Source organism: Vicugna pacos, chromosome 32 (assembly GCF_048564905.1).
Source record: "Vicugna pacos chromosome 32, VicPac4, whole genome shotgun sequence".
Lineage (NCBI taxonomy): Eukaryota > Metazoa > Chordata > Mammalia > Artiodactyla > Camelidae > Vicugna > Vicugna pacos.
The window spans coordinates 5680547-5958406 of NC_133018.1; the positions used below are offsets into that span (position 1 = coordinate 5680547).

Here is a 277860-nt window from a genome sequence, read left to right on the forward strand (position 1 = left end):
TATAGGTTTTTGATAAAAGGAATATTACAATAATACTGATACCTGGCAGTTTTAAGCTGTTTGTCTTTTGGTTGCAGAATTGGTTGAACAGTTTCCATCAGAACTGTTAGACTTTTAGCTAGAACTAGGTTAGATTCTATGTAGCTTGTCCATTCTAAGAAACACTTCAGATCCAAGCAATAGCAAGACAGTGAAGGTGTTTAATCATCCTGCAACCTCAGCAACTTTTCAGAGTCACTTTACATAGGGTGTCACCACCATAATCTCTCAAAGAGCTTATAGCATGCAAATGACTGTTCTGTGTATACTATAATCATAAATGAGTTTCATTAATAATAATAATAATCAAATCTTTCCCCTAGGCTCCATCCTTAAGGCTGAGTTCATTCTGAGTGAAGCCCATGTTACAGTTGGCCATAGCCTAGGTTCGGATAAATCTCACTTTGGCTCAACAGTAACCTCAGTGTCTGGAGGAGGGGACAGAGGGCTCACGTGGTCTCTCCTGGTTCCTGGGGATCAGGCTTTCTCTAGAACCAGTGATGAATGGGTTGCCCCTCACCCCAAAAGGGAGCTCTCCTTTCCTCCTCCAAACCACCCCAGAGCCCAGGCAGAGGGATTCCAGGCACCAGGCCAGATCTGGAGTGGACTGTCACCGCTCATTGCATCTATGTCCTGGTTGTTGAAAACCCTAGGTGGGTCACTGACTGCATTTTGCAACTGATGAAACAGAAGAAGAGAGGAGATAAATGACTTGTCCAGAAATAGAGGGAGAACCAAGATTAAGGTTAAAAATCCAGACTTCGACTGACAAATTGCTAGTAAATTCTCCACGTTGTATGACCCTGCACCACTCTCCTCAGTCTACCTAGAAACCGACAAACTGGTGGTTTTTCAGAAACTAGCACAATCCCTAGCACTATAGTTAATCTTCTGTTCTTATCTTTTTCTCCAGCTAATGTCACTTCGGGAGATTTGAACAGTGTGAAAACGGGCCATACAGAGGAATAACAGACCAGAAGGTCATCTAATCCTCACCCCAGGCTTTCAGCAACACTGGACTGAAACCAATCTGGACTTCTAGCAAAAGCAGTTCCCCCGCCTCCTCTTGAACTTGAAGGCCACATAACGCACCCTAAGCCCATTTTCTTTTATTCTGTGTTGACTGGAGAGACTATTTTCTTATTAAAAAAACATATTAAAATTGCATTTTAAAGTTAATGGGCAATTTTAATAAGTGGCAAACATAGGTCTCAAATAAGACGTGGTAATAAAGAACTTGAAACTGTTGGGAAAGTATGAGCCATATTTAATAAACCCCATCAGTGAGCAAAACTTGATTTCATTATTAATATTTTCACTGTCCTGTTTCTCCCAGGGTCTACAGTCATCTAAGCAAACTTGCCTCTCACTTTATAGGAACTTGTCTCAGGATTTAGATCAGTGGTTTCTTTCTCATACTATTCCAGCTGGGGAGATATTTCATTACACTGGGAAGTTTCTGAACCTGTAATGTAATTAATCCCTTTAATAGGCTCCTCTTCAGGGAAGACCCATTAGTAGACATCACTGTGAATTAACATCTTAGTCTGGGAAGAAAGCTCTTTGGAGGCAACAGTGAAATAGATAAATCTTTGTTGAGAGATGTGACCAGGGGACTTAACCACATTTCTTGTGGTTTCAGAATGACATGCATATTCTAGGACCCATAGATAGGCAGAGATAGTTGTCTTCTCAGTAATACCCTGACCACACCAGTTCTTTAACATAGAGAGATAGTTCTAAATGTTGTAATTTCTAAGAAGAAAGCAGCATGGCAGGTGTGCACATTGAAGGCAAGGGGTGACACTCTGCTTGCTGACTGACTAGTGTCTGTGCAGAAAGGCCGCCAGCCATTTAAAGCACACTTGAATGCTGCTGGACAAATCTATTCTATATTAACCTACGAAGGATTTCACCCCCCTCCCTTGATCTTGTTAAATAGTAATGACATCTTTCTGTTGGAGTTTGAATATTTTCTTGATTATTTTCACATTACTTTGAGTTCAAAATTCTGGCTCTGTTATTTACTAGCTGTGTGACCTTGGGCAAGTCATTTCACCTCTCTGAATCTTAGATGTCTCATCTGAAATCAAGATAACAGCAGGACCTGCCTCCCTTGGTTGTGGAGGGGATTAAATGAATGAGCATGGGTCGGGGCTTAGTAGAACGCCTGGCCCAGAGCAAGTGCCACTGATGCTGACTTACTGTGATTATCTCTGCTGAGTGGAGGTCCCACCACGCCACGCAGGCCTGAAACAGAAGCTGAAAAACTCTGACTAAGCAGAAGAGTGGGTGTGTGGGCCCAGGGAGGGGCACAGTTACAAAGGGACATGAAAGAACTTCTGGGGGTGTCAGAAATGCTCTCTATCTTGATTGTGGTGGCAGTTACCCTGGTGTAAGCTTTAAAAATAACCCTAGTCAAACAGTTTTTTCCCTGATTACCTCCTTTAATATGCTGGCCCAGGCCCTAATCACTGTACATGTGGGTTAATGCAGAAGTCGCCTGGTTGACTTTCTGTCTGAACTTTCTTCTCTGATTGCTCCTTAGCGTGCCCACACTCACCCCCACTTCCGTGACCGCATCCATAAACATACCTGGAACAGTGTATGTTGCCATTTGTTTAAAAAGGAGGGAGAGAAACAAACAGTGCATATGCTAGCGTGTTTACTTATTTGTGCCTGAAATAGCTCTGGACAGATACATGAGAAGGGGTGGGGAGCTGGGGACAGAGTGGGAGGGCTGCTTTTCGCTGGAAAGCCTTTTGTTCCTTTTGTATTTTAAATCATGTGAATGAATTACTTAATCAAAAATAAGTAAATAAAATGTAGGAAATAACAAGCACCCTGACAAGTTCATCTATTCACTCAACAAGGATTTACCGGACGTCCACCACTTGCCAGGCGTGTAGCAGGGTTCAGGTATCCACAGCCGTGACTGCGTTTCATCAGTGGTCCTTCGTGAGCTGTGCATCACAGGCCCTGTCTGCTGGTTCAGCTTTAAAGCTTGTTTACAGGAGATAGAAAGTGCACTGGGTTAAGTACAGAGGCCAAGGCTGGCATATGATTTAGGAAAAACCAAGGTTAGGGTCAATTATAGTACAAGGGACTTCCTTCCACATACTGAAAAGACGTAAAAAGGCTGTCCGGTGGCAAGGGTACCAGGTGACACCTCGTCACTAACGTATATTGAGCCCTAACTTTCTTGGTGCCAGGCATCCTACTAAGTGTTTTACCTGTATTAATTGACTTAGTTCTCACAATAAGTCAGTGAGAAAGACAGTATTATGACTCCCATTTTACAGGTGGGAAAACTGAAGTACAGAGTCACACAGCTCTCGGTAGGGTGACCAGGGTTTGAAACCAGGCAACATCTAACTCCAGAACCCTCAGCTTTAACCACGTCACCCTACTGCCTTTTGGGAAAAGGATTTATAAAACGTTCCTTTGCTCCAAAATCTCTCTGTTGGAATTCTACTTTTAATAAAAGTGTCTTAGAATCTAACAGCCAGAAGAGGCCTCAATATTCATTCGATTCGATTCTTATCCAAAGAGCAACATCTTGGACAACTGGGCTTGAACACCTCTAGTGATGGGGAACTCATTACAGCCAGAAGCAGTCGCTCTAACTGTTAACAAAAACATGAAAATGCTGATTACTGTCCGTGTGCGAGGCACTCTGCTGGAGCGAGGGGGAGAAATTCTTCAGTATTTCTAGGCCAGACCTGCCTCCGTGCAACTTCTTCCTAGTGGGTCTGTGTTCTGTCTTTGGAACAACACAGATTGTGTCTGTGGTTCCTGCATTTCCTGACAGCCACACATGTGTTTGAAGACAGCTGCAAAGTTCTCCTTAGACTTTCCTCTTCCCTGTTTACTCAATCTCTTCTCATATTACATTACCTACGTGAGATTTCATTTTTCTTCTTAATAAGCTTCTGTTTTAAAATGCAAATGTGGGAGGGCAGCACATTAAGCTTAATCTGATGCCTCCCTTCCATCAAACTGTCTTGAGGGAAAGGAAGTTTTGATTCTGGAAAAGGAGTGCTGAGAACAGAGGCAGTTGGGCGCATGGTTCAAGTGCGAGCCCGGGCTTGGAGAGGGTGTTGAGGCAGGATCTCTGGGTAGGCACAAGGCAGCACAGGGACGCTGAGTTTTTGAGACTAAGGAAGGGGATGTGCCAAGAGTTAAAAATAGGTTAAAATAGCAAAAATGATGAACTCCTGTTGAGTACCAACTTCATGCAGGCTGGGCAGTTTGCCTGAATCGCCTCACTTAACCCTTGCAACTGTGTCACAAGGTGGGTACCACTGTTGTCCACATGTTACAGATTGAGTAATTGGAGGGCTAGAGCGGTGAAAGAACTTGTCCAGGAAACAGCAGTCAGGTCTTGAAGCCAGCAGCCCAGGCTTTTTCTTAACTACCTTACTAAAAGGAAGATGAAAACTTTGCAGGCTTGTCCTAGACCCAATTAGTAATTATCCAAATAAAATCCAGATGCCCCAGGCTTCTCTGGCCTTCAGGAGTCCTCAGATACCCAAACAACGACCCCCATTCTTATACCAGATTTTTGTCTCTAAGTATTTGAATCTTTACGGAATGTTCCATGCCCCACCAGCCTGCCTGAGATGCTTCTGACTCTCTCCATCAGCCTGCCTCTCCACTCCTACCACAGGGACACCCCTGTACTGCTGAACCTCACGGCACAGTAAAGACCAGACTAAACTGTGTAGTAAGACTTGCTCCCAGGGTGCCCCACTGAGCAGATCTCATGGGCAGCTTCCAGCCGGGTTGCAGGGACTGGTTTACCCACCGCCTCCCAGCCAATCAGCCAGGAGTGCTTGTGAGCCCACCGCCTTTGAGAGTCAGTCTCAACAGCTTTGACACTCCCAAAGGGAAACCCTCTTTGGAGAGACGTAGTCACCCAAAGGGAAGTTGTATGAGCAGATTAGCACCTCAAGTCTCTCTGTTTCTGGATAGGACCTTGGCTTTACCATTGCAGAACCAAGGAGCCTGTTAACTAAGGCCCCCAATGGTGATCTTATCCTCTATAGAAACCGAAAACTGCATAGCAAGTCTCAGTCAGGGCCTCATTATACAAACACACAGTCACATTTAAAATATTATCTTTTTTTTAATCGCTTCTCAGCCTTTTGGCTAAGATCAAGTATAAAATATTACCTTTTTAAAAAAATATATAAATGAGTTATTTCCAAAGAGGATACACTTGGGACAAACAAAGGTATTTCCTTGCTTGTATAGAATCACACAGTGTGGAGGACCTTGCCTTAAGTCTGACAAGCACAGTGTGTTAAGTCTCATGTTATCATCTGGGTCTTCCTTCTGACTGATGGTAATTATAACTGAGAATTATTTTTACTATAAGAATCTGGAAATCTCCAAAGATTCAGTACTGTTGGCTTTGAAACCATTAATTTTAAGACACGTTGAAAACTGGCTCTTAACGGCTAGTGTTATTTTAAAAATACAACTTTGAACTTGTGTGAATGCAACTTTGACACTGATGAACGTTTCCAGTCTCTTCCTGGTAGAGGTGCGCTGGAGAATGAAAGAGCCCAGAAACCAGAGGGACCTGCGAGAAGGGAAGTGAGGGTGTGGTTTTGGTGCCTGGCTTCAAAGGCTGGTGGCAGTCACAAGCCTAACCTGTCTCTTTCCAGCTAGACCAATTTTCTGTAGACAGAAAAACCTCAACCAGCCAAAGTCAGATTTCCCCTGCATGACTTTTAATTTAACGGCGTCCCACTTTCCAAGCTATCTGCATCTAATCTTCGTAAGCACACTGATAAACCAGGCACCGTCAGGCCGAGGGACATGGCTGATGCGGTTCAGCCTACGCTCCCCAGCTCAATGGCTAAGTTTTCATTCTTTTCACAGAAGTTCCAGCTCCTTGACGAATTTGTGTTTACTCATTCCATTGTCGTTAAGGACAGAAATGAATAGACTAGAGAAAAGGTGGTTTTTTTTCCCCTCCCAATAAATCATCCAGTAAATAGAATTGAATGCACTCCAGTCTTAATAGCTGGTTGCATTCATGAGCTCTGCTGCGTGAAATCAGCTAGTTTACATCTTCATGGTTCTTGGCCCCTCTTGATAACAGATCTCCCTCTCTTTGTGTCCAGCCAAGGGCGCAGACCCAGCACCTTCTTTCTGCTGCCTCACACACACACTGCATCAGACACGCACGTTCCACCTACTGGCATCAATAAAGGACTGTTCCACTGAAGGAGGGGAGTGTCAATAGAGACAATAAAATCACTATAAAAATTTTCTTGACAGATTCAGATTCTAGACTTTGACTGAAAGGATCTGCCACCCTAGGCTAAGTTTATGAAATGATAAATATAGATTGGGAGTTAAATTCTTCTTTTAAACCAAATGGTTCTTTCCGAAATCCAGATTGACAACTAATGTGCCTGAGAGTCAAAGACTCCTGGAGTATTTGTAAAGCTTCTTTGTGCTCAAACACCTAGCGGGGAGGTAGGCTCGCTACTTCACAGAGTAGGCCATTGCACCAAACTGGTGAAAGCTGCAGGACGTTATCTGGGCTCAGTATAAGGAGGAACTTCAAAATTCCATGGCTTGTCCAAAAATTGACACAAGGTAGGCCATTTCAAATTTTTTGACAACCTGTAGAGTTGGAAAGTCCCTCTTTCTACTGAGCCCAGATAACCTCCTGCAGCTTTCACCAGTCTGGTCTTAGACCTGCGCTCTGGAGAGACACAAAGTAAACCTAATTCCTCTACTAGACAGCTAATCTCTTTATATGATTCTTTTAAAAGAATCGTGGTGATTCAGGCTACAGTTGTATCGAGGATGTAGTAAACCCAGTATCTCTCCCCTCCTTCTCCTTTTAGTGGCAGAGTAAGCTTATGTGAGTGCTCAGCCTGCTGGGAGAAGGGAAAATGCTCCTCCCTGGCAGGCTCTGGTGCCTGGTGCCCAACTGGAGGCTGCCTGTGGGCGATCAGAAATGGATGAGCATCTGGCAAAGGATGGTGCTGCACAGGTGGGATCCCTCAGCTTTTAGTCTGGTAAGATAACCCACAGCCTCCTGCTGCCTAAAGTGCGTGTCTGGCCCCAGAGAGTCTCCTGTTAGTCTGGATCACAGGTCCTGGGCTCTCAGTCTTTTGTGTGTATTTGAACCCGGGGAGTTTTCCCCAGCGCCCACCCCTGAGATTTTGATTAGTAGAAATGAGGTAGGCCCAGTAATCTGTATTTTAACAAGTACTCCGTGTACTGGTGTCTGTACTACACTGAGCTAAATGAAGACAAAAAAGCGACCAAAGGAAACCTTGTCTTGGTTTTATTAAACCAGAAAGCACACACACTTATAACAGTTAACTTATTGGTCCTATCCATTTAAATTAAATTATTAAATTTCATGTTATATAAATAATACAAATAATGCTTTAAGTCATTTATTATTCATCTGACACTAATCATAAAGCCTATCAAAATTCTCCCAGAATAAGGGGGGACTAGTGGCATCACCTGCAGGTCACAGACTGGTAGCTGAAGTTTTGGTGGGAAGCATTCAACATGGGCCTTAAGAAGGCAGCCTGGCTCCTGCCTTGAAGCCTGTCCACGTCTCAGGCCGACTACCAGAATAGGGCGTAGGGCCAGATTTGAGGAAGTCTACAGACAGAGTACATTCTGGTCCAACACTTAGCTGATCAACCTTGTGATTGAAGTTAACACAAAAATCACAGCTAGATAAGCACCACCACATACGTTCTGTGCAATTCTGTCGGAATTCTAACAAAGCCACAGAGGGATTCCAGCACACAGGTTACAACAAGTTAAAACATTTCACAGTAGTCTAAATACCTGAGGAGTTTAATTATGCAAAGAAAACCCTCTTTCCTTTGAGAACAACAGCTTATTTCTTTTCAAAACAGCTGCTGTGGTTCTTTTACAGATATAAAGAGTGTCTCATTTCTAACTCAGCCTTGAGGTAATTCTGTCCCAAAGCAGCCCTGGTGACCCTGTTTCCTTGTGGCAAAGTGAACCCATGTTCACCCAGTAATTTAGCACTTAGTAAATTGAAAAAGTTGAGCAACAAATTTAGTAAAAGATTTTGCTAATAGGAACTTACTTTCCTGCTAAGACATTTCATGCATATGTGTTGTAAAGTAAAATTATTTTAGAATAAAAGTAGCGAAGGCACCTAACTTTCATTTTCTGTTAGGGATGAAGACTTTCACTGGTTCGCTGACCTTCCTCTTCTTCCTGGAGCTCTGAGGACTTTGCTGACTGTGCATAAAATTCATTCTTTGCATCTGTGAGAATCACCAAAGAGAGGCACAATTCAGCAGAGATTTTTGACGTCTGCATGGGGCGTATACAAGACAGGTAGACCAAGCGTTAATCCCTCCAGCACGTAACGGATCCCAACCTGCTCTCCTGTGGGCTGGTCTGGCCCTGCACAGAGGCCCTGCTGCCAGTATCAGAGTCTGGCATTCCAAGTTTCAGGAGCTGAGGGCCCCTGGAAGCAGCCAGTTTCAGGGACAGTTTCTTGGCTCTCTTCCGTGGATTCAGCACATCTAACTCTTGAGGGAAGAGTTGTCAAGGTGCGGGGCCAACAAGGAGCAATGAAGGGTCAGGAGAGATATAGGGCACTGACTGAAGTCCCAATTTCAGTTAGCAGAAACATATAGCTTTATCTTTTTAGTCATAGGTTCAGATTAATCAATTAGGAAGGACCATGACCTTTCTTTCTGCTTGAAGAGAATTATGTTATTGATTAAAGAGAAATTGATTAGTGAATCATCATAGATATGTATTTCTCCACTGGATAGAGATTTCTCCAATGGATAGATATATATCCATTTCCCATAATATATACTTACCAGCTCAGCTTTGGTAAAGATTTTAGAATTTATTTTTGCTTAACTGAGTGAACAACTGGATGTCAGACAATCCCTAATGCCTGAATTCCAAGAAACACACAGAAGACATTTTTATATATTCCAGCCACTAGATGGGAGGAAAGGTTTTTCCATGTTCTCTGTTTTTTCTTTGGTAGGAAAATGGAATAAGATACATATTTTCAAGAAAGACTTGTCAGAATATCTTCTTTTGTTATAGATACAGTTTGTTAATTACTGATATGTCTTAATGACAAAATAGTGGAAATGTCAATAAAGCATTTAAGTACCATTTAGAACCAAAGATTGGGTCTACAAATGGCTAATTTAATCACTAAATTTTCATTTTAGAGAGCAGTTGAATCTCAGATCAATTGATTGATCTCAGATCATCAGATTGATCTCAGAAACCACAAATTCCCTTTGACTTAAACCAAGACATTGACTTCATAGAACAGTAAAACTGAGAAAAAAGTAGAGCTGTTCATCAAATAACTGGTTTGCTTAGATATGCAAAAGTTTGAAATGGTCTGCTCTAAAGGAAAAGAAACAGCAGCATAAAAACCCAAAGCACAAAATCCAACTTCTTTATCTAGAAGATGAATTTGTTACAGTGTGGCTGTAAGGAAAAATACTTGGTAAAATTCAGCTTTTCTAAAAATGTTGCTTGGACATGCTTTCCATTCAAATGAGATTATCTTCACACCTATCAAGTCTGGGTACACTGGGAAGGAAAGAAGATGGATGTATAAGTTGGCCTGATGGTTTAATAGTTTTGTTCTCTTTTTCTTCTTTGCTCAAAAGTAAACCCGAATTTTATTACAAGTTTCAGAGCTGCAATTTTATTGCAGTGAGTTAATCAAAACATCTTTGATAATGTATACAATCTCAAGGCTACCAGTGAGGTCCCTGGGAAGTCTCAATGGTGTATAGAAAACTAGTGGATTTAAAAGCAAGTATGTGATCAGTGAGGGAATACTTCCTAACATAGATAAATAATCCATGTCAACTATATAAGCCAACAAATTTGTCGATACAAGACAACATTTGAGAAACATTTTTCAGGTGTATTCCAACTGGCTGAATTTGCAACTTGGATGCCAAAGCGAGCCAGGGAAGCATCCCTCGGAGATGTTCAAGTTCAAATCCATGGCCCCTCCATTATCCTCACCCTAACTTCTAACTAATCATGAATGCCTGTTGATCATACCTCCTTAATATCTTTCAAATCCATCCATCGTTCTCTAATGCCACTGCCTTTGGCTTAGCCCAGGTCAACAGCATCTCTCCCAACTGCTGGGCCTCAGACTCCTGCTATCACTGCCTCTCTGATCCATTCTCCACTCTGGACCCCATGTAGCCTCTTATTAAATCTGACCACATTGCTCTACTGATTCGCCATCTATCCACTGATGACTTTCCCATTGTCCTCGGGATAGAGTCCAGACTCTCTACTGCCCGGCCCATCTCTGCAGCTTCATCTTGCACCAGACCCACTCGGCACTTGCAGTTCTCAGATGGGCCCTGCTTGCTCACCTCTGGACTTTGCCTTTAGTGCCCCTCCCCTGCTCCGAACCTGCAGGGCCAGGGTCAGCCCTGGAGTTTCTTCTGCCTGCTGGCCTCCCTGACACCCTGGCTATGCTCTGTTCTTACCCCTTTGTAGCATTTACTGCATTAGTACCGTCTGGTCTACTTAGTAGTCTTCTCATCCAGAGTGTACACTCCTTGAGGTTAGGGACAATATCTTCGTCATTTTTGTATTCCCACATCCTGGCATCTGGTAAGTGCTCTAAAATTATTGTCTGAATCAATGAATACATTTTGAAATTGATTTTTAAGCCAGACACTGTGCTGGGCACTAAGACCACGTCTCTAGTAATATAAACATGAATAAGACAATTGTTTTCAAGGATTGAGTCTTATAAGGGAGAGACATTAAGCACATGATTGCAATATAATGCAATACAGTGTAATAGACATTTATTCAATTCAGCTGCAATACACATTCGTTCAGCAGTATTTACTGAGTGCCAGCTCTGTGCCTGGTATTGTTCCAGGGACACATTAGTGAACAAACAAGATAAAAATCCCTGCCCTGTAGATTTTACAATCTGGCTGTGTTGCTTTTTGGCTTAATAATTTCCAGTGGCATCTCACTACTTTTAGGACAAAGTCCAAAGTTCCTACCTTGGCTTTTCATATACCATCAGTGGTTCTTTACCTCTAGGGAAGAAGAGGGGTCACAGATTTGCTGTAAGATCCTGATGAAAGCTCTGCACTCATTCCTTAGAAACATGCTCCCATCCCCATTCACACACCCATCCGCTGCAGCAAGCCAGTGAGGGGCTCCTACCCCGTGAATCTCTCCCAGTTAGAGTCGCTGCCCCCCAGGGCCTGGCTGGGTCCAGCAGCACTGGCCTCATCCCCATATACTGCCTCTCACTCCCTGCCCTCTCAGGTTTCTCATACTTTGCTTCTTCTTGATTCTGGATGTTTGCACATGATATTCCTTCTGCTAAAAAAGTTCTTTCCTATCCACCAGCCCTCTTTCTGCCTAGTAAATCCCTACATGTTCTTCACATCTCAGATGAAAAATTATTTCCTCAAAGAAATATTCCCAAACCCTATTCTGATTAAATTGGGTACCCCAATCATATGCTCTCAGTAGAGTTCCAGGAGATCAAGGGCATGACTCTCATCACAACTTGCACATAGTAGTTTAATATTTTTTTCAATGAATGAATCTTCAAAGAGCACTCTGCCAGTTGTGTAGAAAGGTACTGGAGGCATCAAGTGGATGCAGGATGAAAAGTCATGGTATTATAGTCATCAGGTGATAACCTGGGTACCAGTGCAGATGGAGAGAAGTCGGCAGTGAGAGAAGTATTTAGAAGGTAGGGTCAGAAGGATGATCAGTCAGATACAGTGGTAAAGGAGAGGCAGCAGGTCAAATAACGACTCCCCGTTTCTGGTTTAGCTAACTTCATGGATGGAGGTGCTGTTCTCAGGTAGAGAACAAGAGTTTCAAACCTGCAGTGTTTGGAGCACCTGAGAAACCCCCAGTAGGCATACTGAATAAGCAGCTATATCTGGATGTCTGGGGCTCAGGATGGAAGTCTGGGTTGGAGATGTAAATTCGAGAGTCATCAGCATATGGAGGCTAATTAATGCCATGGGTGTGGAAGAGTTTGCTTGCTGAGATCAGAGCGTGAGAAGGAAAAGGGGCCAGGACATAGCCTTAAGGGACTCCAACATTTAGAGATTAGTTAGAAGATGAGCCAACAAAGAAGATTGAGAAAGAGAGATAAAAGAAGTCTAGTATATTGTCCTCTAAAGAAAGCCAAGGGAAGAGAGTTTTAAGAAGCAGGAGTAGAGGAGATAAAAGAGGCGATGGTGGTGGTCAGTAATGTCAGGTGTTGCTGAGAGCTCAAAGAAGATAAAGACTGAACTATGTCTACTTGATTTAGCCACATGAAGGTTACTAGGTACATTGGATTAGTTGGGGCAGAAGTCACCTTGAAGTCAGTTGAAGAATGCATAAAAAACAAAAGAAATTGAGACGGCAAGTATACAGAGTTTTATAAAAGTCAAGAGGGAGTGACCAACTCAGCCTGGGGAATTTAGAGAAGGCTTCTTAGCAAAAGAGGGACATTGAGTTGGGTCTTGAAGAATGAGTAGTTCACCAGTCTGGAGATGATGGAGGAGTGAGTAGGAGAGGTCATTCTAGATGGAAGGTTCATTAAGCATATTTAAAGACACTAAGTTATGGAAAAACAAGGAAGGTATATGGGACAGTGAGAAATGCCCCTTTATTAGATTGGCTTTTAGGGTTAGGTGTTAGATATCCGAAATACTCCTGTTAAAAATGTAAATTCCTCTGGAATTATTACTGAATATAATGTGTAAATTAACTTATCAAATGGTCTCCAAGTGGTAGCCTGCTGAAAGCAGGGCCTCACAGGTTTTGGAAAGAAGACAGATAAGTATCAATGTAGAAAGAGCAGTTCAGGGCGCAGTACTTTGCATTAGGAAGTAGATCAACTTGGCGAGCCACGGGGTGGGCAGCCCCAGACAACAAGGAAGTATTGTGAGCACTTTTTGTGCCTGGGGTGAAAGTGCAGTGAATTTTGCTTACTTCAAAATGATTTGTCAGGTCAGATCTGGCAAAACATTTTCTCTTTAGAAAACCAGTCACTGCCAGCATATATTTACAATTAAGTGTTATGTATGGAATCTTTGGACTTGGAAGTTCCCAGATCAAGGAATTTCATGGTTCAGAGAGGGTCTGTGCCCCTTTAAGTAAGTTAGAGCAGAGATGATAGTTTTGAGTCCTCTCTCTTATCATTTATTCTTTTTGCACAGTGAAAGGTAGATTAGCGGCAATTATAAAATAAATGCTGTTTAGTATAAATGTAGCTCCTGTTAACGCTGTGATGAACGAGCAATAAGAAACCAAATGCTTAAAGAAACCACTTACCTCCAACTCTAGCAGAGCGGTGAGCTCTCTGACATGTTGGGAAGTATCTCATGTCTTACTGAGATTTGTGAAGAGTTTGCCCATTAATTTACTTTCTCGATTTTCTATAGTTTATGACCAGGGTTCTGGACATGGTTATTCCCATTTAGGAGGTAAATAGGTATTCTCCTTAGAGTCATAACCACATATTTCCATTAATCTCTAAAAGTTATTATATCAGTTCTCCCTTCCTCTACATCTTCTAAGGCATCATGTGACTTTACAATTCTGTAATTTATTTAACAAATGTTACTGAGCATCTTCTCTGCGTCAGACATTGGGCTAAGCACTAAAGATACAAAGCTGATCAAGACACACTCCACGTCCTCAAAGAGACCATGATAGGGGAAAACAAACTGGTTACAGATGAAATGATAGATTCATGTGCACGGTGCTCTTCCTGGGGAGGCCTGGCAAGGGTTCAAAGGGGATGTGAAACTTGAACTAAGCAGCACAAGATGAGCAGATGTCCACCAGGCAAATTGCACTGAGGACTGATGTTGCAGTGTGAACATCCTGCACAAAAGAAACGCAGGGACAGGGACATGAAGCAGAATACTCTGGAGAACTGGGAATCTTTCGGTGGGACTAACAGGCAGGGTGTAGGTAGGGTGGTGTGCTGGGTCAGACAGCGTCATTCTCTGAAGTTTGGACTTTGTACTGTAATGGAATGCCGCCCAAGGGTTCTAAGAGCAGAATTGTTTTAGAAAGGTCCTTAAGGCAGCAGAGTGAAGGATGAACTGGGGCAGAGAGACACAAGAAGCAGTGAGGCTACTTCAGAAGAGAACTGATCCAGGCAGGAACAGAAGCATCAGTGAAGTCAGACAGGAGAGGACTCATGGGCAGATGGCTGAGGAGAGAGAACAAACGCCTGAACCTGAGCCCTGACGTGTCTCTGTCATTAATTGTAATGTGCACAGTGATGGCAAAGGAAAGAAAGGAGTAGAGAAAGACAAAATACCCAGGCTTCTGGTAATGTCATTGACTAAGATGGGACATAAAGAGGGTGGGTGGTACAAACATGGTGGGAAGGATGGATGGAGAAATAACTGACTCTGTTTTCCTGATTCTGAATTGGAGATGAGATGTCCAACTGAAGACATCCACCAGGGCACTGACTGTGACTTGGAGCTCAGCGGTGGAGGAAACTGCATCAAGTGCACATATAGAAAGTGTATTCACTCTGGACAAAAGATGGGATATTACCTGAGGTCTGGAAAGAAGGAGATAAAAGTGGATACAGAGATAGGTACATCTTTAAATATGGGGGCAGGAAGGTGAATGATTCACACTTGGTGGACTTAATCATTTCTTACAAAGTAGAGTTTATGTCATCTACTTAAAGGTAGGGGATTGGTCTTGGGTGGCACCTAAGACACTTACGTGGTGAAAGTATGGACAATGGGGAAGGAGCCAATCAGACTTCTAAAACTGTTATCTATTGCTTAGGATCCAGATAACTTTGAGATATATTACCTTCAAATTAAAATATTTAAGTTTGACATATTTAAAAATTTCTCTTATTTTTACAAACATTTGAATGTTTACAACAGATTATTCTAAGAATATAACAAATGTTATCTCATTTATTCTTTGCAATAACTGTGTGAGGACAGGGAGGCTTTTATTCCTCTCTTACAGGTGTAGAAACTGAAGCTCAGAGAAGTGAAATGTCTAGTTCACACACTCAGTAAATGGAAGCCTTGAACACAGGTCTCCTGATTTCAAATTTAGTGCTCCTTATAATTATCTTCTTCAACCCAAAAGGGAAAACACAGGGAGGAAAGTGTAGGAAAGGCCATCAGGGCTCTGTGCAGGGTTCTTAGGCTTCTGTCTGGGGTTGACCATTTTAGGGCATAGCCTCCTGGGACCTCAAACTAAAGCCAAAGCTGAGTTCATTGATTTTCCTTTGTAACCAATTTTTCCTCATGACTTTTCAATTTCTGTTAATCACTATTTCCCAGGCATCAAAGGTAGAAAACATAGTCACCCTAGATTCCTCTCTCATCTCCTAATGCCTACACAGAGTTCTTGTAATGAGTAAATGAAAATAGCACAGAGAGAGTGCCTGGTACATCTCACACGTGCAAGTCATTCAGTGACTGAGGGCTGTTACCATTCCTACTGCCACAGGTATCCCTTCGCCAGCCAAACTGGGTCCTTGTGGTGGGATGAGGAGTGGGCCACCAAAATATGTCCACGTCCTAGTCCCTGGAACCTGTGAAAGTTACCTTATATGGCAAAAAATGAGGTGAGGGGGCAGTCTTTGCAAATGTGATTAAGGATCTTGGGATGGAGAGATTATCCTGGATTTTCCAGGGGGACCCTACATATGAGCACATATATCCTTCTAAGAGGGAAGCAGAGGGAAATTTGAATACTGACAGATGAGGAGAAGACAGTGCGATCACCGAGGCAGAGACTGGAGTGATGTGGCCACAGGCCAAGGAATGCCAGCAGCCATAGAAGCCGGAAGAAGCAAAGAACAGACTCTCCCGCAGAGCTTCCAAGGGAGCGTGGCTTGATTTCAGCCCAATGACAATGACTGTGGCCTTCTGGCCTCCAGGGAGAGAATACATTCCTGACATTCTAAGCCACTGAATTTGTGGTGCTTTGTTACAGCAGCCCTAGGAAACGAAAACAGTTACTCCCCAAACACACCCCTTTCTTTTCCCACTTCTCTATTTCCTCCACACTTCAGAATACAGAAATCTTCTCTAACTTACTCTCTTGAATTCTGAATAAGTCCTTCAATGTCAGTCTCTAAAACTATTTCATCCACAGAGCCTTTCCTACTCCTTTAATCTGGTATGAGCATTCTTTCCTGAGCAAATACACACAGCATGTTTTGTCATTGTGTTTTCCTGGCAGCATTAATATTTGTAAACAACTTGCTCTTTACCTGGGACAGGGTTTTTAGTGCTTTAGGAATTCATTTGTATTGATATTATGATCTTTAGACTCTTTGCAATGCTTTACACAGTGTCTTTCACACAGTAGGTATCAATAATTCCTTCTACTACCTACGAAAGTATTCATTCACACAGTGAGTCACACATCCTAAAGCTGCACTGGTATCGTAGCCATTAGTCACACATGACCATTTAAGTTTAAATTAACCAAAATTAAATAAAATTTAGAATTCAGTTCCTCAGTCGCTTTAGTCACATTTCAAGTGTTCAATAGTCACATGTGAGTGTTCAATTCGTGTTGAACAACCAATTTCAGACATCACAGATACAGAACATTTTATCATCACAGAAGTTCTGTTAGAACTGCTTTACAACAGCAATCTTGGTGTAATCCAAGCAAGCAAGTTTCCTAGGGACCATGGTGATAATAGGAATACAGAAGTTAGAAATCCATTTTCCTCAAAATGCAAAGACTCATTATTGTAAAACTGTCACAGTTTTCCCAAGACTGATTTATTAAATCAATGCAATCCCAATCAATATCCCAATCATATGTTTTTTGGAATAAAATGGTTTTTGATACCTACTGTGTGAAAGACACTGTGTAAATTATTAAGGTGATTCTAATAGTCATCTAGAAGCAAAGACGTACAGGAAAATCTTTAAAATACTTTGGAAAAGAAGAACTATGAGGGGAAAAGAGTGGCCCTTCCAGGTAGCAAAATGTAAACATAGAGTAATTAAAACACAATAGTAGTAATATAGGAGGAGACATATGGAGCAATACAATAAAATGCAACAGCAAGTCTAAAACAAACCTATCTATCTATGGGTTTTTAATTTATGATGAAAGTGGCATTCAACTTAGCAGCAAAAGGGCAGACAGTTCAAGTGGTACCAACACAATGGAAAAACTTTCTCACATGAGGGGGAAAAAATCCCAGCTACTTTAGGGAGCCAAAAGTAAAAAAGCAAAACTACTTTATTAGAAAAAGATACAGAAAAACTTGTTAGAAAAAAACATGGAAAATTTTGTTTATAACTTTAGCATTGCAAAGACCTTCCTCAGCAAAATATAAAATGATAAAACTGTGGAAAGACATCTCATGTTCCTAAATTGGAAGACAATATTGTTAAGATGTCATTACTACCCAAAGCAATCCACAGATTCAATACAATCCCTGTCAAAACCCCAATGACATTTTTTTTTGAGAAATAGGAATTTCTATTTTCAGAAATAGAAAAAATCATTCTAAAATTCATATGAAATCTCAAGGGACCCTGAACTGCCAAAACAACCTTGAAAAAGAAGAACAAATTTGGAGGCTTCACACTTCCTGATTCAAAACTTATTACAAAGCTACAGTAATCAAAACATGATACTGGCATAAAGCCAGACATATATACCAAGGAACAGAATAGACAGCCGAGAAATAAACCCTCACTTATATGGTGAAATGATTTTCAACAAGGATGTCAAGAGCATTCTATGGGGAAAGGAAAGTCTTTTCAACAAATAGTGCAAAAGAATGAAGTTGGACTCATACCACATACAAAATTAACTCAAAATAGATCAAAGACCTAAATGTAAGAAGTAGAAACTATAAAACTCATAGAAGAAAATGTAGAAGGGAGCCTCATGACATTGGATTGGACAAGAATATCATGGATATAACACCAAAACCAGGCAACAAAAGAAAAAATAAATAAATTGGACTTCATCAAAATTAGACTTCTGTGCATCAAAGGACACTACCAAGAGACAGACAACCCATGGAATAAGAGAAAATATTTGCAAATAATACATGAGATTGATATCCAGAATATATAAGAGCTCGTACAATTCAACAGCAACAGAACAAACAATATGATTAAAAATTGGGCAAAAGATTTGAATAGGCATTTCTTCAAAGAAGATATACAAGTGGCCAATAAGCAAATGAGAAGATTCTTGACATCACCAATCATTAAAGAAATGCAAATCAAAACCACAGTGGAATATCACTTCCCATCCATTAGGATGATTATTGGTAAAACAAACAAACAAAAAACTCAGAAAATTAACAAGTACTGGGGATGATGTAGAGAAATTGGAACACTTGTGTATTGCTGGTGAGAATGTAAAATGGTGCAGCTGCTGTGGAAAACAGTATGGCAGTTCCTCATAGATTTAAAAATAGAACTACCATATGATCCAACAATTTCACTTCTAAGTATATACCCAAAAGACTGAAAGCATAAACTTGAACAGATATTTGTACACTCAATAGCAGCGTAATTCACAATAGCCAAAAAGTGGAAGCCACCTAAAGGTTCACAGATGGATGAATGAGTAAACAAAATGTGGTTCATACATACAATGGAATTATTTAGTCTCAAAAAGGAAGGAAATTCTGATACATGCTACAATATGGATGAACCTTGAAGATATTATGCTAAGTAAAATAAGCCAGTCACAAAAGGACAAGTGTATGATTCCAGGTACTTCATACTTATATGAAGTACCTAGAGCAATCAAATTCATAAAGACAGAAAGTAGAATGGTTGTTGCCAGGGGTTGTGGAGAGAGATGGGGAGTTAGCGTTGAATGAGTATGAGTTTGGGAAAATGAAAAAGGTTCTGGAAATGGTTAACAATAATGTGAATGTACTTAATGCTGCTGAACTGTACACTTTAAAAAATAGTTAAAATGAAAATTTTTATGCTATATATATTTTGCCACAATAAAAATAAAAGTAAAAGTGCACGTGATTAAAAAAAGATGAAACTCTAAGAAAAACATATTTCTTGTGGTGGTTCAGTCTTTGAACAGGACAATCTGGAGGATTTATAAAAACTTCAAATACATGTATCCTCTGACCCTTCGTTATCTATTCTAGAGAAAAGTTCCCATATGCATACAGACTCATGTTTAAGGACATTCCCCGAAACAATGTTCCTAAAGAAAAGTGAAAACAACTTGAATGTTCTATTAATAGCAGAAAATTGAAACCAGAACACTTTCCTGTTAAGGAATACTATGCAGTATTTTAAAAGAATGGGGTTAATCTAAGTATACTGACAAGGAAAAATCTCTTAAGATATATGTTAAGTGAAAAAAGCAAGTTTAAGGAAAAGATATTATTATTATTTATGCTTTCAAAATATCCACAAATAAATGCATATATGTGTGTGTGTTTATGGTATATATGCACACATATCTGTACATGTACATAGTGCTGTCCAAAAGAAGTAGAGTGCAAGACACAATTACAAGCCACATATAAAATTTTAAATTTTATAGTAGTACATTTTAAAAAGTAAAAGGAAACAGGTGACATTAAATTTTACTAATTATTTACTCCAGTATATAGAAAATATTATTTCACTATGTAATCAACATAAAAAATGAGATTTTTACATTTTTTATATGAAGTCTTTATAATCCAGTTTATATTTTACACTTATAACACATCTCAAATTAGCCAGGTTTCAAGTGATTAATAGCCAGATGTAGCTAGTGGATATTGGACAGCACATCTTGTATAAATGTGTGTTCTAAACACAATGTTAAAGGTATGGAATATCTTTGTTGGTAGTTTTTAAATTATCTATGAGACTGTATTCATGTATAACTTGTCTAATTAAAGTGATGTTAAAAATATGAAGTTATGTATTAATTTGCTTATTCTGCTAAAATTATATCTTCTATTAATTGATATGTTTATAATCAACATGCTTTACTACTTCATCTCTTTGTTTTCCTTTATTTCAATGTGATGAAAGCTTTATTATGAAACTACTTTTATTTGTAAACTGGAAAGATAATAAAAGAACATAAAAAACCTTAAAGTTTGTTTGGCTTATCTTTTGCGATGATAAGGTATCCTAAACTATCATTAGATACTTTTCAATACTTTCCTACCTTCAAATGCCTGAGTAATCAACTATTAATTCCGTGGTAGCTAAAGGTAGACATGTAAAACACATAGAAACACACTCAAGCACATACTTGAAGTAATTATAAAAATGAAAATGTTATTTTTGGTTTGTGGCCTGGAGGAGGAAACCTACAGGCAATGACATGATGGTGTTATTAGATGTGCTAAACTTGACATAGGTTTGCTGATTCTTCAAAAAAGAGATGAACTGATAATAGATACAGAATTGGAAATGTAATAGCCAGCTTCTCACAGATTTGCTATGTAGGTCATTTGCTTGAATTTGAGTCTGTATAAAGTGCTGTATAAAGTGCTTCAGCACATGTTGAAAGGAACATAGTATAACTGTAAGTACAGAAATGACTATAGAGATAGGTCCCATAAAATATACAGGAAAAGATGATTCTGGTAATAAAGATGTCTGAGATGGAAGATCTCTATCAGTGTGATATCCAAACCCTTTGTCATGACGGCCTACGCTTGCTGGCAGGAAGGAGAGGGCAAAGAAGACGACCCTTAGGAGCTCTGGCAACCTCTGAATAGTTCTTCCATACAGGGGGAGGTGAGGAGGCAAAGACACATCCACTAAGAAGTCAGATTTTTCACTTTAAACTGGCCCTAAGTTCACTTGAAGAGAAAAAAGAAAAAGAAAACTCCTAAAAAGAAGTAGCTGAGTGTTCAGAGTGAGGATAAGTTTTACATGAGGGATGGACACTTAAACTTAATTTTTATCTTACTTTTCCAGCAAGAAGTGAAACATTTTCAAAGTTTCTAAGACAAAATGAAAATAATCAGACCTCTCTTTCTGATCTACTTGTATTATTTTTTTTTAATATATTTGAATCCTTTCCTATAGTTAACAGAACTTTCCATGGCATCAATTCAGTTCACATCTAGTTATTTAATTGCTGCTTCCTTTTTCTTGATTTTATTTATCTATTTCAATAACAAATATAGTCACATAGTATGAAATTTAATCAAAATGGAAAATACAGGTATACAGTGTAAAATAAAGATACAGAAATAAATATCTCTTTGCAATCCCAGAGGTACTCAATTCCCCACCTAGAAGGCAACCACTGTTACCAGTTTCCTGTACATCCTTCCAGAAACTGTTCTGTTTTCCTTTTGAAACCAACTCTACCGCTTAAAAAAATGCTATAAAATTCACAATATTATCCTCTTCAGATTGTTTTACTAAAAGCTGGATCAGGCCTGGCCACAGCAAGAATAAATGAGGGAGTGGAGGGTTGTGACCAAGGAACACAGACCTGCCATCAGGGTCCCTCCTGGTCTCATATCTTATGGAGGCGGGCTTTCTTCCCATTCCTCCAATTATCCTCCCCATCTAGACGCCACAAGTTTTCCTCCTGACTAAAGGAAAGGAAAGAGAACCAAAGAGTAGAGGGTAGGAAAGAGGTCAGGAGAGCAGAGATCCAGGTGCCACACTAAGTGCTGTGGTGGTGATGGGGGCAGCAGGACTACAGGGGAGGGGTTGTTTCAAGGTAGCGAGGAACACAGATGCGCTAACCAACATCTAACACATGGTGTAAACAGACACAAGCAGGACACTGTAGGAAGGTAGAGGGAGAAGGACAATGGGGGGGGGGGGACTTCACAAATGAGCCCAGCACTGGTCCAGCACATCTGACGGGTCTCTTCTCAAAACAGTATGCATTTTCCCTGACTCATGAAAACCTAGAGCTGGGAGAATGCCAGGCCAGTGTGTTGAGGCTCAGTCAGTAGGGAAGTCTTTTAAAACCAATGTGGAGAGGAGAAACTAAGAACTTGTATACACACAAAATCATAGGGATTAATAATAAAAAGTCCCACTGCAGCTTACAACTTGTCTTCGTTGTGAATCTGAGAAAAAAAAACAGGAACATTTTCAAAGCTTTACTAATTAGTTAACATCGGGGCTGCCAGGCATTGCTCACCTCCAGGGGGCACCATTCACATTGCTGTTTATGTTTTAGACCGCCCTAGGATTGGGCACAATCAACACAACCATGCATGGCAACTCTTCTAGGGCAAACATCACTTTTTCGGACTACCACTTTCTCAGTTTCCCCATCACTAAGTTATTTTCTTGGGATACAGAATATTCCTTTGGAAAATATTTCCAAAGAAAAAAACAAACATTTAGAATATGAATGCATTTTCCTACAAACCCAAGTTTGTTGAGTATAAACTGCAGTGTAGCTATGCTACAGAACATGGCTAGATTCTATACCTGAAGTATGACATACTGTACATATTTTCCAACCTATTAAAGATTTTCCATGATGGGGAAGGGCTGTTCAGTTTCAAATTAAACACTATTTATTTAGAAATGTAAGGCTATTTCAAATCAGCCTGGGCCAGAGAGTAGAGTGGGATAGTATTGTTGTTGCAGGGCATCTGGCACATTTTCACTCTGAGGCTTTCAGAATTTAAAGATTAAAAATGGAAAGTTTCTCCTTGTTTTAGAAGAAGAATTTTTTTTTCTAATTTCCCCCAGGACCCCTCTTTTCACTGTCATTTTCTAATTCAGCAGTGTAAAGACATCCACCAGTTTGGAAAACAACAGGACAGTGGGTTATATAAAAGAATTGAAAAACGAGATGTGAAACTGATTTCTGTGAGTGTTTAAAGTTATGCCACCATAGTTCATAAATCCTGGTTCTAATATTCCTGATTAGGAAGTGTCTAACCAAGTAAAATCAAGAAATACTCATCATCATTAGATACAGTCGTGTTTTGTTCTCTTCTCTGTGCTTTGCGTTAACTGTTGAATGTACAGAAACCAATCTTTTAAGTTATTGGGTTTTTTTTTTTTTTTTGGTGGATATTGAGCTAATTCCTAGTGGTTTTTAGAATTTGCCCACGTTTTCCCTTTTTGTGGAAATATTTATGCTGGGGATTTCCACTAAGGGAATGAGATTTAATTGAGCTCTTTGGGGGCTGGGGGTGGGATGTGTGCCGCGGGAGAATGTGGCAGCGGAGGCCTTATTTCTGTTAGTGCCTTTTTTTCCTTGCCCTACCCTGAGAGTGTTTCCATGCACCCAGGACTTAATCTAACAGGTTCTCATAGAATACTATGTAAAATAAGAGCATGTATATGAAAATGTTTGGCACATTATCTGGTACATGTTAATCTCTTAGTACAAACTGGTTGTATCTAGTTGAGCATTGCCTGATTTTGGTGAATATGTGGTTGCTACTAACGAAATGTGCCCTGAACTGGCATAGGGATTAAAAAAATCTAATTTATCTTAGGATGTGAGACGTTTAAGGGATCTCTGAGTGCTAAGTGAGAGTACATATTCAATAACAAGTCTTCTACTTCAAATTTCAGCTAGAAACTCCTAGTGTTCCTGTAAATGCAGCAGTGGCACTGAAAACTGAAACACATACAAACTGACATCCTCTCAAATCCCACCCAAGAAGCAATGAATAAGCTTGAAAAAATTATTCATCTGGTTATTTTCACAGTATAGGGCAAAGACTGAGAACTAGGGGGCTGGGTTCCATCACTGACTTGCAAGTTTCCATCACAGTAAAAAAAAAAAAAAAAAGAGGGGGGGGGATAATATTTGCCATGTACCAAACAGCAATGCTTTGAGGATTAATGACATAATGTCTGTAAAGAGGTTGGAGCTCCTTGGAAAAAAGACACTACATAAATATAAAGTAGTATTAATATTTAGGCTTAGTCCACAATGTGAGACCTGCTTTCTTTGGCTCATGAGGTCATCAGCAGTTCTGTAAAGTGTGCTCACACACCCACAGAGGAGCCTTGTTAGCTTCCTCATAAGTGGATTGTAAAGCTAATCTGGACCCACCTGGTGGGAGCAGTCACGGAAGCCATGTTCCCTTTTCATGGTCCCTGAGAGGGTACAGATGGAGAGTTCTTGACTCACTAAAGGAATGAGACATGGCCCAGAGAGCACTTCCACAGCATTTAGGGCTTCCCAGGAATGCAGTGGGAGTTTGGGAATGTTTTGGCTTAGAATTAAACACAAGTCCAGTCATATCATGTCTTGATTTAGAAGACAGGCTAAATTTGCCTTTCTCAGACAAAGAAAATTTGGAGTAAGAGTAGGAATGAGAAAGCTACTTCTTGAAATGGTTAGTTTATATCTTTAAAGGATCTGGAGGCAAACTTGGGTATTTTTGTCCTGGGAAAGCTGTGGTCTCTGGGGCTGCAGTCTCTCTGATGGCACCATCCTGACTTCTCACTAGCGCTTCCTCTCTGTGAAAGGGTTATCAAGAGCAATCTTGCAGAGGTCTAACGGAATGACAATAGTGCTATTGTGATGAAATATTTGCATTTCTCAGTTTTAAAAGATAAAATTCATCTTGAGCCCCAGGCATCAGAAACCACTATCTTCAAAAATGTAAGGTTCATGAATTTACCATAATCATTAGCACTTGGTAGTGATTCTGAAGCTGTGTCCATAATACCAAAATATCTGAACAAAAAGAGGAAAAAAATGTGAAGAAATATTTCTTTTTTATTGGGTGTTTTGTTTATACATTGACCTAGGTTAGGTATTCTTTCAGGAATGATCTGGCTTCTTGTCCACTAATTTCTATGGAATTTCAGACCAATTGATATTGATAATATATGCTTTTTTAGGAGAAAGGAAACAGAAATATTGTAGCCTTCTCAATTTGCAGTCAGATCTATACTAACTAGAAAGCTTTTTCTAAATAAAATATTGGCCTTAGTTCTTCTTCCTCTTCCTGTCCCTTGATGAGCAGTTAGTTCAGTCCTAATGCCAGTGTTAAGTGTGGCAGAGCCAGATAGACTGTGCATGGAGGGGTGTCAGAGTCTGAGCAGGGTGAGGAGGGCGTCCTTGTGGAGGACAGGCCTGGCATGAAGAGTTACAGGTCAAACAGAAAGAGGGGGCCTCAGAAGTATGGGTGACCCATAGTAGGATGTCAGAGTCCGAGCAGGGTGAGATTGGTATCTGTATGTGTTGGGGTCAGGTAGCAAGGATGGGAGCTTGGTTACATTTGAGGAGACTGATAAAATAAGTTAATATGTCAAGTATAATGGTAGCCAGGTTTCTCACTGGTGGAGAAAGAAATTACAAATATGGAAAGTGAGAAAACTAGAATGATTTCTGTAGTACTGGTTTTGAATTGGAGGTAGAGGTGTGAATTCGTGGATTTCTATATAAAGACATTTATATATATGTATAGTCATCCCTTGGAATCCATGGGGAATTGCTCACAAGACCCCATGGATACCAAAATCTTCAGACATCAAAATCCTTAGATGCTCAAGTCCCTTATATAAAATGGTAGAGTATTTGCATACAATCTACACACATCCTCCCATATACTTTAAATCATCTCTAGATATGTAAATAGTTGCTGATGTGTGGCAAATTCAAGGTTTGCTTTTTGGAACTTGCTGGGGTTTTTTTTTTGTTTCTTGGTTTTTTTTGATCTGCAGTTGGCTGAATCCACAGATGTGGAAACCACAGCTATGGAGGGGTGACTGTATATGTATGTGTGTATTCAGACGTGTATTCTCTATGCATATGTTCTCCAGCTCTGTCCACTGAGAGAGCCCACATCTTGGCTCCCACAAGAAACTACCAAAAACCCAGTGATCCACAGAGAAATGGTTAATTCCAGGACTGAAACAGAGAAAGTACCAGATGAGCCTGGAACAATTCGTTGTGCCAGAACGTAAGGAGTGGGACTTGTCAGAGAACATGACAGAAGCTTGAAGGGGCTCCCACTGGCAAAATCGGAGACAATGAGAGCATCAAAATAAATAATGAGAGTAATGGGTAAAACCGGCACCCACGAGTCTCTACTGCCCTAAATAAAGAATGAATAAACGGGAAGTTTGATGAGGAACAGGATAACTTACATAGTTTCAAAGGGCTTCCCTCTACTACTTATTCATTACAAAGGGGAAGAGAGTAATTGTACAGTAGAGAAGCCTGGCAGAAACCACCATAATCAAGTGACCAACTTCATCAGTGATGGACAAATGGAAATCATGCACCACTTGACAGGAAGCCATCAGAACTCGATTCAACTCTGTGCTATTGAAGAAGATGTGTACCCTGAATCTGATCATGGGGAAACATCAGCCAAACTCAAACTGAAGGACAGCCTACAAAATAACTGGACTATTCTGTAAAAACATGTCAAGGTCATGAAAGTCAAGGAAAGACTTGAAGAACTATTCCAAGCTAAAGGAGGCTGAAGAAATTTAACAACTAAATGCAACATGTGATCTAATGAGGTTCCTTTTGATATATTGGACATTATTGGGACAATTGGAAAAATTTGAATGGAGTCTAAAGGATAGGTGATAATAAAGTAGCAAAGTTAATGTACTGGTTTTCATGGTTGTATTGTGATCATGCAGAAGAATGTCCATGCTCCCAGGAATTGCACACTACAGCATTCAGGGCTGGTTAAACAACTGGTTTGGAAAAAACATTATTTGTGTCATACTTGCAGCTTTTCTGTGGACTAGAGATTGTTTCAAAATAAAAATAAATTTATATAAAATATTAACTTTAGAAACAAGATTGTATATTTTCTTGGTTTTTCCTGTTAATACATATTTTACTGACATACATCATAAAAACTAAAGACGTTTATTCTTTGCAAACCTAGTAATGATTATTTTGAAATGTCCATGTGTAAGTGAGATGTCAATAACCTTAGTTTGTTCTAGAAACAGAGAGAAGGCCAGAGAAGCTGGTGATAAAGGAAATCGGCAGGAGATAGGGTCGGAGCCTTGGGCTAGAGCAGACCAGGTATGGTCTTGAAGGCCATGGAAAGTGAAGTGACATAAGCAGATTTATCTTTAAAAGATGACTCTGGATGCTTTATGTTGAATAACCTGTGTGAGGGCAAAACTGAAAGCAAGGAGACTGCAGTGAAATAGCGAGACGTGGTCAGATTTGAATCCATTTTGAAAGGAGAGCTCACTGGACCTGCTGTGGACTGGATGTGAGTTATGAGGGAGAAGAACCAAGGATGGTTCCTAGAGTTTAGTTAGAGCAAGTGGGTAAATGATAGTGTTATGTACCAAGATAGGAAAGGCTGAAGAAGTGACAAATGATAGGAGAATAATAAGAATGTGTATTGGACAGTGGTGTAATGGGGACAAACACCTGATTAAAGTGGGTTAAAGAGAATGGAAGGCAAGGAAGTAGACAGAGCAAGCAGAGACAGTTCTCTTGCAAGATGGATATGATTTGGGTCAATGGAAAGAAGAAAGGCATTCCAGGCAAGAGTAAGTATATTCATTAAGATAGGGAGGCAGAAAGGAATTTGTCTTGTTCTTGTGACCATAAGAAAACTGACCTAACTCAAGGAAGGGGGAACAAGTTGGGTGGGAAATAAAACAGATAACGTGGAGCCAGATCATGAGCAGCCTGAAAGCCAGGAGGAAGTGTTTAGACTTGATGCAGTAGAAACTAGCAATCATGAGATATTTTGATTAGGGAAGTGATAATGGTGAAAGCTGTATTTAAAGGACATTAGACTGGCATTGGTGTGCAGGATGGAGCAGGAGGCTGTGGGAGAGCCTGGAGGCTGTGGCAGGAATTCAAATGCAAGAGGATGAAGGCCTGGCCTTGAGTTTTGGCGGTAAGAACAGACTGGAAAAGGAAAGCTTGGGGCAATATTGATACCTGGTTAAATAAGAATGATTTCAAGATTCTGAACTTAAGATATTGAGAGGATAAAAGTGATGCCGAGAGGCAGGGAAACTGGATAAGGAAACTTGTTCAGGTGTGGAAAGGGGAGGGCAGTGGTGAATAAAAAGATGAGTTACTGGGTTTGACATGATAGTAGGACATCAAAGTGGAAATGATGTAGAACTGAAGCCCTGGGGCATGGTTAGGGCTCAGGATAAGACATTTGAGAGTCAACAGCATGCATGTGATGATTAAAGCCCTGAGAATGGGTAAATCCTCCAAAGTAAAGAAGGTAGACATTGGAGAGTATATGGTCAGAGACCTTGAAGAGGTTGGGGTTTGCCCACAATTAGGGGTGGGAGAAGGAACAAAGGTAACCAAGAGAAACAGATGACAGGTCAGACATGGGAAGAGAATAAGAAGTGTAATGTCACAGAAATAAGAGGGAACATTTAAAAGAGAGTATATAGTCAACATCATAAAACAGGTCAAGAAGAATGAACAATGGATTAGACTTGAGATCTCTTCATTAAAAAGTCATTGTTAGGAAACACGAAGGAAAAATTTGGTAAGGAAAGAGCACAGTAACCAGAGGGACAGTCAGGATCACGTGAAGGCTTTTCTACCTAATGTTTAGAAAACTTCATTCAAAGTTTCCTCCTCTCCTTCTACTCTGAGAATTTCACAGTCTTGCTTTCAAAAAATGTCAGGAGTATGACACAAAGCATCCAAAACCAAGCAGAAGAATTTGATCTCTGTGTGTTCTTAGAAGTTAATAGGAAAGCATCTTTGTGGACTTTCAAACTATCTTTTACCAATTCCCCCCCCCAAATTGAGACTATGGCTGTTCTGGCAAGCTCTGAAAGGATAGATTATGAATGAAAAATTTTAAACATGCAAATAATTTCAGATATTTCATTATTATCTCCAGTGGCCTCTACCCATCTGAGGTATTTATTTCCAAGTGGAAAAATTTGAGCTAATATCTCTTCTTGAGACCATTTAGACTTCAATTCTTCAAATACGATTTTATAGTATCTTTATAGTAGTATGAAGTGTTTTTCATGTAAAAATTGCTAAGTACTACTTTAACAAAGTCTCAGAAATCCTGGCTAAAGTAAGTAATAATATCTTTAGCCTTCAGACCAAAATGCTTAAAGAAAAAAAATACATTGCTGGTCCTATAAACTAATTCTTGACATATTTTTTTTTTAGGAAAATATTTACTGACTTCTGGGTAAAGATAGTACATTGACATGCACATTTATTTAGTTTCCTCCCCAAACCCCACTAGACTGACAGTAAAGAAGTTTATTTATATAGTAGAAACCCCAAAGGACAGAAAAAATAAAAAAACAACAGCAATGAGATTTCAGAAGCTGGAAAGCAGAGGGATGAGAGATAGCTAATGGAGCTGGTAACTTGAACCAGCAGTGGGGCAAACCAAGAACCAGCCAAATGTACATCAGTCTAAAGAATTTCCAGCATCAGGTGCTTTTGGAATAAGGGATAAAGAGGGTGGGTAGAGGAGCTAAAATAAGACAAACTAAAAGGCATTTATGAAGCAGTTGGAATCCTCGGACCCCTTCCTCAACTTTGCAAAACCAAATAGTTGCCCCTTGCCCGCCCAGGCATAAAGTTGGAAGCCTATTCTCTGGAGAAATGATAGGGGAGTTTGGATAGTGGGATCCAAAGCATAGTTGAGGCAGGGTTATGGCACTGGAAATGGGGGAATTAAGTGAAAGCATGCGTACTGAATGCAAATACCCTCAGCCCTCTGTCTCTATTTGGCTTTCAAAACACTGGTGGCCAACATAGATTCTGAAGAAACTGACCAAGAGGAATGATTTAAAAATGCAAATACTGAGCATTCCTCCCCAAAGGCCTGACTATACCATTCTACAGTGAAGCCACAACCACAATCACCCACAAGCTCAGAGCTTTCCAGTCCCCACTGTTAAATATGAGCAGATGACCAAGGACTACCAGCTATCTTTGGCCTTCTGAGGAGAGAGAGGCAGGGGAGGTGGATGGGGGTCGAAGAGGAAACAGCGAAGAAACAAGCATGGACATACAGAGAGAAGAGACCTATCTGGAGAGAGCAATATCTTCTGAGATGAGAGACAGTTCTGTAAGCGTGACTAGGAGCAGGATGCCAAAAAGGGGCACTTAGAGAACAACCACAAAAGGGTCTTGGAAACAAAAATACAACCACACAATTAAAAACTCAGTGGAAGAGTAGGGTTATGTTGAAGAGTTATCCATGAGAGCAGAACCAAAGCACAAGGATATGGAAAATTGTAGAGAAAAGACTTTTAAAAATAAAGTAACTGTACAGGAGGTGTACTATCTAAATATCAGGAGATTCAAAAAGAGAATAGAGAGTTTTGAGGGGACATAATTTTCATCAAGGAAATAATTTAAGAAAATTTCCCAGAACTGAAGGAGCAACCAAATCACCAGATTCAAATTGGCCACTGAGTGACAAGCACAAATAATTAATGAAAATAGACCTACATCAAGGCACAACATTATGAAATTTCAGAAACCCGAGGAAAAATCATCCAGACAGGAAAAAACAGATAAATATAGAAAAACTCGGAACCAGAATGGCTTGGAAATTCTTAACAGTAACAACAGAATCTAGAACACAGGAACAGTGCCTCAAAAATCTCGTGAAAAATAATTGTCCACCTAGATTTTTATTTCCACCCAAACTCTCAATCAAATATAAGGGTAATATAATGATGTTTTTAGGGCTTGTGAGATCTCAAAAACTTACCTCCCATCACCCCTGTCTAAGGAAGTTACCTGAGGATATGCTCCTTGGAAATGAGGGAGAAAACCAAGAAGAGGAAACAAGAGGTCTAACATGGGAGAGGCAAAGAATCAAACTGATGCAGTGAGATTCCAGGATGGGAGCCTCTTTGCACTAACCATCCAACTCCCACTCTTAGGCAAACACTAATTTGTTTCCTATCATTTTAGATTTGTTTTACTTCTAGGATTTCATGTAAATGAAATCACACAGTCTGTACTCTTGTCTGACTTTTTTCTCTGACTCTTAAAATTTCATTCACAGTTTTGCATTATTGGTTATTTATTCTTTTTATTATTATTGCTAATAATTCATGTACAAAGATACCTCAACTTGTAATCCCTTGACCTGTTGATGGGCATTGGGTTGTTTTCAATAATCAACTCTGCTTCCAAGAATCTAAGATATTCTTGCCACTACATTGTATCAAACAAGGCGTATATGCTTCATCTGATGTGATGCTATGAAAATTGTCAGACTATACCTCAAAAATGCAAAAATTCAGTTCAGAATTTGGTGGGAGAAAGTACATTCTAAATAAAAAGGCTCTTGTTTTAATCCACTGGCTAGAATACAAAGCAATTCTAAGGAATTCCAGGAAATATCTTTCTACTCCACACTTAAATGTTACCATTTACTTTGGCACCAATGTATTTTACATTCTAATTTCTCAAAAACAAATCATTTGTACTTTAATCAAACGTGTTAGCACAAAAGGGTGAGAACTGGCTTTCACACAGGAAAAAAAAAGGCATTCATGTAGACTATATATTGTTATAGTATATGCATTCTTTTGTGGAACTCATCAAAAAGAAAAAGCAATCCTTTCTAGCATGAAGATACAAAGACTCAGAAAGATCTCAGAAAATTGGAAAATTATAGCACATGGACTCCCCACTTAAAAACTGACAAAAATACAAATTCCCAAAGAGCTGTATGGCTTAAGAAACCAGGACTACTGGTCTCTAAAATAGACATGTACAACATTAGCCCTCTGTATTTTCATAGCTGTTATGTGTTAGAAGCTTTTAAGGAGCCTGGATTAACTACCTCTATTAGAAAGAAGTACTTTCCCCTCAGCATTTAAACTTAGCATAAAATTTAAATAAGATTCTACATCCAGTTCCAGTTTCAGAACATGTCGCCATACAGGTGAGTTCTTTAAAGAAGCCTGACCAAGACTCTCTCTCTAGTGTATACGTCTACTGCTGTCTGTCCAGCTGATTATGACGGAGAAGACAGGTCCAGCTTCACAGAGTACTGTGAGCTGCTGCTGTGTTTGTGTCTCCTCCCTACCTAGGCCTTCAGTCCAAACCGCCCCGACAAGGAATGAAGGCCTGTCCTGAAGATGCTGCAGAGGCAGATAAGGTGATAAGGACACATTTAGGATAGGTTTTTCCAAACAGCTCTACATAACCTGTTCTGTTCTAGGATTCCTTGGTCTCTTTACTTGGGTTCTGTGTTCTATTTTCCAAGTGGAGTTAGGTTTTAAGAGTCCTCATAATGTAAGAATTTTTAAATTTCAAGTTTGTCTGCTTTGACCATTTCTGAATTCATTACTCAATTACCGTCTCACTTTTATGATGTTCCTCAGATCTTAAGGATCACACCAGGAAGTGAATAGTACAAATATTGAATAATTTCAACTAGTGATAGAAATCTTTTTATATTTATCTTTCTGTAGCCAAGATAAGAAATAACCTGGAAAAGAAAATTGTATTAAAATATTTTTTTTCATTCTTATCTTAGTCTCACAAGATTATGTTACATTACTTCTTTACAGTGGATCACTGGTGAAAAGGCAGTATAAGCTGTTTGATCAAGATTTTGTAAACTTTCTATTTTTAATAGAAATTTTATGATTTAAATAAGTTTTTAAAAATCTAGCGATTTCCCTATATAGGATACAGGGAAAGGTGTAGAAGGTTCAGTACTGGAATTTCAGATCATAGAGACAGGAGTTCGGATGCGACCATACTGTACTTTCCATCTTGCCTGGAATGGCCTCTGCCTTAATCTCGGCCAGTCAAAACGATATATCCATAAAACAACTCAATGAAAGCCTTCCTACACAGTGCCAGTTTATCCTGATTTCTATGTCCTAAGAGTACAGGTTTTGGAGTCCAGATGCCTTAATTTAAATTTGGCCCTGTTACTTAGTCATTGCATATGTAGCCTTGGGCTAGTTTCTCTAAGTCCCAGTCTCCTCATTTGTAAAATCAGGAATAATGGAATCTGCCTCATAAAACAGCTGGGAAAATTTAAAGTGATAATACACGTAAAGCCGTGCGAATAATGCTCAATATTGTTAGTTAACATTATTTCTCATTCATACACTCTCCAGTGTTGTTTCCTATTTTACCCTGCAGGTATTGTCTCTTCAGCCAGAGCTCGCAAAGGTAGAAACTATATTCTATGTGTCTTAATTTTCCTCACAGGGCTTAGCAGGACATCATGTTCTTAATAGAAATTCAAACTATAACCCAGAGAATCTTAGCATGAGAGGAATCTCAGAGGTCCGTCTAGTTCAGATCTTCCCCCTAAATTGTGATTTTTCTCTTGCAACACCCTGGAGACAATCATCTATACTCCATCTTGAACACAGTGTGTATCTGTGCTGGAACACAGCTGGTGACAAAGAGTTCACCCTTCTCAAGACAGCCAGATTTATCAAGTAGTTGTCATTGTTAGAAAATCCATCCTGAGGCAATAGGGAACCTGGAAGCTTCTGGAAAGTGATAATACTCATTTGAGAGCTATACAAATTTTTAGGCTCTGTAAGTTTCACTTCTGATACTATATCCTTAGAAAATAAGGGAAAATTCTGCCATGCATATAAAGGTATTTATTACAATACTATTTATAATAGCAAAATAAGAAATTAACTGAAATGTTTAAAAGTAGGGAAATGGTAGAATAAGTGACTAAATGAAAAAACAAAGGTCATTAATATTTAAAAATATGTTACGTATGGAAATGAAACAAACTCATATTTCTACCATGATTCAAATCACATACAAATATGTGTATCTATGGAAGATGACTAGAGGGCATGCAACATATAAAATGAAGACAGTACTGATAGGATGGTAGGACAGTTGGAAGATTTGCATTGCATTTAAATTACTTTAACATCATCATGATATTGCTTTTAAATTTTTAAAGTGAAAGTTCTTCCTTCTACTGAGGCAAAATCAACCACTGCCCACTGCCCACTGCCCCCGCCAATGTAATTTTCACTTTCTGGCTCTTATTCTGCCCTTTGAAATTACACAAAATAAATCAACTTGCAGTATTCGAAAATGAACATCATAGTTTTAGTACCCTCACTCTCTGGCACTCTGGAAGACAAATTAGAGAGGCAACGCTGACCTCAGGGAGACTCAGGAGACTCGGCTGTCATTCACCGAGAAAGCAATGATGACAGCCTGAGTCAGCACAACAGCAACAGGGCCAGACTTGAGAAATGTTTCAAATACGGAATAGATAGAAATGGTAACCAAAAGGGTGTGAGAAGTGAGAAGGAAATAGGAGGTGAACACATTCCTGGTCAGGCTCTTTGGTAAAGTTTTAATGCAACACAAAGATAAGGAACCTAGGGGGAGGAAGAGCAGGTTTGGTTGGATGTTGAATTTGAGATACTCGTAGAATATGTCTATGTGTTGATGCAAGATCAGTTTTGAATAAGGGAGACAAACCAAACCAGAGAAATAGAAGAAGGCAAAGATAAGAGCAAAGCATGAATTAAAAAAAAAAAAAGCAACAGAAGTGATTGGCATAACTAAAAGATGATTTTGAATAGAGTAATAAGAGATACAGATTTGGGACAAATATAATAAAAAAAAATGGGGCACAAATGAATACCAGTATAAAAACAGGGAAATAACTACAGAAACAGAAGCAATTTAAAAAATTATAGAAGGCCTCCCCGAATAACTTCATGCCAAAAATATTTATAAATAACTGATCTTTCTCTCCTCTATTTTCAAGTATTTATATATTTTGGTGTGAAGTTATTCATGGAGGTCTCTTATAATTTTGAAAATTACATTTTTCTGCAGTTATTTCTCCTTTTTTTAGAGAAAAATATAGAGCATATCCCTGTAAACTTTAGGGTGGACAAAATTTTTCAAATAAAAACTGCAGAAAATAGATGAAAAGATTAATAAATTGAACTAAGCAAAATTAATATTCTGTTCATCACAACACACCATTAAGAGAGTAAAAAGGCAACTCATAAAATTGAAGAGATATTCCCAATACATGTATCTGCAAAGCACTTACACGCAGAATATATATTCAGAACTACTACAAATCCATAAGAATGAGAGACAACCCCAATAGAACCCAATAGGAAAAATTACAAGTGACTTGAAAAGACACTTCATAAAAGGAGATATCCAACATGGCCAATAAACACATGAAAAGGTGCCCATCTTCATTAGTCATCAGGGAAATGCAAATTAAAAACCATAATGACATATCACTACACACCCACCAGAAGGGCTAAAATTCAAAAGATGGAAAATGCCAATGGTTGGTGAGGATGTGGAGCAACTAAAACTTACAGATGGAAGTATAAACTGGCACAATCACCTTGGAAATGGTTTTATAGTATCTATTAAAGCTAAATGTACACATATCCTGTGACCCAGCAATTCTGCTCCTAGCAATCCTATTCCCACCAGAAATGCATACATATTTCACTAAAAAACATGTTCAGAACATTCAGAGCAGTGAAAAAATGTTTCACACTCCGTGATTCCACATCTACAAAATAAAAACAAGAGAAACTAATCTATTCTAATAGAAGTCAGGAGAGAGATACTTGTTGAGTAGAACAGTGACTGCAAAGTAAGACTGAGCTTTCTCGGGGTGCTGGTAGTAGTTTGTTTCTTGATCTGGGTGCTGACTTCACATGTGTATTCAGTAGGACTGGGACAGGGTGAGGCAAACAAGATACCTAGGAAGCAAAATTTAAGGAGGCACTCTCTCTTACCTTGTTTGCCTCACCCTCATCCTAGCCCAGGTGTTCAGTTTGTGAATATTTATTGAGCTAAATCATTATGATGTGTATATTTTTCTGTATGTATATTATACTTGGATTTAAAAATATAAAAGGAGTGGAAATAAAATAAAAAATAAACTCCAAATAAAAATTAACTCTAGGTGGAATAAAAACCTAAATATAAACAGGAAAACTTTAACATGTGTATAATAAAACAGGAGAATATTATAAATGACCTCAGATAAGGAAGGATTTCTTAAGAATAACCAGAAGCACACATCAGAGGAAAAGATTTGACTACATTAAAATTAAGAGCTTCTCTTAGGAAAAATATCTTAAAAAGTGAAGAAGCAAGACACAGACCTGAAAAAAAATTACAAAATAAATAAGTGAAAAAGAATTATTATTCAGAACATATTTTTTTAAATCAGCGAGGAAAAGATAACCTAGTAGAAAAAGGCATGGAAGACTTGAACAGTTACTTTATACGTAAGAAAACCAGAAAGGCCAATACACATGAAAAGATGCTCAAACTCATTAATAATCAGGGAAATGCAAATCAAAATCAAATCATGAAGCATTACCATTTCATATCCAGTAGTTGGGAAAAAACATCAACTTGGGTAATAGTAAGTGCTGACAAGATTGTAGGGCATTCCCTCCACGATTGGTGGAGCATAAATTGGTACAATTACTTTGGAAAACAGTTTTGCATTACCTACTGAAATTGAAAGTGTACAAGCCCTAGGACTCTTTGGTATATGCCCTAGAAACACTCTTGCATATGTATATGAGGAGATGTGTATATATATAAATGCTTCTAACAATTAAAAATGTCTATCAAGAGTAGAATATTCTACAGCAGTGAAAATGAATGCACAATCACATACAGTAGGATAAATTTCATTTTTGATGGTCAAGCAAAAGAAGAAAATCACAGGATACCTAGAGCATGATTACATTTATATAAAACTTTTAAACAAGTGGATATACTGATAGATGATAACACTATAAAGAAGAGTAAAGGCCAACTCAACACCAAAAAAAAAAAAAAAAACCCACAAACAACCTGATTAAAAAATGGGCAGAGGACCTGAATAGACATACTTCCAAAGAAGACATGCAGATCTGCCAACAGACATGTGAAGAGGTGCTCAACATCACTAATCATCAGGGAAATGCAAATCAAAAGCACAATGAGATATCACTTCACACCTGTCAGAACAGCTACTATCAAAAAGAAAACAAATAACAAGCATTGGCAAGGGCTGCGGAGAAAAAAAACCCTCATGAACTGCTGGTGGGAATGTAAATTGCTATAGCCACTATGGAAAACAGTGTGGAGTTTCCTCAAAAAAATAAAAATAGAACTCCCATGTGATCTGTTACTTAATCTATCAACTGAATTATTCATTCTCAAGTTGTCCTGCTTTTCCTCTCAGTTAATAAAAGAGAAAGAAATTCTTAATTTTAAAAGATAAAAATCCAGTTGAAACATGCTCATTTTTTCTTAAGCTTTGTTTTAAAAACCAATCTATGTTAGCTATAGCTTCCTTGAGTGGAATCAGAAGAAATTTGCATCAAAATCTAGAGCCATTATCATGTCTGACATTGTTAAAATACGTACTAATACTGAAAAAAATCCTGTTGTTTGGTATATTATTTATATTAACTGAATCAAGACTTCTTTTCAATATATTAAACGTAATACAAAGTTAAAGAATCACAAGGAAACTTCAAAAGCTACCTACTACAGCCATCTATCTTTAAATAGGACTCAAACTTTCTCAAGCAAATAAATTAGCATCCTAATCTTAAAATACCTTCTGAAAAGATTTTATAACATTCCTTCCCATGAAGCGGTCTGAAAATTCTTTATGTTTAACTCAGAACCCTTTTAAGACAATGTTGGCATATGGTGAACTTTATTATCCAGACAAAGGGTTATAGATTTACCTAGGCCACAGAAGGACGCTAGCAGGTACTCAACACCAAGTCTCTCTTGGAGGAAGCAGGAAGGTTAAACAGTTTAGAGCCCTACCTTTTTGGCTCCATTGGCTCCAAATCATCAGCTCCCTGGTTTTCCCCAGTGACCTACCCCCAAAGCTGGTCTCTCTCCACATAACCAAGGATTGACTATCATTTTGTTTTAATGCTGACTTAGATTTATCCTTAACATTATTCTACCCGAGTAATCAAGAATTTACTTATACTTCCAAGTGAGCATGAATAGATACCTAGAATATTTTAAAATATGTTTAATATGCCCTTTTAAATTAAAGAAAGAAACTCCCAAATTCCCTAAATTCATGGGTACCTTTTATGAGAGAAATATATTAGAAAGTTTTGTTTTCTCCTAGCCATGGACAATATCATTTAACAAAGTATATTTCCTTCTTGAAGACAGTGCCTTTTTTTAGAATAAAGACTCCTTGAGGTCAGGCGCTAGTCTTGTTTTCGTTTTTATATCCAGCACACTGTATTGGACCCTCACTATGATATGACCTGTGTAGGAACCGAAAAACGTCAACAGTGTTTAACTGAAGTGAGGAGTTACTAAGCTCCGCCTTACATGATTGTCGCACTCCTCTTCCTCCTCCTCGCAGTCTAGTCCTTGATGGGCAATCTCTGTAGTGCTGCTCTCCTGGAAGAGATTGTTCTCCAAATCAGACACTCTGGTGGCCTCGGTTGTGACTTTCACTTTCATGCTATGAAAGCCAGTGGAGACCAATCCCACTTGCAGATTTACAGGCTCCCCCTCGAACAGCAGGAAGTGTGAGTTCACCCCTTCTTTAAAACCAGGGGGTTGGTAATCATGTGGGGTCACTGCAAAATGAAAAGGGCAGAAAGCCAACAACACTGAGTTTCAGGAGAACAAGTCAGGTTAATCTTTCATATGTAATAACACACATCTCTTTCAGATGCTTGCCAAAATCCTCCTATTTATCCAAAATATTACTTCAGCACTTCAGAAGGAATTGCACGAGAGGTGTCCACCTACCTGCATTATAGTAGTGGAGTTTCATGGTAAGTATAACATCATTAGGAAGGGGCCCAAGGTTCTGCATCAGTATGTACAATTTACGGATCAGTAGAACACTGGCTTTCTTAATGTCATCACTGGTTGTCCCACTTTCGAAGCTTGTACTACTGCTATAGCCACATAGAAAAACAGCAGCCTTTTCAATCACATATAATATCTATTTCAAAAAGAACAAAACTTTTTACTCTATGATTAAATAAATATAAACTAAACTCAGGACACCCTTGAGACTACTTAAGAATGTAAATTAGAGGAATTATTGTATTTTTGCAATGTCTATACAAAGAATTTCTTAAGTAGCGAGTTCTCTTAAGACATTTTTTAATTTGTTTTTTTTTTATTGAAGGCATTTTAAATGTGACGTGTTATTTTACAAACTTAATTTACAAATAACCGCATACTATAATAGTGGGAACAGTGGGCTTGACATTTAATATTGGCTGTGCCCCTAACTAGCTGAATGACCCCAGTCAAGTCACTTAGACGCTGTAGGTCAGTTCGTTCATTTGTGAGATCAGCTCATGCACATTTCTACAGCTCTCCAAGTATAAACTCAATCATCAGCTCTGGGCCTTTGTACCATCTGGTTATCTCTCAGAGGCATCCCCTCTTCACTCTTACATGGATGGTGACAATGACTATCTATTCTTCCTGCTTTTCTTCTTGTCCACACTCTCCACATCACTGCCAAAATAATATTCCTAAGGGTTGTCTCTGGCCACAAGAGGCTTATGTTTACCTCAATCCTATGTACTTCTCATGTTTATTAAATGATTAGATTCTACCTGTCAAAATCCATGGTGGCTCCTTCTTTTGTGTATTTGAATTTGAACTGGTATATCTCAGTCACTTTCTAGAAATATCAAACGGAATAGAGAAAGACATTATTTAAAGCAAAGACCAGAATCTCATCTGATAATAGGTAAGGAACACTTTTATTTTATACCTACTATACTTCCTAGATACCTGTCTGTTTCACAGCATTACATTATTCAGGAGTAGTATTTCCAGATATAAGGACAACAAATTTTCTCCTCCATGCTAAAAATGAGTTAGATGGCATATCCTATTGTTACCATTTTAAGGCTGGAGAAATTAAAGCACACAGTCAAGTGTCTGACCTGGCTTTGGTAAATAGCAGTGGAACCAGTTAAGAAACCATTTACTCATGAAGCAGATATTTATGGGAAGGTCCACTTTGTGTCAGACACTGGAGTCACAGTTGTGAACATGACCAAAAAGGTGCCTGATGTTCTGGAGTTTACAGACTTTGGGGAGAAATGGTCAATAAAATGTAAGTAAATAAAATAATTTCAGATAGTAATAAGTGCTATGAAGAACACAAAGCAGCTGCTGTGACAGTACAGAAGGAAGGAGGTGCTGATCTGGTTTGGAAAGGCCGAGGAGGGCCTTCCTGAAGAGGTGACATGTGAGCTGAGCCTCAGTGAAAAGAGGGGGCCAGTCGTGTGCACACCTGGGGAAGGGCCGGGCACTGGGGAAGAAGGAACAACATGCAAAGGCTCTAAAGTAGGAAAGGAAGTGTCTCCCAGGGTCAGAGAGGAGGCCGCGTGGCTGAGGATGAGTGAGCATGGGGGAGAGTGTAGGAGATGAGGATGTAGAGGAAGTTGTGGGGCCTTATTAACTATGGTAAGGGGTTTGGATTTTATTCTAAGTAAACCAGAAGTCCACTGAAGAGTTTTAAGCATGGGAGTGCTTTGCATCTTTTAAGATCACGTTGGCTATTTTTAAAGTGCAAAGAAGTGGGAACCATTACCTGTAGTAATTTAGGGATGACCAGAATGGCAACAGGAAAACTTGAAAAATTTGAAAAGCACCCAGGATCTATGGTATCAGATTTTTTTTTTGATTCTGCACTAAAAACTAGATACCAATGCTATAAATAGGGACAAAGATAGATATAAATAAGCTAGAAATAAAGAGGGACAAATTTCCTCATGAGAGGGGCACTCTATTTAAAATAAAATGACTGCCTCGTAGTTGAAGCTAACATTGGACCCAGATGCATATACAGCTGACCCTTGAACAACACAGGCTTGAACGGGGCAGGCCCACTTGTACACTGATTTTTTTCAATAGCGAACACTACTACAGTTGTATATGATGCATGGTTGTTGAATCCAAGTATGCAGAACCAAGGATACAGAGGAACCGAGTACCTGGAGGCCCTACTCTAAATTATACACAGATTTCCTACTGCACGGGGGTTGCCACCCCTAACCCTTGCGCTGTTCAAGGGTCAACTAGAGTCTGTCCACAGAGCTGGAGAAGGTGCTGACACAGGCAAAGGGTATGAGTTTCAGTCAGAACTCAAAAAAATACCCTTCATTCATCTGTTTCAGTGTTTGTCCCTTGGCAATGTGGAAATGGGAATGTTGGATTGATCAGAAAAAATCACAACGTTCTTATTACTTTATTCTATGATTTGATATCCCATTAATCACAGGTGAGCATGTCCTGGGGAAACTAGCTCACGCTGCTTAAATTAACTCTAAGAAGATTGATTTGTAATGGAGTTAATTTTAAGAGGAAAGTATTTTTTCTAGCAAAACAGTCTCCTTGAGAAATCAAACCAAGCTCGGAAGGCTGCTTTGTGAGTGGGATAGGAGATGTACATGAGGCTAGAGGTGCCTACAGCGGCAGGCTCACTCCAGACGGATTAGATACACAGCATCCTCTCTTCCCTGATTTGCGGTGTAGATGCCCTGTCAAGTAAACAATGCCTATTCTTCCTGCCTGCCCGTGTTTCTCAACCAATACTAGCTTTGTAATGCTCTGAGCTATCTTTTATATTTAAAATTATATCAAGAGTAGATCCTTTAGTGGTTGATAATTTTATTAACACTTCATTATTTGGCCCCTGATGCAACTAATAAAAGAGTTACATTTATCATTGTTTTGCAGAAGATGCTAATCCTTATAACTTCAATCTGTCTCTGACTGATCAAGGAAGGTATATTTACAGCAGCCACTAATCTCTTCTTAACACCCATAAAACACTGTCCTGCTTTTCAGATTAATGTTTTGCCTAATAAAGATGAGCCTGTAAATTGCTCACCAATCGCTTCTATTAATCATATTGAATGCATCCACCTGGACCAACACAAAAGCAACAGGAACAGCTTTCCCTTCTCCCTCTGCATTCCAGTCTACAGGCTAGACTTTTCAGTCTGTCTCCAAAGTGTATCCCAAATCCACCTGGTTCTCTTCACCCTATCCAAGCCACCACCATCTCTTTCCATCTGATCTGCTTGCCTCCAAATTCCTCCTCCTATAATTCATTCTCTGTTCTACGGCCAAAAATTTTTGAAAATACAAATCAGATCATGTGACTCTTTTGCTAGTGGTTTCCCACTGCCCTTAAAATAAAATCCAAAATTTACCTTGGCCCACAAGGGCTTACTCATCTGTCCCCTGCCTACCTCTCTGAACTTATCTCCTGCCTTTTCCCCTCCCACTCATTCAGCTCCAAGCTCTCTGTCCCTGGACACACAAGATGCCTTCCTGCCTTCCAGCCTTTATACAACCGTACTCTGGAATATGCTGCCTTCAGATGACGATAGTGATGATAATATTTGGGCGCGGCTGTCTAACTGCTCTACATCTATTCATTCTGAGCAGGGATTACATCATTATAGATGAAGCTAGTAAGCAGAACTGGTATGCGGCTCCATTGTCTGCAGTGCAAACTACTGTGTGGTTCTGCCAGTTGCAAGCTATTGCTTCTCACAGAGCTGCATGAGGTGACTCTTCTAACCAACCAGTCTCAGCTCAAACGGCGGCCCCTCCAGGAACTGCCCTCCAGGCTTTCTTCCCTATTCCCTACCTCAGTACTCTCCAGCTTATCACCTTTTTTTATTTTCTTCATAGCACTATGATCCATCTGAAACTGTTTTGCTTAATTTTCGTTTATTTATTGTTCATCCTCCCTCATAAGAACGTTTCCAGACAGAAGGGACCTTGTTTATCCCATTGACTCCTGTGTCTCAGGCACATGAAGGAAACCCAGTTAATATTTGCTGAATGAATAAATATTCAGCCAGGATAAGAGTTCATATTCAATTAGGATTTCATCCTACAGGATTTTTTTTAAAACAGAGTCTCTAAAAAGTATATTGTGGCTAGAAGCAGGGACCATCTATAGTTCAGTTTCTGAAGCAGGCTATTAAAAGTCGTGTTGACCACCTCTAATGGGCACAAAGAAAAACAGAGGGTGAAACAGTAAGAATTGTGTCATCACAAAATTCAAATACAGTAATTCTTTAAGAGTCTGTCATGCATTAAGCTGTGTAAACATTTTCTTAATATATTTACATTTTGGCTTACCTACCTTATTAACACCCTCCACCCATTCTGTAGTGTGTGGCTATAGAAAAGCCACATTGTCACTCTTCACTACTTCAGTTACTTTCGTCACTTCATCTCTCTCTTGAGATGGAGCAATCAGAAGAAAACCTCAAGTGCAGAAGCATCACAACTTTGTGCGATGCCCAAAACTCTGTTGGTCTCTGGACTGGGGAAGCACACTTATTTAAGACAGAGGTTCTCAACTGGCAGACCCTTCACAAAAGTGCTGCAAATTTTAATCCACATGTGAAATTTATTTTTGCTTTGAGTACATGTTAATGTTGTTAATGTGAGTATTGTTTTGCTTAGGGGAGGACATACTTCTACCATTATGAGCCAAGAATCACGGCATCATATCAGCTACATGCCAAAGACAGTTTATGTGAGAATGTTGTTTTGCAAGTATATGAAAGAACAAAATCAAAGAGGTAAATTGTTCTACCAGTGATTAGCCGCTGAACAGCAACCACAAAGCAGTGTAACCCTACGGATGCTTTCAGGCACTACGAACATATCCATGTCATAGATATACTGTAATTATTGCTGACATGTTTGGTGTCCTGTTGAGTCTTTTAACACCCTTAAACATGCCATCAAATTTTCTAGCAATCATGTGTGTCATGAACACATAGAGATTAGGAATCACTCACTGCTAAAGGAAATAATCTGCAAGAGTTCAAAAATTTTTTTTCTGGGTCATAAATGATAGCTCAGAATTCATCATATAATAAGCTTTTGTTTCCTAACTTTGTTATCATATATATTGCCTGCATCAAGGCTCATTTAACAGTTTTCTTCCATTCTGTAATATTTTTTGGTAGATAAGCCCAGTTTCCTCAGCATTTCACTATCTCAAAACCACTAGTTTCAGACTAGGAGTTTTGCATGAATAAAAAAAATGTAATAATTTATTGCACTAAAGAAATGACCAATTTATTAATAATTTATCAGGAGATCTTAGTTTGGAAAACTTCCCTCACACCTACCAGAAAAAAAAAAGAAAGAAAGAAACTAAACAAGAGACAAAGATTTTTTAAAAAAAGGTAGCTTGGACATTGAGGAATTGTTACCCACCTGTACAAACCAGTTTTCTTCTGCCTTGCTCAAACAGATATTTATAATATTGCCAAGAAAGAATATTAAAAGCTAAAAAGTGCTTAACTTAGTCTCAAAGGTCAACAGTTAGGCTAAATCCATAGGCTTAAGGAAGGAAAATTGAAAGCAAGGGAAAAGAAAGGGAAGAGGAAAGAAAGCTGGGAGGAAAATAAAGAGGGCAGAATGAGAAGAAAGCAGGAAGGGCTTCTCCCTCCACTTCTGTGCCACGCCACAGCTGCCACACCACAGCTGTCACACACGGCAGCACAAGAAATTATTACATGTCTGGCACTATGACATTCACTCTGGGAGGCAGAAAACAAGACAAGACTCTTGTCCTCAAGAATTCACAATCTGATTAGGGAGATAAAGTAATCTATATGAAATTGTGAGGTCCTGCTGGAAAAAGAATTTAGAGAAGGAAGATATTAGTGTGCACAAAACAGCCAAGGAGGCTTTCATAAATGTTTTGAACATAAGTTGGCCTCGAGGATGAGGATGAGTAGGAGTCAATAAGCAGAGGGAAGAAATTTAGAGAGAAAAGTAAAGAGGTAAAGTTTGAAAATCTATGAAAAGATCAAAAGGGGGAGAATTTAGTTAGCCATTAAAAAAAAAAAGGTTTAGCATTATGCCAAAAAGGCCACAAACAAAGAATTTGGCATCAGTTAAAATAAAAGTAAAATGTGGTTTTCATACAAGCAGAGATTCTTACTGTTAGAGTGTTAGGGAATAGGCTAGTTCTACCCAACGCTTTTTTCCCCAGCATGCCTAGGTAGCTTCAAAAATCTCATAATAAAGAATTGGTGTTTTTATAATAAAACACACTGAAAGAGCTCACTGTGAGTTACTTTGCTCATATGGTAGTCTAGAGGTATAACCTATAGCCTCAACTCAGATAAACATATTTAAATATAACATACATACACTGCTCATCTCTGTGTGTTCTTACCTCAGGTTCCTTGGGATTTGTATAAAGCTATTTAAGGAAAAATAAACAACATTTAGTTTCTGAAACTTACTAGGTTAGTCTTCACAGAATACATCTGCTATGTGAAGAGTTCAGCTGGTGCTATACTAAGTGAGTGCTGAGATACATATTTCAATCTAGAGATAGAATAAGCTCTTGTTTTGTGAACGTAGACAGTCTTTCTAGTATTCTGTGAACACTGACTATAAGGAAATTGATACCTTTGACTACTGTGACTGAACTACAAACAAATTTTAAAAAATCTGTTATGGTTTAAAAATTTTTAAATAAGTCGTATATCTAAGACTCTCAGTGGTATCTTATTTTCCTTCTATTCTTGACTACATCTACCATGTTATACCAGAAGTATACAAAACTTCAAAAAAGTCTACAAAACTTCCAAAGTGAAAACTTTATATAAAGTAACTCAAATAGTGAAATCCTGATAGCCAGTAGATGAAGCAGAGGGTACATGCTACAGACCTCCCCCTGTATAGTAACATGTCAAAGAAATATATAGGTTATGATCTTTTATTAAAACTTCTGATAGAGTCTATTTTTTTTTGAATTCCAAAATGTCATAGGATAGACAATGAAATTCAGGTAGAATGGGGGAAAATCCTGTTTTAATATTTCACTTTCTAAAAGACAATGTAACAGAGACAGAGACTGGTCTTTAAATGTGTACTTACTGTAAGTACTGCCATGTGTAGCTTTAAGAGAAAAGAAAACTATTGTTATTATATACTTGCACCTATATTATTATTATTTTCAATAAAGACTAATTAAAATATAACTTCAAAGAAGTTACAAAGATTTAGGTAGAAAAAATATTCAGAAGATCAGAGAAACACATATTAATCATTCATTCAAGTGATTGTTTATTGCACACTCAGGGTTCTGCTGGGAAGAAGGGGATGCAAAAAAAAGATAACTATCCTACTGTCTATAAGTTATGTTCCAATTTAGGAGGCAAGATATACACAAAATAATTCATTATTACTAAAAATTAAATATGCCATAAGCATCTCTAAAACATTTTGCCTTTTGAAAGTAATCTACTAAAGCAAAAAATCTGAAATCTGATGTGTCTATAAAATCTTTGTCCTCCCTACATATACATTACTATAAATAGATTTTCTGTTTGACAGAATAATAGAATATATACAGAGATAGAGATATAATCAAGCCTATCACAAATTTTTAAAAACTAGGATACAAATTAGAAAATTTTAGGACCATAATTTCATATCAAAGTATTCACCTATTTCACCCAACGGACTAAAACATTAGTGACACTGTGTGGCCATTTTGGTTACTGCATACAATTGATTTTAAGGCTACACAGTGAAACTCTAATTTATAGGAATTATTTAATTAATAATTTACTCATTCATTCTTTCAAAAATAGAAATGGCCCCTAACCTCAAAGAACATGGCCACCAGCACAGGAGAACAGAAAAGTACACGGAGAAGCACATCCTTACACTTGTGTTAATTGCTACGAAGCAGCAGCACAGGGTGCCTGAGGACATTAAAGAGAGAGACAATCTAGGCTGGCAGAACGACGGGAGGTGTGTGTCAGGAAAGGCCTCCTTAGAGAGGTAAACATTTAGGCTGAGACCTGAAGGATACATTGGAATCAGCCAGATAAAGGGTGTAAAGTAAGGAAGAGAATTTTCCAGGCAAAAGGAGCGATATGTACAACAGTAAAAGGCACTTGGCATGCTCTGGAATCCTTGTGTGGCTTGAACATAGTGAGCAACGGAGACAGTGATGCCTTGGAAAGTACAATCCCCAGAGCAGCGGTCCCAGCATCACTTGGAATTTGTCTGAAATGCAAATTCTCACACCAGAAATTCTGGGGTGGAGCCTGGCAATGTGTGTTTTAACAAGTCCTCCAGGTGATTCTGATGCAAGCTAGTGTTTGAAAACTACTGCTTTAGATTATTAACTCATCTAATTCTCAAACAATCCTAAGAGGTAGATTCTGTTAATATTCCCGTTTTATTGTAAAGAAACTTACCAAGAAATAGGTTACATGCCCAAGATCACAAGATATTAAGTGGCAGAACTAGGAGTCGCTTCAGACTGCCATTTTCTAAAGCTTGGGCTCCTAACTGTATTGTGCTGCCCCTCAGTGATGGACGCTCAAGAACTGTTGCTAAAGGAGTGTCAAGGGAGATGGATGAGTGCTGCTCTGTGTGCTGGTGGTGACCTTCTCCTCCTCTCAACCCATCTAGATACTGAGGGCCTTCAATCCCAGAAGTCGTCTTCTCCCACAGATTTCCTCCATGCCCCTCACTGGGTATAACCCTACCTTGTCCATACTTCCACTGCACATGATCAGTATCTTGCCTCTGGCATGCAGTGCTTTCTAATGAATGTTATGGTTATTTATATTTGTGATAAAGGTGATGTTTTATGTAAAAATATCAAATAGATATGAAAAAATCAAAATGTAACAGCCCAACATGGCACAGGTACTGACCAATCAGAAAAGATGCCAACTTAGCCCTGGAACTGGGTTCCTGGATGCTCCCCCTGGGCCAGGTGCCAGCCTTTAGTTGCTAGATTGTGGTATAGTCTGAAGAGATCCCAACAGAGACACTGGTTGTGGGAGGGGGAGGACTGGTGGGAGTCATTGGGGGTCTCAGAGAAACAACTATTCACCACCTGATATAGAATACTTCAATATTTTAACAACAGGTACAGTTAGGCCAGTATGCAATAGCTGATCATCAGCCACGCATATGAATGTCATTTATCTTCTGCCATGGTCTATAGCTCTTCGTGAGCACAACCCCGTATCTGTTTTACTTTTGTATTCCTCAGTCTCCCAGGTCAATGTTTAATAAATCATAAGTAATAACTGTTCAGTGAAAAAGGAAATGTACCAGTGCAACTAAATTATCCAATGTAAGGCTTGCTCCACCATAACGGTTCTTAAAGGAATAGGAATTGAGGAGGAGTAAAAAGAAGACACAGATGGGGAATGGGGGAGAAAGCAGTGATGGAAAACTCATTTATATACATACTGAGTCGTCATCTAGGACTGGAGCCTCTAATTTTTACACCCTTCGTAGCTTGCTTGGGCAGCAAGAAAGATCTAATGCACTTAAAATTCAAGCTGCATTTTAAAAAAAATTCAAGCTACAATACTAGCTGTTTTGAGGAACCAGATTATATTCATGTGCCAAATATAGCTAGCAAAAAAAAAAACTGACATAGAATAAAACCAATTATTCGTCCATTTTTTCCTTTCTGCAGTATCTGCAAATTGAATCGCCAGTATTTTGAACATGTTCAATGTGCTAAATGCCAGATTCTTGTCTGCCCTGTCCCACATCCTGTGGATCTCTTCCAGTGACTTCAGAGGAAATTCTGTGGTCAAAAAGATACAAGTACGTAAAAAAGAAAAATGAGGGTTTCATTGCTAATTGATGTAAATGAGATATCAACGGGACTACAAAGACATAAAATAAAAAGAAATTTGTTCATGAATGCAAGGGTAAGACAGTATACTGTTAAAACACAACAAAATAAACACTAAGCTTTTCTTTTAAAGGGCTAAAAGATGAGCCTTTGATTCTGGTATAAATTTAAAAACATTCTTACGTATCTCTTTTCCAAAGCATCAAAACAACCTTGAATCCTGTCAAGAAATAAATGTTCGATGTCAATTTGGACCAGATGCAAAGCCAAAAAGAATCTCAAGTACAGAATTGATTTACATTGTTTGCTTTGAAATACATTAAATTGATAGTCATTTCACCTTTCCCATTTAATCGTTTTTTTAAAACTCCTAGTATTTTTTAATAAGTTGATAGTACTTCATAAATAATAGATAAACAATTTTGAGGTAGGGAACCACATCTTATTTTTCATTTTGCCTCTTGTAATGTTTAGGACACTGACATGCATATGATGAGTAATCAAATTTTGATTGATATTTTTCTTTCTTGTATAAAGAAAGTCTATTTTCTTCAAAAGCAAAACTAAATCAGTATCTTAAAATAATACTGAATAATTGTTAAACATTTGTAGGAAATTGTGTAAAAAGAAATATGAAAAGAAAGGAAGAAGGCAATGGTTTTAAGGAAAGGTTCTTACCAAATAAAGTCTTACGGGTAATTTCAGCCATGATAAAAATAATGTTGTTCAACTTGGGTGGAATTTCAGTTACTTACCACTTGATAATATGCAGTGACCCGGGACATTTTTTATCTTCTCTGAGGATTTTTAAAGTGAGGTCTACAAAAATAGAAACACAGTCTGCTGTACTAAAATTGTCCGTGCTAAATAAGGGTATTTCCTTTAATGATTTTATCCATTTAACTCACTTAGTTTTATAGCTTATAAAAATGTTTTGAATCTCTGAATATCTAATTTAAAAATAAATCCTATGTTGATAATTGGCTTAGTTCCCATTTTTATTGTGTATCAGCAGTCTTCCTTTCTATAATGTAGCACAACTGAGTTGCTTACAAAATCAACTTGTGTCATTTCTCTGCTTCTGCTAAATCCTAAGTAATCGTAGGGTAGTATTGTGGCCATCTCCATTAACCAATTTAAAACATACACCTCAATCTCAAATCACTTCTCTAGTGTTTCTCTCCCTCTCAGTGGAAAAAAAAAAAACAGATGAAAAAATTGCCACGGATTATTCTCAAATATTAATTTCTATCTGAAATTCAACTACCTTACTATAGGAAGGAAGAATAGGAAAATCGTATTACACATTTTGATGTAGATCAGTCTAAAGTCAATTACTGATTCATGTATGACTTTATATAAGTCACTTCACCTTTTCATATTGATTTCCTATCCTAAAATTGATGTTACCTCTATTGCTATTGAGGGATATTAAAATTATTCCATGTTGGTATAACGTTTAGAGATTGCCAAAAAAAAAGAGTAACATAGGTGTACTGAACATTTTTATGATGTATGCTACTTTAAGTACATTGAGAGGGAGATATGTCACTTCCACTAAAACTGTCACAAAAAATAAAGCTATAAAGAATGGTATCGCCCTCCATGCCTAAGCTAGTGATTGGCACATAATAAGTGCTTAATTATCCAAAACATGTCTTTTTTACCAATTCTATATTCCAAACAAGAGGAGAAACTGCAACTATATGCTATATATAAACATTTTCACTGTTACAGATTTATATCCTAGACACCAAAAGAGAACATAATACAAATGAGGTTGTTACAGTTGCAAATACCATGCTTTTATGTTTATAGCACACATGCATTTCACTGATGTTCATGTAGAGAATTTAAGAAAATTAGATTGGAATGAGGCCAAAGTATATCATTAAATACAGACTGAGAAATTTAAAGTAAAGTTAGATTTTGAAAAATAACATCTTACAAGGAAACTTGTAGCTCTCTATACTTATTTTCCAAATGATACTTCCCACTATAGTGACAAGTCAGCAAGATTTTCTGAATTGTTATCACAATCCAACTTTTTAAACAAAAAGATTTTTGAAAAATTGAAGAGTCCTAGGTACATTCTTTGTAATAGAAGAGAAGGAAAGGAGACAGAAACAGTTTGTAACATAAAGAAATGAAATCATGAGTTTAAGGACACAAGAAATAAAAGGAAGAAAAGTAGGAAAGAGAAAAATTCGGAAAGATCAGAGCTGATTAGAATAATAATTGTCTTAATATCCATGCTAATCATCAAATAGGCTTGGCATGAGTATATCTTTTTCCCTGGCATATTTGTGTATGTTAACAGGAAGAATTACACTTCTCAATTAAAATTCCTCAATGCCAAAGCCTACCTCAAAGAACAAATTCAACTGAGGCACAGAATAGTGCAAAGTACAGCACCCAAATAGATTTCAATCTGGCTGCTGCTTTTATAGGTATGGTTTAGAATTACTGGGCTTGTCCAGATAGATTTCTTTTCTCCTCAGTCTGTCATTTGGTATCTAGCCAGGAAGTAATGGTTCCTATAAGTAAAACCACTAAACATAGTGAAATTAAAATGGAAAATGAATTAGCAAATTGATCTTGAAGAACAGGCCCATCCATGACTTGGGAATTAGCACACTCTGTGAGAAATTAAACATTTATTCCTGCCAAATAGAGAAAAAGGGCAACACCAGCCAAAGTAACCATTTAGTTAAACTTTACCATCCAAATGGCGTTCTCCGTAAGAGCTTTCTGGAAATAGGCCCCTTAGATATGTAATGCATGAGATAGAAGTAGCGAAGAGTTTCTTCACCATTATCAATGACTCGTGCTCATTAGTGATTTGGGATGGGAAAATTGTTTCCTGGTGGGGGGAAAAAGAAAAAGATCAGTACTCTTTAATATATTCAGCCTATCATGCCATTACCACAAATAAAATGGAAAGCTCTTTCAAGACTTCAAATCTGATACCTTTATAGATAATCAAAAGGAAAAGGGCTTTGAATATTGCATTAAATTGGATGTTCAGGCAAAGCAGAGCAAAGGCAGAGACATTTATCCAAGTAATTCAAGACTAATATAATTTATTTTATGATGATCCATGGATTTGAGGCAAAGCTGGGGTTTTTACTGTGATTGTATAAGCTTTCCTTTCACACACACACTCTTCAGAACCCACTGCAATCTGTCTTTTCTCCCCTCTACTGTATTCTCTCCAAAGTCACAAAGTATATCCTAGCATTGACCTCGTCTCAGTCCTCACACTATGAAACTTCTCTGCAAAGTTTGACACTTTTGCCTACACTCTCTTTTCTCAGCTGCCTTAATACTATTCTCTTTTGGGGTTTTTTTGTTTGTTTTTTTTTTCACCTATTCCTCCCTCCATATCTACCTCAATGGTTTTTATTTTTTCCAATTTTCCTGCTCTTTAAACTTTGGCCCCACCCCAGAATTTTGTCTTCAGTCTTTTCCCTTTTCATAGCTCTCTTCTTGGGTAATTTCATCTAGTCTCATTGCTTCAGGTACAGTCTATACAAAGAAGCCTTCAAGTCCTTATTTCTGTTCTGACTTCTATATGTCTATTTTCTGAACATCTGCACCTAGACCACTTTGTAGACCCCTCAAACTCAGTTTATCACCCTGACTAAAACCTGATCCCATGTCTCATTCTTAGGCAAATGAATCAGCATCCACTCCAATCATCCAAGCTAGTGGTGGAGTCATCTTTGGCTTCTCTCTCTTTCCTCCATATCCCAAATCCAATTACTAAATCCTATTAATTCTCTCCAGAAGAGTCCTCCAATCTGTTTTCTCCTCTCCCTTGTCACTGCCACTGCCTTGGCTCAGGACATACTTACTTCTCCCCTTTATGGCTGCAGTAGCCTCTCATCTCCTTCCAACAGTTCCTTTCATTCACTCTGTCCTTCATGTGGCCATCATTGTTAACGCTGAAGAATACAGATCTTACCATGACACTCCACATGTTCGTACAGGATAGAGTTCAAGTGAGGCATTTGAGAAATGTCAAATCTTATGCTTGCCTAGCTTTCCTGCCTTACCACCCTCTGCCCTCTGTCCCTACTTCATTACCCTCTCCTATGCACCCTGCTCTCTAGCCAGGTGGAACTACTATTCATCCACTATGCTACTGCCATGTATTTCCACACCTCTGTGCCTCGCTTAAGCTAGAGTTCTGCAGAATACTAAGGTTCTGTAAGATATCAGAGTGGTCTACAAAAAAGTATCAATGCTGGGGGAAGGGTATAGCTCAGTGGTAGAATGCATGCTTAGCATGTACAAGGTCCTGGGTTCAATCCCCAGTGCCTCCATTAATAAATAAATAAATAAGCCTAATTACCTCCTCCACCTGCCAGAAAAAAGTATCAGTGCTAACAATAGGTTCCTTCTAAAATTTGTATGTATGTGTGTGATGTATTAAATGATTTATACAGTTCTCCTTAAAAGATTGGCTAATCTGCCTTAAGAAATAGTGTGCCATATTAGAAATGCCATAAGTGTGACAGATGCATGGATTTTACTTCAGTATATAAGAAGTGCCTACCAACTAACAGTTATGTTGCATATAGAGTATTTGCTGATAGATTGTTTGGTATCTTGAGTTATCACTTCAACGTGTTTGTCATATCATTCAATGTTTATTGTGTACATGTGTTAACACAAAAATAAAAATTTGATCATTTTTGTCACAACTAGTCTGACACTGCTTTTTCCTGTCTCCTTTTAATCCAAGCACCAAATATGTCTCATGAACTCCAGCTGGTGTTGTGACAATACATTACAATTTTAAAGTACTTTCTGAATATTGATGATTTGAACTAGATTAAACTTAAGCACTTCTGTTCATTAATAGACTATTAAGAACAAAGAGGCAACTCAAGAGTGGAAGAAGATATTCTCAGCATCTGACAAAGGACTCATATCCAGAATGTATAAAGAACTCCTAAAATTCACTAAGAAAAAGACAACTGGAAAGAAAAATGGGCAAAAGACTTGAACAAACACTTCACAAAAAAGGATATCTAAATGGCCAATAAACAATGAAAAAGTGCTTGAACTTCATCAGAGAAATGCACATATATTATATATATTAGAGCATAAATGGGTACATCCTCTATGGGAGATTTCTTAGTGATATCTACTAAAGCTAAATATAAACATATCCTATGACCCATATACCACTTGTTGGTATACACCCAACATACGTTCACCAAAAGAATGGTCATAACAGCATTATTTGTAATAGACCCAAACTGAAAACTACCCAAATGTCCATCAACAAGGAAATGGATAAACAAATGGCGGTTTATTACCACAGTGATATACTATAGAGCATTGAGAGTAAATGATCTACAAGTAAATTTAACATTATAAGTGACTCTCACACATAAAGCTGAGCACAAGAAACATGATACAAATGAGTACTACTGTATGATTTCATTTATAAAACGTACAAAAGCAGGTGAGACTAATCTACACTAGTAGAAGTCAGGATGATAAATCTCTGATTACCTTATTCAAATTCAGGGGTCTTTTTTTTTTGTATTATACTGCACATTTCAACTGCTGAAGTTTTAATAATTCTGTTACTTAGAGGCAGGTACTACTCACAAATATGCCTACAGATGAAAAAGAATTCCCCTAAAGCTTTTCCATATCTAGATCTGATGTCTTTTGGGCATTCTAGACATGATTTTGCAATATAAGCTTACTTCTTTGGTACACTATATAGTGAAAATGAATGATCAGTTCCTCCTTTTTTCCAAACTGTATTATGTTTAGTTAAAAAGATATATAAAATTATTACTCTTGCATGTATGATAGGAATTTGGGGGACAAATTAATATGGATCTTAAAAGCCAGGCTAAGGAAATTATGCTTTATTCTGAAACTAGTGGAAAGGCAGCAGGTTTGACCAGGACAGTGAATAATTGTTTTAGGAATATTAAGCTGCAGCAGAAGTAGGAAAGATTAAAGTTGAAAGAGAATTAGGTATGTAATGTGCATGTGTATGTATGTGTATGTGTGTAAAATTTGACAGAAAATTGCTTTTTGTACCCATGGGACCTAGAAATTAAGGTTCTTTGAGGGTAATTGGGTAACAGCTGCCATGGGACATATATAATAACTTATTGAAAATATGCCAAAATTTAGAGGTAATACTTGAGTAATAACCATTTGTAAAGTTAAATAACCTGAAAATATAAAGACATCTACTTTAAATCTAAAGAATCTAAAAGGTCATTTGTAATAATGAAGATCAATGGTTGGAAAAGGCCTTTAGAATTCTGTTACTTCTCTATACTCCAAGAATTTTTCTCTCAGCTCAGCTGATCTAAATCTTTAAGGGTAATCATTCACATTTTTATAAATGTCTAATACATGAAAATACTGTGGCTTGATAATAGAAAACACTATTATAAATTATTTTAATAAGACAGTGTGCTAATGATATGTGAGGTTTGGCAGCTTAGCTGTTAAGCTACATGACGTGACCTAATGCAAGTTACTTTACTTCTCTGAGCTTCAGTATCCTCCTTATTTTGAGGTTTAATTGAAATAATAATATAAAACCCTTGGCACAGGGCCTAGCACATCATAAGTGCTGAATAAATGTTAGCTTCTATATTTACTATTATTGTTGTTTTAAGTATTAAATAGCAAAATCATAGTCACTTAAAATATACTGGGAGAAGTAGCTCATGTAGTTCAAACTACAAAGATCTGTTTATATCAAAAGGTCAATTTGTTAGTTTACAGTAAGAAAAATAACTGCCAAGCTGATTGCACTTCATATACTCAACTTAGCATTTACCCCCCCAGGAAGGAAGCATATTAAGGAAACTAAAAGAGATCAGGAGTCTGCTTGGTAAATATATTGAATTTGAGCCAGAAAGATGACTGCCCTAATTCTCCTTCAACTTCAATCTTTCCTACTTCTGCTACAGCTTAATATTCCTAAAACAATTATTTTACTCACCGTCCTGATCAAATCTGCTGACTTGCCATTGACTGCAGAATAAAGCAAAAATTCCTTACCCTTGCTTTTAAGATCCACATTAATTTGTCCCCAAAGTTCCTATTCAATTTTATTTCCTACTTCTGTCCAAGATGATGACAATCCACTCCAATAAGGATGTTCGTTATTCTCTGAAACATGCCAAGCTCACTTCTTATTCTGAGCCAAGGGATATGCTAGTTTTTCCTCATAGAATTCTTTCTCCTCTATCCTAATCCTTTTCATTATTTAAGGTCCACTTTAAGTCCTTCTCCTTCATGAGGAATATACAAACCATTCCAGTCTATATAAAATCTCTAAATTCCTAAAATTTGTATTGCTTTATTCTTTCCACATATACTTAATGCATATACTACTTTGTATATTGACTTAACTCCTGTGAATCTTATTTCCCTAATGAGATTATAAACTTCTGGAAGATGAAGATTCTTTTTTTTTTAATTCTCTCAGAGAATAACACAGTATTGCCTGTAAGTTATATAATATTGAGCTCTCAATGAATAAATGAATGATTCATCAGAGAATGTCATGGGACAAGATAAACTTGCCCAGGTAGCAAGGTTGCCTGATCCTGGCAAGCTCCCCCCGGGCCCCAGCATCCAAGTTTCTCTCAGTGCTCTCTCCTTCAGTTCTTGTAATTACATCACAGTGTGCATCAGAAGTTTCCTAATTGTGTCAGGAAGTGAATGTCTAACAAAGAACCATTCTCTTTAAACATCTTTTTTTGTTTCTGATTTCTTTTACTCTAGAAAGTCTAAATATATAAACACAAAACAAGCACCCAGTAAGTTACTTTGTAGGAATCCATTCTAATTTCCTGAACAACCTCAATCCATTAGCCAGTTAAAATGTAGACATACTCTGCCAGAATATTATGGGCCAATTAACTGATAAAACTGCTGTTTAAAAAAACACCAAAGATTAAAGTCATGATTCTGAACTAACTCAGTAAATAGTCATCGATTTTCTTTTAATTCTGAATAAATACCTTAGATGCCTTGTGAATTCTGATAGAGCGAGAGAGCTGAGCAGTGGCCATTATAGAAATGTATCAGGATTCTTTTAACAAATATAACCTGTAAAAGAAAAAAAATTAATTAGAGACCTTGCCTAACACATCCTTACTGTGAATTTTCCAAAGAACAACTATATAGTGAGCATTTGACTGTATTCTTTGGAGAATTAGTTTAATAAACATTTTTATATTTATTACAGTTTTCACAAATACTGTAAGATCTCTGGATTACTTTTTCCCACCACCCAATGAAAATTTAACTTACTTATTCCCAAATACATTTGGAGGAGAAAAATAAATTGTAAAGCGCCTAAAGACTCAACAAAGTATTTTAGTCATCTTTGTTATTCCCTCAGAGTGTAACAGTTCTCTCTATATAGGAGGGGCTCAAAAATATTTCTTGAATTAACTTCATGTGTAATTGATTTTCAAAGTCAACTCAAAAGTTAACGTTTACACTTCACACCCATTAGGATGGCTATTCAAAAAAAAAAAAGAAAGGAAAATAACATGCATTGGTGAAGGTGGGGGAAAATTGGAATCCTTGTACACTGTTGGTAGAAATGTAAAATGGTGCAATTGCTGTGGAAAACAGTATGGCAGTTCCTTAAAAAGTTAAATAGATTTACCATATTATCTAGCAATGCCACTTCTAGGCATATACCCAAAAGAATTGAAAGGAGGTATTCAAACAGATACTTATACACCAATGTTCATACAGTATTAATTACAATAACCAAAAGATAGAAACAACCCAAATGTCCAACAACAGTTGAGTGGATTTTTAAAATGTGGTATACACAATGGAATATTATTCAGCCTTAAAAGAGAATGAAATTCAGATACATATTGCAACATGGATAAACTTGACATTATGCTCAGTGAAATAAACCAGACATGAAAGGACAAATATAGCAGGATTCCACTTGTATGAGGTAGAGATCCCTAAAGTAGTCAAATTCAGAGAGATAGAGAGTAGAATAGAGGTTACCAGGGACTGGAGGGTGGAAGAAATGGGAAGTTCAATGGGTACAGAATTTCTGCCTAGGATGATGAAAAATTCTACAGATGGATAATGGTGATGGTTGTGTAACATTGTGAATGCACTTAGTGCCAGTGAATTATACACTTAAGAATGATTGAGATGGTGAATTTTGTTATATACACTTGACCACAACAAAAAGCATTAACGTTTAAAATATATCTGGTTTTCACTTCTATCACTTCACTAACACAAAAAAAGAAGCAAATTTCCCTTTTTCTTTTCAAAGGACTTACTTTGGGGTTCTTTTCAAGGTTTTATAGAGTTCTGACCAAAATATTTGTAAAATAACCCACTTAAAGAAATTCCATTCTGGATCACCCAAGATAGCCTGTGACCCGTTTTTGTGTATAGATTAATGCAAGATTCTGGAAGATTTTGCAAATAAGAGGGCAGAATTATTTGAGGACACTGCCACAAGGTGGTGATAGAGATTATAAACAGTACTTAATTTCTCTCAATTTACTTTTCGGAGTGGCACTAGGGGACACTCTTTTACAAGATTTCATGTGAGACTGAACCCCACCTAATAGTCTTTTGGTCCTTAAGATCCCAAGGTATTTTTTGTTGACTTCAAACTATAACCTTCATTTCTGAGTGTAACCTTCAAAACTAACTCAACATATCAATTGTCACCCTTACAACTTCAGGAAATAAAATGGGAAAAATAAGTAACTACAAGAGTTTATGCTCTAGTTCTGGCCTATTAAACTATGGTAAACCACCCCCTTTTGCGGTAGTTATTAGTCTTAGAGACAATAAGTAAGAGAATAATGATTTTTAAATAGTTTTCTATATTGGTGGGGTTTTAAATTTTTCTCTGTGATCATAAGATATTCTGAAGACATTTCTAGAATATAAAGCTTTGAAAATAACATCAGCCAATTAGAACACAATGCATTTACTACATTCACGAATATTTTTGGAATTTATGGATAACCTAGTTTAAATTGATATCATTACTGAAAACTCAGACACCCAGGGTACTTGCTTTTGAGAAGGGATTCAAAACTAGTCACTATTAGCATTTGGGAAATACCTGCGGAATTAACATTTGGAAAATAAGTAAAGTTGAATTTTACATACACATATGTATGTATACAAAGAAAAATAGCCAGCAGTGTAGTCTAAGAGAAAGGCTTTGGAGGTAAGTAACCTAGGTTCAAATTCTGCTCAACTACCTAGTAGCTCTGTGATTTGTTCAAATTACTTAATATCTCTGGGCTTCAGTTTCCTTTTTGTAAAATGTAGACAACAAATCCAACTTTCCAAGGCTCTTACAGTGTTTATTGGGGCATATATTTATCTGGAGAGGAAACATAGCATAGGGGTCAAGCACGTGAACACTTCTGGAGACAAACTGCCTAGAATCAAATCTCAATCTGCAATTCAGTTGCTATATCATCTTGTGCAGGTTGTGTGCTTTGGTTTCCCCACCTGTAAAGTAGGGACAGTAACAGTACCTACATCACAGGGTTGTTGTGAGGCCTAAATGAGGCATTATTTGTATGGTACTTGTAACACTGTCTGATACACATTTCATTGTATGTAACAAAACATGTTTATTTTAAAAAGCTTATATTAGTATTTGAACTCCTAGTTTTCTTCCAGCCTCCCAGTTGTTCCTTCTCATTGCCACTTTCAGACTTTTTCCCTGCCCATTTCTTAGCTTTTGGTGCCCTTCAAGGTTCTATCATAGGAGCTTTCCTTTCCTTTTTTTTTTTTAACTTCTAAACACACTCCCTGGATGAAGAAATGCATTCCCATTGTTTCAATTACTATTTCTATTCTAATGACTCTCATATGTATATCTCCAACTCAGGTCCCTCTGGGAGGTGCTGATCTATACCTCTGACTATGAGACAGTTCCACTTTGATGTTCCCAACATATCCAAATGTGAATTATTTCCCCTGCAAACCTATTTCTGTACGTTAGCTAACTGAATGATACCATCAAATAATACCTAGATGCTCAGGCCTAAAAATTGTGACTCAACCATGTTCCTTCCCTCATTCCCACATCCAGTCTCAATATTTCTCAAATGTCCACTCCTCATTTCATTCACATTGTTGTCATCTCTGCTTTAGATCAGATCAGCCTCATTTTTTGCCTGCACTTTTACAATCACCACTCTGCCCGTCACTGGTCTTACTCTTTTCCAGTCTATTCTTTGTACTGCAGCCAGGTTTTTCTTTCTAAATTACAAAATTGATTATGTAACTTCCTAGACTGAAATACTTCAATGGCTCCCCACTGCCCTCAGGATAAAATCTAAACTCCTTACCCTGATCTGGCTCATGAACTGGCTCATGCCTCCTTAGCCACGTCTCCAACCATTTTCCCTTACACTTTAATGCACCAGGTATTCTTGTCCACTTTAATTACCCTATATTCTCTCTAGCTTTCCGGCTTTTGTAATATTCCTTCTGCCTGAAACATCCTCCTCCCTTCCCAATTATTACTCATCCCCTAGACATGCCTTAGTGTAATTTTCTCAAGGAATTACTCCCTGGTTCACCACCACCACCAAGTCCGGATTATGTGCCCATTGTAATATATACCACTCCACCTTGCTGTGAGATAATGTGAGGGCAAAGTTGTATCTGCCTAGCTCATTTTTCATTTTTTAAGTTTTTTTAAGGTACAGTTCAATGGGTTTTAGTATATTCATGAAGTTTTGTAACAATTGCTACTATCTAATTTCAGAAGATTTTCATTACCCCAAAAGAAATTAGCAATCATGCCCCATTTTCCCATCCCTTGACCCCTTGCAACCACTAATCTACTTTTCATCTCTATGGATTTGCCTATTCTGGACGTTTCATATAAGTGGAATCATATATAAACTTTTGTGTCTAGTTTAGCTCATTCTTGAATCCTCGGCTGGAACACAGTAGGTGCTCAATAAATGTCTGCGGAGTCAATAGAGAAGTGCTACAGAAACAAGAAAGAATTAAGGGTCTAGAAAAGAATTATAGAATTTTAGAAGTAGAAGGAACTTCAAATGTCATCTAGTCTGAACATCTAATTCTCTACATGAGATAATCAAGGTCCAGAGAAATCAATTGACTTACCCAAGGTCAATCAACCCCTTAGAGGCAGAACCGAGAATAAAAATCAAGAATTTTGAGTCACAATGTGTGGGTTTTTCCACAATGACGCTCCACAATGAAATTCCCCTTTGCTTTCATTCCATCTAAAATGATGTACTACCAGCATCTTGCTCGCTGTTAGGCTTGCTTGCTTTATTTCTAAACATGGTAGTGTCTTTCTTTGGTGCTATACAATGAGCTGGCTTCGGGAAGGCAAAAATGATCTAAATAATTGTTTTAAATAGCCAGACTCCTTTCAACCTCTAACTATTCTGTTGCTATTGTTGTTTTCCCTTTGAACAGTTGTTTGTAGAAGTCTCCTATTCAAGTACAAACTCTGCTTAATTTTGAAAGCTCACAAGCTGACAGCCCCAGGAGGTATGACTCCACAGATCATGCACTCTCAGAAAATTACTGATTTTTTTATCACCTTGTTCTGGGTCATTATCTAAATACTTATGAGAGATTTCATAACTATGGGTTTTAAGAACAGAACTCTAACTTTCAAATGCCTTTCACTTATATATTTGCTTGCATATTGGATCTACAAGCATCTGAAACTTTACAGAGCATCAGTACCATTCACTTTTATGCTTAATATGTTTACTCTGTGACAAGGATTATGATCTCCGTAAGAAAGAGGCAAATCTGTGTTCTCTCAGTTAAAGACTCACTCTGTGCTCACCTTTTGACCTACATCTCAACTGCCCTATTTAAAGTGGTGGCACAATGACTATTTTACCATTTTATGTGTGAATCTAAGATTCAGATGAAGATTGACCAGCTGTTGTTTAGTTTCTGAAGGCCTAAGCCATCGAGTTTTTTGGGGGGGGGGGGCATTCTGAGTGACATAAGAAATGAAAGTTTCATTACATTTGTCCAAAGACAATAATAGTTGATTTCCTAATGCTGTCTACCCAACTTTCTCAATCTTCCAAAACTATTTTTTAAGCAAGAAAATCCCTTTTCTACCAAATGAATAATATCCAATAGCTGGATTTTAAGATGCAGCTAGATGACCTTCCTTATACATATGTCGTGTGTATGACATGAAGGATGGCCTTACTCAAAGGAAGCACATGTTAACATAAATGGGCCCACATCATAGAGTTGGAAGGGAGAGGAGACATCCTCTACAACTAATTCAATCCCTTCATTTAAAGAAAAGGAAAGTCAGTTCAGGGGAGGAAGGATAGTCTTTTTAACAAATAGTGCTGAAACAATAGGACATCCTTACATAGAAAAAATCCCAAAACCCTCAGCCTAAACCTGACACCACATACAAATATTAATTCAAAATGGATCATAGATTTAAATGTAAAATATAAAGCTATAAAGAAGAGGTAAGTCCAGCAAAGGGATGTGGTTTGCCAAAGGTCATCTTGTTATTCAGAGGTTTCCCAGAGTTTGCTTCCATACATTATTATTCACCACTTTAACAAATCCCATTTGGTCCTGTTAATTCCCCTACTCCGTGCTCACTCAGGGTAAATGGTTTCCACTATATTAGCTGGGTATTTATTCATGCTCTTTTGGGTTTTTTAATATCTTCTTCATGCTACTTCAGTTATTCATTCATTCAGCATTTACTAGGCAACAATGTGCCAATCGTCGTCGTGTAGGCTTACAAAGATGTAAAATACTGTTCCCATCTCAAGAGATTTATGGCCCAATGGGGGAGAAACTATTGTCCTAATTAGATTAAAACTGCTTTACGGGCAAGAACCATACTTCTTCATTTTCACTGGCCAAGAACATGATGTACTGCACACCGCGTCCAGTACTCTGCACAATTGAACACATTTTAGTAATTGGCTAATCTTGAGTTCCAAGACATTGTCTCCCCTGCCCAGTTTGGGGAACTAAAGTGCACAGAGATTAAATGGCAAACCCTGAGTAAGGTGAAAGAGGAGGTGAGGCCATCCCATGGGGATTCATCCCGCCCCCTCCAGCCTTGATCTGCGCCAGCCGCTGATTCTGACAGAGCACCTCAAAGGCTGGAGAAAACCTGACCTAGAAGATAACCCCCCAAAGCTCCCATCCAACTCATGGCAGAACACAGACTTCGGCCTGACCGAGCGCTTGGCGGCCAGTTACCGCTGCCGCGTCCTCGTCAGGTCTGATTCCTTCTTTTCCACCAAAATCTCAATTTAAAAGCTACCTAGATAGTAAGAATCTGGGTGTTCCCGGAACAGTTCTCTCCACGTTTTTCCTCCCGGTAAATGGGAAATTTTTCATCGTCAAGCCTTGAGGGGATGTTACCTAGAGGCGCCCCCTGTCCTTCCCCTCGGATCCAGGCTTCCCGCTACTCCTCAGAATACTTCAGGCCTCAGCGAAATACTTTCAAATCAAACTTGAAGCCTCAAGTAAAAAGAAACGAAAAGGAAAAAAATAATAATAATAACATAAAACAAGAGGACAGCACTCAGCGCCCTTTTTCTCTGGATTGCTTGCGTGTGGACAGCCCTCACCTCAGCAGGTCGACGGCTCCCTGTGAGGGGGACTCAACGGCTTTTTCTGGCCCAAACGCCTCTCGGGCTTATAAATAATCAACGAGTCCTTCCTGGGCGGGGCGAGACGTTTTCTCATGAATAATTCATTACCTCTCACGCTTGCTTGGGCGGCCCGCCCCTCTCGGCCTTACGAATATGCAAAAAGCGGGAGCCGGCGGCTAACAGGCCCCTGGCGAGCCCCGCCCCCTCGGCGCCGTCCATCTGACCTCCGGCAGCCGGCGCGGCGTCTTTGCGGCCGCGTTTCCCGCCCTTCCGAGAGCTCACCCGGAGCTCCCGGACATGAGGGACCCGCGCTGAGCTCGTGGCACCGCACGCGGGCCCTGAAGGCGCCTTTGGCTCGGGGCCGCCCCGCCTGAGCAACCCGTATGTCGAACACAGTCAGCTGCCGGGCTTTGTGAGCGGACGCCTGCCCGCTGAGGTAAAACACACCCACAATTATTCTTTCATTATCACCCTATTTCCTTCATAGAACTTATCACAATCTGGATTTATTTCTTAACCTCTTTTTCTTTCTTCATCATCTGGAATGCAGGTTAGCATCATTAGAGGCCTGATCTGTGTGGGTCACCTCAAGATCCCCAGTGCCCAGCACACAGTAATCATTCAATAAACTTGGTGGCCTGAAATAATAAATGACCGTCTCTTCCTCCTAAGAGCTTCTGTGGAGTTTCTCCACCCTTTTCCATCCTCATTCCCTGCTGGGCTCCTTTGTGAATTTTGTTTAGATCTTGAATGGGTAAATGAGCTGTGGGTGAAGCCTTCACTTTTCCTACTGACTGGTCCACTCTTTGAGGGCAGAAGCTGTCTTTTATTATATTCGTTGAAGGTATTAATATAGTTGGATGAACTAATTTATGCCTTAAGAGACAATTAAAAATTGATCGCGCTACAAGGGGGTTTTAGAAATTATCAAAGCACTTTACAGATGAGAGTTTAGGTAATTTGTTCAGGGTCCCAGGCTTGTTAAGAGACCAAGTCACAAGTACAGTCCATGGTCTGACACCTCTCATTTCAAGGCTCTTTCTTCTCTCCAGCCAGTCTAGTTTCTGATTACTTTTCTGTGAACCTGACTTACAGCTCAGACACAAAAATCCCAAACCCAAGACTTGCTTCTTGTCAACTAAAAGCTTTTGAGCTTGTTCTTCATCTTTCAGTTAAATCTAGCCCTGGGGATGATGGCCAAAAAACTCAAAAGTGCTATATAGTATTCAAACAATTTTCCATCTTCTTCTGTACCTTTCAGTGCTAAGAGATTGGAAATTGTTCCTGTCAAAGTAAAAGTATCTTGTTTGTTTTGGAAGGAAAAAATATACATTGTGGGAGAAATCAATCATTGTTTAGAGATTTCCAAATAACCACTTATTAAAAGTTTTGCCAAATCCTGAATCCCGTAGTAAAATAACATGTGAAACAGATGAAAATGGGCAGGGAGAGATCTTATTTGAGATGACTTTCATTACCTAAATTTGACCTCTCTCTCTTTAGACACATGTTTCCTTTAACTCTGTGTTCCTGAGACATTTGTCCCTCCTCAGTAGTCAGTCTCTAGTTAGACCCGTGCTTTTTGAGAATTAAAGACCATTCTTCCTTCTCAGTTAATGGAAATTCAGGATTCCTTCTTTCCTCTTCTTGATCATTTTATATAGACAGTACCTGGTTAATAGAGTCTTGTGGAGTCATGCTCTCGGCTTTTAGAATTTTGGAGTTTTTCCTGAGATGTCTGACAACACGCTGCATCACAGGAAGCAGATATACCTTTTGTCTGACTGACTGAAACTGTCCTCAAGTTGAGTTTACCCCTGGAAATCTTCTTCTAAAGATGGTTTACTTGAAGGTTATCAAAGTAGACACTGAATATAAAATTCCCAGGAAGACATCTCTAAATCTTTCTCCCTGTTCAGTGCATGCAATCATGATATCAAATACAGAGGAAAGAGACTGGGGTGAAGGGAGCAACTACTCTTAACATCATCGTAACTTATAGTCATCATAAACCTGACACTACCACATTTATTCATTCACCAAACATTTATTTTGCACCTGCCGTTTATAAAGCACTCTGCTTGGCATTGTGGGGACCAGATATAATAACTTGGTCTCTGAGCTGTGAAAGTTTACAGTTTAGTAAGTGGGGGAAGACCTGTAAACACATTACTCACATAGAAAATAGTTTGCAAATATTAATGGAGATATAAATTATATAATAGAGTGTAGAGGATGAAGCTGTACATTCTGAAATCAAGACAGCTTCACAAAGGTGGCATTTTAGAAGGAGAACATATGTATATAATTTCCTTTGCTCATTTTTGGGCAGTCGTTAGGCCACTTCAAATCAATAAAAGCAGACATTTTGCCCACCACTTTAGAACTAGGAAAGAAAAGATGTAAGAGATCCTGACTCCTGTTAGCAACAAGCTTCTGAAAGCTAAATATTGCCTTTGCAATCCCAGGTGCTTCACTCATGATTGAGAGTGCCAGCTGCATTATTTCAAGCCCTCTCATTTCTGCATTAGGGTGTTATTTTATCCTCATCTCCATTAGGGCATACAGTAGCCATGGGACTTTTTTTTTTTTTTTTGGTCACTGGTGTTTATATATGTGTTTATGAATGTGACTCTGGAATCCTAGAACTTTAAGTATCGCTGAGAAGAAAAGAGGCAAATGACTGAAGTTTAGAATCAAGCCTCTGTGTGTAAATTAGCTGTATTGCCTTACTTAATTAGAGTAATTTTTAGAGAGAAAGACAAAGAATTGCCAACTTGGCTTTAAGCTTTTGAACTGGATTCATTCTTTGGCAGCCAAAGAGAAGCCAGTCAATATGCAAGAAGCCTCAACTACAAGGACTAAACATGTGCTCCCACTGCTTCTGCCCATACGCTGTCAGTCAACAAAATATAATTCCATGTGTAGGTGACAGTTTATTATGGTGTTCATGCCCACTCAAGGGTTGCATATCAATTTCTGCATCCTTTGAATTGATCTTTTTCTAACTGGCAGAAGAATTCCATGTGGATTGTGCTTCTAGCGAAAGCCTAGGGTTTAATGAATTGGAACAGGAAATGACAAGGGCTGTAAATGATAGGCTGCTGCCTGTTTGAGTGCCCCAACTAAGAAATGATGTCAGGGAAAGTACTGAACTCTCAAACAGTATCGAAATGTTCTCTTTGGCTACTTGGCTCTGTTTTCTGCTGACTATGAAGTTTTGTTGATGTGTAAAATGACATTATTCCTCTTAATATTTATCATTTAATAGAAAGGTTTTGAATAAAGTAGATTTTAAACTGGCTTTCTATGATTGCTACTTGGTACATCTGCAGACATCTGAGAAGAAGTGATATTCAAAATTTGCCACACCACGGACAACCCATATTTTGAGGCCGTTTACTTTCTACATATTTTGATGCTTGGAAAATGACAGTTACCAAAAATGGTTTAGAACTCCCATGAGAACACAGTCCAGGCTCAGCCCCAGGAGAGACTTTTTTTCCCCTTCTTTTAGTTTATACTAACCCAGTGATAAATTAAATGTATAACTACTGACAACTTTTGACTGAGACGATCCCTAGTTTAAGACTCAGAATACTTACGATCTTAACATGAACTGAATATAGTAATACAAGACATCTGAGGCGGGGTTTTCTAACATTTCTCCCCATTAAACAAACAAAAAGCAGTTCCTTCCTGCTAAGAGAAACGTTAAACAACTGGAAAATAAGACATTATAGGAAAATTACCTACATAGCTTTAAAAATGAAAGGGAAAAAGAATTGCAAGAAGACGTCATTTAGAGTTTTGCTATAACTTACACATAGGAAAGCTACCCCAGAAAGCCAGATTTCTGTGAAAGTCATATTCTCAAATGGGCCAGGGGCTGTGTTAACCTTGGTCACATCAATGCGTAGCACAGAAAGGTTTTTCACTGTAATGAGAGGCATTGGGAGAATCCAAAATGTGAGCTCATCAGTAACCTGTGGACAACCCCCCACAACCTTTATTTGTTGCAAAGTGACTAGACATAAGGCATGCTCAATAAGCACATGCTGAATGAGTTCATATATGATGTTGGAAGAATCCCAAATATCCAAGCGATTAACTGGAATGTGTTCAAGTTTTGCATAATGGGTTGATCTTTGAAAAGATGCATTGCAAATTTCCTATTTCTGTCGATCATATTGTTTTTCCATTTATCCTAATTTGAAGCCATTATCTTTCTGTGTGTTAACTTTTTATTCAAGTATAGTACACATACAGAAAACCATCTTCTTTTTTTTAAATTGAGGCATAGTTGATTTATAATATTAGTTCCAGGTGTACAACATACTGATTCAAATTTTTATAGATTATGCTCCATTAAGTTATTATAATATTGGCTATATTCCCCTTGCTATACAACATATCCTTGCAACTTATTCATCTTATACACAGTAGTTTGTACCTCTTAATCTCCTACCTTCCCTCTTTCCACTGTAACCACTAGTTCTCTAAATCTGAGTCTCTTTCTGTTTTGCATATACATTCATTTGTATTATTTTTTAGATTCCACATGTAAGTGTTATCAAACAGTATTTGTCTTTTTCTGTCTGACTTATTTCACTAAACATAATTCCCTCCAGGTCCATCTGTATTATTACAATGGGCAAATGAGTAATATTCCACTGTGTGTGTGTGTGTGTGTGTGTGTGTGTGTGTGTACATATGCACGCACACACTGTATCTTCTTTATCCATTCATCTATTGATGAACGTGTAGATTGCTTCCATGTCTTGGCTATTGTAAAAAAAAAATGCTGCTGTGAACATTGGGGTGCATGTATCTTTTTGAATTAGTGTTTTCATTTTCTTTGTTGTTGTTTTATTTTTTGAGGATTACATGAGAGTGTTTATAATGTAGTAGTATAAATAAGTAATGTAGTAAGTAGCTTACAGTAGTGACTGGCATATAATAAAGGTTCAGTTAATAGTTTTTATTATTATAAGACACACTCAAGAGACCAAGTGGAAGGAAGGGCTCATTCCATTCTGAACCCCCTTTGGTGGTACACTTTCCTTTCTTTTTTTTTTTAAACTATTTTTTATTGAGCAATAGTCATTTTACAATGTTGTGTCAAATTCCAGTTTAGAGCACAATTTTTCAGTTATACATGAACATAGGTATATTCATTGTCACCTGTCACATTTTTTTTTCTCCATATCCTTGCCAGCTTTTGTTATTTTGGTCTTTTTGATGGTAGCCTTTCTGACAGGTGTGAGGTGATATCTCATTGTGGCTTTATCTGCATTACTCTGAAGATTAGGGATGTTGAGCATCTTTTCATGTGCCCGTTGGTCATCTGTATGTCTTCTTTAGAAAAGTGTCTATTCGAGTCTTCTGCCCATTTTTTTAAAAAAATTATTATTGTATTATTTTATTATTTTATTTGGGGGGAGGTAATTAGGTTTATTTATTTTTAGAGGAGGTACTGGGGATTGAACCCAGGACCTCATGCCTTCTAAGCATGCACTCTACCACTTGAGCTATACCCTCCCCACTTCTTTCTGCCCATTTTACATTTTTTAAAATTTAGTTGTACCAGCTGTTTATATATTTTGCATATTAACCCCTCATTGGTCATGTCGTTTGCAAATATTTTCTCCCATTCAGTAGGTTGTCTTTTCGTTTTGCCAGTGGTTTCCTTTGCTGTGCAAAAGCTTTTAAGTTTAATTAGATCCTATTTGCTCAGTTTTGCTTTTGTTTCTTTTGCCTTAAGAAACAGATCCCAAAAAAACTTGCTACAATTTATGCCGAAGAGTGTTCTGCCTATGTTTGCTTCTAGGAGTTTCATGGTTTCTGGTCTTACAGTTAGGTCTTCATTCCACTTTGAGTTTATTTTTCTATATGGTGTGAGAAAATGTTCTAATTTCATTCATTTGTGTGTAGCTGTCCAGTTTTCCCAGCACCATTTATTGAAGAGACTGCCTATTTTCCCATTGTATATTCTTGCCTCCTTGGTTATAGATTAATTGACCATAAGTGTGTTGGTTTATTTCTAGGCTCTATTCTGTTCCATTGATCTATGTGTTTGTTTTTGTGCCAGTACCATAGTGTTTTGATCATTGTAGCTTTGTTGTGTAGTCTGAAGTTATGGAAGATGATACCTCCAGTTCTGTTGTTCTTCCTCAAGATGACTTTGGCTACTTGAGATCTTTGTATTTCTATACAAACTTTAGAATTATTTGTTATAGTTCTGTGAAAAATGCCATTGGTATTTTGATAGAAATTACACTGAATCTGTAGATTGCCTGGAAACTATGGCCATTTTAACAATATTAATTCTTCCAGTCCATAAACACTGTATATCTTTCCATCTGTGTGTGTCGTCTTCCATTTCTTTCATCGGTGTCTTACAATTTTCCAAGTACAGGTCTTTTATCTAATTAGTTAGATTTACCCCTAGGTATTTTATTCTTTTCAATGCAATGGTAAGTGGGATTGTTTTCTTTTTTCTTCACCTAAAATGATTTCTGCTAGCCTTTATTTGAGAAAATTTACACAAAAATCCCCAATCCAATACTTACAAGTGAATCTGTATAAATCCCACATGCTTCTTTCCATTAAACAGAAAAATGGCTTATGACAGGGGTTTATGACAACAGATCAACGGATAACAAAGCTTACTTAAACTGTATTATTCTCATCAATAATTTACAGACTGTTGAGTAACCAGGTCAAAAATGGAGGAACGCACATAACATCCTTTTTTTAAAAGCTGATTTGCTCTTGCACTAGTCTTTTACCAAAAGCAAAATTTTTACTTTTTAGATAAAATCCAGGTATAATGTCAATGAACTTTAACTCTAAAGCATAAATGTCCAAGTTGGTAGTTTTGGCATGAGTAAAAGGAAAGGACATGAAAGAACTTCAGTTTCATGAAGTCATATTTGGGAATAAAACATCAGCAAAATAAAATATTCTCCTCTCCTATCTTCTTCCCAGACATTTTGTCAGAACAGAAGACTAACCAACTGAATAGCTTTCATTGCTTCTAAAAGGGAGAAAGGTACCAGTCAGAAATATGAAAGAGTATCTTGTTAGGCTAATGGTACAGAACAGAATTTCACCTTTAAGCATCTAGGGATGGATCTTAACTCACAAATTTGGTTATTTTCTTTCCTGCTTGGATGTATCCTCTGTCATTCAGTATATGTAATACCACAGATAGACTTTCTCAACATCTGCTGCCTTTATGATGAGGATTCAGCTGTCAGGGTCTCAGAAGCAGTACCTGTCAATTCTTAACAGCAGATGGCAATGTTGCACAAATTAATGAAAACCACTTTTATGCCACACCAGAGAAATTCATACAGGGAGTCAAAGGAAGGGTGGAAAAAAGGCTTTGGGGTTCACAGTAGCTGGAACATTTAAGAGAAGAGCCTGAGATTTTAACAACATAACTTACTCCCTCTTCCCTCTTTGTACTTTATCCAGGTCATCACAGCAGCATTCTCTTAATTCCAATATGCTGCTTCTTAACTACAAGCTACAGGGCCCCTAAAGCCTGTAATTCCTGCCATTGCTATTAGACAAGCCCTGTAATAGTCGGTAGGGGTTAAAAAAGAGATTACAGAAAGGACAAACTCCTACCCACTTTACTGGAAGAAATGGGGAAATTTTCAAGTGATAGTATTTTTCACAATTGTTTATGAACGTGGTCATGTGCGTCCACACTTTCTCTTATTTACATTAGTGTTGGCCTTTAGGCATCTCATATTCCCATAGTGATTCTTGGCTTTGCTTTCACAACATATATCGTCGAGTATTTACTCTATTCATGATCCTCCCAGGTGTGTTATTTTTAAATAACTCGTATGTCTTCATTTTCTAGGTGGAACACATAAGAACAGAAATTAAATGGAACACATAAGAACAGAAATTAAGTCAGTGACTTGCCATGTAAGAAGACGTGGTAAATTTTACTTATTTTTTTCCTTTGTAGAAGTCAGGTTAAAAATTTAAGCAACCACATAACTGGCAAAGGACTTGTATCTAGGATGTAAAAGGAACTCTCAAAACTCAATAGTGTAAACCAACTATACTTCAATTTAAAAAAACCTCAATAGTAAAAAGAACACACAATCTAATTATAAAATGGGCAAAGGACATGAACAGCTATCTCACTGAGGAAGACAGATGACAAATAAACACATGAAAAAGATGTTCAACATCATCAGCTATTAGGAAAATGCAAATTAAAACCACAGTGAAGTATCATTACCTATGCCTATCAGAATGACTAAAACATAAAAAATAATAGCAAATACTGGTGAGGATGTGGAGAAACTGGATTGATCACACATTGCTGGTGGGAATATAAAATGGGTAGTTACTTTACTCTGGAAAAAGAGCAGGACAGTTTCCTACAAAAATAAACTGTTTTCCATACAACCCAGCAACTCGTCTCTTGGGCATTTATACCAGAGAAATAAAAATTTATGTTCACATAAAAAAACCTGTACATGAATGTTCACAGCAGCTTTATTAGTAATGGCCGAAAACTGAAAACAACCCCAATGTCTTTCAATGGGTGAATGGTTAAACAAACTTGTGGTATATCCACACTATGAAATATTACTGAACAATAAAGTGGAACAAACTGGTGGAATATGCAACAACTTGGATGGATTTCAAGGGCATTATGCTGAGTGAAAAAAGTCAATCTCAAAAGGTTACATACTATATTATTCCATTTATATAACACTCTTAAAATGACAAAATTAGAGAGATGGAGAACAGATTAGTGGTTGTCAGAGTCTGGGGCTTGGGGGTGAGGAAGGAGGTGACTGTAGCTATAAAAGGGTAGCACAAGGGATCCATGTGGTGGAACGGCTCTGCATCTTGTGTTGGTAGTCACATGAATCTATACGTGATAAAACTGCTGGAACTAAACACACATAAATGCACAAAAAGAAAAAAGTTCAAGCAACTGAGCACAAATATTTTAGTTCTCTAAAATGAAATTTGCTTTAAGAGTTATCTATACTTCAGAGCTCATTTGTATGAGGTGTCACATCCATCGCCCTTTTAAGAGACACAAACTTATGAAAGGGTATCACCGGAAGCTACCTAAACATTTCAGCTAAGAATCAAGAGAAAGTTAAGGGTGTTCTCACACAGAAATTCAACTAGGACAATCTGAATGAAACAAGTTCAACACGGTCATACAAATCTTGGTAAAGGAACTAGAGTGGAAGCCCAATCTGATGAGCAAGTGGGAGAAGGAAAGAAAACATCATTCAAACAGATCATACGAGGAAACCCAGTCCAAATGCTGGCTTTGGCATTTGGGTAACCCCTATTTTTTGTCATAGGTGACTCTAATAATAGTCTTATTGTCAAAACCAGTCCAAATCCTACCAAGTTAAAAAGAAGTCCCTCTTCGGCTTGTTGGGTGTAGGTGGTAACCGATGTCTTCCCACACCAAGAGAGATCAGTTCTGGCAGGAAAGCTCCAACGTGCCATGATGGTGCTGTTGGTAGGCTGCTTCAGGTAGGCACGTCCCAGCGACGTTCTGCTGGCTAAGATACAAGGTGAGGAGACTGGGCTTTATTACTCCATCAACTTCTTGGCCTTGAAGAAGCGACGCAGGTAGAAGACCTGCCAGGTAGCTGGTCCAATGAGGCAGAACATTGAAAAGATGCTGAAGTACAGGACCCGAGTATTTGTTGACTCATTGGTATCATGCATCTCTCCCTCTCGCTTCTTCATATAGGCAAAATTATTAACAATAGCTTCTGAAAGGTCTTCTAGGCACCGTAGCTCCACCTCCAAAGGTTTGAGCTTCTCAACTTTTGCAATCTCTTCGTAATTTTTCGCCTCTACTCCATGCTTCATGTGTAGGAGCATGAGTTGGTCAGGTATTCGCCCTGTTCCCTTGCTCTCAAAACACACTTCGAACATGTCATCTTCAGTGGTAAAGGCAGATTTTCCCTTGGTTGCATCCTCCTTGGAGTACAGAGTATGGCCAGCAGCATCTGTGATCTTGAGATGGGTGTGCAGGCCACCAGCACCCCCAGGCTGGTCGGTGATCTCGTAGGCGCCGGTCACCAGCAGGTCCTTGTGGATCTCCTTGTGGAGGCACTTGTGGGAGTTAACGGGCAGATGGAAGGAGATGGTGAGGTTGGAGCTGGGGCCAAGCAGGAATAAAAGCAGCAATGATGGGTAAGGGCCACGCTGGGCTTGTGGGCCAGACAAACCAGACATGGTGCCGGAGACTGTTCACCACCCCGGGCCTCTACTGCACCGGAAATGGGAGGAGGGGATTGTTTTCTTAATTTCTCTTTCTGGTAGTTTGTTGTTAGTGTATAGAAATGCAACAGATTTCTGTATATTGATTTTGTCTCCTGCAACTTTACTGAATTCATCGATAAGCTCTAGTAGTTTTATTCGGTGGTGTCTTTAAGATTTTATTTGTATAGTATCATGTCATCTGCAAACAGTGACAGTTTTACTTCTTCCTTTCCAATATGGAATCCTTTTATTTATTCTTCTCATCTAATTGTGTGGCTAGGACTTCCAATACTAACGTTGAATGAAAGTGGCAAGAGTGGGCATCCTTGTCTTGTTCCTGATCTTAGAGGAAATCCTTTCAGCTTTTCACCATTAAGTATGATGTGAACTGTGGGCTTATCATATGTGGCCTTCAGATTATATCATATATGTTGAGGTATGTTCCCTCTATACTCAATTTGTGGAGAGTGTTTATATAAATGGATGTTGAATGCAGATGTTGAACCATCCTTACATCTCTGGGATAAATCCCACTTGGCCATGGTGTATGATACTTTTAATGTATTGTTGAATTTTGTTTGTTGATATTTTTAATAGACTTTATTGTTTTAGAGTAGTTTCAGGTTCACAACAGAATTGAGCAGAAAATAGAGTCACACATAGCCCTCCCCACCCACACATGTATACTCCCCTAGCCTCAGCACCCCTCATCAGTGTGGCATATTTAGTACAATCAATGAACCAACATGGACACATTATTATCAACCAAAGTCCATAGTTTACATTAGGATTTACTCTTGATGTTGTACATTCTATGGGTTTTAACAAATGCATAATGACATGGAGCCACAACTATAGTATCATACAGAATAATTTCATTGCCCTAAAAATCCCTTGTGCTCCATCTGTTCATTCCTCCCTCCTTCCCTCTCTCTCCCCAAACCCCTGGAAACCACAATCTTTTTATTGTTTCTGTAGCTGTGCCTTTTCCAGAATGTCATTTGGTTGGAATCGTACAGTTTGTAGCCTCTTCAGACTGGCTTCTTTCATTTAGTAATATGTCTTTTAAGTTTCTTCTATGTCTTTCATGACTTGATAGATCATTTTTCACTGCATATATATTTTTTAATTTACATATATGTACTGTTCATTGTTTCTAAGAACATTTAGAGCTTTAGCTTTTTAAACTTACATAGTTATCAAAGGAATAAAGCCAACCACAAAATAAGAATTAACTCAAAAAGATACATACACCCTGCTATTATCAGCAACATTATTTATAATTGCCAAGACTGGAAGCATCCTGAGCGCATATCAACAGTTGAACAGATAATGGAGATGCAGTATATATACTGCATCCCATAAAAAAGAAGGGTATTTTGCCATTTGCAGCCCTTCATTCACTTTTTTTTTCACTTCAAAAGCCAGAATTTTATAACTGGCAGAGAGACATTTCCATTACATCAAAAACAACAAAATACCTAGAAATAAACTTAACCAAGGAGGTTACATATATTCTGAAAACCGAAATGACACAAAGAAATGGAAAGATTTCTTGTGCACTTGGATTGGAAGAATCAACACTATCAAAACGGCCACACTACCCAAAGCAACCCACAGATCCAACACAACCCCCATCAAAATACTTGCAACATTCCTCACAGAACTGGAACAAACAATTCCAAAATTTATAAGGAACCACAAAAGCACCGAACAGCCAAAGCAATCTTTTGTAGGTCTCTCTCTTTTTTTTTTTTCTTTCTTCTTTTTGTTATCTTTTCTTATGGTTTGATGACCAGAGAAGTTCCTTTAACATTTGTTGTAAAGCTGGTTTGGTGGCGCTGAAATCTTTTAGCTTTTATCTGTGAAGCTTTTGATTTGTCCATCAAGTCTGAATGAGAGCCTTGCTGGATATGCTTGCTAATATTTTTTGAGGATTTTTGCATCTATGTTCATTAGTCATATTGCCTGTAATTTTCTTTTTTTGTGGTATCTTTGTCTGGTTTTGGTATTAGGGTGATGTTGGCCTTGTGGAATGAGTTTGAAAGCAGTCCTTCCTCTGTAATTCTTTGGAAAAGTTGTGAAGCCATCTAGTTCTGGACTTTTGTTTGTTGGGAGTTTATTATTGTTATCACTGATTCAGTTTCATTACTGGTAATTGTTCTGTTCATGTTTGCTATTTCTTCCTGGTTCAGTCTTGGGAGATTATACAGTTCTAGGAATTTGTTGATTTATTCTAGGTTGTCCATTTTATTGGATTAGAGTTGTTTGTAGTAACCTTATGATCCGTTGTACTTCTGTGGTGTCGGTTGTTAACTTCTTTTCTCTACTGATTTTACTAATTTGGACCCTCTATTTTTCTTGATGAGTTTAGTTAAAGGTTTATCTATTTTGTTTATTGTTTCAAAGAACCAGCTCTTAGTTTAGTTGATTTTTTTCTATTGTTTTTCTAGTCTCTATTTATTTCCTCTCTGATCTTTATGATTTCCTTTGTCTTACTAACTTTGGGTTTTGTTTGTTCTTCTTTTTCTAATTTCTTTAGGTGAAAGTTTAGGTGGTTTGAGATTTTTCTTGTTTCCTGAGGTAAGCTTATATCACCATAAAATTCCCTCTTAGAACTGCTTTTGCTGTATCCCATAGATACTGTGTGTTTTAAAGAAATTTTTATTGAAGTATAGTTGATTTACAATGTTGTGTTAATTTCTGGTGTACAGCATAGATTCAGTTGTACATATATATACATTTCATATTATTTTTCATTAATACAAGGTATTAACTATAGTTCCCTGTGCTATACAGTAAGACCTTGTTGTTTATCTATTTTGTATGTAGTAGTGACTGATGGCATGAAGTCCTAGAGGAGTCAGGAGACAACTGGATCAAGAACACCTGCCTTGAAAACAAGAAAGGGGGCCTTTATCCTCTGAGACAGGATTGAAGGTGCTAAAGATGTAGGTATAGTGTAGATGTTAAAGAATAGGTGTGAGACAGCATGAAAGTTTTTCCCTCTTTTTCAGAGTTCATCTGCTCAGAGTGAGGGAGTTAAGTGTGATCCAGGAGTCTTAGACAAGTAAAGTCTTAGAAAAGACACATGAGAAATGAAAAAGATTTCTAACTTGGGAAATGTAAAATGACTGTAAGAACCTACTCTTAGGAAACATTCTGGATGACATTGTCACTGTGTCCTTGAAGTTCTTAGTGACATTGGTCTTTACTGAAGAAACCAATTTGTATCTTCTTGGAAGATGCCTACTTAAGGTTAACCCTTGTGGACTAGGTGTATTTATGATATATATTTTACAACTTTTATTTTCCTATCATGTACCAGACATGGGGGCTAACGGCAGTCATAATAATCATGTTGTAAACCTGCTTTACCATATATGTTCTCAATCAGCACAACCACCCTCAGAGACAGGCAAGGCACAAATTGCTTTTGCCACTTCACAAATGAGGAAAGACCTAAAAGTTTATGGACCTGCCCACACTGCATACCTAGTGAATACAAAACCAGGAGTTAATCACATTTTATAATCTAGGTTTCATGCTCTAACTTCTGCTCTTTATAACATGAACATTAACAACTGTATTAAAACAGGCTTTGTTGGGGGTAGGGAGGGTATAGCTCAATAGTAGAGTGCATGCTTAGCATGCAGGAAGTCCTGGGTTCAATCCCCAGTATCTCCATTAAATAAATAAATAAACTAACTATCTAACCAACCAACCAACCTAATTACCTCCTCTTCCCCAATTAAAAAAAATTTTTAAAGGCTTAATGAGTCATAAATGCTCAAGCTGCAACACATGACATGGAGCACCTAAACTTGATCATCCTTGGAATCATTTGCCAAATTTTTAACCTTTCTTGTTTTCGTCTCAAGATATTTTCTGATTTTACTTTTGATTTTTCTTTGATCCATTAGTTGTTGAAATGTGTTATTTAATTTCCACATTTTTGTGAATTTTCCAGTTTTCTCTTTGCTGTTGATTTCTAGTTTTGTTCCTTTGTGGTCAGGAAAGATACTTTGTATGACTTCAGTTTTCTCAAATTTTTTGAGATTTGTTTTGTGGCCTTGTTTTGTGATCTGTCTGGGAGTATGTTCCATATGCTCTTTTTTTCGTATATGTATTTTTATTGAAGTATAGTCAGTTTACAATGCTGTGTCAGTTTCTGGTGTACAGCACAATGCCCCAGTCATACATGAACATACATTTATTCATTTTCATATTCTTTTTTACTGTAGGTTACTACAAGATATTGAATATAGTTTCCTGTGCTATACAGTATGAACTTGCTGTTTATCTATTTTATATAAGTTATTATCTGCAGATCTTGAACTCCCAATTTATCCCTTTCCATCCCCTTCCCCCTAGTAACCATAAGTTTGTTTTCTATGTCTGTGAGTCTGTTTCTGTTCTGTAATTAAGTTCACTTGTCTTTTTTTAGATTCCACATATAAGTGATGTCATATGGTATTTTTATCTTTCTGGCTTACTTCACTTAGAATGATTATCTCCAGGTCCATCCATGTTGCTGCAAATGGCATTATTTTGTTATTTTTTATGGCTGAGTAGTATTCCATTGTATAAATATACCACAGCTTCTTTATCCAGTCATCTGTTGATGGACATTTAGGTTGTTTACATGTCTTGGCTATTGTAAATAGTGCTGCTTTGACCATTGGGGTGCATGTATGTTTTTGAATTAAGGTTCCCTCTGGATATATGACCAGGAGTGGGATTGTTGGGTCATATGGTAAGTCTGTTTTTAGTCTTTTGAGGAATCTTCATACTGTTTTCCATGATGGCTACACCAAACTACATTCCCACCAATAGTGTAGGTGGGTTCCCTTTTCTCCACACCCTTTCCAGCATTTATAGTTTGTAGACTTTTTAATGATGGCCATTCTGACTGGTGTGAGGTGATACCTCATTGTAGTTTTGATTTGCATTTCTCTGATAATTAGCAATATTGAGCATTTTTTCACGTACCTATTGGCCATTTGTATGTCTTCACTGGACAATTGTTTGCTTAGATCTTCTGTCGATTTTTAGATTGGGTTGTTTGGTTTTTTATTATTAAGTTGTATGAGCTATTTATATATTCTGGAAATTAAGCCCTTGTCAGTCTCATCTTTTGCAAATATTTTCTCCCATACAACAATCCTTCAAAGGATCATATACCATGATCAAGTGGGATTTATCCCTGGGGTACAAAGATACTTCAACATACACAGATCAATAAGTGTGAAACATCAGATTAATAGGGTAAGAAATAGAAATTACTATGATCACCTCAATAGATGCAGAAAAGGCATTTGACAAAATAAAACATCTTTCATGATAAAAAAATTCTCGATAATTTGGGTATAGAAGGAGCATAACTCAATATTATAAAGGCCATATATGACAAGCCCACCTTTAACATTATACTTAATGATGAAATGTTAAAAGTTTTTTCTCTAAGATCAGGAACATGACAAGGAGGCATACTTTTACCACTTCTTTTCAACATAGTACTCTAAGGATACTTTTCCTGATGCCCAAACAAGACCAAACCCCTGCTGGGGGTATTCAGAGCTCCCATCACTTTCTTTCACAGCCCTTCTCATGGTTTGCCAGGGAAGTTCGCATAACTCAAGGGTTCACTAGACTGAAAGCCCAGGTTAGGAACTGGGCCCGCTTTCCTTCTCATATCCCTGGACCTCGCAGGATAGGCACTCAATAATAGAAGCATCACAGAGCGGAGAGAGGAAACAGATGAGAAAAATAAAGGGGTAAAGAATGGCCAAGTGTGGCTGGGATGCCAGCTCTGGGGAGACAGAGCTGGACAGGCCAGCTGATGTCAGATACGGAATCTGGTTTGTATTTTGTGAACCAGGGATGTCAGCCAAGCATCCAGAGCAGGATAGCAGTTACATGTCAGCTCATTGGAGAGTAACTGGGACGACCTAGTATATTCCAAAAAGCCTTTGAGAACAGGGAATCTGGGCTGATTTACATTTTCTGTGTGCTGTGCTTGCCTAAGCTTTGCTGTTACTACTGTAAGTGAACGACACTGCAGAACTTCCCACTCAGCAGCCCTAGTGCTTCATCCAGTAGCTCATTAGGACGGGAAGTCCTTTCATTATGACCAGCGGAGCATTTCTGCACCATTCTTTAGCAAAGAATTCAAACATTTTTTGAGTTCAACCTTTTTTCAAACAGATGTTAACTAAAGTGAGCAAGGATTTGCAGCTGTTTGGAGCCTGAGTGGCAGATGAGCCCAACTTCTTGGGGACAAGTGTGAGTTACACCCCGAAGGCTGCCTTAGCAGGATGCCCAGACAGCACGCAGACCACCTCCACACCTGCGGGGATCTCAGGTGAGGGGTCCCTAATTGCTTGGTGATTAGGCTTGTGAGAGAAATACTTTCTCACAATAAGGCCTTGCTGGCAGCGTTAGCTTTGGGAGCTAGGCTGGGATCACTCAACTGCCTGTCCCGCCACCTCCTGAGGGAACCTAGGTTGTATTTAAACAGACCTCCTTCCCTACCTGTAACTGTGAGTGCCAGAGCAATCCAGATGTGCCTTCACTCTAAACTATAAAGAAACAATTAACCATAGTTAATGGCCCATAGTTTGTTATTTCTGTACTCTATTCCCAAGGTTCCCTCCTAAGTTATTAGCCAGAAAGAAACCTGCACATAAAACTATTTCATAGAAACAAAGGAAGTGAGCTCTTTTTTGCTTTATTTCCCTTTGATTTAAAGTAATGGGTCTTCCTAGTTGGAAATGAAGTTCATTCCCACAGAAGGGAAAGGCTACCTACCATTCACTGTCTCGCGTCATTACGATGCAGACAAGTAGACAGGATCGGCTACAGAATTTGCAGGACCCCTATTTACAAAATGAAAATATGAGGCCCCTTGTTAAAAACAGTAGGAATTTCAAAACTCCAAGAAGAGTGTTAAACCAAGGGCAGGGTCCTTCTGAGCACAGGGCCCTGTGTGACGGCAGAGGCTGTGCACACAGAATGGTCTGAGTACTAGGACAGGGGACTCCACCCTGAGGAGCTCAGGCATGTGGACAGCTGCTCCCCGGCAGAGCCTCTGCAGAGAAGAGAGCAGGCAGTGCGTCCAAGGACAGCATTCCCTTGGTGGTCCTCCCAGTTCTGATCTGCTTGGTGTTTGGGTATCAGAGGGTCTAAGGATCAGCAAAGAATTGGGGTCCCTTAGGACACTGGGATTGAGGAGGCATGAAGAGGGGGAGTTTCTAGGCATGGAATTATCACTGTTTTATTTTCATTTAATCAGCCAATTTTTAAAAAACTGAAGTAGAATTTATCAAATTTAGATGACTTTTCCCCCCTCTGAACCTACTCCTTCCTTTTTCCATCTTAGTAGGTGATCCAGCTAGACAGATCACTGTCCACCTAGTTGATCAAGGCAGAAACCTGGGATTGTCTTTGACTGATTCCTTCTCCTTCTTTGCCTCAGTAGTGCTGAGTCCTGTCAATTCTGCCTTCAGTGTCCCCCTTGGGCCCACACATCCACTCCTCTCTGCCTCTGCTGAGGCCACTATCGCTTCTGGCCATGATTATAATAACCACAGCCTCCTCAGAATCATGCAGACTAGAGTTTAAGTCCTCATTCTGCTGCACATTAGCTGAGTGACCTTGGATAGGGCTCTTCACTTTTCTGAGCCTCAGTTTCTTTATCTGTAAAACGGGAATAATACCACCTATCTTCAACGGTTGTTAGGACTAAATGAAATGACGCAGGTGGCTTATCACACAGTTCGTGCTCAGTGAATTAGCATCTTCTCTTTCCTTCTTCATCCTTCAGGCCTTAGTTTAAACATTACTTCCTTAGGAACCCCTCCCAAGTTGCCACAGGTTCCCACGGGCCACCAGACTGCTCTGCAGCATTCATCACACTTCCGTGGCTCCTGTCAGGCAGGGCTGTGGAAGTACAGAGCAGGGGAGGGTACCACGGAGGAAAGGGTGCCAGAGGGCTCCTTTCGAAGTTTTCTGCTACTCTGGACTAGAGGCGTGCAGTGCCCCTCTGAGGGCAAGGGTTCCGACACATTTCCCTCCTCCCTCCAGTTCGGCAGGTACAGGTACAAGGAGAAGTGCCGTTACCTTGGAGCGGGGCAGGTGGCCTGGGAAGCAAGCGGGATTCCTGCCTCCATTTTCTGGACTATATGAGAACGCAGGTAAGATGTGGGGAGTCAGAGCAGGCATTCAGGTGCCAGCTTTGGCAGGATGTTACCCCTCATGCTGCAGGGCAGCTGGACTTGGTGAAACATGATCTATTTCCTCCTGGATCCGTGACAGCCTCGTGGGTGGACTGGACAGATTTCCCCACAGATGAGAAATTAAAGCAGCAGCATAGAGTGGTCAAGGTCACACCCTAAATAAGTGATGAAGGGGCTAGAACACAGGCCCCACAGAGCAGGGTCGGGGCAGCACAGAGCTAGGCATACACAGGCGGGTACCCAGCTCGAGCGTCTTCTGGCTGAGTTGTCTCAACCTCTGATCAAGTCAGTGGCTGCTGCCTTATTTTCAAGTGAGGATAAAATAGTACTGACCGTAGAAGACTGATAGAATTAAATGTGTCACTTCATGGAAAGTACCCAAACAGTGCCTGGCCTAGGGTAAGTATTTTTACCTTCTTGTTCAATTCTCTGTTGAGAACCCTCAAATAGCTACAGAATGGAGACCAGTGTTTGGCCCAAATAGACTTCTTTGGCTTTTAACAAATACTTCCTGCCTTCCCTCATTTGCTAACCCGTGCCCTCGGGCTCAGTTCCCCAGACCTGCCCTCCTGCCTTGGCTCGTGGTGACCCAGTATCACCACGGGTTAAGTCACTGCTGTCCCTCAAGGGCAGGCTCTCTGGTCAGACACGTCGATGGGCTTGCTTCCTCCTCTGAGCATCTCTAGTCCATATCCAACTTGCTGTAACCACTAGGTTTTAGAGGAAGGCTGAAAAGTATTCTCTAAACGACTGACACGTAAAATTACTTTTCACTTAGACACTGTCTCACTGCTTAACAAACCCTCCATCCACCATAGTGCCTCTTCCGCTTTTACTCCATCTCTTATGATTGTGAGATGCTGTAAACTTCTGACATTGAAAAAACAAAACAGGTGCCAAAGTACCATTTAAGTTTTGCAAAACATGTAGAATTTCATAAAGTCATGTTAGTATTGTTGGGAAACTGCTTAAATGAGTGCAGTCCCTGGCAAATGAGGACTGAGAATGAGGCCCACTAATAAGTGAGGCGCACAGGGGGGTAGTCTGACTATCAAAGGACTGAAGGGTTAAGAGAAGCCCTCTGGGGAACTGAAGAAACCCTTTTGCAGGAACAACCCTGTGGTTGATTGCACTGTGGAAATCAAGCATGAAATGATGTTATTGTACAGTCATATGCCTTAGGAGGGAAATACATGTAAAATATTCTTTTTCTAAGAATTAGCCCATTGTTGCAACTACATTTTGCTAATAGATACTTGTTCCAATTAAGCCCTTTTCACTATTTACTATATGAAATTCTGGTCTCCATTTACAGTGGGTTGACACTTAAAAGGTCTTTTCAGGTCCCAGTTTTTTGGATAATGAGAGTCTTTTTACTTATTTGCCCAATCTTCTCTAGCAGATGGCACATTCTTGAGGGCAAACAGTGCCAGAGACAGAAATGCCATCTCATCACAAGGGACACGGGGGCAGGAATGTGTCTTAGTCACCACAAAAGCCTGTGCAGAACCATAGGCCTCATTAGTTAAGTGAATGAGTCACCTGGCACATCCAGAGCTGTTAAAGGTAAAAGACCCCATGGCTGAGGCCTCAGTTAGCGGCCCTAGAAATGAGGGGTCACCAGGTGACCTCAGACACCCAGGCTCTTGTCCTCAGCTCGGTCTGGGCTTTTCAGGCATTGGCAGTGATATTCAGAATTCTGGAATGCACTGGGGGGCAGAGCTACATGGAAGACAGGAGAGTGACAAGGGTGGCCCGGGACTCCTGGGTAAGGAGAGATAGAGGCCCCTGCTGCCGCCTCTTCTTTTCCCTCGTGCAGGACATAAAAGCCGTGTGCCAGTGTCGTGGTTCATTCCTGCCTGGGGTGGCTCAGAACTTCCTGTGACTGGGCTGTATGAACACACAGTTCCAGGGAAGGTGGGTGGAGGTTCTGGGAGGAATTAACTACAGTCTGGGAAGAAGAGGTTAACATCCTATTTGGGGGTGGGGGAGAGGAAGGCAAATTGGCATCAGTGTTCACACTTGCTCTAGGCTGACTGCTTGGGAAGGAATCACTGATATCCTTGCACTTTAGATCCTGCACGTGGAGGACAGAAAGCAAGGGTGGTACTGCAGGCCTTTCGTTCGGCCCTCCTTTTGACTGACAAGACTGGGCGAGCAGAGTCCTTAGGCCCATGAGAACCAGCCCCTGAGTTAACGCCTTGGAGCTGCACAGGGTGGGCGGAGGGGTGTGCACGTGGGGCAGCCTTGCCACTGGCTCAGGTGGGAACACCTGATGCGTTAGCAGTTCCCCAAGCCCCATGGGGACGGAAGCCTTAGCTGCATTTTTGGCAGCGATTCATGTGGAACTGTTGTTAATAATGTCTCCATGTTAAGTAGCTTGATTTATAAATCTCCAAGGAAGCACGTGTAGGAGAGTAGAGACCTGAACCTCAGGAACATCAAGACAGAAGCAGGGCCAGGACGGTCCAGCGCAGCCCCGGAGGCCAGTTGCCGAGGCAGAAGAGCCAGCAGGTTTATCAAGGGCGCCGCATCGTGGGTGCTCTGAGAAGAAATGTCTTGGAGCAGAGAAGATATTGGGGGCAGAAGTCTGAGGCAGCAGCTGGCTGGTTTATCAAGTCAAATGAAAGGACAAAGAACTATACTACGCACATCAGCTCCCAAGGGCTGACAGGGACTTCAAAATTGGGAGCTGGCCCAGTAGAGTACATGCCAGCTGGTACCAGCGTCTTCTGGGTGACTCGAAAGAACCTCCAGTTCCAGGGACTGATTTTCGTACTGGCATTTACAATTGACTCACATCTGTTTTAAGTTGGATGACAAAGCCTTAACTATGTGCTGCCACCTTAGGCTCTTTTGGCATTGGAGATGGCAAGGAGGACCAGCTGAATGCAAGGTCACAGCTTTTCCAACCTTGGGCTCCTAGTGGGCTCCCTTGCTAGACAGAGGACACAACCTGAGCCCAGGCATGTGCCTCAGATATCTGCGCAGCACAGAGCTGAGACCCCCCCTCACTCCTCCTCCTCTGCTCCTCAGCCTGGAGAGCTGATCTGCACACCTTATGGCTTGGTCTTCAATTAGGAACCTAAAACTCACCAGCTGTTCAGCAAAGTGAGGCCACATCAATCTCCACAGGGCTTGGGAGTTCTTGGATGCTGCCTCAACCCCAACACACAGTTTCTTTCTCTTGGCCCCCTTCCCATTGCTTTTATAGGATTTTAAGGCAGCAGTACACTTGCAGACCTGAATCCATTAAAAAAAATTTTTTTAAGTTCATATGTGAACTTTAAAGTCCTTGAGTAGTGATATACTGGCAATTTATCATAAAACTCAGACCAGAATATTACCTCTACAAGGTGGAAGACCCCAGGGCAGGACCAGTCGTCGTGCAGTTTTAATACATGGTGGGACGGAGAGCACTGTCTGGCTGTAATCGTTCAGAATGTCCACCAGCAGCCAGAGACGGACATGTCGTCTCATATCATGGACACTTACCACCAACCCCCCCTTTGTGGCAAGTGCTCTGCTCTAGATGAGGAAATGCCCACTCAGTTCCTCACCTGTGCACGGGCAACTCAGCTGGTGTTGCAGGGCTCGGATTCCAACCCAGGGCTGTGGACTCAGAAACCCAGGTTCTTTCCAGCAAACTGGTGGTTTTGAAACTAGCGTTTGTTGCAGCGCTTCAGAGGTTCCCTAAAAACATTCGCTTCAAATGTCCTGTTAAAAGTCATTCTTAGTATGTACACTCAGATATAAAACATGCAATACTTAGGCTGCCTGAGACCTCACAGAAACGCCTCCATTACTGTGTTTGTGTGGGCTTCTCAGGGGTCATTGATCCAGAGGGTGCAACAACTCAATGCTACTGGTTCTCACCATAGTAGTTTTACAGATCATAACCTCAGGGTGTTTCCTACCCAGTGTATGGAAGTTAAGGGTGGAAAGCACGTATTGGATATTCTTTTCCAAATCCTGTTTTTCAAGCATCTACTTCAGTTTTGTCAGACAGGCTATGACTATTACCACTTACCTATATACAGTCAGGATTTTCCCTCTATACCATACAAAACAGATTCAGAAATAAGTTAAATACTGACACAGTTCACAGCTAACCCATTTGCGTTAGTCAAAAATGCTCCTTCCACCCTTGTCACCCCACTGATTTAAGACATTATGACTTGAACTTAGCTCATGCTATTAACATTTGTTTTTATGTACTTGAAAGGTTAAAATGAAAGACAAAAACCCTGCATTATAATATCAAAACCTTCTGATTTTAGTTAGGAGGGAGAGTAGGGCCCACAGTTTAAGCCTTTTGGTAACAACTTCTAAGCTCTTCTGCAAGATTCCTGGCTTGGCTAACTGAAAGAGAACCAGATTAAAATAGCTATTTATCTAAGGCTGCTTTCTGGAAGCCTAAGAGTACTGACCTGAGGGGATCAGAAGAGAAAGTTTCTTACTCAGATTTTGCTGTTTATTCATTGGTAACCCTGGATGAATCTTTGCTGATACCTGAATCTCAGTTTCCGCAACAAAAAACCAAGAGGTTGGATTGATCACTAACTTCAGACTTTTAAGTATCAAAACCTTTCTTCTAAATCAGATCTGACTTGGACGCCTAATACTGAATGGGACTGGAGACTCGCTCCCCACAGAACAGCATGGAAACCAGGAAAGTGCATGATCTAAGGTCCCTCTTAGTTCTAAATGTCAGGATTTCAAGTCAAGTCCCAGGCCTCTGAAACAGAAACGCTGACTCCTGCTGCCCCCTCCTGGCCAGGCCCCTCCCTGGTTCTTGGACAGGCTACAGGGCTGAGCTGATTTATTCTTGGCACCTAAAACACTGGTCACAATACTGGCAACCCGAGTCCAGGGGCTGAACAACTGTTTGTGGGTGAAAATGACACGTTTATTTAGTTTACACCGAGGCTTCAGCACAATCAATGCTGTTACAATAGGCAAGCACTACTGTCAGCAGCAACACATAGTATATTAACCAGGATCCAAGCCTCACGGGTTAAGTTTGCATTAAAAAAAAAAAAAATCAAACCAATCAGGAAGCAGTTAAAGTTCAATTTTAAATGCCACTGTAAAACAAATTTCACTGAAAATACAATTGAAATGCAACTGCTATGAACGCTGTAAGAAAACCTGACTAAGAACTTGGATATTATAGAAAAGACAGTGGTAAATAAAATACAGTAGCAGCATTTAAAAACTTTGTAATTCCCATTTCAGAGGGTACCCTTCCCCTTTCCCCTCATGTCTCTGAACAACTGCCTAGCCTAAAAGAGCCCCGTTCAACCAGGGAGGCAGCTGTTACTGCACAAATGTGCAGCAGGTAAACTTCACTCAACGGAGAGGACCAAAGCGTCAGTGTGGTTATGTGCTGGGGGCAGGGACACTGGTATTTCAGTCAGAGGCTTAAGAGCACAGCCTCCTATACCTGCTAGAAGCCTCTCACATTCTGGTCCTGCCCTCCAGACATCTCATCAGTAACCTCGACTTAGAACAAATGTTCTTAGAAAATGACTAGAAATTAAACAGCTGGGACTCCTGCCATATTTTCCACAACTCCAAATGGAGAGTCAGTCATTTCGCTCCACAGCCCAGGGCCCACTTTTAACTGTTAGCCTTACCCTCTGCTAATGCAATCGGGTGGGTACAGCTGGAGCCCTGGACAACAGGTCACTTGAACACACATCAGCTAAATGAATTCCTGCAACAGCACCTTCAAAGCAGCCCTCATTCTTAAGAAATCAGTAGAGGTCAGAGCTAGAGTTAACGACTTCAGTGGGCATGGGATCTCCAGCCTCAAGTGCAGCGGTCAAGTCTATCAGCTGTCTCAAGGACAAAGGCCCAAAATCATATTCTAGGGTTTACTCTCACTTCCCATTCGTATATTTTTGTAATAGCTGGAAATTAACAAGTCTTCCAGCAGCATTTTGTTCATTCCCCTTTAAATCTACCACAGTACCTTTTTCTTAGACTATTCCTTTGCTAACATAGAAATGAACACTGAGCATGTTAGCAAAATTACTAAAGAAAAAAATTTTCTATACACCTTCACTAGGAAGTCCCAGTGGATTAAGGCAGCCCTGTCATTTTTGGACTGGGATTAAATAGACCAAAGTAGATAGAAAATATTAAGACAACCAGGATAGGGAAAAAAAACAGGAGGGGGACATTCTGGCAGCTCAAGGTCACAGTTAGGACCACTGCTCAGACCACATTCCTCCATGTGACAGCCTGAAGAAAGCTGGCCTCATCCTCGGAGAACTTCTCTTCTCCACAGACAGCCATCTTCCACCCACACTGTGCAGGTCTCACTGGCAGCCTAGCTCTTCATCTTCCTAACTCCAGGAGTTCCCCATCTATGGTCGTCACAGCCTTGCTACGTTCTACTGGTGTTTTTTAACTCACTGAGGACTGAACCATTAGACCTCAGAAACAGTAGGAGCTTTGTGTAGACACACATTGGTTATGACATACACTCACTCAGGTTTTTACAATTTGGTCTGAACACAAGCTCAGGTCCCTGATGGACTGAAGGCAGCTAAAGTGGCACTTTTTCCTCCCAGAGGACAGGCTAATTCTCAAACATCTGCAGGATGGCCCGCACAGCTCTCAGACTGGAACCAGCTGAGCTGTTTTTAAGTGCCTGTGGACTTTAGGCAGTGAGTACATCCAGCAAGTGACCCTGGAGGTGTCTCTGAGCAGGTTACTCATCAGCCCAGCCCAACTCAGTAGAGATTTGGGCACCACTCAGTACCTACCTTCCCTAGGGAGGAACTGTATAGCATGTGCCCCCACAGGCCTGGGGGATGGGAAGGGTGCCCAAGACGACACGGGAAAGAAAATCCACCTCCGTGAAAAGCAAGAACTAGTCAAGTGACAGAAGCTATGGCCTTCTCAGCTGATTGCAGGTCTAAGGAGCAGAGGTTCTTCCCTCTGTGTAGGAGGGAGGAGACCTCTGGTTAGGCACATAATTCACTCACATTCCAATTCAGTTCCTGCCCTAGGGTCTCTCTGCCCACCCAAGATTCTCTCATCCAAGGACAGGCAGAGCAGACACACCTTCTCGTCACCCTCCCCCCAACACCTTTCGGCCTCCACTGCATGCAGGCCTCTGTGCTCAACTGCTGCTACAGCTGCAGATGATGCTCCCTGGCTGGGTTGGGCTTAAGGGGCCATAGCACTGGATGCCCTGAAATCAGCAACAGCAGGGGAAAAAAAACCTGGGAGGACAGAGTTTTAGTTACTGCTGACATTCAGTTCTTCAGATAAGGAAGAACGGCTGATTGTTAAGATGTCTGACTGCTTTGCCTTTTTAGCTCTGGAGGTATCAGGGCAAAAACCACCACGGAAATGTATTTCAGTATGTGGGCTTCATGATACGGCTCCTTGCCAAGAGTTGAAAATAAGTCTGTAGTTTTCCTTTGCCAAAGTTCATTTTCCCAGCAGCACCTCAAATTGCTTCTGTGTAAGAGAAAAATGGGATGAGGAGGGAATAAACCACAGGGAAAAGAATTAGAACGTGTTAGCAAATGCTACCATGCGGAACACTAAACTTTATTTACTTTATTTATATATTTAACAGTTCTAAAGTATTTACTTCTTGCTTTGACAAAAAAATGAAAAATATAGGAGCACTGACTCCTCTTTAAGAGAAAAGGGTTATATTTACAGCTACGGAGAGTTACGTTTCCTCCTTTACATACAAAGAAAATATTAAAAAAGTGCTTCATTGATCAAAAAAGGGCTAAGAGCTGCAAGCATTTATTCACACTGTACATCAGACCCAAGAAACCCGTATCATAACCTCTTGGCACCTGTCACTAGGAACTGCACAATCTTTAATTAGACTGACTTCTCCCTATCTGCAAGGCCAGACCACACAGAGTGTGGAGAAGAACTTACACCCTGTTTCATTAAACTCAAATTCTGAGCAACCTGCTGCCACTGGGAAGTGAGAGACGTACTCAGATGCTCTTGGCTTTGCCTGGACAGCTCCAGGGAAGGCTTCTGGGTCACGTCTTAACTGTACCCAGGCACACACAGGAGCCACCTTCCTGAGACTCAACTTGCCTGTGGCCAGGGAACTGCTTCCAAAGAGTCAGAACAGTTCCCTGACCTCACCCCCACTGCCCACCACAATGCGCCCTGTTACCAGCTAGCAGCTTTTAGCAGAGCCAAGCATAGCCCTTCCCCTAGGAGGGAGGGCAGGCACAAAACACGGATGCCAAGATCACAAAGCACAAACCTAAACTCCTTTCCACTCTTCTCCATACGCGCCTCCACCACAGGTATTCTTGATTTAAGGCTCTTTTTGGACCACATCAGAGCTTACTGAGGAAAGGTGCCTCGCATCTCCTACGGGCTGTTACTTCTCTAAGGAACTCTGCAGAGTCACCAAGTGGCCCCTCACTGCTGGGAAGCAGCACAGGAGCAGGGCAGTGGGACTGCTGGGCCCTTCCCACCGCTCCAAGAAGGGGCGTCGGGGGAAGGCTGATTGTATGGAACATGCTCCCATTTCCAGAGGCTTGTACTCTGAAAGGCTGATTCTGCCCCTTAAAAGGGAGATCCATGATTGGTTTGGTTTGGGAGTGGGGAGTTTTTCGAACCCTGAGTCTGGATTTCCCTGTGCTGGCTGAGGAAGGAAGAGAGACTGTCTGGGGGAGCAGGCCAGGGAAGGAGCTTCCAGGTGTGCCTGGGCTCAGGGCATACTTTGGCCTTGGCCACAGCAGCAGGACACTGCACTCTGGCCAGTCTGCACCCTTATGCCTGAGGGTGGGAAGTGCTACACAGCCTGGCTGAGGGAGGCTGACAGTGAAGGGAGCACTAGACAATCTGGGTTAAGATAAAAAGGGAATCCCAGTGGGGAGAATATGCTGGTCACCCATTCCCAGCCCTCTCACTTGCCTCAGAGGAACATACCCTTTCCTTCCCCAAAGTGGGGGCCTTCGGGGTTCCGTTTACTACATGCCCCTCCCTCCAAATGCCAATCCCATTTATCTGGCTGTGGGGTGGGACTGGCCCAGCCTCTCTCAGGAGGGAGAGGGGACCTGGAGCACTGCACCGGGGGCAGATATTTTTAGTGTCCTCAGCAGCAAGGTTTTTCCAACCAGCTCTGATGCGGCAGTAACAGACACAAACATCAGCAGTGACTTTATTCCCTGCTCACTATCTCAGGCCTCCACTCCTGACTCAACCAGCTTCCTCCCATTCTGAGGAACCAAGCCAAACCTCAGCATCACCTGACAGCAGGCAGCTCAATAGTTACAGGAGCCTGGCAACCTCTGGTCTTTCATCCAAAAAAAAAAAAAAAAAAAAAAACTGAGATGAGGGGATTTTTTTCTTTTTTGGAGACAGAAGGATAGAAAAGGGAGAAAAAAAATGGGAGGGGGTATCAATCTACAATCCAGTGGTACATCCCAAATTTCCATCATTCTGCACAGGTGGTTCCATGTCCCCATTCCAAAGTGCACGGGCCTCTCGGTCTGCCCAGGCTGTGTGGGCCTGTCAGAGGAACTGCAGCTTGGCCTCTGCCCGCCCCAGGTCACTGAGCTTCAGTTTGAAGTGGCAGCAATGGGTTTATCCAGTTCAAGGTCAATGCTGGAGCTTGTGGGATGTAGGCTGCTATAGCAAGACTTGCACACTCGACTAGGTTCAAAGAGCTGTTGGCTGGGAACTGGAACCTTCTGATTACAACAACTGGAGCAGAATACGTTCCCACAATTCCTTGAGATGAGAAGAAACAATACTGTGTTAGTTTCAGTAGCAAACATGGGGTAGGGAAACCAATTTCAGAAGACAGCGCTTTACTGTATATAATTTAGATGTGCTGGAGACTCCTCCAAGATCAAACACTCCTCTAAGATCAAACACTCTGTCTAACCCAGAAAGAAGCCAGGCAGGGAGGGGATCCCTACCTAGCACAGTCACACGCCACCTTCCTTAGGGCCAGAGACACACTTGGCTGCTTCACCACTATGGCTCAAGGTTACCAGGTGTACAGAAGATGTTGCTCAAGAGAGAGCCGTGAGAACACACGGGCCCAGGGCAGAAGGCAGCAGCTAGCTCAATGGGTAAGTCTTGGCCCAGGAAAAGAGAGGGGCCACACCCACCTGGGCAACAGCCTCTATGTAGCTTGTGATCACAGAGAGGCCAGAGACCAACGGAACTGCCTCTGAGCCGCTCAGAGAGAAACTCCCAGTCCAGCTGGGGAGTGGGGAGCCTTGCCCAAAGGCTCAGAGGCAGAAACACGAAGAACAGACTGCTGCCATCTAGGACTGCCTTGCTGCCCGCATGCGAAGCCAGGAGACAAGCAACCAGTGACACATGCTCAGGGTGAACAGACAAAAGCACAGATGAACACGCATGCACACACATCCCCTTATTAGATAGGTGTCAGTCAGTCATGGCTCACTCCCTGCCCCATGCATCTCCAGCGAACATCAGCCCTGCCTGCACCCAGGCCTCAGGCCTCTCTCCCCTCCTCCATTGGAAAGCCTCTCTGAGGTTGTCTGTACAGGACAGGCCTGGACAACCAAATATATGCCCTGCACAATTAGCAGGGAAGGGAACTGGCAGAGGATGAGTTTCTGCTCACCCTGCAACCCCACGGGGGTAAAGTACACATCAGTGCCGATAAGGCAAGAACAGGGGACTGAGGAGCCTGACACAGCCTGCCAAAGACTTGGGGAAAGCAGCTAAAGCCAAATCTTCCTTAGCCAGCATCACTCACTACCTTTTCATCTATACTCCTCCTCAGAAAGCAAACCCACTGCTGGATTAAGGACCACTTGAACATGGAGGAGAGCATACTAAATACCCTTTGGGGACAAAAGAATACCACAAAAGGAAAAGCTAGACAAGGGGCAATGGAAAGACAGACAACTAAAACAAACACACAAGATTTCATCTTCTAGAATGCAGTGAGTACTTCACAACTGTTTCTGAAAAGCATTAGTCAGCAAAACCCCGTGGTTACAGAGAATAATTACCTAAATCTATTTCTGAATGTGTACATTTAACCTACCTGCTAGAATTCAGCTCAAAAGCCTGACATGAATTTGATCAGTTAAGCTTTTCTATCTGCCTTCTTTCAGGGGATCCTGATAGACCCTAAATAGAGTTTTCCCTTATGTCTTCCATGCTAACATAGTTTCCTGGAAAGACCACTTCTGTTTAGTACTGGGAGAAAGAAAGAAAAGAAAGAAAGAAAAGAAAGAAAAGAAAGAAAAGAAAGAAAAGAAAGAAAAGAAAGAAAAGAAAGAAAAGAAAGAAAAGAAAGAAAAGAAAGAAAAGAAAGAAAGAAAGAAAGAAAGAAAGAAAGAAAGAAAGAAAGAAAAAGAAAGAAAAGGAGCAGTGATGCTGTTTGACTTGGAAGTCACCACCATCATTCTGGCATCTCAACGAATAACTGACCCAAAAGAAATAGCTTTAAAATCCCTCAACTGGCTACTCCACGAGACCAGTCCTTGCTGAAGCACCACACCACTTCTTGTCATAAGCAAGATGGCTTAGCTGACCTGTGCTATCAGCAGGGGCACCCATGGCTGCAGCCTAACTCAGCTCTAATGGTCTCCTCAACTGGCTGCTCTGGTCCCCAACCCTGAACCCACCTGCCTGACTGTGCTCCCAGCCCCAAGCTTCATCCCAATGAGTGCAGAGAAGGGGAAATGGCAGCGTTAGTGTGGGGAAGTTATTGTAGATGTGCAGACATCACAGACAGGTTGTTGCAAATGCTCACCACGTTTGATCAACACGGTCAGTGTCCCTGCAAGGAGGGGAGAGAGAGCTCAGAGGAGAAGCCAACCAAAGACATTTGGGCTTGGGGTGAGGGTGGGGAGGTGGGGAGTCCTAGAAGCATTACTAAACAGAGAGGTGGTTCCACTTTCAATCCAGTTCCACTTGTGTGGGTGAGCTACGTCACAAGTCAGATAAAATCCTATCCCGAGAACACTGAACATCCTCCAGCCATCACCCCAGCTGGGGCAAAGCATCCCTAGCAACTCACTACCCCAACCAAGAAAGAAGAAAGAAGTCAGGAGCCTTAAGGATCGAAGACTATCTCCTCAGCTATGCCCCCTAGTATCCCCCAACAAGTGTGGGGTCAGGGAGTAGGGTAAGGAGTAGGAAAATGAAGTTCCCTACCCACAGCAGGAAAACTATTTTTGCTTATAACAACCATGCTGAATGGAAAGAAATTTTATTCTAGGAATAAGAAATGGTGGTTTGGGTGGTGGCTGTTGCTCTACCAATCCAGGAAGCAAAGTAATAGTACAAAGGGACATCACTTGCACATTTCAAAATTACTCATGATCACTAAAATGGAAGAAAGATACCAAATGCAGTTCTGCAAACACCAATTTCAGAGGAACAAAAGATGAACTGGGGTCCTGTAGAGTCCCAGGCTCTGCCTCAGAATACTGCCAGCCAGACGCCTGCGTCTCTCCAACCTGCAGGCTCTGTGGACCAAATCTCAGCCTCCACACCCCTGCCCACCCCGCCATAACCCACAAAGGCACCTGCAGTGGTGCTTCCTGCTGGCAAGCCAGAAGGCGCTGTCGCACGCATAGCAGTGGGCAGCCAGGTGGTCAGGGAGCCAACGGGTCATCTGTAAAACAGATGGGGCCAGGTTAGTGACAGGAGATGGGCCATCCAGCTGGAGCCAGCAGAGCCATGCTGGGGGCAGCAAGAGTCACAAGGACCACACTGGCTCCAGTGGCACCAGCCCAGCAGGTCTGATGTCAGCAGTACAAGAAAGGCGTCCAAATCGTTTCCCTGAGAGGGCTCCAAACTCCCCTGAGATCAAGTGGCAGGCAACAGCACCCTGGGTCACTATGAGAGCTGGCGAGGCTCTAGTTCATAGAGGCAGTGAGGAGAAGGCCAGCTTGCTGAGTCTCCCTGGCTCAAAAATTCTAGGCTTGATGGGGTTTCACAGGCGCTGAGATGCAGAGAGGCTCGAGGCTAAGTGTGCTATGAGGTCATTCCTTGGCCAGGGGCAGGGGAAAGGATGGGGTGGAGAAGAACCGCAGAACAGTTGCATGGGTGGCACTCAGAACAGGGGCTGAGCCTGTACCTCCGTGTCCTGTTTATCCACCTGCTCCCAGCTGGCTTCAGAGAAAATCTCTGTGCTGCAGCGAGACAAACAGTTCTGATCCAGATTGCTTTCCGAGTCAGGAATTGAAGTCTGTTGGCAAACAAACACAGCTGAACAGAATGAACCCGGTCTCCTCCCAGAAGAAGAAAGGGCTTGGTAAAGAAGGGACCACTAGGGACTTGGGGTGGGCCTGGGTGTTAGGGCTGCTGAATCTCTAGGTGCCTCAGCCATCAAGAACTTGGTTGAGCAGGTGCAGAGACAGGGTTGAGAGCTCAGCTGGAAGAGGGATACACAGTCTAAGGCTGTGTACAGTGATTCTGGAGTGGGAACTCAGTGTCAGTTGCTCCAGGGGGGGCCTGTCAATCCAACCCTGCCACTTACATCTGTGTGCTGAAACTGAGTGCTTTGGGCCTGTCCTCCTTTTTCTGAAGGACTCTTTGGGAAAATGAGAAACCATCATTAGTATAAGGGAAAACCAAGAAGTCAGTTTGAATTGAAAGTCATTGGATGAGCCCGCCTTTAATGTACGCTGACTGCTTCAGAGCCAGACTCACACTTGTACTTGAACACATCCAGTCAGACCCACCAGTAAGGAGAGAACCTGCCTGAGGACCTCCCCTCAGGTATCCCCACTTCCAGTCACCAGGCCCCATTAGTGCTAACTCCCAACAGTGCTAGAAATCAATCCTTCTCCCCATTTTTACTGCCATTACCTGCTCCAGGCTGGGTACAGATATCTGCGTTTAAAAAGAACTAAACTGTCACAGCTACAGCTCCTGTCAGGGTGGAGGGGCGGCTAATTGTTTACCAGCTACTGGGGCAGGACAGGCACTGTAATTTGTCAAGAATATTTGACGCTGCCCTACAAATGTCACTCCGCCATTTAAGCTCCTAAGACACATGATCCTCTCTCCCAAGAGATTTGACCACCCACACAGTGAGTGTGAACACTTCCTTCTTCTAGCTACCTAAACAGGATACTCGTGGGAAGTAAGCAAGGCAGGAAAGAAAAAGAGGCACACTGCCAATCACCTGGCTGAGGCTGACCTCCAGCCTCTCTCAACAGGGCTACTACTTTGGACCTAATTCTTTCAGTAATCTGTACAAAGGGTGGCCCGGCTCAGTGTGCCCTGTCTCCTTGGGTAGCTATGGAGGCGCCATGGTGTACTCACCACCTCATCCCCGAAGTCCCCATTGAAGCGTAGGGAGCTGGTCAGGTACTGGCTCTCCAGGCGACTCCTCAGCTCCTGGACTTGCTTCTTCAAGGTCTCCACTTCCTGCTGGTGGCCTGACTCAATCTGACGCAGGCGCTGCTGGATAGTGTCCGTGTACACAGGCATGCCATCGTCATCTAGGTGGCTACGGGAAGGCTGCTCAGGGCTGCCGGTTGCAGATGGCCTCCCTGAGTGACTGTGCAGCCACTTGTGGTGCAAGTTCCTCGAGTGTAAGTGGGCAGAGCTGCAGCTTGTGGCAGACAGCTGGCGGCTCAGAGAGTCCTTGCTCCTACCAGCCTCCCCATTGGCGCAGTGCCCATTGGGGGTGTGGTGCTTCTGGAGGGTACTAAACCCTGGGGGCTGCTCTGAGGCCTTATTTTCAGTCTCTGGGGCACCATTGCACACAAGCCCCTCTTTACATTCGGCTAAAGGCAAGGCACAAGGAGAATGCGTCGGGCTGTGGGTGCTGCCAAGGGAAGTCCTATGCACCAGAGATCCCACTTGGGGCCTCTCAGCCAAGCTCCTCGCCAAAGGCCTGGGCTCCATGGCTTGAGGGAGCACATCCTTGCCACTGAACCTGCCACTGGTTACCAGGCAAGGTCTATGATGGTCTTGGGGCCCACTTTCTGACTTTGCTTTATCTTCCATTAACATGTCCATGGAACTGTCCGTGTTTGGTCCTCTGGCCTCAAATGGGACTTGGGAGGGCAGCAGAGAACTTGACTGTGAGGTACCATAGCCAACTTTCGCATCTACTGGGATTGGAAGGACAGCTTCCTCCCTGTCCTCTGCGATAGCTCCTATTCGAGACTGTTCCACAGGGATGTCCTGGGCATCCTCTCCCTTGGGGAGCTCCTGGAGACAACTGGGGACTACGTTGTGCCCACCCTGCTGCTCAGGAATACCCTGTGAGAACAGAAGAAGGCTGGTGCCCAGATCACTCCTCAGAGCAGCACCCCCCAGTTCTGGTTCCTGATGAAGTATGACAGCTGGGCCCTCAGGGGTCTTCCCCCTGCTCTCCTTTTCTAGATGAGCCTCCTCCTCTTTGACCTCCTGCACCGCCCTCTGGGTAGGCTCCTCTACCCCACTCTCCTCTTTGGTGGCCTCTTGCAAAATGTTCTCCATCTGCCCCTCAGCCACTCCAGCTGCAACAGACAGCTCAGCGCCACCCAGCACTTTGGTCGGCTTCCCCAGGGTGTCAGGATCAAGAGGCTCCTCTCCAGGACCGGCCAGGGTGCTCAGTTCCAGCGAGCGCCGATGCTCCTGCCACTTCTCATTCAGGCTTGGGTCACTGCTGCGCCGGCTGGCTAGAGGCACCGTGTTGTCGCAGGCTGTGGTCAGATTGTCAAATGATCTAGTCTTTGGTAGCCTAAAGAAAGGAGTTTGGGGGAAATGAGAATCTAGGAAAGTAGCAGTCAACAGGTTTCACCAGGCAGTCATTTCATAATTGATTCCTCTGGCACCACCCCTACCCCATGCCCAAAACGTACGAATTAGCTAACAGCAAATGCTGTTTTAAAAAAACATCCTTCGTGATACTGCCATCTTTCTCAACTGGTGGCAAAGAAGAGTAGAACTGCTGATTTTCTGATATTACAGTATTTTACATTAACTTATTATCAGTCTGAATTCAATAAAGCTAATTCATAAGTTGCAAAGTCAAAGCTTCTATCATCTATCATCTGACACATCTGCCTTTCAAACCCAAGATGACAGATCATGGCAGGGAGGCAGGAGCAGAGCAGTGGCTAAAACTAAAGTCAGAGGGTCACAAGGAACCCAGAGGATTTGCTCCATCACTGAGAAACTGCTCAGTGCATGCAGCAGGCTATGCAGCAATGGGCCCAATACTCTTCAGGGAACAAGGCTCTTACAGCCTCAAAGCCCAGAACCCTTTTACTTTCCCTATGAAAACTTCAGAGGCCCAAGAAAGACATGTGGAACCAGACAAGGTCATGATCTCTGACCGTCCCTGGGAAAACACCCACACAGGACCTGAGGTCTTGGTATCAACCCTGGGCTCACCGACTCAGGGGCGGATCATCAGGGCTGGTGCCAGGGGCTGGGTATGGTGCACAGCTGTCGTCCGCTGGGGTGGACGGGGATGGGCAGGGCAGGTACACTGCACTCCACAGCATCAGGTTACGCACGTGGCACACGGGGTACAGTACCTGAGGAGAGAGCCGGGACATAGGTTTAAACGAGTTCCAGCAAGTCTGTTAGAAACATCTAGAAATGAGGGTGAAGAATGAGCACCAAGCTGGAACACCCAACATGTCTTGCATGCTCTCTAAGGGCATTAGCGTGAGTGGATGCAGCTCTGTCCCCCAGCAGGACCTGTACACAGCTAGTCTGCTGTTGTTGTTTTGGGGCAACACTTTTCACCTGAGAGCCTCAGTAGGCAGGAAAATCTAAAAAAAATTTTTAATCCTTTTCTCATTAGTTATTTCTTAGGTCACCTTCATTGAGGAACTAGCTTTTCTCAGCCTAATTTACTGCTTTTACTGCACAAGATAATGAGTCATTCTGCTAGATGGTGACTGTTCCCTGGTACAAAAGCTTGGCTTCAGAATTCACTATCAAACCTATTTTATAGGATCATCTAAATTAATCATGTGGAAAAGGGGGAATTTTCTTCTATATTGTTCCTTCCCCAGCAGCACAGGAGAAAGAGGCAGCTAGTTTCAGTCTTTCCTTGGACTACTGAACTGTAGTAAGACATTTATTATTAGTCCAGCAAAGCAATTTAACCTCTGATTAGCCTCCCTGTGACTTTAGAATTTAAGATGCATTCTGACAAAAGGAACATTACCGTGTACCAACACAGATGTAAGTGCCTCCTTCTCTGCTCAACAGAAGGTGTTCCTTTGATTAAAGGGAATGCCAGTTCTCCATGTGAGCAGAAAATCACAGACACACAGGCAAGTGTCACATAGTTTTCTGCTGAGATAGAAGCTACAGTGAGTATCACTGCCTGTGGACACCGGAAGGGTGCTGGGAGCCTGGTGGCAGCTCCTTCTGAGCTATCAGGAGCATCCACGGAACTTACGTGCCTCTTCCACTTGTTAGACAGAACATGCTAGGAATAAGTTAAGGTCTGGCAAGAGATGCCAGAAATATTCATGTCTAGAGTGGCAAAGTAGAGATGTGCATTAAGTCAAACTGCTCTGAACAAGGAGTAGTCAGAAGCAGGGCAGAGCATCACCAGAAAACAGGCCTTTCTCAGGAAAGAGTGGTTGGAAAAAAATGGAACCAACCTGTCCAGAGACAACTGAGACGCCTTCGAGAAACCAGTCACTACTCAAAAAGGCTCTCATATGTCCCTATCCCCAAATTCATTCTGCTGATCAGAGAGAAAAGGCTGAAGGATACATACGGCTTCTGACTGAGATGAGTACAGTAGGTTCTTGAAAGCTTTGTTGCCTGCCCGCAGCAGCGACCACACAGAACACGTCCGTTCCTGAGTATGCTTTTCCCCTCTCTCCTTGGCATTGTTGCACAGGAATGTTCCAAAGAGGCAGGAATAGGTATGTTGCACCAGTTTCACCTATAGGAGTCCAAAGAGGAAAAATCTAGCTAGGGGTATGCATTTTCTGGGGGAAGGTCAGCCCAGCTGGGCGACCTTCCCTAACATCCCTGATGTGCACTTCAGTCCACACTCAGGAAGGACGGGGGAACCAGTAAGCCATGCAATCACTGTCTCCTCACAACCACAACCACCGTCACTCCCAAGTCAAAAGAGCAAAGATGGGGACCTTGGCACCCCCAATCCTCTTGGCCTTCCTGGTAAACAGTCTCTGAGGTCCTAAGTTAGCAGTCGCCCTCAAGAGCAACAGCATATAAACTGGGCACAGGAGAAGGCCAGTGTGGAATCTGGGTCTGAACGGAGAACACGCATCTAGACCTGTCATTGAGCACATCGCTGCTGGGCATCTCACATACCCCAAACGGCTCCACAGGTGCTGGGTGGGCAACAGTAAGATGACAGCCCTCCTGCCCTGGAGGAGCTTGCTCTAGGTGTGGGGAGAGGTGGCCAGTGCCACGGACAACAATAAGGCAGGGGAACAGAGCCAGAGCACATGCAAGGTGGTGTGACGAGGCCTCATGGGCGAAGCCTGACGGAAGTGAGAGAACAGGTCACACAGGCACCTGGTGGAGGGGCTGCTCCACACAGAGGCAACCACCAGCACAATGGTCTTGCTGTGAGGTGAGCATGTGCTTGCGATTTGTGAGGAACTAAAGGAGGCCGCTGTGGCTGAAGGACACTGCATGAGGTGGACGATGGCAGAAAATGAGCCCAAACAGGTAAACTCTAGGAGAGCCCTGCAGGCCATTTTAAGGACTGTGACTTATTCTCTGTATGAAATGGAAAGTCACTGGAGATTTCTCGGCAGAGGAATGACATGGTCTGTAGTATGTTTTAGAAGGATCCCTCAGGCTGCTGGATTGACTCCCTGGAATTGAAGCAGGGGAAGACAGTGGTTTGGACTGACCAGTGTGGGAATAGCAGAGGTAGCAACATGTAATCAGGTTTTGGATATATTCTGAAAGCAGAGCTACAGAATCTACTAACAGAGTGAATGTGAAATATGAAAGGAAGGAGAGCTGAGGATGACATAAAAGTTTTTGCCCTAAATAAATCGAATGACTGAGCTGCCATTTGGTGAGATGGAAGACGTCTGGAAGATCAGGTTTGAGGGGGAGGGATGTGGAAATCAAGAACTAGGTTTTGAACAAGTTAAGACAAATACCATTAAGACATTCAAGGGGAGACACTTGAGTAGTTACTAATGGATATGAGAGTCTGGGGTTGAGTGGAGAGGTCTGAGCTGAAGCTGTATACAGATAACAGTCAACGGACTAGATGAAACCCTAGAGAAGGAGGGTAGATAGAGGAGCAGCCTGCAGGCTGAGCTCTGGGGAGGAACATTCAGAACTGGGGAGGTAAGGAGGGAGCAGCCAAGGAGACAGAAAAAGACTAACTGGTGAGGTAGAGGGGAACTAAGAGTACGTGCTGGAAGTCAACTGAAGAAAGTGTTTCAAGAAAAGAATGATTAAATCGTGCCAAATATTAATGATGGATCAAAGAAGTGAAAACAGTCAAAAGGTACAAACTTCTAGTTATAAAATACATAAGTCAGGGGGATTCAATGCATAGCATGGTGACTACAGGTTAGTAATACTGTACTGTATCTTATAAAGTTGCCAAGAGAGTACGTCTTAAAAGTTCTCATCACAAGAAAAAAACTTTGTAACTATGTATGGTAACAGATGTTAACTAGGTTTTGTGGTTATCTTTTAGCAATTGAGACAAACCTTGTGTATAAATCACATTGTGATTTATATTTATATCAATGTGTTGTATGCCTGAAATAAAATGTTATATATCAATTATACTGCAATTTTAAAAATAGATGATTGAGAACTGATTGGTGGATTAGCAACATGAAAGTCACTGGTGACCTTAACTAGAGCAGCTCTGGTAAAGTGGTGGGTTAAAAGAGAATGGGAGGGAAGAATTTGAGACAGTAAATGGAGAAGACTTGAAGAGCTCTGCTGTGAAGAAATGAGATGCAAGAAATGAGTTAATACCTGGAGGGGGATGCAGGACCCAGAAAGGGCTTTGATGAAACAGGAGGCACTACACCACGCTTGTATGCCGATGGCAGTTATCTGGTAAAGAAGGAAACTCACTAATACAGAAAGCAGGGAAGAGAAATGCTGGAGCCATGAAGCTGAGCAGAGGAGAAGGGGGTAGAAGCTGGTGCACAAGTGGAGGCCCTCGATGGGCTGGAAGAGGGAAGGATAGTGCATCCTCCTTTAAAGGAGAGGGAGCGGAGAGCATGAAACAAACACAGAGTTTGGTAGATGGACTGGAGGAAGCAGATGACAGTGTATTGTTTCTATTTCTAACCACTATTTTGTGCTTCTATCATCCATTTTAAAAGTTTAAGTTTAAAATAGCTCTTAGACTTTATGCAAACTTAGTATACCTGGATTCACTAAATACCTGTTTATTGCTCTTGTTTTTTTGATTTAAAAAAATGGAAACTTGCCCCCTCAATTAAATTCCAGAAAGAATGTAGTTTGATGTGAAAACTGGCCCACTAACATTTGCACTGATACCCCTATGAATTTAGAAGGTCCCCAAAACAAAGAATCACAAGACCAAACTCACAAGGAATGCTTCATTGAACTCAAAAGAGCAAGGAAATTGCCTCTGAAGCTGATGAACACAGTCAAGCCACTGCAGAAACACTGGGCAACGCTCGTTCAGATCATCCGAGTTCTCCCCATGACCACATCGGTCAGCAAACTTGTGGCCAAAATCCAGCCACTCCATCTCCACGAGGACCTGGAAACCCTGCAGGGAAGCACCCAGGAGAGATGGTTTGTGTTGGTCTATCCAAACTATAACTGTCCTAAACCTGATGTCACCACAGTGATCCCTTTTAACAGCCTTCCACTAAGCCCATCAGAAGCCCCTAACCCAGCCGCATGGCCAAAGGCTCCACCCATGATGGGAGACGTGCTTAGGGGAATTTCCCAATGCCCTCAACTCCATTCCATAATCAAAAATCTAAGCATCTATTTACCTGAGCCTCTGTTGAGACTATTTATATCTTTAGCCTTTCATTGACTATAAAAAGTCACAATTTTTCCTCGTTTCTTTTTTATTTTTTAATTTCTGTCTTTAGTGTTAGACTTTAAGTCATGTTTGTAAAATCTTTCCCCAATCCAGATTTACATCTGTTTTAGGGTACCTTATGGTTTTTCTTCTATCTTTAACCCAATAGGTGGTTATTTCAGAATAAGTGGTGATACTGAGACCAATTACCATAATAAGCATATATATAATCAAGATCTTTCTGTAGAAGCCCCACTTTCCTGGGGGAGCCAAAACTTTTCCAAGTAGATAGACTGCAAAGGAAAACATGTTTGTATTCTCAGTACCTTCTTATCCACTCTTACCAATGTTAAGAGGCATTAAGAACTGTGGTAGGTACCACCACAATTGGACCTAACCACCTCAACCCAAACTGATCCTAAAACCCTCCAAGGCTTCCTCCACTCCTCCTAAAGTACCAAATCCAACTCTTTGGATTCACCTACCTCTATAGTTCGGTAATAAGGGTCCAGCAAGAGCTTAGCCAATGCCACAATCTGGGGGGTGCGGTCCCAGCCATCTGAACAGTGCACTAGCACCGGTCGCTGATCACGATCCACAGCATGCACGACCAAAAGTGCCGACTTCAAAAGCACAGAGAGGTGATGGAGCCATTTTGTGCTTTCGAGAGCTGAGAGCCAACTACAAAAATAAAACAGAAGGGGATAAGGAAATGCTGGTTTTTATAATATACTGGGTCGTTCCCTAAGACTTTGCCCTCCAAATAAAACACTGCCAAAACAGAAAATCTGTCTTTATAAAGCAAGTACAAGGATGAGACCCAAGCCCTACTATGCAAGAGGAGAGCCTTAGAGATAGGACATTAATGGGGCTTTTTGTTCCAAAAATTTTATAGCTAATTTCCCAGAAAAAATTAATATTTAATATTTTTCAGTCCACAATAGGTGTATCTACCCAGTTTAAGAAAAGTAGTTCTTTCTGGAATCTTCTGAAAAAAATGCAGCCATTTCTGAGATGGAAAAAGAAGGTATTTATATTTAATGATCAGCAACTCTGACCAACAATTTCCCCAAAAAAAAAAAAGGTAAAGAAAACTCTAAATACATCTTTAACAAGATAAAAGCTGGATGCCAGAACCAAAAACAGTGCAAGCTACATCACCTACGACCCACACCCCAACAACTACCTCTCCTCAAGTCTTGAATGTCTATGGATTAAAACTAGATGGGCCCAAACTAATGATTTAGACTCACACAAATTAGTACACCAATGGCTACACAGTATTACTGGGCTTAATGAAGACTGGATTCAGCAGGGATCTAGAAGAACCTTTTTCAAAAGGCCTTTGGGAAGTATCAGAGCCCAAGAACTGCCCCTGGGAGTCATCCACAATTTGATCACAGCTAGTCGTTTTAACTGTGCTGACATTTTGTTTCTTGTGCCCTGTCACGAATTCTACTCCCCATTCCCACGAAAAGCTCCAATTTCTCCAAAATGCAATCAGATTTGTAGTTAAGACCGTCTAGCCCTTGAAACACCGAGTTAGAGAAGGGAATAAATACTTCTGTCAGGGAACTCCTGAGAAGGCTTTTGCTAAGACTAGGCTATAAAGGCCTATTAAACCTCAGGGAATGAGCATGAATTTTTGGAATAGTCCAAAGAGGGGGTCTTTCCAGGCAAACAGATAACAGAATGTAGTACATAAGCATGGGCTTCACATGGATTACCTTGTTCTACCAACCAGACTCATTCCTCAGAGGGTACAGTGCCTAACCTAAACTGAAGGTTCCTACTGTTTAAATCATGGATAAAATTCTATAGCAAGACTTTCTATTTCCTACTAGATACCTCAGAAAATTTTTTTGCTGGTGGATCAATTGTTTACTCACTCCTCACGCAGTCTTTGAAAACACTAAAAGATAAGGCTTAGTAGAACAAGTACTAAATTATCTCCTGGCCCCCGGAGAAACAGTAAATGAGAACCTGTGTAAATAAGGTCCTCTTCAGCCTGACTGAACCATGCTTACATACCAGTCGTTGTCCATGCTGAACACAGAAGATGCACTCCAAAATCTGCCAGTGGAGATCTGCTGAGACTCCACACTGTTTTGTCCTATTCTCAAAAGCTAGGGTAGAAGTTTACCAACCCCAGCCCTCCACAGTCACAAACAAGTGTCCGGAGGCTTGCTTATAGCTTGATCCCGGCCCTGCCATAGTTTCTCTGTATCCACAAGGGAAGCTTCAGTAATGCATTATGATTTGCTGCCAAATACAGACAAAGTATTTCCGTCTTCCTTTACAACCTCCCTCTCCTCCCCAACACTCTTTTGGACCAGGCAAAAGCTAATTACATCTTTTTAAACTTAGAGTTTAAAGAACAGCTTTTTAAGAAAGCATTTTAATTTATGGAAGGTATTACAGATCAGGTAGTGTTGACTCTATTCCTTTTATTTTACAGACAGGAAAAAGAGATATCGACAGGAATTAAGCCAGCTGGCCAAAGTCACACAATTAGTGGCAGATCTCCTGAATCCTCAGCCAGGATCTTCCTATGGCCTACCTTTAGGAAAGAGAATGCTATAATCTGGGTTCTGAAAATGTGCAGCAGATGCAAGCTGATAATACCCAAAGCAGGGCAGCAAGCTCATTTCTTCCATCAGGCTTTTCCCCAAGGACAACTGCTTTACCCTCTGGGCTAATTGCAACTATGATGAATTTAATCGTTTGCTACCAGGAGATAGTACAAGAGGTTCAGGCAGCCATTTGATTTAATAAATCACATAAAGAATGCTGAGAATTGATGCAATCATGAAATCTACTGAACCAGAACCCAGGGAAGCAGCTATGGGCTCCAGCACAAACACCAGAGAAGAGAAAATTCTATCTTTTCTGGCACCATTTCTGGCTTCCTGAAATACTATAACAGGGGCTTTTAAATATTTATCTGTCCATATTTGTTTTATAGAGCATTCCTCCTAATTTACCATGTATTCAAACAGTTCCCTTGAGGGAAGAGGTGTTATTCCATCTTCCTCCCAGCAAATGCCAGCCATTCATCTTTAATAAGCAATAAAAATCACGGCAATGTTTTTACTAAGAGGGTAGTTTAGAAATCAGAAGTAAATGTAAAAGGAACTGACCTAATGGCAAGTTTAAAGAAAATTTAACCCTTTTCAGAACATGATGAATAAAATTTCACTCTTCTTGGTAAAACATTCCATTTCACAGCAGGTTAAGTGTCACTACAGGATGTCAGAAACCAAAGAATTAAATTACTCTGGGTCAAAAATATGTAGAGGAGAAGAAAGAAATCCCAGGAAAAATAAGAAGGCAATGCTTTGGTTCTGAGGGCTGAGGTTATCCTTTGCTGCACATCTTTAAACCTTTCAAAGAGCTAGATTCTCCTCCCAGCTCCTCCTCTGTCCTGCAAGCTCCTAACACAGCAAGGAGAATACCCCGAGTCTGAAAGTAAAATTGAAGTTTACCAATAAATAGCAGGAAAGACCCCTTCAAACTCATTTAAAAAAAAAACAGCAATGCAAAATTAAAGTCAAGGCCAAGGTCTTACTTTCCCGGATCCGGCATCTGTGTGCATAGCAATCGCAGAGACTGAAAACTCCTCCGAATTGAATGAATATTTGCCATCCCCATAAACACAACTTCACAGTTTGGGTAATACTCTGGAGAGAACAGCAATAAAGAGAATACAAATATGTTGAATTTAAAGCTCACATGGCCAAATCTAAAAGAAGCAAACTGGCTACTGCAGTTGCTAATGAAACTCCGATGTTTTGATGCCTATTAGCCCAGTCCTTCATTAATGAGAGGAAAACAGTGCTTGACTTTCAGCTGTCAAAAAGGAAGGTTAGATTTGTGAAGATACTGGCATAAATTAGAAGCTTTTATACAAGATCCATATACTTCCATCTCACCCCAGGTTTACTTCTTGGGCCTCTCCTAACTTGCATCTCTGGAATCTCTTTGAGAAGAACCTTGGAGAACAATGCCGCTTCATGCATTCAGATTTCTTGGTACAACTGCTTTTAATTCCCAGCTTAGAGCACATCTGGATAAGGAGCTCAGTGCCTCTACCTGCTCCATCAGCGCACAACTGGCACCAAAGAGGTCCCTCCTTGGAGAAAGCCAGCGTTCAAACAGTAGGGGTGTTACAGGTCAGGACAGAGGCACTGTGCTAGAGTTTTGTGTTTAGTGCTTCAATTTCCACCCCAGGTTTTCTAAGTAGAAGCCATGTAAGGAGTTTTCTGTGAGGCCAGGGATGAGCACAGCCATTGTCAAAGGCAACAAAAAGCTTTTAGAAGGCTTAGAAAAGCGAGACGCTAAAGAAGCAGCTTCCAAACATGAACAGATTTTATTATGGGAGAGGACTTAATTTCCTCATTACTTAAAGGTTGGCACAGGGAAAGAAGATTATTTCATTTCACTGGTTTCACTGCACCTCCTCTTCCATTTTTCTCTTGAGAAAAGCATAGTGTCCAGATTCCAAAGAGCTCTGGCTCTCTCAGGACAGGCTGAGGAGCATGGCTTCCCATTCATTTCAAATTGAGAACTTAGACACCATTGGGCATGGGCTGGACTCACAAGGACAGAGGGTCAGGGGACAAAGCACTGTGCCCCTCACCTGGGCATTCGCAGCCTCCTCCTTTGGCTCGGTTCGCTACAGCTGCTGCATAGGAGCGTGCATCCAGGATCAAAAGCTTCTGTGGCTGGATGGCTAAACTCTCTGCTCCTGAAGCATTGGACAGAGAAGAGTCTAGGGACATGAGAAGGAGAAAGGAAAATTTTAATGAACCTGTCTCTCTCAGAACTGTTGCAAAATAAGAACCATAGGCACTTATTAAAGTCCCCCCAAAACTCAATTAAGTGAAATCCATGTAACCAGAACTACTTTAATACATAAGACTTCTCCCTTTAGTTTGTCTTCTGTTTTGTCTACCACCTCCTATACCTCATTTCTATATTGCAGAACGTACAATGACTACATCATCCTGGTGTCTTCCCCCGTGTTCTGCAGACACTGCTGCAGGCTCCCTATCACATACATGCGTCATCATTGTCATGATGGCAAGAAAGACGAACACTCTAGTCCTCTTCAACCAAGTCTGAAACATAGGGTTTTCTGGTTCTTTGCCAAGACCCATGACTCCTCAAACAATCCCATCAATTGAAGTTTCACGCTCTTCTATGAAACAAATCTGGTATCTTCTAAGGAAAAGGCCATTTCAAGAGAAGATTCTCAGATGCTATAAAACCTGTTGCCAGGGGTCCAGGGAGCACCTTACCAAACTCCACATCAGAAAGGTCTCCCGCGTTGGCAAAGTCTCGAGGACTGTTCCTAGCTGACAGCTTGTTGCCACTTGATCGGGAGTCAGAGGCACAAGCTTTGGCTATTGACTGCACCAGGTGCTCATCATCAGCATTTCGCCAGCCCCACCAGCTGACCTCTGGCTGTCCACAGCGGGCAATGACAGCTCCATTGCTCTGGTGCCTGTGCAGGGAACAAGGCAACAACTGTACCGATCTCAGTGACCCCATTCAGATGCTCTGTGCTCATACAAAACGTGAGATAGTAGATTTTAAAGGCATTAATAAACAGCTTGACTAAAGGTTAGCTTCATGTCCTCTCAGGACAGAAATCTCACATAGCAACAAAAATAAATAACCAAACCCATCCGGACCTTTCTTGATTATCATACAATTTTAGAGACCTTTGGAGAATAACCAACAAAATGATAAATGTGTATTCTTAGAGAAAACAAATTAGTATCCGTCAAGAAAATATTTGAATCTTTAGATTTATTTTTGGAGAATCGGGTAAAAAATAAGTTACAAATACCACACTAACTCTTCAACTTAATAATGAAGCATTAATCTCTCCTCTTTAATACCACACCTAAATATCCTAACATAATAGGTGCTAAAACAGAAACATTTGTTTCCTCACTGACTTATGAGGGCCCACTGTAACAACTGTGCCCTTATGGCTGGCTTGAGGATTCTTTTCAAAACAAAATCTCACCTTTGAGACTAAAATACCACAGTAGACTGCTTTACAAAATCTGGGACTTCACGAGTCACAACTGCTCTTACTATAGGCACAGACAGCTCAATGAACCAGCTACCCTTCCTTTAGCTCTCAGAAGGATATGAACAGCATAAACCTCAGTGAGCTACTCTGATAGATCCCTTTCTAAGAAATAAGACCAGAAATCATACTGATAGTCTACCTTAAGATGCTATTAATACCCAGGCTTTTAATTAGGAATTTTAGTTAGGCAATTATTACAATTAAAAATTATAAAGGTAATACTATTTGGCAATAAAAAGGGATAAAGTTCTAATACATGTTATAACATATATGAACCTTGAATATGTTATGCTAACCTTGAGGATGTTATGCTACTAAGTGAAAGAAGTCAGTCACAAAAGACCACATATTATATGATTCCACTTATATAAAGTGTCGAGAATAGGCAAAGCTATAGAGAAAGAGTGTAGATTTACTGGTAACCCAGAGCTAGGGAGCTTGGGGAGAGAATGGGGAGTGACTACTAATGGTTCTGGCGTTTCCTTTGGGGTGGGTGAAAATGTACTAATATTGATTGTAGTGATGGTTGCACAAGTCTGAATATACTTTTAAAAAATCACTAAGCTATACACATTAAAAGGGTGAATTGTATGTGACATCTCAATAAAGCTGTTTTTTAAAGTTATAAAAAGTAATCAGTTCACTAAAAAATAAATTAGAATGAAAAGCTAGTAAGCAAAAAAATTTAATGTCCACCAATTCTGTATCGTATAGAGAACTGTCAATGTCTTAACTCCCATTGAAATTGTTTCTAAACACATATATATACATATATAACACACATGTAGGGTACAGATGGATTTAAATAAAACATATTATTGACAGCACTATATACAACAGCCAAGACATGGAAACAATCTAAAAGTCTATCAACAGATGACTGAAAGAAGAAGTTGTGGTTATATTTATACAATGGAATACTACTCAACTATAAAAAATAAAATAATATCATCTGCAACAACATGGATTGACCTGGAGATCGTCATTCTAAGGGAAGTAAGCCAGAAAGAGAAAGATACCATATGATATCACTTATATGTGGAATCTTAAAAAAAAATTAGACAAATGAACTTATTTACAAAACAGAAACAGACTCACAAAAATAGAAAAACTTATGGTTATCGGGGGGAAGTACGGATAAATTGGGAGTTCGAGATTTGCAGATACTAACTACTACTATATATAAAATAGATAAACAAGTTTATACTGTATAGTACAGGTAACTATATTCAATATCTAGACTTCAATTAAAAAAATACTATTGAATCTATTTGTCCTCTTCAAGGAATAATGTGAGAAAGATTTTGTTTTTTAATTTTTCCCCTATTTTAAAAAAAAATTACAGTTGATTTACAGTGCTGTATTAATTTATGATGTATAGCATAGTGACTGAGTTATACATATATATATAAACATTATTTTTCATTACAGGTTACTACAAGCCTTTGAATACAGTTCCCTGTGATATATATTAGGACCCTGTTGTTTATCTATTCTGTACATAGTAGTTTGTAGCTGTTAATCCCAAACTCCCAATTTATCCCTACCCAACTCCACCCCCGTAACCGTAAGTTTGTTTTCTCTGTGAGTCTGTTTTGTAAATCAGTTCGTTTGTGTCATTTTTTAAAGATTCCACATATTAGTGATTAAAGACTTTGGTTTTTAATCCTTAAACTCAAAAGCAATAAATCTGGCAATAAGCAAATTCCACCGGAGCCACAAGTTTGCTTCTAGTTTTTAAATCCTCCCTCATTGGAAGAGACAAGTATTGGAGTAATGTAAAGTATCTCTGTATTGCCAACACACTCCTACCATTGGGTCACCTGCTGAATGGAGCCAAACTGTAAATAAAACCTATATAATAAGTGCTGAGTAACCAATGAGCTGACCGATAGCAAATCTTTACAGAATAGGCTAGCAGGGCCTTTTCAGCCCATTCTTTTCTGAAATCTTTCCCAGAAGTGCTTGAGCAGAACAGCAGATAGTAGCTGTCAGCCTGGGTCTTTGGTTTTAAGGGCCATGGTATTGTAATAGATTGCAACTGAACTGCTGCAGTGAGCAGTTAAGTTTTCTGCAGTCTTCAAAAATGCTTCAGACTGCATGAAAGAGAATGAGAACACCACAGCTAAAAATCACTGAAGAACATTCCCATCATTTTACAAACAGAACCAGGAAAAATAAAAATTAAGATGTCTAATGGATATCTACTAAACATAGTGTTTCAGTTTTATATAGAAAGATATAAATGTTTAAACTATCCCTAAGTTAGTATTAGGCAAGCTCCCTAAATGACTAGAAGTTTCTAATAATCACTCAATGCACAAAGAGGGAAACTAAATTGTACCAGAGATGGGCACCCTTCGCACCATCTTGCTGTGTTAAAGCAATCTCTGTATTCAATAATAAATGCAATTAAGCACTCCCTCATCACCATAGGAGAAAGCACTAATCAGGTGTTGTGCTGTCAAGTAACTGCTGCTAGCAACCTAGCAATCATTACTGCAATCTATAGACAACCAAATTCAGTAAACATACATTCATTTACTGAAACATAGGTTCAGAAGCATCCTGCCACCTGGGTTGAGAGCAAAGCAGAGGGTAGTAGAGTATCCCAAAGCATTCTTCAACACACCACTTACAAAGCTCCCAAATAATGTAACAATCTAGTTTAGAGCTCAGAGACCCAAGATACATGTTCTGAAAACAGAGATAAATTCCTAGAAGCCTGTGAACCACATAAAAACTCTGACTTGTAATCTTTTGAGAGCAGATTTTCTGAGAAACTGCAAATAACATTTTTCACATATATATGCTATGATCTCTAGAAAGGGTTGGAAAAAACCCTATGGCTCATGCCCTCTAGAATAAATTTTTGAAAGGAAAAAAAGCTTCCCATGTTTATTCTAAGAAGTTTTTCTTCAACTTGCACTTTCAGGCCTCTCTACCAAGAGGGAATTCACCGAATGTCCCTTACTCTGAGAATGAAAGTCCTTTTCCCTTATCCTCAGAGTCAGCAAACCCCACAAATACCAGGGCTGCTGATCTAACACAGCTGTTGGCCACAGAGCAGCAGCTGGCTGCTTTCCCTCTGTGAGCTGGGCCAATCGCTAATGAGACTCATAAGTCCTTTCAAGCTTTCACAGCTCTCTAATTCCTGTGTCATCCTTACCACTTGAATGATAGGTAAATTTGGTGACCTACTTTTCTAGGGGTGTCTGAAAACAAGAGTCATGAAAATTGAGATTGAAAACTTAATGGCTTCCACTGGGCCAGAAGAAACCTAACATATTTTTCCATGTCTCTCTATTCAGAGTGGCCTTCAGAATCTGCCTTCAGTGAACTAAATGAACAGCTGGTTACCTTAGTGGGAATTCCACAAGGAGATAAATCCCTTCTTGCTACCCTCAGTATTTCAATGGAGTGCCTCTTGGCATGAAAGAGTTCCTAACTAAGCCTCACTGGTTTGGCCCAAATTCAAGAAGAGTCCATAAAGTCTGCAACCTGGGAAAATGAAATGGAGAATGTGAATATTATAAGAATATCTGAAACAGTTCCAAAATAAGAGGAAATGACTTCTTAAAAATTTAACATGATTCTGTGAGAACTGAGCTAACTAGTCACTGAATCACAAAAGCAGCCCTCAGGAATACAGCCTACTCCAATTATTGCTTAGAAAAGCCCAGTCCTTACAGATTCATTCTGATGTCACAGCATACCTGCAACGTAAGAATATCATTCCCATTTTACTAATTGGAAACAGGCTGAGGTCAGGTGGGGAACTTACTCAAGGTGCCACAGCAAGGAGTGTCAGAAGACTTGAATTTCAAAACCTGTGCTCATCACCATGCCACCGTCCCCTTCTAAAACTCGCCTCCCTTTGATCTCTCAGATCAGCTAAGCCCTAGCCTTCTCTAAATGCCTCCTCTCAAAGCAGAGTGCTTCCATGTGTCACAGTTTTGACCACAAAGACAATCACAATGACTCAAAATCTACACTCCCAATTCTTACTTTCTAGGACTCATCTCTCTCAAAAGGCCAACATCTGAAGCTAAACGAAAGTGAGCACATTATCTTCCCACAGAATGTCAGAAGGATCTTAAAATAGCAAGACCAGCCACTTTTCTATTAAAATTTTTTCAGTGTCAACTGAACCATCAGCTAGTGTTCCAGATGCAGTAAGTACTGGTGTATGACTGAAGAGCAGCTTTAGCAATAAGGAAGTACAGAATAGCCTGGAAAGTTCCCTAAACTCATCCCCTCCCCCCACCAGGTTAGCAGCAACAGAAGCAGCAAACCACATGCAGGGGGTAGTCGCCCCAGAGCAAGCTGGGCCCGGCCAGGCTTACTTACCTGTAGACGACAGCAGGGATGCGCTTCCAGGACCTGAAGCTTGCTACACTCTCTAGTTCTTTGTCAGTGATCCAGGCAGGCACTATTAGCTCCTGTGGATAGCTACCACACAGCCTAATGGGGAAGGTGAGAAAGAAGGAGGGGGGAAGAAGACAGAGGGAGGAGAAAAGAGGGAGAGACACTAGTGAGCCAGCATAAGGATGTGGATCAAGCTACCCCAGAGCCAGTTAAAAGGCAATGAGGAACGTGACTTCAGTCTTGGCCTACTCAGTAGAACAGGCTGCCTAAATTGTTTACTTATGTATATGCTAAGTGATACTATCTTGGATTATTCCACTTGATGCTGTCTTTTGGGAATCTAGCAATCTTAACTTCAACGAAAAAGGGGGGTTAAGAGGCAGTCGCTCCATTGTTAACTGTTGTATCCAATATATGGGTCATCTCTAACTGCACAAGTGCCCAGTCCAACTGCAGAGATGAAAAGTCTGTGTTCCCTCTACCAGACCTTCGTCTTTTCAGGGAAACGTGTGAAGGACAAGAGCCCACAATTTCAAGTTTCCAGAGACCTCAGACTAACATAACAGGATGTCCTAATTATAGGTAACAGGTGCAGCCATGGGTAGGTAGAACCAGCGCTACAGGTCAGCCCCACCTGCACACATTCTCACAGCTTCATTAAGCCAAGTTAGTAATATTGTTAATCATAATTTCTATAAAACATACTTCAGAACAAACTACACTGAGGGGAAAAAAAGCTGTTTTCATTGGGGAAAATACTAGTAAGTGCATACTAGTTAAGCTGGTGCCCAAGAAGCAGTATATCTGATAGGTTTTTTACTTACAAGACAGTGTCTCTCTGGGTAACCCAATATTCCTTCTCAACAATCAAAGCAATTAAGGCCTTTAATCCAAATCCTAAAATACACAAATAACTCCTCCTGCTCCTCCCCCTTCTCCTCCATGACCATCACCCCTATCCTGCCCTAGTGTATTTTACACATTAGGGGAAGAGGCAGAAAAAAACAAAGTGACTTAGGAATTGGGGGTTTTAATCATTCTGCACTGAGTATCTCTCTTGTTCTCAATTTCCAAAAAATTAAGTACCAGGGATTTAAAAGCCACTGAACCAGGAGAATAGTCATGACCAAGAGTAGATCTATAAAATTCCTAATATCTGTCCACAAACTCCTAAAAATAACCTGGTACACAGTGATCATAAGTTAACACTATGAGTCTTGTTCCTTTTACCTTGTTTTAAACCTAAGAGTAAATTTAGTTCCTGTTCTTCCTTTGTAGTAGAAAGAACTTTTCAATGTCCTAAAGACTGGTTTTTGAAGTGGAAATAGTACATTCAAAGAAGTTAACTTTTAAAATCCCTATTAAATAGGGATTTTGAAAACAATAGCTTTTGAACTCCAATCTTTTTTTTAACTCTAAACTTCCCCCCCAACAAGTTTACTTAATTCAGTTTTTCAAAATTTCACCCAATATTCTGATCACTATATTTATTCACTGTCCTATAAACACTACACTACCTAGTAGCCAGCTCTTCAGTAATAGCTGCTCATTTGTAGATAAGCAGTTTCCAGTATAGGAAATGTGGGTTACACATGAACAAAGCCTGTGGCAGCCTCAGACTCCCTGAGGCGTCCCCTCCACTCTTCACCTTCCATTCTTTGCTTTGACTTGTCACTGAGAACAGGCAAAGAAGGTATGACAGGTCTGTGACTCCTGATTCTTCACACCACTTCAGGTTCTTAACTCCTTGGCCAAGGTCCATATTAAGAGCTGTGTGTAGTAATCAGCTGTAGTTCTACCAATGAAAAATGAAAAGCTCTGATGCCTACCCACAAATAGCCCAGGAAAACAGTTATAATTTGAGGCAGCTCAAAAGGACAACAGAGTGATTAATGCCTCCAATTGCCGCAGGGAAACGTAAGAGAAGGATGTATTAACTTAAAAATTCTGGACAATTTTGTTTTATAGAAACCTGGATCACCAAAATCACAGTACTTCGCTGCCCTCACCAAAGTTCTTAAACCTTTTAAGAGAACAGGTAGCGGGAAATATTTTTAATAATGGTTACATATTTAATGGTTCAATGATCACAGCTGTGAAGTTCATTTTCAATCAACAAATCAAAGAATAGTAATACGTATGCTTACTTCATAGAATCTAGAGTAAAATTAGAGTAAAAACCAGTTCATAAGTGTTTTATTACTGATCCCATCTCTAATGTGATGTCGAACGATGATGAGAATAGAAACTGCCTGCTTGCAGCTAAGCACAGTATCATCTGACAAGCCCATGCCAGGAAGAATGGAGGCCTGGAGGGGATAGAAAGGAAGGTTCCTGGATCCCATTAAGTAAGGATCTCTTTCCACTCCAGTAATAGCAATGGGAATAGAAGGCTCAGAAAGTTCTGAAGATCATGCATTTAGATTTAATAAATAAAACCCCATTTGAAAGAAAAAGTAAGTTCAAGTGTTCTGCTGCATGAGAATTGGGGTTTCTGCAAAGGCAGTGGCCATGAAACATAGTCCACAGGGACCTAATACAACTCACTTGTACTTCTCATTGATGTTGGAAATCCTCCAGGCATTGTTCATATCAAAACCCATCCGCTCCACTTCATTTTTAAACCTTGACGTTACGTGCTCCCCTAGAGACCAAAGACAGGTAGCAGAAAGGAAGAAATAAATATGATTTTGCAAAACAGGTGGAATAAAAGCAGAGCTACCCTGCTCAGTTATTTTTTTAAAAGGGCAGGTATTGTATAAATAATATTTAGTTTTAAAATTCCCTTCCAGGATAAGACTATAAAAAGAAATGAGAAAATTAATTTTGATCAAGAATTACATTACCTCATCTAATCACTACTATCAACTCTGAGGGTAGGATCCCTGAGCTCATTTTACAGAGGACAAAACTGAGACTGAGGAGGTTATTACGGTGGGTCTGATTCCGAAACCCATATTCTTGTCACTATACAGGTGACTTTCCTATTTCCACACTCAGAATGGTGGTATATGTAAGAAATAAAACAGTAATGGTGAATAGTAATACAGATCTACAACTCATCAGAAACCCTTTGCGTCAGATTTTGGAACTTGAATTTCCTGGTGCATCTATTATAATACTAGGTTAATGCTCTCAACAGCATTAACCAAACATTAACATTTCTATAGTGAAATGCATGGATAATTCACACTAAATGGGATAAGTAAGGCAACAAACAGCTTCATGTCAGCTCAGATCAGGTCAAGCCACCCAAAAAAAATAAGAAAATTCTTTTGATTTTACAGATTACAGAACTGCAATTAAAACTTGTGGTTGCCAGGGGGGAGGAGGGTGGGAACGGACAGACTGGGAGGTTCGAGATTTGTAGATACTGACAGGTATATATAAAATAGATAAACAAGTTTATACTGTGTAGCACAGGGAAATATATTCAAGGTCTTGTAGTAGCTTATGGTAAAAATATGAAAATGAATATATGTATATTCGTGTATGACTAAAAAATTGTGCTGTACACCAGAAATTGACACAACATTGTAAACTGACTATAATTCAATTTAAAAAAAATCATGGGACTGTAACTGCCAATACCCAGGAATCTCAAGAAACACCACACTATTAAGTGCTGAGCATTTGTAAGAACATCCATCCAAACAAGCATAACCTGCCTACATCTGCCCTAATGATTTTGATTTCTTCTTAAGATAGTGAGCAACAAAGACAGAAATGAACCTAACGTTAAAGGCATTAAATCTGAAATAACTTCCTTCCCTGAAAACAGAGTCCTAGGGCAGTAATTAAACACACACACATACACACACAGCAAAAAAAAACAAAAAAACAAACCATTAAGCAGTACCTCTAACATACAGTGTTATAGGTTGTAAAACAAATGGTGGGGGGGGCTGGGAGAAATTACAATAACAAATAAAAGCACAAAACAGACTGCTGTTGATCAAAGCATAAAGCTTTGCTCTCCTTGGAAGAGGAGCTTCAGAAAAGGAAACAGCAATTACTTGAATTAAGGACAGTTCTATAAAACTACTTCCCATTTAAACTGCTTTCTAGAGTTTAAAACTAGGTATTACACATTTCCTGAAGGAGAGCTATAAAAAGAGGTTCAGAGATATAGGAAGAACTTATCAGCTGAATCTATCCCATTTTGGAAAAGTTTTAAAAGCAATACAGGCTTCCAAATAGGAAAAAGTATCTGAATTGGAGTGCCATCTGCTTACAGATTGCAAGGAACAGTGACCATCAGGAATACTAGACAGAGGATCTTTCAATTATAATCCCAATATTAAAGCTGTGAAACTATGACAACTTCCAAGTTCACTGACTAATGAGATTTTTCCCACCCTGGGATACAGCTCCAAGTCTTTGCAGAAGGTTTTTTAATTAATGGTCATTTACAGTAGTACCTCTATCTTAAACACACAAATACCCTAAATAGGATCCTATAATTTTAAAAAAATCACTGGCCAAAGAACCACCACCACTTTCTCCGCTGCCATCACCGCAACCACCCTCCTCTACTGGTAGTTTACTACAAGAACCACTGCCCAAAAAAGGGCTTAGAACCACTATCCCCACCTTGTAATTCTGAGCTACACACACAGAAATATACACTGAGTAGTGAGCATAGAAAATCTGTTATTTCAAGTTCCTTGAGAACAAGGAGTGAGTTTTAATTATCTCTGTATCCCCTAAAGCAGTGACTTCATAAACTTTGAAGCTGACCATTACAACCCACAATAAGCATGCTTTTTATCACAAGTCAATACAACATGTTTATCTTTTTTTAAGTTTCACAAAACACTCACCCTTACTATGTGTAATACATTGGTATTTTCTATCCTAAATGTTTCATGTCATATTGCATTTCTTAAAACTTTGATTTCATGACCCACTAGTAGATCACAACCTACAGTTTGAAAACCACTGCTTGAAAAAAAATTAGATCTTACACACATGAACAATTCAACTGGCTTTTGCCAAGTTGTTCTAGAAGTTAACTTGGGTTTATTCTCCCAGAAAAGTGAATGCCAAGCACATATATCGCTGGATTTCCCTTAAAAACTGTCCTCTCAGAATTCTCATGTCTCCATTCACTCAACATTAGCTATAATATCTCAATTTAAATATTAGGGCGGTTAAGTTTTTTGTTTGGCTTTATATTTCCATTTCAACCCTTCCTATGTGCCTGTCCCATCCTTAAGTGAAGATCTGTTCCTTGTTAATATTTTGTATTTCTTGAACAACAAGCAGTCCAGCAATTCTTATTTTAATGGGAATAACTTCTTCAAAGCAGTAAGTCCCTCTATTATAACCAGTGTCAACCAGCAGTCTAACCCCCACTCCACCCCCCAAAAAAATCTAGCTCCCTGGGTGATTTTGAGTACTCAAGCCTACAACTATACACAGCTTAAAGGCTTGGGATAGAAGAGCCATGCCCTTGCCCAGGATGCGAGGGAGAATAGTACCAGGGTCAGATTTTCAAATACGGAGAGAAGAATCATTCTTTTCTATGAACAAAGGTCCCAGTACAGTCATCTAGATGTACACCTACTGGACTGCATTCAAACTCAGAAAAGACTGCTGGCAAGAGCTTTTACTTCATACTAAATAGGCAACTGCGTAACAGGAGAAGACCCATAGTCATATGCTGCTTATGGTTAAACAAGATGTGCTTAATGGGCATTTCACAGAAGAGAGGTCAGAGAGGTTGGTCTGATGCTACTAAACTAGCAACTGAATTGTTTAGTCTTCCGTCAGGACTCCAGATTAATGCTCAAGTACACAATGATCACAAAGAAGGCAGCTAAAATGAGGACACTAAGCATATGGGAAAGAAGCTTTAAGCTTCAGTCCATCTTTTTTTAGAGTTTGAAATGGGGCTAAGAGCAGAGTCAAGAGTTTTGCAAAGGTTTTTATGAGCTTCACAGGTGAACTCCAATAGCAACGTGGAGACTTCTTCCAAAGCAGATTAAGACCCAGAGCCGTGGCCACCGTATGGCTGGCTTAACTATGACAAGTTCAATAGTCAAAAACTAAAATTTATACAAATACAAAGTAATGATGTACTTTTCCCACTTCCCTCCTCTCTGACACACTGTATTCTTAACAGGCTAGGCAGAGAAGAATCTATAAAAGGTTTTATTAACTTCTGATAGACTAAACTAACTTCCACCCTTCAGAGCCTATGCTTGTGATCTCATGTGTTGGGGCAGATTATAAAATGGTATGACTTTGAAATACCTCTAGTACTGTCTCAACCTAAAGCTGACTTGTAAGAATGTAGTTGTCTGGCCTGATCGTTACTGATGAGTAATGCTGCAGCCACCATCAACACTCAACAATACTGGTGGAGGCAGAACCACCAGGCTGACTGGCTTTAAAAATGCCACCACAGTATTTTTTAAGAGCAAGTTTCCCCCTGTACTCCACAGTGAAAATATATAAAAGGAAAAAGCGATACCTATATATAAATATACATACTCAAATCAGGTCACTGAAGTACAGTAAGACTGACTGCATGTTAACTGCAACAGGTTAACCTCAGTGTGAAAGTACATGTTGAAAAGAAACAAAATACAACCTTTACTAATAGATAAGTTCCAATCAGTTACAATGGCATCCTCTTGTTTATTTATAATTTCCAAAATGTTTTCACAAGCATGGCATATTTACTGAATTGAACTCCCCAGCATTAACAGATTTGATCTTCAGGATACCCAGATCAGCATGGGCAGGAAGAACAAAAATGTCCCACTTTGAAGAACAAAGGAAACTAAAGTACAGAGGATAAATGGCTTGCCCAACATTATTTTTGAATTAAATGGTAAGGGTTTGATTTCAGGATTTCTAGTTCCTAAATCAGTACTTTACCCCCAAATGCCTCCATCAATGACAAACCCATAAAAAGAGAGAGGAAACTGTGAACATCTGTATGTCCTAGTGGCCAAAGAATATCAGATCTTCAGGAGAAAGGTCTGAAGACCAAAGTCATCTCAGCTAAGGACAAAGCCATTTATCACGGATAGATAAGAGTGAAGTTCTAACCTGGCACATCTTAGGAATATCCTAAGAGGGCTCAAATCTCGAAGACACAACTAAAATTATCAAGGGAATAAGGAATCATCTAAAAAGATGAGGAATTTTCAGGCTGTGGTTCTGAAAGAAACAGGTTAGGAAAAACTAAGACTTGTTAACTAAACATAGGCAACCCAAGACTAGGGAATGCCTCTTGGAGTTAAGAGCCTTAAACAAATCAAAGTTCTTACATAACAATGCAGCAAGATACACTCATTAACTTCATCATCCTAGGAGACGGTAAAGACAAAAAAAAATCTAATGAATAAGATGTAATAATGGTTAAAATTCAGCAAATATACATGTAAGATTTGTGCGTTTCATTGTAGGTAAATGTTTTTTAAAATACTTGAAACATAAAACAAAAAACACAGTGTCATCTCACATAACGAAGGAAAAAGAGATGCAATGGATTAGGGAGTGAAGTGAGACAGTTTAGGCATAATCTCATAATCTTCCAAGGCTGGTGTGGATGACTCTTGGTTCCTCTGGCTGAGCAGGCTTGTGGAAAGCTTGGATTTTTGAGGCTTTCCTTGAGGTTCCACAAGGGCAGGTGCCTCTGTTTTTCATCTCTGTATCCATAGGACCCCACACAGTCAGTTCCCAATAGCTGAGAACTGGGTTCAGGTCCTAGCTCTGTCACTGCCTAGCACTGGGACTTGGCAACAGGCTTTACCTCTGAGTCTCCATTTCTTTGGCTCCCAAAATAGACACCAGCCTATCCTGTTTGTATGACAAGGTCATGAGGGTCAAACAAAAGTACATTCTAAAACATCTTTAAAAATAAGATGTCTGTGCTTGTTATATTTTAATTAAATATATGAACCAAAATCTTCAACCAGTGAATGAGCCAGGAAACAAAAGTATTACAAGCATAGCTAGATTAGCCTTCAATGTTTAAAATGACCCAAGGAAGAATTGTTAAGATTGAAGGTTGAAATAGAGGTTTAAAAGCCCCAACAGTAGACTTTATTAGGAGGAAGCTCACAACTTATCCCTGCTTAAGAATTCAAGAAGTTTTTTCTAAGCTGGACACATGAAAGATTTAGTGCTGGACCAAAATTCTATTTATGGCTGCATAAAATGTATAGAAAACTATATACAGAATAGCAACATGAACGTGGTCAGAGTCAGTTCTGAAAGAGAAAGACAATGAGTGAGACAAAGACTTCATGAGGAGTCAGGAAGCATGGGTTCCAGTACAAGCTCAGCTTCTGTATTTGTCCTGAATAAAGCCACTGGCCTCTCTGGGCCTGTTTCACATCATCTGAGATAAAAGAGGTGACAATAGATAATCTACAACTTGTAAATTCAAAGATAGCAAAAAGCCATTTTGTAATCCATTATTCTGTGGCCTCGCCTCACACCTCTCTGTACCTTTGTTCATGCTACTTGCTCTAAGTGTTCTGTACTTTTCCCCATTCTATAATCAATGAACTCTTATCCAACCTTCAAGGCCTACTCAAAAGTCATTGACAACGTGAAGTCTCTGCAAACAGACAAACACTCATGGTTCACTTCCAGTAGGTTTCCATAACATCCATCAAACAATTCTACAGTTGTTTTAGGCCCAATCAATTGCGATGCCACTGAAAGGCAGGAAACATCTACTGAGCTCAGAAGAATGATGGACATATGCTAGGTGCTTCATAAAAAGTACTCTGATGAAACACATGAATGCTTACTCATTTCATGTTAAGGTATCTCAAGTAGTAATTTGATAAAGTCACCATCTGCACATTTTAGAAAGGCCTACCTGGTCTGCACAGGTCTCCATGTTGCTCTTTTTCACTGGCGTAGACTTCCATGCACCAAGCATGGTATGCAAATGAGAAGAGATCTTCTATTTTAGCAGGTGGTCGGATTGCATTGTTCAGTCTCTTAAGCCACTCTTGACATTGCTCAAAGGTTGAGAACTGACACCTTTGTAAAGCCAAACAAGTACAAATGTAATCAGAAGGCAGTTGACAATGAAAACTAAGGGAAGCCACCATTTCAAGAGTGCTTACTCACAGTGAAGTGACAACTACAGTCAAGAAAGCATTAGAGAAGTCCATTCCCATGTTTATCATTTATAAAAAAAACAGGTCCAACAAATTTTAGCCAGTGGTGCAAAATGTCAAAAAGAAGAGAGCTAAACATGTAGAAAGCTGGGGTTTTTTTTTTGACAAATAAAATCTCTTGAGATTGGTTAATAACAATGATTAAAGTAACATGGCAGTCATTCTCTTCCAGGAATGGAATTTTATTATACTTCTTCCACCAAAGCTTTACGGTTGTCCTCAAGAAATATGGTTAGAGAAGTTCTTTTTGTTTTGTTATGACATATTATGCCAAGTTCACAATTAGTTCACAGTACTACTTTTGGCCAATTGGGGAATAATACCAAAATTTACCTATTTAGCAATTAGAATAAACTAGTAACTTTAGATTGAAAGTAAGATACGCTACACTGAAACTTTCAGCAATGACCATGTAGGGAACAAAACAATTCTATTATCAATTACAATTTTCAGTATATATAACTAGGAGATAACTAGGAGATTAAAATAGTGTAAAAAAATAGTTTATCTTTTCAAACGCAGGGTTTTAAATTGAGTAGTTAATAAGCAAGCTTTATAAACTGTAACTTATAAGCAGCAGCTATAAAAAGCAAGCCAAATCTCAATAGCTAGAAAGGAACTTAAATATTTACCTTAAAACCAAGGATGTCACTTAAACCTTTCCCCTCATCCCAATCAGTGTGGCTCATCAATATGCTAACACACAATGTTCACTGACACTCCAGAATAGGGCAAAGAAATAAAGTAAAAACTTGGAGAACTAAAAACTGGTAGAGCTACTCAATTTTAAACGCATTTTAGGCATTACTTTGCAAAACCAGTATAGCAAAGATTAGGTCAGACAAAACCAACACTAGAGAAATTTGATGAGAAGCAGGACATTTGTAGTGTCTTAAAGTGACTCCCAGACTGTTTATAAGTTGCAAGGGAAAAAAATGTACAAATTACACAGAAAGTGAGTCTTAAACTCACTTTATTCTCTTGACAAGAGTGGTCAAAGTTATCATCAATAAGAGACAGATGGACACTGTTTGCCTTCAGCTGTAATACAGTATCCTGAAAAGGACACAACCTCATACATACAGTATTTCAGCTTAGAATGCACAATCTCAATTTAACCATGAAGAAACACTGGAGAGACAAAATAAACATTCTATTATGAGATTTTTTTCTTCAAAATGTGAATGTCATGAAAGACAAAGGAAGGTGGTGGGAAATATTCCAGATTAAAGGAGGCTACAGAATCATGACAACTAAACGTAATACCTGCCTTGACTAGATCTTGTTCTAAATGAGACAGGAGTAGGGGAAATGTCATAAAAGGCATTATTAGGTCAACAGACAAAACTGGAACATGGATAGTAGATTGAACAAAGATACTGTAAGTGTAAAACTGAAGTTGATAATGATACTGTGGGTATGTATGAAAATATCCCTATGCTTAGGAAAGCATACTAAATAAAGTATTTCAGGGTGAAGAGCCATGATTATGTAACTTATTTTCAAATCATTCAGGAAAAGAATCTCTCTCACTCTCAAACACTCAAACACACACACACACACCCTGAAAGTGATAAAGCAAATGGGGTAAAATGTTAACAGCATATTTACTATTTTTATTTTTTGTACTTCTTTGTAAATTTATGTCCAAATAAAAATTTTTAAAATATTGTTCAAATAGCAAAGTCGCCTAAAGATTCAATATTTCAGGAACTAACTATTCAGAAAATATTCCTAACTAAGCTAACCCTCAAAAGCTGTTCTTCTGTTATCAAACCATGGATCCATCCTTTAAAAAATATTTTCCACACTGAACAGCAGCATAAACACACCACATACCTGATAACTTTGCAGTCTTTGCAAGTCAAATGAAGCTGAAATATATCTCGGCATTCAACACTTTCTATAAGCTGTAATGGAACCTACAATTAAAAAAGATGAAGTCCCCTTAGTCAAAAAGGCATTGACCCTGAAGTTCTTCAATGTGTCCAACCAGGGTGATTAGAAAGCTCTATAGCAGAACAAAGCACACAACTGCATAGTCATCTGAATCAACAGTACTCAATGATTTACAGGGTGATTTAGGTTTCCCTTTATCAATCTCTAAAATCAATGGCATCAAGTCACATCATAGCATGAAGTCAACAAATGAAGAGGCGCTACCACATCTGGAAGAATAGGGAAACAAGTCATCACTTAGGCAGCAAACTCACAAGTTTATCTTTCAAAATACTATTTATGACACTGCTGGCTGTGATTTGAGACGACACAGGAGCTGAAGGGAACCAGAATGGTTATTCTGTCTTGTTTACAGAAAAGAACTGCAGATCAAGGTGGCAGAGGGACTACACTTTTCACTTGCCCCAAATGATAAAGTGGGCGTGTGGCTTCGTGTCAGCAAAGGAGCATCCTGAAAAAGGACTGGAGATTTAAACTGCCTGCAGGTTCCACAGAAAAGACAAGGCAGGAGCCTGACAAAGTTGCTGGTCTGCTCAGTAGAAAAGATCCACAGGAGGGAGCAGGCCATACAGTAGCCTCATCAGCTAGATCTAATTTGCTTCCAAAGCCAAGTCCTGCCAAGTGGCGAGATACGAGTAAGCCAGAAGGGTTCTCTTCCTGCCATCCAGTCAGCAGACTCTAGTGAACACAGGATTAAGTACAACAGTGGAGAGGGATCAGAGAAGGCAGGCAGACAGGAGAGAAAGCATCTGAACAGGGTGACAAATCCTCAAGTTGTCATGAGAATCCTTCTCCTGTCCCTCAACTCATCCTGACTCAACCTCTGGCTTCAAAAAGCAATTTCCAAAACTTCCAAAGAGAGTCTAGTAAAATAACAGTGGACACTCTCACTGGTTGGAAAAGGGATAGATCACTCTTAGACTGAATCATGCCTAGCCAAAATGTGGCTCCAGGAGTTGCAAGTAGCATTCCAACAATTTGTGTTTTGCATAAGAAGGAAGTAGTCTCCTTCAGCCCAGACAGAAACAAGAGTGCTGCTTGCCCAGGGTGGCCCTCGTGTTAGTTGAGCCAGTTTCAGAAACAGGCTTCTTGGCAACCCCTGCCCCACCATGCAGTTGCCAGAGTCAGTGAGAACACTCAGAACAAGGATGTGGGGATCAAAAAGCCTAATGCTGGACATTTTAGACAAAAACAGAAACTGGGGTAGGGATTAAAAAAGAGAAAAAAGCAAAATATTACTCAGGTAATGGCTGGGAGTTTCTACCTCAGGACTAGTACTTTCCTAATTAATCTACAAAATTCCCTTACATTTATAATTGGACCAGGAATAAGAGAAAGACTAAGAATTCTTGCCTGTGTTCTGAGAAAAAAGGAGCTTTGGCCCTCTGTTTTTGTTTAAGTCCTTAACCCCAAGGTGCTGTGAGAAACTGGAGCTGATGCAGCTAAAAATTCTCTCAAGACCTGTACATCTAAGAAGGAAAAAACAGAACAAAACAATGTATCAGTAGAGATAATTGTGAAGAAGTAACAGGAGATTAAGAGATCAGAAGAGGACACTGATTTGTTCTCAGGCCGCTCCTTTGGGTATCCTGTAGCACTTGGGGGTTTTTTGGTTTTGGGTTTTTTGGGTTTTTTTTTTTAAGTACAACCCTTCTCTCTCCCCACCAAAAAAAAAAAAGCTGGCAGGCTCAGGCTAGCAATAGCAATTAAGAGGCCATAGTTCTAATTTCAGTTTCCTAAAATTCTGCCTGCATCCTGACTTTCCTGGACAATCTTCCAACCTTCCTATACGCCACCAGCCTCCGCTTTCTGAACCTCAGATGGTCACAACTTAGGACGTCCCAGGCACAGGGAACAGGAAGAGCCTGGGATGGAGTGAGTGAGCTCCACAAATCCACGTGCTCTCTCAGCAGTCACCTGTATCTCAGGTCCCCTTCGATCACCTTTCCTTATAATAGCTAGAAAACCTGAAAACCAGCTAACACTATTAGCAGCTGCTGGAGGGAGTGGACAGTCTGTGCTATTTTGCTACAAAGAGTCGGTAAGTTTTACATCCCTACTATTGGACTAGAGCCCAGAAGCCTATGTCCAGACTTTCAAAATACAAATATGAAACACTTCAGGGCATGCAAAACATTTGCTACCTAAATGCTTTCAAATACAAATTTTCATTACTTTAACACTGCAAATGTAAGGAAGAAGGATAAAAATATTGGTTGCTGGTATCCAGATACAAGCAAGTCATCAGAATTAACCATATGTACTCAAGTCACAGGTAAGGGAAAACAGCAGATTTTAATAATCATGCAGATTGTCACACGCAGGGAAGTTTAATATCTAGCAAGAACAGGGACACAGAAGAGAAATACTCGATTTTATATCAAATGAACATCTCCCTTTTTTGTTCCTCTTTCTACCCCAATGATACTCTTCAGTGTTCCCTCCACAGACTGCCTCCTCTTCTAAAAAGGCAGAGCTGGCCTTCTTTTCCTCTTCATACATCCAACCAAACCAAAACTGTTGTCACATATGATATGAGGACCATTTCTATCACCAGACATACCCAATATTCAACCTCATAAGCAAAGAACTACATATTTAAGAGTCAGACCATTTTAAAGCCAAGGATGGTTAAGCCACTACACTAAAGACAGTGGCAAAGAAAGGACCAGAATCCATGTCTGTCCTCTAGCCCAGACTTCTACCATTGTATATGGTACTCCTTTCTTTCTCCCTTTATGACTGCCATTCCCTTCTGCATGAGCTCTACCTTAGTTTCTCTTTCACAATTAACTAGCCTCTTCACCAGAGATCTTCAAGAAGAAAAATAGAATTTAAACCAGATTCCTTAGAGGCAATTCTATCCATGGAAGAGTAGTAAGAAATCTAAAGTCACATTCACATCCTCTCTAATCCACCAATTCAATGTTTTGTAGAAATTCATTTTAATTTTGCTCGTTTCTCCTCTAACTTCTACCTGCCAGGCAATTCTATCTCCCTTTACAGTGCTTTTCCTCTTAATGAAATCCACCAAACTCATGCTCAAAACAAGGCAAATACACTCAGTGCTGTTAATCAATTCCTCAAGAGGTCAAAAGTTACATCATGTACACCAAAACTCTTAAGCACATCAATCCAAAAAAGCAGAAGAGCAGCAGTTTAAAATTTTCAAAGACATGCACAAGTATTAAAGAGAGACAGCACTCTCTCATTCCAGAGGGAATTTTATGTCATCACATCCTACTATATTTGCTGTAATTCAGTCTGGGTATTGGTGGGGAGGGGACATGCGCACATGAGCACACGCATGCACGTGTGTATTATATTTAAGCACTAGAATTTAAAAGTAGGATAATATCTACCTTTTAAAAAGAAATGCCCTTTTTATAGCCTGAATGGGAAGTACTAATCTTGTATTACATTGAACCAAAAATGGCAGTATGTGTAAAAATATAGCAAAATAATGAGTCTTAACCTAAAATCTGTAATAAATTGTGGAATACCTGGGCTCTAAATCTTATGATTTAAAAACCAGCCTAAAGAAGACTGTCATACATTAAAGACCCAAACCCTTTATTGCTCACTTTTGGTATTTACAAGATACTCTTCCAGCACTGGTTTCAGAGGCCTCTCTAGTTTATGAATGCTAAGGCCAAAGTACATTAAGTTTTAATAATAACCTTATTCTGAGGCTTGGGGAATAAAGATTTTTGATGTATGACAGTTAGACAATGGGGAAAAAAAAGTGGGAAAATGCTAAGGAAGGTGTTTCCAAATGTACTTCCAGCTTGTTCCTAAGAAGCATTAACAGACCAGTCTGGAAACGGAAGTTTCAGTGTCCTTCTAAATACTAATGTTGATTTTATAAATTATTTCTGATTGAAATTCAGTTTACATTTTTTGAAGATCACAACTCCCTCTGCTTATGTTTGAACTGTGGGGCTTTATCCCCTGCTTCCAATCTGTCCTCATTACAGGGTACCACTAAACTTTGTCTAATAGAAGGGAAGGGACTCATGCCGAGAGGACACACTTCGCAGATTTACAAGGTGAGCATCTGACACTCAAAATCAGTTTGTTCCAAGCACAGGTGCAACAACAGCCTAGTATTCTCATGCTACTTACTGGGATTTCAGAAGCAGCAGACTGAGAGGCAGTCTATTGAATTACACAACAAAAATTATTTTAAATATTCATGAACTCCATTTGAACACTTACTTGATTATAAATTAGATGAACAAAGAAATCTATCTGTACATATGTAAAAATATAGTTTGGGAAAAGCAGAATGGGAGCAATTCATACCTTAAATACTACAAATGAACTGTACTACAGAGATTCTTTATTCTAGAAATTGGAAACTTGATAGACAGTAAACGTGTGTGGATTAAAGTAATGATGTATTTCAATGTGTTGTGAAATTAAGAGAACGTATGATATCAGGTAGCTATTTAAAACTTGATGGTAAGTCATTCTCTTAAGTGCTAAATATGCTGATTTAAAAGCATGCAAAATGATGCAAACTGGGACATACCACAATACGAACTGGCACATCTGGGCTTTGATAGTTGATATGTGTTTAATTTAGATATAATAATCTTTAAAGGGAGGTGTCTGTTGATCTCACATATTTTACTGAAATACTTATCTGCTGAGGGAGGAAAGAAAGGAGAGACAGGGAGCAACACCACCAACTCTCTAGTCTCCATCCAGGACTTAGTAGTATAAGAGGAGTCATCGTTTCCTGGCGGAACCACAGGTTTTAGGAACCTTAGCACTAACAGTGATATGATTTATTTGTATGGGGAAGTCCTAGTCTCTCTCAATCTGAAACGTTTAAGGTCATTACAAAACAAAAAATACTTTTCCACAATCATTTTTCTGTGCAAAGTCATTATCTTTGGCTTTTTAAGCAACATGTAGGCTCTATGCCTTAGAGGGTTATAATGCTAACTGTAAAACACTTTTAGGTGAAGAAATGGGTCAAAAGTAAGAATATGGGTAAGTTTTCTTAAGCACTGTATCTCAATCACAATGGGGGACCAACAGTTCCAGTAAACAACCTACTCACAAAGCTACTGTTAGAGACAAAGATGACACAGGCCTATTCAGACAGAAATATTGCTTTTAAATGAGCTTTTAACACAAAAAATGGGTTTTTTTAATGGTCTTATATCCATTTCAAACCCATAGTGACTTCAATTCACTTAATATTTACTAAATACCATGGCACCAGGAGACATGCTGGATTCTGAAGATACAAAGATGAACAACCAAAACATTACAACAAATCTGGTAAATGTTGTAAAGGTGTACTCGAGATACAGAAGCAGCTAGATGAGAATGTAATCAACTGTCAGGGATGGAACAGGGACTGAGATAGACTTCAGAGAAGAGTTTATCACCTGAACTAGATTCTGACAGATGAAGAGAAGCACCCTGAGTAGAAGAGAGAACTCAGAAGTGTGAGGTATGGTTGACAGTCCAAGGAGGTGGCTTTACTAATACAAAGGGGAGAAGAGGGGGAAAAGGGAGACAGAAAAACTGTCAGGGACTAAGGATCACACCACTTAGCTTGACACCATGCTAAGAAATTTCATCTTAGTAGTGAAGAAACACTGAAGTGCTTTAGGCTGGCAAATGACATGATCAAATCCATGCTTTCTCTCCAACAGACTCTACTTCCAAATAGATCTAAGAATAGTCTTTTAAATACTTGGCCATAAACCAAAATGCTGAAAAATAGGGGCTGTATGGAAAAATGCAATGATATGAAACTATTACTACCTCCACATATAATTTAATTACAACTTCTAGACATTTAAACACAAAATTAAATTGGGCAGTTATTACTGTCATCATTTCCACAGCAGCTGGTAGAGAATTTCTGGTTGCTGGGATGTTATAGGCAATTTCATTCTGTCTTCTCCTGTCATGGCCACCCAATGCCAAATGAACCCTGCTGAACACAGGGTTCTATGATATGAAAGCACAACAGGCCCGTGTCCTGGATGAATTCAGTGTGTATTTTACCTGACGGACATAAAACTAACTTGATAGCTATGACCAAAGCCCAAATCCAGAAGCCAGAAGGAATTCAGGCCATGATAACTCCTGGATGGAAATGCTTAACCACAAAGAACAATAAATATTAAAATAATAAATGCCAAGCACAAAGAAAATCTCAGCCACCTGAGTCTTTTGACCAGGGAAAAACGTGACGAAGGAACTAGGTAACCTTTGGATGGTTGAGTAAAATAAACTTAAGTGACAGATTTTAAAGAACCCTAAAATGAACCCAAAAACACAGAGCCTGAATGAAAGTATAGTCCTGAGCTTTTATAAGATGTCATAATACACTTCTTTGTGCTAGAACCAAAGTGTAAAAAGCCACAATACTGTCCACTAAGGAAGAAAGAAGGCATTCACTTGGCCAAATAAGTACATGAACCTTTGCATCTCTGTGGCTGAAGGCATATTAATTGAAAACTATTAGTGATGACTACACCGGAAGAACCAGTTCACTGAGAACACCCTCATAACCGAAAAGGGTAAATGCACTCTTGAGAACTGAGAGCCTTCCTTCTCTTCAGCAATATATAGTCCATTATGCAAATAAACATTGTACTTAACATCTATATTTATACCACTAAGGAGCCATTAGAGTAACTTCAACCTTTAATGAAAGTCTGCATTGAGCTCAAAGTACATCTCATCAGTTAACATTAAGGTCCAGGAAATTCTCTCAACTGAAGCAGTTGGTAACCACTAAAGACTGAGGAATAAAAGCCTATACAGCCTTTGCCCCCTTACAAAGCTTAATGATACAGCATTACCTACTGCAAATCATGCACTGTTACTAAACACTCAGCTGCTCAGCTGACAACTACATGTATCACTTTAAATCAAGTGTAACAGCTGCCTCCTAACCTACTGTCCCAAGTGCTCAACTGAGAGAAAAGCAGAGCAGCCCATTTTTTCACACCCAATCCTGTACAACACTCCTCTCTTTGAGAACATTAACAAGTTTTTTGAATTCCTTTCTCCATCTACTTTACTGGGAGAATAGTTGATCATCACTTACATTAACAAGAGACTCCTTGAACTTGATGTGAAGTCTGTAATTAGAAAGGGCAATGATGGCATCTTCAGCACGGCCCACATACTCTGTGCTTTCTCCATGAAGTTCAAGGAAAGGAACCTTCAAAATGGAAGAAGAAACCCTTCAGAGTTCTGAAGCAATAAAGCAAAGTCTTCGAACATGGGTCAAGTGAATGGATGATAAACCCTGTCACTCAAACTTAAAACACAGTACATAAATGGATAAGAGGCCTAAGGAGGATGGGTCTATACCTGCAAGATGTAAAAAAAAAAAAAAAAAAACCTTGTTATTCATATTCTAGACTACTGAAGGAATGATAGATGATCATCTCAAGCAGTGAATTCTCAGGAAAAGTCTTCCTAAAAGGAAAGATGTTTTCCAGCTTACATTTCTACCATGTGTATGGATTAGGAAAAAATATATTTATTATATAGTACATTACTTCAATCCATTAGCTCTGCTACATTGTTACTATGATGCTTAATACTTATTTTACAATCCAAAGTGGCCTAAAATTACCTGAAGATTTTCATCCTCCCGGATCAGCTGTTTCCTGGGAAAGATCTGGTTGGCCTGGATGCACTCAAGGCTGTGTCGAGTCTCTTCATCCTGGAAAGACCCAAACCTTTAAATAATTTCAAAGCTCCTATTCATCCCATATTTGATTCTTCTGCCATGCCTAGTAGCATAATGACAATGAGAATCCAGTGACCAAGGTGAACAGGCAGAAAGCTCAAGAAAAAAATATTCACCCTCATAAGTGTTCCATCCAATACAGTAGGTGCCTGTAGTCAGAGAACATGCCAATGCGTGGGGAAAAAAAGAAGTCAAGAGGTTAAGAACATTTTTATTAAGCACTGGTAAGTTGTTAGCATATTACATGTAAGAGAAACCAAGATACAGTGTTTTTTTTTTCTCTTAAGTTTTAACCTTAAATTCTTATTTTTGAAAGAAACACTGAATTATTTAAGAATGAAATGATGTGACTGGTGTCTGGAATTTGCTTCAAAATAATTGGAGGGGGAAGGGTAATGAGGAAGTGAATGGGGCATAAAAGAAACAGAATTGTCCATGAGGAAAAATTCATGAAATTGTTAAGTGAGAGTTTACTATATACCATTGTGTCTATTTTGGTTATATGTGAAATTTCCGTAAGAGAAAACTCTTTTTCTTTTTAATGTAAACTTAAGAACTGAATTCTCTAACTGAAAACATGTGAACCACTATTCCTGACTTACTCTGCCTAATATCACAGATGAGATTTATTTTTATTTAGGCAATTTCCAAAGCAGCAGCAACAAATTGTAATCTAAATGGCACCTGGATAGAACTAATTATAATCTGTATAAGTCTCTTACATTATGAAATTTTATGGTATGGGAAGACGGGGGGGAAGCAATCTATTGGAAAGTCTTGACTGTAAATTATGATGGAATCTGTTTACATAGCAAATTTTGTAAGAGCAAATCACATGTTCAACTGACAGCACCAATAATTACAACCACTAGTTAGCAGACATTTCTGTACACACTACTTATCACAATTTCAACAATTCTTTAAATCTCCTGAAAGAAAACTCCTACCTATAAACAATACTTAAGGTTTTATCCAATAACAATCTTAAATCATAAAACCCTAATACTCTAATAATGTGGTTCCCAAAGTGAAGTCTGCAGATTCTGAGACCCTTTCAGGGCCTCTATGAGGTCACAACCACAGTCACAATAATACTAATACATTATTTGCCTTTTTTTCACTGTTTTGATATTTGTACAAATAGCACAAATGGAACTGGTGGGTAAAACCACTGGCACCTTAGTACAATCAAGACAGTAGCACTTTGAATGTCCTTGATAAAGCAGGGGGGAAAATGATAAATTTTATTAAATTTTGACCTGTAATTTTTTTTTTTTTTGAGGAAGAACTACATTAAACCTTTCTTCCGCATCCTGAAGTACTATGGTTGTCTCAAAGTAAAGTACTTGTGCAGCTGTTTCAGTTACAGGCTGAACTAGCCAGTTTTTTCATTGAGTACCATTTTTAATTGAACAACTGACAAACTACAGTAATTCAGACTTAAGCATTTGGCAGATCTTTTCTCCAAATGACATTACTTGCCAATGATAAAGCTTTTATGGAAAATCAGAATTTTGGAAAATCTGTCATATCTGCCACAATCAACTTCACAGCTTCCCAGTACTTAAGATTTTTTTGATGCGATCAGTGCTGATACTACCAAGTGTGATTTTTTTTTTTTTAACTGAAAGCAAGTTTATTTAGAGAGATACACACTTCACAGACAGTACGGTCTTAAGGGGGAGCTGTTTAGGACACAGACATTCCACAGGCAGCATGCGGGCCATCTCAAAAGCCAAGAAGGAGGGAGACAGATGTGTGGGATGTTTAAAAGTAGATACACACCTCATAGAATACAGGCCGTCTCAGAAGGCAAGAGTGACTTAAGTGTGATTTTTAGAAGAAATTATATCATGAAATATGTCTACATTTGGAAGATCTGCATTACTCAATAAACCATTATTCTCAGAATGACCGTGTGATGTTACAAAATCAGGCATGGATAGAAGATCCATTTAAAGCACAGGATAGACCAATGGTTTTAATATAATAGAATACAAGCAGCTCACTGATAGGGCTTCAGATTCCACACTGCAACTAACCTTCAAAGAATTATTATTTGTCAAGTTTTGGTGTACTATGATAGAATATACACAACTACCCATAAAAACTATTAAAATACTCTTTCCTTTTCTAAATACTTATCTGGGTGAGGCTGCGTTTCATTTATTTCAAATAATATATTTTAACAAATTGGATGGAGAAGTAGATATGAGAATCTAGCTACCATCTATTAAGTCAAATATTTAAAAGATTAGTTAAAATGTAAAAAAAAAAGCCATTCTTTCACACTAATTACCACTGGAGGAGGAAAAAATTACTTTTCATTAAAAATGCTAACATTTAATTAGTTATATTATTTTTAAGTGAATTTATGAACATTTTAAAGATTTCTCAGCTGTAACTTTTAATATAGTAAATACAGACATACTCCACTTAGACAAAAGCTCTTCTGGGTCCTCAATAAGGTAACACTGTAAAAGGAGGTCCTCAGACCAAAGAGTTTGAGAACTGCTGCTCTATTATACTCCAATACTAAACACAATCATCCCTCAGTACCTGAGGGGTACTGGTTCCCTCCCAAAGATACCAAAATCCACAGGTTCTCAAGTCCCTTATATAAAAAGGTATATGGTCTTTACATATAACCTACGCACATCCTCCTGTATACTTTAAACGATATCTGCTTACTTATAAAACTTTATACAAAGTAAATGTCATGTAAATAGTTGCCAGTGCACAGCATATTCAGGTTTTGCTTTTAGGAACTTCCTGGAACTTTCCCTGTTAATCTGGGTTGGCTGAATCCATTAACGTGGTACCACTAACTGTACCAATTAAAGCTGTTTCATTTTAAGTCAGACTTTCTCTAAAACCATTCTCCTAGTGACGAAAAGAAGAGCCGTATAGAAGCTTGAGTAGCACTCGCTCACCTAGCTACCACCTACAGAACTAGTATCATTGCTACTCTAGCTGAACGGGCCCATTCCAATCTGTCTAAGGGGCCATTTTATCTTGAAGCACAAGCTTTTAAAAGGTATTTTTGAAAGTTTGGTATTTAAAATGTAGAAAGAAATTAGTGGCTTCAATTTTAAAAATAAAACTTTATAAAAATGGTTCATGAAACGTTACAAAAAAGTATTAAACTTCAGTCATTATTAAATAGGGACTCTTATTAAACAAACTATATGTTAATAGTGTCACTTCCTTAGGACTGCTAGATATTCACCATGATTGTCAAGAAATCACAGCTGATAATCAAATAATTTCAAAAGCATAAGCATAAAAATCTATTCAGTTATTCATAGCAAAAAAACCTAAATAAAAGTTTAATGAAGCTAGTATATTTCAGTCAGGTTGATATGAAGTGGCTTGGAGCCTCCAAAAATATTATTACCTAGGGCATACAAATGGCTCCACTCCTACAAACACTAAAATAATTCATTAGCTGAAGAGCTCAGTTCCATTCTATTCCTTTCCACTCATTTCTTCTGAAATCAATGATTGGGTGAAAGAATAAGGGACATATTTGAAAGGAACTGATTTTTCTATAATAGCCTTTTTCTTTTTAACCAATTCTATTTCTATCCTTAAGAGGTAGTTCTTGACTTAAAAGAACACAGAGTATTTGCACTTAGAATTAAAGAGAAAGGACAGGAGAAACCTTGAATTTAGCAAGATTTTTCTCATAAACCAATAGGGGATAGGCAAGAAATGCTATGAAACATGGAAGGAAATTTTTAAATATTAACTTTTTAAACTCACATAAATATGTAAGGCTTAAACTTTTTAATTTTTTTAATTGAAATATAGTCTGTTTACAATGTGTCAATTTCTGGTGTAGAGCATAATGTTTCAGTCATACATATACATACATGTATTCATTTTTATACTCTTTGATTATAGGTTACCACAAGATATTGAATACAGTTCCTTGTGCTATACAGAAGAAACTTGTTATCTATTTTATATATACTAATTAATATTCACAAATCTCAAACTCCCAATTTATCCTTTCTTACCCCCTTTCTCCCTTGACAACAGTAAGATTGTCTACTATGTCTGTGAGTCTGTTCCTGTTTTGTAGAGAAGTTCATTAGTGTCTTCTTTATTTAGATTCCACTTAAGAGTGATATCATGGTATTTTTCTTTCTCTTTCTGGCTTACTTCACTTAGAATGATGATCTCTGTGTCCATCCAGGTTGCTACAAATGGCATAATTTTATTCTTTTATGGCTGAGTAGTATTCCACTGTATAAATATACCACAACTTCTTCATCCTGTCATCTGTCAATGGGCACTTAAGTTGTTCCCATGTCTTAACTATTGTATACTGTGCTGCTATGAACATTGGAGCAAATTTATCTTTTTGAATTAGTGCTCCCTCCAGATACATGCCCAGGAATGGGACTGCTGGATCATACGATGTCTATTTTTAATTTTTTTTGAGGAATCTCCATACTGTTTTCCATAATGGTAAGGCCTAAACTTTTATTCTTTTCAAGATCATTTTATAGAGATACCCATTATTTTAAGTGATTCCCTGACTAAATTTCTACTGATCTGTAATTGGCATAGCACTGAAATAATACAGCAGGCTTAAAAAAATACCAAAACACTAGAGAAACAGGCAAATATATTCAATATCTTATAGTAACCTATAATGAAAAAGATGAAAAGAATACATATGTACATGTAAGACTGAAACAATATGCTGTACACCAGAAACTGACACAACATTGTAAACTGACTACACTTCAATCAACCAAGACTGTCTCAGTTCACATTACCTGTAAGGCTTCTGAATTTATTTTTCCCCCTTGTACACAAAAAGGCATTAGGATTAGGATAAACTATTTACCGACTTTCCAAAAAGAGTGGTGTTAAGTATTGCTTGGCTAAATGTAAGCTGAATTAACTGCCTCATTTATTAGTTTCATAGGTAAAAGGGAGGCCAACCTTGAGTTGGTTGATAGAGTAAGAGTTAGAAAGAGACAGAAGGCAAGGATGAAATAATCTGGTAAATGCTGGCCTGATAAGAGGCTTGCAAACAAATTTCTCCTAGGCTAGCTATAAGCAGTAATTTATTAGCAGCAGAAAGAATGTATTCTACATGGTCAATTTCCTGGTATTGCTGAGGAACACCGAGGACTGGGGAATCTGGCACCGGCTCTGTAAGGTCGTTACGGTCACCGATAAAATCTTGAAAAAGGGATCAGTCACCACAGTTCCAGGATAATTTCTGCTACTGGCTGAACTATGCAGGTGAGAGAGTTAAGTCTACACTGCAGAGGGGAAGTTAACATTAAAGATAAACATTTAAAGAACATGTGGAGCAAAGGCTGATCAGTGAAAACAGCTATTAACTAAATTCATATATAGCGTTTCGGAATAAAAAAAACTACCTACTCCTAAGAGTGAAATGTGTGTAGGAACATTTGGCAAATGTAAAAGTCAAAGTGATTATCAGTTCCATCATCAATTCCAGCTACCATTCTTAAGACTGGTATTAAAGGCCATCAAAAATACAATTTCCTTTGATATAATGCTTGTGATTTGTTTCAAAATAATCTAAAGAGGTGGGGATGAAGGAGTCAGAAGAAACAAGTGTGGCCATGAACTGATGATTATTGCAGCTGGTTGATGCACATACGAGGGTTCATTATACTACTGCCTATTTGTATAGGCTTGAGATTTTCTACAATGAAACATGAAAACATTTTCCTAATGCTTAACCTCCCCCCAAAAAAGACGCACTTTGATCTAATTTAAGAACCTTTAAAAGTATGAGAGACAGTGTTATTCAATCTAGTGCAGAGGTATACACTAAAAAAAAAGAAAAAAGAAAATTCAGTGCTCCTGAATTCTCTGCACCAAAAATAAGGATTAAGGCCATAATAACCAAAATGGTAAAACAATAGAAAATATTAATTAGTATTACTTAAATCAATGGTTCAACACCTTGGAAAATGTTATGCAGCTGGTATAAAAAAAAATTAGGAACCCAATGAATCAAAGGGAAATGTTTAATTTATTTAGTGAAATAAGCAAAACAGAAACTTAATTATGTTTTAATTCCAACTACGTAAAATATACATATGGACATAAACAAGTTAGAAAGGAATACAACCATGGGTTTTGGTGGTAGAATTGTAAATTTAAGTATTTGTAAAAACTTATTATAATGCTGCTTTACAAGTGATTAAACAAAAAAACACATGGCCATACTGCTCCCCAACTACTGCATAAAGAATTATTTCCAGAGTGCACCAGGAAGACTGTCTGCAGGGCACCAGAGACCCCAGCAGCACCAGAAGGAGGACCACTCCGTTGTAGCTGTTACACAATGAAGGACAACCCCTCAAGTACAGAACATAGCTGCTTTCAAAAGCTATCATTTGCTATTCATTAGCACTGGCAAACATACCATATAAATACTAGGCAAACACCTTTCCAATTCATTAAAAACTCAATACCAGAAACAAAAAGAGGGCAAAAAAACTTTTTTTAACTAAAAAAACCAACTCAATACCAATAAAATATAGTCTAGAGGCAAATATTAAAAGTTCATTAGTGTTTGGGGATAGGATACATCAGAAAGTTGTTATGCCCCAAACTAAGAAAAAACTGGCACAGCTTTAAGATGAGAGCAATTAGCTACCTTTCTCCTCATTTTAATATGACACTTCTGCACAACTAGTTTTTTTGTTTTGTTTTAGTTTGTTTTTAATTTTGAAAAGCATTTTCCACCCATCCCTAATGAAGCTTGAAATTAACATGGCCTTTTCAATTCCTTCTTTGTGCACCAGCACAAAATGAAGTTTGGATCTAGGAAACATCACCAAGTTAGAAGCAGGATAATATTACAGAGAATCATGTCTTTTTTAAGCCTTAAAGCAGGGTTGATAGAAATGTGGTTGGCTCATTGCTCCATCTTCTCTGCCTGAACTGGGCCCTAAACGGCCCACCAGTCATTGAAATGTCCACAACATGCTCTTTTCAGTCAAAAACATAGGCAGGGGGTGTGCAGAGCTAATTCATCTTCTTTGGGATAAAAATATTGCCTTAAGAAGGTAGAGAATTGCTTCTATTCAGAAAGGTAAACTTTATGAAGAGTACATGTACGACCATATCATAATTCTCCTACACACAACACACACACAGAGAAAAGCTTTTCACTCTATTTGGCTTCCTAGAAAAGGAATAAGAAACCTAAAGTCTAAGAAACTTGGATTTTAGTCGTGACTTCATTTACCACCTGACTGAAAAGTAAGAGACAATATCTAACTCATAGGATTAAAATTAATAGTTTCTCTGTTTGGGGGTTTTTGGCTTTTTGTGCCACGTGCGCCACCAGGGAGGGCATTTATTACTGAGCACATTGGAGAAATGACTGGATGCGGTCAACCCCGCCCCCAGCAGCAGGGACCCCTGCCTTTGACAGAATACTCTATAATTATTACTACTAAGCAAATAATAGAAGGAAACAGGACAGTTCTGAGGAAGAAAAAGTGAAATGATTTCTTACAAAAACAAAAATGGGTAACTACGAATTTTTTAGTATTCACTTGTCAGGACTGAGTTCAAGTCCAATTTTCCTGTTACTTCTTTGTACTTACCATGACAGGAGGACAAGATTAGGAGGAGAGATCCCCGTCCCTTCTTCAATATCTGGCAAGGCTTTTCTTTCCTTTATGCCTGGGTCTTGAAAAAGTAAAAGAGAGAAAAAGGACAAAATTGGGAATTTCTCCCCAAATGGCCATACCTTAATTAAAGGAACTACATACACATGGACCTAAAGACTTGACCAATGTCAGTCAAGAAAAAGTTGGCTATCACCCAACCAATTCCCAATAATCAAATCTAAACTCCATAATTCCCCTGTGAAAATCTTCCTAGCCATAACCTATTTGGGCAAAAAAGTTGCAAAGGCTTATGTTCCTGATGTTGATAGTAATATGAAAAATATTATAAAGCTTAGATGAAAATAATAAAGCAATAAAATTAAAACCAACCAGCAAATACAAAAATAATATTCTTGCAATATTACAGGATGTTGTTGTGGTGATCTGTAACTTCAAAATGAATCTCCCCATCTGTGGGAACTAAACTAGTTTATTTAGTAAACAAACTATGAAAAAATTTGCCTTTTTGTCCCAATATTCTATACTCACTGGAAACACACATAAACCGTGCTAATACCTCCACCTGGCTTTTAAAAACAACTATAAGGATGAGGGAGGAATACCTAAGTGGAAAATCAAAGACAGGCTAGTAAGAACATTAGCAAGTATTTTAGAAAAAAAATAATTTGTTTCATGCAAAGCCATGATTTCTGGTTTGCTAAACTTCCATGAATATAGGAGATTTTGAGGAGTCTAGGATGATTCAATATTCAAAGTAAACTCATTATGAGCAGTGAAAGTGAGGGAATAGAGGACATGAAAGAAGTAGTAGGGCCCAGAACACGTACAGCCTTGAGCAGTTGTGAACAGAGGAGTGCTATGAGGTGACTTACTTTAAAGGATGGCTCTGGCTATAGGGTGGGAACAGACTAGACTGCTGGGGGGCTAAGGGACACAGGAGGAGGCAGGAAGATCTATTAGAAGATAGTAGTGATGGAAACGATGAGTATCGTTAGACTCTGGATATATTTTGAAATTACCACCCACAGGATTTAAGCTAATGAATTAGGTAAGAGAAGTCAAACTTTTTAGCCTCAGTAACTAGAAGCCAAGATTTCCCATTTACTGATGAGAAAAGACCATAAGAAAAATGGATTCCCCGCTGTGTGCAGAGGTACAGGAGGGGGAACAGGGAATCAAAGGTTCTGTTTTAGACATGTTATGTTTGAGATGCCTATCAGATATTCAGTTGAAGATATCAAGTAGATATCTTCAATGTCCATCAAATGATGAATAAAGAAATATGGTACATCCACACAGTGGAATACTATCCAGCAATTAAAAGGACTGAAATACTGACAAGTGATACAACATGAATGACATCACATTAAGTGAAAGAAGCCAGGCACAAAGACCACATATTGCATGATTTCATTTATATCAAGTGTCCAGAACTGTAAATCTATAGAGATAAAAAGATTAAGTGGCAGTTCAGGAGTTAGGCTGAGGAAGGAACAGAGAATGATTACTCATGGATATAGAGTATCTTTGTGGAGTAATGTAAATGTTCTGAAGTTAGACAATGGTGGTGCTTAGCACAACATACTAAAAACTCCTGAACTCTGTATGGTTTTAAAGGGCGAGTTTTATGTGATATGAATTACAGCTCAATTAAAAAAAACTGTAGGTGAGGAGCATGAATGTAATCAAACCCTTCATGAAATACTAAAAATAATCTTACTGCAAAAAAGTTATGGGACCACACTGCTATCTGGCTGTAACTGTATTACTGCCTCTGAGACCTTGAGGGGTGGGTTGGTACCTATTCTGTAGCAGAAATGTAAACAAAAACAAATATGCTTTTTTTTTCTATTGAAGTCTGGTTGATTTACAGTGTTGTGTTAGTTTCTAGTGTACAACCGTGTAGTGATTCAGTTATACATCTTTTTTTTTCATATTTTTTGCATTATGGGTTATTATAAGACATTGAATATAGTTCCTAGTCAGACGTCATTGTTTATCTATTTTATATATAGTAATGTGTATCTGCTAATCCCAAACTCCCAATTTATCCCCACCACCACCACCTTTCCTCTTTGGTAACCGTAAGTTTCTTTTCTGTGTCTATGAGTCTGTTTGTTTTGTAAATAAGTTCATTTGTGTCATTTTTTTTTATATTCCACATATAGGTGATATCATATGAAAAGAAAAAAGATACAGGACCGATCCAGGACCAATGAGCATTCTAAGCATCTATACTATGGTCTATAAATACTAATTTCCACTTCAAAAAGAGCCCAGGCTCCTTAGAAATAATAGCCAATTACAGGTCAAGAACAGAAAATGTGTAAGTTGCTTCTGGAACATATTAAATTGGAAAGCAAGGGAACTATCAAAGATTATTAAGGGTATGTCAAAAGGACTCAAGAGCCAACCTGAACAGAATCACTGACTAAAAACTTCCTACTTAACACAGCATCTCGTCTTTCAGGCATCTGTTAAGAAGAAATCATTCCATTTCTTACTCAATAGCTGTAATTTAGCTCAATAGCTCAGCCAAGTAAGCTACTGAATGACTTAGACTACAAGGACACATTATATGTACTATATGAATCCTTCCCTACATAGAAAGGAACGAAACAGTATCCTGAATTAACAAGATGATAACTAATCTCTCCTAGGACCACAGAATCTAATTCTTCTCCCTTATTACCAAATACACACACAGAACACAAAAACAAAAGTCCTAATTAAAACGAAATCATACTGAGAAAACACTGGATTCAGGGAACGTTTATGTGAACTGAAAATTCAAATATGAAGATAATTCTTGCTTTCAAGGTGTTCACAATCCTGTGGGATAACAAACATAATAAGACAGTAGGATAAGATTTAGAAATATACTTCCATGGGGATGCAAAAGACAGAAATGGATTCTTATCTGGGCACTCAAGGCAGGCTTTGTGGAACACTCGGTTTTTAATGGCTGAACCAGCTGGACTATGAGCTACTAAAACAAAAGGGGAACCAAAGCAACAACTTTTCTTTTCAATAAACTTAGATAATTTCATAAATTAAACAGAGGACAGAAACAAGATGCTGTAATAAAGACTTAGGTAGTAACAGATCCACACAAGTCTATAAAAAAGGGACAGGACAGGGATTAATACCCACACTGCAAACAGGACTGAAACTTTTAAAAACTTATTTTCTAGTTAAACATCACATTAGTACCACTAAGTCTAGTAACGAGGCCTTGATTTTCACAGATTTAACAATTTAAGAAAACTCAAAGTTTCAATTAAAAGCTACTTCATCATGTTAAAAACTATTTTAAACAAATGATTAAGGCTCCAACTCATTTAATCTCAATTTAAATACAAGATTTTAGGCACAGTATATTGTACTATGGCACAATCATATATGGAAAAAATAATCTGACTTGAGTCCTAGTGGGGAAAAAAAACTCCACCAAATTTAGAGATTTAACATTAAAGTGAACATAAAAGAGTTCATCTAAATAATTATGTATACAGATAAGCAGACCTCCAAAATTTACCTGTAAATTATCTTTTTGCTGCCTCAAAACAGCAGAGTGTACTATGGGGTTGGGGGTGGAAGGACAAACTTACCAAATGAAGTTTATCCCAAGAACTTTTTCTACTAGAAGGGTTTCACAAGAAAATCTGCAGAGAAAAAAAAAAAAGTAGTTTTACAATGACAAATACCCTAAGTATCAGGTCATTTAGATCTCCCCACAAGATTTTTCTCTACAAGTTGGAATGCCATGACAATACATTGTTTTAAACTGTTGCACTATGAACTATTTAGTCAACAACAGATTCTTTAGTGTTTAGTTGTGCAAAATGGGCTTGGTCAGGCCTCAGTATGTCTTTAGAAACTGCAGAACTGTACAGACAGAATTTTCCAAGAAACTATCAATACTCACATTTAAGGGTTTTTCTCTACCCCCATTTAAGGATTTTTCTCTAGCATTATTTCTGATGGCTTCTCAGGTAAACTTATGCCACTAAAGGAACAAGTATTTTCAAAAAACTAAGATCACAGGAGATCTAGGCTTGGACAAAGGATTCTTGTCACTAGACAACAATCTGACCTTCAGAAATTAAAAAAAAAAAAACCTTATCAACCCAATTCCTCTGCAATAATTTCTCTCAGTATTCGCAGACAACTCATCCTTTTGAGCTATTTACATGCCATGAAGTCATATATATAAACAAGACTGTATAAAATATCAAAATCCTAAAATAAGGAGTCCATTCATATAGTACGTTATTCCCATAACCTCCAGAAACACTTTTTACCATAAGAGGGGAGGCTAAATATGCAATAATAAAGTGTTTTAACCATTTTACACAAAGTATTTTTGTCTCTCAGTGACTTTTAATTTAAATTGTGTAACTCAGGCCATACTAACCATATGCTATATTGGAAAGGAAATAAGCTATTCATAATGTGCAATTTCAGATATAAATCATATTAGTATCAAGATTTGACCTTGACTGGTAAGTAAACTAAGGTATAACACGGTACAGCAGAAAAGTTCAGGGGTTTGTAAATCTGTAGGACCTTTTCTCGATAGAGTAATTTTTGCTGAGTATCTGAACACTGAAATACATGTTACAATTTTTTTGTTTTATTTTTCTTTTATTTTAGTAAGGTTATCAGTTTTAAAAATTGCATCTGTAAGTATATTATATCATCTATGAATTTTACGTAGGATAATAAGAAAACATTTGTTAAAAAGAACAGATGCTGGGTCTCTTTGTTCTTATCTATTTAAAAAAAAAACCAGATAAAATAGCATATATGAAGGCACATTGCACTTAAGTATTAAATGCAAAAAACTGATGAGACATATAGTTCATCGTAAGCCAAGATGTGTTAGAGTACTACAAGGTTAACTGTCCAATGACACGCAAGAGCTCAAAGTTCAGGGGAGAGATAACCCAGGGAGTTGTCACAGGCAGTGGAGAACAAGTGGGTCTTAGAGATTAGGTAGAATTTAAATAAAGAGGGAATGGAAGCCAAGATAGGATGGCTATTAATACCACAGTGGGAAGAAAGCACGATATTTTTGAGAAATAGAGAACAGGTCAGAGTATCAGTAGTGTTCAGGAAGACAAAACTAGAAAGAAAGGACACAGCTGTGGACCTTAAATGCCAGGCTAAGGAGTCTGTATTTCATTCAACAGCACGAAACCAAAAGTTTTATTAGCAGGGGGAAAACACGAAAGTGGTACTAAATAGTAGAAAGCAAGGAGGATGGTCTGGAAGGGGAGAGTCACCTAGGATGTTTCTCGACCAGTAGTTCAGGTATGAATTGCTAAGGGCTCAGTATCTCAAGGATAGTAAAAATGCAGAGGAAGACACCAAAGTGAGTTGAAAGCATTAATTGCCTGAGCTTGGTAATTGATGAGGAACAGGGGGGAAAAAAAAGAGGCAGAGCAAGGTGTCAAAGATAACTGTAAAATTTTAAGGCCTGTATTAAGTAGGAAAAAGATGGTTAAGAAGTTAGATGTTAAGAAACAAAGGGTAAGGGGGGAGGGAGGGTATAGCTCAAGTGATAGAGTGTATATGCTTAGCATATACAAGGTCCTGGGTTCAATCCCCAGTACCTCCTCTAAAAATAAACAAGTAAACCTAACTACCTCCCTCACTAAAAAAATAATTTTTTTTAATTTAAAAAGAAACGAAGGGTAGAAAAATCAGCTATGATACACTGACTTTAAAGGTGGCTTCTGAAGTGGATGTATATCCAGCCAGTAACTAGAGGTAAAACAGGATTAAATTCAAAAAGACAAGTCAAGTCTAAGGGTAAGAATGAATTGACTGCATTAGATTTACTTCAAGGAAATCACTGTTATCTACTACAAGAAGCATCTGACATGTTTGAGAAATTATTTAATTTATTCTGCCAAAGATGAGAACTCCATTAACACAGAAGTGCTTGTGTAAAAGTTTCCATAGGAGTAGTTCCAGGACAAGAAACAAACAATAGGAAGACTCACCAAAAAGACTGAGGCGGGTCTACTTCAATGGCGGCAATGACTCCTCTTACCAATAACCACAACCAAATACCTACTTGGTTGGAAACAAGTATGTCATTGTGAAATATTGCCAACAAAATATTTTAAAAACTGCCCATGCCTCTTAGGACTATTTGCTAGATAAAGGCCATGCGGAGGTGAATCTGAAGGAAGCTCTCTAGTGCCACAAGCTACCTTCTCAAGAAACCAGAAGGTATCTTGTGTTACCAGTCATATATACCTCAAGAGTAGGAACAGTTCGGGTGACCCTGAACAGTCATATAACTCAAGAGGTAGAATGTAAAGTGGTTATGTTAAATCAAAGCAATTACTTAAAGTGTCTAACAAGAGATTCTTAAACACATTAAACCACTAATAAGCAGCTAGCCAGGGCAGTGAGGTGGGGCAAGGGTTAACTATGGTCACCCCTAAGTTCCATGGTGGGGGGTTGTTGAAAGAAAAAATCTTTCTGAAGTTACCTGAAATAAGAGAAAATTCTTACAATCATGTATTATACTATGGACAGAATTTTATCTATTTTAAGAGAAAACCCTAAAAAGAAAAAAAACATACTTGATTATTAAATATTATAATACTGGATATTACTGTGCAGTTGCATTTTGGAGAGGGGAACCTAACAAAGCAGTCTCCTTCTGTAAGAGAATGAGGTAGTGAGGTAATGATTTAGAGGAAGACCATGGAGGCCCCAAGAAGGCTAATAAGGAATGGACCCTGGCATGGAATAGCTTGTTTTCAACTGTATGCCACTACTGTATCAGTTGCAACATGGGCAAAGAGGCAAGGGGGCACACCAGTCTGACCCATTTATATAATAAAAGAATCCAAACTACCAAAACCAATTAGACCAAACCAAATTCACAAGGGAAAACTTAGAGACTCAAGTCCAGTCCTCCTAAAATGTGTGTGTGTTTACTGGGGAGGGGACAAGGGTGGAAGAGGGTGCTAAAGTGTACCCTGGTCAAAAAAGTGCTGCTTTAACTTCAAAAGAAAAATGAAGTATTTCTTACAAAGTCCTGTCTCACTTTCAAATGCCCGATAATTACAGGGCATTTGAAACTTTTTAAGAAGGCAACATTGAACAAAAGAATACTTTCACAGTATGTCAAAGAAATGACTTTTCTTGCACATGCATTGCGTATAAAGAAACACTGACAGCAAAACTTGAGTGTGGAGACAATATAAAGTAATTCAGAGATATTAAAATTTAAGTGAATTTACAACTGCCACTACTTCGGGCAAGTTTTTCAGCTTCTTAAGTATTTCCTCATTTATGTCTAGTAACTTTTTGGATATCTGATGGATGATATGATCTTCCCAAACTAGGATTCTATGGCATGTTTGGACGATTAATTCCATGGTGATGAGATGATATAATCACTAGTGTTACTCAAAATCCAAGCATTTATCAGTTCAGTAAAACTAGTGTGGTTTGGACTTACTCCCTGAACAGGACCCCAAATCTCAGGTTTTCTAAAACGTTTGTTGCTGAAGTCAACTATAAAAGAAAACAGAAACTGAAAGACAGTTCAAAAAGCATGACTGCATTCACCTGTTGTGATAAGTTCCCTGTGGTGAGGATCATTTTTTGACAAACACTTGGGGGTGACAGGCACTGCTCTGGGCACTAGGAATGCAGCAGTTCCTACCCTTAAAGAGCTGCAATTCTAGTGTCAACTGCAATATTCTTATAGGGCTGAATGCCCTCAGTTGGACTTTTTCCCCTACTTATTCGGACCATGTTTTGAAAAAAAAAAAAAGAAACAGTAAATACAAAATTAACTCAATGTACCTACCTGGCTTAGTGAGATCACCAACAAGACTTAAAAAAAATTTTTTTAATTTTAAAGATGTCACATGTCTTTTCTATCTCTTTTGGAAACACTAAAGTAAGGTCTATGCATTTTCAGGCATCTATAGACACAAAATCATGATCGGTGTGCTGCATTCCTCTGCCAGCTGCAGGGCACAGATAAGCAGCTAAAATATTATCATTTCCTAAGCAAAAAACAACCAACTTCTTGAAAAACAAATCCAGTATAGTTGTCAGAAATGGTCAGATCACACTTCTGTATCAAAGAACCTTATACTGCTAATAAGTCTCTTGAACCAGCAACACTTATAATATTCACTATGACAAGTAAAAGTTCTGTTTCAACAGATAATGAACATAGATCAGTCTTGTGTAATTCTGTGACTACATTAGTGGTACAGAGTGTGGTTCACTATTTCGCTAAGAGATTTACTTTTTTTTTAATGTGGGTAAATTCTTAATATATTTCTCATAGGAGGCTCTGCAACAGACAGAATTTTAAACAGTAAGTTCATGATCAATACTTAAGATCATGTCTTAATTTAAGTGGCTGAAATACTGACAGCTGCTTTTCCAAATGTTACCCAAAAATGTGAAAAGTCAAAAGCAAAGAAACTGTGCTCTAACAATTTTAGATATTAAGATCTGACCACACTTCAGATGTACTTTATTGCTTTTCACATCTCAAGTGGACAAAAGGAAGCCCTGATCATGTTCTCAGAAAAGATCAAATGATCAAACCAACTTTAAAAAAAAAAGTACAAACAAATTTGCTAATCACTTACTTTACAAGTGTTTCCCTTTTAAACTTAATCCTTATACAAAGGGTAGAAAGGTGGCGGAAGCATAAATAAAATCATACATGATGTCTTGGTGAAGACATTTTTCTGGTGGTGATCAGAAAAGATTAAAACCAAAGATAATAAATCTGCTAAAAGGGGTAAAAATTAATTTCAAGAAGTTTTTTTTTTAAGGTTCTGACTTGCTCTTTATCATCACTTCTATACAGAAAACATTCACTTCATACTACTAACTCAGATGTATTAAATCATCAATAGGATTATACGGAATTTGAGTAATCTGTAATATTATTTTCCGACTACATATTCTCCATGAAAAGTTATAGAGCAAGCATCATTTTACTACTGAAATTAAGAATTTTAAATCTTGTTTTATAAGGCAGCATCAGGTTCACCACGGTAAATGAAGAAATGTTCCCTATCTCCTAAGAAAAAAACTTTGTAATTTAACAGAAAATAAAATATTTAAGTCTTGGTTATTAGGAAAAAATAGAAAATCCAGGCATTGAAATCACTAGAATTAACTAAAAACCAAGCAAGATCATTTTATGTAAGTGCCAGAGGTAGTTCAATATTTGTAACTGCTTTGGAGTGGGGTAGGGTATAGCTCAGTGGTAGACTGCAGGCCTAGCACGCAGGAGGTCCTGGGTTCAATCCCCAGTACCTCCACCAAAAGTAATAAACAGATAAACCTAATTACCTCCGCACCCCGCCAAAAAATTTTTGCTGTAAAAAGGTAAGACCAGCTCCAATACTGGAAAATCTTTCCTGACTTTTGTTTCTCTATTAATACTCTGACTAGTTCCAAGGTCTACCCTTTGGAAATTAAGAGAAAGCAAATTCCTACACAATTAACATCCTGCCACTTACTCTCAGTCAACCTCTGGTGAAGAGCAAAGAAGTGGTTTGTTTCCCCCTGCACCCCTTCTTTCTCCCTTTCTTTGTTCCAAATCAGAGTTCTCACAGGCAATGTATAGGTCAAGTGTTCTATTTTTTAAAAAAGAAAAGATGTGCCCTCCAGAAATTCATACCTCCTCATGGAAACTTAGATTTTCCTAATTATAATCTTGTAATGACTCCTGCCCCTCTTATCAAATTATCTCTTAACATGGGATTGCAGGCTCCGTCCCTGCCTCCTACTGTTCAAAGAACAAAATTTCAATTGCATTTGCTTGGACCGAACACCTAAATGACCAATCCCTATGAAGATGAGCAGTTTTACAACAGGTTCTCAGAAAATTATTTAATAAGGCTTAAATTATGAGCTCCTATTTCTTATGTACACAATAGAAAAACTACTGAGTGAGATAGGTAGCAAAGACCAAAAATGTGATTTTTTTAAATAAAGGCAACTAAAAAATTATGCAAAATCCAACATACTAATGTCATTTTATAGTCTGCAAATTTACAATTCTTATTCCAATATGCTATGCTTCTGGACCTGGCCCTAAACGTATTTCCCTCCACTCAGTCTTATGAAGTTTAACAGGCATCAAAATGGACAAAGACCAGAAAGCTGAATAAAAATGCAAATCCATTCTTTAAGCATACAATTTAACAATGAAGAGAAGAAACAGATTTTAATTTTCAACTGCTGTCATCTCAATTAGAAACAGTCCAACTCTAGCTAGCCAATAGGTACATTCAGAGAAGAGAGAAAAATTTAAATAGTAGAGGCTGTTTGTGCAACAAAAAGAATCCACTCTTCCAAAGGCCTAGTTAAAATTTATATTCTGGCAATTAGGTAGGGGGCTACTCAGTTTTGAAAACAATGAAAACCCAAATTACCTCCAATAACCACACACACAATATGGGCTTTTTTAAAATGGTAAGCTCAGATACCTGTTCTTTAGAAGCAGTTCTGCTCAATTATTAAATAGCCAAAAGACTAGAAATTGTCTTGACCAGAACACCACCTTAATCCTTTTAAGACCACACAATTCAACAGATCCCCAGAAAAATACCCACCTTTTTAAACTGGTAATATTACTATCCCATGTAAACAGAGAGAAATATGTAACTGCCATCCAAATATATACAGAAAGAAAAAACTTTTTCAGCTAAAGTTAAAAAGCAGAATTCATCAATATGTTTTAAGGAGGGCAAAAGTCTTAAGCTAGTAAGAAATAAAACTATTAAGAAATAAAACTATTAAGTAAAAAGGGTTTCTCCTTTGTGTTAAAATAACTGCACCTAAAATAACCACTGAGAAAAAACTCAGTCAAGTCATGGGTTCACATTAAAGACAAAAAACAGGCCCTGCATTTTTTAAATTCTTAAGCTACCATTTTGCTTAACTCGTTAATCCAGCAAAGGAAAGGGATGGTGTTTTTTTTAACGCACACTGGCTAAATTACCTATATTCATACTAAACACATCAAAATGTAGGTAAAATATTATATAAAACAAGATGAAAATTTCTCAGACATACAGTCTTATTATCAACCTATTCTACACACATTGAGGATTCTGGTATATGGTTTATACATTAAAAAACTTAAGTACTATTCATTTCAGCATGAAAAACAATCTACACAGAGGTAACTGGAGTTCTCAAGTTTCCAATATGCATGTGAACATAACTATTACAAATCACACCTTCAAGTCATTCATGTTTCTTGCATTTTCCAACATGAAAATAGTTTTGTCAAAGAAACTAATGTCTAAAGAGGTGGAAGGAGTAACGCATTTATTCAAGTAAGCATCAGGCCTATGAATGGACAAAACATTCTGTACTACTGTTTCTAGTCAGGACACACATATGCTAAAATGCAAAGAAAAAAAAGGGCCTTGGGAAGAGCTTACACTTTTCTATTGATTTATATATTCAACACTAAACCTAAACCTATATTCTACAGCATAGTTATTTTTTCAAGTGTTTCCTTGGTATGGTATACATACCATTGGTGATATCTGAGATGACCAAATACCTTTTTAAAAAACTATATAATGTATGCTAATGAACACTGGAAAAAAAACATTCTGCATTTAATTGACTCTGAGATGCCAACAAACTCAAGGTACAACATTAAACTGATATACCATTAAGAAAGTAGAAAACTTGATTTTAATGCAATCCCATTTGGTATACAGACACTGCAAAAAATCAAGTAAGTACTTAAATATTAACGAGAGGTTTAGGTGATACTGCACTATATGCTAATACAAACTCATCATAATAGAAAATGTAATGTAACTAGAGAGTAGGAAGGATCTATATAATTGTCTTTCCTCAGGCTACTTTATTCTCTCAATTTCCTTCATCAGATCTATTTTTCTAAGCCATTAAAAGTCTGAAAGCATTCATAAGCAGGCCTGAGCAGGGCCACACGCAACAATATCCAGTCCTTCCCCACACAAAAGATAAGCCCCTCTCAAGGTTTCTGCTACTGCACGTGAGACTCCCACAAACTTCCCCAATCCCGGCTGCTATTGCTGGCCCAGTACCATAGCACCACATCACCTCTGGACTGTCAATGTAGCACCTCCAACTCTACACATTCTAAACAGAATCCATCACTGGCTTCCCTTCCCTCCCCTCACCGTGTCTTCTTAGTATTCCACTGAGAATCTTGGTCAGCTTAGGTCTTCAAGGCTAGAGGTCATCTGACTATTTCCAATAACAAAATCTGACACCATTTCCCCACTGCTTTGTTTGAAATGCTCAATTTCCATCTTTCCACTCCATGACACCAATGCCACCACCACTGATCTAGAAAACTGGTTCTCAAACATCAGCTGAATTAAATTTACTTAGACCTTACTACCCAAGAAACAAAAAAAACCAGTTACAACTGAACTTACAACAAAACTGATTCTGGTCAATTCCCCTTTTATCACCACCTGGCATATCCCATCCTGTCAACAGACGTTTCAATAAAAAGTTCCTCCTCAAAAAAAGCCCTATGACATACATATCCAGAATTAACAACTTGTGGCTTCTTTAAAATTTTTCACACATGAACTTCTGCCACTGCTACTACCTTTGCCCCATTCACTCATACCACTTTATCCATCTGGATGAACCCAACATATCCTTCAATCCTTTACTTGAAAACGGTACCTTCACTGTGAAAGCTTTCCCTGCAGAGTTCACTATGTGCTTTTGATACAGCTCCATTTTATAACACTCACTACATATTATTTACATTTCTATCTGTCCTGCTATACATATTATGATTACCTAGCTAGGTCATTTACCTACTCAATATCTGAAACCAAGGGCCTTACATTATCTGTTAACAAGAAGCATTACAATATAGCTTATTAGGTAAGAGCACAGGTTCTGGACACAGACTGTTTTTATAGTTGTGAATTTTGGCTCCAAACTTACTTGTATCACTTTAGGAAGTTCACTCAGTTTCCTCATCTGTAAAATGGAGATAACATTAGTAGTTTTCTAATCAACGTTCAATGAATACTAATTATGACGAGGATGAGACATGCTCCATAACTACTTTCTGGATTAAAAAAAGAAACATAATTTAGGTAAATACAAAAAATTAACCACAGCCTTCTATTACCTACCCATTTAATAAATGTTTCAACCACATCAATGTCCATTTAAAACCTCTATATTCTAGCTCTTACCATAAATCCAAGTCTGCCTCTCTCCCTTCCAACTCTCTAGCACTCTCCCTCTCCCTCACTCTCTCAAACACACACAGGAAAGTTCCCTCAAGGGCTACTCAAAGTGTTTTGATCAATCAATGAAATCTTTCCCCTTCGAGGTGTTTTTTTTTTCCTTTTGAGGTATAGTTGATTTACAACATTATTTAAGTTTCAGGCGTACAAATTCAGGTGTACAACATAGTGATTCACAATTTTTAAAGGTTATTCTCCATTTATTATTACTATAAAACATTGGCTATATTCATTGTGCTGAACAATACATCTTTGTGGCTTATTTATTTTATACATAATAGTTTATACCTTTCATCCCCTACCCCTATCTTGCCCTTCTCCCCACTGTCACTAGAGTGCTCTCTATATCTGAGTCTTTGTTATATTCACTAGTTTATTTTTTAGATTCCACACATAAGTGATATCATGCAGTATTTTGTATTATTTCACGAAGCATAATATTTTCCATGTCTATCCATGTTGTTGCAAATGGCAACATTTCGTTCTGTTTTATGGCTGAGTAGTATTTTTACGGCTGAGTAGTATGTTCTTTATCCATTCATCTCTTGATGGACACTTGGGTTGCTGCTGTAAATAATGCTGCCATGAACACTGGGGTGCATATATATTTTCAAATTAATATTTTCATTTTCTCCAGATACATATTCAGGCTTATGAGTTAGAAATCCTAAAAGTTTTTCCCATAAGCAATTAAAAATAAGTATTGAGGGAGGGTACAGCTCAACTGGTAGAGTGCATGCTTAGCATACCCCAGGTGCTGGGTTCAATCCCCAATACCTCCATTAAGTAAATAATAAGTACACCTAATTATCAACCCCCTCAAAAAAAAAAATAGTATAGGTGATAATTCTCATTACAATCACAGGAAAATTGCAGTGCTTTCTACTTTCCTGTCCCAGCATTACACCAAAAATAGATAATATATGACCCTACAGTAAACCGTACTTTCATCTAATAATCAAAAATTTCTTGACGCCAATAGGAACTTTGGTAACAACTGCAGTATCAGTCCTGAACTGCTTTTAACATAATGCAGCTTTTGTGTAAAATGAGGGTCATTTTTGTAAAGATAAAAATAGATAAAAGTGACAGCAAAAGGGAGATGATCTTAATCCTCTTTGATCTCTTTAAGATCATCATATAAAAGTAGGAATCCTTATGATCAAGCTACTCCTAAAGCATCTTTTTTATGTTCTGTTCTTTGTGTAATAATTTTACTTCTATCTTGAAAATTGGATTCCTTCTCTGTCCTTTTCTCAATCTTTCTTGAATTGACAAAGGAAGAACTGACAAGTTCATAAATAAGTGAGATTATACAGTAGTTCTTCCAATTTGAAGCTAAGATAATTTCAGTCATATACATTTAATGGTTTCTGATAACTGGCAAAGAACTTGAACAGTACTGCATCCACATGAATACCTGACTTAACAGCATCAGAAAGTATGGAAATAGGAGAGTGGGTACAGCTGAATGATACAGCGTGTGCTTAACATGCACAAGGTCCTAGGTTCGATCTCTAATACCTACACTAAAAAAAAAAAAAGCATGGAAATAATATGTGGCATACTACCTTGAAAGAACAAATGCCAATTTTTTAAAATAATTTTTTAAGTGACAGCAAGAACAAGGAGAGAAGTCTCTAACAAGTATAACCTCATACTAATGAGTCAACTGTAGCCAGCTATTAAGCTTGTTTTATTAGCAGTTAACTTTTATTAAGCATTTCTCTGTCAGGCACTGTTTTAAAAGTATTATATATACTAAATTAATGCCAGAATAATTTTATAAAGTAGCAAACATTATTCTTGCCATTTACAGTTGAAAAAACAGATACACAGATAAGTAACTTTCTTGAAGTTATACTAGCTAAGTTGAAAAGCCAGAATTCAAATCTAGGCATCCTAGCTCTACAGTTTACATGTAAAACATCTATAGTATAGCACCTCTCTATATGTAAAATTTGACGCTGACTATACTGGTCATAAAGAGTATCCATAAACAACAAGTTTATATTGTATAGCACAGGGAACTATATTCAGTACTTTATAGTAACTTATGGTTAGAAAGAATATGAAAATGAATGTATGTATGTTCCTATATGACTGAAGTATTGTGCTGTACACCAGAAGTTGACACAACATTGTAAACTGACTATACTTCAATAAAAATGTATTTTAAAAAACAGATAAAGGATGGCAAGTGGAAACTTTTGGAGGTGATGGATAAGTTTATGGACTTGACTGTGGTGATTTCAGTGTATACTTATCACTAAACTCATTAATAAAGATTTTTTAATATGCACAAATGTATACATTAAATATGCATAGCTTTTTGTATGTCAATCATGCCTTAATAAAATGGTTTAAAAAAGGAAAAAAAAAAGAATTCAAGTAAGGAGCCCCTGTATATTAAGAACGTATTTCTTGTATACTTATTATATGTCCTACTACATTTTTCAAAGAATACAGGCTTTGATACTGTTTCATTCTCCCACAAAACTAGAGATTTTCATCAGTGTCTTATTAACCACTGTCTCAAGTACACTACTTGACACATGTTCCTAAAAATCTGTATCCTTTACAACCTCTTCTCACTTGTCAAGGTAACTCTGAACTCTAATTCTATCCGCCAAGAGGCTGACAAGTCATATGTGAACTTAATGAGCATACTTCGCATTTCATCATCTATATCACTGTTAACATTATATAGTTGAGAGCTCTATTCTAACCCTGTTAGAAAAAAAAATTGTTCCCTCTCTCTTATCTGACAGCAAACCACCAGTAACAATAAATATGACCCTCTAAATTGGTTTTGCACCATTTAGTAATAAGACATTTTCATCCCTTATGGATGAAGGTGCCACCAGAGATAATTAAAAGCTTTTCTCAAGTTAAAATATATCAGTTGCTTGCCTCTGTTCCACAGACCTGCCCCCATAAGAATATTACTTTAAAGAAGAAAATTACAGGCCAATATCACTGATTAACATAGATGGAAAAATCCTCAACAAAATACTAGCAAACCAAATCCAACAATACATTAAAAGTATCATACACCATAGTCAAGTGGGATTTATCCCAGAGATGGAAAGATTTTTTTAATATCCACAAATCAATGTAATACACATTAACAAACTGAATAAAAACTGTATGATCATCTCAATAGATGCAGAGAAAGCTTTTGATAAAATTCAGCAACCATTTATGACAAAAACACTCCTAAAAGTGGGCATAGGGAACATACTTCAACATACTAAAGGCCACATATGACAAACCCACAGCTAACATACTCAGTGAAAAGCTGAAAGTATTCCCTCTAAGATCAGAATCTAAACAAGAATGCCCACTCTCACCACTTTTATTCAACATAGTTTTGGACATCCCAGCCACAGCAATCAAAGAAAAAGAAACAAAAGGAATCCAAATTGGAAAGGAAGAAGTAAAAGTGTCACTGATGCACATTACATGATATATACATAGAAAATCCCGAAGATGACAAGAGAAAACTACTAGAACTCATTAATGAATTCGGTAAACTGTCAGGATACAAACTTAATACAAAGAAATCTGCTGCATTTCTATACACTAACAAAGTATCAGAAAGAGAAATTAAGAAAAAAATCCCATTTACCATTCCATCAAAAAGAATAAAATATCTAGGAATAAACCTACCCAAAGAGGCAAAAGACCTGTACTCCAAACAAAAACTGTCAAGATGCTGATGAAAGAAACTGAATATGACACAAACGGAAAGATATACTGTGTTCTTGGACTGAAAGAATCAAGATTGTTAAAATGAGTAAACTGACTACACTTCAATTTAAAAAAAGAAATCTGATTACCCCCTCCCCCCGCAAAAAACTGTTAAAACGCCCATACTACGCAAGGCAATCTACAGATTCAATGCAATCCCTATCAAATTACCAATGGCATTTTTCAGAGAACTGGAACCAAAAAATGTAATTTGTATGGGAACACAAAAGACCTCAAATAGTCAAAACAATCTTGAGAAAGAACAGAGCTGCAGGAATTATGCTCTCTGACTTTAGAATATATTACAAAGCTACCATAATTAAAACAGTATGGTACTGGCACAAAAACAGACCCATCTCTCAGTGAACAGGCTAGAAAGTCCAAAAAGAAACCCACACATTTATGGCCAATTAATCTACGAGAAAGGAGGCAAGAATATACAATGGAGAAAAGGCAGTCTCTTCAGTAAGTGGTTCTGGAAAACTGGACAGCTACATGTCAAAGAATGAAAACAGAACATTCTCTAACACCATATACAAAAATAAACTCAAAATGGATTAAAGACCTAAATTTAAAACTGCATACTATCAAACTTCTAGAGGAAAATAGAGGCAAAACACTGACATAAATCACAGCAGTGCTTTTTTGGATCTGTCTCAGAGCAATGGAAACGAACAAAAAAAGTGGGGTTTCCTAATTAAACTTAAAAGGAAAGGAAACCATGAACAAAAGAAGACAACCTACTGAATGGGAGAAAATATTTGCAAATGTGACCAAAAAGGGATTAATTTCCAAAATACACAACAGCTTATACAATTCAGTATTAAAAAAAAAAAAGAAAGAAAGAAACCCAATCAAAAAATGGGCAGAATGACTGTCATTCAAAAATCCACAATGACAAATGCTGGAGAGGCTGTGGAGAAAGGGGAACCCTCCTACACTGCTGGTGGGAATGCAGTTTGGTGCAGCCACTATGGAAAACAGTGTGGAGAATGCTCAAAACACTAGGAATAGACCTACTGTATGACCCAGGAATCCCACTCCTGGGCTTGTATCCAGAAGGAACCCTACTTCAGGATGACACCTGCACCCCAATGTTCATAGCAGAACTATTTACAATAGCCAAAACATGGAAACAGCCTAAATGTCCATCAACAGGTGACTGGATAAAGAAGATGTGGTATATTTATACAATGGAATACTACTCAGCCATAAAAACCGACAACATAATGCCATTTGCAGCAACATGGATGCTCCTGGAGAATGTCATTCTAAGTGAAGTAAGCCAGAAAGAGAAAGAAAAATACCATATGAGATCACTCATATGTGGAATCTAAAAAACAAAAACAAAAACAAACAAACAAACAAAAACAAAGCATAAATACAGGACAGAAATAGACTCACAGACAGAGAATATAGACTTGTGGTTGCCAGGGGGGTGGAGGGTGGGAAGGGATAGACTGGGATTTCAAAATTGTAGAATAGATAAACAAGATTATACTGTATAGCACAGGGAAATATACACAAAATGTTATGGTAACTCAGAGAAAAAAATGTGACAATGAGTGTGTATATGTCCATGAATGACTGAAAAATTGTGCTGAACACTGGAATTTGACACAACATTGTAAAATGATTATAAATCAATAAAAAATGTTAAAAAAAATGGGCAGAAGACCCAAATTGATGTTTCTCCAAAGACGACAGATAGGTGGCCAACAGGCACATGGAAAGATGCTCAACATTATTAATTATTAGAGAAACACAAATCAAGACTACAATGAGGTCTCACCTCACACCAGTCAGAATGGCTATCATCAAAAAGTCTACAAATAAATGCTGGAGAGGGTGTGGAGAAAAGGGAACCCACCTACACTGTGGGTAGGAATGTATATTGGCATAGCCACTATGAAGAACAGTATGGAAGTTCCTTTAAAAACTGAAAACAGAGTTGCCATATGATCCAGCAATCCCTCTCCTGGGCATATACCTGGGAAAGATGAAAACTAATTCAAAAAGATACATGAACCCCAATGTTCATAGCAGCACCATTTACAATAGCCAAGACATAGAAGCAACCTAAATGTCCATCAACAGATGAATGGATAAAGGTGGGGTGTATATATATATATAATGGAATACTACTCAACCATAAAAAAGAATGGAATGCCATTTGAAGCAACATGGATGGACCTAGAGATTATCATACTAAGTGAGGTAAGTCAGAAAGAGAAAGACAAGTATCCTATGATATCACTTATATGTGGAATTGAAAAAAATGAACTTATTTACAAAACAGAAATAGACTTACCGACACAGAAAAACTTATGGTTACCAAAGCAGGGGAGGGGAGGGGAGCAGATAAACTAGGAATTTGGGAGTAACAGATACACACTACTATATACAACACAGATAACAAAGACTTGCTGTATAGCACAAGAAACTATGGTCAACATCTTGTAATAACCTATAATGGAGAAGAATCTGAGAAAGATCTATGTATAAGTGAATTACTTTGCTGTACACTTGAAACACTGTAAATGAACTATACATCAATAAATTTTTAAAGATTGTAAAAATAAAAAAGATTATTACTTTGTAGGACAAACTGTCTTTCAAAGCTATGCAGTTTATTTCATTTTTAAAGTCTTCTCAGTTTTAGATTACCCCAAGGGCTTTTTTTTTTAGCTTTATTAAAATATAACTTAGATATAACAAACCACATATTTAAAGTGTATTTTTTCAGAGTTTTTTTTAACCATGGTAAAATATATACAATATTTACAATAACCATGGTAAAATATACACAATATTTACAATTTTAACTATTTTAAGTGTACTATTCTTCAGCCTTAAGAATATCACATTGTTGTGCAACCATCACCACTATCCATTTCCAGAACTTTTTCATCATCCCAAGCTTCTTTTAAGGCCAAATAATACACTTCATTGTATGTACAGTAGGCCCTACATATCAAGTCCCCCATCAGCAGATTCAATCAACTGCAGGTTGAAAATATTCATGTGGAAAAAAATTCCAGGACATTTCAAAAAGCAAAACTTAAATTCGCCACCTGCCAGCAACTATCTACATAGCATTTAGGTTGTATTTACATAGCATTTACTTATAATACCTAATACAATGTAATCTAAAGATCATTTAAAGTATACCAGAGAACGTGTGTAGGTTATATGCAAATCTATGCTGTTTCATATAAGGAACCTGAGCATCTTCTGATTTTGGTATCCGCCAGGGGGTCCTGGATCCAATCCTCTGTGGATACGGAGGGATGACTATCATATATATCATACTTTGTTTATACATTCATCCACTGATGGACATTTAGGTTATTGCTACCTCTTAGCTACTGTGAATAGTGCTATGAACATTGGTGTACAAACATTTTTTTTTAAAAAGAAACAAACATCCCTGGTTTCACTTCTTTTGGGTAGATACCTAAGGAGTGGAATTGTTGGATCATATGGGGTTCTATAAACATAGAATTTCTTTTAAGAACCACCACCACATTGTGTTCTGTACACAGCTGTACCATTTTATATTTCTATCAGCAATGCACTATGATTCTAATTTCTCCATATCCTCATCAACACTGTTCCACTTTTTTTATGATAGACATCCTATGGGTGTGAAGTGGTATCTCATAGCTCTGATTTGCATTTATTTCCCTAGTGACTAGTGATGCTGACTTCTTTTCATGTGCTTGCTTACTGGCCAACTGTATAACTTGTTTGAAGAACTGTCTATTCAAGTTCTTTGTCCATTTTTCGCTGGGTTGTTTTCTGGTATTGAGCTGTGGTTCTTTATACATTCTAGATATTAATCATTTATCAGACATATGATTCAAATATATTCTCCCATTCTTTGGGCTGCCTTTTCACTCTCTTGATATTGTACTCTATTCTTTCATTGCCTGTGCTTTTGATGTCATATCTGAGAATCAGTGCCAAATGCAACATCATGAAACTTACCCCCTAGGTTTTCTTCCAAGAGCATTACAGTTTTAACTCTTAGGATTAAATTTCTGATCCTCAATTACCCAGATAATTTTAAAAGTACAAATTATCATGCTTTCAAATAGACTTTTTCCAAGTTTAAGTGTTATGTGAGACTTAACAGAATCTATATGCTATAGAAATAGTCACCTATACAACACGTTAATTCATGCTGCTTATAATTTTTAAATAACAGGAAATAGACTAATTTTTAAATAGGAAATATCCATACAATGGGAATATTATGCCTTTCAAAGCACAGGAGCTGGGTGAGTAACCCAGTTTAACCAAGTCATAGCCTGTTCCCTCAACCACATGATGCAAGGGAGAACCAATGAGAATCCTTCTCTACTAGAATCAGTTCCCTCACTGTGCACTGAGTCACCCACAGTAAATTCACAGGAGCATTACAGGACTAAGTTTTTTAGGGAAACACTGCAATAATTGACATCAAGGAACCACACAAACAACTGAGGTCATTCGTAATTTCAACATTAACTCACAAAACATTCCTTTCAATGACATCATTTCTTTAGGAAGCGGTTTTAGCAGTTGCCATGATTTAAAAAAAAAAAAATACAAGCACCATGTAAAAATCAATGTGGAACAGGAAACAGAGGTGGAATGCCTGATCTGATTCTAAGACTTAAGAAGCTGTGTAGTACCCAATAGGCACACATACGGAAATTAAAACCTTTCAAATCACATGTATCAATTTTTCAAATAACTAAATTACAAAGGAAATAAATACTTAAGTTGTTTGGCCCTAACCACTTAATAAATGGAACCATTAGCTATTTCTTTTGGCCTACAGGTACCATGGAAATTATAACTGAGACACTAAGACCTTGGACTGTGCAGCCATGAGAAACCTGAGAGAATCACACCTATGCTCAGAGAGATGCAAAGCTAGAACACTTGACAATGAGTCCCCACTTAAAATCTTCAAAGTCATTAAGCTGCCTGCTATGGTTCAATTATGTGAAGCTGCTCCAGTGCCTGTCAATAAAGCCACATCACCTTCTCTTGTTGGTTTGTTTAACCTCTAATTTAGTTTCTATCACCAGTAACCAAGTGTCCTGAATAAAAAAGTTGGGTGATTCAATCAGCCTGGTTTCCTTAATAAAATCATTATTGAATGATGTATATCATGGTGTTGTTTTGTTTTGGTCTTCCACATAATCAGGGCATTACTGTAACTCAAATATAAATCATTCTGTTTACCATTTCCTTTATCAATCCAACACAGGATATTGCAATACTTAAACAAAATTTAAAGTTGTAGATTTCTTATTGACAAAAATACTCATTTTCATAATGTAGTAATACAAACAATACCATATTTTTTCTTTCACACTAACACTAGAAATTAGACAATTTCTAAGTTATCAAACTATTACACTCAAAAACTACAGCTTCAAAGAAAAATAAGTGTAACATTCAATTTTATGAATTTTAAAAGGCAAATATTTTCTTAAAAAATACTTAAACATTTCCAGAAATAAATTAATGTGGATCTCACATTCACTTTATGAAGAAGTGTGCCTTAAATATAAATCAAAGATAGCAGCGATTTTAGCAATGAGGACTATTCATTGTACTGATGACTGAAATAAAAATCTATTTAACAAAGATAAAAGTAAACATTTCTAAAAGTGAGAAAAGCTTAAATAAGAAATATACCAACTGAAAATGGCAATTACAGCTAATTTTTATGTTCTGTGATAAAGAGATTACATAGATCTACTATAAAGTTTTATCACAAAGGAAATAACTAATCAGCTGGCCAACATTCAACAGTTCTACCACTAACAGAGTATTCTGTTTTTGTCACACTAGCTAAAGATCCTAACAATGAGCTTGCTCCTCAATGTCACTTTACTACCATCTAAACAATCTACCATCTTGTTTCCCCAGGGAATCCATATTCATTTTCATCCTATGTATTCGTATCATTTGTCCTCATAAAAACCTAGATTTGTTGTATTAATCTTAGATTATACACACATACACAACACTGAGCCCTAATCTGTAACATGAAGTACAAATTTTTTCCGAGATAACTTCCCTTTTGGCCCCATGTATATTTTCCCTAGTCAAATGTTTATTTTCATGTAGCACTGTTTAATAATTATCTATTCAATATTACTGAAGTATGTTTCAATAACATTTAAAGTGCCTCTTTTACCAACTCAACTCTGACATGATGAGACTGCATAAAATTTCCAGAGTAAAGTATAAGGTCTGAAGTTTCTAAAAGCCTGAATGAATATCTAAGATTGTCATTAACATGCAACTGAATTAAACCTCCCCAAGAGATTTTAGACCATGAAGTCTACTGAGTTGTCTCAATTCCTAGAGGCCTACAGACGAAAGGCAGAGAGAAATAGATTAAATGTTTATTTAGGAAATAAACAGAAAGGTACAGATAGAACTCAATAATCTGGTTATATTTAAAGTAAAGCCATTGAGGTTTCCAACACCCCACTGGTGTTGGAAGAATAAGGAGGAATGGAAGCAGAGGATGAAAGAAGGGAAAAGGTCTCGTGGGGATAACATGTAAAAAAAAATCAAGTGATCTTTACACCATGGTACCTATGCATGATGCCTATAAAGTGTATTGTGTCTCCTTCCCAATGAGAAATACGTTAGCTCCTTGTTTACCTAGTACATGTCTGATTTTAATATTTCCCATACATTCAAATCAGTTACTACAGGAACATTTTCTAAAATGTTTAACCTTAATGTTTTGGCAATGTTATTTTTTAAATTATTCCTTTTTTCACCCAATGGGCAAATCCAAGAGCCACTCCAGATTTCTTCAAAATTCTAGTTTCATCTTCCATTTTCATCCAACCCTGAACAGAGCTAGTATTTTTTAAAATACGTTATAAAATATTTCAGATTATCACTGAAATGAAAAGGCAGTTTCAAGTGGGTTCAAAGTTTGTCCAGGATCCTTCATCCTCAGTTTTCTTTTCAGCACTGTTGCATGTTTCTCCTACTTCCACTCTTTATTCTAATGCTTCTCAACCTAGCAAAAGAAGGATCAAGCCTTTCAGTTCACTATAAAACAGGAGTATATTAGATAAACTAAAGCAGCTTACATCCCAAAAAAGCATTTGACAAATTTCACAAATTTCACATAGCATTTTAAAGTTATACCTTGACTTCTAACACATCACTTAACATTGCATCCCTGACCACAGCCTATTCTATAATCCAAGAAAACTCCTCAAAGTCTACCTATTTAATACCAATTTTTAGCTGGGAGGAATGCAAACACAAAATCTTATCATAGAATCCTAAGCAGAAAACCCAAATAAAAGTCACAACACTTCCAGCAACACCAAGTAATTCAAATCACCAGTTCTGCTGAAGACAACTTTAAAAGCTGGATAAAATATTTAAAATTCTCTTAAAACCAAAGACCTAAAAGGACATTGAGCTATTATCAAAATCAATTTCCTGAGATATGAATGACTGAAATTCAGAGAGTTGAGTCCAATACTTGGGTTGGCATCTGCCATTGGGTATTTGCCAAAACTGAAGAGAAACTGAGCTAAATCTTCTCCCAGTAGCCCCCAAACTTAAAAATCCAACTACACACTGTTAGAAACACATCTGAAAATCTAAGGAAACAAAAAATTTCTATTTTGAAGATAGATGCCAAGCAAATATTAACAAAGAAAACTGGTTTGGCTATACTTCCACGGAACAAAAGAGTTTAAGTCAAGAAGCATTACCAGAAATAGAACCTTTCTTTATGACAAAATGTTCAAATTAAGAAAACAATGATTCTGTCATATGAACCTAGTAATATTTACATATAGAAATATACAAAATAAAGGACTACAAGATTTAGCAAGATTGCAGGTTAGGAAAATTAACATAAAATGGGAAATAAAATTAGAAAAAAGAGACAATATATATAACAGCATCCAAAAAAAAGCATCTAGGACTAAATTCAACAAAGATGTGCAAAACCTCTATGGAAAAATGAGGAGGTGCTAAAAAAAAAAAAAGACATTAAAGATCACCAAAATAAGTTACAAAGTCTGTAAATTATCAATTCTCTCAGTTTGAATTGATGATCCAATAAAATCCCAATCGAAGTATTAGCAGGGTGTGTTTTTTTATTTTTGGATGAGATGGTGAAATGATAAAAACAAAAGCTCAAGAATAGCTAAAATGCTCTTGAAATGGAGAGAGTAATAATTAAGGTGTGAACATTTAGTAAAACATTACCAAGATTAGACCATATTAAAGACGATGTGGTACAAAGACCAACAGTACAGAACAAGGAGCCAAGAAACATCCACATATAAATGAACACTTGATTTATGAAAAAAAGAGGTAATATAGAACAGCAGGAAAAGGAATGGCCTTTCAATAAAGTGTCCTGGGACAACTGATATCCACATGGGAACAAAAACAGGCCCCTACTTCATACATAAGCTACACCAAGTGAGTTACTGGTGTAATTGTGAAAGGCAAAAGTATAAATCTTTTTTAAAATGTTTAAGAAAATATTTTAATGACCTCTAGGTATGAAAAGATTTTTTAAATAAGATGTAAAAATAACCATAAAGGAAAAACACTAGACAACTCTGATTACATTAACGAATTTCTAGTTTCTTTTGTATAGTACTGGGAACTATGTTCAATATCTTGTAATAACCTTTAACAGAAAAAATATGAAAACAAATATGTGCGTGTATATGCAAGACTGGGACACTGTTGTACACCAGAAACTGTCACATTGTAATTGACCATACTTCAATTAAAAAAAGAATTTCTATTAATCAAAACATCATAAAGACACTGAAAACAAAGGTAAATAAATGGAAAAAATATTTGCTGTAACTTAACCTACAGGGTATCCAGAATATATAAAAACTACAAGTTAGTATTCAAAAAAAAAAGGACAAATAATCCAACAGGAAAATGGATAAAAGACTTAAATAGGCAATTGAAGAAATCCAAATGGCCAATAAACATAGGCAAAGATGGTCAAACCCAATTATCAGAGAAGTTCAAATTAGAACCACAAGATACTACTCAACACCACCTTTCAGGTTTCAAAAACTGAAAACACTGACAGTATCAAGTGTTGAGGATGTGGAGCAACAGAACTCTCATTCACTACTAATGGAAATGTGAATTGATAAACCACTTTGGAAAGCAAAATAGTATTAAAGTTGAAGATATATGTATCCAGTCGCCTGGCAATTGTGCTCCTAGGTATACACCCTAGAATGCAGATACTGAACCAAAATGTTTAAGAATATTCACAGCAGCATTGCTCCTAGGAGTCCAAAAATAGTAACATCCCAAATATCCAGAAACAATAAAATGGATAATTTGTGATACATCTGTACACTGTAACAGCAATAAAAATGAACTAGATCAACAAACACCACATGGAATGTGCAAGAGAAACAAGATAGAAAATAGGTACAGTATGATTCTATTCAAAAACAAGGAAAACTAAACTGTTTATTAATGTATACATAGGTAGCAATACAAATAAAAGCCAGACAGTAATTACCATAAAGGCCAGGAGAGTGGTTAGTTATCTCTAAGGAAGGAAAGGGATATGTATTAGAAGGAACAGAGAACTGGGCAGTTTTTTGTGGTGCCAATGCTCTATTTCTTGACCTAGGTGGTAGTGACATTCACTTTATAATCATTCATTATACTGTACATTTGCATCTCATGCACTTCGTGTGTTGTATTTCACTACAAAAAGTGTTCAAAAAGACAAATCAAAAACAAAAAATTTAACGGGCTGAAGATTTTAATAGAAACATCATAAAAGATATAGAAACACATTAAAAATGTGCATCAGTCATCAGCAAAATGCAAAGACCAACAATTCTACTCCTTGGTACTAACCCAAGAGAAGTGATAACAAGTGAGCACGAAAAGGCTTGGACATAAATGTTCACAGCAGCTTTATTCATAATAGCTCCAAACTGGAAAGAACTCATAATGTTCAGTAACAGGTGATCAGATAAACTACAGTGTATTTCTACAATGGAATACTACTTGGCCATAAATGAACTATTGATAATCCCAACAACATGGACAAATCTCAAAAGCATTATGTTGGCTCAAAGCAAGTTACAAAGAATACTGTGTGATTCCATTTAAAAGAAGTTCAAAAACAGACAAAACTCACAGCAATAGAAACAAGAAAAGTAGTTTGGGCAGAGTGAGAAGGTGAAATAACTACGTTACATGATGGCTTTAGCCAGTTACCGTGCACGTTTTGTCAAGAAAATTGTCTAACCACTCACTAGCCTGCTGGCAACAAGCAACAATTAAAAAAAAAAAAAAAGAAATGTTGGATCTTAGAGAATGTTCCAATTTCCTACTTGGAAGAAAAAGGGGGTTCTAGCTTCAGCTCCCACCAAATTTCTCACTTGTTATAAATACAGTATATATTATTAAATAGTATAGCTGCCATCTCAAAGTCCAAATCAACTAATTCTTCTGTATAGAATAGTCAAGTAATACTTCCATACACCCAGTCATCCAGAATAACATCTATCTTGAAATTTTTAAGTAGTTTTGTAATAGGAAAGAAACTTTGTATTCTATTACCAAGTAATTACTAAAAGGATGCTGCCTATAAGTTTAAATTATACATAATGCCCCATCTCCCAGAATGCTGCCTCCCAGGTAATGAGTGTTAAGCTAAAATAGCTTTGTTTTGGTCACAGGAACCATTCTCACCAGGCCCACCTATGAATGGCTGCAGGAGGGAAGAAATTCTGGCTGGAACCAGGCCTTTACCCCTTCCCCTCTATATGATAGTATGAAAGAAGCCTAAATTCTCACTCCAAAAATATGATTCTTTGAGACCACCATCTTTTAGGTCTGCTAGCTTTCCAAATAAAGGCACTATTCCTCACCCCAATGACTCATCTCTTGATTTACTGGCCTGTCATACAAGCAACAGGAGACTGGACTTCTAACAGTTTCATTAGAAAATGTTATCTTTAAAATTTAAGGCTCCATTTAGCTCATTAGGAAAATCAGCACATGGCTTTTGCTAAACGTAATTTTAGCGAACCTCAATTAGCATGCCTCAGAAGGTTTATGAGGTTATCTCAAGAGTGACTTTAAAGCACAACTCAGGATCACCAATTTCAAGTCTAATCTCTGTAAGACTTCCTGTCTGAGTAAAATAAAACAATCAGCTCCAGTAAAGTCCCTTTCCCATCTTTCGATGCATAGTGGTTTTTGTTTATTTTATTTAAACCTATAACAGTCTGAACTATGACACTCCCTAACCAGATATTAAGTTAGAAAGTAAAACTAATGTAAACCAGTTTAAGAATGTTTTAAATTCCATATAGACAAATAAAGACAGTAAAAGATACAATTTATGCATCAAAATTAGAAAATGTAGTTTTTCTAAGTCATCTGTTGAAGAACTGAACACATTAACCAGGACAGAGCAGCTTCATGGATATGCAACTTGTAAAGTCACACAGGGTTCCACTCTTGGTTTTATGCTCTGCTGCAGCCATTCTGAAATTCTTAATTTTTGAAAATGAGACCCTGACAACTACAAAGCCGGTCCTGAGCTAGGATTCTCTGGGAAAAAAGGAAAAAAATTTACAAACACCACTTCCCTAATGACCAAGAAAAATTTACTTCTGGACTCACAAATCAATACACATCTTTTCTCCTTAGTACGACCAGAAGTGCATTTATGGTTCTAAATTAGAGACTCGGGTTTCAGAAAGGTTGGTACCTACTGAACCAAAAAAAAGTCTTTGGGAAGTTTATTCCATCATTCAATGATTTTAGATCCCTTTACACACATTTATGAAGTGTATTTCGATGTGTACTTACATGAAACCCAAAAATTATATGTAGAGCTATTACTATTCACCAAATTTTATAGTCTAAAAACTAGTAATTTATAAAATAAGTCTTCAAAGTTTTATGAAAGAAAAAGTGAACAATCACAAAAAGAGACAACAAGCGGCTCCTGAGCCTCAAGACTGCTGTGATCAAAGGTAAACAGTGTGTGGTCAAGAAAAAAAGTCTCCGTAAGAGGGTATCTTGGCACTCAGCAGGCACTCAAACAACTAACTTTTATAACCATTTAAAGTGTCAGCACTCTCCTCAGAAAGATTCAGCCCTGCTGATAAGGATATTAAAACTACCAAGTCTAAATGAGTTAGAAGACAAAATACAGTAAAGCTAAAACATCAGTAAAAATGACTGGAAAGAAAGATAACATAGAAAATAAGATGATATACAATAAGGAAGCTTAATCCTTACCAGGATACTTATCAAGAAGTATCTTAGTTTTATGTCAGCTGTAGAAGTGGGTGCTTGACAGGTTTTGGAAACGGGGTAAAAGAAGGCCTTTAAAATCCAAAATCAGATCAACTTATCCAGGATGTCTTTTAGTCAGGTTAGTAATATCAAAACCGTAAGCATTTAAAAACTCAAATGGAAAACATGAAAGGGGCCGTCTATCTTTTGTATTACAATTTTATATTCTATTCAAATTAACTCAGAAGACTGAAGAAAAGCACGTTTTGGGGAATATGGGAAAACAGATTTACCAAGGCAAATAAATGACTATTAAATTGAAAACATGATGTCACTAATGTTCTACCACAGATTATTATTCAATAGTAACATTAAAGCCATCAGCATTTTCTGAGATGTTATTAAAGCAAGAAACTCATTCACTCTAAAACTGAATATTAAATATCCTCAAGCCAGGCACTGCTTTCTACCCACTTTACTTCAGCACTAAGACAACCTAACCCCCTTGGGAAAAAGTCAGGAAATCAGGTTTTTCATTAAATTCCCAGGCTCACCATCCTCAGGGCTAGCATCTAATAGAGGAAAAAGCTTCAGGGTAGGAAGGAAGTCTACTTGCCCTGCATTACTGAGCTGTAAGCTTGTGTTGTTACACGGGCACCAGCACAACAGAGCAAATATAAGGGCAAGGGAGCAAAAAGCTGACCAGGTAAGACAATTTGATCCATGTGATCAGTATAATAATGAGACTACAGCTACCTAAAAGTAGCCAAGAATATTCAAATCTGGTTTTCAAAGAAAATTTATTATGTGGTTAGGTCAGCACTATAACAATCACAGAAGTTAAGGAATCTTTTATTCTTCTTAAATCTCATCTTGTTTCAAATTACAATCGCAGACTGAAAAATAGGAAGAGATGCAAACTCATCCAAGTGGTTTTAGAATGCATAGGTGGTTTTGTTACCAGCTTCTAAACTTTTCCCTGGAAAGGGGTCATGGAAGAAAGGATTATTCAACCAGACAGTAAACTTAATCAGAAGGGCAAATTCTTTTACAGAAGTCCATATTTAAGAGTAAGTCTCCTGCTTTCCCCGCTTTGTCCTACTCCCCATAGCCTGTGGCAGAGTGAAGGAATATCATCTCCGCTTTTACTCTGCAGTATCACTTCATTATCTCCTGTCTCAAATAAAGCCACCAAGGGGAATGTTAGTGTTTAAGAATCAAAAACATACACTAGCATTTTAAATAGTGTTAGTTTTTACGCATTCTTGCACAGCTTTTTTTGGGGGGGGGTGGTTAGGTTTATTCATTTACTTATTTATTTTTAAGGAAGGTACTGGGGATTGAACCCAGGACCTCGTGCATCCCAAGCACAAACTACCACTGGAGCTATACGCCCCACCCTTGCACAGCTTTAGAGTCAGTCTGACCTTGCCTCAAAACCTAACTCAGCCATTTACTAGTTCTGTAATCTCTTCATTAACATGTTTCTGATGGAAACAATATCTCAAGAGTTTTACTGTAAGGATTAAATGATCTAATACACAGAAGCAATTAGCAGTGTACTTGGCACATAGTAATCACACACATCAGCTATCATGACTAATGCCCTGTTATATATCAATCACTAGCTATACCACACTCTCTGGGTATCTCTAAACTCTCAAAAACAGTATGATCACCTCTCCTGATGAAACAAGAGGGTATCTGGAGAATAAACCAATATACATAAACACTCTTAAAGGGTCTTCATTATAGAAGTATCCATTACTCAGTTCATAAGAGAACTACAATTAAAGTGCTGCAAACAGAGCTCTGTTTTAATATAATAGGACGATACAGGCTTAGTAAAACTGGTCCAAGGGGATATTCAAATATTAAACAAAACCAACTTCCCAATAAACAGCATTATCTTCATATTTAAAAGCCAGTATTTATTATACTATGTGCCAATCACTGAGCTATGTACTTTTCATACATTATCCCATTTAATCTTCACAGGATTGATGAAGTAGGTATAACCTCATCCCCATTTCACAGTAAGGAATACAAGTCTCCCAAGGATTCACTAATTTGCCCAAGGTCAAAGAGCTCGTACATTTCTAGATTCTAAAATACCAGGGTAAACATCTTACCATGATGTGACATGATAACCTAAATCGTGCTTTCCCTTAAAAACAAAAAAGGATTTTTCAAATTCTACCAATATGACAATGAATAATAAAGTACTAAAATGTAGGTACTAAGGGAAAAAAATCATTATATTGTAAATTTTACTTTAAAAACAAGAGATAATTTCAGAAGTTATATGTATAAAAGAAAAATTATCCAGAGTAACCAAATAGGGCATGAGGAAAAAATATCACCTTCTTTAAACATTCCAGCATGGACAGTTGTTCATTTGGTTAGATGTGTGCTAAGACCTATAGTGTCCTGAGTTTAATTTTCACAAGCATATTTACTCATTTCCATAAATATTATATATAAATGTCTTTATCCATAAATCAACTGCCCTAAAAATACATAAAAATAGGGAGAACAAGGAGAATAAACATGGCTTGAACAAGCACAAATACATCACCTCTGTGGGAGGTGGTGGTAAAGGACAACAAAAAATGCTGCTGGGTTTATAGTATCTTGAGACGTTAAATAGTCTGAATGTACAAAGGATACTGACAGACTAGATTGCTTAGTACCTCTCAGTTCAAAAATTATGTGAAGACACTGGAATACAGTATACCTGGTGACAATACCACAGTGATATACAAGCAGAAGTCAGCAAGACAGTTTAATTCTCAAATGTCAAAACGTACTGACCAATAGCAAAACAAGTTACAACTGTATTTAGTTAAGATGCTTAAGAACATACTAAAACTTCTAATATAGGAAACTGAGGTAATGTGAGTATTTTGCCAACTGAGAGGTGTAAAATTAACCTCAAAATTAAACTATAAAAACCCATAAAGGATTGTTCTGTGGCTATAAGAGAATGTCCCTTACCTTATTCTAAGGGAATAAACTCTAAAGTATTTAGAGGCACAGGAGCACAGTGCCTCCAACTTACTCTCAAATGGTTCAGGAAAAAAAAAATGGAAAATGATAAAGCACATGAAACAAAATGTAAGCAACTGGTGAAGGGCATTGGTAAGTTCAGATTATTTCTGTAAATTTTATTAAATTTGAAATTACATCAAAGCAAAAAAATTAAGTCTGACACAAACATGATAGAAGATTAGTACTGTAAAACTGACCTGTATGTCAATGAAAATTTATTATTATTTTGTATTCTCTTAATGATAAAAAAAATCCAAATGAAAAAGGAGGTTGTCAAGTATATTCTGACCATGAGGAAGGCTGCACAAGACTACCCTAGAATGATGTTATTAATCATCTCGATCATACAATGCCTTGCTCACTTTCATGCCTTCCAAGCAATCTCTGATTATAACTTTACTAATAGGTTAGGTATGCCACTCCAGTGCTCTACTAAATTTACCACCAAAAAAAGAAATGTTTTAAAAAGAATTTTAATTGTGAAACTAAAAACAAAAACAAAGGAACCATAGTAATATTAGTCAAAACTGTGACCTCTTTAGGGTGTGTATTGACTGGGGAAGGGTGGGAAGGAGTCTTAGTGGAGAAGAGCTGTAAATGTTCCTTCTTCATGGATCTATACATAGGTTAAAAACTGCCAAACTTTAAGGTTAATACACTTTATTGTGTGTATATCATATCTCATTTTTTTAAATTAAAACAAGAAGTGCATTCAGAGAACAGAGAAGTTCTCAGTTCAAATCCAAAACCTATAATGCAACAGACTGACATATATTGTACTGGCACTCAGATTTATAACCAGTCTCTCTAATCTTGGTTAACATGAGCTCTAAGATGGGTATTTTTGAAAAAAAAAATAACCACTGCAGAACTTTAAGCGGAAGGTGTACAATAAGATCAAGGCACATTCAAGGAACAAAGAAGAGCTGGCTGACAGGAGCTCCAACCAAATAACACGAAATCTTGATGAATCTGTAACATTAACTGTCTTACAAAAAGGCTAGAAATCAGGTTAGACACTCCCCTCTACTGTCTTAGTCTGTTTAAAAAAATAAACTTGGAGGATTTTTTTCCCTTTTTGAGAGGACTATGGGAATAAAAAAAATTTTAATACAGCTTTGGCAAACTTTAAAACATTATTACTTTGGATGTTGTCTTTTACTTTGGATGTTGTCTTTTATTCAAAACAATGTCTGCATGTACAGGACAATATAAACCAAAATCAATGTATGTAATGGTAAAGAGTACCATGAAACTAACATTTAAGAGGCAAGTATGGAAATAGATAGGGGTAGATCAGCTACTGCTATCTTCCTTCCACTGAGCTATATCTCATTTCAGAGATTCAAGTACTGTTAACCTTCTGTGTCATTGTTTCCACTGCAGAATTTAAAACAAATTTTTTTCAAGCTCAACAGTGAAGTAAACATGCCAAGTCACCACTCAGAAACCATTCAACTCTAATTCAAAATTTTTTAGCCAACATCTCTTAATTTTTTTAAGTTCACTTTCTTAATAACAAACTAAATATAATCATGGCTCGGAAGTCCACATAAAAGGTCTGGGAATGACCACTTGAATTCTGTAAAACTAATCTGTAGTAATAGATCAGATTACAATAATCTAAAAGGAATTGAGCATATCCTTTTAAAAACCTCCTACAATCCATGAGAGAGAGAAAACCCCAATTGAAAAAAATTAGACAAATGATAATGGGAAATCCAAAAAATGCAAAATTTTGACCTATATATGAAAATATGCTCAACCTCATAATCAGAAAAATACAAATGAAAGTAATTAAGTTAACTATTTTCCACCTGTAAGACTGACAAAAAGATATCATTTAATTTCAAATACTGGAATAAGCATGGAAAATGATTCCTTGCATACACTTTTGGTAGAGGTAAAACTGTTACAGCTACTTTGAGGAGCATTTTGGCAGTATACTAAAACTACAGCTCTGCATACCATATAAGTCAGCAACTGTTTCTCTTGACATACTTCAGAGAAGTAGTCTCATTTGCACTGAGAAGATACCTAAGAAAAATCTTCACTTCAACAGGTAATAAGAACAAAATACTAGAGACAACCTAAATATTCACCAATAGAGGAATAGCTACATGAATAAAAAATTACATTCATATTAGAAAATGTAACATAATATTAAAGCAAATGTGTCTAAGACATTGCTGAGGATAATGTAAAATATAGAGCAAAATGTATAGTATATCAAGAAAACGGGGAAAAAAGAATGTCATATATATTATTATTTAGGGGTATATACACAAAGACATGAGTAAGAAACAAAATTATAGTATTTACTTGTAGAGAGAATGAGAAAAAAACAGGATTGAAAGATGGTTAAGAAATTTTAGCCCTTATCTTTAATGTTTTAATATTTTACAAAGAATTTATTCACCTACTTGAGTATTCAAATTTTATTTTGCAAGGCACTGATGCAAACAAGAAACTGAAGTTATATGTTTTTCCTCCCTATAAAGGTTATCATCTGAGAATTATTACTGTCATTTCACACAAGTGTTGCTGTGCCTATTGCATACATATCACACACTGCTTTAGAAAACTCACAATACTCAGTTTCCAAACTACTACTGCTAAAGAACATTATCCTCTAATACACCTCAAAATCTAGATGAGAAAATAAAAAAATCAAGATAAAAAACTTCAAAACTAAAAAACATTGTTGAAAGACATTAAAGATAAGATGACTTAGACAAATGGAAAGACATCCCACGTTCATAGATCAATAGATTTAATTTGTTAAGATGGCAATACTACTCACAAACTCATCTATAGATTCAGTGAAATCCCTCTAAAAATATCAATCGGTTTTGCATATAGTAATAAGCTGATCCTAACATTCGTAAGAAAATGCAAGGGGCCCAGAATAACCAAAATAATCTTGAAAAAGAAGAACAAAGTTGAAGGACGCACTTTTCAATTTCAAAACTTACTTCAATTTCAACACTTACTACAAAGCTACAGTAATCAAGAAAATGTGGTACTAATGTAAGGATCTATATGTAAACATATAGGTCAATGTTAAACAAATGAGTCCACAAATAAACCCTGACAAATATGGTCAACTGATGTTTTGACAAGGATGCCACGACATGTCAATGACATGCCATGATATGGGGGAAGAAAATGTTCAACAAATGGTGGTAGGACAACTGAATAACCACCTACCAAAGAATGAAGCTAGAACCATACCTTACACCATATGCAAAAATTAACTCAAAATCAATCACAGACTAAATGTCAGAAGTGAAACCATCAAACTTCTACAAGAAAACCAAGGAGTAAACCTTCATGACTGGATTATGGAATGGTTTCTTCAATAAAAAAACAAAACCCTAAGAAACAAAAGAAAAAACTGATAAATAGCATTTCACCAAAATTAAGCATTTCTGTGCTTCAAAGGACACCATCAAGAAAGGGAAAAGACAATCCACAGAATGGGAGAAGATTTTTGCAAATTATATATCTGATTAGGGACTTGTATCCCAAATATTTAAAGGCACTACTCAACAATAACTTTCAGAATAGTAAATTTTTAAATGGGCAAGTGATCTGAAAACACATTTCTCCAAAGAAGATATACAAATGGCCAATAAGCACATGAAAAGATGCTCAGTATCATTAGTCACTAGGAAAATGCAAATCAAAACCACACTTTATACCACTTCAACCCCTCCTAAAAAATCAAAAAGACAAACAGCAAGTGTTATTAATGATGTGGAGAAATCAGAACCCTAATATACTGCTGGTGCAAATGTGAAATGGTACAGTCATTGTTCAAAACAGTCTAGCAGGTCTTTTAAAAGCTGAACATAGTTACTACATGACTCAGCAATTTCACCCTAGGAATAAACCCTGAAGAACTGAAAACATGTGTCCACACAAAAACCTATACATAAATGTTCATAATAGCATATTCATAATAGTGAAAACATGCAAACAACACAATGTCCACTGATGAATGAATGGATAAACAAAATGTAGTAGTATCCATACAACAGAATATTATTCAGGCATAAAAAGGAATACAGTACTGATACATGCTACAACATGAACCTTAAAAAGATTACAATGAGTGAAAGAAGTAGGACACAATGGCCATGTATGATTCCATTCATACAAAATATCCAGAATAAGGAAATTCATAGAAACAAAGCAGTTGCTTTGTTTGAAAAGTTGCTTTGACTGAAAAGAGTTGGCAAAGGGGAGGAAATGCTAAAGAGTATGGGGTGTCTTTTGGGGGTGTTGAAATGTTCTGAAATTAGTGGTGATAACTAAACAGCTCCATGAATATACTAAAATTTACTGAACTGTACACTTTAAAAGGGCAAATTTTATGGTATGTGAATTTTATTTAAACAAAGCTACCATTAAGAAAGAAAGAAAAGCAAAAAGGAAAATAAGGTTTCCACTATTACTCTTCAGTTCCTTTGGGGGGGGGGGGATTTGTACTAGACAGTCTTCTCCAGAGAAATAGAACCAATAGGATCTATATATGAAAAGACTTACTTATTATTTATAAGGAACTGGCTCATAGAATTATGACAGATGAGAATTCCCATTATTTGCCATCTGCAAGCTGGAGACCCAAGAAAGCCAATGGTCTAATTTCAGGTCAAGCCCAAAGGCCAGAGAACCAGGGGAAGCTGATGATGTAAATCCCAGTCCAAGGGCAGAAGACCAATGCTCGAATGCAGACAGGCAGGAAGCAAAAAGAGGCAAATTCCTTCTTCCTCTACCCTTTTGTTCTCGTCAGATCCTCAAAGGATTGGATGATAACCATCCAAAAAGGAGGCAGGGGGAGAGGGGATCTATTAATATTCCACCTATTCCAATGTTAACCGGTTTTTTTGTTTGTTTTTTTAATTATTATTTTTTTTATCTCCAAGGCTTAGGCTACTCTCAAGCTACTACCCCAATATTCAGAGAGAATACAGGACAGAAAAATTACTATCAGCATGAAGAAAAAAAGAAAGGGAAAAATGATCATTAAGATACTATAGTATTACAAGAGGACACCTCCCGCTGCCCTCCCCCGCAAAAAAATCCACACACAAAACCCTGTTTCAATCTTTAAGCCAAACGGAATTTATATCTATGCCTTATATCAAAGTATGAACAATTTCTTTACTAGAGAATTATTTATATATAAGGTTAAAAAAGCTTTATCCATTACTAGGTGTACAACACTGGTCTTAACATGATTTCTTTTACCCCTAAGATTCTTTGCCTACCACTCAAAAAGTTTAAATATCAACCCCATTTCCTTTTTTTTTAGACAGATAAAAATATAAATATCCAAATGAATATAACACAACATTCAGATATTCTAAATACTAGCAGGAGCCAAAACCGAATAGACAAATTTAGCAAGAACACTATTTACTAAATTCCCACATTCAGACTTCACCTTAAGCACCTTGTATTCCTAAAGTCTTAATCTTAGCCATGAATTTACTGATGGGCTTAGTTTTACAGACTCCAAAAAAAAGTTTTCTCTAACCTATTACAGATAGCTTAATCAGCAGAAATGAGTCACTTAATTAACATAATATGCAGTGATCTAATAATTTTTTAGCTAATAAATAACAAGTTCCTGAGTTATTTAATTTTTAGAGCAAATTACCCAAATCTTAAGAATAATAAAAGCAAGGGTAAAATAAAATGCACTTAAAAAGACATCAACCAGTAACCTAATAAAGTTAGATACCTGAAATACATTACAAACATAATTATACTGGGTTGAGTTTAATCTAGAAAAATATTTCCTACAGGATTGGAAACATGCCCAAAGGTCAATGTAAATTAATAGTCCAAAAACACATATTATATTTCAAGAGCCAAATTTCTTATTGGGCATATATCAATTTTTTTTTACAACAATAATTTTGTTAACCTTGTGAACAAACTTCCCTTCCTCCTTTCATGGCTAGCTTTTGCATTCAACATATATAAAATCAGGCAGTTTAAACCACTTCACCAAATGTGTCAGTGAGAAATCCATGGCAAAACAGAATGTCATTCACTTTTAAGTATGTACCCTTTTGGTATAAAGAATAAAAATGTGCCATCTTAAATAAAGAATTAGGAAAAGGCAGGGCCTAGAGATAACTTTTTTCACCCCTAGAAAAGAAAAACAGGAAGCATAAAAAGTAAGGATCTTAACTAATGAGCTAGTGACAAAACTATATAGTCATATGATACTTTTCCCCAAAACATTAAGAGCTATAATTTTAGATTTTAGCCTGAAACTAAAATGTCTCTCGTGGGGAGGAAAGAAATAAAACTGACCATGTAAGTCAACAAATCTTTCTTTGTATTCCTAAAAGCAAATATTGGGTACCTCTACCTTTTAGAATCCACAACCAGTAGCATCATTATTTTAGTTAAAATTTCCTTTACTCTTAACATGACATGATAAGAGTTCCTTTAAATTAACAGTTGATTGAGAATTTTCAGATTCTGGTAAAACTCCCAGAACACAGGGAGAGGGAAAAAAAAGCAGAAGACATCTTAACTATTCAGCAGTTTGCCCACTTGATTTTAAAAAAACAACATATACATGAGTAATTCCCCAACTTCTATTCCTATTCCTTTTCAGGCTACAAACTGAATGAGATCAGACATCATGTAATCTTGTTCCCCAACTGCATCCACAGGTTAAGGCGTAAGTGTCTAGTAAATAGATAGCACTTGGTAAACATTTATTAATAAAACCTAAGCCAAATCCTGTAGAGGAGATAGGCAAAGATAATAAGATATTTCAAGGCAGTAAAAATATTTCAGAGAGTTCCTGTCTGCTACCAAAATGAAAAACTTCTTAAAGTTCAAAAATAACTAGACTACATGAAAGTTATTTTACGTTATATGACAAATTTAGAGATGCTTGCTTAACATCATGCATGGACTTATTTTTTTAATACATCAAGAAGTAAAACCTTAACAAGGTCCTACCGTATAGCACAGGGAACTATACTCAATATCTTGTTATGGCCTATAATTAAAAAGAGTATGAAAAGGAATATACATATATATATAAATGAATCACTATGCTGCACACCAGAAATCTACACAACATTGTAAACTGACTATACTTCAATTTAAAAAAATAAATTTAAAAAAAGAAGTAAAACTATTCTAGCATACATTGGGAGATCAACGTTAAGAAAGAAATATACATATCTTTAAAAGTTCTCAATACCCCAAGCACAGATCATGCTCCCAACACTTCCTTCCAGGTTCATTTCAACCAGCAGTTATTAATCTTTGCTAATGAAACACCTAAACTCTCAGCACTAGGAACATAAGACACTTGATGATTTCAGACAGGAAAAAAAAAATTAAGATAAATAAGCAACTTTCATGTATCGAACAATCCCCTTCCAGTTCTTCAAATCCCATGTAATCATTAACAAAAAAAATTTACTCATAAACTGTCTTCAAACTACACAAAGACCTTATCCATATATATCATAAATACAAATGTCAACTTAACCATAAATTACTGACACAGAAAAGCTGTAAATGGAAAGCAAAGTAAAGTATTAAATAAACACACAATATTTTTTATAACTTTCTATCTTTTACCTAGTAGCAATAATGACAACAAAATGAGAAATTATTTGACACCTTTTGTCAATATTTAAATGCTGGCACTATTAAGTGGTGCCAAAACTGGCACAAAGACTTTGTCTCAGTGAAATAAAGGTTCTGGTGAACAAAGTTGGCCCAATTTAATAGGTGAAAATTACACGATTATACAGTCTACCAGATGTATGTTACAACTTTTAATGTAAATCCAAGTACAATTTTTTAAATCTTGTATATGAAGGGTCTTTTCTTGGGTGATAAGTAGAGAAGAGAATACTACTAACAAAACTGAAATCTGTAGTCCTAAACAATGACCCAACCATAAGAGATACCTTTGGGCACACAATCTTTTCTTTAAGCAATAAATACAAAAACATAATGCTGCCTTCATACGAAAAAACAGTCACTTAGAATCACCTTTCCTCTTCTAATGTAAAGTCGGTTTTTCGTGTTTGAATTATTTCCGTATTTAATGAATACCAGCTGGTGGAATCCAATGCACCTTTACTAAAGGTGTTGGGATATTATAGAAGAAGAGCAGGATAATCTGTCATTAGTTAATGACATTATATCTTAAAGTTCAAACTGGTTGCAGTGGCCAATGAGACAGTTTCAGCTACCAGTCTCAGGCATCAGAGGGCAACTGGCAGATCCAGGGTACTGTTCACAATTCTATTACGAAGGCCACACATTTTTAATTTACATACAATTCTGTAATGAATAATTATGACATAAATTATTGACTAAGCCAAGAGAGTTGCTGCAAAAGGTCACCTGCAAAATGCAATGTATTAATTTACTTAAAGGCTATAAATAGCTTTTATCATGCAGAATTCTGCATTTCTAAAAGATTAGTCTGTCCATGATGGAGTAACTGGTTAGGAACTAGCCCATTCACCATCACCAACTAGAACACTGGGCAAAAATATATTAAACAATCCTTAGATGTTGCACAATAGACAGCACAGAACTTCAGTCCCTGAGAAAGGAGAAACAAATTACCTCACACCTATTACTGCCCAAGCTTTTTGCCTCAAAGCACTTTCTATACCCTGGTCAAAAGGGGGGAATCCAAGCACAGCAGAAACCAAACCAGAAACTCGAGTATGAGTTTCAGAAGGCTAAGGCAGCGTTAATTTCTAGGGCATTTTTCTGTCTTTTTTTGAAGTATAGTTGACTATACAATATTATGTTAGTTTCAAGTGTACAACAGTGACTCAATGTTTTTACAGATTATACTTCATATAAAGTTGCATATTAAATACTGGCTGTATTCACTGTGCTTCTATCTTTACTAAACTAAGCTGTATATGCATAGGATGAGATTCCATTAGGGTGGGCAAAGAAGAATCACTGGGTAATGAACAACTACCTAGCAACAACTACTAGAGTTTATTTTATACAGACATTGGGTTCCAACAAACCCCAGAGTGAAGAGATCTTACTGAACATTCAGAGGATTTAGCTGAGACCTTACAGGCATAGATAAACCAGCCCTAGGGTAAAGGCTCCTCTCCTGCCCCACCCTAACAAAGCTTTAAATAAAAATAAACGGCGATAAATATAAAGATCTTTCCCTCTTTAAAAGATAGCTGACTGTTTAAAGCAAATAAAACAATGAATTATGGGTTTACATATCTAGTTGTATGACAAGAGCACAAAGGACAGAAGGGAAAATGGAAGTACACTACCAGAGGGTTCTCATGTTATATACATCAAATGGTATATTATTTGAAGGTAGACTGTGATAAGAGGTTTACTATATACCCTTGAGCAGTTAGAGAAAAACAAGCCCAGTTAATACACTAATACGAGAGGAAATAAATACTACAAAATACTTAACCCAAAACATGGCAAGAAAGATAAAGAATAGTTGGGATAAATAGAGTAGAGGAAAAGTTTTTCCTCCCTGACACTAAGATTCAATACTGGAGGACAGCAAATTAAACTGAAACTCACAGGTTGGGGATTTTGGGGACTAGGTTTAGTCATATGAATATGAAAATGCACAAAAGAAGTGGCTCTCTAAACAGAGAAAGATGAGGGTTTTATATACCTAATTTAATAGAAGAGGGAGGAGATGAAAAGGCTTCTGCAGGGAACAAAAAAATGAGTTTCTAGAGAAATAAACAGAAAAAAGTTTGTGATAATGTTTGCTTATGCAAGTAAGTGGTCTTACCTACTTTTTCTTAATGGCCATAACATTTCTATGGAGAGGGGATTCACAGGAGCCTCAGTCCCAGAAACTTCAGCTTTTACAGAGAAAAGAGAAGCTCCAAGAAGGCTTCTTTCTGCATGTTGAGTATCAAATGCCTTTAGTTTAAAATAATTTTATATCAATTCTGGAGGTCCAAGTGGATCCCCACAACAGAACCAACAGCAAGTTGGTAGACTTAAACCTAACCATATCAATACTTACATTAAATGTTAATGGACCTTTTCAATGATACCATTTAAAAGTCAGACTGTCAAGATTAAATTTTAAAAATCAAGATCTAACTATATGCTAACTACAAGAAACATACTGTAAATACAAAGACACAGATAGGTTGAAAGTAAAATGATGGAAAAAGATGTATCATCCAAATACTAGTCATAAGAAAGCTATACAAGCTACTATCTATATTCATGTCAGCCACAGTGGCCTTGGGGAGAGCAAATATTACCAAGATAAAGTGAGACAAATCATAATAAGGTGAATTTACTTAGAAGACGTAATAATCCAAAAATACATATGCACCTAAAAATAGAACTTCAAATGGACAGAATTGAATCCATAATCGAAATCTGAGATTTTAGCACTCGTATTTCAGGAACCAATAGAACAAAAGATACTTAAGTATATAAAAGACTTTAATAATGTTATCAACCAATAGCTGATGTCTACCTTCAGGATGCACATTCTTTTCAAGGACGCATGGAATATTCACCATGATGTGCCTCACCACAAATATCAAATTCAACAGACTGGAATCCTATAGAGTATGTACTCTGATCACAATGTTATTAAATTAGAAATCAGTAACAATAAGATAACTAAACTCCCAAATATGTTACCTAAACAACACACTTCTAAATAATCCATAGCAAAAAACAACATTACAAATTAGAAAATATTTCAAACTGAATGGTAGCACATGGCATGATAATTTGTGGGATGCAGCTAAAGCATTAGAGGAAATTTTAGATATCTATATACAAAAAGATGAACCTCAACCCTTCTCATTTGTTAAACAGATTTTAATTTGAAGTGTTTTACAGACCTGAATGTAAAACATAAAACCACAAAATTTCCAGAAGAAAATTTAAGTATGAGTGACCTTAGGCTTAAAAATGATTCCTTAGATAGGACATAAAGAGCATTAACTATAAAATAATAGATCAGGAACTTGGACTTTATAAAAATTAAATTTTTCTATCTTTTAAGATACTGTTAAGAAAATGAAGAGGTAAAAATCACAAACTATGGGAACATACTTGCAAAACATGATTTGCAAAATCTTTAATAAAGGACTCATCCTTATAAACAAAAAACCCTTGCAACTTAAAGAACCAGATTTTTTAACTGGGCAAAAGATTTGAAAGAACACTTCGAAGAAGATAAATGAATAGTAAATAAGCACACAAAAAGATCAATGTTAATCATCTGGAAATTACAAAATAAAACCATGATATTACTACAGACCCACAAGAATGGCTAAAGTTAATACTGATAATACCAACAAGGATACGTAACACCTGGAATTCTCATACATTGCTGGTGGGAATGCAAAACAGTATAGCTACTATGAAAAAAAGTTGGCAGTTTTTTTTAATAAAGTTATAAACATACATTTATTATATAACCCTGAAATTTTCACTTCTAGGTATTTAACCAAGGGAAATGAAAACAAAATACATGCCCATACCAAAACCTGTATGCATATATTCACAAGGAACTTTATTCATAACAGCTAAAAACTAGAAACCCAAATATCCAACAACTAGTGAATAAAGAGAATTAACTAAACTACCACAATTAAACAGAACCTACTACTACTTCTAACAGGGATGAATCTCTCAAAGCATTAAGTGAAAGAGGGCAGACACAAAATACTATGCATTCTATGATTCCATTTATATGACACCTTAGAAAAAAGGCAAAACTATAGTTACTGAAAATGATGAGTGACTGCCAGAGGCAGGGGTCGGGGAAGGAGAGTGACACCAACTTTCTGGGGTGTTAGAAATAGCAGTCGTTATATGACTTTATACATTTATAAAAACCTAAACCATATAGTTAAAAATGGGTGAGTTTTATTTTGTGCAAATTGTACCTCAATGAAGCCTTTTTCCTCCATTTGGCAGCAAAAAGTCAGAGGTATACACATATGCTCTAGGTAAGGCAAGTATTTTCCCTAAATGTTAGTAGGGCTCTAAGAAGTTAATGACTTGCCCTAAAGTCATTAGTAACCATGTTTTAGGATACAGACCATTATATTGTAAATCTAAACTCAGAATGTATGCTTTAGGGATGACCTAAATGAGAATCTGTATAACTAAGAGAGAATGAGAATCTGTATAACTAAGACCCTTTCAGTGGAGCTCCATGAACTGCATTTAACCCACGGTGAAGCCTTAAAGGACATTCCAGCTTACTTAGGGCAAGCCAGCTGTAACAGATTAGGATTTGGATGGTGTAGCATAGACATCCAAAATACTTGGTTTACCACACTCTTGCCAATGGTCAAGTTTATTCCGGGACTGGAATATTTTAAACTTCTTCATGTACACTGCAGCTCCTATACATTAATCCCATTATTCAAAGGCTTCCAAAACAACAATTTTGAAAGTTTTGAGTACTTTACCTTTCATTCTTCCCTAGAGTCAAGTAATGAAAGAACTAGATTTTTCCAAGACAAAATGCCAACAGTCTATACAAAAAGCAAGACAAGAAAGATGCTCTTAATACTTATTAACCACATCTATCTTAACCTCAGCCTAAAGAAAACAAATTAAGACTTTTCTTCATCTTCAATTCATTTCACAAGGAGTCTAGCATCTAATCCAAAAGTAGGCAGGAACCTACAGCAATAACCAGTGGTTCACTAATTCTTAGCATACACATCTCCTTATTTCCTTGTCTGGTCTACTTCTCAGTTTTTCTCCTCCCTCTTTGTGCCCCTTTTATATGGTTACCACAGCCTCTTTTTGAAAAAATAAGGATATTTATGACTAATCAGCAAAATTATTATTATAATCTGCCTGTATATCTTTGTTCTACTTACGGTAATAATCTCTTAAAAGAAACTTCTACACTGTATAATTATGTAAAAATGGTTAATAAAACTGATCCATTCTATACCCATCATAAACACTTATCCCTAAGCAAAGACCACTAAAAACTGAAGTTAGTTCATTATTTTTACTCCACAGATTCTGAATATTAATTCATGTATGAACTGAATTTGCCCATGTATATTAAATGTTTACGTTGAGATTAAAGTCCAAACTGTCTTTAAACATTAGTAGACTAATATTAGATATATTAGTCAGTAGTCTCAATTTTAAGTGACAGAAACCCAAGCTAACTCAAGATCAGAACTGACTGGCTCACAGAACGATACTGAAGTGGTATACAGAAGCAGAGAATGAACTTTAGGCAGTACGGCCTCAAGGGCTCAATGCCACCGGATCTATCCCTTTATCTCACGGCCTCATTCTCTCACGCTGTAGACAAGCCTCCTGCCTCCTGCTAGAGGAAGTCCCAGCCTCACAAGCCCTGAAGAAAACTGACAGCTTGCCCTTGTCATCTGATTATCAATACCAGTGAAGAACTACTGGTCCTTTGTGTCAAATGCCAATCAGTACTAAAGTGAGATAGGTACAAAATTAGCAAGGCCTGGTACACATGTTCAACTCTTAAGCCACCAGAAAATGAGGAGTGAGAAATCTTGCTAAATAAACTAAAAGCAATGACCTGCTACTATCTTTAAGTTAGAGTCCGTGAATTAAATGTAAGGATCTCAAAAACAAACATAACAATAACAAACAAAAAAAAAATCAGTGAAAATCCTATTCCGTTTACTAGTATAATTAAGCGGTGGGGAAGTCCCTAATATTCAAAAAATCTGACTTACGGACACCATCTAGGTAGGAATTAGCAATAATTCTCCAGATATAATATAAAATGTAAAAACATAAAGAAATCTAACCCCTAACTCTGAACGGCTGACCTAAAATTACAGAAAAGCCTTAAAGGGGAAAGGAAAAGGTCAATTTAATAAGTTTATGTATGTGTGTGTGTATATGTATACATATGTATGATAGTTTGGCAAGAAACAGAAATTTCATTTTAAAAATTCACTCAGTGATGGCACAAATCTGAAACTAAAGCGTAACATGAGACTGATTTATTGCTGATCACATAATCACCATAGATTCATAGAGCTAAGATTCATAGAGCACTCAGGGGGCTAAATACCTATGGAGAAATGCTCCCTTCCTTAAAAGACATTTTTGAAGTAGAAAGGAATCTGAAATTTCCTAGCATATCTAAGTTTTAAATTACTTTGTTTCAGGACTAATCGTTTCAAAACAATTGAGGGTTATAAAGAAAACTCAGCAACACAAAATTCTTTGCTGATCCACCACTCAGTTTTAATGACACAGTTTGCTACCCTCTACAGTTTTTATCTTTCCAGCACTCCCAGTTTCACGCAAACTGTTTTTGTTCTAATAACTGCATGTACACTCAAAATTCAAACAATGACCTACATTTAGGGGTATCTGGGTACCTGTAAGACATAGAAAAAGGCTGCTCATTCTCTACTAGTTCTTATCTTTCAAGCTTAATCTTAGGGAATAAAATGACACTCTTTTTAATAAGTAGCAAATTTATAGTTATTCATGATAAAGTAAATTCCTCAATACAAAGTTCTGTTAGTCATACTGCTTATGAAAAAATTACAGTAACACAAAGCTGCAAATAGTATATGGGAGAAGTCAAGGTCCTCATTCATAATAATTAAATAGCCAACACACACAGCACACTCTTCTAATGTGCTTCCTCATTTATTAGTCATTTCATCTTAAGTTTTAACACTACAAGGTATTATCCCCTTTTACAAAAGGGAAAACTAAGTCACAAAGAGGTAAGATAACTTGCCCAAGTCATAGAGCTCGCTGATCAATAATTTACAGATGCAAGTTTAAACCATGTAAGAACTCATGTATGACCAGCATATTTAAGGCCAGTTCAAAAGCAAAAGGCCCAGAGACACTGCCTTGGGAAAGGGCTCTGGGGACGGGGGCACATGGGGCAGGGGGGGCAATGTCAAAAGTACTCCATTTCAAAAAGGCAAAGAAGAAAAACTAAGATTTTTTTTTTCTCTCAGTGCAATGAAACCAGGCCCAGATCACTAGGGGGAAAAACATCTATATTCTCAAATTATACAAAAATATCACGAAGTAATATTTTTCTTAAAGAAAAGCACTTAACTTTTGAGAGGCACATTCTAGAGAAAGCTCGTATTAAATGACAACACTTTGAAAACTAAGTTTTCATTCCTAAACTTTAAGCTTGGAAAAACATAGTAAACAATTAAAGCAACCTTCCACAATAGTCAATAGGAAAGGACTATCATGTTTAGCCATTTTTATTGATAAACAGAAGTACCACAATCAAAAATGAGTCCGTCTACCATTGTAGCATATTCACTAAGCTTTATCTCTGAAAAATACTTTATTATTCAAGTGTTTCTCTGAGAAAACTTTCAACAAAATGAAAGGGTATAATGCTATTTCCACAGAGGCAGTAATTAAGTGATCTTTGGTAGAGATTATAGATTAATTTACCACCTACAAAACCTTAAGTCTATAAAATTGTATTTGGAAATGGAGCTACCATCATTCTAATCCATAATAACAATCCATTAGCGCTTATTTCAGTTCTGAAGCAAGTCCACCTTCGTACTATTTTCAACTCCTAAAATATTCAATGCTAGTAGGCAAACAGTCTGTTTCCTCAAAACTGAACTGATTCTGGTTGTGCTTTGGTTTCTTCTAGTTTATTCAAGTAGGGAACAGTAGCTACAGTGTCTGACATGAACATGATACTCATGCTTACTACTGAGCTAAGTATATTCCCTGAGCTCTAGAAAACTGATACGGCACTGAGCTTCTTGAGTTAACCCTTAGTCATTACAAGATTATTCTCATCCAGGTCCAGAGAAAGAAATAGCACTACAACCCCACAAAGGTCACCATCATTCTGAATCCTCATCTTTTTACCCATCCCCAAGTTCTACAGGATTGTTAGGAGAAAATCTTACTTGGATCCTACTATGGAAGTCTTTCCTACCATCACTCCCAGGAGAAACAAGTGAGATCTCATCTTGATTTCCTGGCTGCCTTTCACTGATGGTATCAGAGAATGAAGCTTTGAAATAAGACCCTGGGATAGGCCATTCCCTTCAAAGTGTCTATCATTACTCCTTGGTGAGTCAGCTTCTGGACTGCTGCCAATGAGCTTTTTGTTGACTTTATCATGAAATCATATTTCTGTAGAGTTGAAATGGTGCCTAAAACATTGCATTTCAAAAGACTCTCTCAAGTGTTTATCAAAGAAAGGACACAGATACATATCCAAGCAAGCCACTCACATGTTTCAGTAACAGAAGGGATGAAAAATACAAGCATGTTTACATAGTAACATGTTAAAAGATTCTCTTATGTGCAAGTGTTCAAAAATAATCCTGTAAAATCTACTGATAATTTTAAGTAGAGGTTATGCAAATAGGTACATTTAAAAGTTTTTATGCTCTTGAGGAAGCAAAAGTTACCTTTTAAATTAGCTGAAGAATTCTGAAGTTAAAGATATCCAGGAATCCTCTGAAGGCCCATCAAATATCTCTAAAGGGAAAAATCTATTTCACTGTACCTTTTTAGAGGAATCCACTAGTTTTTAGAAGGTAAAACACTGGGAATGGGAGGAGGGGTGTATGTGGTGCAACTTAAGTAGTTCCACAGAGCAGGAATGGGAAAGCTTCTAGTTCTAAATAAACGAGTGGACAGTAATAATGCTTTCAGAAAAAGAAGCAGTATTGTCATCACTGTAGTAACAGTAGCAATAACCACAACTGGCTTATATGTAGTGCTTACTATGGGCGAGCTACTGTTATAAGCAACTGCTAAATCCTAACAAAAGCCTCAAGAGGTTAAGTACTGTTATCCCCATTTCAAAATTGAGAATTCTGAGGCAAGAAGTTAAGGAATTTGCCTAAAATCACAGGAGTACTAGTAGAGGATCCACAATTCAAACCCTAGTCTGAGTTCTTATTCACCATATTAAATTCCAATAGTCAAGGGAGCATCCAACTTGATACCAGAAGATCTGGACTGAAGTTCTAGGTCAGCTATCCACTAGCAGTGCAACCTCAGACAAGTTCTGACAGCTCTGAAACACAATTTATTCACTTGTAAAGTGAGAGTAATAGTATCGCCTACCCTGACTACTTAACAATGAGGCAGTGAAAACCAAATATGCAACTAATATAACTAATTAAACATTTTATTTGTAATACCGGTCCCATAGTTGCTACCTCCAGATTCCCATGTTTCTAATTTTGGCAACCCTATCTCAGAATTCTAGACTTGAATCACATATATTGTAGTCTCAGGAAAAGGAAAGTGCCTAAATCTTGTCCATATCAAAACATACACATATAGAAGATCAACTGTTAATTTGCAACCCCTACTGCAAGATTGGGCATCTCCAGGTAGTTATTTCTATGTGAAATAGCTAGGAACTGATAGCCTACAAATGAGATATACTTCAAATATGAACATTTGGTAAATGGGTTCCCAGCACTTCCTCTAAAAATAAAACAAATAAACTTAATTACCCCCCCCAAAAAAATTAATCACTGATTCACAAAATATGGATGTCTCAAAGTACACTGTGTTAAATAAAAGCAGTCAGTCTTGAAAGGCTACATACTGTATGATTCCATTTACATGAAATTCTGGAAAAGACAAAATTACAGTAACAAAACAGATGAGTAGTTGCCAAAGACAAGAGGTGGGGGAAGGAGCTGACTATAAAGGGCCATGAGGAAAATTTCTGGGGTGAGGGAACTCTTCTACATCTTGATTAGAGTGATCATATGTGTTTCCAAAACTTGCAGAACTATACTCAAAAAGGGTGAGTTTTCCTGTATATAAATTATATTTTAGCTTAAAAAAATTTGAAACCACAGATGTGACAGAATCTGAATTACTGTTCTGAAAACAAGGACCAGATGCTGCTTAAACAACCGACGAACACTAAACCTTGTTAGATCTGCCTCCAAGTTTGAAAACTGCCTTCCATTAACATTTTGCCTAGCAATCTAAACAATATTTGTAAAGTAGTCATAAATTCCCTTAGGATTAAAAAATAAATCTATTTTTAATAGAAAACTAACTAGTGTTTACATCCTAGTTGTTTCAAGAAGAAAATAAGTTTTATCAAGGAGAGAATAAAACCCAAATAAATGTTAACATCAACCTTTTCTAGAATCATAAAGGTCATAACAAATGAGGTTTCTTTCTTAATTTTGGTTGTTCAAAAACCAAAGTTTTACTTCACAAAACCTGCAAAAGAGTATTAAAAGATCTTTTTAACATTCACCTAAAGTAAGAAGTGCTTTCACTTAACTAGACAGTATAGCAAAAATTCAACTACCTGGGTAAGTTATTTAACCCCATTTTGTATCAATTTCCTCATAAGTAAGATTGGAATAATTATACCTACCTCTGGGAATAATCCTAGATAATTAAATGACTTCCTACATGTAAACTGCCTAGAATAGTGTCTAGCACTCTTAAAGCCTGAGAAAGTTTTAAGGCAGTATAAATGAATTATCTTAATAAACACCACCTATGTGTCCTTGTACAAATCATTTTATCTTTGTATATCACAATTCTGCTCTGTAAGGTCAGAGACCTAAATTCAATGGCCTAAAAGCCTAGGTAAAACCTTTCAATGTTCCTATAATTTTACCTGAACTGCACTAGTCACCTTGCAAAGAGGGTTAAGTAAGAAAAATCTGAGGCCCAAATTAAGTTAAATGACTTGTCCAAAGAGTAAGATGAAGGCAGAGCCAAAGCAAGGATCATCTATTCCGAGATTCTTCAAAACTTTGTTCTCTTCAAGAATTCTAGCCCTCTATCAACTCCTTCCCTTCTTACATAGGTATGACATACTTTTAAAAGCCCTTCTATGTCCTCCTTCTAAAAATTCACTAAGCTACACATTTGTTTTATGCCCCCTTCTGAATGTTCTAGATCATAACTGTAAAAGGTAAAATAGATGTCATCATAATCATAAAGTGTATTTATGTAACAGAAGAAACAGAAAAGTCAAAAAGCTAAAAGGAAGACAAACTCAGCTGATTATGTTCATTAAAACTTTGTGAGGGGGTTAGTTTTAAAACTGAGGTGTAATATACGTACAAAAAAGCATACAAGTATACAATGATTCTCAAAGTGAAGAAAACCATGAAATTACCACTCAGATCAAGATACAGACATCACCAGCACCCCTACAGCCTTCTTTGTGCTTACTGCCAAAAATAACCACTATTCTGACTTCTGCTGCCATCTGTTAGTTTAGTTTTTTTTTTTAACTTTATATAAATGGAATCACATAGTACTGTCCTGTGAATTGGTTCTTTAATGTACGCTTAATTTGTCTTCTTGCAAAGTACGCGTAGGTAAGCCAGATAGTAAGAAAGGTTCTCTCAATATTATCAAATACTCAAATTTTAACTGTGAATCATTCTCAGGGTGCTGACTAACAATCTTCCACCTTAATCTAGCCACCTAAATTACCACCTTGCCACCACCTTAATTCAGGTCCTTATCACCTAATTCTGAGAACAGTACAGATTTTCCACTGCTTTCCAATCTTTGTCTGCCCCCAGTTATGCACACTGCCACCACACACATCTTTGCCAAAACTGTCTTTGATCTCAAAAGCCTAAGAAGGCTCAGTACAGAGAGTATAAGAAATTTCAAGTATTTTAATGATTTGATTTCAATAATATATAGCAAACAGTTTACAAATTTACTTTTGAATCCTCTTTCTGTTCTGTGCTAGCAAAACCAATACTCTCCAAACACAGCTCCTATATGCCTTACCTATATAAAACTGCAACTCCTCTTATTTCTGCTATGCAATTATAACAAATCAGTTGCTTTATATTAAGCTATCCATCTCAGTGTCTCTTACATAGCACCCAGTCAGAATGAGAAAGTTACAAATACACATATTGGTTTAGCTTTAATATAAAAGCTTCAACATTTATTGCATCCAATTTGGTTCCCTAAAAAGTCATTCTGCAGAATTATTTGTTAAATAATCCTACAGTTGTTCAAAGTATAAAGTGAAAGAATATACATCACATCCTTATTGTAATGGGGGGAAAATGCCAAAAAATAATCCCTAGATGTCTATCAGTAAAGGACTAGATAAATAATTGTAATGTATCTATAAAAAGTTTTTAAAAAACTACATAGTATTTGGTGAGGAGGATCTAGCTCACTGGTAGAGTATGTGCTTAGCATGCAGGAGGTCCTGGGTTCAACCCCCAGTACCTCCAATAAAACAAATAAATTAATCTAATTACCTTCCCATCACAAAAAAAAAAAAAAACTACATAGTCCTTAAAATGAGATAAATCTATATTCTGTGACAGGTAAAATGTCTGTAATCTTAAAAAAAAGTATAAATCGGCACATATAGTTTGATACTTCTGAAGAGAAGTTTTAAGATATTAATTGAAAACAACTATTACTAGGGGACAACAATTGTGTTCTACTTGTACAATTGATACTACATAGCTATTACATAAATATACATCATCAACATACATAAATTTCAAGCTTTTAAAATTGCAGAATATATCTACTACAGTACCATATACATTTGAAACACAGTAATACTACATGTTAAATACACAGAGACATTTGTTGGAAGAATATAAGCATCGGCTAAGATAGTAAATCGATCTCCAGTTAATAAACAATTTAAAATGAGGGCAAAAAGGACTCCAACCATGTAATATTTTAATTTTTAAAAACAAATATAAATATACCTTTGAGGCAAATCTGACAAGATGTCAACATCTATTAAATCTAAATCAACATCTTTTAAATAAGATATATGGTGTTTGTTATCAATATTTTTCTAAATTTTTAAAATATTTAAATTTTACTTTTAAAAAAGAAAGGGGGCAGCTCAGTGGTAGAGGACATGCTTAGCATGCACAAGGTCCCTGGTTCAATCCCCAGTAAGTATCTCCATTAAAAAAAGGTAAAAGATTTTTTAAATTTTTTTTTTTCAGTTTTTAAAAAGTGAAAAAAAGAAAGCCAAGACTGTGAAATTTGGGAACAGAAGAGTATGGGCTTTATGGACTTCTACAGAGTATTTTTTTCTGATAAGCCTGTTAATCTTTACTATAAAATTTTAACTAAAAAACCCCTAAAAACTTGTATTAGTACCTACCTTCATTACTTTGATTGCTCTTCAACTTTAATTTTATTCTTGAAAAGAAAAATTTAAGGGCAGATAATTACAAATGTCCTACCCCAGGAGTCTAACATTCTAAATGATATGTCATCTACTTACAAAAGCGTTTAAGCCACTATAATTTGCAATAAACTAATAGCAAAAGTTGACAAGCTTTATCTAATCACTTAAACGCTAAAGAATATACTACATACATCTTCCTAAAATATTACCAGATGAGTAAATAAACTTACAGTGGCTCAACTCCTGGCTGTATATTAACACCAAAACCCCTATGAGACTATATTGTCAAAATAAAAATCGTTTATCTAAGTATCTTTCAGTTCAAATTACAAAATCTGTATCACATCTGAGTTGCTATAATCCCACTTGATACTTTAAAACACACACATACACACTGCTACAGAACTTGCTCAAGTTCACATGGCAAGTCAGCAGAAGAACTGGAAATTCAGACTGAGTTCTGTGTTTAGAGTTCACAGAATCTGATTTTTCTTTTTAAGGTATCATTCATAATTCCCAATCAGCCCATTAGAAAGAGCAAAATTAGGTGCAGGTCTTGTGTTTAATTGTGACCAAAACCCAGGCTGTCTCAGTCATAGCGGAATTTACAATGAGAAAGCTCCCATCAGCTTGCCTATCCCATTTCCCATACCACTTCCTACAGGTGCCACTCTGATTAGGAACCGGAGCTAATTAACAACATACTTTTTCTCACTGGTGACTATGACTTAAACCTTCATAAGACAGTTAATGAAAACTAAAGATAATAAAATGTACTTTGGAATAGTTTTTTCCTAAGAGTAATACACACTCATTATAGAAAATTGGGAAACTACAGAATATCAATCAGAAAATAGTCACCATCTCAGCCAGAAATCAATCACTATTAATATTTCCATTCTCTTTACAGGGTCTCTAGCTTATAAAAGGATATTAGCTCACTCACCAAACAGAATTTTAAGTACAGCAGAACAAAGGGGAAATAAAATACTAGTTTATTCAGAAGACTAACTTTTTTCAGTTTTCAGAGTAAGCCAAAACGATGTGTACAGGAACTGGAAAGAATGAGACAAGTGAGAGAAATCATGCTTGCTCCTTTTCATTCACCATATAGCAATCATGGAGTCCATGTTTCAAGAATCATTACATACCCAAAGACTAACTAATGAGTATGTTTCCTTTGTAAATAGCAGCCTACTTTATAAATAACACACACACACACACATACACAGAGAGCCTTGCCAGTAGGAGGGACACACAGTGAAAGGAATTAGATCAAGACTCATTTTTTTGTCACTGTGAACCTATCCTTAAGAGAAAGTAAGACGATATCTCAAAGGCTGATGTAAAATTAATGACCACTCCCACAGAAACATTTTCTGTGCACATAAGATGAGGAACAATCTAACTACAGAAAACGATGCGTTGGATTTACAATGTTATAACTTATTTATATGTGTAAATAAATATACAAGAGTTTAAACAGTCCATAAATATTGATAGCTTACTCTGTACCAGGAGTATATTAAGTGCTGAGAAGTGAGAGAGAACAGCCATCAGGAGCATATACTTCTGCAGTGCTTACAGTCTATCTCTTTAAATATGATGTCACACACTAGGCATGTGGCCTCAAAGGAGTCACAACATCCCTGATTAAATGATGCTCTCAAATCCTTATGAGGCTCTAAGAAGATGTATGTGACAGCACCTTATAAATCATGCTACCTAAGGTAAAAAGGGATACCTGGTCTTTTTCCCAAAATACTGCATTTAGCAATCATCTTTAATATAAATTTTCTTTCAACCGGCAGAAAATTTAATTGGCAAAAAAAAAAATTACTCAAGTTGCTATTTTCAAATCTCTAAGACTTACTTTAATATTATCTTTCTCTGACAATGAGCCATATAAAACAACTGAAGTTAAATTCCCCACGATGGGAAGAGAGGGAGACTCATTTCTGTAGTGCAAAAAGCATCAATTTCTGATTTCATAACTTATGGGGGGTAGGGGCAAAGCAAGGCCAATCAAAAGCAATTTATTCAAACATAAGAAAAAAGTTACCTTTTAATCTAAGATTCATCATGTTAAGTTTCAGTCCAAGAATGCATTTTTAAACAGTTACTGACTCAGGCTCTTCCAAATGGAGTTAGAGTGACAGGTTAATTGTGGTATTTTACAAGCAAAGGAAAGCAAGTAGCAATTATTCATCCTTTCACTCAGTCTCCAAGACAAACTCTTAGAAAATAAATGTTACAACCAAACTGCCTTCCATAAAGCATAGACTTTTTAAAACATACTCTACACAGTATTAGTTCTTCATATCTAAGAGAAGTAGGATAATTATTTAGACTGTTTTCTATCCTATGATTTTCCCTTTTCAAATTCAGCCACCTGAACAATGACAAAAGGTATCAAACTGATGCTTAATGAGCAAGGTTTATGTCTGCCCTTATTGCAGATACGGCTCTCAACAACATGGGACACTTAAAGATTATCATAATACAACTAAGCTGGATCATCTGCAGAACTAGTAGAAATGCCCAAAAACAATCATCTATAAAAGCCCAACATTAAATCTTAAAGCAATGATATTCAAAGCAGAACATACTACACCTCAAGGAGTATCCAAGATGCTCCACTGGAGTAAAGGAGAAAGACATTTTAACTTTATTTTTAATTCTTATCCTTGTTAAATTTTGTAAGGTATACAATAACCAGTTACTACACATATTATTTGTAAATTAAATAAATATTTAAGGACTGAGAATTAATGCTCAATTTCTTCTTTACTGTTGGGATGAGTAATCAAAAAGTTTAGAGACCAGTGGTCTCAAGTAGCCCCTATCACTGCACTTTCACTTTTACCTGCCCCATCCACCGTTAAGCTGTAGAGGCTAAATCTGATGATGAAAAAAGAATAAAGAAAAACTGTCCCCAAACTATTTCAAACGCCTATCAACAAGCTAAAAGATAGTAAATCACTAGCAAAAACATATGGAATTGGACGCTAATACACTGTTGCTGAGACTTTAAAATATCATCCTATCTATAGAGCACCTTAAGTATATTCAAATTTAAAACACACAATCTTTGTCCAAGTAAATCCCACTTTTAGGAATTTAGCCTAAGACAACAATAGCACAATTATATTTATAAAGTCCAAATGAGTACATCACAGCACTATTTTATGAGAAGTAAAATGTCCATTAACAGAGAATTGCTGTAAACTATGATGCATCCATATCACAGAACACAAAATAACCATTACGGGAACATCAACATGGAAAGTTGTTCTTTAAGTATTTCAGTGGTTATGTGTAAGTAAAAAAGAAAAAAACCCAAACATTACATCTAAATGAGATTATAGACTCATCTGTATAGGGTCATCTCTACTTTTCTTTATTCTCCTACATTATCTCAATTGTTTTTGTAGGTTCCCCCACTGAGTATGTACTGTAGTTTTCATAAATAGAAACAATTTCACTTTGAAATTAAAAGTGAAATTAACTCAAAACTCCTTATTTTAGCCCTATAGACTTCCAAAAACTCTTTATAAACACTACTTTGCCCCATGTGGTTTGTGGAATCAGTCTAAATACTTTATGATCACAAATTTGTTTTATCTTACAGAAAAATGATAGGCATAAACAAAAAGATAAGAAATACCCTATTTCAAGTCAACCATCCTGTCTTAATACCAATTCTTTCCAAGTGTCAGGGTTTATCAACATACTTATAATTCCTTGTATTTTGCTAGATTGCCAATATATGATTAATTCAGAAACCTAAATAAATTTGTATTTCTCTTCTGCAACTAAATTACAAAAGCATTAGCTACTGAAAAAATTAAATCTAGAACACAGACAAGTGAAATCAGAAAAGCTTGCTACTCTTATAATAAAATCATTCTAAACAGTATACAAAGACACAAATTGGCACATAATAGATTCAGGCCTGAACAGATAGCCAAGATGATGCTTTGTAGCAATCAGCACCAAGACAATACCTTTGCCGTTATCAAGCAGTCTATTTAAGGGAAGAGTGCTTAAGAATACTAGCGTAAGTTTATGTCTTAACTTTGTTCATTAATCAACAATGTATAACAGAGGTAGGAGGTATTTAACCCTTAACAAAATAGCTTTAATTTAACCCAACTTCACAATTCCCTTATAGCTGTTCATTTGTTTTATGCCTTACTATCTTATAGACAGTTGTCCTAACGATATAGCTCAAGTACCATGTTCCTAAGCAACAGCTTCAAAGCTTTACCACAGCTCAAGGAAAAATACATCTTATGTTGCAACTCAGTACACATATATATACATAGAAAAAAATTGAAATTTCCTAAATATTTCATTATTTTTGATTTGCTGATATTTTCTATTTAATGCTTTTTAAAATCACCATTGATTTCGTTACCCTATGATGCTGCCACCTGCCATTAAGAAAACATAGACTTAAAACTTTACACAGAATGCAGCAAACTCCTTGACCCTACTTCTTAACACAACTGCTCCAACATAAAATGGGTGAACCTAGCAAGTCTATTCCAAGTGCAAACCTCGGCACAAATGTGAGACATCCCCAATCCCTCTGAAGTTCTCAAAACACTATTTCTATGGGCAGACAGGATGCAAATACTTGCTAAAAAGTTTCCCCAGGCAGAGTAAAGAAGCAGAAATCTTCTGTTGCCTTATGAGTGATATTAGTAAATTCTTCACTTGACAGCACATACCAGATTTACCACTGCTCCACAAGCCAACTCTTCCAGGAAAATAGAATTCTAATACAATAGGATTCTAATATCAGCCCTTTACATTTTTTAATTGCTTTCCATACATGCCATTCCATTTGATCCTCACTGACAGAGTGAGATAAATAGAGAAGCTGCTCTTCTTTTTACTAATGAGGGAATTAAAGCTCAGAAGGGTTATATGGTTTGCCAGAAACAAGCCAGCTAATGAGGAGCACAACATGGGCTTGAACCCAGGATTTATAGGTCATCTACTGACATGTTACAACAATTTTCACTTTGAACACCTGATATAAATATGAACTTGAAAGGAACTTAAAAGGTATGTTGAAGTTCTAGACGCAAAAATGAAGATAAAAAGCATGATACCAACAATGTTATCATAAAATTAAGATTAAAAATAGCAATGAGTGTTAACAATATTGTTATCTTCTAAAATTGTTGGGAATCCTACTTCAATCTGTTATTGATTTGATCTCATATTCTAAGTCAAAGTTTCACTGATTATAAAATTACATATAAATTAACCACAGAAAATTAAAGAATTAGGTGGTCTGAAAGAAACAACTGACCATATAAATTGCAGAAACTTCCCCCAAACCATTCTTAATCTTGTGGCTCCACACTAAATTATGAAGTTCCCTATGTGAAATCTGTTTTGATTTCAACACTAAGTGAATTTCAACAGCATAAGCAAGTTGTTTCTGCGTAATACTTGCAACACGTACTCAATTTCCAGAGACTCCTAGACAATGTCTAAAATCCGTAAGCCAAAAAAGCAAAACCCAAGACAGAATATTCTTTGTTTTTTTTAATTGAAAGTTTCATCTACCTATAAGATGAAATAACATAACATAATTACAAATTATTAAAGATTCGCAGAATCAGTCTGGAGAAACTACTTGAGATGAATGAGTACAAGGCCTTAATTGTATAGATAAGAAAACTGAGGCCCAGAAGTGATATTCCCAAGCAGTCACACAGTCAAATTAATGACACAGACTTTCTACCAATCTACAGCTTCCCATTATTCTAAATTTTTCTTAATGTAATAAAATGTGCTCCTTAAAAAAAGTTACTAACACATAAAAAAACAGACATTAAGACTCAAAAACCAGGGGACAGGAAAAGTGTACAATGAAAATCTTTAAAAAACAGAACCTCTTGATGGGATCTCAAAGTTCCAAACCACAAGAACTAAAAAACTGACTAACCCAGTTCAACTTATCAAGTAGCTTTTAATAACTAATGTTATCAACCACCATAAACTGTTTTTTCCCATCTCAGTACTATTCATTTACTCAATATCTGAGGGCATAGTATACACTGGGAACTATGCTAGACTGGAGACACAAAGATATCAAAGACATGGCCTCCGGCTCTCGTACTGGACAACTGAGTGTACTTCTCTAAAAGTACTACTCTATGATTCGACAGGATATTTATCAAATTTCTTCACTACCCTACAAAACTGTAACATTTTCTTCCAAACTTAAAAAACCTCACCACACCCTCTCTGCAAAATGAATACTTCCTTTGGTAACTCAGCATTCCACTTTACCACAGAAGGTGTCAACCAAAACTACAACAGACTTAAAGACTGACTTTACCACTCCTCATGGCCTTAGGCATATTTCAAGCACTTTTCACAATCCACAGTAAACCTTCCTGGTTCACAACCCTTGTCTCAAATGACTGCTAACTCACCTGCCCTTCCCTCACTTTACTAGAAACCTGAATCAGATAGTCTAGAAGCAACCACGATGTTGGGAAGCACCTTCAGTGGATCCCTTCGTGGGCCAGAAAGACTTAATGCCTCTCCCTCTCTGCTTCTTTCCTCTGGATTCCTCAAAATATCTCTAGATATTTTGGATATACCTTCAGTCAAGCACAATTTACTTTTATCAAGTGTGTTCCTGAAGGCTTGCAGAAATACTTTTTGCCAACAAATCTGTTTCTCCTATATAAATCCATTTCATTTTAAGAGATGATCAATTTTCAGTTTAAAGTCTCTCAGACTTCCCCCTCTTCCATACCTCTCAAATTCTATAGGTAATTTAAAACACTCTCAGAAGTCATAATTAATGGGAATCTTTCGGAATACCAAACGTGACCTAAAGCAGTTCTCAAACCTGGCTGGCTAGAATCATTCAGAGAGCTTTGTAAGGATGGATTCCCAGGCCCCACCCTCAGATTTTAATTCACCAGGTTCTGCGTAAGGCCCAGGAATCAGCATTTCAGGCAGTCCATACTATTTCTGAGAACCAGTATTTAATTAGGTAACTACTCAACTAAAAAAACCTGGCCTACAAGCCGAGAAAACTTGAGCTCTCCTATGGCTTGCCATTAACTACCAGTGGGGCTGTGCCAGCCAGTGTCCTAGTCAGTTGAACACCTCTGGACCACCTGAAAATGAGGGAGGTAATTAGAGCTGAAAGAAGCCCTCACAGGGAGCCAATCTAAAATTTTAGAACCCTCCAAATTTAGTTTAATATCACATACTGTACTGGGTTTGCAGTACAGTACTGGTTTTACTTAGAGTTCACTCTCTAAGCTCTTCAACCCACCCAAGTCACAGGCCTTAGAAGGGAAGACTTTCTGAATGGCACCAATCTTACTTGGCCTCCGAGTGAAAACAACATGCGTCTTGCCTCCTACCCCACCGAAAAACAGCCTTGAATCTCAAAGGGGAAGGTCCCCAACAGCTCGCCAGGTACAAATCACAAACATCTCACATTTTCAAAAAAATCATCTCCTGAAATTCAACCTAGGCCTCGACGGAATCGCCGTCCACACATCGTGAGAAACTAAACTGAACCTCAACTAGAAGAGTATGCGCATTTTTTTCCTCGCTGTGAGAAAATAATGTCAGATAAATATCAAGATACTAAAACCGTTCAGAATTTAGGCCTCAGTCTGGAGACGACACCAGAACATCATTACCTAACAGCAACGCATGTGCAAACTCACAGGTGAGCTTTATCAGACTCCAGAGTTTATCAAAGTGGCCGTAAAATCTACCCATTAATTTGGGGTAAGTTTCCTAGCCCAAAATACACCCAATAATATTATCTTAGAGGTCCTAAGCAGCAGGATTCAATACGTTTAGTGGCACGATTTCTACCTGAAAAAAAACTCTTATCTTTCGTGGAGCTGTTTGACCAGCGTTGCAGAGCTCTCTCAACAGCCTCGGAACCATCCTTCCCACCAAAGTACTACCAGGTCAGGAGGATGCCCCGCCGCACAGTCAGCCGGCCACTCCTCCTTCCCACAAGTCCCGGGCCCGCTCTGCTCGCCCCGCGGGCTCCGCTGGCTCCCGACCTCCGGCCTCTCGCCATGGAGGACTCCCACAGACCCGGTCGCGGGAGAGGGGCGCGCACTCACCTCCGGGGGTCTTCGGGCACTTCCCCGAACGCTGCCGGAGTTGCGCCTCACAATCCTAGCCCCGTGGGCCTGCCCCACCAGGTCCGGGAAGGCCGCCCGGGCCGGACCCCGCCTCCTCCGCGCCGAGGGTCCGGGCCGAGCCGGGCCGCTGCGCTCCCACTCCCCGCGTCTCCCTCTGGCGGCAGTGGCCGCCGCCCGGGCCACCCCTCCCCAGGCCACGAACGCCGTCCCCAGCCCCCCGCGGGCCGCCGCCTCCTCAGAGGGTGACAGCCGCCGCGCCGGGGCTGAGGCCGGCCCCTCCTCCAGCTCCTCCTCACCCCGCGAGGAGACGGGGCGGGGGGGGGCGGGGGGTTTCCTTACCGGGCGGCAGGACATGGCTAGGCCTGTCACGGCACGGCCTCCTCCGCCACCCTACAAGGCTCCCAGCCAGGGCCGGCGGGGGCCAGCGCCTGGGCCGCTGGGGCGTCTTGACCGGCTGCTCCGCCGCTGCCGCCGCCTTCTCACAACCACAACAACATGGCGGCAGCGGCCACACAGAGCGCGCTCCCGACAACGAGCCTGGCCGCGAGCGAGGACGCTCGCTCACGCTCGGGCCCTCAGCCGGCGGTCGGGGAAAAGAAGGCGGGCGGTCGCGGGTTGGTCGGGGGCGGGGCCAGTGGTCACGCCCTGGAGGTAGGTGGGCGGGGCTGCAGACCATCTGTACGCCGTTGGCGGGCGAGAGGCTGGCGGAGAAGCCCAGCTTAGAGAAGAAACAGGTGGGGAATGGGCGAAAAAGAAAACCGAAGGTGATCCCACAAACTTTGGGGAGGCATCCTTTCCTAGCTCTATAGCCCTGATCAAGACAACTCTACTTAACCAGTAAAATAGAACAATGGTAGTATCTTTCACCTGTAGTTGTGGTAAGGCTAAAACTAATTAAAGGTGATGCAAGTAAGTATAGTGTGCTCAAGGTTCTACTCAGAATACATTTCAGATTGCTTCCACCAAAGCTCAGATGGAAGAAGTGAATTTTCAAACAAAAATACAAAAAAAAAAAAACTGTAACCCATCCACAACAACCTTTTGAATTCTACATTTAAGTACTGAACTATCTAAGGCCCTTAATAGATTCATCTACTCTGAGTTGCGTTTTAACATTATACCTTTGACTTTTCTGGAAAATGGCTGAGAGAACCAGTCAAATTAAATCTATCCTTGCATTTGTTATATTGTTTTTCCACAACACACTGCAATCATTTGTTTTTCATTTCTATTGTCTCTCTATCCCATTCCAACATAAAAGCTACTTGAAGATAAGTTATCTTGTTTGTTTGGTTCATCACTTTTTCCCCAGCACCTAGAACTGCTCATGACAAGTAGCAAGCAAATTTCTTTATTAACGGCTAATGTTTATACAACTCACCTAATTGAATCTTCACAACTTTAATAGGTAGACACTGTTATTATCACAATTTTACAGATGAAGAAACTCTAGGCCAGAATAAGCTGCGCTAATTTTTTTTTTTTACTCAAACCCAAACCCCCAACTGACAACAAAAACTATGCTCTCATCCACCAGTCTGTACTGCCCACTTTGTGGCATCGTCACCTGAGAAAAAAATTACACAACCTAAAAATTGAGAGTTATGTTTTATTTGGTGGACTTACTGAGGACCTAAGCCCAAGAGTCAGCCTCTCAGCTCTGAGCAATTGTTGAGAAGAGGTAAGGGAGGAATCAGGATATATAAGAGTTTTTGCAACAAAAACTAGATAGTTGGAATATCAAAAGATTAATGTTAATTAAAGAAAAACAAACACCTCAAATTAATGAATTTAATACTGTTCTATGTGTGGGAAAATGCAAGAGTCTGGGCTCATTGAAACCAGTCCTTTGATATGCACCTTAACTATCTACTGCTGGCTGGCACCCTATTATCTCCACCCTGAATTCTGTAGCCTGCACCACAGAGAGGGCAGGGGGAAGGGAGTGGCTGCAGTGGCTGATAGCTTGATGGCTGCAACTTCCTTTGTTTACTGATATGGCAGGAGACATTCCTTGTCCTTCTCTCACAGATACAGGTGTGCTTCCTTTCTGATAATTAGCATGGGGCACCTGATTGTGTATCTTTTCACCTTGGCTTCCAGAAAGCCCAGGGCTAAATGTGAAGCTCAATGGTAGCCTACTGTTGGCCCTTTAAATCCCCATATTAATGGTAATTTTTACCTTCCTCCTTAACCCCACACCTTTTTATTTTGCTGTCCTGATTTTGCTTTACTGTTATATGATTATAGTCTTTATGGAATGAGAAAGGAAATAATAAGTACAAAGAACAGATGAATGACAAACAAAAAACACCTCTTCTTCCTATTGTCGGATAAAATAAGGTTCCTGTAAGTTTCCATCCCCTAGGGACACAAGTTCTACTACTCGGGTCTCTACTCAAGCAAAGGCTGAAGGATCCGGTTCCATAGTTGGGTGGTCTCTGATTGGATGGAAGCTAGCACCTGACTCCAGGGCTGCCCACCCATAGGTTAGCTAGCTCCCAATTAGGTGGATCGGAGCAGAGATTCAGCCAATAGGCTGTTAGCACCCACTCAGCCTATCCCACAGCTCCCAGGAATCGGAAGGGAGAGGGGAGACTTTAGGCATATCACAGCTGACCTCTTTTTAGACAATAGCTGTATTTGCCTTTTAACTTGGTATAAGGAATCCTCAACTAGTTTATAGGACGTGGGAGGAATTTCTCTGTGCCCATAAAATCACTATTTGCTTGTCCTCATTCTTATAGTAGCTAACAGGTTGAACCTTAAGATGTACTTACACTGTATGAATGCTGTACCTGTACATCTAATGTAATCTTAACAACCCTATGAGCAAGTACTGTTACTCTCCCCCATTTTACAAGAGAAGGTGTAGAGATCAGGATTTGAACCCAGATTATTTGATTCGAGAGCATACTTTTAAACTCCGTACTGCACCTCATTCCCAGTGCTGCCCACCTGCTTACTGGTAAGGCAGACCTTAGTAAATTGTCTCTAAATAAGAAAGAGAAAACTGCTGCATGGCCTTGAAAACTCACTTCAGGGAGAAGGGCCTGAGAAAAAGCAATGGAAAGAAAGCTAGTCCGAGTCCAAAGTCTTAAATCTGAAGCTTGGTGCTTCTATATACTTGTTCCTTATTTCCCTTTTCTGTGCCTCAGTTTTCTCATCCGTTCTGTGGGGTCCTAATCACTACTGTACTCACCTCACATTGGTGTGTAAGGATTCTTTCAAGTAATGAGTTTGAAAACTTCGTAACTTATGAAAAGCCAAACCAATGGGTGGGATCCCTTGTGGGCTTTGGCTGAAGACAAAGTCCTAAACTTTGTGTAGTCAAGAAAAGAGAGAGAAAATCAATTCAGATTCAGTGAGGGCTTCTCACTGCCCTGTGTCTCATGCGAAGGGGCCCCTCTACCCGCCTGACATTCCTCACCTCCCCCTGCTACCCTTTTGGTCTCCTTCTCCCCCTGCTATCTTCAAAGCTGAAGACATTCTTCCTGCTGCTCAGGGACTCTTTGAAGTAGTCTAAGAACAGATGGGAAGGTTGATTGATGAAGGCTTCCTGAGGTTGCACAGGGTCCCTGGAAAGCAGGAATCCCGCAAACCCCCTAAACGCAGCCTTCTCAACACTACGTCCTGCTGCTGAATGATAAAAGTCACTTCCCCCTCAGTGAGCACTTTGTGAGGATTATCCCCAAACTCTCATAACCCTTCAGCATCTCCTTGGCCTTCCAACCAGGCTAGCAAACAAAGGTAACTGCGGCTCTCAGATTTTAAGGAACCACTTGCTCAGGATCAGATAGAAACTAGAACTGGACCCAAATGTATGTGATTCAACATCTCCAGGGATTTTCCATTCACCATACTACACACCTACTACTGGGGTGGGTCAGCTCAACTCCAATTCAGCATAGATCAGTGGTCCTCAACGTGTGGTTTGTGGGTCCTCAGGAACCCTGAGACTGGTTCAGGGACCCAGATGGGTCAAAACTATTCTCATAATAGAACTAAGAAATTATTTACCTTTTTACCGTGTTGATATCTGCACTGACGGTATAAAAACAGTGGTGGTAAAATTGGCACAAATTAAAACAGTGGTACTATTTATACTGGTAGCCATCATATTTTTCACAAATGTACTGTAGTAAACTGGTAAAAAAAAAAAACACTGGTAGTAAACAAAATGCCAATTTCACTTAAGAATGTCCTTAACAAAGCAATTTAAAAATTTTTAATTTTATTAACTCTAGACCTTTGACTACACGTCTTTTTAATATTCTCTATAATAATAGGAATTTATGCATAAAGCACCCTTTTTCACTTTTTTATTGAGGTGAAACTCACATAACATAAAAACCATTTTAAAGTAGACAATTCAGTGGCATTTAGTACATTTACAATATTATGCAGCCACCAACTGTATCCAGTTCTAAAACACTTTTCATCACTATGAAAGAAAACTCCATACCCCTTAGGCAGTTACTTCCCATGCATAAAGCACTTTTGCTATGTGCAGAAGTAAGACAGTCATCTCAAGGAAAAGCACTATTGTTTGAGTTGCAAACTGAACTAGCCTCTTTTTTTAAGGGGAAAAAAAGGTTAAAAAAAACAAACTATTTTCACTTTATTTGAAAGGAATGGTCAACAGTGCAAACTATGATTATTCAGACTTGGGTATTTGGCAGACAGTTTCTCAAAAATGTATGAAATAAGCTTGTCACTTTAGGTAAAACAACTGATGGTTTTGGTTGCCAATGATAAAATTTGAGCTTAATTAGAATTTTGGAAAACATGAATGTCCCACCATGAACTTGACAGCTTCCAAACCCTTAACATCCTTTCTGCTTAGATGGGTAATAATATTAACAAAGTGAGTTTCAGATATTGTATAATAAACTGTGCCAACATTTAGAAGAGCCACATAACCCAGTGAACCAATATTTTCCAAATGACCAATGCATAATGTTACCAGATCATGCATGAATAAAAGCTCTATTCAAAGTGCAAGATACACCAATGGAGTTCAGTGTAACTGGATACAAAAAATTCATTCAAATGAATTTATGCAACTAAACTTTAAGAAACTACCCCTTCTCCAGTTTTAGTGTAGTAGAAAAAAAGAATATCCACCACTATCTGAATTGCATGAGGCTGGATTGTCTTCATGTATTCCAACTAATACAAACTGACACAGACTGAATGCAGAAGCAGATAAGAGAATGCAGAACTCTTCTATTAAGTTAAACTTTAATAAGAGCTGCAAATGTGTAAAGCAATGCCATTCTTCTCACCAAAATTTTTGTTCTGGAAAACACAGTAATTTTTCATAAAAATATATTATTGATGTTAACGTGTCATGGGTTTACAGTGTTATTTTTAAATCACGTTATCTTTTACAAATTAATAAATAATATTTTGTCAGTTTGACTTCCTAGCAAAGTAAATATCAATTGACATCCTACATAAACAGAAGCCCTTCAGGGTCCTCAATAATTTTAAGGAAACCGACAAGTTTGAGGACCACTGGTATGCCATATTCATTGGAGTTTCTCAACCACAAAGGCATTTTTCGTCAGTTCATAGATTTTCTTAATTTAAATAGGTATGTTTAATACACATTTCGAAAAATGTAACAGATAAAACTCAGTATCATAGATATCTTTGCTTAGGATGAGGCTAAATTTATTTATATAAAATGAGGAATCAATTTAAAGAAAAATGTGATGTGAATATTAACACAAAACTGATTATGTCAAAATGCCTAAGGCTAGTACTCAAATGACTGGACTCTGGGAAACAGTGTTGAGAATTTTTAATCAAGCAGACCTGCCACCATACCTTATATGGACTTCATATGGAAAAGAAATTATTGTGGGGGTTAAATAAGTTAAAACAGGCACAGATGTGCCTCCCATCCTCCTCCCAGGAAGAGGCGCACAGCAGTCCCGTGTCAGGGAAGGCCAGCTGCAATAGGAGGAAGAAGGCCTGGATTCCTGACCCAGCTGAGCCACTGACTCACTGCTTGACCTGACCCCACCCTCTGGGCCTCAGTTTTCTCATCCTGAAAATGACAGGGTAGGATGTCCTTTTCTCTCTGGAGCCTCCCAGTCCTACCAACCATCCCCTGATGAAAGGATCCAGCTTCACCTTGTTTGATTACTGCCTCAGAGATTCACAGAACTGCAGCTGGTAAGGACTCAAGAGCTCCAAAGATGTCTCCCTGGCAAGCCCCTCATCAATTTCATAAATGAGGAAACTGAGGCCTAGAGAGGTTAAGTAAGAAATTGGATGAAGGGGGCAGGTGTCAACAGGTCCTGCCCAGGGTCCAGTGGGGAAATGAGAGTTCTTCCTCTATACTTTGATAAATGATTTAGAGGTTTGGTGGTTTAGACACTCCTCATGCTTTAACAAATACCCCACAATTCTGCTGGGGATATGAATCCCACTTCAGCTTCAGAAAATCAATGCCATCAGTTGGGAACACTGTGTTAGTCAGATTGATGGATCGCTTTGTGTTATTAACTAAATCCACCTTTAAAGGGTCAGTCCACACCCTCTAAATTCTCCCAGGGAAGGCAGAGGAGATGAAATTGTTAAGAAGAGGATAGAAAATGATGGAGGGAGGGAACCATGGGAGAGGAGAGGTAACTGTCCCTCTTTCTCCTCTCCATCTCCCTTCCTCCTCTCTCTACCCTCTCTCATGTAAGACGACACACCCCTCTCAGTGCCCAGCTTGCTCTACCCAAAGCTTCCCTGCAGCCTGGGCCAACTCACAGCCACAAATAGAACCAGAATCCACTGAAAATAGCTCCTCTTCCCTTCTGCCCAGAGTTTCCAAGCACTGGCAAGGATGCCCTGCCCCCACTCACCAGGCCCCAGGCGGGGAACACAGTTAGAGAGATACCAAGGCCACAGTTAGGGACAATCTCAGGAACAACAGCCCCAATAATAGGTGACTCTTACTAAGTGCTGGCTCCATGCCAGTACTGCTGGGAGCTTTCGTTCCCAGCAACCCAAGGAGGAAGGTCCAAGCGAGCAAGCCCATCATGCAGGTGAAGGTCTGGGAGTCGCACAGCCAGCGGGACAGGGAGCTGAAGTCCACGTGGTTAACCACTGCCCTCCCTACACTCCTCTCTCCAAGCAACACTGCTGCACCTACTACTAACTTGAGATCCCTAAGCCTCTCGGGAGCTCAAGCCATCCAGACCCTCCCTTGACAGCTGGGGAAACTGAGACCCAGAGAGAGGAAAGTCTTGCCTAAAGGCATTCGGTAAACAAGTAAATCAAACACCCAGGTCTCTCAGCTCAGAGGCCAATGGTTTTTGCAAAAGTTGAAGCAAACAGAGACTTCCTTGTTCCTTTTATGTGAAAGCTCCATCGGCCTTTCCTTTTTTTCTTTTTTCAACCTCCCTCCCATCTCCCACCAAACCAGAGAGCCCGCTCCAGACACCCATCTGGCAGCCAGGCATCTTGAGATTACCTCTTCTTCCCTCTCTGCTAAGGGTGTTTAATGTTCCAGGGGAAGAGAGCAAACAGCAGGGCATAAATCATGGGTGACACAGGCTGGTTTTCTCCTTTGCTGAGTATGAAGCAAACGGGACCCAGCAAGGGAAGAGAATTAGCAGGGATTTGCTGGCTCATTTAAACCCACGGTCCAAAGGCACACATTTCTCCTACCCCTGAGAGTTAGATAAATTTTCCTCTACCCCAAGATCCCATTTGTTATGAAATAATTCTCTGAAACAGTCTTAATTTCTAAGGTGATGACAAGAAAGGCTAGAATAAGGCTGTAGAAGCTCTGCTGGAAAGATATTAAATTATTGAAGAAGTGGTCGGACGCGGGGTGCCGGGAATGCGGCCCGTGGAGGGGGAGAGGCAGCCACCACCACGATGGAAGCCTTTATCCTGACCCCGTTCCACGAGACCACCGTCTCCACTGACGCCAAGGAGTGGAGCACCACGCGCGAGCTGAAGCACAAGGTCGAGGGCATCCTCCAGTGGCTGCCGGAAGACCAGCTTCTGGACGACGGCAAGACCCTGGGCGAGTGGGGCTTCCCCAGCCACTGTGGGGCTTGCCTTCCACACATATGAAGCCTTTGAGATGAAGCCATGCGCCTCCAGCCCTTCTCCAGCCCTCCCGAACTGCCAGACGTGATGGTGATGAAGCCACAGTACTCAGGAAGCAGCGCCAACGAACAAGCTGTGCAATGAAAGGGCCACCCCAGTGACCCCCTCTGCCCGCCAATAAAAGAGATCTGGATGTCCACCTTGGTGCTGCCTCTTTCTGCACACCCTCTCCTGACTCAGGCATCACCCTCCCCAGGATGGGGCCCATTCCTTAGGTTTACCAAGCTGGCCTGCTGAACAAGCTCTCTGGATCCAGCTGTCCCTCAGGCCAGCCTTCTGCTCAGACTGAGCCTTTGTTTCTCAGAGTGGTCCCCTCCCAGCATGCTGGTTCCCAGCTAGAGCCAGTGTGTCGGTTTGGGAGAGGGTTCTGTGGGGGATCCACAGCCTAAAGCAACCCCAAGCGGCTCCTCCAGGGCCTGCAGTGTGCAGCCAGAGTAGAGCAGCTTCTCCCCCTCGGCCCCTCCCCACCCTTCATAAACAGTCTACAGACCCCCACAAAGCAAAAGAAGAAGTGGTCGAGGGGTATGAAAAAGAGTCTCATACCCAGTATCAGAGGATCTCCATTCCATCCCCAGCCCTGCCACACCTCTATAGACTATGCCAAGCTGCCTGTTTCTCCAATGTGTCTGAGAACCAAGGCATCCAAAGAGTATACACATTCACTTGATCTTTCTGTTTATTGAGAGTGTTTGTTGAGTACCCTCTTTGTCTAGCACCGTGCCAGGCTCTGCAGATGCAACAGTGAATAAGCTAAAATCAGTCCCTGCCCTTCTAAGACTTATAGTCTAGTTGACAAGACAAAGTCAACAGAAGACAGGCAAGTCCTCTGATGGAGAAGATACAGGATTTACAGCAGCAGCAGTTATGTAGGGAACCTACCCCACACTTATAATGGTCCAGGTAACATTGATACAGAGGCTGGAAGGAAAAGCAGGAGTTAACCAAGCAAAAGTCAAGAGAAATGTTGACTCAGGGAGAGGGAACATCACATGTAAAGACCCAGAGGCAAAAGAGAGCCAACTTACTCACTGAACCAACAAATTGGAGCAAGTATAGGTTTTTTTGTTTGTTTGCTTTTTGTTTTTTTTAAGTATAGGTTTATTTGGGCATCTTTCTGAGAGGCAGGCTTACCATTCTGGTACTAAAGTTGTGCTGAAATTCTATGATTTAGTGCTGTGTTAATCACAGAGTGCAGGCTAGATTCCATAATGGTTGCATTCTTTTAATATTACAAATTCCTTCATCAGCACCTCTAGGAAATAATCAACCCTGTTCCAACAAGTTTCTGGATGTTGACAAATCCTTTTATTGGACATATTCCATCTATGTCCCTGAGTCCTACATTCTTGACTTTTTAAGGTTGAGTCTTCTAGAACCTGACCCACTCCATCTTTCTTGCTTAGGGCATATATGGCAGAAAAGGGCAGCTGGTGTGATGTGGAGACCTTGGTCTTTCAGGGAAGTTACAGGATTCTATCCAACCAGAAAGAAAAAATAACCCTCTATCCCTAGCCAATGGCATGGAACATTGCCAACACCTCCATGGAAAATGTGGCTCTAAAGGCAGGAAACAGAGGAACAGAGATGTAGCTGGAAGTGAGTCTTTGCTTTCCAACAATGAGCCTCAGAGAGGCTGGGTGACTTGATCAGGGTCTTACAGCAAGGAAGAGGCCAGGCCAGCTATCACACCCAAGTGATTGGCCTATGACTTCACAATTTCCCAAACATTTCTGAGGAATAATATTATGTAGCTATCATCAAAATAAACAGAACAAAATAAGAGTTTCCCTGTTGAGTAAATTTAGGACATGCTGAGTTCAACAAAGATAACCAGGTCATTCTCTTTGCTATAGAACTTCTCAGAGCCTTGATATGCTGATATACATAGTGACCTTTTAAAAAGAGGTTATGGATCTGACACAACATTGTAAAATGATTATAAAGCAATAAAAAATGCTAAAAAAAATTAAAAATAAAAATAAAAAGAGGTTATGGGGAAGAGGGTATAGCTCAGTGGTAGAGTGCATGCTTAGCATGCACGAAGTCCTGGGTTCAATCCCCTAGTGCCTCCATTAAAAATAAATAAACCTTATGCTGTATCATGGATGAACTTCAAGACACTATCCTAAGTAACAAAAACCAGACACAAGAGAACATATATAATTCTGTTTATATGACATATCCAGAAATGGCAAACATTTAGAAAAATAAATTAGATTAAATGGTTTCCTGAAGCTGGGAATGGAAATGGGGATTAACTGTAAATGGTAAGAACAGTCTTATTGGATGAATAAAAATGTTCTAAAACTGAAAAAATCAATCAATCAATCAATCAATCAATCAACCAACCAACCTAATTACCCCCCTTCCAAAAAAAAAAGAAAGAAAAAAGAAGAGGTTATAGAGTTTTCAGTTTCCAGAACTCATCTGAGCTGACGACATGTTTCTGGGTGGTTCCTGGTATCTGGGCTCCTTGAAACTCACTTTGGGAAATACTGCACTAACCATCCCATGCTTTCTGTAGCATTCTATCCTTACATATAAACGGACTGTAATCCATACATTTTGGATGGATGGATGGATGTATAGCTTGACCATTTTCTTGTCGTGTGACCTCAGATATATGACATCCTCCCCTTCTTTGAGCCTGTTTTATCCTCTCCAATAGGGGCCAAAAAACTTTTTCTGTAAAGGGCCAGATTATAAATATTTTAGACTCTGTAAGCCACATATCTCTGTGGCATATTCTTTCCTTCCTTCCTTCCTCCCTTCCTCCCTTCCTTCCTTCCTCCCACCAACATTTAAAATGTAAAAACCATTCTTAGCCCTCAGCCCAGACAAAAACAGGCAAGGGGTAGGGGGATGGGGTGTCAGGATTTGGGCCGTAGTATACGATCCCTGCCTAGCAGTGCTTAACACATATAAAATATGAGGAAATCCACTAGGTATCCTGCATTTTGTTATCTGTTGGTCCTTCGAAGCCACCTTGGGAGGTGAGTACAAAATTTCATCCTCTTTCTAGAGAAAAGCTGATGTCCAGAGAATGAACATAATAAACCTCATTTGCAGAGCCGGTGGCCACATGAGGGTGAAATGGGGACCTTTGAATGTCAGTCCTAAGGACAAACCCAATAAGTTCTGATGCTCAGGAGAAAAGATGCCCAGCCTATATAGTGGACCTGTAGTGTCTCTGAATTTCCATAAGAGAAGGGTTTAAGAGCAGTAGGTTGATTGAAGAGAGGGACTAGGAAATGTTTCAAAGCTGCATCTGTAAGGCACATTTGCAAAGCACACACACTTCTTTTTCTTATAGTGGATGTTTGCTTTGGATGCTTGGGAGAGTCTGATAGAGAATACAGGGTAAAACTCCCAAAGCATCCCTCAGATCTGTCCCTGCCGTAGCTACGCTGGACCAAGCTTGTTGTTAGTCATTTTCAGTCCCCCAGCTCATTGGTCCACAAACTAATCCTGTGAGGCAGGTAATATGATCTCCATTAAAGAAGGTGAAGCTCCAGGAGGTTAGTTAACTCACTTACCTGCCCAATGTCTTTCAGTTGATAAATTATGGAATCACAGTCCCTTTGCAGTTCCCCCTGGCCCCAGAATCAGGGCCTGTTTCAATACACCCTGCTGCTTTGGACCACTCCCTGAGCCAATGTTTGAATGACCAGGATACTCACAGTCAATCTCTTACAATTTCATACTTAATTACGTAGAGCATTCGATTATTTGATAACTGTTTCACATGTCGGTCTTCATTAGTCTTTGTATGGATTGATATCTTGTGTTCAATATTTGAGTCAAAATTGCTTTGGATTCTTGGCTCAGAAATAGATCTACACAAAATGCCCAACTGATTTTTGACAAAAGTGTAAAAACAATTCAGTAGAAGAAAAATAGCCTTTTAAACAAATGTTGCTGGAGCAATTGGACATCCAGAGGCAAAAAAAAAAAAAAATGAACATTGACCTAAACGACATATCATGTAAAAAAATTAACTCAAAATGGATCAAGAACTTAAATGTAACATATAAGGCCATACAATTTTTAGGCGGAAAAAAGATCTATGGTTAGACAAAAAGTTTTTTAGACTTGACACCAAAAGCATAACTCATGAAAGGAAAAGTTGATAAGTTGGACCACATCAAAATGAAAACCTTGGGCTCTGAGAAAGACCCTGTAAAGAAGATGAAAAGACAAGCTACAGACTGGGAGAAGACATTTGTAAATTACGTATCTGACAAAGAACTCTCAAAACCCAGCAGTCAAAGCCAAATAATTTGATCAGAAAATGGGCTAAAGACATGAACAGACATTTCACTGAAGAGAATATACAGATGGCAAATATACACATGAAAAGATGTTCACACCGTTAGTCACTAGGGAAATGCAAATTGAAACCATAGTGAGATATACCTATAAACCTACCAGAATGGCTAAAATAAAAAACAGTGCTAACACCAAGTGCTGGGGAGGAAGCAGAGAAACTAAGTCACTTATCATTGCTAGTGGGAATGTAAAATGGTAGAGTCACTCTGAAAAAAACATATGGCAGTTTCTTACAAAACTAAATAAACACTTAACCAATACCTAGCACTTGTACTCCTGGGCATTTATTCCAGAGAAATGAAAACTTATGTTCACACAAAAACCTGTACATGATTGTTCATAGCAGCTTTATTCAAAACAGCCCCAAACTGGAAACAAACCAGATGTCCTTCAATGGTTGAACGTAATACAAACTTTGGTACATCCATACCATGGAATACTATTCAGTAATAAAAAGGAAAGAGCTATTGACACCTGTAATAACTTCATGGGATCTCAGAGGAATTATGCTGAATGGAAAAAGCCAACCTCAAAAGGCTACATAGAGTATGATTCTATATAAATATGTAACATTCTTGCAATGACAAAATTGTAGAGAATTTAGTAGTGGTTGCCAGGGGTGAGGAAAGCAAACAGGAAGAGAGAAGCCTATGACTATAAAAGGATTACATGAGGGATGCTTGAAATGGAACTCAGTATCCTGACTGAGGTGGTGGTCAAACAAATCTCCACATGTGATAACAGTGCATAGAACTACACACACACACACATACACACACACAAATGCACGTAAAACAGACGAAATCCAAATAGTGCATAGATTGTATCAATGTCAATTTCCCATTCATGATAGCGTAGTATAGTCATATAAGTCATATAGGGGGAAATTGGTGAAGGGTGTCAGGGCTTTTTCTTACAACTGCATGTAAATTTATAATTATGTCAAAAGATTTTTTTTTAATTAAGTTCTTGGCCCAAGATGATTCTTCTCGGGGATAAAGCCGCATTTAGTGTTCATTTGCCAACTAGGGCCTCACCTGATAACCTTTAGCAAAGCCTGTATATGCCAGGCACTGGGCTAAGTGCTCTCCAAAGATGATCCCTTTTATTAGAACCTAATGACGACGGAAACACTGATATTACATCTCCATTTTCTAGATGAAGAAACTGAGGCTCAGCAAAGTCAAGTCATTTGCCCCAGTCCACATAGTTTTAAGAGCTAGGCATGAAAACGAGAGCCTCTGAGTCCAAGACTCACACCCTTAACCTCTACACTACTCCTCTTCTCTGATTAGATGCCACGTGGCATTGGTCTTTGGCTTACGATGGCCTTGAACCTGGGCCAAAAGGCCAGGGTTTTCCTTTGAGTAGCTACCAGGAGTAGTGGTACTACAGTGGAAAAAACATTAGATCCCTCCACTAGATTCCCCTAGACCATTTGAATTCCCAGGACTACGTTTAAGTCTCAATACCATCACTTGCAGGCTGTCTGGCCTTACAGAAGTCACTTGTATCTGAGCTTCCTCGCCCTCAAATCAGAGCTTGTAATTCCAGCACTGTCGGTGGATCAAATGAAGTAATGCATTTCAAAGGGCTTTGGACACGCCAAAGAGAGCAGTTATTATTAATAACAGGGCACCATGAAATAAATTCTAAATATAGGCCACCTGCTCCTGCTCCTATTTATCTTCTGGCTTGACGGTAAATGCTCTGAGGGCATGGGCTGAGTTTTAACTTTTTATTTTATCCCAACCTCCCCATATAAAGTGCTCACAAAAATAGTAGGTTTCTAAAAGTCCTTGTTAGCTGCTATATTGGTAGAAATGTGATTAGAATGCAAAAAGAAAAAGCCAAGTATTGAGGGTAAAAATGAAGAACTCTGTTTTTTAAACTGCATTTTTTCTTGTAAATTGTGAAGAGAACTGAGAATGGTCTCAACAAAAAGTTGGCCCCTGAGTTTCCTGCCTTAAAACCTCAGGTAACTCCTTGTTTTCAGTTTTGGAAGTATGGGTTCTATCTTTTCAGGGGCATGGAAGAATGTGAATTTTGCAAAGTCCTTTGAGGTACAAGATGTTCTTGCTATTTATACCAGCCAGGATCTGTGGCTGTTTTTTGGGCAAGGTTTTTCCACATAAAACCAACCTTTCCCCCCCAACCCCTTTTCCCAGTTATGACAACCTTGCAAACTCACAAACAAATTCCTCAGCTTTATTACTAATGCCAATAACATGGACTTTTAAAACTACCTTTCATCTCGACATCTTAAGCAATGTTGCAAACAGTAATTAAAGTCCAACACCCTGGTGAGGGAGGCATCAATTATTCAACCCATTTTCAAAACAGGTAAACCCGGACTTAAAAACTGGAGACTTGATCATGGGTCACCAGGGATCAGAGTGGGGAGGAGAATGAAATTAAGAATTCTAGGAAACGGGGTGGGGAGGGATAAATTTGGGAGTTTGAGATTTACAAATGTTAGCCTCTATATATAAAAATAGATTGTTTAAAAAGTTTCTTGTTATAGCACATGGAACTATGTTCAATATCTTGTAATAACCTCTAATGGAAAAAAAATATGTAAATGAATATATGCATGACTGGGACATCGTGCTGTACACCAGAGATTGACACATTGTAACTGACTGTATGTCAATTAAAACAAACAAATAAATACATATTAAAAGAAAAATTCTAGGCTCCCCAGCTCTTGGATTCATCAAGGTGTGGGGAGTTAGGTCCTGTAGGGATGGCTTCTCACTGAGGTGGAATGGTCCAGAGAAGGGCAGAAAAGAGGAACTGGCCACATTTAATGATCCTTAAGAAAAAGGACTCACAGATGTAGAGAATGAACTAGTGGTTACCAGTGGAGAAGAGGGGGGTGAGGCATTATAGGGGGTGAGAAGTACAAACTTTTGGGTGTGAGATATGCTACAAGAATGTATTGTACTACACAGGGAATATAGCCAATATTTTGAATAAGTGTAAATGGAGTCTTTTCTTTAAAAAAAAAAAAAGGAAAAAGAAGGAAGGAAGAGAGGGAGGGAAGGAAGGAAAAGCCTAAAGCCACTTAAGAAAGAAAATAAATTTATTTGATCCATACACTTGGTTGAAGGTAAAGAGGAATGTGATTGAAAAAGTAATGTTTAAACTATCTGATTTCTAAACAATGGCATGTAAGATTTTTTTAACTCCTATTTTGAAATAATTATAGGCTCACAAGAAGCAGCAAAAATAGTACAGAGCAGTTCTGTGTACCCATCACCCAGCTTCCCTCAGTGGTAGCACACAGTGTATTATCAAAATGAACGACACAACGACAGTGTATTATCAAAACCAGGAAATCAACTGGCACAATACAATTCATAAGACTACAGATCTTCCTCAGACTGCACCAGTTTGAGGAGCAAAATATATTTTTAAATTTTTATTTCACACATAAAGTGCAGAGATCTTAAAAGTGTCCAGCCCAATGACGTTTTATATTTGTCAACTCCCTTGTAACCAAAACCTCCATGAAGATATAGAATGTTATCAGCCCCCACGTTTCCCTCATACTCCTTAGAACACCACCACCCCCACACACATAACCACACTTTTATCACCATAAATTAGTTTGTACTACTTTGAACTTTATGTAAATAGAATCATATATTCTCTTTTATATCTGGCTTCTTTCACTAAACATTAAATTCCTGAGATTCACCCATGATTTGACAGATTCATTGTTTTTCATTGCTGTGTAGTATTTTATTGTATAAGTATACGACAATTATTTTTCCATTGTACTGTAGATGGACATTCAAATTGTGTCCAGTGTTTGGCTACTATGAATAAGTGAACCTTTTTGTACATGTCTTTTGGTGGACCTAAGCATTCATTTTTGATGAAAATCTATCAAGGAGAAGAATTTCTGGTCATAGGATAGGTGAATGTTCAGCTTTTGAGAGCTACTCCCAACAAGTTTCCAAAATGTTACAATCAATTTACCCTCTCACCCACAGTGTGTGAGTCCCAGTGGAAGTATAAAATTTTACATGTTGGTAAATTCTAAAAAGTGATTGCATACAAGTCTGACTAAGATCTATCTGCACTTCAGAATCCTCATTTCAAAACGTTTTCCTGTTCAGAGCCAAAAGTGGAGAAAGTGTCAGAGAAAGTGTCTAAGGCTTTTGGGCAGGAAGGTGGCATGACGTGACAGGAAGTTTAGAAACTAGAGTTGTCATTTTGTTGGGTGACTCTGAGTCAGTCACCTCTCCGGGCCTCAGCTCCTCTCTCTGGAAGTGAGGCAGATGGATGGGACCATTTTTAAAGTTTCTTTCAGCTTCAAAGGCAGTGATTCCAAGATGAAAAAATGTTGATGCAGTAATGTTTAGTGAAAGAGCAGAAATAGCACACACGGTAACTGGGGAAATAGACTTGCCCCAAGGCAAGAACTGGAGAAAAATACACAATGCTTCTGTTGTTAGGTTGTTGCATATTTCTTCTTCTGTGCAAATACTAACTACTATATATAAAATAGATTAAAAATGAAAAAGAATATGAAAACAAATATATGTATATATAATGCATGAATGGGATGTTATGCCACACACGAGAAACAGACACATTGTAATTAACTATACGTGAATTTTAAAAATAGATTAAAAAACAAATTTCTTCTGTATAGCACAGGGAATTACATTCAATATCTTGTACTGTGCCAGGAACAGTGCTTGGCCCTGAGGGAACAAACCACGAGTGAACTAGAGATGGTACCTGATGTCTAGGAATTTATCACCTGCTGCAGGAAACAAATCCATAAACAAATGGGTAGCAGGCAGTGTGCTATTTATTTTAGGCAACTTGGGAGCTTACCTCACTCATTCAGTTTGGGAAAGTAAGGAAGGCTTCATGGAGGAGGTGACAGCTGAGACCTGTAAGAAGATTCAAAGTAAATCAGGTAACAGGGACACAGAAGGGGGAAGTGCATCCAGGGCAGTGGGACCTGCTGGGGCACAGGCAAGAGAGCTTAGAGGGAGCACAGGATGGTGGTGAAGCTACAGTAGGCTCAGTGGTAAAGGGTTGTGGGGCAAGATGGGATAAGGTTGAGGAGGTCTGAATGCCCCCACAGAACTTGAACTTCCGGGGGTAGCTACTGAAAAATATAAAGCCAAGGAGTGACACAGAGCAGGGCTAATGAGTAACTATTCAGGCCTGTCTCCAATTCCTCTTGGATACCTGACCATACACTGAGATATTGCCAAAAACATATAAACTGCACTGCCTTCGTGCCCTGCCAGCACCTCTCTGGTTTCCTATTGGCAAACTGGAGGATCATCAAAAAGTACTGGACCTGCTGGCTTTTATGACAGCAAGGACACCCCCAGGAGAAGTGGCCAAGGACCCTGCCAAGAGCAGGGCATAGCGGGTGTATGAACAGGGGCCAGGGAGTTGAGAATATGAGGCATTCATCCCAAGAGTGGGCATTAGTAGAGGACACTGAGCCCAGGGGAGCAGGAAGCAGGGACATATTGTGACATGTAACTATAGCCTGTGTGGGACAGGCAGATTGCTAGAGACAGGAAGACAGCCCCTTCTCAGGCCCCTCTCACTATCTCTGCAAAGGTTGCTTTGTGCCTTGTCACTGCAGGCCACTCCAATTGAGCACTTGATGTCCAAGTGGAGTTGAGGACATGTTAGGCAGAATCACAGGGGTGCAGCTGGTGGCAGGCCACCTTCTCAGTTTGGCTGGTGACATCTTGATAAAGTTCTCAAGCCTGCAGTCAGCCCCTGACAGCTTTTCTGGGCAGGGGTTCATCCTGGGGTGCTCCTGCCGCCCACCCACCTACTGAGGGCACAGCACCTGGCAGGCCACTACCTCCCAAGAAAGGCCTGGGACTCACTCACCTTTCATTCTTACCCAGCATCCGTTTCTCCCCTTTTCTGGTAGCTGCATCCCTATTTGGGGACTGGGAAACCAAGCTTCCCCCACTTCAGTCCCTGTGGTTTGATGAGGCTGACGTCCCTACCTCTCCGTGCCCTCAACTACAAGGGCTGGCCAAGTCTGAGCTCCAGCCAATCAACTAGTCTGTACCCACCCTCTAGCAGAATGATTGGTTCTGGAATGCTAACTGGATCCTGTTGATGCTAAGATTTTCATTTTCTTCCTTTGGGTATCCACACAGCCATTTACCCAGAAAAGTGATTCCATCCCAAGTTCCATGGCTGGGACTTAATGAGCTTAAGTCAACCAGAACAGCCATTCCATTGGGTGTAGATGCTCATTTCAGAGTGGGTTTGTGACCTAAGTGCCCGGCCGGGCAGGCTCTCAGGATGCTGGCCTGGAATGCAGGAACAGATGCATTCTATCAGACCCAGAAGTGAACAAGAAGGCCCACAGGGCCGATGGCTGCTGGAGACCATCCTAGGACCCTAAGGATGAACTGATCTCAGTAGAAGCCCTCACTGTATATGGCACAGCAAAAAGACAGAAAGGACATGGGTGAGTGGTGGAACCAACCAAACCCGAAGATCAACCCACTTCGGGGACTCCAGTTACACAAACCCATCACTCCTCTTCACTGTTCAAGTCGGGTTAAGGTGGATGTTCTGTTACCTACGGCTGAACACAATCCTAACCAAGAGCTGGGCTTACGCATAAAAGAGAACTGTCAGTTCATGTAACAGAAAAGTGCAAGGTGGAGACACTCTGAGCAAGTGGAGACTTCACATCTGTGATCTCATCTGACCATATTTCATCCTAGTAACTACCACCCTGACCCCCACTTAATAGATGGGGGGGAAGGACTCAAAGAAGTGAAAGCACAAATCCAGTGGCTCTCAAGTGGGAGCAATTTTATCCCCCAGGAGACACGTGACAATGTCTAGAGACATTTTGGTTGCCACAGCTGGGGATAAGGGGAGGTATACTACTGGCATCTAGTGGGTAGAGGCCAGGAGTACTGCTCCACATCCTACGGTGCACAGAAGAGTCCCCAACAAAGAGTTATCTGGGCCAAAATATCACTAGTGCTGAGGTTGAGAAATCCTGCTTGACCAACCCAAAGCCATTTGGATTCCAGGCTCAGAATCAAATCCAAGTCACTCCACTGAATGCAGCTGAGCCCACTCTGGATCCGCAATGCAGCCCCGCACTGGAGCCAGCAGGACTGTCCAGCAAAGACCCAGGAAAGCAAGGGGCCTGAGAGCCAGAGAATGGAGCCCGGCCACCACCGGGGCACCATACTCTTGTGCCAACTTTGCCCTTGGTCCAGTGCATTCCAAAGTGAGCCCCTTGCAGATTCCTGCATAATTTCTTGGCCCTGGTGATCTGTGCTTCGGGGGACCTGGGGAGGTCTGTGGCTCCATGCCCAGGGTCCCAACTCCATTTCTACCTGTTTGCCTGGCATTTGCTGTACAAAACTGGAAATTAATAATTCATCTCACAGGATGAATAATTCAACAGAGCGGACAAAGGGCTGCTGATGATGGTTGGCATACAAAAATGGCCTATGTGGCCTTCAAAAGGGAGAGGGGAAAGGAGACTCTGCAGCCAGGTTAGTGTCTGGACCCATATGGCTCTGATACTAGACACCTGAAACAAGCCCTCCTTTTGAGCAAGGGGAGTTGATGAGGACATGGGGGCTGCCAGAAGGGAATCTGGGACCTTATCCCTCTCCCACATCACCTCTAGCCTCTCAAGCCGTCAGTTTATTACAGCCCAGCTTAACTGGCACCTATTCCAGGAAGCTTTCCCTGATACTCCCAACCAAGTGAAGCTGAAAAGGCATTTCTCTCTGATCGCACGTGTTAGCCAATTAGCCCTGACTGCTGCTGGCCCCGCAGCCTCATACTAGGCTATGTTTCTGCTGCCAGAGATTCTTGGGCCGTGGAGTAGCTTTTCTAGCAAGAAGGGAAGGAGAGATTCAACAAAGAGCTAGTGTGAGTGATTCTTAGCGTTTGGGGATCTTGCTCCTTTGAGGTTGGGAGAAAACCCAGCAGCTCCTCTACTGAAAATAGCTCCCCAGTATCTGCAGACATTTCAGAGGATGCATTGATCCTGGGAGCCCCTTCATTGACCCAAGTTTAGAATTCCTGCCTCATGGGGAGCCTTCTGTGAAGGAGAGGAACTACCATTATTCAGGGTATGGAAAACAGCTCAGTCCCCCAGCCTTGCATTGCCTTAAAACAGCTGTGTCCCACGTGCCAAGGTATTTCAAGGAAGCGAATGACGAGCAAGAAGCTATTAGATGCCTGCCTGTGACCCTGGGTAATTCATTGCCCATCTCTGGGCTACAGTTTCTTTACTTAAAATTAGAAGAGTTGGTCTAGATTATCTTAGTGCTTTGATTCGATCATTCATTCAGCAGATCTTATTGCACACTATTAGGTGCCAGGTACCAAACTGAGAGCTGGGAATAAGGCGAGTAAACAAAACAGATGCGGTCCCTAACTTGTCAGGACACGTAGCTTAATCAGGGAGGCAGTCACTGATTAAATAATCACACAAACCATACAAGATGATGAGCTGTGATCGATGAAGAAGTGCAAGGAGCTAAGAGTGTGTGTATCTGGGGAATGATTGTAACCTGGGGAAAGAGGAGATGGAGTCTTTACCTTGATAAGGAGAACATGGGGGGCATTTCAGGCGGAGGAAGCAGCATGGGCTAGTGCCTGGAAGTGTGAGGGCGCTGGGGCACTTAAGAAATTAGAAGATGAGGGGGTGGGCATAGCTCAGCAGTAGAGTGTGTGCTTAACATGTACAAGGTCCTGGGTTCAATCCCCAGTACCTCCATTTGAAGAAAAAAAAAAGTTAAAAAAAGAAAAGAAGTTAGAAGATCAGACTGGCCACATTCTGGAGTCCTCTGGGGACTATGAGGCTCAGGGAGTGAAAATCCAGGAACATGAGAAGGTAAGGGTCCCCTCTTTTCATGATAGTCAAGGCACATCATGCAGTAACTTCTTTTCATGCTCTCCTAAGGAAAGCTAAAGAGCTGGCACTATGCCACTGCATGGAGACCCCAGGTTTAATGGTGAAAAACGTAAGTACCAACCTTTCCTGTCACCAGAGTAGCTGGAGGTGTTTTTTGAAAGCCCTTTGTCTCAGATCCTACAGGAAAAGTGAGATGCTACCAAATAAAAAAATGTTTAATCTTAAAGTGAAGCAAAAATCCCCCTCCCCCTGCCCAGCCCCTTCTGCAATTTAAACCGTGTCCCAGCCCTTGAGGGATTATTTCTACCTCCCAGTTCTGTGGCTCCATCGTCCCACACTGATGGTTAGTTAGAGGCCCAGATGTGCCAATTGCCACTTTGATGGGTGGTCTGAGCACAGAGTCTCCAAGCTGCATGGGGCAGACAGAGCCACCCTTTCATCTCTCTGGGTGGAGCTTTAGGCTGGAGCCAGCACGGAGACTTCAGCTCCAGTGCCCCTTCTGTCCCCCACCAGCTGCTGGACGTTTCTGGGCAAGTCTCATCCCCTTTCTGGGCCTCAGTTTCCATATCCACAAAATGAGAGATTTGGACTCCACGTTTGATAAGATTCTTTTCTTTGATTTGGGGATTCTCTGCCTTCTGTTGAAAAGGTATTAACTCAGATATTTTTTTCCCCATCTTTCCAAATACTGCTCTCAGACCAGTGACAGAAGGCAAGACAACCACTATCTGTAAATTATAATGAGTGGATAATTAGCTGCTTTCAAATTAAGCCTCCCTTCCTGGAAACCAGGAGGCTTAGTTTTAAAGTTGTGTATCATTATCGTCATTTAATGCTGTTTTCTCACTAAAACCCAGAGGGGCAGGGAAGAATGACAAGCAGATGTTTTGTTATTAGGGGCCCTGGGGGATGATTTGAGACTTTCACTGTAATGATCATTCTCTAGATTTTTCTTGAGTCAGCAGAAGCTTTGATGAACTGGACAGAGGGCAGGGGGATTAGATAGACACCGCCTATTGAGAGAAAGCCCGGCTTAACAGAAAGCTGCTAGGGACAGCAGTTCCTGGCTGGGGACAGGGTGGATTATGAAATTTGTATTTTTATGGAACACTCTGCAAAGAGATTTCACCGCCATTGTTTCACTTTCTCATGAGGATACTTTGCTACTGCCTGAGCTCAAACCACTATTATCTTCCACGCAAATCTCTCATTGCGGAGTCTCCCTAGTGGTAGATTGCCTGTGAAAACGGCCACCCAAAATATATAGAGACAGAAAGTGGATTAGCGGTTGCCAGGTGAATTGGAGAGGAGAGCTAGTTCCTCTCCTCTTGAGTCAGAGCTGCCCTTGTAACTTGCTTTGGCCAACAGAATATGGAGGAAGTGATACATGAGTTCCAGAGCTTAGACTTTGGAAGATCTGGCAGCTCCCATTTTGACCCTCTTGGGACCCAGCAACCAGGTAAAGAAGTTTGGGCTAAGACTAAGGTTTCTCAGCCTCAGCACTGCTGATATTTTGGGCCAGATAATTCTTTGTGGTGGTAGGCTGTCCTGTACATGGTAGGGTGTCTAGCAGCATCCTTGGCCTCTACTCACTAGATGCTCTAGCTGTGACAACCAGAAAAGTCCCCAGACATTGCCACGAGTCCCCTGGAGGAGAAACACCCCTGCTTGAGAACCACTGGACTAGACTCCTGGAGGATGAGAAACCACGTGGTGAAAAAGTCCCAGCCAGCTGCCAGCTGTCCTGCCACACCAGCTGGAAAGCCAGACATACCAGTGAAGCTGTCTTGGATATTCCAGCCTCAATGGAACACCCAGTTAAATGTAGCCAAATGATAACCCTAGCTGACACCCCATGGAGCAAAAGAACTGAGCCTAGTCAATTCACAGAATGACAAGAAGTAATATATCATTGAAAGCTACTAACTTTGGGGGTAACTTGTTATGCAGCAACAGATAACTGCAATCCAGACCCATCTCCAATCTTGCCACCATTCATTCTAGAGTTGTTTTTTTAAAATACCTTTCTGAAATTCCTCGGTTCTAGTCAAAGCTTCCAGGGCCTTCCCTGCTATCAACAGGAGGAAATCCAGACTCCTTAGAATAACCCACAAAGCCCCTCATAATCTAGCCTCTCCTCAAGATACCCTCGAACCCTGAGATTCACCCTCTACAGGTCTACTTGTGATTTCTTGAACGGTCCGCCCTCTTTCACACCTCTAGGTCTTTGCCCAGGCGGTGCTCTCTGCCTGTGACGCTCTTCCAACCTGTAAGTTTCCTACATTTCCTAAAAATTCAGATTAAATAGCATCCCCTTCAGAAAGCCCACGCCAAAACCACCATTTGAGATGCTTTCTGCCTTATGACCTCAAAACACAAGTGTGCACGTGGGTGATATCACATGTCAAACCATGTCGTAATTCATATTTCAGTCCTCCTGACAAGACTGTGAAAACCTTGAAGGCTAGAACTGAGTCTGTTGCTTTATTGACAGTACCTGGCACATAATATGTCCTCAATAAATATCTGCTGAGTAGACATAGGTTGAACAAGTATTACTATTCCTATTATGCAGATCAGGAAATAGAGACTCAGAAAAACCTAAGTGACTTGTCTAAGGTTACCCAGTGAGTCGGGGGCATAACTGGGACTAATACCCAGGTCTTCTGACTCCACCATCAATTAACTTCCCACTTCTTCACCATGTACCTCTCCTGAAAATCCTTGGTCTCCTTAAAGAATACCAGTTGGTGAATACTCAAGGTGTAACTGGTTGAGCCACACACTTCCACTGAGGTGGGAAGCCCCATAAAAAAAGACAGGCAGGATCCCCAGGCAGGGCCACTACTCTCCTGCCAGCACCATCTGGTTCCCTGGCCCAGGGGCTTTATCTCACTTTTTGCCTCTGAAATGGCTAACTTCTAGGAAAGTGGAGCCCACTCCTGATTGGTCCATTTCCCTCACTCCTGACTGGTTATATCTCTCCCTCCTGATTGGTTCATTTCTACAAAGCCTGTTTCTAATTAGTCAATTTTTGTTATATCTTATTTGCATATGATGCTGCAAAGTGTAAACTGGAAGCCTATAAAAGCCTGTGTAAACCTACAGACAGGGTCCAGAGCTTGGAGTGTTAACTCCTCTGGGCCTGCTGGCTGGTGTAATAAACCTGAGTTCTCCAATTCTCCTAGTGCTGCTTGGTTTCTTGCCTGGATCCAGGTTGCTGTCACAACTGAGCTGTAATACTAAGCTGTAACACCAAGCTGTAACACGTTTTTCTGCAACACCATCTCCCTATTTCTGTGTAGGGACTTGTACTGCCAGGAACTCCCAGTCATGAGCTTAAACAGTTAGCAACTTCACCCTCTTGTCCCAGTGGGTACCAGTCATAATCTTTTGGAAAGACCGATCAATTAGATATAAGAAGGACTTGGCATCCACAAGTTATGTTAGGACAGAAACCCAACTCAAAATGGCTTAGATAAAGCATGAATGAGAAAAGTCTAGGAGTATCTGAATTCAGGTGCACCTGGACGCAGGGACCAAAAGATGTCATCACCTTCTTTCATTCTCCACTTGCTGCTTGTCATTTCTTTTCTCAGCTCTGCTTTCCTTTGTGTGGGCTTCATTCCTAGGTTCCAGGTAGTGGCCTCTGGCAGCTCCAGGCTTCACTCATTCTTACTGCCAGCAATCTCATCAGAAAGAGAGCTTTTCCTTCTTCTTGACTCCAATAAAGATCCCAGAATTAGGTACAGGTTTGGGTCATATATCTATTCTTGAGCCAGTCACTGTGGCTGAGGGTTTGGAGTATGCTGCTTGCCAGACTCATCCTAGATCAGTGTGGTGGACACTTTCCAAGATGGCCCCCCAGTGATCTTGCCTTCTGATATTCATGCCCTTGTGCAGTCCCCTCCCACACTGAACCAATGCTGGCCTGTGTGACCAACAGAAATACGGCTAAAGTCATGGCGTATGACTTTCAAGGCCAGGTCATAAAGACATAGTGCTTCTGCTGTGATCTCTTGGACTGCTCCCTCTGAAGGAAGCCAGGGGCACTTTGTGGGGATACTCAAGCAGCCCTGCGGTGGGGAATCGAGGCCTCTTGCCAATAGTCAGTACCAACTTGCCAACCATGTGAGTGGATCCCACCTGACAGTGGATTCTTCAGCTTTGATTAAGCCTTTAGAGGACTGCAGTCCTGACACCTGACTGCATCTTCATGAGAGATCCTAAGCCAGATCTACCTAGCCAAGCCACTTTGGAATCCTTAACCAACAGAAACCATATGAGATAGTAGATAATTATTATTGTTCTAAGCCATTGAGTTTTGGGGTGGTTTGTTGCACAACAGTACATAACTGTTGTATAGCTGTACACCCCTCAACTCTGGGTCAAGATTCAGTCCTACTCCATGTGGACTGCGGTGGAAAGGCTGGTTCTCTGAGGAGTAGTCAAGCTGCTGTTAGTGGGAAAATAGAGCAAATGAACACTGTGTGAGCCACACAACAGCAAACCCCAACAATGGGTGCCCTGCAAACGCACACTTGCCAGAGGATTGAGACCCTGATGCAGGGGAGCCAGCTCAGCCCTGTCCAGATGCCTGACCCGCAGGAAATGTGAGGTAGTAAATGTGTGTTGATACAAGCTGCAAAGTCTGTGGTAATGTGTTAGGCAGGAATACATAACTAATACAGTATTCGACCCCTCTCATCCCATTTCTGGTTCAGGGTCCATCTCCCTTACTTCCTTAGCATCCTGCATTTGTCACATTGCCTCATAGACGTTGGTTTTCTTGCCACCCTCTACCTCGTAAGCTCCTTGAGGACAGGTACTGTGCCTATCATTCCCTGTAGCCCCAGTGCAGACAGCAGGGACTGGCACTAGGAGGGTGCTGGGTAATATATCATGACCCCAGGGCTGGGTAGTGTGCTCCATTACGGGCTCCTGTAACACCCTCATGACAATGATGGTGGTGGTTTTTTGAACCTTCACTGTGTACTGAGATGAAGTCAAGGATGTATATTTTTAACTATCTTTCTGTGATGATTCTGATGCATAGCTAAGCTTAGGAAACACTACACCACTTGAGACATTCTGTGGAAACTGCATATTGCTCTTAAGATGGCTGTAAACAGTCTTCCTGATTAAAAAAAAATCCTTTTGTATTGCATACATACAAAAAAATACACAACTCACAGATGCGCAGTTTGATGACTCCCCAATCACCAGCCTCAGAGGTAACCACCATCCTAACTCCATGGCCTCTCATTAGTTTTGTCAGTCCTAGAACTTCCAATAAACAAAACTGCAGTTTGTACTACTTTGCGTTCTTTGGCTCAACATATTTACACTTTTAAAAATGTATTTATTTATTTTTTATTGTTGGGGGTAATTAGGTTTGTTTGTTTGTTTGTTTATGTTTAGAGGGAGTACTGGGGATTGAATCCAGGACCTCGTGCATGCTAAGCATACGCTCTACCACTTTAACTATACCCTCCCCCTTTACACTTTTGATTTGTTAAAACTATCTGGATTAAATTTGAACAACGACGACTGAGAAGGTTAAGGAAGGAGGTGCAAGCCTGGGATCCTAAGAACCCAGTACCATAGTTGGTTTTTCCAAGAGGTGGAACCATACCTGCTCTCCGCCCACCTTTCGTCCTCTCTGCTGGAGCCAGAAGAGAGATCGGCGTGGACAGTGGGCGTGGCTACAGCCTGGCCATTTCCTGGTGGGGGCAGAGAGTTAGTCTGGGGGCGTGGCTCCAGCCTCGGCTTCCCGGCGGCGGTTGGTTCCGGGTGCGGGACAGGACGAGGCTTCCTGTCTGCGCCTGCGGAATCGCCGTTTGACCCCGGAAGTGCCGGCGCTCCGGGAGCTGTCACCGTGAACGGCGGCGGCGGCGGCACAGCGCCGGCGGTGGAGCCGCCGAGGTGAGTGCGTGGCTGGGCCCTTCCGGATGTGGGGCATCGGGCCTGAGAGGGGCAGTGGCCATGCCTTACGCGACCTCGGGCCTCCCGATCTCCATGACAGGGCCAAGGCTTACGCTGCCCCAGGGGCCATGAATCGCCCCCAACTCCCCTCCCCCAGGCCAGGCCTCTGGAGCCGAAAGTCTCGGGTTGGGGGCTCTGCCCCAGAGTGACCTTGGATGAATCACGATCCTCCCACCCTCACCCCGAGCTTCAGTTTACTCAGGGTTCATTCATTCATTCAACAAATCTGCCTAGCGCCTCCTACGTGCCAGGCACAGATCTTGGCACTGAGGATCCAAACAGACGGAGTCAGACAAGGCTTTCGGCCTCCTGGAGCATACAGTCTAGTGGGCGGAGACAGAGAGCCGACAAATAAATGCACTAGGTAGTTAAAGATGACAGTAGCCGAGGGAGTGAATATTTTAGAGAGGGTTGTCTGGAAAGGTCTCTGAGGAGTGTAATATTGAGACTAGAAGGGGTGAAGACAGTCAGAGAAACTGAGGCAGCAGTAGCCCTGGGGATGCTCCCAGGCCTTATTGTGATTGGTGGCTGCTCCAAGCTCCCCTTCTAAAGAAAGCCCTTCCTTAACTTTTGGCTTCTGCTGCCCTGCTTGGCACTAGGGATACAGTGCAGAGGGTGGGGCACAGATACCATCATGATCATTGTCATTATCCTTTTGGAACTTAGAGTCCAGTCTTTGCCTAGTTTTTTTTTTCTACTCATACTTTAGATGAAAACTCAAATCTTCTTGACATCCTCTCTCCATCAAGTCAGTTGTCCCTGTTAAATGCTGTCATACCTCCATGGACCTACCTGCATAGCATACTCACGGTATTGACTTTTACTTGTTTGTATGGCTATTTGGTTCATATCTGTTTTAACCGTGAAGACTATAAGCTCTATGAAGGTCCAGAATCAGATCTGTTATTTGCCCAACTTAGTATTCTCCAGGCTTCAGTGCCTGGCACATAGTAGGTACTCAAAAAATCTTTGACTGAATGAGCTAGAGAATTAACATAGTTATTGCTCTCCAGTGTTTCATAAGAGGCCTCTCCTGCCACCAGGTTATTATCTTCTCTCTCTGATCATATCTCTCCTCTACTTAAATGACCACTCACTGCCTTCAGATGAGATGCTAAAATCTTCAGCATAGCATTCAAGGCTCTTTTTAAAATGGCTCCATCTTTCCTATCCAACCTTGTCTCTCCACTTCTGTCACCACTTCCCTGACCTTGTGTTTTCCATACCAAGTGTCTCCCTCTTCTTCAAGGCCACGGGCTCTGAGCTTTTCCTCATGCTTGCTCTTTGCTTGGAATACCCTTCCTTGCCATCTTTTCATCCTGTCCTTCTACAGCCAGATTATAGGTCACCTTTTCTGTGACATCCTCCCTTTCTCTGCTGTGCTTGTTTTGGAAATTTCCAGTTACAAGTCTAACTACACCAAATGATAGTCATTTACATGCCTGGGACCTAGGATGTATTCAGTTAGTGTTTGCTTAGAAATTGAGGAAGTGCTCTGCCTATGGTTGGGACTTGAATAATAGCATGAAGTCAACTTTACCGAGTGCTTAGTACATGCCAAGTACTGTGTTGAACACTTAGCACTGGTTACTTCTCACGTCAGTCCTGAGGGATGATGTACTGTCATTATCCCGATTTTACAGATGAGGCAGTCAAGGCTTAGAGAAGTTAAGGAACTGTCTCAGGGTCTCAACATGGGTAGGGAAATGTGGAGCCAAGATTTGAACCCAAACTGTAGAACTATAAACTTCTCTTTCAACGACCACACCAGCCTGGGTCTGAACTGTCCTGACAGGCACTGGCTTGGACGAGTGGATTTCTTCTGAAAGCAAGTGCTGACTCTACCTGTTGAGGCCTGGACTCTGGAGCCTAAAATCATACGGATGGAGAGACGTCTCCTCCTTATGACTCTTTCCCTACCCTAGGTCCCCACACTGGACTCTGCCACTGCCGTCTCTGGAAGGTGAGCATGGAAAGGACTGGGCCTGTGAGTCATTTAGATGTCTGCGCTGGTGAGCCGACCACTGATGTTTCCAGCTACCTCCCCCAGATCCCTGGGGGATTAGGAAAGAAGTATTTTTAGCTTGTTCAGCCCAAGAGATCTAGGTGCCAAGGCATGAGAGCTGGGCTTCAGTTTCAACTTGGCCACTCATACATTTGCCTTGAGCAAATCAGGGTCCCTCTTTGGACATCTGAGCATAATAAGCCTTCTCGTCCTTAACTGTGTTGTTGTGAGAAGCTGGTAAGACAGTAACTTGATTAGAAATAATGTGCAGGCAACAGATGGTATTATCTACTTTTTGCAAAGATAAAAGATGAAAACTTACTCCAAGGCCCTTTCATTACTTTGCCCCGTGATTTTTTTTCAGACTACCTCCTGTGCAGGTCTGACCTTGGAACAGGCCTTGAGGACTAGACAGACTGATCCTCTCTTTACATCCTGGGTGAAGGTGGATATCTTCACAGCCTTTAAAGTAGCCCCTGACCCAAGGTTCCTTGTATACGAAGCTGCTTCCCACCTCCTTACCTTTGCTCCTGCTGTTTCTTCTGCCTGGGGCACCCTTTTTCCCTCCCATTGTCCACTATCAAGACTCAACTCTGGCTCTCCTGATCCTTTAGGTTCTCCTCTAGAAATGCTTTTTTGACAGCCACCCTCCCCACGGGCTCAACTGCACTAGAGTCAGTACAGCGAATGGTTAAGAGCCAGCCTGCTTCACCAACCACTAATGGGGAGACCTCGGGCAAGTTTCTTATCTTCTCCAAGCATCTGTTTCCTCATTGATAAAATGAGGGTAATAACAGGACCAACCTTAGAGTTGTTATGAGCATTAATACATTAATATATTAACGTGTGTAAAGCAAGTTAATGCTGAGAAAAGCACTTAGAAGTGTACTGGCCCCTGAGAAGCAGTTTCCTGATGCTGCTATTGTCATTATTATTATTGGATCAGAAGCCCCCCCAGCCCCCCAGGGCAGAGAACCCGCCTTAACAGTCTGTCTTCATAACACCAGGGCCTGGCCTGATATCTGAGATGTGGGCTCTGTGAGGGCTCCGGAAGTGATGGTTTCCTCATCCTAGCCTTGATGTGTCTTCATGTGGTCACTGAAGCTGTGCTGGCCTTTTACGGCTTGTCTTCAGGGGCCTAAGTCACTTGTATTCCATGATTCAACTGCATCATATGCATGTCCCTCCTGTGGGTCAGGCCAAGTGGTACTGAGGAAAGAGTGCTAGATGGGAAGACAGGAGACATGGGGTCTGCAACTCACTGACTCTGAGTCCAGTTTGGGCTTCTCTAGAAAGATGCTCACTCTGGCATGTTTCCATGAATTCTGTTGTTCTTCCTGGTCTTTCTGTCTATCCATGTCCTTCTTCCTTGAAGCCTGGAGAGTGGTACAGTCGTAACACCCTCTGCAGGTGAGGAAAGACCCAGGACTCCAATCCCCAAAAAACTTAAAATCTGCTTAGAGTTGTAAGAAAAGTGTCCTCATATCAGTGGTTCATCGGTTATTTGATTTGACTCTGTGCTGGTCACAGGAAAGGTAGAAAGAAGGAGAGCTCAGGCAGTCTTCACAGAGCTCACAGGCCAAGGAGGGCAGGGCACCGGAGCTGTAATAAAGATAATCTAGGTGCTTTTAACCAGCACTTCTCAAATTGGGTGCATACCTGGGAGTATTTTCCTCCTCAGCTGAGAACTACTGCTTTAGGCAAAAAAAAAATCACTTTGGTCTAGATTAGTAGGTGGTTGAACCAGGCCTTTGAGGCCAGCATTGGGAACCGCCCTGAGGCCAGAGGTTGAAGCCTCTCTCTGGCTCTGCGATCAGCCCCAGAGCAGACCCCTGGGGCATCAGTGTCTGCCCTCTTCTTCCCATCCCTCTTCCTTTCAGGAGGGCCACGCAGCACAATGCCCGCTCTGCCCCTGGACCAACTCCAGATCACCCACAAGGACCTGAAGACAGGGAAGCTGAGGACTTCACCAGCGCTGGTGAGCCAGTGCCTTGAGGCCGTGCAGCCTGATATTATCATTCTTGCAATTTCAGAAGAAAAAAAGTAAATTCCTTCTTCATCTGTTCTAGGAATGACCCGAGGGCCACAGTCTGTAATTCGGTAGCTGGGGTACAACCAGGTGCTCCCAGGAGGGGTGTAGAAGTTTCCTTTCCAAGCAGCAGCTTGAATTTGAGTAGGATTTTCCATGCCACCGCCCCACACCTTCCGTACAGGGCATTTCATTTTGAATCAAAGTCTGATGGCAGTTCTGACTCAGCCAGAGCTGGCCTGGCCTTGGATCCAGCCCAAAGCTGGGTCTGGGGATTGGACCCTTTGGGAGGTGTTCAGGTTTCAGATGGGCCTTTTTCAGAGCTCTCTCAGCTGCTATCCGCTTCAGCGGGAACACTCACTTGAGAGGTAAGGCTGTCTTTTCTCTCAACCAGCCAAGAAGCACCACAGACAGACTCGGCAGGGCTCGTGAGACTGAAAATGAAGGAGGCCATGAGCGTGCCAGTTACTAGCCTTGGAGAGATTAGAGGCACAGAGAGGTGCCAGGCTGCTAAAGGAGACAGACGCGGGGCCTGGAGTCCCCTTTACCCCTTCCTGTTTTCCCAACAATATGAGCTTAACTAAACAAGGTGGGAGGAAGTCTTTTCTAGGGGCTTGAGTAAATTCGTGGGAGACAAGAGCTTGATGTTTTATTTCCTGCTTTCTGGATGGCTTCCTATTACTTTGTAACCACCCTCTAATAATAGTACTTAATATTTACAGAGCACTCGCTCTGGGCCAGACCTTTCTAAACCCTTTACCTGATTATCTCATTTAAGCTGCACTGCAGCCCTGTGAGTAGGCATTTTGGTGGTCCCCATTTTACAGATGAGGAAACTAAGAGTTCAAGGTCACAAAGCTAGACAATTAGGGGAGCCAGGATGGGAACCCAGCCAGGCTGCCCCAAGAGTCTGTGCCCTTAACCTTTCTGCTGTGAAGCCTCCTGTTCCTTTTTCATAGTTTTTTTTTTAATTGAGGTATAGGTGATGTCCAATGTTGTATGTTTCAGATGTATAACATAGTGATTCACAATTTAAGAGGTTACATTCCATCTTTAGCTATTATAAGATGTTGGCTCTATTCCCTGTGTTGTGAACACAATATATCCTTGTGTTCATAACCTTTTTATATAAGGAGGATATTTATCAGAAAATCAAGAACTGTTCTGTCTAATACATTAGCCGTTCACCACAGATAGTGATTGAACTCTTGGAATTGTGGATATTTCAATCGAGGAACTGGACTTTTAATTTAGTTGATTTAAATTAAAATAGCCCCATACAGTGAGAGCCTACTGTATTGGCCAGCACGAGCCAGGTGTGGAGCAGTTCCATCTCTGCAGAAGTCCTTTTGGGTGGTGCTGGTGGAGACTGGTTCCTTGAGTCTGATTTCCCACCTCAGCCCTTTCCCTGTGTGCTAGACACCTGGGCTGCCAGGCTGTGGGCTCTGTGGGAGCAGGGACCTGGTCCCTTCCCTTCACTCTGGTTTTCCAGTGCCAGGTACATAGCAGGCTCTCTGGAGACATTCAGTAAACAAGTCAAGCACCCCAGCCTGGCTTTGTGACAGACACTAGAGCCACAAAGAGGAAAGACGTGGTTCTTGCCCTTGAGGGTCCCATGGGCCGAGAGAGAAGCAAACTGGTAGAATCTCTGCAGTGTGGTCAGGATTGTGATGGAGGGAAGTCCCAGCTGCCATGTGAGCTGAGGGCCCAGGCTGCTGTCCAGACCAACGAGGTATGTGAGCACAGGGAGGTCTTGAGGAGCGGGGGGCACATGCCACCCGGGAAGCCTTCGTGTAGGAGAGGGATCCTGAACTGGGAATTGAAGGGTGAAGAAGCACTGGCCAGGCAGGGCAGTGGGAGAAGGGTGGACCTGGCAGGAGGACCTGAGTATCATGTCCTGGAGTCCTGAGAGCCTGACTCCTACACCAACCTCTGGTCACTGGGGGTGGAAGTGGTATCACAGAGCTAAGGAGCTCGGCTTTGTGTTTAATCTCACACATTCTTGACCATGTCACTTTGGGCAAGTTACTTAACCTCTCTAAGCCTCAGGATCCAAAAAGGGTAACAAGAATTAGTGTTGTGGGGTGGTTGTGAGGATTAAATGAGATGTGTGTGAATTTAGCACTGTGGCTAGAACATAGTGAGCACTCAGTAAAGATGGTGATGGTGGCTATGACAGTGACAGCGGCATTAAGAATGGGATGGAGGGCAGGGAGAGAGACGAGCTGAGGATGGCAGCTGTCCAGCTGAGGAGCTGTCTTGTCGCCCGGGCTGCAGATCCCTGGAAGCTCCTGAAAGATTGTCCTGAGATATGCACCCACCCTGTATTTGTCTCTTTAGCCCCAATTTGGGAGAAGATCTCTAGCAAAGGGACAGCCATCATGCTGCCTTTGCAGAGGGACAGCTGAAGCTGATATTTATTGGCTAGTTACCGTGCAGACATACAAACTTGCTATTGAGAAGCCAAAAGAAATCAAGTCTGGGGCCAAAATGGGTGAATGAGCTCCTGAGAAAGACAAGGCTCGTTGAAGTGGAGCATTTGGAGAACAGTACAAAATAGTTTCTCATCGAGATAAACAGAACAGAAGTTTGATGGGCAGAGAATGTTCAGAAAGCTTCTTGGAGCAAGTTGGACCTACGCCAGACTTGAAGGGTGGAAGATGCCACTGGAGCCTACTGCTCTTTGCCCTGGAACCTTCCACGATCCCCACTGCCTACAGAACAACGTCCCCAATCTCGAATGTGGCATTCAAGTCCTTCAAAAACCTGGGCAGGTTCTAGTCCTTCATTGCCTCTGTTCGTTCCTTTGTTCAACCAGTAAATGTATCCAGAGGGTCTGCTCGATGCCAAGCACTGTTCTCCGGACTGGAAATGCTGTGGCGAGCAAGGCTCAGACTCCCTGCAGAGACCCACAGGGTAGTGGCGGAAACAGAGAAGGCAGGCCCTCCCTTTTATATAACTTTATTGGGGTATCATTGAAGGACAATAAACTACACATATTTAAAGTATACAGTTTGATTGGTTTTGACACCTGTATACACCCAGGAAACCATCACCATAATCAAAATAACAGACATCTCTGCCACTCCCCAAGGTGTCCTTGTGCCCCTCCATAGTCTCTCCCGTCCTCTCTCCCTGCCCACAGCAACTACACATCTGAAAGCACTTCTGATGCAATTTAGCAAGTGCTACAGTTGGTAGAAACACTGGTGAACCCCTAGCCTAGTCAGGGTGGGAGTTGGGAGGCTTCCTGGAGGAGGTGAGGTTGGAGCTGGGGTCAGAAGGACGAGCAGTGAGACCAGGGTGGCACGTGGTACTGCAGGTCATTTAGAAGGTCCGCAGGGTAAGCTTTGGTTTAAATCCTGCCTCAGTTGCCTCCTTAGCTCTGTGACCTTGGCAGAGTTCCTGAATCTGACTGAGTCTTGGTTTCCTCCTCTGTCGAGTGGGGAGAATACGATCTCCCTTTGAAATAGTTGTAGAGAAAAAAGAAATTGGCTGTGGGACATGCCTGCTCAGCAGCCAACATGGGGCAGGTCCTCAGCAAGTGGTGGCTTTTATTATCATCATACCAGCATCTCGCCCTCCAAATCCATCTCCCACTGCCCGGTGCACTCTGTGCCCTTTTTTTTTAATGGCCTCCATGAAAATACTGTGTCTTCCATCTAAAAATCCTTCTCATCCTCCGAGGCCCAGCTCAGTTGCTGCCTGCTCTGGGAAGCTTTGTCCTGCTGGCGCAGTTGACCACTTGGTGCACTCCCACAGTCACTCTGCCAGGTTTGAGCTGTCTGCGTTGTGCTCACTTGTTGGCTGAGATGTGCATCCTCCCCCTGGGGAATGGGCTCTGGCAGCCCTCGGATGTGCGTCCCCACACCTGGCACAGCAGGGCGCCAGTAACTGTTTGTCAGATTGCAGGAAGGTAGAGTCTCAGGGCTGTGTGTGTGTGTGTATGTGTTGGGTGAGTCAGGAGCGGTGAGTAGGCTGGCCTGAGAAGTGACCTAAGAGGTGAGGTGTCAACAGATGGAGGAAGGAGGGGAACTTGGAAACCAAGGAGATGAAGTTAGGCATTAGAGAGAGGTTTTGAACTTGTTTCAGTCATCAGGATTCATTTTTCCTAAGAGTTAGACCTGGAGCCTGATGGTATAAATTCTGATTTAAATGGGAGGGATCCCGATAGGTGCTCCCCAAGGAATCGTGTGGGACTCAAAGACTCCACAGTTTGCAGACCTGCGTTAGGCAGTCGGGAGGCATAGGTGGTTCTCAAGAAAACTGATCAGTCAGTGGTGTTTTTCCTGTCCCCCTGGACTGACAGCCCTGGAAGTGGGTGGACTGTGGTTGATAACAGCTGAGACGTAGCCCGGCCTTCTTCCCGCTACCACCTCCCCCAGAGAAAGCAGCTCTTCTGTAGTCAGAGGAGAACACTGAGCCCATCTTCTCTTCTTTATGACGAACAAAGTAAGAGTTGTTCATGGCAAGGTAAGGGTTGGGAGAGACAACTTGGGATGCTAAGCCGAGACCTGCAATTACGTGATTAGCATCTTCCAAAAAGAAAAATTACCGAGGGTTTTTTTTTCTGATTATAAAAAGGAGACAGCACAATGATATGTACAATATGATACTGTTTGTGTCAGAAAGATATAAAGAGGCCCAAACAGATGCCTCATATGGGTACATTTTAATGTCGGTGCTTAGAAAAGTTCCGTGAGGATGCTGAAGGATGCCCTCTGGGTTGACATGGGGACTGAGGGTGGTGTGGTCCTAGGTGACTCACCTTTCTGTACTTTTGTGAGTTTTTGAAAGACAAGATGCTCATGCCTCCCTTGTATAATTTTTTAAATAATTTAAAAAATAATACATGCTCATTTTTTTCGGTGGGGGGAAGTATTTAGGTTTATTCATTGATTTATTCTTAGAGGAGGTACTGGGGATTGAACCCAGGACCTCATGCATGCTAAGCATGCGCTCTACCACTTGAGCTATAACCTCCCCACGGATGCGCATTTATTTTCAAATTGGAAAAGACATTCAAGTCATAATCCCTTCTACTAGAGATGGCCGCTATTAGCTTTGGAGTGTTGTCCCCCACCCCCCCCACGCATATTTTTTTAGCATGTATTAGTGTGTGACTGTGTTAAATATGTGTACTTTTTTTTTAAATCCCCAAGCTGGTTATATTAAATAGAGAGGTTTGTGTCCTATTTTTCTTCCCTCAACCTTTCCCTGTGTCGTTAAATATTCTCCAAAAATCATGGTTTTTAATGCCCGCCTAGTGTTCCCTGGATGCAACCAAGCCCCCTCTGTTAGAGACACTTGGTTCTTTATGCTTCAAAGCTCCTTGGAGGGTCACCGGTTGGAACAGCCAAGTGTTGTCATTGCTGTGGGTTGGCAAATGGGCCCTCGCTGACTAACCTCTGCCACGTTAACACGTGGTTTTTGGATCCGTAGCACCCCGAGCAGAAGGCAGACCGGTATTTTGTGTTATACAAACCGCCCCCTAAAGACAACATTCCCGCCCTAGTGGAGGAGTACCTGGAACGCGCCACCTTCGTAGCCAATGACCTCGACTGGCTCCTGGCCTTGCCTCACGATAAATTCTGGTGCCAGGTAAAATTCTATCAAAATTAATGCTAAGACAAAGCACATGACATGCCGTTGGTTGGTTGCTGTTGTTTTTCTCCCCCAGGAGATGCTCTTTTCTCTACTTCTTACACTGGATCCTTAACAGCAAATTGTGGTTTGGATTGCTCTGTCTTGTATCACAATCTTAATGACGTTTACACAACACCTTCCAACGTGTCATTGTTAGAAACTCGTGTTTAGCCCTCGGCTCATTCATACCTCCTTGGTCCCTTGGGGTTGGAGTGTTTGCCCCAGGCCAGGGCTGATGGGCCGGGAGCCCCTGCACCATCCACCCTTGAGCCCTGGGGCCTCAGTGACCGATCCCCCTCTCCCCTGTCGCCTGGCTTAGGTCATCTTCGACGAGACCCTGCAGAAGTGCCTGGACTCCTACCTGCGCTATGTCCCCCGGAAGTTCGACGAGTGGGTGGCCCCGGCCCCGGAGGTTGTTGACATGCAGAAGCGCCTGCACCGAAGTGTTTTTCTCACCTTCCTCCGCATGTCCACTCACAAAGAATCCAAAGTAAGCCCCTGATCCCATGACAGGTCGCCAGTGACACCTGACGCCTCTGTGCCGGGCTCTCACCCCTGGGAAGGAAGGCTCTGGAAGTATCCAGTTTCCTCTTTGTCTCCCTTCTGCTTTTGTTCCCACTGTTGGGGAAGAAATCTGTGCCACCTCCCTTATCCTCTCAGTCCCCGGGTCTCCCGCGTTACACCCGGTGTTTCCATCAACAGGAGCCGAGGGCCCTGGGCCAGGTGACGTGTGACTCTGCCTTTCCTCGTGCGTCAGGGCGAGAAAACATTGCTTATGATTTTTAAAAGGAACTAGTATGTGCTTTTTAAAAACCTTTACCTTTTCCTCCCTCGATTTTAAAAATAATAATTCTGCCTCTAAGGAACTCAAACATTACGGAGGTATTTTGTAGATAATGAAAGTCACCCACAAAATGCCCTCCCCTCAGAATAACCACTGTTAAGCTGTGTGTTCCTTCAGGGAACTTTTTTCTTTTCAATACTGTGTGTGCATGTGTGTGTATGTGTGTGTGCCCACATATCTGTGTCCATATTTCTTTTAAAAATAGTTTCTTGCTTTTTTTTTTTCCTAACTTGTTAGCATGGACATTTTCAAATATACACGAAAGTATAATGAATCCCATGTACCCGTTACCCGGCTTCAACAGTTATCAGCATTTTACCAATCTTGTTTTCTCTCTCTCCCTGAGGATTTTTTTTTTCCCTTGGAGTGTTTTAAAGCAGTCCCAGACATCATGATCATTTACCCGTAAACAGTTTAGAATGAATCCTCAGCTGATGATTTTAAAGTGTGCTTTTGCTTCTTTTTGCTGTAAAATGAAGAGTGACCGTTGCTCCGGGTCAGCACAGGAGGCTGAGATATGTTCACGGTGTGAACAGAGCTTCGTCTGTCAGCCAGGCCCCTGTTGGTGGACCCGATTGTTGTTTCTTGTGAGTTTGCTGTTACTTCACAATGCGCAGATCTTTGGAAAGTCTCTCATCCTTTCTGTATCCTTAGGAACACTTCATCTCCCCGTCTGCTTTTGGAGAAATCCTTTACAACAACTTCCTGTTTGACATCCCAAAGATCCTGGACCTCTGCGTGCTCTTTGGCAAAGGCAACTCCCCGCTGCTGCAGAAGATGATAGGTACGTGGGGCCCGGGGCTGGGGGGAGGCATAGAGATGGCCCCCCCATGCCAAAGGGGGGTCCCAAAGGCAGTGCCCCGATGAGCGTGGGGGTGGGGGTTCAGAGCAGCAACAGCAACAGCAGGTGGTGCTTGGAAATGACTTAACTGATAGTTGTGTCGACTGAAAGAAGTGACAAAGCGGTGGTGGGGGAGTGGAGACAGAGTGGGTATCACAGGGTCCCCCAGGATCTTGGAGTCCTCGTATTGGAGTCCAAACATGTCACACAGCTGAAGGAATGGGGGAGTTTGCTTCAGCAATGAGAGTAAGAGCACCAGCGACAGCTCACCTTTATCTGAGCGCCCACTGGGGGCCCGGCAGGCCGCTGGGCCTTCCTTGTGGGTTATCTCAGCTGAGCCCCACAGCAGCCCTGCCATGGCAGTGGCGTCATCGCAGCAGCCCTGCCATGGCAGTGGCGTCATCATCCCCATTGACGGTTAAGGAAACTGAGGTGAAGATGTCAGGGACTTGCCTGAGAGCCCACGACTACTGTGTGGCCAAGCTGGGATTTGTGTCACTTAGGCCCAACTCTCAAGCTCTTGCCCTTTGCCACTTCCTGCCTCAGGGATGCTGAGGCTGCCTCGGAAATGTCACGATCTGCAGTGATGCTGAGAACAGGTGGGGCAGAGTTCAGAGAGGGCTCTTACGTTGTGAAGGGAACAGACATCAGCAGTTGGATCCTGTCGGGAGGCCTTGGGCCGGAGGGTTCACTCAGAGGCGGAAGCTTTGTTGGGATGCTAGAGGGCAAACAGCGCCCCTAGGGGATCCGTCCTTGAATCAGAGCTCATGGCCTTGGGCCGGGCACAGAGAGGTGCTCACCCTGGACACCCCCGTCAGCCCTCTTCACCATGAGATTGTAGGACACAGTCTTGCAAACGTCCAGTTACAAAGCTGAGTTATCCCTTGAAATGGTTTCCTTCCATTGTTAATTTAGAAAACTTTGTTAATTTAGAAAATTTTGGATGAATGTAAGTTTAAAGAAACAGGAAAGCAATGACCAAATACCTCCACCCAGAGACAGTCACTTGCAGTATTTCCTTCTAGCCTTTTCTCTGTGTATTGTTTTAAAAACATACCAGAGCATAATATATATGAAATTTCCCATCCAGCTTTTTTATCGGAACAACCTCTGATTTCTCATTCACATCTAATCATTGCCCAATCAACAGTTAATTCTTTTATTTTCTCAGAGACAGTTACACTATCATGTTGACTGAGAGGATGGGGTGAGTGAGCAAAATCACGCATGATCAGTTAGAGAAACAGTTATCAGGCCGGTTTGTTTAGAGCAGAGCATTCCAGGAGGGCAGCGCCGGAGCCAGGGAAGGAAGCTGGGCTGGGTCGGGCGGGCACCACTCCAGGCTTTGGCACTCATGGAGCGAGCGATGTTGCTGGTGGTAAAGAAGGAGGGCTTGTAGACCTGAACTGCCTGATCTACACCCCAGCTCTCTTCCTGAGTATATCACTTTGACTGGGTCAGTTAGCCCCACTCGAAGCCTCAGTTTTCTCATCTGATAAAAGGGAAGACTAGTGACCCACCTCATACGATGGTTGTGGGGGTTAAATATGAGGTGGTGCCTGGCATGTTATAGGCACTTGGTAAGCGTGAGCTCTTATTGTGATGAGGCCGTGGGAGCCTCTAGGAGCTGGAGCAGGGCAGGGAGCCAGCTGGTATCAAGGTTAATCTGGCAGCACAGAGGTGGGGGGAGTGGGGGACCGGAGGCCGTGGAGGAGGCCAGTGCTTCAGTGTGGATTCAAGGTGAGAGTTTGGGTGGGCTGCTGGGGTGGAAAAGGACATCCAGGAGGCAGCGTGAAGCAGGGCTTAGTGAGGTCAGCTGGAGGGAGAGGTCAACGACTCTGGACAAAACGGGTGTTGGAGAGCAGGCTGAGGGAGTGGGCTGTGACGGAGGCAAGGTCAGCGTTAGATCTGTGGGCTGTAGGTGGCTCCCAAGATCTGGGGGAGGTGGCATCTGGCTGCAGTTTCAGACAGGCAAGGGTGGACTGACGAAGCTCTGCTTGCTGCCAGGGTTCCTCGTCTTTGGGGTCACTGGCTTCTTTGAGAATCAGATGAGAGCTTGTCTCCCGAAAAAATACTTCCTCATAGATTTTGAGGTGTTTTGGAATGTCCTTGTCCCCAGATTGAGAACTGTAAATTGGCTTGTGAAGGAGAGCCCTTTCTTTGGCTCACAGAGGATGGTTAACAGAAAAGAGGGCAGGATCAGGTATCAGGAACCCCTTCATTCTTCTGTCTTTAGGCCCCTTCTTCACACCCTCCAGCACAAACACACACACACCCACAAACACACACACACACACACACACGCAGAGCCGCTCTTTGCAACCCTTGAATAGAAGACACAAGACATAGCAAGGGGCAACCTCCCCTATCTCTACCACAGAAGCTCTTGAGCAGAGCAGATCAGCTGGAAGAGGGTTGACAAAGGAGAGAAGCAGGGAGCAGGGAACTGGCCAACTGTCCTTTGGGCAGAAGCCCAGTCCTTGCCCTTCCCCCACTTCTGGCTTTTTTTAAACCTCAAGGCTGGTGTTGTGAGCCAGCAGGTGTGATTGTGAAAGCAGGGCCTTTCAATTAGACTCCCTCGGAGCCGCTTTGCCAAAGCTGGAGTGAGGCCTTGGCCCTGTCGAGGACAGCACCGATCTCTTTGGCGATAGCTCCCATCCCCCTTGGGTTTCTGAACAGCCTCAGTCTGAGAAGGAACATTTCAAGGGATGCCATTGCTGTCCCTACCTTTTTAATTATTTCTTTAAGAGATCAAAAGTCAGATCTTCACTGTCACTGGAATCAGATAAAGAAGAAGAAAGGGACTGCGAAGGCCCCAGGGGTAGACTGTGAAATGTGATCTATTTTGATGTTTATAGAACATCCCTGTTACTCAGGCTTAAGCACTGGAAGGATTAAGAGAGAGTGCCTTCCACTGCTCCTGGTGGTCCGGGTGTGGTGAGGACCACTGTGTGGCCCTGGGAATTATGGGAGGAGACCTGCTCCTGATGCTTGGGTCAGGGGGCTCTGCCTGGAGAAGGTGGCACCTGCCTTTTAGTGGACTTAGCTCTGGGAGGTCACTCCAGGCCTCAGGGCTCATTCCGTGAGGTTGAGAATGGTTTGAGGGAGGAATTCAATTTGGGGAATGGGGAGAGGTTGGCCAGAAATGCCTGCAGAGGCCACATTTCATAGGGCCAGTCATGCCATGGTCAAGAGTTTGAACTTGACCTTGAGGATATCAATAGGAGGGTTTTATGAGGAAGAGCGAAGGTTGGTGGGGAGACAGCTCAGCCACTCCTCACCTGTCAGGAGCAGGAGGTGGGCACAGATGGTCAGGGAGCACTTTCACAGGGTTAGGGATCAGCACCCATCTGGAGGTGGGAAGCGCTGAGCAGGCTCACGCTGGTTAAACACAGCTTTCTGGAATCAAGGGACGAAACGGCCTCTGGGAAAGTGTTTCCAGAAAGTCTAGCCACCTAGCGACTTGCTTAGTCACCCAGCCCCATCTGGCCTTTGATCTCATTCATTTTCAAATCCTCCAGGATGGGATGAGGGCCTCAGGGTTATCATTAAGGCAACCGAGGACAGACCTGCCCAAAGACAGAGGACGCCTAGAATTGAGAACATCCTGACAGTCAACCAGCCTGAGATGCTGGGATTGTAGTGGGATGCGGAAGCCAGGCCTCCTCTTAAGCGCATTGGCATTTTGCATCGTCTTGTCCCCCAGCTGGCTGTGATCCTCCCTCCCTCCCCTCCCTCACCATTTGGGCAGCCGGAACACTTGGTTTCTGTTACCATATGCTCTAAGCTCCACACTCACGGCAGCACTTGGAGGAGATAGTAGACCCTCAGAGAGAGGCTTCATTTTATACGAATAATTGCAAATGTGTGGCAAATCTGTTTCCAGGGCCCTTGCAGGCCTCTCACCTTGGGGTAGGGATTACTACAGCCAGTAGATTCAAAAGCGGAGGGTAAGAGAGTTTCTAGAGAAATTTCCCCCTAGGATCTCTGCACATTATTGGAGGCATGGCCTGGCAAGAATTCTGGACTGTGGCACCCAGGTGTCTTGAGCAAAGAGATCACATCTCCTCATTTTCCTGGATGACTGACTCCCACTGACAAAGCCAGTGCTGTCACACAAAGCACGGTGCCCAAGTGTGATCATTCTCTGGGGGACCGCAGGGTGAGCTGGTTTGACCAGAGCGAGTCTTTTACGTAATTCGCTGGGCAGAGGTGCTTAAAAGGTTAAATTGTACGAGTGAGGTCCCCCCCCCCTCAACCTCAGGGGAAGTTTCTAGGCTGGCCAAAGCTCTGTGCCAGCAGGGCCAGGGGCCAGGACTGCTCCAGCCAGGCGGGCTTCGGAAAGGGGAGAAAGGTCACAGAACATGCTGGCAGCCACTGGTAATGTGTCCTCTCCACCCCCACTGTCTCTTCCCTGATTCCTACCTTTCTCTTCTCTTTTCAGGAAACATCTTTATCCAGCAGCCAAGTTACTATAATGACCTAGATGAAACCATGCCCACCATCCTTCAGGTACCAGCTCCCAGCCCTAAATGGGGAGGGCAAGCTTGGGAGACACGCCCCTTCTCCCTCCTGTTCCTCACCTTCCCTGGAGGAGCCCGAGAAAAATGTTTACCCCCATCCTCCTCTAGACCTGCCTCCAGACCATCTCTGCGTCCTACCTCTCACCTCACCCCTTGGAATTTGTCCTTCCCCCTCCTGAACAGGACTGAAATCTGAGAGTTGTCCACACTCATAATACGCAAAGAGCTTAGGATGCATCTTGTATCATTTGTCAACAGCCATGTGCCTCTAAGGATACCCCTGTGCTTCTCAGATCAGAGCTTTAGAGTCTTATAAAATCGTTTTACAAAATAATGTTCATTGTAGAAAATTTGACAAATACCAAAAAAAAAAAAAAACCAGGAAAAGGAAGATTAATCTTCCTCCATAATCCTACCACCAAGAGATGGCCACTGTTCACGGTAACTTTTAGAATTTTGCATGCTAGACTACTTAAATATGGTGCAATCAGTTAACTGCTTCCATGATTTTAAGATGGGCTCTGTTCTCCCCTCACTGTTGATTTGTCTTTTATTTCATAAATCACCATTTCCAGGAGATCCAAAAACATGTTACATGTTGCTGAATGTGTCTCCTAAATATTCATTACCATGCACAGGTGCCGCCATGCAGTCAGGTAACAGCTGCAGGGTTCCAGGGACCTTCCATACATTTAGTCACTTTAATCCTCAGCACAATCTTGTAAGAAGGGCGCTGCCATCACCCTCCTACACACTTTCCACTCTGACCCTACTCTCTGAGAAGGTCTTTGTCTCAGCTGTTGTCCCAGGAACGCTGGCATATATTCTCAAGATTCCGAGGCAGGATCACCAGTCCCTCGATACAGGGCAGGGGTCTCAACTACTGGTTCGACAGGATGTGGGCAAAAAACCTCTCGTGTTTCACAGGTCTTCAGCAACATCCTCCAGCACTGTGGTTTGCAAGGAGACGGGGCCAGTGCCACACCCCAGAAGCTGGAGGAGCGGGGCCGGCTGACCCCCTGCGACATGCCCCTCCTGGTGAGGTTGCCCTTCAATTCAACCCAGCTTCTATCTGTACATAGAAGGCCCGGCAGCTTCTTCCCCTGCTCCCAGTCCCTTGGTCCCTTAGGGTTAGGGCATTTCAGCGGGCCTTCATTTTTCTCTGGGAGCTGCTTTTAGGGAATAGGGGAAGGAACTGGGGACCAGAAGTCAGAGGACAGAGATGTAATCTTCACTTACTTCAACCAGACAAGTTCACTGCTGCATTATTCACTGAGCCCCATCCATCCATTCATTCCTCCATTCAGCCACTTTGCACTGAGGAGCCCTGGGCTGGGCCATGAGGGTGAAGCCACCAGTAAAAGCAGATGGGGTGCCTGCTCCCATGGAACTTCGAGTCTAATGGGGAGGACAGGCGGGAGGGAAATATTTCAGGAGCCTGGACACATGTCAGGCCCTGTGTTAAGCACCTGGGATAGAGCAGGAACAAGGCAGCTCCTAGAGCTTGCGATGTCATGGGAAAAGAGCCATTAAACAAGTGTTTCAGGAGGGCACACCTAGTGCTGTGGGAACAAGGCCCTTTACCCCTCCAAACCACAGATAAATTCCCTTATCTGTAAAGGGGAGATCCCGGTGGCTGCCCAGCCTCCTTTTTAGAGTCATCATAAGAATCAGGAAAGAGAAAATGCTCCCTGTTCTGTATACACCCTTCAAAATCTATCAGAAGTGTGGGCTGGGTATTCTTGTCCTGACTGGAATGTCCATTCTGTGCGGGAACTCAGGCGCCGTCTGCAGATTCAGGGGTGGGTTCTCCTTTAGCTCAGAAGAGAGAATCATATTCTCCCAGAGCCAGAGGTCCACCCTGGACACCCCAGCGTATGCGTCCTCTGGAGCTGCAGTAGCAAGACCCGAAGTGTAGGCTGAGCTGCCCAGATCGTATTTCTGGAGACGGACCAGCCAGGCTTTGCCCGGGACCTCCAGTGTCCACCTTTCTGTCCACCTGGGGACTCCAGGCTTTGTCAACTTTGCCTCCTTTGTCTCAGACCCTCCGCAGAGCGGAGGAGAATGACACGTTTTCTTTTGGCAACAGGAGTTAAAGGACATTGTGCTCTACCTTTGTGACACCTGCACCACACTCTGGGCCTTTCTGGATGTCTTCCCTTTGGCTTGCCAGACCTTCCAGAAACACGACTTCTGTTACAGGTACAGCGGTACTTCTGGCTGTTGAAGTAGCTTATATCCTCATTCAGCAAATATTTGCTGGGTGCTGAGAATGTGCCAGGCCCTCTCCCAGCCTGGGGACAAAGCAGTAAAGACAGATTTCAGCTCCTGCTGGGGTGGAGCCTGCATTTGAGAGGTGCCCCTATTTGGGGCTAAGAACAGGGTAGAGGAGGAAGAAAGACACCGACCAAGAGTCAGGCAGTTTGAGTTCTGTCCATTTTGATTCAAAGCCTCCATCACAGGCAGGCACAGGGAGGGGTAGACGACATGGAGTGGGCTGAGGACTCGAGCACCCAGTACAGGGAAGAGCACATGCAGGGGAGCGAGCAGATGTGCACCTGCCTGTAATGGGGCCAGCCATTGTGCATGTTACGAACACAGACAAGGGAGCAAGATTCTGTCTGATGAAATAAGAGTGAAGGTTTCAGGGTGACCTTTAAATGAGATCGTAAGGATGAACAGCAACTATCCAGACAGAGAAATGTTGCCGTGGCAGGAAGGGCATTCAGGCAGGCAGGGTGAAGCCTGCCAAGGCCCAGAGTGTGTTCTGGGGAGAATCAGGGAGTGAGGGTGACATGAGTGGCGGGTGTAGGCATGCGGAGACCAGGCGGTGGGATAAGGAGCAGGTGACAATAAGAGATGGCCCCAGGGAAGTCAGATTTGTGTTTGATGCCATGCTGACAGGGAGTAGGGCCTTTATTCTGTAGCCGGGGGAGGGGGAGCTCCTGGAGGCTATTATCCAAAAAAGGCATAGAAAGATTGTGCTGCGATGAAGAAGGAAATAGAGGGGGATAAGGGGCAGTGAGGGAGACCTTCTTTGCCCACTTAGCACCATGGGCATCTCTGTTCCTTGTGCAGTGAGAAAGGGATGCGCAGGCGTGGGCTGGTAACCTGGCACATTGCCTGGCAACGGCGGGGGCTGGCCTGTTCTCAGGGGCCTCTGACTGCCCTTGCCAGGCGTCTCTCCCCACCGTTCGCCGGAGCTTCCAGGAACTGCCCAGCTCCGTCCACCCAGCCCTCTGTCAATTCGGTCATTTGCTCTCCCATTCAACAAAACATTTATCTGACATGTGCCAGAGCTGGCAGCTGGTGCCCCAAGTCCTTCTGCTTCTCCTCAGCTCATAAAAATCAGACATGGGCGTTGATCAGCCTCACAGAGAATGTAAAGTGTTGATCAACACTTTCCCCAGAAGAAAGGGGTTAGGATGGGACTCTAACTGTCACATGTTTTAAAAGGTATCTTTTCTCCCAGTAAATGTGACACAGGCTTGTAGGAAATTTGGGAAACTCCCAAGGTAGGAAATTCAGATGTCTACGAGAGATCGTGCTGTTCTTAGACTTTCGTAAGACTGCTTGTTTTCACTCACCATAACATGACAGCGTCTCCCCAAACGTGGCACAGATGGCTTTGGAAAGAATCTTTGGAGGTGGGAGGGTCATTTCTGGAAGAGCTGACTTTCCTGCGAGGCACCAGTGGAAGCAGGGAGCAGCCCCACCCGTCTCAGGGTGAGGAAGGAGAAAGGAAAACACTTTCGACTGCAAGTGACCCTGCCTTTGGCAAGTGACACTGCCTCTGACCCACAAAGAGCCTGGGGCTGGCCCAGCCTGTTCCAAGTGTGCTGGAGGCCAGGAACGCCCACTGAGCAAAGGCAGCAACCTCGTCCCACAGAGCTCTGGGCAAGGGGTGACGGTCACCAGACAGCCCTTTAGCTAATCTCTCTGCCTTCCTCTCTTTCTGCCCTTTCATTTCATGAACGAATAGTACATTCACATGGTTCAAAACTCAAAGAGTGTAAAATACACAGTGAAAAACCTCCCTCTCCCACTTCCCCAGTTCTGTTCCTCACACACAACCATTGTGTTTGTTTTTTGTGGGGATTTTCCAAGAGATTCGCATATAAATATGTGCCCATAAGCATACTATATATTTCCTGCCCTCTTTTTAGTATTTAATACTGGCATCTTATGAGTGCTATGTGTACTATTTGCATCTTACCTCTAAATGTAATGTGTATCTGAGCATAAAGCACCTTCAGTCTTTGGTCTGGCTGGGTAGAATTCCATTGTGTGGAATACCAGACCCCAGAGATAGACATCTGAGTTTTTTCCAGTTGTTTGCTATCACAAAAAAGAAAAAAAGCCATAAAGAATAACTTTGCACACACATCATTTTGCACCTTTACAAGCATATCTGAGGAATAAATTCCTAGAAGTAGAAATTCAGGAACAGATGGTGTGTGCATTTAAAATGTTCATGGATCTCGCCAGATCACCCTCCATAGGGGTTGTTTGCATTTAGCCTCCCGCCAGCAGTGTATCCTGGCAACGCCTGAGTCTGTTGGAGCCAAACTGCCCTCTGTCTTCTTCCGGGGGCCATGCTGTCTTTTGGCCTACTTACCCTCTGCTGTGTACAGCACCGCACTAGGGAAAAGTTGCCGGAAGCCAGCCAATCGACAGACACATGTTTACAGAGTCCCTGCTACACGTCCAGCACTGGCCTGGGCACAGGAGCTGCACTTCTGGCTTCGGGAATTTTCAGCTGTTCAGAGGTAGAATTTTAAGTTGTGAGAACGGCGTATTCTGAGCCCTGTGCCTCTTGTTCCGGGCAGGAGTAATCACACGGGTGAGTGTGATCAGAAAGTGTGTGGCCAGGATGGAGAGTTTAGATCTGAGTTGAGGCGGGTGGTGGTGAGGTTGCTGAGGCGAGAAGCAAGGTTGACCCTGCTGTGCCAGGTATGGATGTACCAGAGAGAGGAGTTACAGTTTGATATCACAGGCAGTAGGGAGCTGCTGGCAGTTTTTGAGGGAAAAAAAAAAAGTAACCTTGTGTTTGTTTTTCAAACCTCAGTGAGTTCTGGGTGGCCCTTCACTGCTCTGTTAGAATGAGCCCATTTGGACCTTGATTTCCGACCTGACGGGGGAAGTAGCTACAGGTCACTTTCCACGAGGCCCTTCCTGGGACCACCACAGTGGGACCATCTGGGGCGAGCGGGAAGAGCCAGGGTGGTCCTGGGAGAAAACTGTTGTGGCAACAACTTGAGAGCCAGAAGTGGGCCTTCCCGCTCCCTTGAGTTTGCTTTGATTCTCCAGTGAAAGGTGATGTTTGTGAACTAATCCAGCCTTTTCCCCGTGTGTGCCACCACAGGCTAGCTTCCTTTTACGAAATCGCAATTCCTGAACTGGAATCTGCAATTAAGAAGAGGAGGCTTGAAGATAGCAAGTGAGGCGGGGACAAAACTGAGAGTGTTGTTGTGGGAGGAGAAGCCCCACTCAGGCCCTGCCCTCCCTGGGCTGCAGTGTCCCCATCTCTAAGTCAAGGGGGTGGGACTAAGGACCTTGTGGATTTGGCTGGTGTGTCCCTACCTAGCAGCCTCTTGGCCTCTGCACCTAAGACTTTCCCCCTCAGCTGTCGCTCCAAGCTCTTATTAACCTGCTGGGACCTGACCCTTTATATGAGCTGAGAAGTGACCCTGGAACCAGGCCTCTCAGAGTCTGTGTCCTTTTCCACCTGCTGTCCGGAGTGAACTGGGAGGCCTTCTCAGCCCCTGGGAGGGTTGGGGCAGGGCAGACCTGCAAAGGCTGGGAAAAAGCTCCCTCAGTGCCTTTTTGCCTCTCAAATCTATTTTCCCCTCCTCTGGCCTTCAAAGGCTGCTAGGTGGCCTGTGGCAGAGGCTCTCCCATTCCAGGAAGAAGCTACTGGAGATTTTTCACATCCTCTTGAACCAGATCTGCCTTCTCCCAGTCCTGGAAAGCAGGTCAGCCCTCGGGAGCCACCGCCTGGGTGGAAGAGCCTTCCCTCACTTCACCTGCTCCCTCCCCTGCTCCGGGTTGCTGAGCAAAGATGGAAAACCAAGAAAAATGCCTCCTTCCTCTGGCTGGGGCTGGCCAGAGGCCTGGTGGCGGGGTGGCGGGGTGGCGGGGTGGCGGGCGGGGAAGGGAGCCACAGATTGTCTGCCGGGAGTGAGCTCATCTTCCCTGCGTCCTGTTCCAGCTGTGACAACATTCAGGGCTTCATCGAAGAGTTCCTTCAGATCTTCAGCTCTTTGCTACAGGAGAAGAGGTGAGCGTGCAGCTGAGCTGGGACCTGCAGTGGGATGGGCCGTGGCTCTCTCACCGGCCCCACGAGGCCTTATGTAATAGAGCCCCTGCCCTGTGTTCACTGTGCTGTTAGCTTCTGGCATTTGTCGGGGCCATGCCGTCTTTGTGGGTGGGCAGCAGACACGGGGAGTGGCCTGCAGCAAACCAGCCCCTATGGCCCCAGCCCTGTCCACCCCCGACCCTGTCTCCTGTCTGTGGCAGGTTCCTCCGGGACTACGATGCACTCTTCCCTGTGGCCGATGATGTCAGCCTGCTGCAGCAGGCCTCGTCAGTCTTGTATCCTTCTGCCACGGCCCCTGGGGCGGGCCTGGCCTAACCGGGCCAGACCCAGAGGAGCAGAGAGGCAGTTAGCCCCAGAACATGTGGTCAGCCAGCTTTCCCTAGATGTCTGCCAAGGCCCCAGCCTCTGTTTCTGGAGAAGATGACTGCTCCAATCCTCAGGCAGACCAGTCCTACTTTCTCTAGTCTTTGCTGAGGATCTGGGCCTGTGTGACCAAGATGGACTCAGCCCTGCCCTCGTGGACCTCACAGCAGGACAGGAGACAGAAAAGTAAACAGGCAGTTAGATAGAGTGTTGTGTGGGAGAAATTCGGGGGAGCAGGGAGGACAAGGGGAGGCATCTAGCCCAGTGGAGCTTGGGTGAGTGTGTCACACAGAGGTGAAGTCCAAGTTGAGAACAGCAGAAGGAACAGGAAGTGGCCAGGCCTGAGCTAAGTGTTCCCAGGGGACAGAGGACAGAGCAGGCGTGTCTGAGGAGTCCACAGAGGTTGTGTGCAGATTGCAGGGGCCTGAGGGGAAGGGGTCTGGTGGAAGGGGAGTTAGGCCATGCAGATGAGCTGAAGGCAAGCAGATCTATATCGCCTGGAATGGCCCTCACTGAGAAGTTTGGGGTCAGCCCTGCAGGCACTTGGGAGCCGTGGAAGGGTGTGAAGCAGAGGGTAACACGGTCACTTTCGTACTTTAGGAAAACTCAGTCCCACACAGGAAGGAGCAGGGACTGGCCTGGGACCTCCGTGAGACCCAGGGGCCATGAGGACACTGTTTTTGGCCTCCAGCATGGTTAATGGGGTTTGTATTAGAAGTGGAGTGAGGGAGTCTAGGGCAACTCCCAGACGTCTGGCTTGGCCATGCCCTGGGTAGTAGAGACGGAGGAGGGACCAGGAGGAGTGGGCCCAAGGGTGGATTTTGGTGGCTGGGGTAGGTTGCTCAGTCCTGCCTCAGGGACACCCTGTGGGCCCCCAGCCTTTGCAGAAGCCCGCCACTGGTTGGACAGGAATCCCAGTGGTAGTGCCCCCACCAGGTCCTCCTCCTGGGGGTCAGTGCAGAGGAGGAGCTGCTGGCTCGTCCAAACCGCATGTCCTGGGACACTGTGGTGCCAGCCCCTGGCCCTGTCTTTAGGCGGAGCTGCTTTCTGCTAAGGGGCAGGTACTGGGTTCTGAGGCTAGTGTGGCCATGGTCTGGCCTGTATCCTCATGCAGTCCAGGTGCCTGTGATGCCCACTGGGTGCAGCCCAGACAGCCCCTGGCAGAAGCCATACGGTCAGATGCTGGGGAACGACTGAGAAATGATGCTGCCTCAGAGTTGGGGAGGAGAGAGGGCTACGGTCCCTGGGAGAGAGGCTCCTTAACACGTCCTCGCAGGGATGAGACGCGGACTGCCTACATCCTCCAGGCGGTTGAGAGTGCATGGGAAGGGGTGGACCGAAGGAAAGCTACCGATGCCAAAGACTCACCAGCAGCTAAGAATCCTAATGGGGTCATGGAGATGGCAGAGCCAGCTGGTGGGACGTCATCACTTCCTAACTCGGAGGAAGAGGAGGTGTGTGCCAGGAGCCCCATTTCCCCTGCCCCTCCTGGCCCCTCTGAGAGGCAGGGGCAGCGGGAAACCTCCCGTCTTTGTTCCTGCTCTCAGGGAAAAGGGTTTTTTTTGACGGCCTTGAGCTGCTGGGCAGGTCTGCACTGCTCTCGAGGGTTCTGCACTGACAGCGTGCTGGGCAGGGTGTGAGGAAAGCAGGTTGCTTAGGTGTCAAAGCCTCCATTTCCCCTCCACGAAAAGAAGCAATGGGGCTCTTTCCATGTGAAATCACTGGCGCTCTCCTCTAAACAGATCACAGTGGAGCTTCTTTGGTTGCAGCTTGGAGCAGTGCCTGGTCCCAGCACTCGGCTCCCCAGAAGCCCCTCTGTGGGCTCCACTGAGCCAGAGTGGAAACCTCTGACCTAGTGCTTTCACTCCAGGCTTTTCCAGAACTCACCATCGCCAAGTCTGTGGCTGTACTGATTGGCCACGGAGCCCAGGATTCTTCCCTGCTTGTCGGGAAGCAACATGACATGGGGATTAAGACCGCACAGTTTCTGGGGTCAGGCAGCTCGGGCGTGTGTATTGGATCTGCCACCCACCAGCTGTGTCACCTTAGGCATGTCCCTCACCGGTAAGGTGGGGGTAGTCGCTGTCCCCACCTCCATGTGGTTGTGGGATGCCCAGAGCTGCCACATGGAGCGAGCGCTCTGAGCCTAGCTGGCCCTCCATGCTGCTGTTCTTCCTCTTAGACCCACAGGGCCCTGGCATGTGACAGCCCCTTCCACCTTTGCCCCCTTTTCCCCTTGTGGCTTCTTATCTCAGACTTGGAATTTATTGGTTTTTTGATCTGTGAATTTCTTTAAATGAAAAAGCAGTATATAAACTGAATCCCTCTTATTGAAAAGATGACAAAAGGCAGCATCTCCACATGGTCTATGTCTGGTGGTTGCCATTCCTCTTGGGCGTCAGTCATCAACTTGTCAGAGCGGGAAAAGGATCTGATTCCTAGAAGCCACGGCTGTTTATGGAGCGCCTAGTCCATGCCGGGGACTGTGCTCCGTGCTTTATGTGCATTTTCTCTTTGAACCATTGGAAACAACCCCATGAGGAGGATGGTAGTATTCTCGTTTTATAAGGAGGGACCTGAGGATCAGAGAGGGAAAGTGCCTTGCCCAAAGTCACACAGCCAGAAGTAGCTCAGCCCCCTTTTTCACAGGGGAGGAAATGGAGGCTCAGAGAGACTTAACTGACTTGGCTAGGGTTCCTCGGCCAGTAGGGGCAGGGCTAGGGCTCAAACCAGTGCTGTTGGAGGTCTGTCGGCCTGCCACTCTGGCCTATTCTTCCCCTCCTTCACTCTGGCTCTACCCGCAGTGCATGGGGGCAGCCGCTGCCCCGGGCCCTGCCATGTGCGGCGTGGAGCTGGACTCACTCATCTCCCAAGTGAAGGACCTACTGCCAGACCTCGGCGAGGGCTTCATCCTGGCCTGCCTGGAGCACTACAGCTATGACCCGGAGCAGGTCATCAACAACATCCTGGAGGGGCGGCTGGCCCCTGCCCTCAGCCAGCTGGACCGCAGCCTGGACAGGTGAGAGAGACAGGTGGGAGGAGGCGCCTGGCTCTCTGCTGGCCTTGGGGCCCTTGTCAGGGACCCTTCCTAGTCGCTCTGCCTCCCACTCTCCTGTCCCTCGTGTCCCAGGGACCAGCTAGTTTTCTCTTCCCCCCATCAGTATCTCCCAGCCATGGAAGCTAATGTCCTCTTTGGGGAAACAAACCTCAGGCCCCCAGGAGGCTCTCACATGCCCCCTGCAGGGCAGAGAGCAGGCACCACCGGACATCACAGGGATGTGACAGAGGGGTCATAGGCCTTCAGAGCTCTGAAGTCGCTGGCCTACCCTGTGATTGCCACCTTCCCAGTAGATTCCTGAGGGAGGACAGCCAAAGCTTCTCACTTCATTGACACCCACCCTTCCTGGGTTGGGCCCACTTCTTTTCTGAAGGCCTCCAGGGGGGCAGCAGAAGTGAGTGCATGAATGGCTGTTTCTTCCATGAAGAAATGATGTTTATTGAACGAATGAATGAAGTTAGCTCTGCATTTGGACAAGTTCCTTAGCCTCTGTGTGCCCATTTTACAGATGAGGACACTGAGGCACAAAGAACTTGAATGACCTCTGACTGTCTATCTCATAGGGCTGTTGTGAGCATCAAATGAGGGAGGGAGACTTTCAAAAACAGAAACAAAACCTGTGTGACTGGCTGGTGGGACCGTGGGCCACTGGGTGTGGGGTGGCTGCACGCCCAGGCAGGGGCCAGATTGGGCAGGTTTTTAGGCTGTGTTCCAGGTGGGGTGCAGGTAGGCATCCACTGGCCAGGCCCCCTGCAATGGATTTCTGTGCCGCCCCCCAGGCAGGTGAAGCCGGACCCAACGCCCCTGCTGACGTCTCGTCACAACGTCTTCCAGAATGACGAGTTTGACGTGTTCAGCAGGGACTCAGTGGACCTGAGCCGGGTGCACAAGGGCAAGAGGTGAGTGCAGTGGGGCTGGAGGGCTCCAGGGACCCACGCCTGCAAGTGCAGAGAGAAAGCGAGAGAAATTCAAGGCCCCCATCTTTATGGAACTGGCCACGGAGCTTCAGCTCGGGGCTCTCCCTGCAGCTGGGACCTATGTGCTCCCAACAACCAGTCTCAGGCTGGCTCTCTCCTGATCCTGCTTTAGGCTCTAACTCCACACATGGAGGTTGTTAGTTCTTCTTGTTGACAGGATAAGGCCAGAGGGACCAAAACCAGCCCCTCGTCACTTCTTACATCTTTAAAGGCTTCCATCACCGAAACTCTGGATGGGAGAGCTGGGCAGTGGTTCCCAGCAGCTGCTTCTTGACCTGAATTTCTCTGCTATGTGACAGGATGAGAAAATGAAGGACCTGTACTGAGTGAGCTTTTCAGAAGTGAACATATTCTGTTTTAAGGCCTTTCTACTTATTTTTAGTTTATGTCCTTCTTACTTTTCTGGCATTGAAAAGTCCATTCGTGATTTATTCATTTATTCAACAAATATTTGCCTGGTGCCTCTAGGCCCTGGATTTATTAGGTGCTGGGGATGTGGTGGGGAATGAAACAGACATGGCCCCTGCCCATGTGAAGTCTGCACTAATCAACTTGGCAAACAAGCAGCATAAAACTGCAGATAAAACAGATTCGACGAGGTGGCGGTGCACAGGCTTTGAAGCCTCTAGTCGGGGCTTCCATCCAGGGAGAAGGGCTCCTCGGAGAAAATGACATGGGACTGTTTGTAGGAGGTCAGGGAAGGGTCAGTTCTGTAAAGGGAGAAGGAGACGCTTTCCAAGCAGAGTGAATAGCAGGGGCATTGGCCCCAAGGCCTCGGGGAGCATGGCGAGGGTCCCCAGCCAACACATTTTGTGTTTTGGAAAGCACATCTGGCTTTGGAATGGAAGCCCCCTGAGAGTCACCAGCCATGGTGGAGAGGATGAGACACTGACAGCCCTCTGTTTGTCCCCCAGAGTTCTCCTGAGTGGGGTTGGTTCGTGGAATTCAGAAATCTGGGAACTGCTGGGCAAGTGCAGACTATCCTTTAGGCCATGAAGTTCAGAGAGGGGAGGGGACCTGCCCCATTCTTGTGAAAGGAGCCCCAGTAGCAGAAGCACAAGCTGTTTCCCCTTCCCAGGGCCACCCAGTGCTGGAAGTGCGGCTGGCTGAGGGCTTGGGGACCAACCCAGGGCAACCGTAAAGCCATCTGGCTGGCTGGACGGGAAGCATTTGCAAACTGCTTAGTCATACACATTGCGACATCCCCGGATCCCAGGCTGGAGATGTTATCCCGTATCAGTGGCCGCTGTTCCAGGCCAGAATGACCCTGCTGTGGGGAGAGGGGCAGACAAAGAGGGCTGTACCCCTGCTCGAAGGGCGCGCCAGGCTGCCTGGCAGAGAGACTGGGTAGCAAATGTTTACTGAACTCGTGCTGTGTGGCCCAAGGGTTGGGGATTGCAAAGAGGCAAAGCCTCTGTTCGTGTGTTCGTTATTTATTGATTCATTCAGCAAATATTTATTAAGCGATTTGCTATCACCAGATTTGCCATCCTCTGCTAGAGACCAGGGAGACAAGGTGAGCAGGGCACCTGAGCCTCGCCCTCCAATGGCACAGAGACCATGGGAAAGACTTAGACCCATTAAACAGTGACAGAGCTGGGATGGGACATAGAGGGACCTCAGTGGGGACACTTGTCCTGATCTGGGCAGGGTGGAGGGACTCAGGGCCCTTAGCCCTGCCTTCACAGAGCACATGAGAAATTAAGTAGCACAAGGCAGAGCACCCTTGAGTTAAAACATATGACTGTTGTTAAACCAGATTGGATGCAGTCAGGGGCTCAAGTAACAAGGAACTCTGTTCCCTTGGGTGATAGGGAGTCACCAGGTAGGGCAGCCTGGGCTTGACTGACCTGTGGTACAGCCACATCATGAGATCTTTTCCATCTGGGAACTGGCTCCATCAAGGCCGCTGGGTGGCTGCAGCTGTTTCAGCTGTGACCTCCAGAAATGACCAGGAGACTTTTCCCAGAGGCCTCCAGATTCCCCTCACATCTCACTGGGGAACTGGGTCCCAGGGCTGAGGTCCAGGGTTCCAGGAGAAGGGAGAAGGGGAGGAAGACCTGAACAGAGTGAGGGTCTGTTAGGAGTAAGGGTGAGGCTTTCCCTGAAAGGGTGGTTGTTGGGTAGACGCTAAGCACATGTGCTACAGATACACAGCTAGATGAAGGCAGTGTGTTTAAGGTGGGGTCCCCCGACTCCTGTGAACTGAACACTGGTACCCCGGGAGATAATGTGTTCTCTCTCAAAACGGTTCTATTGCCAAAAATGTCTGTGTACTGTGTGTGCCCTTTGGAGAGCTACAGGGCACATCAGCATGTTAAAGGCTCTGATAAGTCCTGTAGTAAAACAAATAGGATCCATCCCACTGAGCTTAGCAGGTGCAAGGTCCACTTCTACTCATCTTCTAATTTCATCCTCACATCACCCCTGGGAGGCAGAACCATGTCTTGGCAAGGATGAGGGGATTCCTACAATCACACAGCTCAGAAGTAGCTGAGCAGACGTGAGTTAGAGCCCTGTGTTCTGGCCCTGGCTCTGCTGGTCAAAGCTGGGTGACCTTGGGAAGATTACTCTGCCTCTCTGGATCCCCTGAGTCCTCACGTGGAAAAGGAGAGGTTTATTTGCCTCTGCAGGCCCTGTAGAAGTTTAAAGGTGGGTGTCACCCAACTAAGGGCCAGTTTGAGTTGGGCTTTGAAGGAGAGGCTGGAGGTAGTGAGGCAGGGAAAGGTGGCCAGGCCTCAGGAGAGCCCGCATGTTCCCTGGGCTTACTGCCGTCTTGTAGGAGGTCGAGCAAGCAGCCTGTTCCAAAGACAGTCTCCAAAGCTGCTTGACTGACGTTCTGGTCCCTCAGGTGGATCCTTTCCTGGCTGGTTTTGCCCCTGATTTTCTTGTCCTTCCTGGTTCCAAATGAGGTCATGGGGCCAAAGCCACACCTTCCTGGATGGGGTACCCAGGGCACCAGGCTCCTCTGTCCTTACCTGTATTCTCTCCTAGGACCCTGCTGGGGCAGGTGCAGTTTGACAGGCTCCTCCATCTGGTCTTGCCAGGGAGTCACATAACCAGAGGCCACACAGTGTGAAAGAACCTCCCTCCTGCCCAGACTGGAGACTGGGTAGACCGGGAGCCTTGGGATGTGGCAGAAGGAATGGTGACAGCTCTCATTCATCCTCAGTCCCCTGGCCCAGCACAAGGCCCGGCACCTAGTAGGCCCTCAGGAAACGCGTGTTGATTGAATGGATGTGCTTCTGCCAGTGGCACCAACCACCTGGACAAGCTTGGCCCCTTTCATGTCCTCTCTGCCTCTTTGCTCTCCAGCCCTCAATGTGGCAAGGAGAGCCAGCAAAGGGCCGAGGTCTGATTCCTCAGGTGGAAAAGGAGAGGTCACAGGCCCCCTCTTCTGGTGTGATGTGAAAGGTTCCCGTGGACTGATTTTCCCCTGGTCCTAATCGGATGTCTCCACACCATAGAGCCTCCATTACCCCAGCTAGGCTCCCCGCCCCGAGTTTACTTCTGCTTTCTCAGTGTTTCCAGGGCATGCCCGCCTTCTCTGTGCACATTTCTGCTCTTGGCCTGTCACCCCACGAGACTGAGTTCCATGAGGGCAAATCCACATCTTACTCTTTTCTGAATCTCTCCCCAGCCCAGCCTTAGCGCCCTGCCAAGCACATAGTAGGTCTTTAATAAACACTGTCAAAGGAAGCCAGATCCTCACCTACCGCAGGGGGACTGCAGTTCTGACCTGCCCCAGGCTCCCTGGCAGACAGCCCGCCAGACCCAGGCACCTGCCCCTCCCTGCACCAAAAGCCAGTTAATAGAAGATTTTTATGGACACTACGGGCTTTGTGTCTCTTCTTCCCCCCCCCGCCCCCACTACCCTTGATACATTCCAGAGGCCCGATTTCACAGCTAAGCTGGATTTTCTTGCCTGGCATCTCGTATTGATTTTCCCCTGCAGGGCTAGAAACTACATTCCACAGGCTTGAACGTCTGGCAGGCCGGGTTTTTCTACAGATCTGCAGAGCCACGAGTCAAGAGGCCTGAGTCCCCACCAGAGCTGCGCTGCAGCTCGCTGGGTTCCCAAACCGTCCCTCCCCTGCCTCTGAGTTTCCTCACCTGTGATATGACAGGAGTGAGACTTTCAGACCTTTTCTTGCCATGCAGTCTGGACTATTGCCCCACAGAACAGACAAAGGGCCGCTGTGCTCCATCAGGGGTGAGAGGAAGAGTCCAGGACCCCTCCTGGCCCCTCATACCTGAGGTCCCCTAGGGTTCCTCTGAGCTTGGTAGGAAATCTACCCTGTGGCCTTGATCTTTCTTAAAAATTTTGTTTTTAAGTGGAGGTACTGGGGATTGAACCTAGGACCTCATGCGTGCTAAGCATGTGCTCTACCACTGTGCTATTACCCTCTCCCTGCTCTTTCTAAAATTTTTGTGTTTTAAAGATTGGGATCACCCCAGGCCCCCTCTGGGAGTAACCAGTCAGCGGGTCGGGGGCTTACTAGCCCTCTCTCCGTGCCTTTACATACATAGATAGATGTGTGCCCGCAGGATCGGGCAGCTGGTGTGTTTTGCTTTCTGCTTTTTGTACAGATGGGATCATACTGTGTGCCTTTTCCTGTGCTTGCTTTTCTCCTGAAGAATGTCTTAGAATTCTTCCTCCATCGGCACAAACAGATCGCCGTCATTCTTAAGAGCTGCCGCCCGGCGTTCTGTAGTCCGGATGCAGCCCAGGTCCTTTGGCCATTTCCCTCGTCGTGGACAGGAGTTACTCTCCACTTTCCACTGTTAAAACAACGCTGAGAAGAAAATCCCCAGTCCGACCCCTTTGTGCACATGGCCAGCACTTCTCCAGGGCAGACGCCTCTAAGAGGAGTTCCCTGGCCGATGGGTGGGCACATTTTACACTTGCACAGTTGCCCCTGGGATGCCCTCCAAAGCGGCTAGACGCCCCTTCCGGAGCTTGATCTCAGCTGTGCGGCCCGAAGCGGGGAGAAGTGAGCCGTGGTCTCTCAGACCCTTGTGCTGACCCCTCCTTCCCACACCTTCCAAGCCTGATGGTTTTCCCTGTCTCTCCTCGCTGTCCCCTCGACGCCAGGAAGGGGGAGAACACGCGGAGCCTGGTGAACGACAAGCGGGAGGTGCTGGCGCAGCGGCAGCGCTACGAGCAGTACAGCGTGGTGCTGGAGGAGGTAGGCGACCCGGGCCCGCTGGCCCTGCTGGGAGGGGAGACTGGCCAGCCCCGGGCCCCTCTCAGCCCCGCTTCTGCCGGTGCAGGTGCCGCTGCAGCCGGGCGAGGGCTCGCCTTACCACGGCGACGACTACGAGGACGAGTACGATGACACATACGACGGCAACCAGGTGGGCGCCAACGATGCTGACTCGGACGATGAGCTCATCAGCCGCAGGTGAGGCTGGAGGGATGGGGCAGAGCGGCCCTCCCATACGCTCTTGTTGATACGCAGCAGGCGGGGAAGCCAAGGCCCAAACCCTGGCCTCCTGACCCCACCCCCAGCCAACCTCTGTGCCAGCTGGTCCAACCTACCCTGTGAGTGAGGGAGCAGTTATTTGGTCTTATGCAGGAGTTTTACATTTTTCTTCTTAACTGTGGAAAACTTTTCCCAGGGGAATCTTACGGAGCTCGCTCAGTTCCCCAGTAAAAGCAGAGCTGCCCTGACTAGAGAGGACTGGAGACCCCCCATGGCCCCAGCTCAGCCTCCTCTAGGCCCCCTGCATCAGACCCTGGGACCCTCGCAGAATCCAGGGGCTGGAGCAAAGCTGGCTTCAAAAGTGCTTTGATTTTTTCCCCACCTCCCAAGCCCTGGCAGCCCCTCTCATCCAGCAGGATTCCCTCCGCCCTGCGGCTCTCTCTCTAGGTTTAATCTAGTCTTTGATTTCACTTTCTCTCTAAACCCTCAGGCCCTTCACCATCCCTCAGGTGCTGAGAACCAAAGTGCCTGGAGAAGGGCAGGAAGAGGACGAGGACGAGGAGGAGGCTGAGGATGAGGCCCCCAAGGTACCTCCTTGGCAGGTGGCAGATGGAAATGGGGGGTATAATTCTGAGGGGCGAATCAGGAGCTGCTCCCCCACTCCTTGCATCTCGCCTTAAGGCAGGTCCAGAACCACTGCCCAGGGTGGGAGCAGGGGGTCCCTTTGAGCCCAGGATGTCTGCTCGGAGAGCTGCTGGCTTAGAATCCACCTCTGCTGCCCTTTGAGGGCCCAGGGGATGGATCACAGGCCGGGTCTTTGAGCTGCTGGGTTCATTAGGCCCAGGAGCCTGGGGGCCAGGAAAGGGGGCAGCTGTCGACCTCCGTGCCCGGGTTGGCAATTCTTAAAATTAGAGAGGCATTAGAGCCCAGAGGGCCCTTTGGAGGTCATCTGGGATGGCGGGTTTGAAAAATTCTAGTTTTTAGCCGTGAAACTTTTTCTTCAAATGAAATCTTTTATTTTTTCAAATGAAATCTTAACTAGAACCTCATATAAAACAGAAAGAAGCAGTGCTGCCCAGGTTGAATGGGGCAGCAGCCGGGGACCCCTGGATCCCTCATGCACTCCTGCCAGGGTGACAAATTCAGATGTGTCCAGGGCCAGGCCACCAACATAATGAGTAGCAAGGCCTGACAGAAACGCTCCCTTCTAGGGCCTCGCCCTGCTGTGCTGTGGCATCCCCCACTCCTGGCATGGGGGCATCACCAGATGGGGCCAAGGACAGCCTCACCACAGCTTAGGGAAATGGGGCAGCTCATTCTTTTCTCCCCTCCCCTCCCCAGCCCGACCATTTTGTGCAGGACCCTGCGGTGCTGCGGGAGAAAGCAGAAGCCAGGCGCATGGCCTTCCTGGCCAGGAAAGGGTGAGCATTTAAAGAACTGTTTCGGTGGGAGGGAACCCATCTGGGGAAAGCCCAGCCAGTCATCCCAGAAGCCCACATATAAACCCCAAGTGCTTTACATGTGTTAATTGAGCTCTGGCAACAAACCTATGAAGTAGCTACTATGATCATTACCCTCATTTTACAGGTGAGGAAACTGAGGCCAAGACATGTTAAGTAACCTGCCAATGGTCACACAGCTGGAGGTGGTAGAGCAAAGATTGAGTCCAGGTGGTCTAGCTCTGGGGTCCACACTTGTAACCATTACTTGTTAGACACTACGAGGGGTTTATCCCCTAGTGTGGGAACACGATGTGTTACAGCTGGCTGGTGTCAAACTGTAAAACGTGGGAGAGCTCAGACACACAGGCAGATACGCATACATCCTTTATGACTGAGACAGGCGTGATAGGGACAGGGGCATATGAGCTGGGACCTTAAAAGTGGAAAATGTGCAAAGGACTTTGTCATGTGAGGGCAAAAAGGCAAGAAAGCTCAGGGTGGTCAAAGGGATCTTTGGAGGAGACCTGGGAACAGGTACCAGAGACCCCTCTTATTCACCCCCTTGTCTTCCCCATGGGGCCAAGGACCTGCCCCAGGTCCCTCCTCCACTTAAGGCCAAGCCAGGGGTGGTAGCCCAGTCCCCTGCCCTGGCCCTGAGACTCTCATAGCACTGCCCACTGGATGCAGGGGCCCTCGCCAAGGGGGAGGGCATTGGATCTCATTCTGAAGGCAGTGGGGAGCTCCAGAAGTTTGTTGGACAGAGAACAGAGCAACTCTGATTTCTGATCCATCCCAGCCCCCTGAGCACAGAGCTCTGGGCACCCCCAGCAGTTGAGATGGTCTGAAGAGGCCCTAGGTCATATCTGAGTGCACTTGGTCTTTGGAGGTCACCAAGCAAGGCCCTGAGGTGTAGAGCAGGAGTCTTAGCTCACCCTTAGCATGTGGCCCTGGATGGAGAAGGTAGGGGATCCATCCCCAAGCCCTCCTCCTCTCCTTGTTATGGGCTGCGGTCAGCCCACTAGCTGGTCAACCCTCACAGCTTAGCCAGGGGCCCATCTGGAGGCAAGGCAGCAGGCATGGGGCTGGCAGGAGCCCCCATAGCCCTGCCCCTGCCAGGCTGCATTTCTTCTCCCACCAGAAGCTGGGACATGGGTGTCCTGGCCCATGGGATAGGGCTGTGTCCTCTCCCAGGGACCTCCAAGGACAGCGATGGGCTCTTCCCTTCAGGGCCTCCACTGGCTGATGGGGTTCTTCCAAGGTGGGTTGTTCCTCCCTCAGGTACCGGCATGACAGCTCGGGGGCAGTGGCCGGCAGCCCCCGGGGTCAAGGACAGAGCCGGGAGACAACGCAGGAACGCAGGAAGAAGGAAGCCAACAAGGCGACTCGAGCCAACCACAACCGGAGAACCATGGCCGACCGCAAAAGAAGCAAAGGCATGATTCCGTCCTGAGGCTGCTGCGCCAGGGCCAGCGGGCCTGCGAGGCTGAGTTACTGCTGCCTGGGGCCTCCTCACCAGTTGGCCCCCTGCTGGGGCCCCAAGTTCAAGTCCTCCTCTCAATAGCCTCAGCTTTGCCACCCCTGAGAAGGCTGCCTCCTCATCCACAAGCCAGCCGTGAGCGCCTTCCTGCAGAACACACAGTGCCTTATCCCACGGCGGAGGAACCCATGGGGCCGGCGAGCAGGTGAAAGGGAAGGGGACAGAGCCCCTAGGCAGGTCCCCCCAAGCCTCGTGCAGCAAGACGCCACCTCCCTTTCTCCCTGGATGGCAGGAAACCTGTATATTCAAAAACAAAAAACAAACAAAAAAGGCCTGCAAATAAAGTTTTTGACCCTTTGAAGGAGTGATCCCTGATGGGCCCGCCACCCGCTCCCCGTGTCCTGTTTCTTCAGTGACAGCCACCATCGGGAGAGGAAGCGGGCAGGACCATGCCCTTTTCATCAGCTTTTCGTGCTTGCCTCTCATTTCAACCCCTCCTGATCCCACTCTGCCTGCTGTGTGGCCCTGAGAACATCACTGCCCTCTCTGAGCCTCCGGTCCCTGCCTGTGGAAGGAGGGGCTGAGGGTATGAGGCCCTACAGTCCTTTCCGTTATCTGGTTTAGTCCCCATGACCACCACCCTAGGAGGTAGGTACTGTTTTCAGCCCCATAGTACACATGTGGAAGGCAAGGCACTGAGAACTGAAGGTCCCAGGCCCCAGCCAGGAGGTGCGAGAACAGAGATTGGACGCTCAGTGCCTTCTTTGTACCCTGGCCTCTATAGGGTCCTAGATCCCATGGGTGGTGTTGTCTCCGTCTTATAGCTGGCCTGAGGACAGTTGGCCAGCGGCAGAGCCAGTGCCAGAACTCAGCGCCTCCTGGTTGCACATACACTCCATTAAATCTTCCAAAATCAAGGGCCCAGAGACAGGAAGAAGCAAACGAGGATGTCACTGCCAAGCCCCACTGAAGCAAGTGGGACTTGGGCCTTATTCCTCAAAACCCCCTCCCAGTCATGGCCAGCCAGCTCTTAGCGTGGCCACAGCTGCTGGGGTCCCAATTCCTGGGCCACCTAGAATGTGGCCAAGCTGTGGCAGATCAGCAGTGGGGCATTTGCTGGGCTGATTCCCGCCCAGCCTGGCCCAGAGTCCATCAGCAGAAGGCAGGGTCCCTGCCCAGCTGGACCTTGACAGATCACCTTAGACGCTAGTACAATTGAGTTGCACGTGGTTAGGGTGAGCGTCTGAAGCAGCGAGGCAGACAGGCACTTGACGAATTGGTTTTGTTAGGTCAGCCCGCACAAGTGGAAATCAATAGCAATTCCTCTGTGTCGCGCCAGTCCTCTCGGCATGTTTGAGTTGCAGAGCAGATGTGGGGGTGGTGTCCTCCCCTCACGCTGTCAGATTAGCTGAGATCAGGCCCCGGGTCGGCCATCCTGACAGGCAGCAGGAAGACTCTGTTTCCTCCCGGAGGCCTTTGCCAGGGACGGAGCTCAGCGGCAGGCCCGGTTTTTTTTGTCTCACCGAGCTGCTCAGGCCCAGCGCTTGGCTCTGGAGTGAAGTGAAGCGGGTTGGGCAGCTCCTGGGCTTCACCTGCCTTGCCTGTTACTGTTTATACAGCCCCTTCACTTTCGTCATCTGCATCTCCTGACCACCTGGAGTTCAGGCTTCCCCTGACCATCCTGGTTTAAAGGATTTGAGGACAGGGTGATTTTTCATATTTGCCAGGATGTAGTGCCAGGTCAAACTCAGTCTCCCCTAAGGAATCACCTCAGGGTGATTTTCCATTTCAGATCATGAGGGCACCCTTTCAGGGATGCTTTGTAAACAGCTCAGGGGACATCCAGAATAGTGCTGGCAGGCTTACCCTTTTGCCTCTTGGGGCCTCAGCTTCCCTATGTATAAAGTAGGGATATGTTGGACCAGACCAGTGGTTTCCACTTGATGCCAGTTGGATCCTCCAAGGAGGCCCCAGGGTTTAAGATGGGCAGCTTAAAGTGAGCAGGGTGGGGGCTCCAAACCCCTCTGGGTTGGTCACTGGGCCCCACCTCCCCCATTACTGCTCCTAAGCAGGAATTTTCTAAGTGCCTTCTCTGTACCCTGGCAGAGAACCTGACCATCACAAGCATTTCCCAGGAAGCTTTTAAGACCTTGTGCCTCCGAAAGGACTTAAGACTTGAGTGTCTTTGTTTCCAGTCCATGAGTGGCAATGATGTTAGACATGTTTGAACAGCACACTTGTGCCTCTGTGAAGCAGGTGGGCAGGGCCTGTCATCCTTAAAAGGGGCTCCGGGAGCCCAAGGAGGACAAATAACTTGCTCAGAGCCCATGGCAAGTTAGCAGCAGAGCCTGGATGCAGATCCTTTCTGAGACAGCCAGGTTCCTCCTGGAGGAGTAAATGCTTGGCAGGAGCCTGCCTGTCCCAGCCACACCAGGAGCTTGTGTGAAATCGTACAGGGAGCAAAAGAAACAAAAGTAAACTCACCAAAAGTGCAGGGGGGTGTTGCATAGCCCTTAAAAATGATGTCAGTGGTAGCCACATGAGAATCTAAATATTCAAGTTTTTTTTTTTAATTTTAAGAATAGATTTGAAAGCAGAATACATGATGGTAATGCACCATGATTGTGAAAATGTTAGAAAAAAAACTTTTTAGCATTTTCCCCAAGTCTGGAAAGGAATGTGCATAATTGAAAATGATGGTGGGAGCATGGATGAGGGTCGTGGTGAGACCACAATCATTTGTAATTAGAATAAAAGCGCTTACTGAGCACCTCCCGTGGCCAGAGTTTCTGCTTGGCTCATTCCTTGCATTACCTTGTTTACTCCTCACACAGTAAGTCCAGATGAGAAAACCGAGGTGTGGAGAGGGTAGGTTGCCTGCCTAAGGTCACACATTTAGCAGGTGACCAAGGGAAGATTCAGTCCCAGGATTGTCTTCTAAAGCCAACTCTTAACCCTGAAGCCACCTGCCATTTCTCTTTCCCCCAGACTCACATCCTTGTGAATACAGTTCTTACAAGAAAGAAAAACACAAGTAAAAACAGCTGCAGAACCAGAGGATGGGAAATGCTATTTCATCGGGCCAAGCAATGAGCCCCAATTATACATGTATGTTGGACCAGTTGACACTGTCCTGCAGGTCTCAGATGTTCTGTTCCATTTTTTGACTTTCTGTTTTCAAATTCGTTTATCCTTTCCTCTGCATCCAGTCTGCCATCAAGCCTGCTGAATGATTCTTCATTTTTGTGTCCAGTCTCTTTCTAGGGGAAGTGGGAAAAAGGCTGGAGGTAGAACATTCTCAGCTAAGATGGGGATGGCAGAGGCTGGGGAGCACTGCGGCCTGGGAAGGGGCTAAGAGGCGGGAAAGTCAAAGGATCCAGGGTGAATGTGGGAGGTGGAGGAAAGGGAGTGTGCCCCAGAGTTAGAGCCACAGGCCAGGCCAGGCCATGGCCCAGGCATCTGTCCAGAGCAGCAGCTCTGTGTTTGCTGCCTGCCTCAGGGCTTGGGGTGTAGATGGTCAGGCCGGCTGGAGGGTCAAGGAGGGGAGGACAAGTGCATCTCCTCAGCACACATTTACCAAGGCCCACGGGGCATGTGTGAGAAAGACCCGACTCTGCCCTCATGGACTACACAGTCCAAGGGGGATCTGGATGTTAAGACATTTTGGAAAAATGATTAGTAACAGTTATGCTAATTCCTAATAAATAAATGAATGAAGAAATGAGTAGGCAGGGTCAACAGAGTCTGAGAGCAAAGAGACTTTCCGGAAGCAGAGGCTGGTGATCACACCGTCAGGCAGCAGCCAAGAGGTCAAGCAGGCCAAGGCAATGGGGCTCACTGCCCAGCTCTGCCAGAAAGTGGAGGGGAGGTAGCCAGTGGGAAGAGTGGGAAATGAGGAAGAGAAGGCAGGAGAGTGGGCCCATCTAGAAAGGAACTTGACATCAAAGAGAGGGAAGAGGGGACTCAGAGGTGAGGAGGGAGTGTTAAAACCCAGAGCATGTTTACAGGATATTCAGAAGGAGCCAGGGAGGCACCCAGGAGCCACCTCCCCCACCACCTCCTGCTCCAGGGGCAGGCCAGTCCCCAGGGAAGGGGGGGGGTGGAGCCAGGGCCCATGTGAATTTCTCAGATCAGCCGGCCATCACGTCTTATCTAGATCTCTTTGTGTCCAGGGCCGCAGGGAGGGGCCTTGACTGTGGTCAGAGGCTACTGCAATTCTGTAGCCTGAACCAAGATAAGAAAGTTCAGTCTAAGGGGAAAAGAAAGAAAGAAAGAAAGAAAAGAAAAGAAAAGAAAAGAAAAGAAAGAAAGAAAGAAAGAGAAAGAGAGGAAGGAATGAAGGAAGGAAGAAAATGGCAAAAAAAAAACAGCCTAAAGTTAACCATCTCCAGCACTATATGTGTCTGTGATGGGGAGCAGTGGTGTCTTCCAATGAGCATGAAATTCCAACTTCACATCATACTAGAAATTCTCTTCCAACGATCAACAATCATCAAAAGAACTTTACACAGACTGGCAGAACGTGGACACCCTTAAAGGGCATTTAGTCTAGAGTTTCTCAACCTGTTTAAAACCCCCTACCTGCCCCAATCTCAGGCCCTGGGATTTCAGACTCCACCTCCTTCCCTAGGGGTGGGGAGAGTCGCCCTGCTTCAGAATTTACTGGGTTTCTGTGGGTCTCCCAGCCATGGAGGTTGTGTGGAGCTTCACTGGGTGTGGTCTGAATCACAGAAACAATGGGCGCTGAATTCTTGTTCTCCAAATATGAAATTATGACCCTGAGTGTGCTTTTTCTGGTTGCAGGAGCCCACCCCTCAGCAATCTGACATGTCCCTTACGTGCTCTGCCATCCCAAGGGGGTAATTATGGTTTTCTCCTCCTTAAAGTGGTTTTCACAGAAGAGCCTGGCACAGAGAAGGAGCCTCCAGTGGGATAAGCGCCAATCCTCCCTGTACACTGAGGAATTTTATTTGCAGAGATTACACCCAGGCCCCAGCCCTGTCTTCCATTTCATGGTCTGATCTACTTAGCGTTCTTTCACACGCACACTCCCAGGTCCCGCAGGTGCATCCTTTTTATTGTTAATTTGCTCATAAATGTTGCCAGTGGTGGTAAAAATTTTTTAAAAAGCAGTGGATTAAGGGTCAGGAGGCTGGGGTCTGGACCCTATCCCTCAATAAGCTGTGTGACCTTGGGTCCGTCACGTGGACTCTCTGGGCCTTGATTTCTTTTGCGAAATAGGGATCATCATTCTCCCAGCCCTCTTGCCTCACGGGGACCTATAGCTGTGCAGGTCACATGAGATCACAACTGGGGGAATAGTCTGAAAGCAATGACCCTTGTTCAGCCGGGAGAGATGAAAACCTTGTTTCCTCTGCATTTGGAGCAGTTTCCGCCTCTGTCCCTTTTTAATTCCCCCGCCAGAAACCTCTTTGCACAAATCACCTGTTATTTCCAGGGGTCACATTTCTAAATGTGGGTTCCTAAGGCCACAAACAATTTTAGAGGTACCTCTGTTACCAGAGATCGAGCAGGAAAGAATTCCAGAGTGAGCCATAGTAAAGTACAAGCAGATTTATTCCGGAAGATACACACTCCATAGACAGAGTGAGGTCCAGCTCAGAAGGGAGAGTGGCCCAGGAGCAGGGGCTCATCTTATTTTGTTTGTTTTGTTTTTGTTTGTGGCGGGGAGGTAATTAGGTTTATTTATTTACTTATTTATTATTTTAATGGAGAGTCTGGGGATTGAACTCAGGCCCTCGTGTATACTAAGCATGTACTTTACCACTGAGCCACACCCCCCACCCTTACCTGTATTTTTGCTGACAGTTCTCACCAGAAGGACGGAATCAGGAGATGGCTTTTACTTTCACAGGCAAGTTCTGTCATGAAACAGCCCCATCCCTACCTCTAGGGGGCCTGGGGACCGTCAAGCTGAGATCCCTTTGGGTGGAGTAGGATTAGAGGAAGGGGCGGCTGCTGCCTGTTCCTGTGACAGGCTCACCAGGTCGGCATGACAGATCCAATGGGCGGAGTCCAGCCCCACGTCCAGCTGGCCTCTGTCACAGGAGAGATGAGGACCAGCTCAGTGACCTGCTAACGGGGATGCATGTGGCTTGTCACACCTGGAAAACCAGACTCCCCTGCTCAAAAGGGGTCTGCACAGAAAGGTGTTGGTTCCACCCCCAGAGTCTTAATTCGGAGTAACATGCAATGGCCAAGACAGAACTTTTCCTTGGATATCAGGGGCCTCTGAATGGCCATTCAGATTCAGAAGTCAGTGGTCTATTTTACTTCTGTTATTCAGATCAGGGGCTAGGCTCTGAGGTCAGAACCCAGCTGGCCTCAGCCACTCCCTGGCTCTGTGACTCTGAGCAAGGTGGCCTCAGCTCTCTGAGCCACAGTTGTCTAGTCTGTAAATTGGAGACGTTGGCAGGATGGCTGGGATAAGGGGTGCACAGTCCTGGCCTGCTGTGAGCTCACGGGACCCTGCTCACGGTGACCCAGGCACAGGGTGGCAGGTGCCTCCCACCAATGCTCCAGCCAGCTTTCTGTGCAACCCACCTTTCCCCTCCTCAGCACAGCTGCCCGGACTCCTCCAGGGCAGTCTTCCCAGAAGCTTCATGGCTCAGGATGGACACACAGGAGCCAGAGAGAGAAGACAAGCACAGTTCAGCCTGGTAAGTATGTGCCACATGCCCTGAGAGCCCAGAGGACGCGCTCTGCTCAGCCTTGTGGAACTGTAAACTACTTCAGTGAATCCTTGAAACAAAGCCTGGTGATAGGTGTGATTATAAGTCTCATTTAGCAGATTAGTCACTTGCTCGTGGCTGATTCAGGATTCAAACTCAGGTCTGCCAGCCTCCAAAGTCCGTATTTTCAGTCCCTTGGTTTTCCTGCCTCCCTATAGCTTGGCACTTGAACCGGAAGCCACAATACTCCACGCATGGTTGGCTCAGCATGAAAAAGAGTACCTATCACCTCCTTCATTCTAAGCACCATACTTCTGTTAATACAACCTGTCAAATCAAGTCATTCCACTGACAGAGAGGCAGGGGAGAGGAGAGGAAAGTAGGATGCCAGGCAGGATACATTTTCCAAATCTCCACTTTGCCATAGTCTCTCCCTTGTCAGCCACTGGAAGGAAAGGATATCCACTGGAGGTCTCAGTTTGAAGGGAAACTTAGTGTTTCATTAGGAAAGCTTAGTGAGTCAAGGAGATAAGACACCATGTGGCACTGCAGCCGCAAGGCAGGAAGCGGCCTCCCTTTTGGAGGCCTGCACCGGAGGAAGAGAGAAGTCGGCTCAGACATCAGGAAGGGAGGAAGATGGACAGAAGCAGGGAGGACTCTGTTACACGTGAAAGGTGTGGGGAAGAGATAAGGTCTGCCTGAGGAGGACACGAGGCAGCTGGGGTTTACACTAGTATTAGAGATGCTGAAAACAAGATTGTCAAGGGACACAGAGGGGAGCACAAGAAAGCGATCAGGCCTCAGAGGGATGGGAAAGACGTAGGGAACGTGGTTTTAAAGCAGCCGGGACAATGGTGGTGGTGGGGAGGGGGGAAGCAGTCATTTGGATGAGTCAGCTGCGAAGTCATCCCCAAAGCTGTCTGTCTGCATTTTGTGGATTGAATATGCGAATTAGGTGCTGATCCCTGGAGACAGTGCAGCGTCCCCACCTCCACTAACTTATTCGCTGTAGCAAAAACTACCCCTAGTAGACCTGTGCTAAGCACATCACAGGCATTATCTCCTGTGTCTTCCCAACCACCCTGTGAGGTATGATTATCATTATCCCATTTTCCATACAAGGAAACCAAGGCTCACAGCAACCCATCCAAGGTCACCTGGCTGGAGGGGAGCAGAGCTGGAATTCAAACGCAGGCATGTTCTGTTTCCATAATCCACATCTGAGCACAAGATGAGAGAGGAAAGGGACCCACAGCAAGAGCCCTGTTTGGAAGGTGTATGAAGTGAGGCTGGAGGTTGCCTGGAGCTTAAAAGTCAAGCTAAGGAATTTGAACTTGATCTCGTAGGTAGTGGGAAGCCATTGAAGGTGTTTGCGCAGGGGAGTTGACCTGGCGGCCTTCTGAGGGTCCAGAGCAGTTGAGAAAGGTTCTGTGCAGGAGTCACAGAGGGACGACAGGCCAGGAGCAGCAGGAAGGCAGTCAGCACTCCTGTACTCACAGTCGACTGAACGGCTCCCGGCTGACATGCCAAGCAATCCATCATTACCTTGTCCTTGATGCTGGCTGGAGTCTGCCCTTGGCTTTCAGTCTGTGCATAAATCCAAGCATATCAGGTCCAGGCTCTAATGAAAAAAGAAAAATGATTTTTACCCGGTGGGGAGCAGTGGAGAGGGGTGTGGGCTCTGGAGCCAACTGTCCTGGATTTGAACCTCTGCTGCACTCTCACTAGCTGTGTTACCCTAGGCAAGACATTTAACCTCTCTGAGCCTCATTTTCCACCTGTAAAGTGGGGTGGAGAGCAGTGCCCACCTGAGATGGAGGATCCAGTGACACAGGGGGTGTTAGCGGCTGGCCCTGGGTGAGTGCCCCGGGGAGGGAGCTATTTACTTGTGTGTGTATGTGTGTGTGATCTTCTGCAGGGGCCGCTGCGTGCCCCTGGTACAGGGTGTTCGTCCTTCGCTAACACATCCTGCCTGAGGAATTTGTATTCCCTCCAACTTTGCACATTGCTCAGACATTCTATATTCATTGATTCCTGTCTGTTCCTCAGAAGACTTCAAGCTCATTTGTAGGACAGTCCTTGTTCCCTGTTGTTGGAAAGGCTGGTTGAGTTACAGGATGGAATCTATTTCTTTTTAATAACTTACATTGCCCCCGCCCCCCAGCACTTTATATTACAAAATCTGTAACATGCTTGGTGTGGTTCACACAGATAAGCAAAGGGAAAGAAAAGCCACCGGAAATAATTGCTGTTAGGATTTTTGTTCTTATCCTTCCAGCATTACTTTAGAAAAAGGAATGTAACAGTGGTTTTCTACAAAAGTGGGATCATCCAACACATGCTGTTAACATCATTTTTTCAGTTAATTAGACATTGTGAACAGTTTTCCACTTCTCGTCTGCATCCTTTTTAATGGTTTAACAGTATTCTGTTGTACTGTGCTTTCATCAACCGGTTCCCTGCAGTTGTACATTAAGGTTGTTTCTTATTATTTGCTGCTAAACTACAGTGAACTGACTAAATATTTGTCTACATCCATGATTATTTTCTCAAGATTAATTTTCAGAAATAGAATTCCCGGGTCAAGTTCTTTGACTGTCAAATTGACCTTCCCAGTAGCAGGATTTGAGAATGATCAGTTCCCATATCTTTGCTCACACTAGGTATTGTAATTTTAAAAATTCATGGAGGAAGGGCATAGCTCAGTGGTAGAGCCCGGGCTTAGCATGCACAAGATCCTGGGTTCAATCCCTAGCACCTCCATTTAAAAAAAAATCATCAGTTTAATGGGTAAAAGTATGTCTAGTTATCTTGATTTTGCAAATTGGATCTTACAGAGCCCCAAAGAGTGGATTCAGGTATAAACGGTCCAAGGCCTCCACTGAGACAGTATCTACATCTGGCTCCTCCCTCTGCTGGCTCTGTTTCTCTCCTTTCCTTTGTTGACCTGAAGGATATTGACTCCAAGGGCACTCTGTAATAAACCCTCTGCACCCTAACCTCCCACCCAGGATCTGCTTCCCAGGGAAACTGGTCTCTCATCCTTGTGTCTACTGGGGACTAACCTAGAATGTTCTGAGCGCTGGGCTTTCCTTCTTTCTTTGAGCTGCCAAGACAAATTGGATTCAACCCAGAGCTGAAAAGTTTTGAGCCTTCGCAGACAACCCTGGCACAACAAAAGTTTCCAGGGTAGCCCGTGGTTGGGTTAATTAAGCAGTCAGTTGGGTGAGGATTTACTGTACAGTAATCCTTACCCCCTTGACATCCCTCCAAGATGACAACATCTCCAAAAATAACACGAATTACAGTTGTCATCGTGAATATCATGGTGAGTATTTTACAGATGAGAAAACCAGCTCAGAGAGGGTAAGAAACTTGCCTGAGTTCACAGAGCCAGTGAGTCATGGGGTTTGAATTTGAACACAGGACTGTCCATTCTAAAATCACTGCTCTTTATATAACTGGAGGGAGCTCTAATTCGAAAAACTACAACACTGTATACAACAGCCAAGACATGGAAACAACCTAAATGTCCATCAACATAGGACTGGATAAAGAAGTTGTGGTATATATTTATACAATAGAATACTACTCAGCCATAAAAAAGAATAAAATATTGCTATTTGCAGCAACAAGGATGGCCCTGGAGATTGTCATGCTAAGTGATGCCAGAAAGAGAAAGAAAAATACCATATGATATCACTTATATGTGATATTTTTAAAAAGACCCAAATGAATTTATTTACAAAACAGAAACAGACTCATAGACATAGAAAACAAACTTACGGTTATTAAGGGGGAAAGGGGGTTTGGAGGGATAAATTGGGAGTTCAAGATTTGCAGATACTAACTGCTGTGTATTAAATAAACAAGAAGTTTCTATTGTATAGCACAGGGAACTATACTCAATATCTTGTAGTAACCTATAATGAAAAAGAACATGAAAATGAATATATGTATATATATGTATGACTGAAACATTATGCTGTATACTAGAAAATGATACAATATTATAAACTGACTATATTTCAATTAAAAATAAATAAATAAATAAATAAAATTAGTGCTCTTTACACTTCACTAGAGATATTCAATGAGAATAATACTATGACCCTTGGGATTGTTATCATTGTTCAAATTAAATGACATGTAAAGGCTAAGCACTTAGTACAAGGCTTGGCTCACAGTAAGTGGTCGATAAGTTTAAATCATTAATTAGAACCCCACCCCCACCCCTGCCAGGGGCTTCCCTTTTTTCTTAGAATGAATCCAAACCCTTTGAGTGTGGCCTACAAGACCACATGGTATCTGACCCTATCACTCCCTCTCTTCCTTCAGTTCAGTGACTAAACCAAACTCACACCCACCTCAGGGCCTTTGCACTTTCTATTCTCGTTTCCTGGAATGCTTTTACTCTTGGTCTTTACCTGAGTTGAGATTTCCATTCAAATCTCAGCTCAAATGTCATCCCCATGGAGAAGACTTCCCTGATCATTTAATGTTGTTGCTCTTCAAACCCGATTCACTCCCTACATGTTACATGTTACCCAGTTTTATTTTCTCCATAGCCCTTAATGTGAGCTGAAATTCTTATTCACTTTTTTGTTTACTGTCTATCTTACCTACAAGAATGCTTAAGCTCCAAGAGGGTAGGAGTCTTTCCAGTTCTCTACTATCCGCCCAAGCTCTAGGACAGTGCCAAGAGGAACAGGCACTCAATAGGAGATGTGTTGATTGAATGAATGAATAGTTTCTAGTTTAGTTGGGAGAGATGTTTTTGAATGCAAGAGAGAAGCTGGGGGAATAGGATATCAGCATAAAACTCTTAGCCCAGAGAGCAGTCCTACTTGCTCAGAGCGATACCAGATGGTAACTTTTCAGAAGAGAATTTCAGAGACCTTCGGGAACTTGCTTTATGAGGCACCTAACCATTTAGCTTTTCCTGACACCTGTGCAAGGGGAGCAGGTGTGGAGTCCTTCGGGCTTTGTGACTATAAAGACTGTCTCAGCTTTTGTCTCCAGAAAATGCCTCAGGCTGAGCTTGGGACAGAGGTGAACTTTTTTCCAGTAATAAACAGCTTCTGCATGTCAGATTGAGGAAGGCGCTAACCCTCACTTCTGCCACCTGTGGGGCAGACCCACCCGGGGAGCTCTGGGGAGGTCCCGCTCCCGTTTGGCAGCGCCACTCAAGGACAAGTTCCAATCTGGACCTCAGGAAGAGGAGCCCTGGGCCACCCAGCAGCCGGGTTCCAGGCCCGGAGCTGGGGCTGGGGGCTCACATTTTGTGTCTCTCTGGGCAGCCTCCTTTTAATTTACTTATAGTCCCCTATTATGAAGAGAATACATGCTTGATGCAGAAAACTTAGAAATAGGGGGAATTTCAATGGAAAAGAAAATGACTCAGTCAGAATTCACCACTGTGAACATTTCCAATTTTTTCCTTATACCATTTCTACAAACAAACAAACAAAAAGCATGCTTTATACCAATTCCTGACTTTTTTCACTTAGCTTTATATTTTGACTGTTTTATCTGAGTCTTTACCTTAACTATAACTAAATTGCTTTCTTTTCTATCAAATGTTTATTAGAATATCAGTATCTGCTTGTTATAAGAAAGTCAATCACTGTTGCACAAAGGGAAAGTTCTGTGAAATCCTACCCCTCAGATGTGTGTTTTCCCAGGAAAAGTTTAGTGCACATCCCTCTGTGTTCTGTGGGTACCTTTATCAATGTGTCTTTCCATAAGTGGGATCAAACTAAAGAACTAAACATAGCACTTTGCAGCTTGATTTCATTTTCACTTTATCTTTCTTTACAACTACACACTGCGTCACCTCAGTCTTTTTATTGTCTGCATGGATTTCTACAGTATGAATCAAACTTTCATTGAACTATTCCCCTATTGAAGGATGTTTTTGTTTTTTTAATTCCAAACAATGCTCCAATGACTTTTCGAGCATGTGCATATGCACCTGTGACTCTGCAGATATTTTTCCAGACATGGAAAATCAGGGTCAAAAGGAATGAACATAGTACCCTCCAAAATCATTGTTTTGGCGCCCGTGGGGCAGTGCCTGCTCCTTCACTAAAACACTGGTGGTGGTAATCCTTTCCATCTGTGTTGATTTGATGCACAAAAAAATGGTATTTCATTTTGTTTCTTTATTAATGAAACCGGGCATCTTTCCATGTTTGTAGCTGTTTGTATTTCTTGTCTTGTGCCCATTCCTGTCCTGTACCCTCACTTCTACCGAGTTATTCATCTTTTTCTTATTGATTAGGAAGACTGTTTCCTCTGTTAGTGAGGTTGGTACTTTGCCTGTTTGCTGGATATTTTATCCCAGTTAAAACTTTTTCTTTTTTTGAAACTTTTAAAGACTTTTATTGATTATTTCTTTTCGGGGGGCAGGGAGGTAATTAGGTCTTATTTATTTAATGGAGGTACTGGGGATTGGACCCAGGACCTCGTACATGCTAAGCATGCGCTCTACCACCGAGCTATACCTGCCCCTCTAAACTTGGTTTTAAATAACTGCGTAGTATTTCACCTCAATAGGAATTCCTATTTTAGATACTTTACTTGTTTTCATCCCTTTCATCCCTATTATAAACAATATCGTGATAGGTATCTTTCGTGGACATTAATTTTTTTTAAGGAAAATTTGCTAGAAGTGGAATTTATTGGGTTGAAGATATTTTTATCAAGGACCTTAATACACATGTACAAAATATCCTGCAGGAAGATGGTACCACTTGACACACCCTTCCCAATAGCAAATCGGTGCCATTTTTCCACATCCTTGACAAGGTAGGGTATGTCATTCTTTAGCTTGGCCAATACGATGGGCGTATATGCTTTCTAGGGCCACCAGAACAGATTACCACAAACCAAGTGGCTGAAAACAACAGACATCTATTATCTCCCAGTTCTAGAGGATAGAATTCTAAAATCAAGGTTTCAGCAGGGGCACAGTCCCTCTGAAGTTTTAAGCAAAGAATCCTTCCTTGCCCCTTCCCTTGCTTCTGGAGGTTGCTGGCAATCTCTGGCACTCCTTGGCCTGTGAAAGCTCAACTCCTTTGTCTGTCTCTCTCTTCACATGGCCTTCTTACAAAACACCAGTCACTGGATTTAGTGCCCACCCCAATCCGTTATGACCTCATCTTAATGTAACTAATTACATCTACCATGACCCTATTTCCAAATAGGTCATCCTGAGGTTCTGGGTGGACACTACTCAATCCCATAAAATAGGAAAAACAGGGTTTATTGTTACTTTAATGGTCGGCTCTTATTGAAAGGAAACACACAGACACAA

General features: G+C 41.0%; 3 protein-coding genes, 1 long non-coding RNA gene, 1 other non-coding gene and 2 pseudogenes across 31 annotated transcripts; 3 read left to right on the plus strand and 4 right to left on the minus strand.

Annotated features, from left to right (window-relative positions):
• Positions 1 to 7339: 7339 nt before the first annotated feature.
• HORMAD2 (HORMA domain containing 2) lies at positions 7340 to 63568 on the minus strand. Of its 6 annotated transcripts, none has more exons than XM_072953256.1 (11): positions 63451 to 63568; positions 56686 to 56773; positions 51383 to 51524; positions 49417 to 49480; positions 48845 to 48881; positions 45919 to 45939; positions 45209 to 45235; positions 39585 to 39652; positions 38758 to 38909; positions 38329 to 38582; positions 7340 to 8330 (listed from the first exon to the last, which is right to left on the minus strand). In XM_072953256.1, the coding sequence occupies exons 2-11, from the start codon at positions 56734 to 56736 to the stop codon at positions 8226 to 8228; spliced, it is 921 nt and encodes a 306-aa protein (XP_072809357.1). In that variant the 5' UTR covers positions 56737 to 56773; positions 63451 to 63568; the 3' UTR covers positions 7340 to 8225. The 6 variants fall into 6 exon arrangements, with proteins under 6 accessions (XP_072809357.1, XP_031548458.2, XP_072809358.1 ...); XM_031692598.2 differs by lacking the exon at positions 63451 to 63568 and adding an exon at positions 63319 to 63426; XM_072953257.1 differs by lacking the exon at positions 63451 to 63568 and adding an exon at positions 63319 to 63420 and having other exon boundaries at positions 38758 to 38906.
• A 23-nt stretch (positions 63569 to 63591) lies between these two features.
• On the plus strand, positions 63592 to 85220 carry LOC116286181 (uncharacterized). Its single transcript, XR_012066366.1, has 5 exons — positions 63592 to 63778; positions 71222 to 71289; positions 79831 to 79987; positions 81709 to 81818; positions 83935 to 85220. It is a non-coding gene; the product is annotated as an uncharacterized lncRNA (long non-coding RNA).
• Positions 68811 to 68884, minus strand: TRNAS-AGA (transfer RNA serine (anticodon AGA)). The gene has a single exon. It is a non-coding gene; the product is annotated as a tRNA-Ser (tRNA).
• Positions 72932 to 73596, minus strand: LOC140690947 (transmembrane emp24 domain-containing protein 10 pseudogene; annotated as a pseudogene).
• Positions 85221 to 89411: 4191 nt separating the features above from the next.
• On the minus strand, positions 89412 to 202129 carry MTMR3 (myotubularin related protein 3). 12 transcript variants are annotated; one of them, XM_072953240.1, is made up of 22 exons: positions 201891 to 202129; positions 152776 to 152811; positions 143394 to 143447; positions 139756 to 139840; positions 132020 to 132109; positions 131483 to 131599; positions 124279 to 124361; positions 122133 to 122299; positions 115832 to 115928; positions 113267 to 113380; positions 108111 to 108316; positions 107450 to 107581; positions 106379 to 106490; positions 103296 to 103491; positions 102361 to 102546; positions 99559 to 99729; positions 98208 to 98353; positions 96141 to 97551; positions 94948 to 95058; positions 94394 to 94482; positions 93616 to 93642; positions 89412 to 91601 (listed from the first exon to the last, which is right to left on the minus strand). In XM_072953240.1, exons 4-22 carry the CDS (start codon positions 139756 to 139758, stop codon positions 91430 to 91432), a joined length of 3630 nt encoding a protein of 1209 aa, XP_072809341.1. In that variant the 5' UTR covers positions 139759 to 139840; positions 143394 to 143447; positions 152776 to 152811; positions 201891 to 202129; the 3' UTR covers positions 89412 to 91429. The 12 variants fall into 12 exon arrangements, with proteins under 12 accessions (XP_072809341.1, XP_072809339.1, XP_072809340.1 ...); XM_072953238.1 differs by lacking the exon at positions 152776 to 152811; XM_072953239.1 differs by lacking the exons at positions 152776 to 152811; positions 201891 to 202129 and adding an exon at positions 201531 to 201819.
• Positions 200797 to 209780, plus strand: LOC102544175 (elongin-B pseudogene; annotated as a pseudogene).
• Positions 209781 to 228682: 18902 nt separating this feature from the next.
• On the plus strand, positions 228683 to 264211 carry ASCC2 (activating signal cointegrator 1 complex subunit 2). 11 transcript variants are annotated; one of them, XM_072953247.1, is made up of 22 exons: positions 228684 to 228840; positions 229610 to 229710; positions 230826 to 230863; positions 232786 to 232883; positions 238377 to 238535; positions 238900 to 239070; positions 240079 to 240208; positions 244710 to 244777; positions 245716 to 245826; positions 246878 to 246990; positions 250154 to 250228; positions 250656 to 250763; positions 251000 to 251068; positions 251308 to 251382; positions 252747 to 252924; positions 254275 to 254489; positions 255308 to 255427; positions 260601 to 260694; positions 260780 to 260910; positions 261422 to 261518; positions 262273 to 262352; positions 263652 to 264211. In XM_072953247.1, exons 2-22 carry the CDS (start codon positions 229667 to 229669, stop codon positions 263821 to 263823), a joined length of 2346 nt encoding a protein of 781 aa, XP_072809348.1. In that variant the 5' UTR covers positions 228684 to 228840; positions 229610 to 229666; the 3' UTR covers positions 263824 to 264211. The 11 variants fall into 11 exon arrangements, with proteins under 11 accessions (XP_072809352.1, XP_015102837.1, XP_031548476.1 ...); XM_072953251.1 differs by lacking the exon at positions 238377 to 238535 and having other exon boundaries at positions 228683 to 228840; XM_072953250.1 differs by lacking the exon at positions 230826 to 230863 and having other exon boundaries at positions 238450 to 238535.
• Positions 264212 to 277860: the final 13649 nt, after the last annotated feature.

Excerpts from the sequence above, each read along its gene's own strand:
- MTMR3 (XM_072953236.1), bottom strand. Across the intron at positions 131,600-132,019 it reads GGGAGGATGAAAATCTTCAG|GTTCCTTTCCTTGAACTTCA; the intron begins GTAATTTTAGGC and ends TCCATTTTGAAG. Across the intron at positions 94,483-94,947 it reads TGGATAAACAGGACACGGAG|ATGACCCGTTGGCTCCCTGA; the intron begins GTACAGGCTCAG and ends TCTGTTTTACAG.
- HORMAD2 (XM_072953256.1), bottom strand. The coding sequence starts at position 56,736 with ATGGCCACTGCTCAGCTCTCTCGCTCTATCAGAATTCACAAGGCATCT. Across the intron at positions 49,481-51,382 it reads CGGAGAACGCCATTTGGATG|ACCTCACTTTAAAAATCCTC; the intron begins GTAAAGTTTAAC and ends CTATTTTTGTAG. Across the intron at positions 45,236-45,918 it reads TACACATGGCAGTACTTACA|CTTTATACAAATCCCAAGGA; the intron begins GTAAGTACACAT and ends TTCCTTAAATAG.
- ASCC2 (XM_072953247.1), top strand. The coding sequence starts at position 229,667 with ATGCTGTCATACCTCCATGGACCTACCTGCATAGCATACTCACG. Across the intron at positions 240,209-244,709 it reads GCTGCTGCAGAAGATGATAG|GAAACATCTTTATCCAGCAG; the intron begins GTACGTGGGGCC and ends TTCTCTTTTCAG. Across the intron at positions 244,778-245,715 it reads CCATGCCCACCATCCTTCAG|GTCTTCAGCAACATCCTCCA; the intron begins GTACCAGCTCCC and ends CGTGTTTCACAG.